The 288,358-nt window shown below is 39.9% G+C and overlaps 3 protein-coding genes, 1 long non-coding RNA gene and 1 other non-coding gene across 31 annotated transcripts in view; 3 read left to right on the forward strand and 2 right to left on the reverse strand.

Moving 5' to 3' along the window:
• Positions 1–6,472, forward strand: part of MANSC1 (MANSC domain containing 1) — a 21,672-nt gene extending 15,200 nt beyond the window's left edge. For all 3 annotated transcript variants that reach the window (XM_081589302.1, XM_081589304.1, XM_081589303.1), the window contains one exon: positions 5,340–6,472. In XM_081589302.1, the coding sequence (XP_081445428.1) occupies positions 5,340–6,214 (875 nt within the window). In that variant the 3' untranslated portion in view covers positions 6,215–6,472. The remainder of the gene's footprint in view (positions 1–5,339) is intronic.
• Positions 6,473–52,269: 45,797 nt separating this feature from the next.
• LRP6 (LDL receptor related protein 6) lies at positions 52,270–237,041 on the forward strand. Of its 18 annotated transcripts, XR_014081982.1 has the most exons (25): positions 52,870–53,215; positions 72,444–72,837; positions 133,277–133,474; positions 151,482–151,678; positions 153,375–153,506; positions 156,096–156,492; positions 157,571–157,742; positions 176,210–176,426; positions 177,550–177,839; positions 179,328–179,554; positions 181,937–182,121; positions 182,759–183,085; positions 189,158–189,360; positions 191,552–191,763; positions 192,595–192,785; positions 200,308–200,517; positions 202,695–202,820; positions 207,696–207,932; positions 208,798–208,908; positions 213,198–213,428; positions 214,927–215,063; positions 215,712–215,809; positions 220,984–221,318; positions 223,289–223,408; positions 234,711–237,041. XR_014081982.1 is itself a non-coding variant. In XM_081589307.1 (24 exons), exons 2-24 carry the CDS (start codon positions 53,161–53,163, stop codon positions 221,276–221,278), a joined length of 4,842 nt encoding a protein of 1,613 aa, XP_081445433.1. In that variant the 5' UTR covers positions 52,270–52,729; positions 53,050–53,160; the 3' UTR covers positions 221,279–221,795. The 18 variants fall into 18 exon arrangements, 17 of the variants coding, with proteins under 17 accessions (XP_081445433.1, XP_081445438.1, XP_081445443.1 ...); XM_081589307.1 differs by lacking the exons at positions 223,289–223,408; positions 234,711–237,041 and adding an exon at positions 52,270–52,729 and having other exon boundaries at positions 53,050–53,215; positions 220,984–221,795; XM_081589312.1 differs by lacking the exons at positions 223,289–223,408; positions 234,711–237,041 and adding an exon at positions 52,270–52,729 and having other exon boundaries at positions 53,050–53,215; positions 207,831–207,932; positions 220,984–221,795.
• On the forward strand, positions 73,891–89,845 carry LOC145545263 (uncharacterized). The gene is made up of 2 exons (XR_014081983.1): positions 73,891–84,246; positions 85,451–89,845. It is a non-coding gene; the product is annotated as an uncharacterized LOC145545263 (long non-coding RNA).
• A 7,684-nt stretch (positions 237,042–244,725) lies between the features above and the next one.
• BCL2L14 (BCL2 like 14) lies at positions 244,726–284,498 on the reverse strand. Of its 8 annotated transcripts, none has more exons than XR_014081986.1 (9): positions 284,391–284,498; positions 282,827–282,883; positions 260,167–260,612; positions 254,751–254,915; positions 254,482–254,650; positions 253,734–254,062; positions 251,927–251,997; positions 249,474–249,740; positions 244,726–245,154 (listed from the first exon to the last, which is right to left on the reverse strand). XR_014081986.1 is itself a non-coding variant. In XM_081589327.1 (8 exons), exons 3-8 carry the CDS (start codon positions 260,603–260,605, stop codon positions 245,116–245,118), a joined length of 1,086 nt encoding a protein of 361 aa, XP_081445453.1. In that variant the 5' UTR covers positions 260,606–260,612; positions 282,827–282,883; positions 284,391–284,498; the 3' UTR covers positions 244,726–245,115. The 8 variants fall into 8 exon arrangements, 5 of the variants coding, with proteins under 5 accessions (XP_081445453.1, XP_081445451.1, XP_081445455.1 ...); XR_014081984.1 differs by having other exon boundaries at positions 253,734–254,088; XR_014081985.1 differs by having other exon boundaries at positions 254,482–254,665.
• On the reverse strand, positions 274,542–274,648 carry LOC145504163 (U6 spliceosomal RNA). The gene has a single exon (XR_014052139.1). It is a non-coding gene; the product is annotated as a U6 spliceosomal RNA (small nuclear RNA).
• Positions 284,499–288,358: the final 3,860 nt, after the last annotated feature.

Genomic DNA, 288,358 nt, shown 5'->3' on the forward strand with positions numbered 1-288,358 from the left:
TTTTGCTCTGGAAGTGGATAAGGGTAATGGTTGTACAACCATGTGAATATACTCAAGGCCATGGAACTGTTGTCCTAAAAAGGGTTTAAGTAGTGTGTTGTATGAAGTGTATTTTACGACAGGTGTGAAAAATGATAACAGAACAAATTAGGTTTCTCAGAACATCCAGGATCTTACCTTGCATGGAAAGAGTCTTGTCACCTCCTGCACTTTCTGGGCTTCACACTGGCCAGGGCGGCTGCCCCTAACTGTTTGGCTTCTTCATGTCTATATATAATCCTGAATGAAAACACCAGGACCAGCAGTAATGTGTGGATATAGCCGGTCCTCATTTTTCATCATCTGGAATACTGCAGAGCCTGTTGAACACCCGGGGATGGTATCTAGCAGGATCTGAACACCTTGGTCTGAGTTTCCAAAGGTGATAGGGCTCAAGACACTAATTGGAATGTTTGTTTTTCTCTTTCAAGAGCTTCCATCAGTTGGAAGCTGGGCCATCACAACCATCTCTCTGATCCCTTCCCTCTGCCTCTTCTTCATTGTGTCCTATCTTCTGCTGTCACTGTGTGTCTCTTCTCTCATCTATTTCATGATTAAAGCAGGATATTAAAGAAATGATGGGATACTATGGAAATTATAATGTAATCCAGTAATTCTATACTTCCATGATATCTATCAGTTTAGTTTGGTTCAGTCGCTCAGTCGTGTCCGACTCTTTACAATGCCATGGACTGCAGCACGCCAGGCCTCCCTGTCCATCACCAACTCCCGGAGCTTGCTCAAATTCATGTCCATCAAGTCAGTGATGCCATCCAACCATCTCATCCTCTGTCATCCCCTTCTCCTCCTGCCCTCAATCTTTCCCAGCATCAGGGTCTTTTTAAATGAGTCAGTTCTTCACATCAAGTGGCCAAAGTATTGGAGTTTCAGCTTCACCATCAGTCCTTCCAATGAATATTCAGGACTGATCTCCTTTAGGATGGACTGGTTAGATCTCCTTGCAGTCCAAAGGACTCTCAAGAGTCTTCTCCAACACCACAGTTCAAAAGCATTAATTCTTTGGCGCTCTGCTTTCTTTATAGTCCAACTCTCACATCCATACATGACCACTGGAAAGCCATAGTTTTGACTAGACAGACCTTGGTTGGCAAAGTAATGTCTTTGCTTTTTAATATGCTATCTAGGTTGATCATAGCTTTTCTTCCAAGGAGTAAGCGTCTTTTAATTTCATGGCTGCAGTCACCATCTGCAGTGATTTTGGAGTCCTCCAAAATAAAGTCTGACACTGTTTCCACTGTTTCCCCATCTATTTCCCATTAAGTGATGGGACCAGATGCCATGATCTTAGTTTTCTGAATGTTGAGCTTCAAGCCAACTTTTTCACTCTCCTCTTTCACTTTCATCAGGAGGCTTTTTAGTTCTTCTTCACTTTCTGCCATAAGGGTGGTGTCATCTGCATATCTGAGGTTATTGATATTTCTCCCAGCAGTCTTGATTCCAGCTTTTGCTTCCTCCAGCCCAGCGTTTCTCATGATGTACTCTGCATATAAGTTAAATAAGCAGAGTGACAATATACAGCCTTGACGTACTCCTTTTCCTATTTGGAACCAATCTGTTGTGAAGGTAATGAAGTGAAATTAAAATCAAACAGTTCCTGTGGCAGCCACCAGGGGGCACCACCAGCCCAGAGCAGGTTGATACCTAGGGGCAAACTATCACCTCCGCCAGACTTGGTGTCCTGTCTTTATTATTAACAGATGTTTACAAATTGTGTTTGTAATACCATTTCTGAATCTGCCCATGTTGCTGGATTGAGATTACCCCATAAAAATGAATTATCTGCCTCCCGGTTAGAGTGAAATCCAGTAGAGATGTTTGATGGTTTGTTTAGAGATGAACTCAATTTCCTGTGATTGACTAATATTTACAGACCGAAAGTTCGAAAGATGATAGTGCACTCTGTTCATTCTGTAAAACCATTGCAGCTGGACATTATTTAATGTCAGTTTGTTTGTTTTTGCAGCTTGGTGGTCTGTCATGCCACCAAGGACTAGAATAGACTAGACTAGGTGAATTCATAAATAGAATAAATTGAGAGTCTGTTGGCTCAGCTGGTCTCCAAGGTAATAGTCAATACTTACATTGTTTTATCTAGTAAAGTCGCTTGCATGTGAAACTCAGAAAGGAGCTGAGTACACAGGACTGTTTCCCAGCACCTTCTGTATCTCATGTCTATGTGACGGAGAGAAAACACCACACCTCAATGGCAAGCATCAGAGGGGGAGGTAAATGGAACAGGTGTGGAGGATCCCAGCGTGGTTCTAGGATCTTAGCCAATAGATGAATCTTATCAAGAAATGGGACTAGCCCTCGCTTTGTTTTATTTATAACCTTGCATTCTTGAGAAAGAAAACAGCTGTTTTGGTCATTCTTTTCAATGGGCTTAACTTCTGAGTTCACATACATCACAGAGCATTTACTTAGTCTTTTATTTTTATTATTATTTTAAAATGAAATATGATGAGTCCTGCTGTTTTTAAAAATATCTGACACAGCCTAAAAATACAGATGCTGTTTATCTCACGGTGACACTATGCCTGCCAGTGTCATATCACCTGCAGCAGAAACTCTTTTCTTCAGCTTTGTTGGAAGTTCAGGCATCAGCATTCTATTTGAGAGGGTCTTGGAGCAGGTGCCCACAAACTTTTCTGTCAGGGGCCAAATAATAAGTGTTTCAGGCTTTTCAGGCAAGTCTTTTAGGCTTAGTGGGCCATATGCAATCTGTCAGACATCCTCACCTCTGTCCTTGCAGTAGAGACAGCCATAGACAATATGTAAACAAATGAGCATGCTTGTGTGCCAAAAAAAACTTTATTTATGGAAGCTGAAATGTAAATTTCATATAATTTTCATGTGTTACAAAATATCCTCTTTTTGTTTTTCAATCATTGAAGAATGTAGAAGCCATTCTTAGCTTGCCAGCCTTATAAAGAGAGGTGGCAGGGACTTCCCTGGTAGCCCAGTGGCTAAGACTCTCCAATCCCAATGCAAGGGGCCTGGGTTTGATCCCTGTCAGGGAACTAGATCCAACATGCTGCAACTAAGAGTTGGAGTGCTGCAACTAAAGACCCCATATTGCTGTAACTAAGACCTGGCACAGGCAAATCAATAAAAAAAATATTAGAGGGAAAGAGAGAGATGGCAGGCTAGATTTGGCTCTCAGGCCATAATTTGCTGATCCCTGTCCTAGATGGATTAGTAAGTGACAGTTCTAAAGGATCTCAAGTGGTGTGAAGTTTAGAGAGTAGTCAAAGATGTCACAAATGTGAATGTGCCTCTGGATCTATTTGTTAGGAGAGAGGAGAGTGAGGGCTAGTTTAGAATTGGTATTGAGAGGAGTTGAAATAGAAGAAGGAAAAGAGAACAGAGGAGAATGAACAGTGAATGCTAGAAAATTCCTTTGCTTCCTTCCTTGTGTTTCTGCAGTTCTTACTGAAGTGTAATGATAGCTCACTAGCAGAGTGAGTGCATGCTAAGTTGCCTCTGTTGTATGCACGTCTTTGCAACCCTATGGACTGTAGCCCGCCAGGCTTCTCTATCCATGGGATTCTCCAGGCAAGAATACTGGAGTGGGTTGCCATGTCTTCCTCCAGGGGATCTCCCCAACCTAGTAACCCAAGTCTCTTATGTCTCCTGCAATGGCAGGCGAGTTCTTTACGACTAGTGCCACCTGGGAAGTCCCAAGTAGCAGAATCAGTTCAGTTCAGTTCAGTCGCTCAGTCGTGTCTGACTGTTTGCGACCCCATGAACCACAGCACGCCAGGCCTCTCTGTCCATCGCCAGCTCCCAGAGTCTACCCAAACCCATGTCCATCGAGTCAGTGATGCCATCCAACCATCTCATCCTCTGTCATCCCCTTCTCCTCCTGCCCCCAATCCTACCCAGCATTAGGGTCTTTTCCAATGAGTCAACTCTTCGCATGAGGTGGCCAAAGTATTGGAGTTTCAGCTTCAACATCAGTCCTTCCAATGAACACCCAGGATTGATCTCCTTTAGGATGGATTGATTGGATCTCCTTGCAGTCCAAGGGACTCTCAAGAGTCTTCTCCAACACCACAGTTCAAAGGCATCAATTCTGCGGCGCTCAGCTTTCTTTGTAGTCCAACTCTCACATCTATACATGACCACTGGAAAAACCATAGCCTTGACTAGACGGACTTTTGTTGGCAAAGTAATGTCTCTGCTTTTAAATATGCTATCTAGGTTGGCCATAACCTTCCTTCCAAGGAGTAAGCGTCTTTTAATTTCATGGCTGCAATCACCATCAGCAGTGATTTTGGAGCCCAAAAAAATAAAGTCTGACACTGTTTCCACTGTTTCTCCATCTATTTCCCATGTAGCAGAATAATATGGTGCAATTCAACTGGCCTTTCCCTGCCCCAGATTGCTTTAACTGGCCTTTTCAGTTTGAGTTGTCATAAACAGCATGTGTGACAAAGAGCAAAATTCTAACCTTTCTCATGCAGGAGCAGCATCTGAGGCTGGTTCCTCCTCCGCAGGAGTTGGTACTGTGATTGTCTCCTTTTTTATGTGAGCCACATGGCCAGCATGACTTCAAATACTGGTCCATGGTCTTCAGAACCTGAGATACTGGCTATAGAATTTTAATCTTCAAGAGTCAAAAGGAGGGGACGTCCCTGGTGGTCCAGTGATCAAGACTCCACACTTAGGGGCATGGGTTCCATCCCTGGTTTGAGAGCTAAGATCCAAGCAAGAATACTGGAGTGGGTTGCCATTTCCTCCTCCAGGGGATCTTCCTAACCCAGAGATTGAATCCACATCTCCTGCATTGCAGGCAGATTCTTTACCACTGTGCCACCTGGGAAGCCCTTGCTGCCCCCACTGAACTCCTCTTAGCATCTTTGCTGGCCCCTCCCACCTCCTCCTTCCTCTTCTCCTCTGTGCCATCACTCTAGAAATAAACAAGAGCTTCTGCAGGAGAGGCCCGGTCCTTGCACCATGAAATATTGGGCTTCCCTGATGGCTCAGCGGTAAAGAATCCACCTGCAATGCAGGAGCCTCAGGTTTGATCCCTGGATCTGAAAGATCCCCTGGAGGAGGGCATAGCAACCCACTCCAGTATTCTTGCCTGGAGAATCCCATGGACAGAGGAGCCTGATGGGCTACAGTCCATAGGGTCACAAAGTGTCAGGTACGACTGAAATATCAGGTAGCAAAAGTCTGAGGTCTTATTGAATAAGCTGATAACATTTGTCTCTTCCGTCCTCCCTTCTTATGGAAATGTTGAAGTCTTCCTATTATTTTCTTTCCATTTTCAGATTTCCCATCTTTGGCCAGAACTGATTTGCCAAGCTCAGGGGTAGCCCAGGAAAACTCCATCTTCCCTGGCAAGTCTTCCCATGCCGTCACTCCTACTCCCCAGCCTCCAACTCGTGACTCAGAGCCCACAGTCTTATGGACAGATTCATTTTCTCAGACGTTTGGATCCTCGGATCACTTGGAGAAACTACTCAAGATTGATCTGGAGAGTCCACCATCGTCTGATGATAAAGAAGGCCACTCTCAGACGTCACCGTCTTCCTTAGGACCAGCAATAGCTAATCTGCTGCCTGAAAATGTGACAGCGTTCCCCTCTACGATGGCGGTGTCTTCTCTGCACACCATCCTGGCCACTCCGAAGTCTCTCTCCGCATCCCTCCCCGCCACCAACACGGCAGTGATGCCATCTCTGACTTGGCAGCCTCAGAGAGCCACCTCTGCCCCACCTGCAGCCATGATCACTAGCATGACCACAGCTGCAGTTTCGACTTCCACCTCTAGGGCATCCACGGACTCACGAGGCCAACCGGCCACGGTGCCCTTTCGAGACATTGCCAATCTGACTTGGAGCGTGGAGGATGCCAGGGCCTCTGTTACATTTCCTTTGTCAAATGTGGATTCTCCCGCTACAAATATGACAGCTTCCCAGGAGAATGGGAAGGCCAGTCCAGGCGACCCCTCCCTGAGCAATGCTCCAGGAGGCCAGCAAGGCCTTGCCTTTGAGCAGTGGCTCCTGATTGGGACTGTACTCTTCGGGGTCCTCTTTCTTGCCATAGGCCTGGCCCTCTTGGGCAGAATGCTCCTAGAATCCCTCCGCAGAAAACGTTACTCGAGGCTTGATTATTTGATCAATGGCATCTACGTTGACATCTAAGGAGAGCGCTAGGTGTCTCTTAATTTGTGTAGTTGCTACTAGCCTCAATGCAGCAAGTTTCTGCTGACTTTCTGATCTTTGCAGGATTTTTCAAGTGTTTTGAAGATGGGCAGATGCCTCTTCCTGCGTTCTTTTTGCTTGTTCTTTGAAGAGAAAGGGGGCAGAGAAACAAATGGGGTGGCCTGAGTGATCTGTCTCTAAACCATTAGATGAAAACAAAGCTCTACCTAAAGCAATAAAGAATAATTGCCACATGAATTGGAAAGTGACTGGCTTTTTTACAGAGAAAAAGGGTTAGGATTCCTAGGCTCTATTTCACTAATGTTTCTGGTTCCAGATAAAGTTGACTGTTTATGATATTAATTCTAATGGATTTACTTTCCTTTTTATAAGAATTCCAATAAAACTTATTCCAGATGTAGTTCCTTCCAATTAAATATTTGAATAAATCTTTTGGTACTCAGTAACGTTCCTGTAAGTGACACATCTAGTTGGATAACTTTAAATTTATTCCCACCAGCAAAATGATTAAATGATGAAAATATGTGTTCTAAGTTAAAATGACAACCCTCCCCCTTTTCCCATCAGTGAGCAAAAGGGAGTCCTTAGGGAGAATTCTAGCAGAATATTAGCCTGCATGGAGACAATGATAAGTGAGTTCTGATACGTGGCCAAATCTGCTTTGGGTCTGTTCTAGCTAACTATTTTTTTTCAAAGAAATAAAATACGACAGGCATTTTCTAAACTTAAGTAAGTTTAAAATGTAACAGTATGATTTATAATTCCTTATCTAAACTTGACCAATAGTCAATTTTGGCTTTGTTTGGAATAACAATGGAAATAACGGATAACACTTGAAATGACAGGCATACCCCATTTTACTGTTCTTCACTTCATCACGCTTTGCAGATACTGCATTTTCCACAAATTGAAGATTTATGACAACCCTGCTTCAAGCAAGTCTGTTGGCACCATCTTTCTACGGCATTTACTCAGTTCCTGTCTGCGTGTCACGTTTTTGTTAATTCTCACGATATCTCAAGCTTTATCGTAATTATTGTATTGGTTCTCGGGATCTGTAATCAAGGATCTTTGGTATTACTGCTATGAATTGCTGAAGGCTCAGATGATGGTTAGCATTCTTCTTAGCAATATGTTAATATTAAGTAAGGTGTATACTTTTTTTTTTAGACAGTGTTATTGCACTTACTACTCAGTATGGTGTAAGCGGAACTCGGTAGGCTTTGGGCAACAAAAAGATTTGTGTGACTCACTTGCTTGCCGTAGTCACTTTACTGCAGTTATCTGTAACCGAACCCGCAGCATCTCTGAGGCCTGCCTGTATTATTGAATGATTTTGTTGTTGTTCAGTTGCTAAGTCATGCCAGACTCTTTTGCGAACCCGTGGACTGTAGCATACCAGGCTTCTCTGTCCTCCACTATCTCCTGGAGTTTGCGCAGATTCACATCCATTGAGTCCGTGATGCTGTCTAACCATCTCATCCTCCCCTTCTCCTTTTGTCTTCGATCTGTCTTTCCCAGCATCAGGGTCTTTGCCAACAAGTCAGCTCTTCACTTCAGGTGGCCAAAGTATTGGCGCCTCAGCTTCAGCAACGGTCCTTTCAATGAATACTCAAGGGTTGATTTCCTTTAGTATTGACTGGTTTGATCTTCTTGCAATCCAAGGGACTCTCAAGAGTCTTCTCCAGCACCACAATCTGAAAGCATGAATTCTTTGGCACTCTTCTTTATGCTCCAGCTCGCACATCCATACATGATTACTGGAAAAATTATAGCTTTGACAATATGGACCTTTGATTAGTATGCTGTAATTTTTATTGATTAGTTATGACAGTGTCTGAAGTGAAACTAGGGTAACTGGGAATCCAGGAGGCTGCCTGGGTCACTTTGACACCTCACCTCTCTGGACTTTAATTTACTCATTTGCAAAGCAAGAGATTTGGTCCCTTCCTGGTGTCTTCAAGGTTTTTAAAGATAAAAGTGGGATTCATGTGAGAATTTATACAGTGACCGCTAGAGGGCAGTAGCTGGTTAATAAGTAGAGGCCAGGGAGGCAAATGTAGACAAAGACAGAAACAGGCTTGGCTTCTCTTGTCCCGCCTTCCCATCCCCTTGCCTGCTACCCCCTCCCCCTCCTCCCTGGTTTACACTAAGCTCATAAAGCTCATTAAGAGGAAAGCTGGCCTATTGAAAATACTACTTTTCATATATTTTCCCACTTAACAGCTTGACACAAATCTCCAAGGGGTTTACATAAGCTTTAAGTAGGTTGAATAAATAAAACCTTGACTCAATTTAATTTAACAAGTATTTATTGAATATCCACATGTAGACCAGAATCAGATTAGTAACTAAGTGCCTTGGAATTTGAACATTGCTCCTCTTTTTGTTAACAGAATTAGATAGTGGAAATAAGGCTTTCAGTGGCTTTTATAAAGGCCTTCTCCTGGTTCTTCTGTAGTTCTCCACCCAGCTTGCAGTCTTTCTTGTGATGGAGAACCTGAATTGGGAACCTGGACAAGAGATGCTATGGGCTGCACCTCTGGCTGTGACTGTGAGGGTTTGGATTGTAGGGGAACCGCTGAGCTGAGATCTCCTTCCCTGGGGGAGAGAGTAGCTCTTCTGACGTCATTCTCTGCTCATTAACCCATCACTGTGGGTGAGATGCTGCACCGGGCAGTCAAAGGGGGAGAAGTCTGCATCTGTTTCCTTTGAAATACCTTTCAGAGTGGCTGATCTATCCAAGCTTCTCGACCAAGTGAACTAAATTTATGTACCTCTTCCTTTGGCTCAAGGGAAGGAAAGTGACAGCCTAGAACAGATGAGAAGACTAGGAAGGTCCCCCAGCTCAAAGATATCCTCTCTCCATATTTCATCAAGTTACTCACCTAGGTTAAAAAGCAACTCTTCCAAAAGCTAATGACCAGGGCTTCTCTGGTGGCTCAGTGGTAAAGAATCTACCTGCCAATGCAGGAGACGTGGGTTCCATCCCTAGTCTGGAAAGATCCCGCATGCCATGGAGCAACTAATCCAGTGCACCACAACTACTCAGCCTGTGCTCTGGAGCCCAACTGCTGAAGCCTGGGCATCCTAGAGCTCATGCTCTGCAACACGAGAAGCCACTGCAGTGAGAAGCCCACACTCCACAACTAGAGAGGAGTCCCCGCTCGCCACAACTAGGGAAAGTCCACGCAGCAACAAAGACCCAGCACAGCCATAAATAAATAAATAAACAACAATTATTTTTAGAAAGAAAGCTTAAGGATAAAGGAATAAAGGATAAACCTGAAGGATAAATCCTATGAAGCTTATTCACTCTGGATGAATATTACTGTGTTCTTCTTGTTTCTCAGCTCTCCCTGACCTGAATGAGGCAGCTTTGAAATCTTTGGCTTCCAGACTGTGGGGGGCACTGTGGATTTTTCTTGCAGCAGGCAGCCCAGCTCCACTTTTGCCTCATTTGTTTATTGGTTGGAAGTGCCAGATTCTTTCCCAGGGCCTCTTGTAGTTAGGGATAGGCCCGTGACCCTTTTAGCTGAAAGGAAACCTACTAGGGGCTTCTAGGAAAGGTTATCCTCCTTGGTAAGTGAGGTCTGCACAAGGTAAAAAGCCCCTATTTCCTGCTTGGAATGATGCTCATGGGAGGACTTACTACTTGGCACTACTGCAGCCTTTCTGCCACCATGAGGGAAGAAATCCCTAACAAACTGATGATGAAGAGTAGACTTGGAGCTACTACAGCCTTTTTGCCACCATGAGGAAGAAATCACTAACAAACTGACAGTGAAGAGTGGGATGTGGAAAGAGTCTGGTCCTTGATAAGTTGGTGAAGCAACAGCACCAACCTGTAACTGCCCACTTCCAATCTTAGTCTGTGAAAATAAATCTCTAATATGATTGAGGGCAGGAGGAGAAGGGGACAACAGAGGGTGAGATGGTTGGATGGTATCACCGACTTAATGGACATGAGTTTGGGTAAACTCCAGGAGTTGGTGATGGACAGGGAGGCCTGGTGTCCTGCGGTTCATGGGGTTGCAAAGAGTTGGACACGACTGAGCGACTGAACTGAACTGAACTGATGTGTACTACTTCCAGTCAAATATTCCATTACTTATTAACAAGGAGAGCAAACACTCACAAGGTACTTACACTATATGCCAGGTGCCCTTTTATGTGTATTAACTCACTTTGCTCCTGTTACAACCTCATGAGGAATTTTTATCCTTATTTTGCAGATGAGGAAACTGAGGCGCAGAAAGGCTTAACTGATTTGCCTGAGCTTACTTGCTGGGTGAGGTCTTCCCTGGTGGCTCAGATGGTAAAGAATCTGCCTGCAATGCAGGAGACCTGGGTTTGATCCCTGGGTTAGGAAGATCCCCTGGAGAAGGGAATGAATACTCATTTCAGTATTCTTGCCTGGAGAATTCCATGGACAGAGGAACCTGGCAGGCTACATTCCATGGGTTCACAAAGAGTCGGGCACAACTGATTGACAACAACAACTTGCTGGGTGATCTGGCTCCAGGGTTCCCACTCTTACAGTCTTATAACTGGAAAGTTAAGCAATGTAACAACAACAAAAGAAGTTTGCAGTAGATCAGATATATTTTAGATGACAGCTTTCAAATAGTATTGAACCAAATGATAGATACCATGAGCCAGAGCATAGAAATTAAGAGATCAGAGGTTTCATTCTGGAGCAGGCTTCTCAGCTGCTATTGTCCTATTTTCCTGATCGGTCACTGGCCACTTGTGCCAAAGTTAGTGGTCACTCTTTAGTAGGGGGCACACTGTTGAGTAGAGAATCCATCGTGTCCATGTTCTCGCATCTGGGTTAATAGTGTCACCAGCCACCCAGTCTCCCCTGTACTGAGCAGCTTCAGAGTCATACTTCGCTTCTCCCTGTCCCTCAGCCTCAAGAGCCAGTGTTTACCGTGTGTTATCTATTCTCTTTCAAAAATGCTTCTCAAAGTCGACCCTTCCCACTGCCGCCTCCTGTTTGTTCTCCCTAACCCGTTTCTCCTTCCTCTGCTCCCAAATTACGTACTCCCTCTGCTCAACCTCTAGTTCCCTTAAAAGCCCGACAAACACAGTACATCATGCATTACACCTCTGTGCCCCATTACCTGCAGGGGCGATCACCCACTGAATGCAGCCTAACAAGGTTCCCATGTTCTAGCCCCAACCTAACTGTCCTCCAGCTGCTTTCCTTCCCATAAAACCTGGGCTGCAGCTACACACACCTTCTCACTATTTCACAAAAGTGCCAGGCACTTCATGAGACATCCTATTCCCTCTGCTTGTAAATAGCCCCCCTTCACCTGGCAAATTTCCACTCTTCTTTCAAGACTCAACTCAAACATCATCTCCACCACAGTCTTCCCAGCGTCCCCCAGGAGAGGTATTCTTCTTCCCGGATTTCTGGCACGGTTCTTGATTTATACCATCAGCAGGACATTTCCATGGTCTCTTTGCGTGTATCAGTTTATATATATTATTATGTGTTTGAGAGCAATACTCCTCTGATTCTTTCATATTCATTGTGTGCCTGGAACTCACTATACCCAATAAACGATCACGAGTGGATTTTAAAACCTGTTCGTTGAAGTTCATGCCTTTCAGCAACCGGCAGTAATGTAATCGACTGGACGTGTAACAGCTTCTATATCATGAAGAGAAAATCCAGCAAGACAGCACTTCTATGCATAGTTTTTAGGAGAATGGAATACAATCCAGGTGCACAGTGATGAAATGTGTACTCTTATTTTAACAAAGACCATGTGCTGAGGAATCAGTAGATAAGCATTTTGATTTTGTTTATTTCTCTACTTAAAGTAGTACAGTTTACTTAGCCTTTAGAGAAGGTGAGCTGCCAGAATAGGGTTTTGTGGGCACTTTAATATTTTTGGTTAATTTTTTAAAGTTTATTTTATTTAAGAATAGTTGATTTACAGTGTTGTGGCAACTGCTACTCTGTTCTCAATGTCTGTGAGTCTGTTTCTGTCTCATAGATAAGTTCATTTGGGTCATATTTTAGATTTCACATATAAGTGATGTCATATGATATTTGTCTTTCTGACTTACTTTACTTAGTATGATCATCTCTAGGTCCATCCATGTTGCTGCAAATAGCATTACTGCCTTCTTTTTTGCTGAGTAATATCCCTTTGTGTGTGTGTGTGTGTGTATATATATATATATATATATATATACATACATATGTATACCATATCTTTATCCATTCATCTGTTGGTGGACATTTAGGTTGCTTCCATGTCTTGGCCATTGTGAATAATGCTGCTATGACCAGAAGCATGTATGTATATTTTTGAATTATAGTTTTGTCCAGATATCTGCCCAGGAGTGGGACTGTTGGATCATTTGGTGGCTTTATTTTTAGCTTTCTGAAGAACCTCCATACTCTTTTCCACAGTGGCTACATCTTTTTGTTTAATTTTAAGGCAACTTTTAAAGCACATTTATTGCCAAAATAAAGCCCAGAATCTAAGTTATCTGTCCCCAGATTATGATGTTGGTTAGCAAAAGAGTCAAAACTAAAACCTTCTGATTCATGTTCTTTCCACCAAGCTGTCCTACTGTGAGCAGGACTGTGTCTCTATTGAAATAGCACATCTTGTAATACACATACCCAGACATTGGAGAAGGAGGTGTTTAATTTTGAGTTTCAATCTCATTATATCCTATGTAATTTATAATATCTTTAGTAAACATTTTTTTTTTGGCTGTGCCTCGTAGGCTTCCCTGGTGGCTCAGACGGTAAAGAATCTGCCTGCAATGAAGGGCAAGATGCCCTGGAGAAGGAAATAGCAACCCACTCCAGTATTCTTGCCTGCAGAATCCCATGGTCAGAGGAGCCTGGTGGGCTACAGTCCATAGAGTCACAAAGAGTTATACACGACTGATCGACCCAGCATGTGCGCATGTATAGCATGTGGGACCTTGGTTCCTCGACCAGGAATTGAACCCAGGCCCCTTGCAGTGGAAGCGCAGAGTCTTAACCACCAGACTAACAGGGAAATCCCAGTAAACCTTTATTTTTTCATCTGTTCTCAATGAGAAATATCCATTTACAATTAAATATTCAAAAATGAGTACGCATAGGACTGGTTAAAGTCTAAATTCTGTGTCAGTGCTTATGTGCAAATGCTGTCTTTGTTAAGAGCCAGCAGCATGATTCTGTAACATTATATTTGTGTTCACCTTTTTATATAGACAGTCTGCTTTCCCAACAATACTGAGAAATACTGGAAAACCAGCACTCCATCTCACTCTTTTTTCATCTGCTAGAGTGACTTATTGTTTGCCACCTGTGGCTGGCGCTCACGCCTATTTTTTTCTCATCAGTCCTAACTACAGTGCAGTGAAGGATAAGAAAGATACAGCTCAGAGAATGGAAGGCCTTGCCCAGTCTCCTCTGCCTCTCCATCCTTGCATTTGCTGCTGTGACAAGTATTGCCAGCTCGTGCGTTGAATAAGTTGCCAGTAAATGTCTGTTAGTTTGAACCTCTTCTAGACTTCTTATTGTTTTTGATCTAGGTGTGTGTGTGTGTGCATGCTTAGTCGTGGTCATATCTAACTCTTTGTGACCCCATAGACTAAAGCCTGCCAGGCTCCTCTGTCCATGGGATTTCCAGGCAAGAATACTGGAGTGGGTAACCCTTCCCTTCTCCAGGGGATCTTCCCGACCCAGGGATCAAATCCAAGTCTCTTGCGTCTCCTGCATTAGCAGGTGGATTCTTTACCACTGTTTCACCTTAGTGTTTGGCCTGTTCTCACAATCGCTGAAAACTCACTCCCACCATCAGAGGTAAAAGGAAGCCATGACCAGCTATAACAATACATACCTGATCACACACATTTGCAGACGTTTTATTTTATTGGCCACACCTCACACGGTATGTGAGATCTTAGTTTCCTGACCAGGGATGGAACCTGCATCCCCTGCAGTAGAAGCGCAGTCTTAACCACCGGGTCACCAGTGAATTCCCTTGATGCATTTTTATACATAACAATAAAAAAACCCAAACCTAAGAAATCTAAAATGATAATATAAAAAAACAGAATTAGGAGCTAGCATATAAGAAGTGAGGAAATGAGAGGGACTTCCCTGGTGGTCCAGTGGTTAAGGCTCTACCTTCCCAATGCAGGGGGCTTGGGTTCAATCCCTGGTCAGGGGACTAGATCCCACGTGCTGCAACTAAGATGTGGCTAGGGAGAAAATGAGGGTGCATAGGTGAACGAGAGGATTCCAAATAAACCATTAGCCCACAGATGATGTCATTGTTTAATATTTAATGAAACTATGAAAGTGAAAATCGAAAATGAAAGTGGCTCAGTCGTGTTCAACTCTTTGCAACCCCATGGACTTATACAGCCCATGGAATTCTCCAGGCCAGAATACTGGGGTGGGTAGCCTTTCCCTTCTCCAGGGGATCTTCCCAAACCAGGAATTGAACCCACGTCTCCCACATTGCAGGTGGATTCTTTACCAGCTGAGCCACAAAAGAAGCTCAAGAACACAGGAGTGGGTAGCCTACTCCTTCTCCAGCGGATCTTCCTGACCCAGGAATCGAACCAGAGTCTCCTGCGTTGCAGGCAGATTCTTTGCCAGCTGAGCTACCAAGGAAGCCCTAATGAAACTATACATGGTGCAAAATCAGCTTCAGCCCACGTCCATAACAAAGCACTTACAGTGTCCCTTGCTGGGCCCACCAGGTGCCGTGGCACACAGACCAAACACTGCTGCCACACAGCCTTCTTTTTGGAAGCCTCAGGGTGAAGAGGAACAGGGGCTGTTGCATTTTGGGGAGCTGGCATGGAACTACAATTATCCAGTCCCTCCTGCCCCTGCCTTCCAGGCAGGCCTTCTCGGAACTCAAGTCAGTTTTCTGAGCATCTTGGCTTTCTTCTCATCTCCTTCAGTCAACATCATCAGCAATCTTTGGCCTTGAAGTGGGGGCAGGGGAAGGGGAAGCCAAAAGCTGCTCTCTTTTTTAAAAAGGAAAGCCTTTGCTTTAGGAGGACTTTGTCCTGCAAGGGCAGGTTACACTCCTCCCCCACCCCATCACCCCACCCAGCCGCAATAACACAATATACCCTTGGCTGGATTTATGGCCTCCCTCACTCCCCCCTTGCCGGGGAGAGAAAAAGGGCACAGCTTTGAGAAAAACAAGTATCAAGAATTGATGTGTGTGCTGAACTTTAAAATGCTAAATGACGGTGAAAAATATTTTGGAAAAGAAACGATCTTCCAAATTGTGCTACATAGTAAAGTTAATGGAGCCCATATGGCGTCTACTAAGACTTAGAAAAACAAACTAAAAACAATACTTTAGCGCCTGCCAGGCTGAAATGTGATCTACTTCTTAATATTCACTCAACCCAGAGTAAAATGCTTTAAAATGGTAATGATCCCAAAGTGCAGGCTGAGCTCGGTGGATAAACAACAGACCTCAAACAACAGTAGGGGTGGGGAGGGAGGGGGTGTTCTGATCCCAGCTCCTGCAAGTCAGGCAAAGGGCTTAATCTTCTGGTTGCTTCTCAATTTTCTCAGCTCTAAAATGGGGCTAGCAGGACTTCACAAACAGTTTTTATAAGTCATACTAAGACGACTTTAAAGCGCTTTACAAATGTTGAAGAACTGATGCTTTTTTCATAACTGGCCTTTGTAACGTCCTTCATTACCCATTCGGTGGTGTGGAAATACGCTGAGGAGCCAAATGAGCACAGAGGCTATTTATTTGGAGCTTGCTGTGGGGAGGGAGGCAGCCACCGCCACTTGGATTAGGCAGAGCCTCAGGGCAGAGAGAGAGAGAGGGGAAGCTTCATGATGAGAAAAAGGGAAGGCTTTGGAGGTGCTCTGGCTGGGGGTCCTTGTCATGGGGAGGGTGGACTTGGGCTACCAAAAAGTGGGGCATCCTGTGTGATTGGTTTGGGGGGCATCTTTGGCTTTCTCAGGTTGGTACTGGGGCTCTTGAGTTGGAAGCTGACTGGTTTGGTTTTCCCAGCTAGTTGTGGAAGCTGTGAGTTAGAGTTCTATTGTCTTATACGGTGTGGCCATTGTCTGTTTGTATGTTCGGTCTCTCAATGGAAAGTAGAAGGGGAGAGGGGTCTGATCACCCCAGATCAAAACTAGACACCTGCCTAATAGCCTAGGGAATAACTTGTACTTTTTATACCTTTTCTTCACTTTTAGAAGCAGCAGATTTAGAAGCCGGACTGATGAGCCAACAATTTCACTCTGCGAAATCGATGGGCACCATGGCTGGCTGAACAATGAGAGGAGTGGGGAGGGCGGATGGGTGGGTGGTGACTCTAGTCCCTCCACCCAAAACACCCCAGGGATCTGAGCCGAGTCAGGTGACCTCTCAGGGATTTCATTTTCTTGCGAATAGGGAGAGAATTCCTATCTGTCTAGCCTATCTCATTGTTGGGTTTTGAGAATAAGTGGCTTCATGTTTGTAAAAGAATCCCATAAAGCAGGTATTAAAAGCTCTGTAAAGGAGGTATTTTATAAGGCATTTTAGAAGTTTGAGAAGGAAGACTGTAGCTTGCTTAAGCCTTTGAAGTTTCACTCCAGGGGCTGGAGTCGTGAAACTTTTTTGTGTGTCCTGTGAACAGAGAGGCTAACTCTCCCTCAGACTCCCCTCCTGTCCCACCTCTGCCTCCATTAGGGCTGCCTCGTCCCCACACCTCTGTGCCTCCATTTTCTTTTTTCTTTTTGCCACGCCATTCGGCTTCCAGGATCTTAGTTCCCTAACCAGGGACTGAACTGGTGCCTTCTTCATAGGCAGCTCGGAGTCCTAACCACTGGGACCACCAGGGAATTCCCTGCACCTCTATTTTCCATCTTTGTGAATAGGATCACTAGAAACTTAAAACTTTCTTTAGTTCCTTGCAGGCAATTTGCAGGCTTGACTTGTACCTCCACTGATTCATCCATTTGTTCAAAAAGAATGGGTGTCTTATAGTAAGGTTTTGGGTGTTTTTTTTTTTTAATCTTTCTTTTGGCTATGCTGGGTCTTCACTGCTACGTTCGGGATTTCTCTAGTTGCAGTGCTTGGGCTTCTCATTGCGGTGGTTTTTCTTATTGCACAACTTGGGCTCTAGGGCATACAGGGTTCCACACTAGTCGTGGTGCATGGGCTTAGTTACCCCTTGGCGTATGGGATCTTCCCGGGCCAGGGATTGAACCTGTGTCTGCTGCATTGGCAGGTGGATTCTTAACCACTGGACCACCCGGGGAAGAACTTGTTGTTAGTTCTAAATGAAGTAATAAATCTTTAATTTCTCATTAAAATGTCAAATATAATATTGGTAGCTATAACCAATGTAAACAAAATTTCTATAGATCAACAATAGTTAAGAGTGCAGAGGTACCCTGAGACCAAAATATCTGTAAACCACTGTTTTAGATAATCTTATCCTTTGTTTCATCTAATGATTCTACACCTAGGATTCCATTCTAAGGACATAGAATTGCACATAAAAATTTATGCACAGTTTGTTTCTTGATGCACATTTATCAGTAGAATCAACCTAAGACTCTGAATATGATTAGTTAATCTGAATATGTTAAATAACTCATAGTACATTTATAAAGTAGAATATTATATAGTTAGTGAACATGCAAAGAATTTTAATGATACAGATAACTAATTTTCAACAAAGGTACCAAGAATATACAATGGGAAAAGGTCTATCTCTTCAATAAGTGGTGTTGGGAAAATTGAATATCCATATGCAAAAGAATGAAATTGGACCCTCATCTTACACTCTACAAGAAAATCAACACAAAATGGATTAAGGACTTAAATTTAAGACGTGAAGCCATAAAACTCCTAGAAGAAAACACAGGCAGTAAACTCTTTGATATCAGTCTCAGCAATATCTTTTTTGATCTGTCTCCTCAGGTAAGGGCAACAAAAGCAAAAATAAATAAATGGGTCTACATCAAACTAAAAAGCTTTTGCATAGAGAAGGAAATCATCAACTAAATGAAAAGGCAGTCTACTGAATGGGAATATAATATTTGCAAATGGTCTATTCCAATAAGGGGTTAATATTCAAAATAGTCAAAGAATTCATATAACTCAAAATTAAAAAAATGAACAATCAAGTTAAAATGGGTAGAGAACCTGAATGGACATTTTTCCAAAGAAGATGTACAGATGGTCAGCAGGCACATGAAAATATGCTCAGTATCACTAATTAGGGAAATGCAAATAAAAACTGCAATGAAGTATCAGTCCACACCGGCTAGGGAGTTTATTATTGGAAAGACAAGTGATAAGTGCTGGTAAGGATGTACACAGAAAAGGGAATCTTTGCACACTGTTGGTGAGAATGTAAACTGGTACAGCCATAATGGAAACTCGTGTGGAAGTTTCTCAAAAAATTAAAAATTAAACTACCATTTGATCTAGCAATTCCACTTATAGGTTTTCATCCAAGGGAAGTGAAATCACGGTCTTAAAGAGGTATCTGTATCCCCATGTTCATTACAGCATTATTTCCAATAGCCAAGATATGGAAACAACTTATATGTCCATCAACAGATGTATGGAAAAAGAAGATGTGGTATCTATTAATACCTGTCTATCCATCTATAATAAAATATTATATAGACATAGAAAAAAAGGAAATCCTGCTATCTGCAACAGCATGGATGAACCTGGAAGATATTATGCTTAGTGAAATAAGTCAGATAGAGAAAGACAAATATTCTATGCTATCACTTATATATAGAACCTTAAAAAAACAGAGTTGAACTCATAGAAACAGAGCAGAAGGGTAGTGCCAGAAGTTGGGGGCATTCGGGGAACAGGGAGATGTTGGTCAAAGGGTACAAATTTCAGGGACTTCCCTGGCAATACAGTGGTGGACTCCATGATTCCACTTCAGAGGGCATGGATTTGATCCCTAGTCCAGAAACTATGATCTGAGCAAGTTGGGTGGTGTGACCAAAAAAGCCGGTGGGGGCATGGGAGTGGAAACAAATTTCAAATGCAAGATGGATACATTTTGAAAATCTAATGTGTAGCATAGTGACTATAATTAATAATATTTGTACTCTTGGGGACTTCCCTGGTGGTCCAGTGGCCAAGACTCTGTGTTCCCAATGCAGGGGGCCGGGGTTGGATCCCTGGTCAAGAAACTAGATATTATATGCCACAGCTAATAAATCCTATGCCCCAAGGAAAGAACCCACCTGCCACAATGAAGATCGAAGATCCTGCATGCTACAACTAAATTCGTACTCTTGAAATTTGCTAGGACAGTGGATCTTAAGCATTCTCACACACATACAAAAAGGTAACTGTGAAGGGGTGAATGTGTAAATTAACTTGATTGTAGTAATAGATTTTTTTTAATATTTATTTGGGTACATTGGGTCTCAATTGCAGCACAGGTGATCTTTCCTTGCAGTACAGGGACTCTCCTGTTGTGGCTCACAGGCTCAGTAATTGCAGCCCACAGGCTTAGTAACTCTGAGGCATGTGGGATCTTTAGTTCCCCGACCAGGGATTGAACCTGAGTCCCCTGCATTGTAAGGCAGAGTCTTAACCACTGGACCATCAGGGAAACTCCAGTTGTAGTGATAATTTTACAGTGTGTATCTATGTGAAAGCATCACATTGTATATTTTAAATATATTATATTTGTTAATTGTCCCTCAAGAAGTCTGAGAAAGATAATGTTAATGACATGGGTAAATGCTAGCAGGATAATATTAATATTAAATGAAATATGAAACTATATTAGGTATAATCCGATTTTGTATATATGTTGTTTTATGTGTGTGTAAAGGTTTAAAGACAATTTACCAGATACACCAAACTAAGCAGTGATTACCCATCTTTGGGTCATTGGACTTCAGGTGATTTTGTTTCATTACATTTACCTGTATTTTAGAAATTTCTATAAAAAACTAAAAATATCATGTTACAATTCAGTTCAGTCACTCAGTTGTGCCCGACTCTTTGTAACCCATGGACTGCAGCATGCCAACCCTCCCTGTCCATCACCAACTCCTGGAGCTTACTCAAACTTATGTCCATCGAGTCAGTGATGCCATCCAACTGTCTCATCCTCTGTCGTCCCCTTCTCCTCCTGCCCTCAATCTTTTCCAGCATCAGGGTCTTTTCAAATGAGTCAGCTCTTCATATCAGGTGGCCAAAGTATTGGAGTTTCAGCTTCAACATCAGTCCTTCCAATGAACACCCAGGGCTGATCTCCTTTAGGATGGACTGGTTGGATCTCCTTGCAGTGCAAGGGACTCTCAAGAGTCTTCTCCAGCACCACAGTTCAAAAGTATCAATTCTTCAGCACTCAGCTTTCTTTGTAGTCCAACTCTCACATCCATACATCACTACTGGAAAAACCATATCTTTGACTAGATGGATCTTTGTCAGCAAAGTAATGTCTCTGCTTTTTAATATGCTGTCTAGGTTGATCATAGCTTTTCTTCCAAGGAGCAAGCGTCTTTTAATTTCATGGCTGCAGTCACCATCTACAGTGATTTTGGAACCCCAAAAAACAAAGTCTGTCACTGTTTCCATTGTTTCCCCATCAATTTGCCATGAAGTAATTGGACCAGATGCCATGATCTTAGTTTTCTGAATGTTAAATTTTAAGCCAACTTTTTCACTCTCCTCTTTCACTTTCATCAAGAGGCTTTTTAGTTCTTCACTTTCTGCCATAAGTGTGGTGTCATCTGCATATCTGAGGTTATAATATTGTTATAACAACATAATTAAAAAATGCAAAAGTTATTTTTAAAAACACTTATAACATCACATTTATATTTTTAATACAGAAGCATCTAACCTTCCCAAAGGACAAGGATCCATAATTTACATTTTTGGGAGAAGTATTTGCTACAATAAGCACGAAAGCGTCTATGTGTATGTGTGTGTGTGTGTTAGTCACTCAGTTGAGAATGACTCATTGCGACTCCATGGACTGTAACCCACCAGGCTTTTCTATCCATGGCATTTTTCCAGGCAAGAATACTGGAGTGGGTTGCCATTCCCTTTTCTAGGGGAATCTTCCTGACCCAGGGATTGAACTTGTGTCTCCTGCATTGCAGGCAGTTTCTTTACCACTGAGCCACCATGGAAGCCAAAGGCACATATAACCACTGCTTAAATATACAATCATGTGCCTGGAGTCTGAAAAGTCATCTCTTTCATAAAACACCTCTTTTGTAAACTACCACGGGATAGTCCAGAAATCAGTCACGCCAGGGGGAACAGGCAGAGGTCATTGACCTCAATACAGATGTATGACTAAGGAAATGGGCTTTGGAGAAAATGCCAAGATGAAAAGATAAGCCTAAGGGGAAAAGATAGATGGACTCTCACTTCTATAAGCCAAGTCCCTGTAGAATCTAAGAGTCAGCCAGAGCTGGGGTGGGGCAGGCAATGGCAGGTGATTGGAAGAAGGCCAAAGAGGCCATTGGCAACAGGGAGATATGGCGGTAGGGCATCAGGCATCGATCCTAGGGGTGAGTTGAGGCATTTAAGGAGCCAGCGTTACAGTCCCCAATTCAAGGGGTCGTGGATAAAAGTGGGAAAGCCTGGTTTCAGAGATACATTTGAAAGACTTTGCTTGGACATACCCAATTCAGCCAAGTGACCTGGATCTGATTTCTGCTTCACAGGGTTATTGTGGGGATTAGATGAAATACGGCAGGTGAAATATTCAGCAAAGAACCCCCATAGTACAACTAAATCCAAGGCACATTGCTGTTTATATTCATTATTGTTGTTACATTTATGATTGTTGTTGTTCTGCCTTTCTTGACTCTCATAAAATGGGTTTGGGCATATGTGAGTAAGAATCATGGTTCCTCAGGTGACACTTTGCCTAATAGACAAAGCCTAGACATTGTTCACTAAAGACCACTTGGGTGCGGACTTTCCTGGTAGTCCAGTGGTTAAAAAGCCACCTGCCACAATTTTATGGACTCTGAGGGAGAAGGTGAGGGTGGGACGTTCTGGGAGAATAGCATTGAAACATGTATATTATCATATGTGAAACAGAACACCATTCCATGTTCGATGCATGAGACAAAGGCTCAGGGCCGGGGCAATGGGATGACCCAGAGGGATGGGATGGGGAGGGAGGTGGGTGGGGGGTCCAGGAAGGGGAACACATGTAAACTCATGGCTGATTCATGTCAATGTATGGCAAAAACTATTACAATATTGTAAAGTAATTAGCCCCCAACTAAAATAAATAAATTTATTAAAAAAAAAAAAAAAAGCCACCTGCCAAGGCAGGGCACCCGGGTTCGATCCTGGTCCAGGAAGATCCCACGTGCTGTGGGATCCTAAACCCATGAGCTGCAACAAGAGAAGCCACCACAATGAGATGCCCTTGCACTGTAAACTAAAGGAAGCCCATGTGCAGCCACAAAGACTCATTGCAGCTAATCATAATAATAAAAATAAAAAATTTAAAAAATATCATCCAGGTGGCATCCAGACAGGAACCTAGGTCAAGGATGATTCATAGCGACATCGCTGGTTATCAGTCTTCTCATGTGGAGCGTCAGCACCTTCTCTGCATCACATCCCTTTAAACAGCCTACAAAATGAAGCTTAACCGCCTTCATTATTGTATCTCTGGAATAGGAGAGAGCCAAAGCAGCGTTCAATTTCTTCTCTTGAGCTTGAAGTTATAACGCTGACAAACATACCTTTTTGGATTAAGAAACAGAATTACACATGTAAGTTATGAATCATACCTTAATCCAGTTGCCTATACCTTGTATAACCTTTTTGAGGTGTTATAAGTGTTTACCTTCAAATTTCCAACATTATAAGATAGAACCATAACAAAGAAAAAAAAGGGGGAATTTCCCTACCAATTTCTATGCCCTTCACTCAAAGTTAAGAAAATAAGCCCACACCTTTTGCTGTTACCTGTATCAGATTCTGCTTCCCAGACTTGTTTTCTTAGAGGTTTAAGCTTAAATCCACAGAAGTTTGGAACCATTTTAAAATAGGACTTGTTGTTGTTTAGTTGCTAAGTTGTGCCTGACTCTTTGCAACCCTTTGGACTGTAGTCCACCAGGCTCCTCTGTCCATGGGATTCTCCAGGCAAGAGTACTGGAATGGGTTGCCATTTCTTCCTCCAGAGGATCTTCCTGACCCAGGGATCCAACCCCCATCTCCTGCATTTCCTGCATTGGCAGGTGGATTCTTTGCCACTGAGCCACCAGGACTCAGAAAGCTAGTAATTTCTGCTTGGGCCCAGTGTTATGAACTTTACACCCTAGCAAAATTATAAAATCTATAGTAATTGGTTTTCTTGTTTTCCCTTGTAGCATCCCTTCTACTTCTTGGGTAACACTATCCTTTTTACTTTTTTGGTGAGCTTGGGGGATCAGAGAGGGTGGGGTCAGAGGGTCAATGCCTCCTTGGTCCCATATAGTCTTGGTGGAACTCTCACAGTACTCTGCTTACGAAACAGAAGACTTTTCAGACTCCGGATGCTATATGATTAGACATTTAAACAGTGGCTGTACTCACCATGCCCTGAGATTCTGATTCAACGGGGGCAGGAGCATCATTATTTTTTAAGTTCCCCAGGTGGTCCTAGTATGCAGAAGACAGGTTGAGATCCACTAGACAGGACAATCAGGCTGTGACAGTGGGACCCTGGGATCACCTATCTCTCACCAACTCAAGGGACTCTCCTACCCCTGCCCATTCTCCATCTTCTTGCTGGTGAATTTCCATCTGGCTTATCTATGTTATTAAGTGGAGAGTTGTGCTGTAAAGTTGTGCTGTAAAAATCTATGGAATTAAGACTTTTAGTTTTTAAAAAAACTCACCAGAGCTGGTGAATCACTTGTGACATTTTTATTATTCTCAGACCCGACTTGGGTTTGTGTTAGCCTAAACAGACTCTGCAGTTTCCAAACATGGCATATTTGTGTTAACGGGAAGGTTATTCTGCCAGCTTGGCGTGAAGACTAGTGATGGGAAACAGCAAAGGCAGTTCGGAGGCTGTTTCTAGGTTGTCGTGGGCACCTTCCACTAGGAAATCTCTCCTATAGTGGAGACAGACCTGAGATGCAATAATATTAAAACCAGCCTTGTGAGTATGTGAAAGGGCATACTCTTGGACTTACAGAGCTACATAGACACTAGAATTATGATTCAGGTACTGATGTATGACTCTTCTCGTCCTATCTCCAAAACATATTTTAAATTCTTTAAATCAAGATTTGGTGGTCCAGTGGCTAAGACTCCATGCTCCCTATGCAGGAGGCCTGGGTTCAATCCCTGGTCAGGGGACTAGATCCCACATGCTGCATGTAACTAAAGATCCCACATGCCACAGCTAAGACCCAGCATAGCCAAACAAATAATTAAAATATCAATAAATCAAGATTTTAAAAGATAATGGACACATGGATTGTTTGAGGCCATGCTCTGGAATGCACACACTATGCCCAGTTTTGTCTCACAGAGATTCCCCCGTAACAAACTCTACCATGGTCTTCGCTGGGGAACGTTATTCACTATCTCCCTGGCAGCAGCAGCTGGAAATGCCTGCTTGCACGTTTCACGTTCACTGATCCATTGGCTACCAAGGCACAGGCCAGAAAGTATTTAATTCCCCATCCTGAGGTTTGCCTCTCACCTGCTTTCCAGTTCAGTAGCAGAGATGCCTGTTGTAAACCTCTCTGAGTACCTAAAAGCCAGAGATCACATCTATGGCCAAGCTGCCGTTTGTATTGGTGAAATCCAAAGGGATCTGAGACAGTTTCCCTTGCTTCATGCATCCATTTACCAAGCAGTGATGGAGCCCCTTCTTTGTGTCAGGCATTGTGTGAGGAACCAGAGATTCAAACGCAATGAATGGGGACTTCCCTGGCGGGCCAGAGGTTAAGACTGCACTTCCACTGCAGGGGACATGGGTTCAAGCCCTGTTGGGGGAACTTAAGATCCAGCATGGCTTGTGGTATGGCCAGAACCCCACCCCCCAAAATAAAAAAAACCACAATGAATGAACAATGACAACAAATTGTGCCATACATGACCCTAGAGGGAGGAACAAAGCTGTGCAGAGAGACAGTTTTCTTAGAAAATTAAAAACTATTTTTTGAACATAGGAAGCATGTTCAAGTTGGGTCTTGAAGAGTATAAGGGAGTTCCCCTAAGAGAAAAGTGGAGAATGGTACTCTAGGCAGAAAGAATACAATATACAAAGGCATGTGAGTTAAAAAAAAAAAGAAAGAAAGAAAGAAAAAGCAGGGCAACTTTGAGAATAGTGAGAAATTCAATATCACTAGAGTAATATGTGTTGTTGTTTAGCTGCTAAGTCGTGTCCAACTCTTTTGCCACCCCAGGGACTGTAGCCTGCCAGGCTCCTCTGTTCATGGAATTTCCCAGGCAAGAATACTGCAGTGGGTTGCCATGCCCTCCTCCAGGGGATCTTACCCACCCAGGGATTGAACCTGAGTCTCCTGCATCTCCTGAATTGGCAGGCAGATTCTTTACCACTGAACCACCTGGAAAGCCCCAGAGCAATGGGTGTGAGGGAATAAAATTGTACATAAGACTAGCAAGGTAGTTTTGGGGGAAGCGTTTTTGTAAGCCTTGCTTGAAAGTTTAGATTTTGTGCTATGAGTGCACAGAAAAAAATCTTTTCCAAGCATGACATGTTTATCTACCAGCCGTGGAGGAAAAAAACTAGAGATGAGAGACAGAAAAGCCAGCTTCAAGACTCTTTCTAGAATTGTGATTCTCAACCAGGGGAGATTTTTGCCCCCCTCCCCCATCCCAGGGGACATTTGGCAGTATCTAGAGACACGTTTTATTTCATAACCGGGGAGTATATCGTGGGTAGAGGCCAATGGTACGGCTCACATTTTACAATGTACAGGGCAATAAAGAGCCCCAATAAAGAACTCTCCATTTTACACATGGTAATGTATATACATCAATCCTAATCTCCCAATTCATCCTACCCCTCCTCCCTGCTCCTCGTGTCCACCTGTCCGTTCTCTTATGTCTGTGTCTCTATTCCTGCCCTGCAAATATGTTCATCTGTACCATTTTTCTAGATTCCACATAGCTAGTGGGAAGCTGCTATATAGCATAGGGAACTCAGCTTGGTGCTCCGTGGTAACCTAGATGGGTGGGATGGGGGAGGTGGGAGGGAGGTCCAAGAGGGAGGGGATATATGTATACTGATAGCTGAGTCACTTCATTGTACAGCAGAAACTGACATAATATTGTAAAGCAACTATAACCTAATTAAAAAAAAAATTCCAGTCAACCAGTGAAGTTGCTCAGTCATGTCCAACTCTTTGCAACCTGTAGCCTACCAGGCTTCTCCATCCATGGAATTTTCCAGGCAAGAGTACTGAATTGGGTTGCCATTTCCTTCTCCAGGGGATCTTCCCGACCCATGGATCGAACCCAGGTCTCCTGCATTGCAGGCAGACGCTTTACTGTCTGAGCCACTAAGGAAGCCCAATTATTTAGCCCCAAATGACAACAGCCCCAAAACTAAGAAACCCTGATCTAGGGTTTAGTAAACAGTTTCTGCTTTTGGTGGCTTAGTGTCCATCCCCTATTCTTCTTTGGAAAAGCAACTTGATTTTCCATTCAAATGTTCCCCTTTCTCCATAAAACTACATATACTGCAGGGGAGGCTGATGTCCGTGTTCCAGTCTGCAGGAAGAGCAGAGAGAGTTCACTGCCAGCAGTTTTTTTGTTCTTAAGGAAATGATCTAGAACTTGTACACATCATTTTCTCTTCTGAACTCAGTCACAGATGAAAGAGAAGCTGGGAAATGGCCATGTTCTCAGCTAAAACTGGAGCAAGGGAAAAGGGAAGTGTGGCAACTGAGTCACACCTAGATTGATCTGATGTTTGGTCCAGGGCCATGACTTAACATAGCCCATGCGATATAAAAATATATGAAAAAGACATTTTCTGGGAGCTTCTGGGAAAGAAGCTAGGAAAATTCAAATCAACCTAAAAATAAGAGTGCACTGATATTTTTCCTTAACCTTATTAGAGCTCTTCTTCCTAAATGCATTTTTTATTTCCCTCTATTTCCACACTGCCCTATTTCTATCACATTCTCCCTGTCATTATGGATTGGTATTAGGCATTTTCTGTCTCCTTTTTCTCTAGCCCTGTAACTAGTCACTCATGAATTCAAAATTCTGTTTTCTAACATCTCTCCCCTCCCTTTTAAAAACAACTCTAACATATATTTCATAGGCTATACAATACACCCATTTCAAGTGGATTATTCTGTGGTTTTTCATGTATTCACAAATATGTGCAACCATCACCATAGTCAGTTTTTAAACATTTGTATCCTCATTGATTAAACCCATGCCCTTCGGCTGTCACCTCCATATATCCCCAGCACCCTCAGCCTTGTGCTGTGTGTTAAGTTGCTTCAGTCCTGTCCGACTCTTTGTGACCCCATGGACTGTAGCTGGCCAGGTTCCTCTGTCCATGGGATTCTCTAGGCAAAAATACTGGAATGGGTTGCCATTTCCTCCTCCAGGGGATCTTCCTGACCCAGGGATTGAACCCGCGTCTCTTACATCTCCTGCATCGGCAGGCAGATTCTTTACCACTAGCGCCACCTGGGTCCCCTCAGCTACTAATTTGCTTCCAATCTCTGTAGATCTCCCTGTCGTGGAAATTTCATATGGATGGAATCATATGTTGCACAGTCTTTTGTGACTGGCTTCTTCCATTTAGTATGTTTTCAAGATTTATCCATGTTGTAGCATGTATCAATACTTTACTCCTTTTTATGATTGAATAATATTCATTTATGGACAGATCATGAATTTGAGTAAACTCTGGAAGATAGTGAATGACAGGGGAGACTGGCGTGCTGCAATCCATGGGGTCACAAAGAATCAGATGCAACTTAGCGACTGAACAATGACAACAATGAACAGACAGACCACATTTTGTTTAACCATTTGCCAGCTGATGAACATTTGGGTTGTTTCCACCTTTTGTCTCTTATGAATAATGTGACTGTAAAAATTTGACCCTGGCCTTGAACTTGAGCAGGCCAAACCCATTGCCCCCTCAGTGTTCGCACTTGCTGTGCTCTCAGCCTGCAGCACGCCTGCCCTGGGTGTTTGCCTGCTTTTTCTTCCCTTCATTTGCGTCTCCCCTCCAATGTCACCTCCCCAGAGGGGCCTTTTGTAATCATTCTATCTACATTTTAAGTATTATCCACCATCATTCTCTGTCTCATTTCTCTGTTTTTTTTCTCTGCCCTTCCTGGAAGTCATCACATTTGCCATATTTGCTTTGGATCTTTCTAGAATAAAGAATACAGATGAAGGTCCTTTAGTCCATCTATCCCAGTGTCATTCCCTTTCCTCCTCTACCAAAGGAAACCAACTCTGGTCTCTGACGTCACATATTCTTCTTCTCATGTTTTTGTACTTCTATTACATGTTGTTGTTGTTGTTCGGTCACTAAGTTGTGTCCGACTCTTTTGTGACACCACTGACTGTAGCCCCGCCAGTCTCCTCTGTCCATGGGATTTCCCGGGCAAGAATTTTGGAGTGGGTTGCCATTTCCTTCTTCAGGGGACCTTCCTGACCCAGGGATCAAAACTGAGTTTCCTGCATTGCAGGTGGATTCTTTACCACTGGGCTACCAAGGAAGCCCTTCTATTGCATATATGTAGGTGTAAACAACTGCCTTCTCTGCTTAAGTATTTGTATACAGTTATCTATCATACTGTATGTATCTCTCTACAATACACATAAATGAGCTTGTACATACATATTTACATATATACATGTATATATAGTCCATTCATTTTAATGGCTTCATGATATTTTAGCCAATGAAAATATCTCAATTTATCTAGCCATTTATTAATGAACATTCAGGTTTCCCCTCTATATATTATGAACAATTCTGCAAGATAATATCTGTGCATGTCCTTTTGTACACGTGTTGGAAGACTTTCTATATGGTGTAAACCTGGGTCATGTGGGCATTGTGGGTCACATGGTATTTCCATTTGCTCCTCAGAGTCACTCTCTCCTCCACTTGAGCTGACCTCTATGGATTGCACCAGTGAATTCCCTTTCCTTTCTGGCTTCCTGTTGGCCATTTGGCCAGTGAGCAGTATCATCAGGAAAGCAGGGTGGGTGAGGAGCAAAGTGAGATCTGGGCATTACTCTCCTGGCTCCCCTCTTGCTGGATATCTGTAAATGGACAGCATTCCCCTCCCTGAGCCTCCCCAAGGCCGCTGCCCCTTGGGGTCTGGATCTGGGGACATGCCTCTCTTTGTCCCTGCAGGCCTAGGGGCAGCAACGTAGTTCCCCAAACTCCCCACTGTTACTACCCTACTATTGCTTTTAAAAGTTTCCATTAACTATATTCATATGTCTGTAAATAATCTTTTTTTTTTTTTTTTTTCTGAGTGCAGCATGCAGGATCTTAGTTCCCTGACTAGGGATTGAACCCATGTCCCCTGCAGTGGAAGCACAAAGTAACCACTGGACCGTCAGAGAAGTCCCTGTAAATAGTCCTTTTATTAAACTCTCCTCAAAGACCCAGGCTGAGGGCACATTTTTTGTGCCAAGACACTGACTGGTGCCTGTGAGATGTGCATTTTCATCTTTACTAGATGCTGATCAATCACACTAACCTTCCAATCTTGATTTCTTCCAGGGAACTGGTTGATGAAATCTCAGATATTTTCTAACTCTATTTCCCCCTCTATTTCCTATGAAGGAATCTCACCTACTTCATGAAGTCATGAAGGAGCTAGTGCCTATGACTTCCAAGCACTGACTTTCCTCATCACTCAGTTGGCACTCTGCTTCTCAAAATGTCTTATATGGTTGTTTTTCATTATGAATTATTAATCGGTTTTTTCCTATGCATATGTCAAATGTCTTCAACTACACTACACTTCTCTTAAATGTAATTGACTTCGAACTCTGGTTTCTTTTGTATTCATCCATATTACCTAAGTTCTGTGTACGAAGAGGTCCTCAGTTAGGATTTTAATGAATCAGTAAATGAATTGACTGCACGAATATCACTAATCAAGAATTGGTGGGCTTCCCTGGTGGCTTAGTGGTAACGAATCTGGCTGCCAATGCAGGAGACACGAGTTCGATCCCTGATCTGGGAAGATACCACATTCCACGGAGCAAGTAAGCCCGTGCACCACAACTATTGAGCCTGTGTTCTAGATCCTGGGACCCACAACTCCTAAAGACCGAGTGCCCTGGAGCCTGTGCTCCACAACAAGAGAAGCCACTGTAATGAGAAGCCCGTGGACTGCAACTAGAGAATAGCCTCCACTCTTCATAACTAGGGAAAGGCCTTTGCAGCAACAAAGACCCAGCACAGCCAAAAATAAATATATAAATAAAAGTATTTTATTTTAATGTTAAAAAAAAACAGTTGGCAATAACATGCAATCTGGTGATTTGAAGTCCTTTCTGCAGTTCTAGATGGATGTAATTTTCATTTTTTCTGCTTGTCTAATTTATTCTTATGTCAAATGTATCCTGTTATATGGCCTGTGTGTCTTGGTTCTGAGAAATATACATTTCTGAGAAGTATACATAATGCCTGTAAGTTTACTGTAGATATAAAACTGCCATTAAAATTTAAATATTCGTATTTTCATTAAAGAAAAATTTCTTAGCAGTGAAAATGATGGTGGCACCCAGCTAGACTAATTAATAGGGATCAAGGGCTTCCATTCTCCACCCACTCCAATGTGAAAATCTGAGGTTCCTTTATCGACTTTGAAGTATCTGCTACCATCTGCACACATCCTAAGGGAAATTGGCATAAAATAAATAGATCCATGCTATTTTTAACTCCAATGGGGGGAAAAAAAAGCACGGAGAAATTAGGTTTCTCTATGTGAAAACAGGAAGAGAAATGTTTCTCAGAAGTCTGCCTAAGCAATGAGAAAAAAAATTAGTCCTTAACCTCACTTATGATCACCCCAAATACAATGATACAATCATCTGTGTCTGACTAACATATACCCAGGGCCCGAAATATCCTGGATCTATGACCTTCAAAATTCTTTTTTCTTTTCCTGTCCTTTGATTTGAGGCTTTAAGCTTTTTTTTTTTTTTTTAATGAATCCGTGAGGAGCACTTCAACTGCATTTGTAAACAAATACTGAGATTTCCTAAGAGGTCAGGATGCATTATGTGGCAAGTAACAGAATGCTTGAGAATAATACCTTAGATCCTTGCCACTCAAAGTGTGGTCCTTGAGGTATCACCTGGCCGTTTAATAGAACTGCAGAAGCTAGGCTCCACCCCAGTCCTAATAAATCAGAAGGTACATTTTACCAAGACCCCAGATGACTCATGTGCACATTAAAGTTTGAGAAGCACTTGCTCAGACCAAAGAGGAGTTTATTCTTTCTCATAGCGGACGTCTGGAGATAGATAATTCTGGGGTTTGTGAATTCACTTGGGAAATGATGTTATTGATAACCCACACGCTTTCCAACTTTCTGCTTTCACATCTTCCATGTGTTCGCTATTGTCCTCGGATATAACCCTTCATTGGAATAGAATGGTTGCTGCAGCTCCATCACATCCTCGTTGAAAAGTAATCTCTCCTTGTGCTTTTTTTTAAAAAGAAAAAAAATATTTCCCAGGAGTTCTGCACCAGGCTTCTCCTTTGTTTCACTGGCCAGAGCAGAATGATCAACTAATCACTGGTAGTCGACAAAGTGATTAATGTGGTGGCTTAGCTCAATCATGGTTTATCCCCCGGAGATAGGGGAACTTTTCCCATCTGGACACCTGAACCGAATTGAGGTTCTGTTATCAAGGAGCATTCATCTGTGTCATGTAAGTATCTTATTCTTGTTGTTGTTTAGTCACAAGTTGTCTCCAACTCTTTTGAGACCCCATGAACTGTAACATCGCCAGCCTCCTCTGTCCATGGGATTCCCCAGGCGAGAATACTAGAGTGGGTTGCCATTCCCTCTTCCAGGTGAACTTCCAGACCCAGGGATCGAACCCACATCTCTTGCATTGGCAGGTGGATACTTTACCACGAGCCACCTGGGAAGCCTCTGGTAAGTACCAACCAATTATATTTCATGGAAGCAAGTAGTATTAGTAGGCAGAAGTAACATGAGTTAATGAATGGATGGAGGCATATGGGAAAAGTTCTAAACATAGAGCTTTTTCTTATAAATACTGAGGAGTGGTCGATAAAATCAAACCTGTATCATGTAACACATTTGAAAAACAACAACTGAATCTGGTGATCATAAAGTTACAAATATTCCTGATGATCAGTAAAGTGGGGAATGTGAGTAGGAGAAAGATTACAGGACATTAAAGAGAGAATGAAGGGTGAGGAAATAAAAATAGCTGCTGTAAACAATTTTAAAAGTTTGCAAAAGAGAGTTCCCCATGACCAAGTGGTTAGGATTCTGGACTTTCACTGCCATGGTCCAGGTTCAACCCTTGGTTGGGGAGCTGAGATCCTGCAAGCCATGTGGCATGGCTCAAAAAAAGTTTGCAAGGAAAAGAGAGAGGAATAGAGTGACAGTCAAGGAGTAACTGTCCCTCCCTTCTATCAAGGGAAGGTGCTCTTGTCTGTCCCCTGTCCCCTCAACCCCCATAGCAGAGATCTGACAACGTGGAGGGGAGAATGAGTGGGTGAAAATGATGGAGATTGTTAGTAAAGACAGAGGTTAAGTCTTGGCTCACAGGAGACCTTGCTGGCCTCTGTGAAAGGACAGGCCTGTTGAGGAAAGAGACGTGGAGTGGATGCTAGGCCGGTGGTCCTCATGGTGTTGTCCCCAGATTTGCAGCACCTCCTGGGAACTTAGAAGGGCAAATTCACTGGCCACACCTCAGATCCACCCACTCAGAATCTTCAGGGATAGGCTCAGCCATCTCTGTGTTAACAAGCTCCACAGGTGAGTCTGATGCATGCTCGGAGTTTGAGAACCACCGTGCCAGGAAATTGTTTATGCAGTATCTGCCTTCTGCATGCCTCTGCAACTGAACTATTTGATATCTTCCTGTCAGGAAATGTTTCCCTCTTTGTTCTTCACTGCTCACTCCAGCCAAGTATACCTGTGGGCCCAGGTAGACACACTCTGAGGTGCTTCTGCCCCTGAGGAGGGTATGCAGAACTCCGGATAGACTAGGAAGTCTTCCATGGAGCATCTTTGTTTCTATTCCAGCTGGGCTGGTTACCCATGTTTCCTTTATTCTTACTCAGGCTCTTCTTGGGTTCAGAGAGAAAAGCCCACTGATTGTGTTATGTGTGTCTCAGTTCCGTGAATGAGTCTCCATTGCTAAACCATGAAAGTCTGTACTCCTGAGAATGGAAGGTCAAGGATCCTGTGACTTTGCCTCTACCCACTTCTTGACTATCTGCCAAGTCCCATCACACCCCACTTATAGCCTTTTAATGATTCCCTTGTGCCTATGGGACAAAGGTCACACTCTTTCTTTCTTTTTGGCCCCACCACGCTGCATGTGGGATCTTAGTTCCCTGACCAGGGATTGAACCTGCATCCCCTGCAGTGGAAGCACAGATCCTGAGGGGAACCTCTTCTGTTTGGCAAGAAGTATGTGGAAGGAACTGAGAAAATTTCTTACAGAGTTCTAGTACCATTTGATCTGCTCATAGACCTTTATAACCTGCCTACCATAAGCCAGGAACTCTACTAGGTATAGGGATAAAAAGATGCTTTACAGAGGAGTAAAATATATTCTGGAAGAGATGAACAACGACACAGGTAATTTAAATACAGTAAAATTTTTTTTTTTTTTTTTGGCAGCACCAGATCTTAGTTGCAGCCTGCAGGATCTTTAGTTGTAGTATACAAACTCTTAGTTGCAGCATGTGGAATCTAGTTTCCTGAACAGGGATGGAACCCAAGCCTCCTGCATTGGGAGCACAGAGTCTTAGCCACTAGACCACCAGGGAAGTCCCTAAATACAGGAAATGTAAATGCTAAGACAAAAGTCTGGGTGGGGTGATGTAGAAGGACAAATGAAAGACGTTAAATTCAAGGAAGCTTTCCTGGAGATACTGGTTCAGTTCAGTTTAGTCTCTCAGTTGTGTCTGACTCTTTGTGACCCCATGGACTACAGCACACCAGGCTTCCCTGTCCATCACCAACTCCCAAAGCTTGCTCAAGCTCATGTCCATCGAGTTGGTGATGCCATCCAACCATCTCATTCTCTGTTATCCCTTCTCCTCCTGCCCTCAATCTTTCCCAGCATCAGGGTCTTTTCCAATGAGTCAGTTCTTCTCATCAGGTGGCCAAAGTATTGGAGCTTCAGCTTCAGCATCAGTCCTTCCAATGAATATTCAGGACTGATTTCCTCTATGGATTTCCTCTATTTCCTCTGGTTTGACCTTTTTGCAGTCCAAGGGACTCTCAAGAGTCTTCTCCAACACCACAGTTCAAAGAATCAGTTTTGAAACTGGTACCTATGCTTTAGAACATAATCTTGAAGGAAAAGTAGGAAGTAGCTAAGAAAAAAAAAAAGGTAGAGGTATGTGTTTCTGACTAAAGGATAGCATTATCAAAGATAGGGAGTAAAAACAAGACAGCGGAGGCTGGACACAGAGATTCTCTGAAGCTGAAGTCAGGAGTGGCAGATCGGGGAGGTGATGAAGAAGCTAGAGGGTGACCAGCCATCTGGCTTTCCCCAGAACTCAGTTTCAGCACAGAAAGTCTTGCCTCACTTCTGGGCAAACCAGGGTGGGTGTTCACAGTAGGATGGGAGCCAGAAAGCCGAAGATCATGAAAATGAGTTCACACTTGATCCATCAGGATGGAACAGTTACTGAAGGCAAGAGGATAAATTTGGGAACATCTTATGGGGGTTCGGACAGTAAAGAATCTGCCTGCAAGGCAGGAGACCTGGGTTTGATCCTGGGTCAGGAAGATCCCTCGGAGAAGTGAATGGCTACCTACTCCAGTATTCTTGCCTGGAGAATCCCATGGACAGAGGATCCTGGCAGGCTACAGTCCATGGGGTCAGAAAGAGTTGGACACAACTGAGCGACTGTCACTTTACAGGGCTGCATGCACAAGAACGGGGCCCAAGTGGGCTAACCCTCCATAGGGGAGGGAAAGTAAAGCCAAGTCTCCTAGCTTTTGCTGTCCCACACAAGTGGGAAAATCAACACACACATAAGGAGACATTGTTAAAGACAAGGAGGAAAGGCAGGAAGCCAGGGAGAGAGCATAAGACTTGAATACTGGAGTTGGGAGTTCATTGTTTCTACTTACTCAGACACGCTCTATGAGCTTCAGTTTCTACATCTATGAAATGGGATAATACCTACCTCCTTGTTTTGTTTTGATGATCAAACAAGAGAGAGTGTATGAAAAGGTTTGGTAAGCTATAAAGCACTATACGAGTATTACTAATAGGACTACTATCATACTCACAATGTGTCCAACCACATCAACCCTGAGAGTGTGATTTTGGTTGTAATTGCATTGCCTTGCTTCCTGCTGTTCCCCAGCACTGAGTCATCATCAGCAACGCTTGTAAGTCAGCTGGCTTCAGAGGGGTTAAGAGTTGATGGGGAGAATTGCTGAAGAAGAGGCAGTTCAGATTCTTTCTGTTCTTCCTCCAACTATAAACATTCAAACCTGGTAAAGTGCAATTAAAAAGAACAATAATGGAATTCAAAAAGATACATAGACCCCAATGTTCATAGCAGCACTATTTATAATAGCCAAGATACGGAAGCAACCCAAGTGTCCATCAAGAGTTGAATGGATAAAGATATGGTATATAGAATGGATGAAGATCTGTAACAATCTAGAAGGGTGGGGTTGGGGGGGAGATGGGAGAGAGGCTTGGGAGGGAGGGAGCATGGGTGTACCTATGGCTGATTCTTGTTGATATATGACAAAAAGCCACAAAATTCTGTAAAACAATTATCCTTCAATTAAAAAAAAAGATGTGATATATATAGACAATGAAATACTACTCAGCCATTAAAAAGAACGAAATTTTTCCATTTGCAGCAACATACATAGACTTGGAGGGTGTTATGCTAAGTGAAAGCTCAGAGAAAGATGAATACTGTATATATCACTTATATGTGGAATCTAAAAAATACAACAGACTGGTGAATGTAACAAAAAGGAAGTAGACTCACAGAGACAGAACAAACTAGTGGTTAGCAGTGTGGAGAGGGAAAAGGGGAGGTGCAGCATAGGGGTAGGGAAATTAGAGGTGCAAACTTAGGTATGAAATAAACTACAATGATATCTTGTACAACTCAGGAAATAGAGCCAATATTTTACAATAACCATAAATGGAATGTAACCTTTAAAAATTGTGAATCACTATATTGTACCCCTGTAGCTTGTATAATTTTGTACAGCAACTGTGCATGCTAAGTCACTTCATTCATGTCTGACTTTTTGTGACTCTATGGACTATAGCCCACTAGGTTCCTCTGTCCATGGGATTCTCCAGGCAAGAATACTGGAGTGGGTTGCCATGCCCTCCTCCAGGGAATCTTCCCGACCCAGGGATTGAACCCACGTCTCTTTATGGCTCCTGGATTGGCCAACAGGTTCTTTACCATCAGTGCCACCTGGAAAGCCCACAGCAACTATACTTCAATTTAAAAAAAGGAGAGAGCAAGAGTGGGGTGTGGGGAGAGAAAGGAATGGAAGAGATTTGTTCTAGATCTCCAAATACCATTCTAAGGGTTAATATCAAGTTGACATCAAGTCAGATCACACCCTGCTTATGGCCTTTTAATGATTCCCTTGTGCCTATGGGACAAAGTTCACTTTTTTTTTTTTTGCCGTACTGTGCAGCATGTGGAATATTAGTTCCCCAAGCACAGATCGAACCCGCGCCCCCTGCAGTGGAAGCACAGGGTCTTAATTGCTGGACCACAAGGGAAGTCCCTCACTTCTTGATCTGGCCCCTATTTACCTCTCCAGGTTCTCTTTAGTCCTTCCTGCATGTACTACATCCCAACTACAACCAACTGCTAAACACAGTGAAGTCTCTCCTGGTTTCTTCTGGCTTGTGCTGTCCTTGTGCTGTCCCTCTCCCTGACTTTCCTCCTCGACTTCCAACATGGGCTCACACGCTACCTCCAGCGTGAAGTCCTCCTTGGTTTCCCCAGGCAAAGTCAAGCATCAGTGAGCCTGTATGACCTTGGATGCTCTGCTAGTACAGGGGAGGGTATGGAACGCTGGGTAGCAGATCAGAGTATTGGGTTTTATGCTGGGTAGCAGATGAGAGCATTGCATTTTCAGTCACTCTGGCTTTTACACCCAGATGAACCATTTGTGGCAAGGCACACGAGACACCCTGGAGTGGGTTGTGAAAAGCATAGATTCTGGAGCCAAATGACCTGGTGGCAGGACCTGGGAACCAAACTCTTGGTCTCTCAGTATGCACATATGTAAAATGGGGATGACAATATCAGTAGTCATATCATAGAGCAGTCATGGGGATAAAGTGAATTCATGCATTAAAAAAACACAGCAAACAGCACGGGACACATACTTGTTAGCTCTTGCTATTAATCTCACACTGTCTTCCTTGTGAAATGAGGAGAAAACTCACTGGAGAGAGAGGATATGAGAATTACTCAGGCTAAGCAGAAGTGCTTGGCTTAGAGAAGATGCTCAATAAATCTGTAACATGCCCTTTTGGATCTTGCTATTTGTATTATGTTTTATTTCAACCACTAAAATCTCTCAGCTTCTCCAGGAAAGAGAGAGGTTCATCCATCATTGTGTTCTTAGCGTCTGACGCACATTAGGTGCTCAAGAAATGTTTGGCCAATGAATTGATAAAAATATAGCCATGGGAAAACTCAAAAGAGCTTTAATGGCCTCTTAGCTATATCCAGAAAGGTCACAAAATAGTAATTTAATCCCTAAAAATCTGTGTCTTTATAAATCTCTGTGCAAATCATAGTTTGAATACGCTTTTTTTTGCTTTTTAAATTTTTACAATATTGGTTTCTGACATACAACAACATGCATCAGCCATCGTTGTACATAGGTCCCCTCTCTCTGGAGCCACCCTCTCCTCCCCCATCCCACTTCTCTAGGTCATCACGGAGCACCAGACTGGGCTCCATGTATTATACAGCAACTTCTCACCAGTTACCCATTTTACACATGATAGTCTATATATGTTGATGTTACTTTCTCCATTTGTCCCATGCTCTCCCTCCCCCACTGTGTCCACAAGTCCCTTCTCTATATCTGGGTCTCCATTCCTTCTCTGCAAATAGGTTCATCAATACCATTTTTCTAGATTCCATATATACATGTTATTATAGGATATTTGTTTTTCTCTTTCTGACTTACTTCACTCTGTATAACAGGCTCTAGGTTCATCCACTTCATTAGAACTGACTCTAATTCGTTCCTTTTTATGGCTGAGTAATATTCCACTGTATATCTGCACTACGTCATCTTTATTTATTCATCTGTCGATGGACATGTAGGTTTCTTCCATGTTCTGGCTATTATAAATACTGCTGCAATGAATGTTGGGGTACATGTGTCTTTTAGAATTGTGGTTTTCTCAGGTATATGCCCAGTAGTGGGATTGCTGGGTCATATGACAGATTTTGCATATGAGTTTAAATTGTGTTTTGTGTTTGTGTTTCTTGGTATCTTGTCCCTCGCTTGTCTTCTCTGTACTCATTTTGGGCAGGGTTTCTCAAGCCCAGCAGTAACAGTTCTTTGTTGTGGAGACTGTCCTGTGACTGTAGATATTTAGTAACATCCCTGGCTTCTACCCACGAAATGCCGGTAGCATCTGCCACCCTTAGTTTTGACAACCTACAGTGTCTCTAGGCAGTGCTGAAAGCTTGGGGGAGGGGGACCTGTGTCCTTTCCCTGCCATTGAGAACGACTGATCTTGGGAAACATTTTCAGATATAGCAAATTTTGGTAGCCTGATTTTTCTCTCTTTATCTCCAAGGCAAAAAGCTGGTTGATATGCCTCCAAAGGGGATAGATTCTAACAATGGTGAATGAGAAGTTGTCCTTCCTTGAAGACAGAATTCTTCCCCCTTCTCACTCTCAGAAATGGCACAAAGCGGAGAGGAGGTTGGGAACCTGTTTTATTTACCCAGACACATGCCCCCGCCCAAATAGCAAGGGCATATTTCTTTCACTTCAGTTTGTGGGAAAACTGCAAGAATGCAGTGTTTCACAATTCAGATTAAAGCGAAGAACACATCAGGCTGTCTGACTTTTCTGGGAGCCAGAAGGAGAGGAGCTTCGTTCTGAGACAGTGGCAGAAAACACTTTTCAGCTTCAGAAAAACTTTTTTATAGCATGAAAGAAAAATGTGTATGTTGAGAGAGAACATGAATGCTAAAAACACATTGTTCCTATAAATCCTTGACTCTGAGACACAGTTCATAATGCTGCATAACTAATAGTGCCATTTTAAAGCTATTTAAGCCGGGAAATTTGTTTTTTTTTTTTGGTATAAGCCGGGAAATTTGTTATCAGGTAACTCACACGTGTGGGGAAATCCAGTTCACCTGTGCCAGAGATGAAAGCAAGCGATTAGGTATTTAAATGTTAAGATTCCATTCAGTCTCATAAATGAATTGCAGTGATCTTGGATAAGGAGAAAAGAAGGGGGGTAGTTACTCATCACGTTAAAAAATGTTCAAGGGCTCTTTGGATTTAAATAATAAAACCTTATATTTATGACATATTATATTTATAACACATTTATCTTTCAAATAGTGTAAGTACTTTTATTTCTTTTTTATTTTGAAACATTTGAAAAGTTTTAAATAAAAGTTAAGTACAATATAAAGAGGGACTTCCCTGGTAGCTCAGCTGGTAAAGAATCCACCTGCAGTGCAGAAGACCCCAGTTCAATTTCTAGGTCAGGAAGATCCCCTGGAGAAGGGATAGGCTACCCAGTCCAGTGTTCCTGCCTGGAGAATCCCACGGACAGAGGAGCCTGGCGGAAGAGTCCCTGGGGTTGAAAAGAGTCAGACATGACTGAGCAGCTAATACAACACAGCACAATACAAAGAATGTTTCCTCCTTCCCCATTTGAGAGGAAGTATGGGTCGATGCCTCAACATCCCTGAATACCATTTAGGGTTATTTCCTACAAATAAGGACTCTCTCCCACATAACTGTAATGCAACCATTAAAACCAGAAAATTAACGCTGATAAATGTGTGCTTGCTCAATTGAGTCCAACCCTTTGTGACCCCATGGACTGTATCCCACCAGGTTCCTCTGTCCATGGGATTTCCCAGGCAAGACTACTGGAGTGGGTTGCCATTTCCTCCTCCAGGGGGTCTTCCCAACCCAGGGACTGAACTGGAGCCTCCAGCATCTCCTGCATTGGTAGGTGGATTCTTTTTTTTTTTTTTTTTTTAAGTCTTTATTGAATTTGTTACAATATTGCTTCTGTTTTATGTTTTGGTTTTTTGGCTGTGAGACATGCCAGATCTTAGCTCCCCAACCAGGGATCGAACCCGCACTCTTTGCATTGGAAGGTGAAGTCTTAGCCACTGGACTGCCAGGGAAGTCCCCGGAGGTGGATCTTTACCCCTTAAAACATGACTACTGCCTAATTCTCCACATCCACACAAGTTTCACCAAATGTCTCAATAAAATCTTTTCTAGCAACAAGATCTGGTTCAGAATCTCATATAGCGTTGAATTGTCATGTCTCTCCTGTCTCCCTCAGCCTGGACTTTGGTTGACTTTCTTGATCTTGGGACTTGTGAAGAAGATGGGCTAGTTCTTTTGTAACTTGTCCCTTAGTTTGAAGCTTTACTAGTGTTTCCCAGGTATATCGTACGAGTGATGCCGCTTTCTTCCCAGTATATCCTGTCGGGTGGCTCATGATTTCAATTTGTCCCACCTCTAATGATGTTTCCTTTGATCCTTTGATTAAGGTGGTCTCTGCCAGGCATATTCTCTGTGAATATATTCTTTTTTCTCTTGAAACTTGTAAACATCCCATTCTTCATAAAATATTGCTGTATTCATTTATTTATGTCTGTTCTTAAATTGTCTTATTTTATTAATGAGTGATAAGTTGGCTTAAAGCTCAACGTTCAGAAAACTAAGATCATGGCATCTGGTCCCATCACTTCATGGGAAGTAGATGGGGAAACAGTGGAAACAGTGTCAGACTTTATTTTGGGGGGCTCCAAAATCACTGCAGATGGTGATTGCAGCCATGAAATTAAAAGACGCTTACTCCTTGGAAGGAACGTTATGACCAACCTAGATAGCATATTTAAAAGCAGAGACATTACTTTGCCAACAAAGGTCCGTCTAGTCAAGGCTATGGTTTTTCCAGTGGTCATGTATGGATGTGAGAGTTGGACAGTGAAGAGAGCTGAGCGCCGAAGAATTGATGCTTTTGAACTGTGGTGTTGGAGAAGACTCTTGAGAGTCCCTTGGACTTCAAGAAGATCCAACCAGTCCATCCTAAAGGAGATCAGTCCTGGGTGTTCACTGGAAGGACTGATGTTGAAGCTGAAACCCCAATACTTTGGCCACCTCATGCAAAGAGCTGATTCATTGGAGAAGACCCTAATGCTGGGAAGGATTGGGGGCAGGAGGAGAAGGGGACGACAGAGGATGAGATGGTTGGATGGCATCACCAACTCGATGAAAATGGGTTTGGGTAAACTCTGGGAGTTGGTGATGGACAGGGAGGCCTGGCGTGCTGCAATTCATGGGGTTGCAAAGAGTCGGACACGACTGAGCGACTGAACTGAACTGAACTGAACTGAATATTTCCTGTCCTTTAAAAAAAACTTCAAAAATTTTTTTTAGCTATATCCGTGTGCCTGGAGAATCCCATGGACAGAGGAGCCTAGTGGGCTACAGTCCATTCGGTCGCAAAGAGTTGGACATGACTGAATGACTGACACACTACGTGGTATGTGGGAACTTAGTTCCCTGGCGAGGGCTCAAACCTGTGTCCTCTGCATTGGAAGCTTAGAGTGTTATTCACTGGACTACCAGGGAAGTTTCTCTGTCATTTTAAATTCTGATGCTCAAATTGTTCTTGATGTGGCCTGTGGAAGTCTCTTCAAGCTGGTAGCCCTGTCCTTTCGACATGTTGACGTCATTCCTTAAGCCCTTCCTTGCCTTCTGTCCCAACAAGATATTCCAGACTCACACTTTCCCTGCCTCAAATGTGAGATCAGCCATTTCTCTAGGAAGCTCTGGTTCCTTTCAAAGGAAAATTGTGATTTAGATGCCATGATCTTGACAATTGCGCTTATTTGTATTAGACTCTCACTGCTACCAGGCCTGCTGTGATGGCTATAAATATGTGTCACTCAATCTCCTGCTCGGAGAAGGAAATGGCAACCCACTCCAGTATTCTTGCCTGGAGAATCCCAGGGATGGCGGAGCCTAGTGGGCTGCCGTCTATGGGGTCGCACAGAGTCGGACACGACTGAAGCGACTTAGCAGCAGCAGTAGCAGCAATCTCCTGCTACAGGAAGCATACTTGACTGACACCCCCAACTACTCCAGAAATCAAATTCTCCTCTTTCCCAGGTTTTGTTGTTGCTTGCTATGGGTTACAGTTGTTTGTTGAGTGACTTTCCTAACTACTTTTGTAAAGGTCATTTTCTTTGTCTTGAGGGGTCTCTGAAGTCTGTTTCTTTATCCTGGTGGTCAACTGATGGGTTAACAGACTTTCTTAAAGTACTGGAGCCAAAATAAATAAATAAATCCTCTCCAGGTCTTTGCAAATTGGCTGTGTATTGCAGCCAATGCCTCATTGCTTAGCCAGGCCATTTGTAACTTGGCTTTAGCCTTCACTCTTGCTTGTGCTAAGCCTGAAGGTCAGCCAGAGGTGAAACAGTGTGGCCTTTTCAGGTCTTTCCTGAGGACATGTCCTGGGCATGTGTATAGTGTTCCCGATTCCCCTGAATATACAGAAGCTTTTCAAACTATTAGTCCCCAAGGGTATCAATCCTCAGCTTTTCGTCCCAGGTTTCTATGTGTCCGTTGTTTGTCCCAACTGTCTTTCCATGTTTTTGAAGAATCTCCTCCAGACGACCACTTCTCTTCATTAAGAGGGTCCTGAGTTAGGTGGTGCAAAGGCAAGCCCTTTGCTTCGGTCCTTCAGGGAGCCTCCAAACAGGTCAAAACATGAAAAACACAGTTCCTTGGGCACAGGGTTCCCTCTGGTCTCTCCAGAGCAAGGAACCCACTCAGGGAGCATTGGATGCTGATTTCTAGAATGCTGCTTCACCAAGGAGGCAAGGCTGGGCAAGGGTAAAGTGAAACATGACAAATGCCATTCCTCTACCATGCTTCAGGGCCCTTTTCCTGATTAAGCATTTGCTCAGTTGCTGTAAACCCTTAACGACCTTCTAAAGTTCTGATGAAGTTGCTTCTGACAGTTTCTGCCAGGTTTTTTCAGTGTGTCTGGAAAGAGACAGGACCGTAAGAGAACTACTCTACCATTTTCATTGACTTTGGCAGCAGTACATCTCCCTTGTGTTTGTAACTCCTTTTCCAGTAGTTAGAAACGTGGCTTCCACTATCCTTAATGTGTTTACTTACTTGATCAATTCCTCTGTGCGTGTGTGCTAAGTGACTTCAGTCATGTCCGACTCTTTGCAACTCCATGGACAATAGCCCTCCAGGCTCCTCTATCCATGGGATTCTCCAGGTAAGAATACTGGAGTGGGTTGCCTTTTCCTCCTCCAGGGGATCTTCCGGACCCAGGGATTGAAACTGTGTCTCTTAGGTCTCCTGCTTTGGCAGGCGGGATCTTTATCAGTAGCACCACCTGGGAAGCCCCAATTCCTCTGTATGTACCCAGTATTCTAACTTCACCATTATCCCCATCCCTGCATGAACATCCTCCTCTTTGCTCTGACTCGGGTTCCCTATGGCAGGGGTACCCTCTACTGCAGATGTCATCTGCTTCTGCTGGGACTAAGTACTTTATTTACTGTTCATGTTTTAATTTTATTAGTTTTATTGGGGGGTTATTTAGCTGATCTTGAAATAAGAAAAACTAGTACTAGAAACAAAGTATAATTCTTTTCAAATTCTCATGAATTCTTCTTAGGTATCCCTCCCAATGCTTTCATGGTGTAGCTAGGAACAAACATGATTTCCATTCAGTGACAGGAAAATAGAGGAAGAAGGCCACTCACCATGGTACCCACAAAACTTATGATAACCAGTTGCAGCAGCACCCTCTGTGATTTGGGGAATTCTTGGCCAGCACCCTCATCCATGCCTTCAGCAGCTTTCCAGATCTTCATTACTTTCCTCAAGCCCCCACTATAGTCTTTCTAACTTCACTCTGAAGAGATTAACTTTGCTTTTTGTTTGTTAAGCAAATGCAGGCAAACAAATGTCAGCTTCTCTCAGTGTTGGTCTCCACTCTCCCCTAAACCTACTAACAGCCACCAGGGGCAGACTGAAGTTTTGTGGTGCCTGAGCAGATACAACTGGAGAAGGGAGAACTTTTTTTAAAAATGGATGCAAAAATATTTACCTTTGCAAAGTTTGTAAAAACACGTGAGCATGTTAAATCTTTGCCAGGGTCCCTCCGAGGGCCTTTGGAAGACGTCTATAGAAAATGGGCATGGGAGGAAGGGAGCTGGGGCTTCAGCAGCCTTAGATAAGCACACACATTCTCCCCTGGATTCTCCTTTTACCCAGACGTGGTCCCCCTCCTCCGCTCCCCCTCCCTCCTCCCCCTCCTCCCCCTTCCCTTTCCCCTTCCCCTCTTTCCCCTCTCATCTTTCCCTTTCTTCCTCTTCTCCTCCCCCTCCCCCTCCCACCCTCCTCCTCCCCTCCCCCTCTCCTCTCCCCTCCTCCCCTCCCCCCTCTTCTCCTCCCCTTCCCCTCTCCTCTCCCCTCCTCCCCTCCCCCTCTCCTCTCCCCTCCTCCCCTCCTCCTTCCCTCCCCTTTCCCATCCCATCTTCCCCCTCTCCTTCCTCTTTCCTCTCCCCCTCCTGCCTCCACCCCTTTTCCTTCACTTCTTCCCCATCCTCCTCCTGGTCCTCCTTCCATCCCAGGGCCACCCACCCTGTCAAGCTCCAGACCTTCTGGGAAGCCTCTGATTCACTCTTTCTTTTCTTCCTTCTTTATTGAATCACCCACTTCAGGTTATAAATGTGACCCTGTTCCTCTCAAACTTAAAAACAAAGTAGCCAATCAATCCTAACAGTGTCAACCACCCCTACCCCCGCCCCCTAGTTACTCCATCTCCAAATTCCTTTCTAGCCACCCAATTTGCTCCCTTGCCTTTAACAGCAAAATTCTGGGAAAACCACTGGCCTCTCTCCCTGTTCTCCATTTGTTTCCCAATTCATGGCACTCTTCCTTTGGCTCTCATAACTTGGCTGAAATAGGTTTGGGTAAAGTCATCAATGACTATTTTGTTCACTTTAAGTTTATTTGTGATTAAAAAAACCCAAAACAACCCAAGTAGTAGAATTAAAAAAGTAATGGTCCTCCTAACATCTCAAACAGTGAAGAGTCTAAAATAGAATTAAGTTTCCCATTACCTCCACTAAGTACATGCCTCGGAATGCCTACGATTTCATGTTTAGAAATATTTACTTCTCCTTACTTTTCACTTTGTTCATTCATATCTAAAACAAACACATATACAATTACGTAAGATTTCTCTCTCTCTCCTTCTGGAAGAAGGAAGAAACCTCCCTTCATTCCTTCTTTTCTTCAGAGCATAAATCCCATTGCATCGAATCTTCTATTCTTTCTCTTCAATTAATAATATATCACAGCTACACTTATAAACCAACAGATAAAAATCTACAGAACTCTTTTTGATGGTTGTATAGTATCCCACACCTAAGATACACTGTTTTGTCTTTTTTAAAAATATTTATTTATTTGGCTGAGTCAGGTCTTAGTTGTGATACATCAGCTTAGTAGTTGTGATGGCATATGGGCTTAGTTGCCCCACAGCATGTGGGATCTTAGTTCCCTGACCAGGGATCAAACCTATGTCTCCTGCATTACAAGGAATTTTAAACCACTGTACCATCAGGGAAGTCCCAGGATATACTGTTGTTGATTCAACTATACTCTGTTGGAATGCATTCAGGTTCTTTTGACTAGGTTAAAGCATATAAAAGTGCCACTTTTGTAGGCTTGCTTTTTTTTTTCTATTACATACAATGTTATAATAAATATCTATTTGTGTGTATCTCTATAAACTTTTCTTTCTGCCGATAAATTCCAAGAAGTGGAATAGTAGTATTAAAGGTATATGTATTTTACCCCTACATTGCTTTCCTAAAATGGTGACATAATGTGTGTTCCCATCAACAATCTTTTGGGAAGTTATACGTCACAATGGCCTCTTTTCAGTCCTTCTCTTAGCAGACTTCACAGTAAACTGTACAGTTGGCCCTTGGTATCTGCAGCGGTTGATTCTAGGATCCCCCCGGATACCAAAATCCTGGTATGCTCAAGTTCATTATATAAAGTGGTGTAGTATTGTCAGCCTTCCACATCCCCGGTTCCTCTCCAGGGTTGGTTGAATCTGGATGCAGAATCCAGAATACAGAACTGGGCTTCCCTGGTGGCTCAGTTGGTAAAGAACCTGCCTGCAATGCAGATCAGGGTTCAATCCCTGGGTCAGGAAGAGCCCCTGGAGAAGGAAATGGCAACCCACTCCAGTATTCTTGCCTGGAAAATCCCAATCCCATGGACAGAAGTACCTGGTGGGCTATAGTCCACGGGGTCACAAGAGTTGGACACAACTTGCTGACTAAACCACCACTGTGTTTGCTAATGTTAATCACTTTCTATCCTGGTATCACTTTCAACCAGCTTTCCACTTGTCTCTTTCTGTCTCTTGCCCTAGCCTTTCCCATCCAAGTACTAACCAGGCCTAACTCTGCTTAGCTTCCAAGATCTGCGATGGTTCTGCCAAGATTTACTTTTCTAGTCACACTAAATGTTCTGTTCTCTCCTTAGGGAAGTTTATGGTTTCAACTATATCATCTCTACACTCAGCCTGCCAATGAGTTGACCCCAAGGTGACTTCATCTGAACTGGAAAAGAATTTCCCTTCCTGAAGATGTCTTACAATCATTATCCAGAAAATTGTAGTAATAACTTCTTGATTACTATTTAATATTCTATAGTATGTCCCCTGGATTGTATGGTGTACACGCTCCATAATCACCATTGATAGCTGTGCTCTCCATTCCTCTCCCAAGTCTAAAATTCTATATCAAAATGGTCTCCTGGAGGCATGGTGAAAAAGGAACCCTCCTATACTGTTGGTAGGAATGTAAATTAGTGCAGCCACTATGGAGAACAGTATGGAGGTCCCTCAAAAAACTAAAAATAGAGCTACAAAATGATCCAGCAATCCCATTCCTGGACATATACCCAGAGAAAAGCATAATTTGAAAAGATACAGGCACCCCAATGTTCACTGCAGCACTATTTACAATAGCCAAGTCATGGAAGCAACCTGAATGTTCAGCAGAGGAGTGGATAAAGAAGATGTGGTACATATATACAATGGAATACTATTTAGCCGACTTTGCAACCCCATGGAGTATAATTCACCAGGCTCCATGGAATTCTCCAGGAATTCTCCAGGCAAGAATACTGGAGTGGGTTGCCATTCCTTTTTCCAGGGGATCTTCCTGACCCAGGGATTGAACTCAGGTCTCCTGCAATGCAGGAAAATTCTTTACTATTTTTACCACTAGGAATCCCTAAAAAAAGAATGAAACAATGCCATTTGCAGCAACATGGATGGACCTAGGGATTGTCATACTGAGTGAATTAAATCAGACAGAGAAAGACAAATATCATATGATATTGCATGACTGAGCGACTGAACTGATGGCTTATTATGTGGAATCTATTTTAAAAAAAAAAGGTATAAATGAACTTATCTACAAAACAGAAACAGAACTATAGATGTAGAAACCAACTTACGGTTACCAGCAGGTATGTGGGGGGATGAACTGGAGATTGGGATGGACATATACACACTGCTATATAAAATGAATAATAAGAACCTACTATATAGCACAGGGAACTCTACTCAATACTATGTAATTGCCTATATGGGAAAAGAATCTAAAAAAAGAGTAGATATATGTATAACTGACTGACTTTGCTGTACACTTGAAACTAACATCACGTTAAATGTAAACCAACCCTACTCCAATAAAAACTTAAGAAAAATAGAACAACACATTCTCCTGGATAGCTGCAGCTCAGTGTTTTACAAACTCCGCCAGTATAAAAGGCCCATTGTTGAACTTACCATCAGCCTCTCTTGAAATGCTCCTTATGCATTTCATTTCTTAGTAAGACTGCCATTCACTGGGAATGCATAATTTAGAAACCTGGAAATTTATCCTAGTCTACTTCTGTCTCTTTCAATTCACATCTGATAGGTCACCAAGTCCTGCAGTTTTGATCTCATATTCCTGAAATCCAGCACCCCTTTTCAAACTCCAGTGCTGCTGTCCTGACCATCTCTTTCAGACTAAAAATAACTTCATCACTGGTCTTCCTACTTTTTTTTTTTCCGCCTTGCTTCCCTTCCGTTACCCACACTGCTGCCAGAGAAATTATTTAACATGCAAATCAATTCTCACCATGAGAAAAATCCTTCAATATCCACACTGTCAAGAGGTGAAAATCTAAACTTCTTAGCATGACTTAAAAAGCTCTTTATTATCCAATACCTACTTAACGGTTTTGCCTCATTTCCTGATATTCTCTGAAAGTGCCCTAGGCTTCAGATATATGGATCTACTTTCAAATTCCCAACATGCCAAGCTCTCTCTCTAATAATTCAGTGCCTTTGCACCTGCTCTCCTTCTGCTTGGAATTCCTTGTCAGTCGTGTTGGCTTGACAGACTCTGACTTAAATTTCAAGACTCAACTGCAGGCTTATTTTCCCGTCTTTAAATTGTTCAGTTAGCCATAAGTGCTCTGTACTTGAGTTCCTTGTTGGTACAGTACAAACATGCACTACAGTAATTTTAACTATTTATTTATTTTTGTTTCATTAATTCGGTTTTTTAAACCAGGTCGTAAGCTTCTAGAGGGTAGGGACTATATGATTAATCTCATCTTTGCATGCCCAGCACTTTACTGAGACTGGCCTTGAATATTTTTGATAGGCACTTGAATGCACGTGAAACAAATTATTAAGAAGAACAGCAACCTGGCTGAACTTAAGCTATAGATTTTCACCTAAGTAGCTTTAAAGAAACTGCAAAAAATAAATAATACATTGAAGCAAATTTAAGAACAGAAAACTAAAGTAAATTTCCTATTATTTCACTATCCTAATCACTGCTTTAGTGCATTTAGTTTTTGTCTTTTCTCAAACACATGATATTAATATATATGTGTTTATGTTTAAACACGTATGTATATATTTATATTTTATATAGCTGTAATTAAAATCTGCATGCACCAGGGATTTCCCGGGTAGTCCAGTGGCTGAGACTCTGTGATCTCAATGCATGGGACCCCATTTCGATCCCTGGTTGGGAACTAGAGCCCGCATGCCGCAACTAAGACTTCGCATGCCACAACTAAAGATCCTACAAGCTGTAGTAAGACCTGGCACAGCCAAATAAATAAATATTAAAAAAAACTATATATGCATTTTTATAAGTTTTCCAGCTTAACAAACTGTAAACACTTTTCTAACAGGTTTATAGTCCTTCAAATTATTATTTTCCAGGACTACAAATATCTCAACTCCCTACTAAGGTTGATAGCCTAAATGGGACTTAGGTTATACCCAGTTTTCTATTATAAATAGGAATAGATCCAGGTTTTGTGAACCTGAAATTTACACAATTTTGAGTGATATTTTCAGAAAAAGAACACAAAATTATCTTACTTTTGCAAATAGGACCCTGTGAACACATTTTGTTTCACAGGGGCCTGTGAAAGTGGGGAGGGAGTCCTGAAGGTTAATTTTCATTGGCTTTGCAGTTATTGACCTCCAGCTAGAAATAATCCTGGACTAAACATTTTGAGCATGAACTTTTTCCCCCTTGCTTGCATTATGTCTAAAGGATTGCCAGTTACTAGGATCCCATTTGCCTTGCAGGAGTTGGGAAAGGAAATGGTCATTTATTGAGCACCTATTACATAGTGACCAGTTTCTATATGTTTTTAAATTTAATTCCTACCACAAGCCTGAAAACTAAAATCTCCAAGTTACAGATGAGAAAACTGAGGTGCAGTGCGCTTAAATCGTATGCCCAGAGTTACATATCTAGTGACTGGAAGGGTTGGATCCTTCTGGTCTTATTCCAAAGCTCATACCTTCCTGACTACATCATGGTGTCTCCACAGACTCATAGCTTCGAGGTAATGTTTTCTAGGTTATTGTTGAAAACTGGTTCTCAGTGATTTGTTTTGAGGATGACAGAATACAAAACTTGCAGAACCCTGACACAGTTCATGGAAGAAGGTTTAGATCAGTGGTGGCTAGACTTTCACAGGTGTATTTAGGAGAGAGATTTGGCTCTTTCTAGCCTTCCTGGAAATCCCAAGGACAGAGGAGCCTGGCAGGCTACAGTCCACGGGGTCGCAAAATAGTCACACACGACTGATTCACTAGTGTTTAGCATGAAATTAAAAGACACTTACTCCTTGGAAGGAAGGTTATGTCCAACCTAGATAGCATATTTAAAAGCAGAGACATTACTTTGCCAACAAAGGTCCGTCTAGTCAAGGCTATGGTTTTTCCAGTGGTCATGTATGGATGTGAGAGTTGGACAGTGAAGAGAGCTGAGCGCTGAAGAATTGATGCTTTTGAACTGTGGTGTTGGAGAAGACTCTTGAGAGTCCCTTGGACTGCAGGGAGATCCAACCAGTCTATCCTAAAGGAGATCAGTCCTGGGTGTTCATTGGAAGGACTGATGTTGAAGCTGAAACTCCAATCCTTTGGCCACCTCATGTGACGAGCTGACTCATTGGAGAAGACCCTAATGCTGGGAAGGATTGGGGGCAGGAGGAGAAGGGGACGACAGAGGATGAGATGGTTGGATGGCATCACCAACTCAATGGACATGGGTTTGGGTAAACTCTGGGAGTTGGTGATGGACAGGGAGGCCTGGCGTGCTGCAATTCATAGGGTCACAAAGAGTTGGACACGACTGAGCAACTGAACTGAACTGAACTGGCTTGGTGTCCATTTCCTGGAGGTAGCAGAGCATCTGCGGCAGGAAGACCTGGGTTAGGTTAGGACTTTCTATGGTCTACGTGAGTGGCCTTGGGAGTCATTGAGTCCCCCAGGTTCCCATTTTCCTCCTCTCATGCAATGAGGATGCCAAGTGACACAACCTGTTTTACCGCAGGGTAGTTATGAGTGTCAGATCTGATCAAGTGTGAGTAGCACTTGGTGAACTTCAATGTTACTATGATATATGAGTACCACTGTTGGGGTAGCTCCAGCTCTGCGCCACCTGCCCACAGGTAAGGGTGAGTGACAGGTAGGTAGAATGCTCCTGATGGCCCCTTTAGGTTAATTCTCAGTGGTGCCATCCCCCTTACTTCACCCCGCCCCCCCCAAGCTGCCACGTGATTCCAAGGTCTTCTGGGCTGTTACTCCTGAAAGCCCAGTGCAAGGCGGTGACCTGCCAGCCAGAGGCTGTGCTAAATCGAGAGTCTGAGATTCCGAGGAATCTTTTTCTCCTCAGTCTGAGAATGGATCGTCAAAACATGCCAGACATTGATCACTAAACGCAGTTTGCAAAATCCTAGCACAGTTCTGCCCACTATCCCTTTGCTCTGTTAGGGGCTGACGCATTTATCTTTGAATTTTATCTGCCGGTTTAGAAATCCTTTAGTCCTTGTCGAACTTAATATTGGGGGGCAGTCTGTAGTTCTGGGAAACCGGGAGAAAATTTTAAAAATTTCAGTTTTCTGTTGGCGTTTGAATACCGTTCACCATATCCATGTTGAAACCCGGTGGAAGCAACATTAGTTTTTATTTTCCTTAAAAAAAAAAAAAGAAAGAAAAGAAAAAGATGCTTAAACAGATGTCCAACCCTGGGACTAAACTCATGCCTCGCATCGGGATCCAGGTGGCTCCCCGAGCGTGGACCTGCGGCTCTGCAGGCCCCGCCAGATGTCTCCTGCCGCCCACCGTGGCCCCGGCCCAGGTGGCGGCCGGCACGGACCCGGAGGCCCACCTGGCTCGGCCGGCAGCGGCCGCACAAAGAGCGGCGCAGGCGGCTGCCGGCCCGAGCCGCAGAAAGTAGTCCCGACCACGCCGGCTCCCGATGTTGTTCGACGTCGCTTCACGCCCTCCGCGGGGAGGGCCGAAGGGGCCGGCCCGGGAAAGAATCCCTTCGGAATGCGCCGCCGGGCGGCTGTTCCCCTCCGGCCCGCCTCTGCTGGCCCCGCACATCTCCCAGGGTCTCCTCGCCAAGGCTGTGCGCACCGTCTCCTCTCCTTTTCTGACCTGCCCGGGAGGCGGCACCGAGGGAGGGGAGGGCTCGCCGGCGCGCAGGGAGACCTCGGCGGCGATCCGTGACGGTGGGAGGCGTATCCCTGCGCTGCTGCGTGAGAGGAAGAGGCTGAATGAGGAGCTGCGCGGGGGAAGCGGGGCGCCGGGGGAGGAGGCGGCGGGATGGAAGCAGACGCTGGCGTCGCGCGAGCTCCGGGCGGAGCGGCGCGGTAGAGAGGGCGGCGGCGGCGGCGGCGCGCGCGGAGCCTTGACGGGCCCCCTTTTCTTTCTTCTCTCTCTGGAAAGCTGGGAAGCATGAGCGTGCAGACCTGCCGCTGCGGCGGCCGCCCCGGCTCCTCGCCTCCCCCTCTTCGGGCCGCCCCTCGCCGGTGAGAGAAGCGAACGCGAGAAGGGAAGATGGGGGCCGTCCTGAGGAGCCTCCTGGCCTGCAGTTTCTGCGTGCTCCTGAGAGGTGAGGGAGAGAGCAGGGGGACGGGAAAATTGGAGGCGTTTGCGGGGGGGAAGGAGGGGGTCTCGTTCTGTTGTGTCTGCGGGGGGGGAGGGGAGGGGAGGGAGGGAGGCGAAGCTGGGGAAGAGGAGTCGGGAGAGGCCTGGTCGTGGGGAAGGAGGGAGTAAGGGGCCCGGGAGAAGGGGCTGCGCGCTCCGCCCGGCCACGCTGCAGCCCCCGCCTCGCTTGGCCCACCGCGTCCGGACAGAGCGTTCGTCCGGGCTGCCTGGCGGAGTGACCTCCCCCTGGAGCCCCATCCTGTCCGAGTGACTGGGGATCGGTGGGTCCCCTTCCTGCAGTCACCGGGGACGAGGGGCTTTGTATGGATCTTGGCTCTCGGAACGTTGGAGCCCAAGATGCTTCAGCGTTTGGAATTCTCCCTCCAAGCCCCCACCTTTTCCCTGTGGGTCCCGTGAACTTTTAGAGCCCTCTTACTATTTTTTCCAGGCCTTGTAACAACTAATAACTGGTTTCCGTAGAGGGTGTAATGATCGTGGGTGAGAGCACAGTTGGAAAGGGACTCCGAGGTTATAGGTCGAGTGTTTTCAGCCTTGCGGAATCGCCTGGGCTCCAGCCTATAATAAAATAGAAACATTGCCCTTGCAGCCTCTGACATTCAGGACTTGCCCCTATTTTCGGAGCATGCAAGTGTACAGTTGGCACCAAGTAGGAAAGTCATCCTTGGTGGAGAGGAGCCTGTCCTGAGACCTAAGTTACCGTCTGCTGCGCTCCCCTGGAGACTGCGTGGCACGTTGGTAAATAACATAGGCTATTCTAGGTAATCTGCCCCGAGAATCGCGTGAATTCGATGGTCCCAGGTTTTGGTTTTTAGATTGGCGCGCGAAGCTGTCACATATGCTGCGACTTTTATTTTGTGACAGTTCACTGAGGTTTTTGACTAGCCCGCAAGATTTCAACAGTCTTCTCAAATCAGTGGTGAAGTGGTGATGACTCTGATGCTATGGGGCATTTACCAGCAGAGGAATTTTAAGTACCAATTGATGTAATGACTAGAAGCTTTGGTTTCAGTTAATAATTCTCACTTGTGTTCACGTCAGTTCTTTTCAGGTATGGGACCTTTGGGTCTGAGATTTTTAGCTGTTAATTTAATAGGCTAAATTTATGTTCAGTGTGCACACTTACTGAAGTTTCCAGAACACGATAGTAATAGTCTTGTGTTATAAATGAGCCAGATATGCCATTTCTGAGTATATATTTATTGGATGAGCGTGATTGACATTTGGAGGAGGAATTTTTTTCTTAAGTTACACTTCAGGATTATTCAGGGAGATCCCCTGGAGGAGGAAATGGCAACCCACTCCAGTGTTCTTGCCTGGGAAATCCCATGAACCGAGGAGCCTGGCAGGCTACAGTCCTTGGGGTAGCAAAGAGCTATTGATTTAACTGAGACACGGCTGAAGTGACTAAACAGCAGCCGCAACAGCAGAATTATTAGGTCTGCTTGTTTTATCTACTTATACTTAATTGCAACTCACTGTAAGCATATTCTAAACTATTTCCACGTGTAAACTTCAGAAAGCTAGTGCTTATTTCATTTCCTTGGCAGAGAGTTGAATGCAGTGCTATGTACTTGAGAGGTCTAGTAAGTATATGTTTATTTTAGTATAATATATTCCCTATTGAAGGGGGATTTTGCTATAGTTATGAGAAACAATTTTATTTGACATAGAATATAGATATATTTTAAGATGGAAGGTTAATAGAATTAACAAATAGAGTCCGCTGTTGGGTTAAAGCCTTGGTGAAATTGCATTCCATTACCCAGATGCTTCTGGTTGCCCAATTGTATTTCTTGGAAGAGAAGATTATGTTGTAAATGCCACTTGTTTAACACCAGGATTGAGCCCAGAATTGGGTTTATTCATTATTGGAGTTAAGAGAAGTTACACTTGAAATAATATTGTGAAGTATGATATTATGTAAGAAGACCTAGAAAGGTTAATAGTTCAGATTGCCTCATTTCCACCAGCAGAATTTCCAAAAGTGAAGCTCTTATTTTAAATGTAGTCTAATCATGGTTTAAGGTGGCCTTTGAATTTAACATACTTAGCCATGGGTATATATTTGAACTAAAACTCTTTTTACTGTGAAAGATTTTTATTCGTAATTTAGTTTCTTCTCATTCCTTGATAATGTCATCCTCTGTTAAAATTGTGTTACTAGTTAATCTTGGACTCCAGGGAGAAATGTGATTAATTTGTTGTATTAAGATCACTTTTCTTAACAGAAGAGTTGGAGGTTTAACATTGGGAAGATGGGATGATGGGAGTGTTTGGGAGACCTTCGGTCCTCTGGCCCAGTTAAATCAATAGCTGAAAGCCGGGAAATGATGCTGTCATTATCTGGACTGTGTCCCCATCCCTGTCATCAGAGGACAAGGTGTAATGGAAAGATTGGGGGATTTCAGCACCCAAACCTGGAGTTTAAAGTCTGTGCTTCACTACCAAATAACCTTGTGATTCTGATCTAGCCAGTTTCTCTGCGCTCCAGTTTCTTTATCTGTAAAATGTGGGTAGTATTACCAAGCTAGTTTGCAAATTTGTTGGGCGTATTAAATGAAATACTGAATATAAAGTGATTTTTCAAATGTTATTTTTTGTTAGAATTTTTGATGGTGGACATATCCTCAAATGCCGGGGATTTGAGATTTAATTTCTATGAGATTCACAAGTTCTCAAAGATTTTGATCCTTCTGGTCTAACTACTTCATTTGCAAGTGGGGAAACTCACATTCAGAGAGATTATAACTTGATCAAAATCTTACAGCTGATTAATATTAGAGCATGGATTTATTGTTCATTCTTTCAGCAATTAGCTATGGAATACCTACTGTATATCAGACTCTGATGGTACATTGGTGAGCAAAATCAACATGGGCCCTGCTGTGATGGACGTCTCCATCTAGGTTGCCATCCTTAACTTCATCCAGTTACTCATTAGAAAAGATTATAGCTCTGATTTTCTAGAGGAAATTTTTTTTATATAAGAATATAAGTTTTGGAATCCCATAGGTGTGTAAATTTTATAAATACTGTGTCCCAGCATATTTTAAGAAGGCTTTGTTGTTTTGTAAGAATTCTTTGCTACTTATCTTTTTTTGTTGTTAATTTGTTTTGGTGGGGTGGTGGTAAATACTGTCAGCACAAGCCACTAGTGTTTTCTATCTCAAATTTTTATAGGAGTGGTCCTTGGAAAATTGCTTAATATCAAGTATAATGAGATCTTAGGAAGATAGAATTAATTTTGGAGTGGGAATCAGAATTTGATTCTCATTCTAAGTTTGCCAGTAGCTAGCTGTGTGACCTAGGATAGGTCATTTAATCTTTGTACACCTTCATTAGCTTCATTAGGATAATGAATCCTTCTTTTGCAGATTTTTACTTCATATTAACACACTAAGGGCTCTGAGAAGTTATGGGGTAGAGGCCAGTTTTAACTTTGTTGAAATCTACTGTTTCCCAAACTCAACAGTGAACTTTTTTTGGTGAATTCTGTAAATTTTGTAACATTCTGCTGAACCTGTGTTCCAAGAACACATGTAGAGAGAACCTGAGCTAGGTAGCCTTTTAAGCATTAGGGTGAGTCATGTGAATTGATATTTGATGACAGTTTCATGTAATTAAATTTGATACTTTAATCTCTGCTTACTTACTTGGCTTTAGATTTGCTCATCTGGCTAGGAAATAATTTGACTGGTTATGAAACTTTTGGGTTTCAGCTCATTGTTTTCATCAGGCCTAACAGTAATTTCCCATGGTTCAGTTTTTCAGAGAATTTTTCTTTTCTTTAATTGAAATTTTTCCATTTGCTGAACTGAAATACTTTTCTGTGTAGTTAGTTGTATATGCTTTGACTATCAGAAAGGTTAATCTTTTTTTGAGTATCAAGGAGGGTTCTTTGAAGGAGTATATAAATTGGAAATATTCTATGTGAATTTATAAATTGAACATAATGGAAAAGTATGTAACATAGGTTATAGTTATGTTTAGGCCATGGGTAAGTACTCTGAGAAAATTGATTTTTATCATGGAAATTTTATTGCAGACATATTCTGAGAAGACTGTAAGGAGGGGCACTGTGGGGGAAAGCTGTGGGCTTTGTTGACAAACCAAGTCTTCTACCACTTTATGGCACCCTTGGACAGGTTACTTAGCTTTAGTTCCTACTATTAGATGGGGATAGTATCTTCCAAGATTTCTGTGAGAACTCATGGTTTGTTTGCAAAGGCATGGTCAAGTAGTAGACTTTGAGTGAAGAGTTACTATTGTTAAGATGGCTAATTTAAAAGAAATATTAATGCTCAGGAAAGACAAATAAAACATGTTCTGGGCACTATTTTAGGCCAGTAGTTTTTGAACTTGATTATTCTGCAACTGAAACTACATGAAATACTTTGATATTTTCTATTTTATTTTATATAAACAACATGGCCTCTATCTACTTAATTTATTTTACCTTTTAAGGGATTACAACTTGAACCTTTTATGTGATTATTATAAATAAGAATAAATAGTTGATTATGATACTTATTTTAAAATTGCCTTTATTTATGGACAAAATAATGTATTTCTAATCGAAAATTTTGTCTCCCTGTAGGGTGAGTAAATACTATACTGAGCTCCTGCCTTGTATGTTTCATGCTTTATATGAGAGTCTTTATGTTTTTTCTGTAAAAGGAGCCTCCCCTTAATGAATAGAATTCTGCTTCATGTGAATGACTTGGAAATCTAGTCAGATACCTGGACTAGGCAACCTAAAGAATAGAATATTTGCCTTTGAGATTACTCATTTAAAACATAATTCATTATAAATACAAGGAAAACTGTTATTTGTTATTACTAGTACCTGCTTTTGTTTCTCCAGCTGTTAGTGTTATTTGTGGCAGTAGTGGCTGTTTTCACAAAAGGTTTAAGTCATTCACAAGAGAGACTGGAAAATTCTGAAATGTGCCTGGGCTCAATTTGGTGAAAATTGCAAGTAATTCAGTGCTAATTTTTGTTTCTGTAACACCTTGCTTGGACGGGCCAGGAACTTGGGGATGTGAAGTGAAATCATACCTTTAGGCAGAAAAAAAAACAGTGAATTTTTAGGCAAAAAAAAAAAAAGTGAACTTTTGAGTTGCTAATTGACACTAGAAAGATGAATGACTGACCTAAGGCCAGATTGCTTGTACTCTGGACAGTAATTTTACATACAGTGCCTTCTTTGTGCACCTAAATTCACCTGTACCTTAATATGGTTTTGAAAGTGATACCAATCACTTTTGATAGGGGAAAATAAATATCATTGTAATTTTGGAGGTCAAGAGGCTCTTCAGTTGTTCTTTGCTTTCTGCCATAAGGGTGGTGTCATCTGCATATCTGAGGTTATTGGTATTTCCCCCGGCAATCTTGATTCCAGCTTGTGCTTCATCCAGCCCTGCGTTTCACATGTGGTACTCTGCATATAAGTTAAACAAGCAGGGTAACAATATAGAGCCTTGATGTACTGTATGTACGTACTGTATGTACTGGATATCAATAACCTTAGATATGCAGATGACACTACCTTTATGGCAGAATGCAAAGAAGAGCTCAAGAGCCTCTTGAAGAAAGTGAAAGAGGAGAGTGAAAAAGTTGGCTTAAAACTCAACATTCAGAAAACTAAGATCATGGCATGTGGTCCCATCACTTCATGGCAAATAGATGGGGAAACGGACAGACTTTATTTCTTTAGGCTCCAAAATCACTGCAAATGATGACTGCAGCCATGAAATTAAAAGACGCTTGCTCCTTGGAAGAAAAGTTATGACTAATCTAGACAGCATACTTTGCCAACAAAGGTCTAGTTAGTTAAAGCTAGTTAAAGCTTTGGTTTTTCCAGTAGTCACGCATGGATGTGAGAGATGAGCGCTGAAGAATTGATGCTTTTGAACTGTGGTGTTGGAGAAGGCTCTTGAGAGTCCTTTGGACTGCAAGGAGATCCAGCCAGTCAGTCCTAAATGAAATCAGTCCTGAATATTCATTGGAAGGACTGATGCTGAAGCTGAAACTCCCGATAGTTTGGCTACCTGATGGGAAGAACTGACTCATTTGAAAAGACCCTGATGCTGGGAAAGATTGAAGGCGGAAGGAGAAGGGGACGACAGAGGATGAGATGGTTGGATGGCATCACCAACTCAATGGGCATGAGTTTGAGTAAACTCTGGGAGTTGGTGTTGGACAGGGAGGCCGAACGGGCTGCAGTCCTTGGGGTTGCAAAGAGTCAGACACAACTGAGTGACTGAACTGAACTAAATTTTGGAGTTTGCATGTAGGTGGTTTGTCATGTTACTGTTAAGTAAAAGCCAATCCAGATTTGGGTAAGGAAAGACTTTATTCAAAAAGATAATTGCAATAGGGAGAATGCTCTGACTGCACTATCTGCAGGCATTTTAAAGTAAAACAGAAAAAGATTTTTATGGACAAGCGTGAGCAGTCTAGCAGGAACTTTGTAGGAGTGTGAGCTGAGTGGGTGGTGGTAAGCAGATTCAAGATCAGGAAAGTGAAACTGGAGTTTCTAATTTCCTGCAGTCATTTGATGGCTTGGAAAGAGCTGTTAGGGGACCTAACATCAGCTTGCTTAAATTTAGGGCTAACCAAACTTTAGGGGCTTGAAGGAAAGAGAAAAGTCTGACTAAAGGTAGACTTTTTGGTCGAGCCAAGTCAGTGGCTAAGCAAGGGAAATTGTGAGCGCTTGGTCAGTCCTACTGTTGTTTAAAACAAAATTTGTCAGTCTTAGGAATATGTTTTAGTCCACTCAGGCTGCTATAACAAAATATAGACTGGATGGCTTATAAGCAACAGAACTTCATTTATAAGTCTGGAGGCTGATAGCAGCAGGGTCTCAGTATGGTCAGATTCTGGTGAGGACTCTCCTCAGGTTGCAGACAGCTAAGACCTCTCTTTGTATCTTCTCAGGGCGGAGAGACGAGAGCTCTCCCTGGACTCTTAAAAGGGTACTGATCCCATTTATGAGGATTTCACCCTTATGACCTTCCCAAGGCCACACCTCCTGATAATATTCACTTGAGGGGGGATTGTAGGGTTTCAGCATGAGAATTTTGAGGGGCACAAACATTCAGTCCACAACAGGGTAGGCTAAAGTCATGGTGAGTTTGGTCTGATTATTTATGTTCAGTTCAGTTCAGTCGCTCAGTCGTGTCCGACTCTTTGCGACCCCATGAACCGCAGCACGCCAGGCCTCCCTGTCCATCACCAACGCCCGGAATTTACCCAAACTCATGTCCATTGAGTTGGTGATGCCATCTAACCATCTCATCCTCTGTCGTCCCCTTCTCCTTCCGCCTTCAATCTTTCCCAACATCAGGGTCTTTTCAAATGAGTCAGCTCTTCGCATCAGGTGGCCAAAATATTGGAGTTTCAGCTTCAACATCAGTCCTTCCAGTGAACACCCAGGACTGATCTCCTTTAGGATGGACTGGTTGGATCTCCTTGCAGTCCAAGGGACTCTCAAGAGTCTTCTCCAACACCACAGTTCAAAAGCATCAATTCTTTAGCGCTCAGCTTTCTTTGTAGTCCAACTCTCACATCCATACATGACTACTGGAAAAACCATAGCCTTGACTAGACGGACCTTTGTTGACAAAGTAATGTCTCTGCTTTTTAATATGCTATCTAGGTTGGTCATAACTTTCCTTCCAAGGAGTAAGCATCTTTTAATTTCATGGCTGCAATCACCATCTGTGGTGATTTTGGAGCCAAAAAAATAAAGTCTGACACTGTTTCCACTGTTTCCCCATCTATTTCCCATGAAGTGATGGGACCAGATGCCATGATCTTAGTTTTCTGAATGTTGAGCTTTAAGCCAACTTTTTCACTCTCCTCTTTCACTTTCATCAAGAGGCTCTTTAGTTCTTCTTCGCTTTCTGCCATAAGGGTGGTGTTATCTGCATATCTGAGGTTATTGATATTTCTCCCGGCAATCTTGATTCCAGCTTGTGTTTCTTCCAGCCCAGCGTTTCTCATGATGTACTCTGCATATAAGTTAAATAAGCAGGGTGACAATATACAGCCTTGACGTACTCCTTTTCCTATTTGGAACCAGTGTGTTGTTCCATGTCCAGTTCTAACTGTTGCTTCCTGACCTGCATACAGGTTTCTCAAGAGACAGGTCAGGGAGTCTAATATTCCCATTTCTTTCAGAATTTTCCATAGTTTATTGTGATCCACACAGTCAAAGGCTTTGGCGTAGTCGATAAAGCAGAAATAGATGTTTTTCTGGAACTCTCTTGCTTTTTCGATGATTATGTAGGTGTAGGCATTTTAAGTTTGCTTCAGTGGGATTTTTTTTATAAGGAATCTTGGAATGAACTTTAAAAGCCTCTTGAGGCCAAAGAAGCCAAGTCAGGTAGTCACCATTGGATTTCACTTGCAGTACTTACAGATTTGGGTGAGTTCTTCAAGTCCCCAAAATATCCTGGGGTTCCTGGGCCTGCCTGAAATTAAATTTGCTTACTTTACCTTTAAGTCTGAGAACTCTGTAAGCCGATTACCAGTCTAGTTTTCCCAAGAGGACTGTAAGCATCGCTCCATAAAATCAACCACAGCTCCTTAAAAGTGTCTGGTGGTATTAGATTAAAGGAACATAACTTTCAAATATGACATCCAGTCAAAGCCTTGGTTGCATAATAATGTTTCCAGCCAGAAGGACAGACTCTTATTGACCTTATGCAAATAAGTATCTTGCCATGAACATAAGAAAACTCAGTTAATACCTGAGATTTGTTTGTGAATGATGGAGTCAGGGTGATAAATGTCTTATTTCCGTTTACAGAAGTAAATTTGTGTTGTAGGTTACTTACATTGTCATTGAATTATAGGTAGCTTAAGAGAAAAGACAAACAAATTCCTTATATCTACAGAATAGGACATTAAAGCATCAGCAGTATTTTAAAACCTACAGTCACTGTTTGTCAGTTTATTCAGTCCTAAGTGATTAATTCTTGTTCTGCTAGATCTTGGGTTAGCAGTCTCATGGATCCATTTGCTTCTCCACTAGGTTTTTGGGAATCCTGACTCAGTATAGTCTCAAAGTTATTTAAGTGATACCATCAGAAGCCTGCGTCCAAGAGTATAGTCCTCTTTCAACAATACTTGTTTTGTTGTTGAAGATAAATGCTTGGCCTATAGCTGATTTGCAGGTGCTTTCAGAGAAGCATCAAAGTAAAACAACACTCTGTAATGACAAGACTTGAAATGGTGGTGATAGTTTATTATGAATAATTTCAAAACTGAAAGATCTGATGAGAGTTTGTTATAGAAAATAATGCAGTTGATAAATAAGTTTGGTTGTTTTTATGGCATGCACACCAAAATAAGTTCAGAGAAGTTTTAGGCAAAATATCTGTAAACATAATGATTAATCTTATTTTTAAAAAGTAGATATTACATAGATTCATGAGTATAAATGAATATAATCTTTGCAGAGAAGAATACTTAAAGATATGTAGTAATCTTGAGACATAATGTATCTTGAAGCATATAGTTAGAGCATATGAAGAGTAATATCAAGATTATCATGTAGAATTTTTTAGTTAAGTCTGGAGTAAGTCCTGAACATCTGTCTAATAAAATTCCATAAGTAAGTTGTGTGACTCCCTGATGGAGAACCCTCACTGGTCTACCAAGAATATACTGTATTCAAATTAAAGAAATGAAATTATGACCAAGATAACACTAAAAAAATCATAAAAAAATAGAGTAATGAAAATTGTAATTGACACTGTACTGTTGTCTAATATTGGAGGAAGCACCACTCAGTCTGTTGATCAGTAGAAACGTTGTGGACACTGAGACTAATGATAAATTTCTAGGAACTTCATTCAACTTTTGAAATAATCATACTGACATTTTACCCATTCAGATTTAATTTAGGGAGGGTAAGCATCTCTTCTGACTTGACTGTGCTTCGTATACAAAGCATAACATTGATCAAATAAACCAATTATTTTTAATGCCTCTCTTTTTACAAGGTGAAAGGATAAGTCCTTTGTGAACTTCCAGGGGCTCTTTAGGAAATTCTAAAGAGGTATAGGTGCAAAATACATCCTTTAGTATTTTATTTTGAAAAGATAGAATGTCAAAACCTCTCAGGGAATTCGAACATTTGATTAAATAGGATCATGGATCAGTGTCAAAAAAATTTTTTTTTTGAAAGTGAACATAGGAAGCAACCTTAGCTCTTTCAGAAGTGAGAAGACACTTTAAAATAGTAAGACGTGATAAAATTAAGACCAGTTACAGGAAATTCTGAAAGACACCGGATTTTTGGCTTCTGGGGAGATTGGTTACTCAGAAAGCAAAGAAAAACCTCTTAAGGAGCAGATCAGTAACCCAAGAAGTTTTTGTCATTTTAGTGGAAAATCAGGTTTTAGTTTTATACAAGTATAATATTTGATAGTGAAGCACTTTCTGAAAATCTTACAAGTAAACCTGTCGCGTCTTAGCTGCTTTTGATGACAAAATTATTTTTTTTCATGAGCTTGTTATAACTTTGTGTTTCTATTCAGGTTTTGTTCTATACATGTTCCTTTTTCTCATTCTGAACCACTTTTAGTCATTTTACTTTAGTACTGTTTTCTTTTTCCTTAAAAGCACATCTTGCATAACTTGTATACAGAGTTGTTCTTTTCTGTCATCATTTCTCCTATTAGAGTCTCCTTTACATACAAGATTGTAACTTATAATTACAGTAACTACTATTTTACAGAGAAAACTATGAAGTAGAGAATTGTGAATTGTCATATACCAGCATTTTGTAGGTAGAGTGGCAGAGCTTATGAATATATATCTTACAACTTCTTATAGTCATATTCTTCCAAGTAGTACAACTTCTCAATGTGGCAGAAGTGAATATATTTATTAATAGATTCAAATATACATAGCTTCTTGGTGCCATGAAAATAAGAAACAGAAACCTATATAAACTTGAAATGCTTATGCCTCAGTGTTCTGTCTTACATAGAAATGACCTAGGTATTTAGTGAATATTCATGAACTAACTTACTAACTTAAAGCCTTAAGTGAAAGTGAAGTCGCTCAGTCGTGTCCGACTCTTTGCGACCCCATGGACTGTAGCCTACCAGGCTCCTCCGTCCATGGGATTCTCCAGGCAAGAGTACTGGAGTGGATTGCCATTTCCTTCTCCAAGGGATCTTCCCGACCCAGGGATCGAACCCGGGTCTCCGGCATTGGATGCAGACGCTTTAACCTCTGAGCCACCAGGGAAGTTCACTTAAAGCCTTAGACTTATGCTAAAAGACTTTGGAAACGATCTTCAAGTTGGCCTATTACAAGACATAATTACTTTCAAAATACAGTTTGTCAGAATAATGACTCAACTTGGCTAAATACAAATATAGATATAATGCTAGTTTATTCTATCAATAAACCTGTAAAAGTTTAGGAAGAGAGTTTTCAAGTAGAATAAAAATGTTTTCTTGTGTTATACTTAATGCCTGTAACTCAGAAGACGTAGCTGTTTTTATTAAACCTATGATATCAAACTAGTCTCACATACCAAAGATTTGCCTAAATGTTTTTTAACTTGGATTCTTAAAACATTTGGGTTAGTTTCTATAATTAGTGTTGTGAAAGTATAAGAATTTTAATTTCCTTAACTTCTGGAAATCTCTTCTATGAGAACTTTTTGTTGTTTTTATTTTAACAGCTTTAGTCACACACCGAACAATTCAAGTGTATAATTCAGTAGTTTTTAGTCGTTTCACAGAATCGTGCTGCCGCCACCACCACCGTCAGTTCTACTCAGAATAGAACTCCTTTAAGGGATTTCATAATGTAAAATTAAACTTGGCGATACCAACTAAAGGTAGGGAAGTAATTTTATATATATATATTGACACATTATATATATAGATACACATATACACGCATATATAGATACATATATACGTATGTATTCATATGTATACGTGTGTATATATGTATCTATATATATATAACGCGCATACACATGTACACATAGGAACACTTAAATAGAGAGCTTACTACAGCTTCAGTTTCAAGTTCCAGCTCACTGATGGTTTGTATAGAAGAGCTAGTTCTCTTCCTTCCTTTATTTTTAATTGTGTTTCTGGCAGATAGGGCAGGTTGAGGTTACCTACTCAGTCTCTGTGAAGGCTACCATCTTCCCACCATGATTTGTGGAGGAGACCTTTCGGATTTTCTTTGGCCTGACATGTAATCTCACAGAGACTGTGGACTACATTTTGAGTGAGGGATAGAAGAGAGACCACAGGTTGTCTGGGTGTCTCAGAAGCTCATTTGAGTGGGTAAAAGATCCAGCCTGTTTCCAATTTGTATTTTTGACTTCAGATCCGTAAGTCCCTGGTGGGTTAAAGGGAGCCTTAAAGTGATAATGACTGCAGGGAGCTGAGGCGTTGGTGTGAGACGAGTGGATAGAGGGGTGGAGGAGATTGGGGTATTAAAGGAGGACAGTTAAGGATTCAGGGGGAGCTGAAAGGAAGCTTGAGGGTGGTAAAAAGGAGGAAGAGAGAGGGTGATGGAAAAGGGGAGGTTTTAGGGAGATCCATCCTGTTTCTTAAGGAGAATATGGAAGTTCTAAATTATCTTAGTAAAAGTTTGCCATTTTTGAAGATACTGGACTCAATTAGTGCTGTAATGGTGAAGCTTGTCAGATAAGATGGAAGGACGCTCAATGGAGTGAGAATTACCTATGGGATTAGATAGTTAAACCAGACATGAGACTTTGAAAGAGCTGGGAAAGAATATTCCTTTGTGAGGAGCCAAGGAAATTCCCTTCTGTCATTTCCACTGTAGGAGTTGGGAAAGAGGCCTCACAGAAGAGCTGGGAATATTCCCACTCAAGAGTTGGAATGTGATGGATGAGGTGTGTTGGTTGAGGTGTGTTGGGGTCAGAGAGTCAAAAAAAATTCTTTGCTGGAAAATATTAAAGTAACTTCTACCATTTTGTAGCAGATAAGATGGCTACAGCACTGGTTCAGAATTTAAACTCAGGGAAAGATCCCTGAATCTCTTAGCAGGAGAGGAGTTGAAATGACTCTCGAAATGTGATTATTGAGGTGGGGATGGCACAGCTCCTTAGCTGAGGTCCAATCCTCATCCAAGTCATGTCACTATACAGATGTCAAATAAAAATAAATTCCTACTTGGCAAGGAGAGATTTTATTTGAAAAGGCTTTTGCAATGAGGAGATTGCTCTGACTACAAGGTATGCAGGTATCTCAGAATCAAACACAAAAAGGGCTTTCAGTGAATAGTACCAGCAGGATCTTTGTGGGAAAGTGGGACAAGTGGGTAGAGGTTAGCGGGTGACATGACCCGGGCAGTTTAACAGGAGGGGTGTGTGTGTGTGGTCTTAAGAGAGGGTGTTCTGGATTGGCTTGCTTAAGCTTAGAGCTAGCCAAAGTTTAGGGGTCTGTGGGGAACAGAGAAGCCTGACTAAACTGGTCAGACCAAGTCGGTGTGTCAGTTGGGCATTTGTGTGCATTTGGCCAGTACTTAATGTAAAATCCTTCTGGGTTTTTAAGAAGTATATTTTTAGATCAGGTTCTGAAAAATTCCTTTTAAATATTAGTAAAGATGTTTTTTTATATGACTGTCATACAGTGAACTGTGTTAGTAGGCATTCCCCAAATTAGTTAAAAGATATGGCTCCTCTTCCCAAGTGGCAGGGATCCTAGTTGAAGAAGGAAATATACTTAAAAAATGCCGTTATCAAATAAGTGGTAAAGACTGTAAGCGTAGAAAGAAGGAAAGCTGAGTCCTTGGAATAGATAAGATTTGAATCAGGACTTGCTTGCTTTGTGAGGTGGGAGAGGTATGAAGTAAGCAGGAAAGTGAGTACACTGTGGTAATGGGGGATGATGTGCTCACAGTTGATGTGTTAAAAACTAGTGTGTACCATCCAGAGACTGTGCAGGGTAAGGTAGAGTCATAGGTAGAAGTCACCTAGTGGGGCCCTGAGGTATTGAGGCTTTTTAATTTTAGGCAAAGGAAATCAGAAACCTTTTTGAATTGGATAAAATACAAGTATTAGAAGTAGGCTTCCTGGTGACTCAGATGGTAAAGAATCTGCCTTCAATGCAGGAGACTCAGGTTCAACCCCTGGGTTGGGAAGATCTCCTGGAGAAGGGGATGGGAACCCACTCTAGTATTCCTGCATGGAGAATCCTATGGACAGAGGATCCTGGCAGGAACCCCCAGGACCCAGTCCATGGGGTCACAAAGAGTCAGACACGACTGAGCATCTAACACAAACACACACACTAGAAGTAGAAAAAGGAAGGGAGAGAGTGTTGAGGTCTTTACTATTGAGGTAGTTTAGCATAGGGTAGGAGAAGGCAATGGCACCCCACTCCAGTACTCTTGCCTGGAAAATCCCATTGACGAAGGAGCCTGGTGGGTTGCCGTCCATGGGGTCGCTAAGAGTTGGACACGACTGAAGTGACTTAGCAGCAGCAGCAGCAGCATGGGGTAATGAAGGGCTAGAGTAGGGTAGTGGGTCTAAAAAGTGCAAAACAAGAGGCAGAGATAAGGATCTGCTAAAGAAGAATCAACAAGTCTGTAATTGGTAGATGAGGGGGAAGGCAGGCAGGGGGAAGGGAAGGTGTCAAGGATGGCTCCATGACACAACAGAGGAATTAGGAAAATTGTGGTACCATTGACTCTTGAGTTTCCTGTGGGAGAAAGGTGATGAATTTAATTTTATGGCAGGGAGAGATGGCCAGCTTGGATAATTTTCTTGTCCATACTCTGTTGATCTCTAAATAAGGAAGTGTAGAAGAGGAGAATATCCGAGTTCACCTGATTCACAAGCACCTCTGCTGCTGCTGCTGCTGCTAATCGCTTCAGTCGTGTCCGACTCTGTGCGATCCCATAGACGGCAGCCCACCAGGCTCTGCCGTCCCTGGGATTCTCCAGGCAAGAATACTGGAGTGGGTTGCCATACAAGCAACTCTATTCCAGTAATTTTCAAGTCATCTCCAGCTGAATTTCAGTTCTACCCATATAACTTCTTGTTGGCCGTCTCATCATCCTATTTCTTACAGCTGCAATGGCTCCTGCCAGGTCCCTGCTATCAAAGAATTTTGTTTTTAATAAAGCTAACCTTGCTATCACCAAGAGAATAATTAACCACAAAATCTTACAACATTGATGTACACTTCATTGATGTAACAGCTAACCATCTGTCAGCTATTGACTGCTTTAGTCCAATTTCCCACCTATCACTCAACTGAAACTGCTTTCTCCAAGTCTTCATAATCAAATCCAACTTGCCTTTTCTGTCCTTAATTCTTGACTTTTTTGCAGCATTCAAAAATGTTGACCAACACACAAACTTTCTATGTGACCCAGCAGTCCCACCTAGCTGTTTATTCAAGAGAAATGAAAGTGTATGACTCCACAAAAATTTGTACATCAATTGTTACAGCAACTTCACTAATAATAGCTAAAAACTGTAAACAGTCTGAATGTCTACACACTGGAAAATGGATAAACAAATTGTAGTATATACATACAATGGAATTCTGCTCAACAATAATGTTGATACATACAACAGAATGGATGAATCTCAAAAATATGCCAGCAAAAGAGTACACACTACAAGATTCCACAAAAATCTAGGTAACAGGCAAAGCTAATCAATAGCAACAGAAAGCAGATAATGGTTGCCAGGGCCAAGAGTAACCGGGATATATGGCAAAGGAACAGAGAACTTGGGGAGTAAGAGAAATATTCTGTGTCTTGATTGGAGTGGTTGTCACAGTTGCATACATTTATTAAAATTTAATGAACTGTACGCTTTATGTATATATGCATTTTATTGAATATAAATGATAATGTAACTTATATACAAAAGAAATAAGATTTCACAGAATGACCAATATATATACACCATTCAAACAAGAGGGTATAATGGAGGATGAGATCATATAGAGCTTCCTAAAAGGTCTATTTCCAGTTGGAAAAAAAGTGTTGACCGTATCTCCACCTATGTAGAATGTTCTCCTTATGATATACTTTTAATTCTTCTGATAATACTTAACCTGCCTTTTAGTTTCAAATATAGGTATACACTGAGAAAAGAGGAAGGGAAGCTTGTCATTTGAGACTGAGGACAACATAGAGGAGGATGGATGGGATATAAAGAGGTTTTTGAGAAGTTTAAGATGTTGGGGATGTATAATATTTATCTCACTTCCTGCTTCACTGAGATTACTTCGTGAGATGATGTGGGATGAAGGATTCAGAGCACGGAATTTGTCTTCAGGAAAGCAGAAAAAGGTTAGAATGGCACTAGAGAAAGATTGGAAGAAAGTTAATAAAGGAAAATAAGGATTTCTAACCTCTTGTGAGGGGTCACTAAAGAGATACGGTGGTGATTATTTGAGTTAGGAAGTCTGGGTATTAGGAAGTCTGAAGGTAAGCTCCTTGGAATGAAAATATTGAATGCATGGCATATATGCTACAACTCAGGGAAAGTGTGTGGGGATCCAGCCTATTTCTTTAGTAGATTAAAACAGTATTGGAAATCAAATTATACCTTTTAGATATCCCATTTAATATATTGCTAAATAGGTATTGGTGACAATATTGTAGAAAGTATTCAATATCAGAAGGATGTTTGGACAGGCTGAACTCTGGGATTTCTTAAGTGTGTATAGGTTTATGCGTAGTCCCTTAGAAGTCCTCAGTTATAATCAGTATTGCTAACTTAAATTGACTTGTCCACTCCTCCCCCTGCTCCTTTTTTTTTTTGTTACTCTTAAGTTTTGTGAGGCCTTAAATGACCAGAAAGGTTCTTTGGATTTTGTAGACCAGATATTTAATAGAAATGATAATGTTTGACTTGAAAGTCATAAAAGACATTTAGCTGCCACTTTAATGCCGTATGCAGATTTTGTATAGTTTTCCAAGGAGAGTACCATAAAGAAAGGTGCCCAATAAATATCGGATTATTACCACCCTTGCATTTTAAATTGTAAATGTTCTGGGGCTATTTCTTAACCATATGCAGCACTTAGCATTATATCCTTAACTTATATGACCTTTTTCCTGATTTTTATAATTGACCCATAGTATGAGGGACTCAGTTTTAGATAGTGCAGTGAACACAATGTGGACTGATAAATCAGTGTGATGTATTAAGGGCTGGAAATGAGCCAAAAGTGAATCTGTGCTGGAAATTTACTAATTTGCCAGTAGCAGCTGTAGGTACACAAACAAGTGGAAAAGGCTGTCACTTTTTGAAAAAGCTATCCGCCCATTTGTTTTTAACTAAGAAAGTTAGATTTAGACTTAGAAGGAAAGTTACTGTTGTGCTTACTGATGAAAATAGTGGACCTCATAAGTCTGTTTGGCCAACACAGCCCATAAACTAGCTTAAACATCACTTTTTTTCTTTACTCTTTTTGAACACTTTAATTTTTCAAAAATTAATTTCTTAAAAGGGGAGTGGTTAGTTTTCAGTGGTACTTGGTCTTAGCTTTGGATGACAGGCCTTTAGTGAGTCTTGTGAGAGAAGACCATGTAGGTTATTACTTCTTACTGGGCTTTTTGTTTGGGTGCCTCATTTATGTTCTTCATCTCAGCCTCTAGATCTGTGCTATCCATTTGACCACTTGTCTACTTAAATTTAAATGAATTAAGATTAAATAAAGTTAAAAAATTAATTTTTTAGTTGTAATAGCCACATGTGGCCAGTGGCTATTGTATTGTACAGTGGAAAGAACACATCTGTCATCGTAGAAATTTCTGTTGGATAGTGGTGCTCTGAATCTTTAATAACTATTGATACCAGGAAAGTAAATGTCAGAAGCTTGGAATAAATGATTTAAAAAAAAAACCCAAACCAATATTTTGGGTAAAAAAAAAACATTTATACTGCTCAGTCCTAGTGGCTTCAGCTTCCTCAGAGTTAAATACTGTCTCTTAGATAGGCTTTATGTATAATTTTAGTATTAAGTCTTATTCAAAGATCATTCTAATAATATAAAGCAATAAAAAAATGGTTGTATTAAGAACTGTATCTGCCAGACTGTTTTAACAATTTTATTAAGGTATAGTTGATAATACACTTAATTACACATAAGTAAAGTTTAACAAGTTTTGACATACGTATACACTTCTGGAGCCATCATCAGTCACTACAATATAGTCATCACCTACAAAGGTTTCCGCGTGCCCCTTTATCATTCCTCCTTCCTTTTCTTTCCCGCCTTCTCTCCCCACCTCCAGATAACCACTGATCTGCTTTTTGTCATAATAATCTAAATTTTCTAAAATTGTGTATAAATGGAGATGCAGTATATACTTTTCTCTGTCTGGCTTCTTTCATTCTACATAACGATTTTGAGATTCACTCAAGTTACATGAACAGATAGTTCATTACTTTTTTTTGGGAGGAGGGGGCTATGCTCTGCGGGATGTGGGGTTTTATCAGTAGTTTTTCCACCAGGGATTGAACCCAGCGTCCCTTCAGTGGAGGCTCAGAGTCTTAACTACTGAGCTGCCAGGGAAGTCCAATAGTTCATTACTTTTTATCGTATGGATATATCACAGTTTATTCATCCATTAGTCTGTTGATGACATTTGGGTTGGTTGCAGTTTGGGTTACTACAAGTAAGCTGCTATGAACATTATACATAGGTCTTTGTATTGACATTATACTTTTATTTCTCTGAAGTAAATATCCAGACATGGAGTGGCTGGATCCTACTATATGATCCATATAGTAAGTTGTTTATTTACTCTTTTAAGAAACTGCCAAACTGCTTTCCAAAAATGCTGCACCATTTTATAAGGCCCCCCTCAATAAAGTATGAGTGGTCCACTGGCTCCATATGCTTGTCAAATTCTTGAAATGATCAAGCTTTTTTATTTTGTCTGACAGACTGTTTTAATAAGAAAAGACTGTCCTGGTAGAATTGATTCCCCTTCTTGCAAGTCTTTTGTATTTAAAATGCTGCAGAAATAATGCTTTGTTTGTGAAAAGATTTCAACAGTTTCCTATACATTTATTTACTCTTTGATAGTATTTGCTCACCATCGCTGATTTGAAACTCAGTTTATGGGAATCAATGCATTTTGTTCATTTTGACTTATGTACTTTTCTCTTTTCGTTCTAGCGGCCCCTTTGTTGCTTTATGCAAACAGACGGGACTTGCGATTGGTTGATGCTGCAAATGGCAAAGAGAATGCTACGATTGTAGTTGGAGGCTTGGAGGATGCAGCTGCGTTGGACTTTGTGTTTAGTCATGGCTTGATATACTGGAGTGATGTCAGCGAAGAAGCCATTAAACGAATAGAGTTCAACAAAACTGAGAGTGTACAGAATGTTGTTGTTTCTGGATTATTGTCCCCTGATGGGCTGGCATGTGATTGGCTTGGAGAAAAATTGTACTGGACAGATTCTGAAACTAATCGTATTGAAGTTTCTAATTTAGATGGATCTTTACGAAAAGTTTTATTTTGGCAAGAGTTGGATCAACCTAGAGCTATTGCCTTAGATCCTTCAAGTGGGTAAGTTTTGCATAATGTACAAAGGTTATTGTATCTCCTCCTGGCTGTTTTCTTTCCATTAGCATAGACACGCCTCACTTCCAAGAGAAAAGAAACACTAGACCCCACTTTAAGGTTCTTTGGACTTTGTCAAGTAGACTTGAATGTGGGAAGTTAAGTTAGGTCATGTTCTTAAAGTAAGGTGCGTTTATAAATAGTTTTGTGTTTCTAGTATCACTTAGGGGATAGCCATGTTAAGTTGTTAACTCATATCTAGTTCACTAAACATGTATTTATCATAAAGTTTATTTTCTAATAAGAGAAACTTGAAACTATGGACAAATTTTACTGTATAGAATGTGAACTGGTCCCCAGCTGCTTCTCTCTTACCGTGTTTCAGTCCTGCCTGTACAGTTCCTTGCTGTGTCTCTGTTGAACACATTGTCATGCCAGAGTCTGTCATGGCCAGGTGTAGATAATAAAACGTGAACATGAAATGAACTACTATTAATTGGTTAAAATCTAAAGATAAATACCTGTGAATAACTCTTTTAGTACTTCTTTTTCTTTGACTCTCAAGTGTATTGGAATGCTTTAAAACTCATTTATAGGAGGGAGTGGACTAATATTATGTAATAAGTTAAAATTTGGGAAAAAATGAAAGAAAAGTTTATATATGCTCTTTTGTCTTGATATCAGATCCTTTTGGTGACAAAGTCTTAAGACAGTGCCGTATTACAGGAAAATGAAAAGCTTTGTCTGACTATAAAAGATAACATGGGCAATAGTGAGTGAAATTTTAGAGTGACAAGTTCTAGAAAGCATACATATATACTTTATATAATATATAAAAATGTATTTTTAGAGAAGCATTAAGAGGTTTCTGCTAAAGTCAGATGTTCTTTTAATAAAGCATCAGAAAATATTATACTGACTCTAGTGGTAGGAAACAGGGTTGTGTGTTCCAAGGAGAAGGTCATAGATGTTGAATGTATAGTAAACTGTCCTGATTGAAGAATCTGGTTCTTGAGAACTTGCAAGGTGTTTTTGAGAAACGGAATCTGTTTTGCCAGCAAAGTTTGTTGTTAAGTCTCAGGGAGTATTGAAATGTCTCTGTGGTTACTGCTTTGTAGAACATACAGAGTTTTGTTGCTTTCCGTGCTTATTAGGAAGTAATACTTTGATGAAAAGATAAATAGTTCTCCCCCTCTCCTTTTTGACAAATTCAATCTTACAACTCTAAGGATGATGGAAATTTTCCCAAATATCTATTAAATGGTCAGTATGTTCAGAGCTCTGCTTTTTTGTGTTCTTCTTGGGGAGAGATGGGGAATATCTTTAAGGATTTACTATTTAAGGAGAGAAAACTTAGGAGAGAACTTTTCCTTCTTCAGAGCATGTTTATTTGCATTATGTAGTGTGGACAGGGAAAAAATGTTAAATTAGAAGAGCCACAAATCTCTTAAGGATAGTACATAGTTAAGGGAGGTGAATTTATAGGCAACTCTTTTTTGACTATTCAGGATCTAATAATTTAATAACTAAATGAGTCATTCTCATTTTGTCCCTTAAAACTTGAGCTTTACTTCTTGCTGGCAGGTCTGATTAGTGTCTTAGGAAGTAAGTTTCCCATGTGATGAAAAAGTACATAGCGTTTCTGTGGCTTAAATATTTACTAATGTTTGAATCTCGAATTTGCCAGACTCAGCAAGTAAAGGATATTATTGGAAGAATCAATAATAATGTACTTTGAAGGTGACAGTACTGTTACTTAAGCTTCTGAGGGACATTCACTGAAGAATATTTTTCCTGAGGCCTAAATGGGGTTTTGGTCAAACACTCAAATACCTTTCATTATTTTTGATGTCTGTAAGTTAGTGTTGCATATGTGTGAGTTTGCATGTGTAAATTCACTTTTTCAACTCTTGAGCAGTTCTGCGAAAGTTTCTTTTCATTTTTGAAAAGTTACTTTGTGTCGTATGGCTGTTTTTTACATTGTGCAACTGGAAGCAGATAGAATGTGGCCAAATGGTATCATTTCATACTGAGCATGAGGAAGCATGTTTAAAATTATATTTTAAACTTGTGCATTGAAAATATATTTTATCGAACATTTTTTTCAATATTGATCTTAGATTTGTGTTAACACTTTTAGTTTTAATGGAATAGTAATTTTGGATTGAATGATATCATCATATCAGTTGTAGCAAACAGGAGAGATAATTTCCAGATTTATTTTTTGGGGAAAAATGAAGTTTGCTTATCAGAGAAAGTACATGAAAACAGAGCTGAGGAAAATGGTGGCTTTATCCGAGTTCCGGGATCCTGGGTTATGAGGTTCAGAAGAGCTGACTGAGCGCTCTCACATCAGCTTATGTAAAAGGAAAGCTCCTGAATGACTGGCATTGTTTGAGCCCTGGGAACTGGTGCAGACATCTGTGTGCTTTCGGATGTATGGAGTTCTTTGTGCAGTCAGTTCATTTAGCCTAGACTGAAGGAAGATTTTTATTTCCCTCTCTAAATTTGGCTTCTATTAGCCTGAGATTTTTTTTTTCTTCTTTCTTTTGAGTGACTGGCAGTGTAGAATTCCTAATAAGGAATGGGAAAAACATGTGTATGGAAATGGTTCCAGAAGTGAACAATCATAGTTACAGAAAGCAGTATCCTTGCTTTATGGTGAGAGGTGATTCCTATGTCGCTACTCCTGATAGTGGAGCTCCTGAATCTGATCCACAGTGACTGTTCTAATCTTAGAGATTTTGAGGAGCTGCAGAACTAGTTCAGTGGAAAGAGAATGATTTATAATTTTCCTGTCAGTTAAGTACGTGTAATTGTCATAATTTGAGTATGTTTAAAAGTATTTTCTATACTGGTATATCCCAGATGACTAAAATACTTGCTGCCACATAGTAAGATGTTCAGTAAATATTTCTTTTATAATCCTATTAATTGTTCTTGTGAGGGACATTTGTTTTCTAAGCAATGTAAACTTTATTGTGGTCTTGTGAATTCTAAATCAGTATGGCTTTGATTGTAATTGTTAATTTCAAACATGGTTAAGATTTTTAGTCTTTTCATTAGAAGTTATCAAGATCATATTTTGTTGTTTTTTTCAAGATCATATTTTAAAGATACACTCATTGGAGCATGTTTCATGTCACATCTAGCTTTGTTTTGTTAATTACCAAGCAAGTTACTTCTTGGATGTCAGTTTCCTCATTTCTAAAATGAGTTCCTTTCAATTTTGAACTTGAAAAGCCAGACATTTAAAAAAAGTACTCTATCTCATTTTAAAAATTATATTTTAGTTACACATTCAGTCTGATTTAGGTATTTTATACTTATAATTGTGTTTCTTGGAACAGATTCTTTAGATTTTGTTTCTACTGCCCTTATTGCACATGCTGTCACATTCAGCCTCCTTTTTTGGGCAGTTTCACCTCTAAAACTAGCTTAAACCTTTTCTCCAGTTCCACTTGATGTAAACTGAAAAGCACTTTAAAATATCAAAGGATATGTTTTGTATGAAGAATGGAAAATGTGGCCCATTACTTTCAGGCAGATTAAATATATTCAGATATGCTTGGTATATATATACAGATACGCTTGGAGATAGGTGTTTTTGAAATTATCTAAAAAGAGTGCATTGGAAAGCCACTAATCCAGGAAACCTGTATTATAGGTTTACTTGACTAGCCTCTGGAATAGAAATCAAGGCCCATGGAAGTTAAAATGTTCTTTTTAAGAATAAATAAATAAATGTGTGTATTTAATTGTATGTATTCTCAAATGTTAATGTCAGTCTTTCCTCTTATGAGTGTCTTAATTCTCATCCAGCTTTTAATCCTTTATATCTAGTGATACATATCACATCTCATTGAATTTTGATTGTATGGTTTACTATTTTTATGTTCTGTATCTCCAGGCCTACTTTTATTGAGGGACTATTAAAAGGGAGTATTTGCAGTATGACTAAATGACTCTAAGTAGCCTAGTCTCTTAATAGCTTTCTTTGCCTTTTATCAATAAATAAAAGCTTTCCTTGCTTGCACGTTGACCTTTTGATTTATCCTAGCAAAGAGAAGAATGATATTTTATGAGAGTAATGAATATAGGATACCTTTAACTGAGTTCTCTGCACTTTGGTACTCTTATATATCCTTACTATATTTCAGTGTGATTGGCTCTTTAGAAATTTTAGCAAATTAGTTTGATCACACCTGATATTTGTGTTATTGAATCTTTAAGATTTTGGAAGGAGTATGTGACAGCTAATTTGTGAAGTAGAAATGAAATGATTGTCTTTAGTATTTTTTTTTGGTAGCATTTGATATTGATACCATATTCCTTTTAGAAATTCTTCTCTTAAGATTTTCTGATTTTTATACTGTTGGCTTTCCTACCACTTGGACCACTCTTTCCCTTTCTTAATAACTCTTAAGTTTAAAAGTGTATCGTTTATTCTTTCCTTAAGATCATATCCATTCCCACAGCTTTTGCATAGAAGCAGGTAGCCGATTATTCATAAAGCTCCATATCCTGAAGCACTGATTCTGTGTATCAAAGCTCTCGCTCTGTCTGAACTCTCAATAACGTACAATTTTGAAAGGTGTCCTCTTGGTCAATTGGGGAAGCCTGTTTTCTGCCAATTAAATGCTGGGAGTGGTAGGGAATTTTAAGAATCTTTTTGATAAATGACCTTCACTTTTTTGGCTGAACAAACCTAGTCCTTTGGCTAAAATAAGAGAAAGTCAGATTCTTGGTTGAGATTTTCCAGTTCCACATTTGGTGCTTTTTTCCCATGAAAAGTGTCTTGCTGAAGCTATGGGTTTTTTTTTTTTTTTTTTCCCCTTTTTTTGCATGTTGAATTACTTAAAAAATGCAACCTGGTTGTTTTATTTAAAAGAGGATTTTATAAATTCTGTGTTTTTAGATTTACTCGCTGTACTGATTTCTTATTTTACTATTTTTCTGCATCCCACTTAATCTGGTTGGTTTTAGCTTCCTTCTGCTTGCAGTATGTTCTTTAATATTTCAACAGAAGTCTGTTAATGGTAAGCTCCTGGAGTTTGTCTGCAAATATATTTTATTTTGTCCTCATTCTTGGAATGATAATTATTTGATTATAGAATTCTCTGTGATTGTTACTTTCACTCAGTCCTTCGAGGGTATTATGACTTTAATTGTTGCTGTGAGAAGTCTGTTTTCTAATTATTGTTGCTTTGTAATTAATTTTTTCCTGGTTGCTTAAAAGCAACCCTTTAGCATTCCTAAATTTTTGGTACTCTGCAGCTTTGTTCACTTTGTGTCCAGATGTGGCTGTGTTTTATTTACCCTGCTTAGAACCCTTGTTTCTAGAATATAATCATCACTGTTCTTTATTCTAGAAAGTTATCCATCATTTTCTTACTTTTTCTTGATTCTCTTTAGTCTTCTTTGGAACTCCTGTTTGATGTATGTGGACCATCTGATTTGCTGCTCCATGCCCCTTAATCTTGCTTTCATATCTTCTCTCACTTTATCTCTCTGGGCTTCTGGTTATTTTTTGCACCTGCCTTCCAGATAATTCTTTGTCCAGCTGTGCCTAATTTTGCAGCTTAGTATCAGTGATTGTATTTTGCTTTTGTAGAATTTCTTTATGCACTTCATTTAAAACTTACAATGAGATCATGTTACCCTACATAAAAGAAGAATAAAAGAAGAATATTGCATCAATAATATTAGACTTACAAAACGTTACAAAAATAGTCCATAGTTCTTGTGTGACTTTTACCTGCCTGTGCAGTCCTTCAGTCTTGTCTAACTCTGTGACCTTCATGGGCTGTAGCCCGCCAGGCTCCTCTGTCATTCGGATTTTCCTGGCAGAGTACTGGAGTGGGTTGTCATTTCTTCTCCAGGGGATCATCCTGACCCAGGGATCGAACTTCAATCTCCTGTGGCTTCTGCATTGACAGGTGGATTCTTTATCCCTGAGCCACTTAGGAAACCCATAATCTTTACCTTGCTTCCCTTAATATTATATTTTATGTAATCATAGAAGAGTTACCTAGATCAGGAAATTAATGTTGATATAATATGGTTAACTAATCTCTAGACCATACTAGAATTTCTCTAATTTTCCCATGAGGGTCCTTTTTGTGGTCGAGGGTCCCATGTTGCATTTAGTTATTTCCTTAGTCTAGGACATTTTACCGGTCTTTGTCTTCATAACCATGACCTTTTGAAGGATACTGGCCAATCAGTTTGCAGAATGTCCCTCATTTAGGATTTGCCTGAGGTTTTCCTACGATCAGTTATATATTTTTGGCATAGCAGAGGTCATGTTCTCTCATCAGGGCATCGTATCAGCAGATATGTGATGTGGATACTGGTGATGTATTATTTGATCACTTGCTTATGGCTTTCTCTGCCAGGTTTTGTGTGTGTGTGTGTTTACATTTCCCCCCTTATAATAACTGTCTGAAACTGTGCAGCTATCTTGCTTCTTATCATATAGCTACAGCCTGCATCCTCAGTCGTGTCTGACTTTTTGTGACCCCATGAACTGTAGCCCGCTAGGCTCCCCTGTCCATGGAATTTTCTAGGGAAGGATACTGGAGTAGGTTGTCATTTCCTCCTCCAAGGGATCTTCCCGACCCAGAGATCGAACCCACATAAGCTCGAACCCACATCTCCAAAGTCTCTCCTGTGTTGGTAGGCGGATTCTTTAGTACTGAGCCACCTGAGAAGTCCACTTTTTAAGCAACCTTTGTTGGTTTTTGCCTGCAACAATTAATACTGCGGTTTTCTGCCAAATGGTGATATTTGTAGTTCCATTGTTCCTCTTAAACATGCATTATTAGAATTCCACCTTAAGGAAGAACTGTCCTGTCTTTCCTACTTAGGCATTTACCCAATAATTTATATGAGTATGGACTCAGGGGCATTTGTTTATTCTATAAGTTATAATCCATTACTGTCATCATTTCTTGCTCAGGATGTCCTAGATTTTGCCATCGGGAGTTCCTTCAGGTTTGCTCCTGTGTTCTTCTGACAGGCCCTCATCATTTTTAAACACTTATTTACTATCTTCAAAGCACAAGATGTTCCACATTCATCTTGTCCTTTTGCTTCACCCTTAGACTCAACCCTTTCTCCAAGGAGCTCTGTCTCCTTTATTGGAAGATGGTATTGAGAAACTAAGATTTGGGAGTTGGGTGTGTTCACACTGGATTTTCATTGCAGTGAATAGTTGAGAGATACATGTAGGAAATATATGTGTGTGTATATATATATATATATATATATATATATATACACCTAGTTCATGTGTGTATATCTGTATCTACATATTAAAAAAATGAGCTTGTGTTTATCTCCAATTCCAACCTGCCGCTTACAAAATTATGTTACAGTCTTCTCCCCTTTCTCCCCAACACCTTTCTTTGTTATTCCAGTTTATGATAGTGAGAAACAGGGTTCTCATTGTCCACAATGTATTTTCTTATTTCCTCAATCCTAGTGTACAAATTTCAGAACTGCTAACCTGTAGTCTTGTGAGAAACAAATTTTTTGTCTAGAATACACTACTGTGAAAATCCTGTCAGTCAGAATGCTGTCTTCCAAATGTATTTAGGTAATTTTTCTTTCCTATCAGTTGCATTGTGGCATTTGTAATATATTACTGTTTGTGTTCCGTTTGGAATATTTGCCTGTATCCTGGTTGATTTTAATTAACAATTTATTTTTGGGTTGTGTGAAGCAATTGCCATGTTTCCTAGAGTTAAAAATAACACAAAAGGCTTTACTCAGTAGTATCCTTCCTCCTGATCCTTCTGCAATGGTCCTATTTCCCCTTTCTTTCCAGCTTGTCCCTCCCCATTTACCCCTTAGGATATCTTATTATTATTTATTTCTAGTTTTATCTAATTGAACTCCTTTTTGCACAGATGAGCTGATACATGTAAATTTTTTAATATTTTTTTTACATGAAAGAGGAGCATACTAAAGATGCTCTCTTGCACTTTCTTTTTTAACTAACAATGTATCCTGAATATCACTCCATATCACTTCGTAGAGATCTTCCTCGTTTTTTTTTTTTGGCGACTGCCTAGTATTCCATTCAGTGATTATAGCATAATGTATTCAGCTACTCTCTCGTTGTGTTAGCTGAGGTGTTTTAAAGCAAATCCACACAGTGACATCTCACTCTGAAAAGTGGATATTTTCCTCCATAACCACAATACCATCTTCTTCCATGCACCCCAAATGAACAAGTCTTTAATATTATAGATGACTCAGTCCATATTCTGATATCTGTCATAGCCTCAGAAATGCTATTTTATAGTTGGTATACTTGAATTAGGATTTAAAACAAGGTTCACAGATTGCACTTGATGATGTCTCTTAAGTTTCTCTGGAATAGTCCCTTCCCATCTGTTTTTTTCCTCATGCTTTTGTTGAGAAGATTCTATGGTTGTCTTGTAGAATGTTATGGATTTGGGATTTTCTAAGAGATACTTGGGCTGTTTGATTTATTTTTACTCCTTTACATTTCTTGTAAAAATTAATATTTATGATAGGAGACTTGGTTAGCCAATTCAGTGTCTTGGCACAAGTGCTTCACAGGTAGTATTGAGTACTTTGTATTTATCACATCAGAAAGTGCATAGTATTTTGTTCTACCTGTAGCGATGTTAAGATGTTAAGATGGCTCAATAGATGACGAAGGTATTTTTATTATAATATAGAGCTTTTCCTTTTATATCCTTCAAGTAATCTGTGGAATGATCCTTTTGTACAGTGCCAATATCCAGTTCCTCATCTACTGATTATTTTAACATCCACTGATTATCACTTCTTGTTTTGTTAAGGATGTCTGTTGCTTTTTTATGATGTCTGTCCCATGTGTTTTAGTCTATCTGTTATGTGTTTTGGTAATTTAAAATAGTTACAGTCTCTGTGCAGATGATTGTTGTCTGAAGTTCTTAGAAATCCACTTACGTTCTTTGTTATATTTCCTGATTCTTAAGGTGAACTGTTTCCTTAGGTGTTTTATAGTTTTAAATTGTGAGTTGATCTTCAGAGGGGTTGTTTGTGTGAATCCTAAGTGGCTTCAGGTAGGGGGTCATGAAAAACAAACCTCTCTTCCTCTGGAGAGAGGTTTGTTTTTGCCACGCACACTATAGGTGTTTCCAGGGACCACTTTATTTTTAAAAACTTACACGTACTAAAATGCACAGATTTTCTGTGGTGTTTTGACGTACGTATATACGTGTATTACCACCCAGTTCAAGCAGAGATGATTTTTTATATTTAATTTTGGAGTTAGGAGTTCCCGTACAGTGTAGATAGAATAAATTCAGATGCTTAAACCTATGTAAGGGCATTGTGATTACAAAGTTTTTGGTGGTTTTTCCCACCTTTTCAGAGCTTAGGCCAAGGCAGAAAATTTCTTTGCCGCCTTCTACCAGTGGCAGGTTTTTCTACTTGATTGTTCCCTGAAGGTCTGTGCTTTGTGCAAAAATCTTACTTATAACACAGTGGTTCTTGTGTGTCAGGGCCTTATTATTGTCCTGCTTTGCCGTTGAAACAGAAGCTTCTGAGTTGAGAATACCCTTCAGGGCGCCTGTAGCATCAGGCGTGTACTGCTTTGTTGTTGTTGTTGTTTAGTTGCTAAGTACTTCTTTTTACTTCCCTGTTAACTTTTGGCTCTTCAGAGATTTGATTCCCCCTGCTTTCATACCTTAGTTGTACATTTAAAGTAGTGTTTATGTATTTTTATTTTGTGTATGTGTATATATATACACACACATATATATGTATGAAATCCATTTGAGCTGCTATTATAACACACCATAAGCTACTCAGTAACTGAGTAGCTTATAACAACAGAAATTTTGCAGCTTATAGTTCTGGAGGCTGGAAAGTCCAAAGTCAAGGTGCCAGCTTGGTCCCCTTCTGGTGAGGGCCCTCCTCCTGGTTCATACACCTTCTTTCTTTGTCCTCATGTGGTGGAAGAGCCTAGGGGATCTCTCTTTTATAAGGCACTAATCCCATTCCTGATAGCTCTGCCCTTAAAACTAAGCACCTCCCAGAGGCCCCACATTGTAATAGGATCATCTTTGAGGATTTCAGCATAGGAATTTTGAAGAAACACAAACATTCAGCCCATAGCAATGTATAAATCAAAAGACTCGCCACTAATTCTAGGAAAAGGAGGATTTTCTGGTTATGTTGTTAACAAACTACCAGAAATAGAAACTCTAACTTTTGTGTTTTTAAATATTACCTTTTCTTCTTGGGAATATATGTGCATGATAGTTAGGCATTATTCATACTTAGTAATATCTGTGCTAATGACTTCTTTTAATTATAGGTAGGATTATATAAGTAACTTCAAGGATCATGGAGTGATTTATGACCTAATATAGATCTGGTTCACTTAGTTTTTATGACTCAATTCTAAATGTTGTCTTAATTAGCCACCTTTGTATGTAATTACATCTTGTAAAGGATGAAAATTTATCCCTTCTATTTAGCTTTGTTGAAAGTGAACATTTCTAAGTATTTTTGTTAGGGGAAGCTGGATTTAGATTAAGTATACATACTAGATTAGGAGTTTGTGAATATTTTGGAAAATGTTGTTTTTTCCTTACATAATCTTAGAAGTTACATGCTTGGGATTGTAATAAATTTGTATAAAATGGCTGCTATCTAGTCTGATTGACATTTGAGATATTTTTATTTTATTGGCATAAGAAATTTTGGTATCTTGAAAGGTCATTATTTACTTACATTAGTTATTTCCTAATTATCTCACAGTTGCACTCATCTCACACACTAGTAAAGTAATGCTTAAGATTCTCCAAGCCAGGCTTCAGCAATACGTGAACCGTGAACTTCCATATGTTCAAGCTGGTTTTAAAAAAGGCAGAGGAACCAGAGATCAAGTTGCCAACATCCGCTGGATCATCAAAAAAGCAAGAGAATTCCAGAAAAACATCTACCTATGCTTTATTGACTATGCCAAAGCCTTTGACTGTGTGGATCACAATAAACTATGGAAAATTCTGAAAGAGATGGGCATACCAGACCACCTGACCTGCCTCTTGAGAAACCTGTATGCAGGTCAGGAAGCAACAGTTAGAACTGGACATGGCACAACAGACTGGTTCCAGATAGGAAGAGGAGTACGTCAAGGCTGTATATTGTCACCCTGCTTATTTAACTTATATGCAGAGTATATCATGAGAAACGCTGGTCTGGAAGAAGCGCAAGCTGGAGTTAGGATTGCCGGGAGAAATATCGATAACCTCATATATGCAGGTGACACCACCCTTATGGCAGAAAGCGAAGAAGAACTAAAGAGCCTCTTGATGTAAGTGAAAGAGGAGAGTGAAAACGTTGGCTTCAAGCTCAACATTCAGAAAACTAAGATCATGGCAACCAGTCCTATCACTTCATGGTAGATAGATGGGCAAACAGTGGAAACGGTGGCTGACTTTATTTTTCTGTGCTCCAAAATCACTGCTGATGGTGATTGCAGCCATGAAATTAAAAGACACTTACTCCTTGGAAGGAAAGTTATGGCCAACCTAGACAGCATATTAAAAAGCAGAGACATTACTTTACCAACAAAGGTCCGTCTAGTCAAGGCTATGGTTTTTCCAGTAGTCGTGTATGGATGTGAGAGTTGGTTTATAAAGAAAGCTGAGTGCCGAAGAATTGATGCTTTTGAACTGTGGTATTGGAGAAGACTCTTGAGAGTCCCTTGGACTGCAAGGAGATCCAACCAGTCCATTCTAAAGGAGATCAGTCCTGGGTGTTTACTGGAAGGACTGATGTTGTAGCTGAAACTCCAATACTTTGGCCACCTCATGTGAAGAGTTGACTCATTTGAAAAGTCCCTAATGCTGGGAAAGATTGAGGGCAGGAGGAAAAGGGGATGATGACAGAGGATGAGATGGTTGGATGGCATCATCGACTCGATGGACATGGGTTTGGGTGGACTGCGGGAGTTGGTGATGGACAGGGAGGCCTGGTGTGCTGTGATTCATGGGGCTGCGATTCATGGGGTCACAAAGAGTTGGACACGACTGAGCAACTGAACTGAACTGAATTAATCCCTATCTTCTACCCTTCACTCCATTTAAAAATTATTTTGCAGAAAGCATTGCAAATGGGTATCATGCCAGATACAGCAATAAAATTACATTTGTGTGGCAACTAGTGAACATAACAACCTAGTACTTGGTTTTCATGATTTTTGATGAATAGCAGATGTCCATACTACTGCAAAGTGCAGTTGTAACCACATATATTTAATTCTTCAGTTCAGTTCAGTCACTCAGTCGTGTCCGAGTCTTTGCGACCCCATGGACTGCAGCACACCAGGCCTCCCTGTCCATCACCAAATCCCGGAGTCCACCCAGACCCATGTCCATCGAGTTGGTGATGCCATCCAACCATCTTATCCTCTGTCGTCCCCTTCTCCTCCTGCCCCCAATCCTACCCAGCATTAGGGTCTTTTCCAATGAGTCAGCTCTTCACATGAGGTGGCCAAAGTATTGGAGTTTCAGCTTCAACATCAGTCCTTCCAGTGAACACCCAGGACTGATCTCCTTTAGGATGGACTGGTTGGATCTTCTTGCAGTCCAAGGGACTCAAGTAAATACGTTCATATTCTCTTAATTCAAAGCCAAGATAGAACCCATAAGCCAAAATAAGAGGCCAAATAAGCTACATAATTGGAAAGTTAGTGATAATTGTTGCCGAAGAAAGATTTCTCTTATATGAATGAGCCTGTAACTTGGCTTTTACGAAGCCATGGGAGATATTTATCAAACACTTAGGAATTTTCTAGAGAATACTTTAGATATCCTTCTGGCTTTTAAATACGATGCTGATAAAAAAGTGTTTGCAGAATATATTACACAGCTAGTTAAATTTAGCAGCTTTACTGTTAAGTGCTTTTAGGTAACTCTAGGTTACTGAGCCAGGTTAACTATCCAAACAAAAACAAAAGAAGCGAAACCAAACTGACTAGTTAATATGTGTGCCCCACTTATTTTTTATTTTTGGAAAGAGTCCAAAATAAAATGAGGTAGTCCGGGAGTTTACCTGGTAGTCTAATTTTTAGGCAGCTGGGTTAAGGGTGGAGGTTTTCAGGACCCAGTGTTAAATATTATTCATTCTAGTAATAGAAATTGTTTATATCATACCCTCCGGATAATCTGGAGAATGTTTTTTTTTCTTCTTCTTCAGGAATTTTCTTTTTTCTCTGCATCATAAAGTCTCTAGTCTGCTAGCAGTCTTGATGTTCTCCATTCTACTAGCTGCTCTTGAGATAAAAAGTTTATGCCTTTCTTTTACTGGCTGGTGCCCAGCCCCTTTAAGGAGTAACTGTCTTAGAAGAAGTAGCCTCTAAATATTGTTCTTTATTAAATCTAATGCCTTTGTCAAATCTAGTATCTACGACCTTCAAACTTTTAAAAGGTGCCTTTTACCATATCACCTAATTTCTTCATATTGTTTTATGCAGCTTAATAGTTAGAGCGAGAGCCTGTATTCATGTTACATAGTTTAGTCCTGGAGATGACATCCCCTCGCCTCTCCAGGGCAGATACACCTCTTGATGAGTTATTTGACAGCTGTTACCCCCGTGATGCTTTCTGTTGCAGCTCTCTTCTAGCTGTGTGAAGTTTCTGGGAATTTTGAAGTCAGAATCATCTTGAAAAACAACAAACTTCTAAAGGGTTCAGTTTTGTTTTAAATTATACACTACATAATAAATTAATGTGAAAAATTGTAAAGTTAAAATTAACTGGTAAATTTTAAAGCTCTTTTGTAGACTTGACTTGGAATTTTTCTAGTTTACATAATCTTTCTGATACATAGAATAAACCTAAGTTTCTTCCAGTACCTAGAATATCCAAAACAGGATAGAGTCTGTTATATTTATAGAGATATTGTATATTTATGCCATGTCTGGATTACATATATTTGATTACATACATACTAGTCTTGTGTTGCACTTGTACTGAGAGATGTAAATTGATATTCATTTGACAGAGTTAAAATGTTGTAACTCAACTTTGTCCCCTCACCTGGACCAAATAATGCTCTTAGATAATCATACTCAAAATACAGAGTAGTAAATCCTCTGTATCTACTTTGGATAGAGAGTATACTTTGATTTTGGAGGAAAATACCAGTGGGTTCCTTCCCCCCACTACCCCAAGGACTTTTCTCCTCCCCTCATGTTGAATGATGAGTTTGGATTTACAGAAATGGAATTCCCGGTGATGAGGTCAGCTGTTGTAGCTGTCCAGCATCACATTCTGTGCAAGGGTCTTGAGCACAGGACTCAGCAGCTTCCATTCATTTGAATCGGCTTCAGTGCTTCATCCCAAGTGCCGTGAGTGCCGGTTTCCTGGCTCGGTAGGGCCCATTGCCATTTTTTCCCTACACTCCTCGGAGAAGGACAAAGTCTCATAAAGCAGATTCTGAGGCTGAAACCCAGGAAAAACTGTATTGATGAGAAGACCCACCAGAGAGCCTCATTCTGCAGAAAGGTCACTGCATTGACTGGAGACATTTTAGGAATAACATTTAATCTCTCCAGTCTCGCTCTCTTATTCTTTCCTTTGGATACATAATTTAGCTGCCTTTGGGGAAATGCACAGAATGAAGATTTGGTAGCATTCTTACCACTAAAAATGAGTACCAGGGTTTATAGAACAGTAAACTGAAGCAGGAACAGCTTTGCCTTTTTAAAAAAAATATTTTATTTTTATAGCTGTTTTAGGTTCAAAGAATTGAGTGGGACAAATATTCTTAATTCCTTCCTTCTGTACCTTACATTACTGCTGTCATTTGTTTCACACACACACACACACATATATAAAATTATCAAATACATTGTTGCTATTGTTATTTTGAACAAATTGCTGTCTGATCAATTAAGAATAAGAAAAATGAAAAGAAAGAAAAGTTTTTTTTGGATATTCATTTATTCCTTCGCTTCCCTTTTTAAAGATGTAGATCTGAGTTTCTTACCTGTATCATTTTCCTTCTCTCTGAAAGAATGTCTTTTCTTACAAAGTAGGTCTCTAGGTAATGAATTCCCTAAAGTTTTGTTTGTCTGAGAAAGTCTTAATTTCTCCTTTACTTTTGAAGGATAATTTTGCAGGGTACAGAGTTCTAGATTGTAGATTTTCCCCTCAATTCATTTTTTCTGCCTGCTCTTCTCTGAGGTTCTTGAGTCTGTGGTTTGGTATCTGATACAAATTTGAAGAAAATTCTAAGTTATTAGAATTTCCTTCAAATTAGAATATGTTTCCAGTAGTTCTTTTTCTTTGAATTCCCATTATTCATATGGTATGAAAGTGAAAGGTGAAAGTTGCCCAGTCGTGTCTGACTCTTTGCGACCCCATGGACTATACAGTCCATGGAATTCTCCAGGCCAGAATACTAGGGTGGGTAGCTGTTCCCTTCTCCAGAGGATCTTCCCAACCCAGGGATCGGACCCAGATCTCCTGCATTGCAGGCGGATTCTTTACCAGCTGAGCCCGCAGGGAAGCCCTGCGTATGGTATACCTTTTGTAGTTGTCCCACAGTTCTTGACTGTTGTGTTCTGTTCCCCCCAGCCCCATCAGTCGTCTTCTTTCTTTGCTTTTTAGTTTGGAGATTTTTGTGGACATTTCACACATGCAGAGATTCTTTCTTCAGCTCTGTCCAGTCTGCTAATGAGCCCAGTGAAGACACTTGTCTCTGTTATAGCGTTTTGATCTCCAGTGATTCTTTATGGGTCTTTCTTAGAATTTCTTAGAATCTTTCTGGTTATATTGTCCGTCTGTTCTTGCATGTTGCCTGTTTTTTCCATTTGAGTCCTTAGCATATTAATCATGGTTGTTTCTAATTCCTGGTCTGATAATTCCAACATTGCTGCCATATCTAAGTCTGGTTCTGATGCTTGCTCTGTCTGTTCAATTTTTTTTTCCCTTTTAGTAAGACTTAACAATTTCTTTGTTGAAAACTGAACATTATATACTGGGCAAAAAGAACTGCAGTAAGTAAGTAGTTAGTAATGTGTTGAAGTGTTAGGAGAGGGAATGTGTTTTATAGTTCTGTGAGTAGGTCTCGGTCTTTTAGTGAGTCTTTTAGTTGCTGGGATGGTAGCACCACAAATACATCTCAGGTGTTTTTCATCCCCTTAGGAACAGCGGGATAGCTGGAGGGGGCTGAGTTTGGTTTCCCCTTCTCTCAGGTCTGGAAGGCTCTGATGAAGCACCCAATAGGTTAGGATGGTCTCTCTTGAGGGCAGGCCTTCTTAAGAAGAATAGAATACTCTGATGTAGTTCAAAAGTTATTATTTTTGTCTTTGCCATTGCTGGAAGGGTGAGAGTTTTTTTTGCCTTTGACCTTCACAGTGAGCACCTGGTAGAGTTACTGGAGGAAGAACGCTCAAAAGTGTGAGGTTCACCTCATGACTGGTTCTCTGGAGTTATTAACTTTTGAGATTTGTTTTGTTTACACCAAGCCTCTAGCAATTCATCAGTTTAAACAGTTTAGATTTCACTACCCTGGTTCTGGTTCCCACGTAGGTTTCTGCTCTGCTAAATTATTAGTCTCTGTATCTGCTTGTCTCTCCAATTTTTGGATCAGCAATTTGTTCTGTAACCCAGTTCTCTGATGGATCTAAGAATTGTTGACATTTTTTCAGTTTGTTCAGGTTTTTGCTTGTCTTTAGGATGGAGTGATGAGTTCTTAAATTGAAGAAAGTAGGGAAAACCACTAGACCATTCAGGTATGACCTAAATCAAATCCCTTATGATTATACAGTGGAAGTGACAAATAGATTTAAGGGACTAGATCTGATAGAGTGCCTGATGAACTATGGACAGAGGTTCGTGACATTGTACAGGAGACAGGGATCAAGACCATCCCCATGGAAAAGAAATGCAAAAAAGCAAAATGGCTGTCTGAGGAGGCCTTACAAATAGCTGGGAAAAGAAGAGAAGCGAAAAGCAAAGGAGAAAAGGAAAAATATTCCCATCTGAATGCAGCATTCCAAAGAATAGCAAGGAGAGATAAGAAAGCCTTCCTCAGCAATCAATGCAAAGAAATAGAGGAAAACAATAGAATGGGAAAGACTAGAGATCTCTTCAAGAAAATTAGAGATACCAAAGGAACATTTCATGCAAAGATAGGTTCGATAAAGGACAGAAATGTTATGGACCTAACAGAAGCAGAAGATATTAAGAAGAGGTGGGCAAGAATACACAGAAGAACTGTATAAAAAAGATCTTCACGACCCAGATAATCACGATGGTGTGATCACTCACCTACAGCCAGACATCCTGGAATGTGAAGTCAAGTGGGCCTTAGAAAGCATCACTATGAACAAAGCTAGTGGAGGTGATGGAATTCCAGTTGAGCTATTTCAAATCCTGAAAGATGATGCTGTGAAAGTGCTGCACTGGATATGCCAGCAAATTTGGAAAACTCAGCAGTGGCCACAGGACTGGAAAAGGTCAGTTTTCATTCCAATCTCAAAGAAAGGCAATGCCAAAGAATGCTCAGACTACCGCACAATTGCACTCATCTCACATGCTAGCAAAGTAATGCTCAAAATTCTCCAAGCCAGGCTGCAACAGATCATTCATTGGAAGGACTTGAAGCTGAAACTCCAATACTTTGGCCACCTCATACAAAGAGTTGACTCATTGGAAAAGACCCTGATGCTGGGAAGGATTGGGGGCAAGAGGAGAAAGGCTTGACAGAGGATGAGATGGTTGGATGGCATCACCGACTCGATGGACATGGGTTTGGGTAAACTCCGGGAGTTGGTGATGGACAGGGAGGCCTGGCATGCTGCGATTCATGGGATCGCAAAGATTTGGACACGACTGAGCGACTGAACTGAACTCATGAGTTCTAAGCTTACATACTGTACCAGAAATTGAATGTTAGGACTTTGCTTTTATGTATTAAAAATCCAAATACATAAATCTTAAGTAATACAGTATTTATTAACTGGAAAAGTGTTACATAATATAATCTAGAGTCTTAATTTTGATAGATGAGTTTCAGACTTGTTCAGAAGTGTTAATTTGAATTGGGGCAGGCATCCAGGGAATAGAACCTATATGCTTTTATATCTTATTTATATTCTTAGTCTTGTTCTAGTTCCCTAAGCCATTGATAATGGGTCTGATAACTTTTCTTTATTACATACTGTTTATCGACAGTAAACATACTCTTTAGACTAGAGTGACTTTAAGAATCCTTACAGTGAGACTGAACTAAGGAAGTGAACCCATATCATCTCAGTTTATATGTAAGAAAACCAAAGTGGAAATGAAAGCAGTGAAATGAATTCATGACTGTCTTTTAAAGTTTTCATTAATTTATTAATGATAGAGGCTTAAGTGAAATTCTCAGAACTTGGTTGTAAAATAAGATATGAAATCTGTTTTCTTACAACTCTGTAACATTTTCCTTTGAAGCTTAATCATGAGCAAACAGCTGTTTGTAATCTGAATGTAAGTTTTCTGAAATATCTCCTCTGAGAGTGAAAACAGTGGTATATAGGTGGAGATAAGCCTGCAACATGGAGACGCTATACTCTGTTTAGTAGAATTAAAGAGGACTCTGGAAATTTGTGTGTTTGCCTGAAGAATAAGTAGTAAAATTGTAATCTGTTGTATGTATATAGAAGATGAGAAGCATCATCAAAGAGCACACTGTTAGTTTGTTAAAACTCATAGAACTCTACAGCAGAAAGTGAACCTTAATGTATGCAAATTAAAAAGAAAAAAAAAAAACCTTGTAGGTGTTTGGAGGATCCCAGGATAAAATGCAGATAGAGCCAAACAAATCTAATACTGTTAGAAATGTATGGAAAAAATGAATAGAATGGGGGAGGAAAGGGGCTCACCTAAGTAACTTTGGAAATGCATGGAACCTGTTAGACTGAAGGCAAAAGGAATTGCACATAAGTTGTGTCCTCAGGTTGAATATGTTTCTTCCCACAGAGGAACAGTTAACGATTCTGATTCTATGCTAGAATTCACCAAGTCAGGAAGATAAGTGGTAGGTGGTGGGAAAAAGGTTTCTCAGTGTTGGAATAGGAGGTTACAGACAAGCAAGGGGAGGAGGCTACATTGATCCATGTGGTCATGGATTAGAATTGGAGACATTAGTATGAGCTCATATTTAACTTAATGTAGATACAAGTATACATCATATATGAGTTTAGTTCATTAGCCTCAGTGCAATCAAAAACAGAAATTTCATTCCTAGAATGAATGGTTTTTTATAATCAAGGTGGGAGTAGTTGAAAAGTACATTGTAGCTAATATTTTAGGTATTTGCCTCAATAAGTATTGTGGGATTTTTCACATCTTACAGAATTAGAGAGTCCTAAATCCCCTACATGTTGCCAGTACTATTGCCATATTCTTGAATGATCTCTTGGAGATTTGTATTGATACAAATACAAATCCCTTGATCACAATTATGATCGTATGTTGCAGTATTTGTAATTTTATATAAATTATTGGTAAATATATGTGATATGCTCCTTCCTTCTCTCTCTCTCATTCCCAGGGGGAAACACAGCAATGGTATTTGAATGGCGCTAATACTTACATGTAATTTTCAGTTAAGCAGTTTGTGGAAAGACTGTAGGATGGCTATTTCCCAGTCATTCTGGGAGGCTGAGATAAATGGCTATAACATGCATATAAAGATTTGGGAAAATTCAGGTTCAGTTTTTGATTTGGATGAAAGGAAGGGTTTGATTGAATGAAATGACTGGGGAAATATTTCTTTAAAACCTTGGAGTGTCTTTATGATTTTTATTCTTAGCTAATGGCATGAATACTTAACCACATTTTTGGGAAGAATCATTTAAAATGTTTTATTGTGGTGTTGGACTGTGTCAGCTATAATTTTGGGTTCAGAAAATAGTCACAATATGATTGAAATTTAATGGATGGTTTTTCAAAATTAACCAAGGAGCAATTTGCCAAATGCTTTATAGATTTATCCTAGGAATATTGCTTAGTGTTTTCTAGAGTTGTGTATACTACTATTACTATGTTTTACTATGTATTTTCTGATGTTGCAAAAATACATATGTAAGGAAAGATATGTGGTTTCATTCTCTTATTATAACGCAGATTCTGATTTAGTAGTTTTGGATGGAGCCTGAGATTTTGCTGAGGTTGTTGGTCTGTGGACCACATTTACAAGGCGTTAGAACAAGCGGTGGGCAAATGTTTTCTATAAAGGCCCAGTTAGTGAACATTTTATTTTATTCTTTGTGGGCCACACACAGTCTCTGTTGCATCTTCCTCTTTTTCTTAACAACTGTTTAAAAATGTAAAAACCATTCTTAGCTCATGGGGCCACACAAAAAGAAGTGGGTTAGATTTGAACCCCTGGCCATAGTTTGCCTATTCTTGTTTTAGAGAAAGGGTATATGCGTTTACCTTGATAGAAATAAAAGTTCTAGCATTGGTGTTTGTCATGACTTTTCAGCATTTCATATGATCATACAATTTTTCTTTGACCTACTAATGAGGTGAATTATTGCTGATGGTTCAGAAGCTTTTTGTTGTTTACCAAAGTTTCTCTTATTTTAATAGGGTATAATGTTACATGCAATAAAATTATCATTTTTATTGTATGGTATTATGAATTTTAACAAATGAATATAGTTGTGTACTGTTCAAGATGAACAAAGCTGGACCCTAGTTAAAATTGTAAGGACAGATTTTAATCAGTAATTTATTATTGCATTATGGAAGAGACTGCAGCGTGAATGGAACAGTGACTTGAGGTTTTAGAGGAAGAATGATGCAATTGAGAATGGATTAGTGGGGGTTCAATGGAGTCAGGGAAGTGATAAATAACAAAAAACTGGAAGAGGAGCTTTTTGTTATTGGTTCATGTGAAACTACCTGGATTGGTTAATGGCTGCTCATCAAAAGCTCTCCCCACCCCACACATCCTGCCAGATAGAAGTTCAGGTGTTTGCCGGAACAAACAGTAAATTCTTGTGGCAGCTTTGAGTGTTTTCAGGCAGGTGCTTTAAGAGGAGCTGGGGCATCCTAGGGATGCAGCCATGAAACTGTGTTAGCATATTAATGTAGGTCTTTATCGGCCATAAAGACATAAGTCTTAACAGGCATAGTTGAGAAAGGACTCAGGAGCCGGCTAGAGTTTAGAGTCTTTGTCATATCAACGCCACAGGCAAGATGTAGAACTGTCCGATCATCACCCCCCCCCCACATTTCCATGTGCTCTTTTGTATTTAACCTTGTCCCGTCCTCAGCTCTTGGAAATTACTGATTTGTTCTTTGTTCCTATTATTCTGTCATTTCCAGACTGTCATGTAAATGAAATGATACAGATTTTTGAGACTGGCGTCTTTGACTCAGCATAGTACATTTGAGATTCATCTATGTTGTTGTGAGTAGCTGTAGTTTTTGTTGTAGCTGAGTGGTATCCTGTGGTATTGATTTATTATAGTTTGTCCATTAATCAGTTCAAGGATTTTTGAGTTGTTTCCAGTTTTGGTAATTATAAATCCATTGTAAACATTCATGTATAGGTTTTTGTGTGAACATTAGTTTTCATGACTCTTCCTTCTCTTGGGTAATGCCTAGAAGTCAAATTGTTGGATTCTGTGGTAACTAAAAATAACTTCATAAGAAATTGAAAATTTCCTGAAGTGGTTATATTGTATTTTATTCTCACTAGCAGTCTTTGAAAGTTTCAGTTGTTCTGCAGCCTCATTGGCATTTGTAATGTCAATTTCCTTTGTGAAGTGAAAGTCACTCAGTCATGTCCGACTCTTTGTGACCCCATGGACTATACAGTCTATGGAATTCTCCAGTCCAAAATACTGGAGTGAATAGCCTTTCCCTTCTCCAGGGGGTCTTCCCAACCCAGGGATCGAACCCAGGTCTCCCACATTGCAGGTGGATTCTTTACCAGCTAAGCCACAAGGGAACCCCAAGAATGCTGGAGTGGGTAGCCTATCCCTTCTCCAGTGGATCTTCCTGACCCAGGAATCGAACCAGGGTCTCCTGCATTGCAGGTGGATTCTTTACCAACTGAGCTATTCTTATATGTATTTTGTGATCTCATTGTGGTTTTAATTTGTATTTCTCTAATAGCTAATGATGGTGAGCTTGTCTTTAGATGTTTAATGCTACTTGTATATCTTTGCTAGCAAGAATAACAAGGAGAGATAAGAAAGCCTTCCTCAGTGATCAATGCAAACAAATAGAGAAAAACAACAGAATGGGAAAGACTAGAGATCTCTTCAGAAAATTAGAGATACCAAGGGAACATTTCATGCCAAGATGGGCACAATAAAGGACAGAAATGGTATGGACTTAACAGAAGCAGAAGATATTAAGAAGAGGTGGCAAGAATACACAGAAGAACTGTACAAAGAAGATCTTCACGATCCAGATAATCACGATGGTGTGATCACTCACCTAGAGCAAAACATTCTGGAGTATGAAGTTGAATAGCCTTAGGAAGCATCACTGCTAACAAAGCTAGTGGAGGTGATGGAATTCCAGTTGAGCTATTTCAAATTCTAAAAGATGATGCTGTGAAATTGCTGCACTCAATATGCCAGCAAATTTGGAAAACTCAGCAGTGGCCACAGGACTAGAAAAGGTCAGTTTTCATTCCAATCCCAAAGAAAGGCAATGCCAAAGAATGCTCAGACTACCGCACAGTTGCACTCACCTCACACACTAGTAAAGTAATGCTCAAAATTCTCCAAGCCGGGCTGCAACAGTACGTGAACCGTGAACTTCCAGATGTTCAAGCTGGTTTTAGAAAAGGCAGAGGAACAAGAGATCAAATTGCCAACATCTGCTGGATCATTGAAAAAGCAAGAGAGTTCCAGAAAAACATCTATTTCTGCTTTGTTGACTGTGCCAAAGCCTTTGACTGTGTGGATCACAACAAACTGTGGAAAACTCTGGAAGAGATGGGAATACCAGAATACCTGACCTGCCTCTTGAGAAATCTGTATGCAGGTCAGGAAGCAATAGTTTGAACTGGACATGGAACAACGGACTGGTTCCAAATAGGAAGAGGAATACGTCAAGGCTGTATATTGTCACCCTGCTTATTTAACTTATATGCAGAGTACATCATGAGAAACGCTGGGCTGGAAGAAACACAAGCTGGAATCAAGATTGCCGGGAGAAATATCAATAACCTCAGATATGCAGATGATAACACCTTTACGAAGAAAGCGAAGAAGAACTAAAGAGTCTCTTGATGAAAGTGAAAGAGGAGAGTGAAAAAGTTCGCTTAAAGCTCAACATTCAGAAAAACTAAGATCATGGCATCCGATCCCATCACTGCATGGCAAATAGATGGGGAAACAGTGCAGACAGTGACAGACTTTATTTTTCTGGGCTCCAAAATCACTGGAGATGGTGACTGCAGCCATGAAATTAAAATACGCTTACTCCTTGGAAGGAAAGTTACGACCAACCTAGATAGCATATTAAAAAGCAGAGACATTACTTTGCCAACAAAGCTCCATCTAGTCAAAGCTATGGTTTTTCCAGTGGTCATGTTTGGATGTGAGAATTGGACCAGAAAGAAAGCTAAGTGCCAAAAAATTGATGCTTTTGAACTGTGGTGTTGGAGAAGACTCTTGAGAGTCCCTTGGACTGCAAGGAGATCCAACCAGTCAGTCCTAAAGGAATCAGTCCTGAATATTCATTGTAAGGACTGATGCTGAAGCTGAAACTCCAATACTTTGGCCACCTGATGCGAAGAGCTGACTCATGTGAAAAGACCCTGATGCTTGGAAAGCTTGAAGGCAGGAGGAGAAGGGGACGACAGAGGATGAGGTGGTTGGATGGCATCACGGACTCAATGGGCATGAGTTTAAGTAAACTCTGGGAGTTGGTGATAGACAGGGAGGCCTGGTGTGCTGCAGTCTGTCGGGTCGTAAAGAGTCTCACATGATTGAGCAACTGCATTGAACTGTATATCTTTGGTGAAATATCTGTCAGATGATTTTCTAAGTTTTATATTGTTTTTGTTAATTATTGTTGAGTTTTGAAAGTTGTTGATCCATAGTCTGGATACTCATCCCTTATCAGATACATTTGATAAATCTTTTCTCCTAGTCTGTGGCTTGTCTTTTTACTGTCTTAATAGCATCTTTGAAAGAGCAGATGTTTTATATTTTGATTTTCAGGGTTTTTGTTTTTTGTTTTTTTTCCTTTTAGGGATTGCTTTTGACTTCCAGTACCAAATCTTAGCGGCTTCCCAGGTGATGCTAGTGGTAAAGAATCTGCCTGCTAATGTAGGAGACGTGGGTTTGATCCTGAGTTGAGAAGATTCCCTGGAGGAGGAAATGGCAACCTACTCCAGTATTCTTGCCTGGGAAATCCCTTGGATAGAGGAGCTTAGTAGGCTATAGTCCATGGGGTTGCAAAGAGTTGGACATGACTGAGCACACACATGCAAAACACACACCAAATCTTGGAAACCTTTGCCTAATATAGGGTCACAACAGGTTTCTCCTGTGTTTTCTTCTAGAAGTTTTAGATTTTACATTTAACTTTATGACCCATTTTGACTTAATTTTTGTATATGATTTGTGGTATGATTGAGGTACATCTTTCGGCGTGTGAATATCCAGTTGTTCTAGCATCATTTGTTGAAAAGACTGTCTTCCATTAAACTGTCTTTGTATCTTTATTGAAAACCAAATATGTGAGTCTGTTTCTGGACTCTATTCATTTGATCTTTGCATCCATTGTTTTGTCAATAGCATGCTCTCTTGATTACTGTAGTCAAGATAGTAAGTCTTAAAAGCAGTTATTATGAGTTCTCCAAGATTGTTTTCATTTTCAGAATTGTTGTGGCAGCTGTAGTCTTTGATATTTTGAATGAGTATTAGTATCAGCTTGTCAAACTCTAATTAAATCTTGCTGGGATTTTGATTGTAAATCCTAATTAGTCTTGGGAGAAGTGGCGTATTAACCACCACCATCCATGAACATGGATATCTTTCTTTAGGTCTTTGATTTTTTTTATCACTATTTTGTAGTTTTCAGCACATAGATCATACACATTATTACATTTTTACTAAAAAAATTTATGTTTTATGATTCTACTGTAAATGTTACTGTTTAGGAATTTTAATTTCCAATTGTTCATTGCTTTTGTATAGAATAAATTGATTTTTATATTAATTTTCTATTATGAGATCTTGCTCAACTAGGGGTTTGAAACTTTTTATAGGGGTTTCCCTGGTGGCTCAGTGATAAAGAATACATCTGCCAGTGAAGGGGATCCCTGGGTTGGGAAGACCTGCTTGAGGAGATGGCAACCTATTCCAGTATTCTTGCCTGGGAAGTACCATGGACAAAGGAGCCTGGCAGGCTGCAGTCCATGGGGTCACCAAAGAGTTGGACACAACTTAGTGACTAAACAACGACAGTTACCATATGTTAGGTTGATTTGCTAAAATTTTGTTGAGCCTTTTTTTGTCTTCATGACAGATTCTGGTTTATAGTTTTTTTTTCTCTTGTAAAGTCATTTTCAGATTTGGGGATCAGGGTAATGCTGACTTCATAAAATGCATTGGATATTTGTTTTTCCCTCCTGTTTTTGGGGCGAATTTGTGTCAAATTGGTATTATTTAGCCTTGAAATCTTTGATGGAATTCACCAATTCAGCCATCTAGACCGTCCTGAGTTTTCTTTACTGTAAGGCTTTAAATTGTGAAGCTCTTTTCTTTCAGTTCAGTTCAATTCAGTCCAGTCGCTCAGTCGTGTCTGACTCTTTGCGACTCCGTGAATCGCAGCACGCCAGGCCTCCCTGTCCATCACCAACTCTCGGAGTTTACCCAAACCCATGTCCATCGAGTCAGTGATGCCATCCAACCATCTCATCCTGTCGTCCCCTTCTCCTCCTGCCCCCAGTCCTTCCTAGCATTAGGGTCTTTTCCAATGAGTCAACACTTCCCATGAGGTGGCCAAAGTATTGGAGTTTCAGCTTCAACGTCAGTCCTTCCAATGAACACCCAGGACTGATCTCCTTTAGGATGGACTGGCTGGATCTCCTTGCAGTCCAAGGAACTCGCAAGAGTCTTCTCCAACACCACAGTTCAAAAGCATCAATTCTGCGGTGCTCAGCTTTCTTCATCGTCCAACTCTCACATCCATACATGACCACTGGAAAAACCATAGCCTTGACTAGACGGACCTTTGTTGGCAAAGTAATGTCTCTGCTTTTAAATAAGCTATCTAGGTTGGTCATAACCTTCCTTCCAAGCAGTAAGCGTCTTTTAATTTCATGGCTGCAATCACCATCAGCAGTGATTTTGGAGCCCAAAAAAATAAAGTCTGACACTGTTTCCACTGTTTCCCATCTATTTCCTATGAAGTGATGGGACCAGATGCCATGATCTTAGTTTTCTGAATGTTGAGCTTTAAGCCAACTTTTTCACTCTCCTCTTTCACTTTCCTCAAGAGACTCTTTAGTTCTTCTTCACTTTCTGCCATCAGTGTGGTGTCATCTGCATATCTGATGTTATTGATATTTCTCCCGGCAATCTTGATCCAGCTTGTGCTTCTTCCAGCCCAGCGTTTCTCATGATGTACTCTGCATATAAGTTAAATAAGCAGGGTGACAGTATACAGCCTTGATGTACTCCTTTTCCTATTTGGAACCAGTCTGTTGCTCCATGTCCAGTTCTAACTGTTGCTTCCTGACCTGCATACAGATTTCTCAGGAGACACATCAGATGGTCTGGTATTCCCATCTCTTTCATAATTTTCCACAGTTTATTGTGATCCACACAGTCAAAGGCTTTGGCGTAGTCAATAAAGCAGAAATAGATGTTTTTCTGGAACTCTCTTGCTTTTTCGATGATCCAGCGGATGTTAGCAATTTGATCTCTGGTTCTTTTGCCTTTTCTAAAACCAGCCTGAATAGACATATTAAATGTTCATAGGAGAGCTTTCATAGTTTGTGTCTTCAGTTTGTTAAACTTGCGGTAATTAAGTTGTAACTAATAGCTGTTTAATGTTTATATGGTGTGTTGTATAGTTCTTCTTTTGTTCCTGACATTAGTAGGAATGTGGCTTTTTTTTTCTTGGTTAGTTCAAGTTTTATCAAGTTTACTGATAGTTTCAAATGCCTTGGTTTTTGTTTTATTGATTTTCTTTTTTTCTGTTTTCAATTGCATTGATTTATGTTATCTTTGTTTCCTTCATTATGCTTCAGTTTTAATTTTTTCTAGTTCCTTAAGGTAGAAGCCTAGGTCATTGATTGAGAAACTTTATTCTTTTATAAGCATTTAATCTTTTCTTTGAATGTGTTTAGTTGCACCATGTTATTTTGATATGATGTGTTTCTGGTTTCATTAAATTATAAATATTTTCTAATTTCCTTTCCTTTATTTTCATTCTTACTGAGAAGTTGGAGGAAGTCCCCCAGACCACGCTCACTTTTGTTACCAGATGCAAATTTGGAGTCCTCAAGACTACTCTTAGGTTCAGTAATTTATTGGAGAATTAGAATAACTCATAGAATCACTTGAAATTGTAATATTCCTGTTCTGGTTTATTTCAATGAAAGGATTCAAATCAGTCACCCAAGGGCACAGAGCCTCCAGTGGTCTTCTCTCAGTGGAGTTATGTGACCTCATGCAGAGTAACGCAAACGAGAGAAGCTCACCTGAGGCTTACAGTGCAGTTTTTCTTGGGGCAGACAGAGTGCCTGCTTGACTGACCTTTCAGTCTCCTCCAGCCCCTCCAAGAGAGTGAACTGATACTGAGTGGCCCAAAGCACCCACCATAAATCACATTGTTAGCATAGACTGTCTGTGCTGGCCCAGGGCTCCAGATAAGCAAAAGCACACTTAGCGGGCAGGACAGTCCCAACAGTTTAGACATTACCTGCCAGTAGCTGAGGGCCAAAGACAAGGTTAATAATTTACTGCCTACATGTGTTCAGAAGAGTATATTAGTTAATTTTGAAATTTTAATGTTTATCTAGATAGCTTTCTGTTACCGAGATCAATTCTACGTATTTGTGGCCAGAGAATATACTTGAATGAATTTAATTCTTTTTAGTTGTATGGGTCATGTCTTTGACTATTCCATATGTGCTTGAGAAGACTGTTTTTTCTGCTGTTTTGGAATGTCTCCCTTTCCTGTACACTGACATATTTTTGTTTAAGTTATTTGGTCCTTCAAATTTTTATAGAATTTACCAGTAAATATTTGGGCTTTATTTTCCCTGTTTCTCCCCCTCTGGAAAAGCTGAACTACCCTTTTAGTAGGCTCTATTCAGGTTTTTAAAACTTGTATCTTGACACAGGTTTTTTTAGCACATTTTTTTTGCCTTCACTTTTCTCTGTGGTGTTTTTCCATTTTTGTTTTTTTTTAAACTTTAAGGATTTCTTCTCCCTTCTTTATTTTTCTTACACTTTCTTTGGCTTAGCCCTTTTTATTGTTTCAGCTTTTCCAGATTAAACATCTTCAGTGCTGTCTTAAGGCTTCCTAGGTGGCTCAGTGGCAAAGAATCTGCCTACCAATGTGGGAGTCGCAGGAGACATGGGTTCGATCCCTGACTCCTCTGGAGGAGGAAATGGTGACCTACTCCAGTATTCTTGCTGGAATAATCCAAGGGACAGAGCACCCTGACGGGCTACCGTCCATGAAGTCACAAAGAGTTGGACACAACTGAGCAACTGAGCACACACGAGTGCTGTTTTACCTGAACCTCATGGGTTTTATTGTCTGCATCCCCTATTTTAGTATCTTGTTATAATTTCCATTTAAGATTTATTTCTTTGAACTCTGTTATTTTAGAAATGTGATTTTTAATTTTCTGACATATGTGGATTTTTTTCCTTCAGTTACTATTTCTTGCTTAGTTACATTGCAGTCATCCTGTGTGACGTGTATCAGTCATCTAATATTTAAGATTTGCATTATGGCCCACTGTGTAGTTAGACTTTTGAAATAGTCCATGTGTGCTTGAAAAGATTGTACTACAGTTTTTGACTGCAGTGTTCTGGGTGTATTCATGAAATCAAGCATGTTTTTTGTGTTGAATTGTGTTGAAATCGTCTGACTGGTTTATGATTGTTTGATTTATTTGTTGCTGAGAGAAATGTGTTAAAAATCTTGATCTGACAATTTCTATCTATAGATCTGCCTATTTTGCTTTTTCAAAGTGTGCTTTGAGGCTGTTTTGAAGTGTAGGTAGATAGATTATCTTCTTATGTACTACATACTGTTATTTAGTGGCTGACTTTATTGCTAATGCATTTTGACTTAAGGTCTATTTTGTTTAGTTCTGCTAACTACGTGCAGTGTCTTTGATCTTTCAGTTCATTTTGCCTGATAAATAGTTACCTGTTTTTAAATTTTCTGTGGTTTTGTTTTCCTGGTATTTCTTTTTTATGTAGCTTGTGGTTTGATTTTTAAATTCATTACAGTTTGTCTTCTACTGAAGCTTTTAGTCCATTTGTGCTTATTATAGTTACTAATGTATTCGGATTAACTTCTGATATCTTACTTTGAGCTTTCTGTTTGTCCTGTCCATTTCTGTTTTTCTGTTGTTCCGTGACTTCTTGCATATTGATTACATTTTGTCATTCTGTTTTCCCCCTCTACTCTCTTGCCAATTGTAGGCATTCTGTTCTTTTTGAAGATACTCTGGGAATTATTCACATGTATATTTATGAATTCTTAGTACACTTGACCTCTGTTTTTTACCTTCCTGTCTTATATAATGTCATTGCTGCTGCTGCTGCTGCTGCTGCTAAGTCGCTTCAGTCGTGTCTGACTCTGTGCGACCCCATAGACGGCAGCCCACCAGGCTCCTCCGTCCCTGGGATTCTCCAGGCAAGAGTACTGGAGTGGGGTGCCATTGCCTTCTCCGTATAATGTCATTACCATGCATTTAAGTTCTGCTTCCATGTTTATAACTCACTAGATATTGTTAAAATTTAGATTTATCATATCATCTTGCACATTAGACCTTCAGTTGAGATAATTTTTCTGAATCTTTATAATTTACATTAGTAAAGGTGTGTTTGTGGCTGGCTTTCTTTAGGTTTAGTCTGTCTGATATGCCCTCATTCCAAGTCAACAGATTATTTTTTTTTTTTACCATGTTGATGGCATCATTCTACTCTCTGTTGGCATTTTTCATTGTTGTTGAAATAATCTGTAGTTTTTCTTTTAAAAAATAATATGTTGTTGTTACAGACTACAGTTTCATATAGTTTGTCTAGATTTTTATTTCTTATTTTGCTGCTTGGAATTTGTTGAGTTTCTTGATTCTGTGGGCTGATGTCTTTCATTAGCTGTAGAAAATTCTCTTCAAATACTGACTTTCTCCCATTATTTTCTTCTAGAACTCTTAAGTAGACATCTGTTTTCCTTACTGTTCCATGTATTTTTTTATGATGACCTCAAATCCATTTTTTTCCATTTGTATTTAGCACTAAAGAGATTATCCAGAATTATCTTCATGTTCTTTAATTATCTCTTCATACAGTAATGTATTCCTACCATTTCCCTCCCCACTAACCCGTGTGAGTGTGTGTGTGTGCGCGCGTGCGCATGTGTGTGCACGCATGCTTGACAACGCCTGAGTGCATGTCACACAACCAGTGCTTCAAAAGTTGAACGAATTGGGATACGAATTTTTGCCTTATCTGCCATGTTCATCTGACCTCTTGCCAACCAACTACCACTTCAAGCATGTCAACAGCTTTTTGCAGGGAAAATGCTTCCACAGTCAGCAGGAGGCAGAACATGCTTTCCAAGAGTTCATTGAATCCCAAAGCACAAATTTTTATGCTGCAGGAATAAACAAACTTATTTATCATTGGCAAAATTGTGTTGATTATAATGGTTCCTATTTTGGTTAATAAAGATGTGTTTGACCTTAGTAATAATTACTTAAAATTCATGATCCGAAACCGCAGTTATGTTTGTACCAACCTCATAAACCATTCACATGGTTACATTTCATGTATACAAGAAGATAAAAAGAGGAACATAATGAACACTGTGCCTACTATATCAGCTAAGCAATAGAACATTACCAGTGCAGTTTGCTCCCTCTACTGGTTGCCTCCTCTATACCATACATACATCAGGTCTTTGTTTTGGGGAATATGAAGTAGAGTGAGACTATAAATAGCTGCTCCAGCCAAGAGCTTTTAAAATACATATTAGATTTTTAATTTGAATAAATTTGAGACTTTGATTAGAAATTAATTCCTAATCTAGTGGCATTTTCCTTTTCTCAGTTATTTCATTTAAGGAAAAAGTTTATTGTGTTAGCTTTCAGATGATTTTACCCTTTTTTCTTTCACCTACTTTCCACCTCTGGTAGATTAATGAATTGCCTACTCAAACATATTGTTCATCTTTTTAAGTAATATTTGTGTAGTTTATTAACAGATTAATTTTTCACCCAATACTTGATAAATTGTTTTGCAGCTGTTTAAAATAATAATCTTTTTACTTAGTTCCTTTTCCAACTGGAGAGTAAATCTAAAATACATGTTTCTGGTGGTTTTTATTTTTATTTTTTAGATAAGTAATTCTGTTGTGTTTTTGGTAGTTATTGTGATGTTTATTCTCTGGACTTGCTTGACCTCAAGGTGAAATTGGAGGTAACTTTTAGCACTAGGTAGTATCCAGGTAGCTCTACAACTGACATGTATCAGACAACCGTAGATCCTCTAAATGCTGTTTCACTCTGATTCTTGGGTTCTTGGACAGAAACTGTTACTGATTTAGTCAAAGAATCTTAATGATGCCGCCACACATCCATAAAAGAAGGGTCTAGCTTTGGGGCATATCAAATTCAGAATTACCAAATGTTTTTTGAACAATGCAGTTTTGTTTAAGGCATGGCAACTTTTTATTTTTTATTTATTTAAAATTATTTTATATTGAGGCATAGTTGATTTAACAATGTTGTGTTAGTTTCAGGTGTACAGCGAAGTGATTCATTTGTATGTATGCATGTATCTATTCTTTTTGAAATTCTTTTCCCATTTAGGCTATTACAAAATATTGAGCAGAGTTTCCTGTGCTATACAGTAGGTCCTTGCTGGTTATCTGATTTAAGAATAGCAGTATGTACATGTCAGTCCCAAAGTCCCAATCTGTTTCTCCCCCCTGGTAACCATAAGTTTGTTCTTAAGTCTCTCTGTTTCTGTTTTGTGAATAAGTTCATTTGTATTATTTTTTAGTTTTAGATTCCACATATAAGCAATAGCATATGCTTTTTGTCTTTCTCTGACTTGCTTCACTTAGTATAATAATCTTCAAGTTCATCTATGTTGCTGCAAATGGCATTATTTTATTCTTTCTTATGGCTGAGTAGTATTCCATTGTATATATGTACCAGATCTTCTGTATATATGTACCAGATCTTCTTTATCTAGTCCTCTGTTGATGGCCCTTTAGGTTGCTTCCATGTTTTAGATGTTGTAATGAGTGCTGAAATGGACACTGGGGGCACATGTTTCTTCTCAAACCGTGTTTTTCTCTGGATGTATGCCCAGGAATGGGATTGCTGGATCATATGGTAGCTCTATTTTCTGTTTTTAAGAAACTTTTTGGGAACCTCCATACTTTTCATATCTTATAAGTAGAAAGAGACCATGTTGTGTGTAATATTGAATGAATTACCAAATTTAAACCTCCAGTGAAGAATTGCCAGTGTATATATAAAGAATTGTATACCAAAAGCTTGAGAAGTTTTAGAAGAAATTTGAAAACTCACTTTTTATCCTCACAGATATTTGTATATTTATTCTTAGTAGAATTTAAACAGTAATTGTGAACTTTCAAAATCCCAGTTCTTAAATTACAAAACTTTTGAAAGAAACATGGAAAGCTATTGTGTGGGAAAAAATTTGTTTGGTACTTTGTTTCCTGTTAATAGTCTTCCACAGCTTGAGTTGAGTACCATCTGGAGCTAGTTATTAGCTAATATTTAGGGTCAGCTGGTTAATGATTTAAACACGTCAACACCACCTGTATGAGAGCAGGGTGCTATGGATAAACAGGCAGATGGGAAAGTCAGATTCCTGTACTGTTTCTAAACCCATCTGAGTGTACTAACATTGCTTTGGAAGCTTTTAGACAATATTGATGCCTGACCCCCAACTCAGACCAATTTAATTAGAATCTCTGATGGAGGAACCCAAGTTAGTCTGTATTTTTAATGAGTTTTTCAGGTCATTCTCAAATGCTACCAGAGTTAAAAAATTTATGCCTTAGGTATATCATGCTGTTGCTGCTATTGTTGGTAGTGGTATTCGTGTTACTGTTATTTTTATTACTGTTGTGTCTGTGTGGGGAAGGGGGTGCATAATCTAAGAAATAGGGTGCTCAGGATAACTTGTATTAGTATGTTTGGGCTTCTGTAACAATATACCATAACTGGTGGTTTATAAACAACAGAAGTTTATTTTTCACAGATCTGGAGGTTGGGAAGTCCAAGATCAAGGTACTGGCAGGTTTGGTGTCAGGTGAGAGCCTGCTTCCTAGTTGGCTTTTATTTTTTTCCACTCTGACTGCACATGGTAGAGGGGCAAGGGAGCTTTATATCTGGGGCCTTTTAAATAAAAGTACTAATTCCATTCATGAGGGCTCCACCCCGGAGACCATACTTCCTAATAACCGTTACCTTGAGAGTTCAGATTTTAACATATGTTGTAGAGGGTGGCGGGGCATTCAGGCCATAGCATAACTGTTATATGTTATATGTACATATAAGAACTGTTAAATGTACAATTTAGTTTCTGAATATTCAAGAACTGATTATCTCATGGTCATTATATATTGGTGATGATTGAATTTTGAAGTTATAAACATGTAGGTAAAGCAAACAGTTCAGTTAAATTTTGTTTTATGCCTTATTGTTTCATTATTTATGGTGACATACGTATCATGTTTTAATGTTGTTGGCTTTTCCAAATTGTTGCTTTTTCATCAGTTTTCATTAAGCTGTTGTTTCAGTGTACAGATGGAAGGTTCCTCTAATTTAAACAGAAAAAGTATTTTTGAAGATGTTGGGTTACTCATAGAATTTCCTAAATGGTAGAAGAACCAGGCTTGGAATCCACATCCAGGAGCTATGTAACAGATCGTAGCACATGCCTGGTGTGGTGAAGGCACCACTGTTGGATGGCATACTTACACTCTTTGTACTCTCTCTCTGACCTGAGGCAACAGGTACGCCTTAAACTGATGTCAGTGCTCCCTTGAAAAATTGGATAAAAGAAGGATGGTGGTGGTGGTTTAGTCGCTCAGTCGTGTCCGACTCTTGACCTCATGGACTGTAGCCCACCAGGCTCCTCTGTCCATGGGATTCTCTAGGCAAGAATACTGAAGGGGGTTGCCATTTCTTCTCCAGGGGATCTTCCCGACCCAGGAATCGAACCTAGGTCTCCTGCATTGCAGGCAGATTCTTTACCAACTGAAATGGGAGGGAAGCCCCTGGATGAGTTAGCTGAATGAGTTAGCTTAAACTGGATTTAACTAGTCTTTGCTCTTACCCACAGCCTCACCAGAATGGGTGGCTGTGGTCCCTGCTGCTCCTGGGTTTCCTCCTTCTCTCCTGGGTTTGTCTGACTGTTCAACCCAGACCTCATGCACCTGTCCCAATTGCAAGGAGGGTTTGGAAGGCAAATAGCTGGTGTTTTCAGTTTCTTTAGTTCCAGTTAGTGGTTCTGCCTCCTAAGGTGAGGATTCTTCAGCCATAGGAGGGTAGTTTAGATGCTGACTATCCACGACAGCACATTTTGTAAGTGAATTTGTAACTGCATTTGTCTGTATGTGTCCCATGCCTTGAATATTGTATTTATTTTGCTTTCTAATGTTGAAAGAATGGATGGAGTGTGATGATAGACATAAAGGAAGAAGAATTTAATAGAAATATAAAATTTGGAAGTGGACTAGGCCTTAGGAATTATCTAAGCCAATCCAAAGAATAGACTACTGATTGTAAGAGTAATACCATTCAGTGAGAAATCATCTTTACTCATATTATTGAAACCAGTTTCTGCCCCCAGTAGTCCTCATAAAGAAGCTGGTGTATAAAGTAGTGAACAACACCCTTGTAGTATCACCAGTGACACGTTTGTTTGGCCTTGACCTGCATCATCAGTGCACAGTGCAGTTGAGTAAAAGTAGGTCAGTTCAGTCGCTCAGTCATGTCCGACTCTGTGTGACCCCGTGGACTGCAGCACGCCAGGCTTCCCTATCCATCTCCAACTCCCGGAGCTTGCTCAAACTCAGGTCCATTGAGCCGGTAATGCCATCCAACCATCTCATCCTCTGTCCTCCGTCCCCTTCTCCTCCTGCCTTCAGTGTTTCCCAGCATCAGGGCACAGTACAGTTCAGTAAAAGCAGGTGAGGAGAGGTAGAAATGTAACTGAGCACTCAAGGGCAAGGGCAAGATTCTCCCAGAAACTTAATTTTGGGATTCCTGTAGTACATCAGACGTGTAGTTGAAGTCCTCACAGGGCATGACTGAAATAATTTTGCCTTTGTTCTCTTCACCAGGCCATTAAAAAAGCAGTCAGTGAAGCTATATGTATAGTTGCTAGGTTTGAGCAGTGAGATATTCCAATACACTCTCTGAGGTGACCTAGTAGCAAAATGTGCACAGAGATGAGACTAATTACATAGATTTATTAGGTATAACTAGTTTTAAATTTAGGGAAATAATGTGTGTAATAAAGCTTTGTAGGTGTTGCTGTGGGAATCTGTAGAGTGGAGAGAGTAATCAGTTTTACTCAGGAGGCTGTTTCAGGTTGTGCTTTCTAGGTGAGCAGTTGTTGGCCAGAGGGACAGGATATGGAAATGGCTAATAGCTTTTAGTCAGTAGGAACGCTATGTACCAGACTTTTGTCATGCCATTCATTATACATTCAAGGAATAACAAACAGCTTGTTGTTACTGGAGCATAATAGAGGAGTAATGGTATTCATTAAAATAAAATTCTACCTGTATTTTTCAAGAATCTCTAATGAGACCCACATACAAGATGGTCCAAGAGCTGATGAGTGCAGACCATTGTTAAACATTTGAGTGCTGATATAAGTATGCTTGCCGTTATATTCGATGGTTTTAGGATAGGGGATACAATTATGAATGAAACAAAGCGCTGGAGTATAGAGGGGTAGGAAATGTGAAAACCATCCTAATATCATATGTGTTTGAAATGTACAGAGCACTGGAGGAGTACAGAGGAGGGTGTGCTTGAGGGAATCATGAAATGCTTTCACTTAGGTGTGGTGACATTTGAACTGTCCTGAAGAATATTTGTGAATGTCTAGAAGGAGGAGTTTGGCCTTGGAGTACAGAATGAAGTAGGGCAAAGGCTAATAGAGTTTTGCCACGAGAACGCACTGGTAATAGCAAACACCCTATTCCAACAACACAAGAGAAGACTCTACACGTGGACATCACCAGATGGTCAACACCGAAACCAGACTCATTATATTCTTTGCAGCCAAAGATGGAGAAGCTCTATACAGTCAGCAAAAACAAGACCGGGAGCAGACTGTGGCTCGGATCATGAACTGCTTATTGCCAAATTCAGACTTAAATTGAAGAAAGTAGGGAAAACCACTAGACCATTCAGGTATGACCTAGATCAAATCCCTTATGAGTATACAGTGGAAGTGATAAATAGATTTAAGGGACTAGACCTGATAGACAGAGTGCCTGATGAACTATGGGCAGAGGTTCGTGACATTGTACAGGAGACAGGGATCAAGAAAATCCCCATGGAAAAGAAATGCAAAAAAGCAAAATGGCTGTCTGAGGAGGCCTTTCAGATAGCTGGGAAGAGAAGAGAAGCGAAAAGCAAAGGAGAAAAGGAAAGATATTCCCATCTGAATGCAGAGTTCCAAAGAATAACAAGGAGAGATAAGAAAGCCTTCCTCAGCGATCAGTGCAAAGAAATAGAGGAAAACAACAGAATGGGAAAGATTAGAGATCTCTTCAAGAAAATTAGAGATACCAAGGGAACATTTCATGCAAAGATAGGCTCGATAAAGGACAGAAATGGTATGGACCTAACAGAAGCAGAAGATATTAAGAAGAGGTGGCAAGAATACACAGAAGAACTGTACAAAAAAGATCTTCACGACCCAGATAATCACGATGGTGTGATCACTCACCTAGAGCCAGACATCCTGGAATGTGAAGTCAAGTGGGCCTTAGAAAGCATCACTACGAACAAAGCTAGTGGAGGTGATGGAATTCCAGTTGAGCTATTTCAAATCCTAAAAGTGATGTTGTGAAAGTGCTGCACTGGATATGCCAGCAAATTTGGAAAACTCAGCAGTGGCCACAGGACTGGAAGAGGTCAGTCTTCGTTCCAATCCCAAAGAAAGGCAATGCCAAAGAATGCTCAAACTACCACACAATTGCACTCATCTCACACGCTAGTAAAGTAATGCTCAAAATTCTCCAAGCCAGGCTTCAGCAATATGTGAACCGTGAACTACCAGATGTTCAAGCTGGTTTTAGAAAAGGCAGAGGAACCAGAGATCAGATTGCCAACATCCGCTGGATCATCGAAAAAGCAAGAGAGTTCCAGAAAAACATCTATTTCTGCTTTATTGACTATGCCAAAGCCTTTGACTGTGTGGATCACAAGAAACTGTGGAAAATTCTGAAAGAGATGGGAATACCAGACCATCTGACCTGTCTCTTGAGAAACCTGTATGCAGGTCAGGAAGCAACAGTTAGAACTGGACATGGAACAACAGACTGGTTCCAAATAGGAAAAGGAGTATGTCAAGGCTGTATGTTGTCACCCTGCTTATTTAACTTATATGCAGAGTACATCATGAGAAACGCTGGGCTGGAAGAAACACAAGCTGGAATCGAGATTGCCGGGAGAAATATCAATAACTTCAGATATGCGGATGACATCACCCTTATGGCAGAAAGTGAAGAACTAAAGAGTCTCTTGATGAAGGTGAAGGAGGAGAGTGAGAAAGTTGGCTTAAAGCTCAACGTTCAGAAAACTAAGATCATGGCATCTTGGTCCCATCACTTCATGGGAAATAGATGGGGAAACAGTGGAAACAGTGTCAGACTTTATTTTTTTGGGCTCCTAAATCACCGCTGATGGTGATTGCAGCCATGAAATTAAAAGACACTTATTCCTTGGAAGGAAGATTATGGCCAACCTAGATAGCATGTTTAAAAGCAGAGACATTACTTTGCCAACAAAGGTCCGTCTAGTCAAGGCTATGGTTTTTCCAGTGGTCATGTATGGATGTGAGAGTTGGACGGTGAAGAAAGCTGAGCGCCGAAGAATTGATGCTTTTGAACTGTGGTGTTGGAGAAGACTTTTGAGAGTCCCTTGGACTGCAAGGAGATCCAATCAATCCATCCTAAAAGAGATCAATCCTGGGTGTTCATTGGAATGTCTGATGTTGAAGCTGAAACTCCAATACTTTGGCCACCTCATGCGAAGGGTTGACTCATTGGAAAAGACCCTAATGCTGGGTAGGATTGGGGGCGGAAGGAGAAGGGGAGGACAGAGGATGAGATGGTTGGATGGCATCACTGACTCGATGGACATGGGTTTGGGTGTACTCCGGGAGGTGGTGATGGACAGGGAGGCTTGGCGTGCTGCAATTCATGGGGTTGCAAAGAGTCGGACACGACTGAGCGACTGAACTGAACTGAGAAGGAGGAGGGTGACATTCCAGAAGTTAATGTATCATTTTTATTATATTTAAAGTAGCTCAGAATGCATCACCTTGTTTTCTTCAGAAAGAGGAATGTGGATAACAGCAGTTTGGTAGAATTGCTGTAGTTAACATTTTCTTTGATAAGAGTAGGGAATTAAATTGATTTGGTCTGTTATTTAATTCAGGTTTATAAGCTTTATTTTCCTGTAGTCTTACATCGATGTTATTTCTGAATTAAGTATATTCTTTGTATTGTGTCCACTCACTCTTAAATTTGTCAGCTAGATTGGGTGCCTGAGGATCATTTTTCTCCAGCGTAATCAGTTTACACATGCAGAATTCCTTTATGATGCATACATATTTTCAGAGCAAAGATTGTGTTTAATAGAACCCATGTTCTTTCCTGTGCCTCAGTAATAGAATCTTTTTTTTTTTTTTTTAAATCTGGTTACTATATATTCTCTGTAAAAATTTCACTGAAAAGAGATAGCTACCTAACCAACGTATAACAGAACTGCTTCAGGCATGAAGAAGAGGAAGGCTGTGTGGAAGGCTGTGTGAATTCTTCATGGCCCTTTTCTTTTCACACTCATTAGGGCAGAATTTTTTTCACTTGCTTTAGTTCCTGTTTGATTAATTATGGATGTGATTTTAGAAGTTTTCTCAAAACAGGTTTTATAGTAGGAGGATGTTCTTGAGGCCCCCATGGCTCTTTATAGTTAGATTTTTACCATATATCTATTACATTGTGTCCTTAAAAGGTGGCCTGACTCTTATTTACACTTTGGGGTTCACTTGGTTTCATATGCAACTCTTAATTGTTTCTTTTGCCTTGTTAATACTATAGTTCAACTTCAATGACTGTTAACTACTTTTTATTTTGTTTGCTTTTTCTGTCCAACCCTTCCTTAATTTTTGCTCTTTTTGTTGTTTGTTACTCTTTTGGCTGATTCTTTGGATATATTAATAGAAGGAAGAACAGTGAGGTCAGTGTGCTTATTTCATCTTTATTTGAATTTGATACGTTGCCTGCTAATCTCTGTCTATACTGCGTATTTGTTGAATGACACCAATATGGACTGCCAGCCTACTCTGTCCTTTATTTTTCTTCTTCCACATGGATCCATCCCTCAGCTTTTATCTTCATCAGTTCTCATTTAAAATATTTGAGAAATTCTGTGCTTTCTCTTTCTGTAATTGCTTCTCCCTCTAGCCAGGACCTCAATGTAATCAGCAGTGGTTTTGTAAAAGAATAATTTTACCAATAGTTTTGCCTTGCTTATTTTTGTATTACTATGTCAGGCATGATGCCAATAAGCTCCTAATAGATGCTGAATACATTTAAAAAAAATAATACCTTAGTAACTTATAAAATCATTTGTCTTTTTCTGCCACCTGTTCCTCTTTCCCTTTCTCTATTATATTTGTAATGAGTTTGTAACTTAAAAGTTAATCAAATTACACATGGAAGTGTTTAGTATTTATAGATGAAATTCATTATTTCAAATTTGAAACATTTGAAGAAATGAAAATACCAGCAAGCTTCATTTAAAAATTCTAAATTTTTATCAGATTTTCACCTGACAAATGCCTCAGTCTCATTTGTTGTAGTTGAAGCCTTTATATGAATGTGATCTGTGAAGTAACATGGCATGATATATTTCTTAGTGTTAAGTAATGGAAGTATTATTTATTAGTGTTGATGAGCAGTGGCATGCAGATAATTTTATTTATTGCTAAAATTCTTCTTGAGCTGACTAGTTCATTTGTGACAACTTTTTATTAAGTCATAAACTAGACATTGAGTTCTTATAAATTTAGTGCTTCTTTAGACCAGCTTAATGGCAGTTGTGTGGTCTCTGTAAATTATACAAAAGGGACAATAGTGCTTACTTGCTATCTGCATTTTGGTAGTGTGTAAATTACTTATGGTCTGCCTATATGAGTTCTTCATAGTTTATCTACAGACCATGATAAGTGTAAATATTCTAACACAGCAGACTAAGCTATAGGAACAAATGAGAGAGTAGCTCTGCTTTGTCTAGACAAGTTGGGAAAAGCTTGTATAGAGAAGAAGTTATTTGTGCATAATTCTAAAAATAGTCTGTTTCCTATTTGTGTTTTAAGCAACTTTTTTGAGATAAAATTTATGTATAAAATATATATGTTTTAATATTTAAAGCTTGATGAGTTTTCATATTTGTGTGTATCTACCATTACCCCGCCTTGAAAAAAAAAAATACAACAAACCCATTTTATCAGGTCAGTCCAGAAATCTGCCATAGTCCATTTCAAGTCAATTCCTACTTCTACCACCACAACTACTGATCTAACTTCTATCACTGTAGGTTAATTTTGCTGAATCTAGAACTTGAAATAATGGGGTCCTTGTGTAGGTACTCTTTTGAGACTGAATTCTTTTGTTTACCATAATTTAAAAAAGACATCCTTATTGTTGAATATATGAGTAGTTAGTTCTTTTACATTGCCAAGTAGTGTTACATTGTATGAATATGCCAGAGTTGGTTTATCATCCTCTTAATGGGCATTTGTGTTATTTCCAGTTTTTGGTTATTATGAATAAAACTTCTCTGAACTTATATGTAGAGATTATTGTGTGGATATGTTTAATTTCTCTTGAGTAAATACCTAAAACTAGAATTACTGGTTCATAGGGTTAAGTGTGCATTTAACTTTGTAAGAAACTGCCCAACTAGTTTTCGAAGTTTATACTAGTCGTGTACGAGTTTCATTTGCTCCATCCTTACCAACACTTGGAATTATTGGTCTTTTTAATGTTAGCCATTTTTTTTTAGTGGGTGTGAAGTGGTATCTTATTCCACTTCTGTGGTGATTGGGATTGAGCATCTTTTTATGTGCCAGCTGGCCATTCATGTATCTTCTTTTGTGAAGTATTTAGTGAAGTCCTGTGGAGAAGGAAATGGCAATCCACTCCAGTATTCTTGCCTAGAGAATCCTAGGGACGGCAGAGCCTGGTGGGCTGCTGTCTGTGGGGTTGCACAGAGTCGGACACGACTGAAGCAACTTAGCAGCAGCAGCAGCAGTGAAGTCTTGTACCCATTAAAAAAAGAGTAAAATTTGTATACATTAAATTTATGCTTTTTGGTGGCCATTCCTGAATTTAGACAAATACATACATTTGGGTGTTGCTCCCCATTGGTGCAGTGGTAAAGAATCCCCCCCGCCAATGCAAGAGATGCTGGTTCCATCCCTGGGTCGGGGAGATCCCCTGGAGTAGGAAATGGCAACCCACTCGAGTATTCTTGCCTGGAAAATTCCATGGACAGACAGGGGCCTGGTGGGCTACCGTCCATGGGTCTCAGTCAGACACAGCTGAGGGACTGAGCACACACACACACTTACATTTGGGTAATCGCTGACATAATTAAAATAGAGAGCAATGCATGAGCTCCCCCAACTTTTTCTTTTTGTCATCAACCTTTTCCTCTACCTGCAGCTCTAGGCAACCGCTGATTTGTTTTCTGACTCTACACAGTTTTGTTTTTTCCAGAAAGTAACATAAATGGAATCATATATCTTACAGTGTTTGCTCCAGCTACTCTCTCTTACTATAAAGCATTTGAAGTTTATATATGTTGTGTGTGTTGGTGGTTCTTTTCCCTAAAACTATAAACATTTATTATAACACAGATACAGAAAATGTACACATCATATTAAGAGAGCAGATTAAGTTTATAAATGTGGTCACACCAGTGTGAGCAGCATATAGATAAACAGTACAATGCCAGCATTCTTGAAGCCCTGCCCGCTCCATTCCTTCCCCAGAAATAACCATTATTCTGACTTGTAACAGCTAAAATGGTTTTCCTTATGTCTTTTTTAATTTTATTTTTATTACAGTGGTTTTTTTTTTTTTGAATTGCTTAGAGTATTCCATTGTTTGAATGTGCCACAGTTTGTTTATCCCCATTTGAAGAACATTCTGTAATTTTTGGTGACTATGAATACAGATTTTTGTGTGAATACATATTTAATTTCCCTTGAAAAGGGGAATGGGGTCACTAGATCTTATGGGAATGTTTACCTAACATAGGAAACTGCTAAACAGTTTTCCAAAGTAGATGTACCATTTTGCATTAACACTAGCAGTGTATAAGAGTTTCAGTTGCTCTACATCTTTGCTAGTATTTTGTATTTTCTATTTTTTTAAAGTTTATCCATCCTGATAGATATGTAGTGATATCTGATTATAGTTTAAATTTTCATTTTTGAGGTGAATAATTATGTTGACTCCCTTTTTGTGTGATTCTTGGTCATTTGTATGTCTTGTTGATCTGTCTAGATCTTTTGCTCAGTTTTTAATTTGGTTGTTTGTCTTCTATTGAATTTTAGGGGTTCTTCATACATTGTAAATATAAGTCCTTTGTCAGATACATGTAATGTACTGCAACAGATTGAATGCAGAAAGCTCAGATTTTCTTACTGGCAGCAAATTGAAGTGACAAGGTCATGTCACGTATTTCCGCAAAAGTATCTGCCTGATACCTAAGTTTTATTAATCATGGTTTGTCATTCATTTTTTTAAAGTGAGAAATTGCATTCCATGAAAACATCTATCTCAGTTGGCCAGGTGCTTTTTCTCAAGACAACCATTCTGCTTTCATGTACAGCAAAAGTCCTTTCTCTGTAGATTCCATTTTGTCACACAGAATATTAAATGCATAGACAAAGGTGAAGACTTAATGAAATTAATAATTTTCTACCTTACCAATGTCAGTATTCATTGAGACTGGCTTTTCTTTTGTGTATGCTGAAGAATAAATGCAGTGACTGTTGTACAGTTGATTGTCACTCCCTGTAGTTTTACCCACCATTGCTTTTTGATCGGTGCAAATATCAACACAGGTAAGCAGTTCAGGGAGCTTCCCAGGTGGCTCAGTGGTAAAGAATCTGCCTGCCAATGCAGGAGAAACGGGTTCAATTCCTAGGTTGGCAAGATCCCCTGGAGAAGGAAATAGAAACCCACTCTAATATTCTTGCTTGGGAAATCTGGAAAACTCAGCAGTGGCATAGGACTGGTAGAGGTCAGTTTTCATTCCAATCCCAAAGAAAGGCAGTGCCAAAGAATGTTCAGACTACCACACAGTTACAGTCATTTCACATGCTAGCAAAGTAATACTCAGAATTCTCCAAGCTAGGCTTCAACAGTACGTGAACCAAGAACTCCCAGATGTTCAAGCTGGATTTAGAAAAGGCAGGGGAACCAGAGATCAAATTGCTAACATCCATTGGATCATAGAAAAAGCAAGAGAATTCCAGAAAAGCTTCTGCTTCTGTGACTATGCTAAAGCCTTTGATTGTGTGGATCACAACAAACTGTGAAAAATTCTTAAAGAGATGGGAATACCAGACCACCTTACCTGCCTCCTGTGAAACCTGTATGTAGATCACGAAGCCACGAAGCAGCAGTTAGAATTGGACGTGGAATAATGGACTGGTTCAAAATTGGGAAAGGAGTACATCAAGGCTGTATATTGTCACCCTGCTTATTTAACTTACATGCAGTGTACATCATGAGAAATGCTGGGCTGAGTGAAGCACAAGCTGGAATCAAGATTGCCAGGAGAAATATCAATAACCTCAGATATGCAGATGACACCACCATTACGGCAGAAAGTGAAGAAGAACTAAAGAGCTGCATGATGAAAGTGAAAGAGGAGAGTGAAAAACTTGGCTTAAAACTCAACATTGAAAAAACTAAGATCATTGCATCTGGTCCCATCACATCATGGCAAATAGATGGGGAAACTGGAAACAGTGACAGACTTGCTTTTCTTGGGCTCCAGAATCACTGCAGATGGTAACTGCAGCCATGAAATTAAAAGATGCTTACTCCTTGGAAGAAAAGCTATGACCAACCAAGACAGCATATTAAAAAGTAGAGACACTACTTTGCCGACAGAGGCCCGTCTAGTCAAAGCTATGGTTTTTCCAGTAGTCATGTATGGATGTGAGAGTTGGACCATAAAGAAGGCTGTGTGCTGAAGAATTGATGCTTTTGAACTGTGGTGTTGGACAAGACTCTTGAGAGTTGCTTGGACTGCAAGGAGATCAAACTAGTCATTTCTAAAGGAAATCAACCCTGAATATTCATTGGAAGGACTGATGCTGAAGTTCCAATACTTTGGCCCTGATGCAAAGAGGCGACTCATGAAAAGATCCTGATGCTGGGAAAGATTGAAGGCAGGAAGAGAAGGGGACAACAGGATGAGATGGTTGGATGGCATCATCAACTCAGTGGATAGGAGTGTGAGCAAGCTCCGGGAGATGGTAAAGCCTGGTGTGCTGCAGTCCATGGGGTCGCAAAGAGTTGGACACAACTGAGTGACTGAACAACAACAATAAAGATAGTTCATTCAGGGCAACCTGTGCAATTCAACAGAGTTATTCAACACTTGAAATATTTCCACATCACTAATGTTTATTGATCTGAGCACTCACATAGAAGATCTTTGATGATTAGTTGGTACTGAAACCTGATGAACAAACAAAACACATTAGTCTGGCCATCTCCTTAGATTTAATCTTATGTAAGGTAGGGCTTTCCTGGTGGCTCAGTTGGTAAAGAATATGCCTACAATGCCGGAGACCATGGTTTGATCCCTGGGTCAGGAAGATCCCTTGGAGAATGAAATGGCAACCCACTCTAGTATTCTTGCCTGGGAAATCCTAAGTATGGAGGACAGAGGAGCCTGGTGGGCTACAGTCCATGGGGTTGCAAGAGTCAGACATGACTGCACCACCACCAACACCAGGGTGAAAACACAGTTTCTTAGATGACCGTCTGTGTTCGTGTTTGCAGCTAAATTTTAAATTTCGTGTCACTGTATCTTTGGATATTGGTGGCGCTGTGATTTCTATTATGGACGTTTACTGTAGGAGGAATTCAGTAACGTTAGCTGGAGAAAGCTTTGTTAGTCTCTCTGTTTTTGAGTGTTTCTTCACCTGGAAAGCTGTAATAAACATTGTTTCGCTTTTAATGAAGTCATGTTTACATTTAACCTAGGCAGTTCATTTTTCTTTAAACTCTGAGTGATTGGTCTCAAAATAATGCCTCAATTTAATTGGAACCATAATACTATTCATAATAAAATAGCATGTATAAGGCAGTGGAAAGAGTGCTTTTGTAATACTTTTTTTTTTTTCATTTACTGCTTTCCTCATGGTCGTGGAGTAGATTTCATCCCTGACCTCAGACTTTTCATTTTATGCTGTAGTAATATTGGATGCATGTAGTTCCTTTCACATGCAATTTGTGCTTCACTGTAATGTTTTCTCCTTCTAATTTCTTATAATCCAACCTGCTTCTTCTTCAAGGCTCGGCTCAGGTGTCATTATCTCTTGATTGGCCTCTTGGCCCCTCTCCTGTTGTTGTCAGAGCAGAGAGGTCACACTTACCTGTCTTATAGCCCTATGATATTTGAGAACTCCTTGAATGCCAGGACCATCCCTCAAGGGATGTTTGTCATTTGGTAGGTGCTCATCTCTTACCATTATACAGTGGAAGTGAGAAATAGATATAAGTGACTAGATCTGATAGAGTGCTTGATGAACTGTGGATGGAGGTTCGAAGCATTGTACAGGAGACAGTGATCAAGACCATCCCCAAGAAAAAGAAATGCAAAAAAGCAAAATGGCTGTCTGAGGAGGCCTTACAAATAGCTGGGAAAAGAAGAGAAGCTAAAAGCAAAGGATAAAAGGAAAGATATACCCATTTGAATGCAGCTTTCCAAAGAATAACAAGGAGAGATAAGAAAGCCTTCCTCAGTGATCAGTGCAAAGAAATAGAGGAAAACAATAGAATGGGAAAGACTAGAGATCTCTTCAAGAAAATAAGAGATACCAAGGGAACATTTTCATGCGAAGATGGGTTCAATAAAGGACAGAGGTGGCAAGAATACACAGAAGAACTGTACAAACAAGATATTCACAACCCAGATAATCATGATGGTGTGATCACTCACCTAGAGCCAGACATCCTGGAATGTGAAGTCAAGTCAGCCTTAGGAAGCGTCACTACGAACAAAGTAGTGGAGGTGATGGAATTCCAGTTGAGCTATTTCAAATCCTAAAAGATGATGCTGTGAAAGTGCTGCACTCAATATGCCAACAAATTTGGAAAACTTAGCAGTGGCCACAGGACTGGAAAAAGGTCATTTTTCATTCCAGTCCCAAAGAAAGGCAGTGCCAAAGAATGCTCAAACTACTGCTCAATTGCACTCATCTGACATACCATTAAAGTAATCCTGAAAATTCTTCAAGCCAGGCTTCAACAGTACGTGAACTGTGAACTTCCAGATATTCAAGCTGGATTTAGAAAAGGCAGAGGAACCAGAGATCAAATTGACAACATCCGCTGGATCATCGAAAAAGCAAGAGAGTTCCAGAAAAACATCTATTTCTGCTTTATTGACTATGCCAAAGCCTTTGACTGTGTGGATCACAAGAAACTGTGGAAAATTCTTCAAGAGATGGGACTACCAGACCACCTGACCTGCCTCTTGAGAAATCTGTATGCAGGTCAGGAAGCAACAGTTAGAACTGGACATGGCACAACAGACTGGTTCCAAATAGGAAAAGGAGTAGTCAAGGCTGTATATTGTCACCCTGCTTATTTAACTTACATGCAGAGTACATCATGAGAAACGCTGGGCTGGAAGAAACACAGGCTGGAATCAAGATTGCCGGGAGAAATATCAATAACCTCAGATATGCAGATGACACCACCCTATGGCAGAAAGCAAAGAAGAACTAAAGAGCCTCTTGATGAAAGTGAAAGAAGAGAGTGAAAAAGTTGGCTTAAAGCTCAACATTCAGGAAACAAAGATCATGGATAGCATCCAGTCCCATCACTTCATGGCAAATAGATGGGGAAACAGTGAGAGACTTTCTTTTTTTGGGCTCCAAAATCACTGCAGATGAGGATTGCAGCCATGAAATTAAAAGACGCTTACTCCTTGGAAGAAAAGTTACGACCAACCTAGACGGCATATTAAAAATCAGAGACATTACTTTACCAACAAAGGTCCGTCTAGTCAAGGCTGTGGTGTTTCCAGTAGTCACGTATGGATGTGAGAGTTGGACTGTGAAGAAAGCTCAGCACCGAAGGATTAATGCTTTTGAACTGTGGTGTTGGAGAAGACTCTTGAGAGTCCCTTGGACTACAAGTAGATCCAATCAGTCCATTCTAAAGGAGATCAGTCCTGAATATTCATTGGAAGGACCAATGTTGAAACTGAAACTCCAGTACTTTGGCCACCTGATGGGAAGAGCTGACTCATTTGAAAAGACCCTGATACTGGGAAAGATTGAGGGCAGGAGGAGAAGGGGACGACAGAGGATGAGGTGGTTGGATGGCATCATGGACTCAATGGACGTGAGTTTCAGTAAGTGCTGGGAGTTGGTGATGGACAGGGATGGCCAGCATGCTGCAGTCCATGGGGCCACAAAGAGTCGGACACGACTGAGCGAATGCACTGAACTGAATTGAGGTGCTCAGTGTTAATCCCACTGCATTGAACTGAATTGATGAAAATGAAACAAAGATTAATTAAAAAAAAAACAGAAGCTTTTCTTATGGACACAAACACTAAAGTGTGCAACACTGGGCTTCCCTGGTGGCTCAATGGTAAAGAATCCACTGGCCAATGCACGGGTCATCGGTTCCATCCCTGGTCCAGGAAGATGCCACATGACTCAGAACAGCTAAACCTGTGCTCTAAGGTCCGGGAACCACAGTTACTGAGCCTTTGTGCTGCAGTTACTGAAGCTCTCGTTTCCTAGAGCCTGTGCTCTGTAACAAGAGAAACCACAACAATGAGAGGCCCGTGCGCCACAACTAGAGAAAAGCCTGCATAGCAGGGAAGACCAACATAGATAATTAAAAAAAACTCCTTTTAAAAGAAAAAGGGGGAACACCATGCAAAGCCAAAACTACATGAAGCAATCTTAGTTTGAGCAGAGAATGCTGCTGTCTTCTCACTGTATAACTTACTATACAGAGCAAGCATCTTTTCTATGCCCTGGTGAACTGTAATATTCCTCTCTGTGTTTGAAGCAAGCTTTCATAATATTTCATCTTTTGTGTTTTCGGTGTTGTGAATTATATGAGAGAGTTCCTTCAGTGTGAAGTTATTTTTGGTGGCATCACTCTGGGATGTGTTTATCCTTTTGGGCACAACCACTTTGCTCATTTAGTTGGTAAGCTGGCTTTGACTAAGTTCTCCTGGCTGCATATCTATCTAGAATCTTGAATGACAATGGTGTCAACATTCCCATGTTCAACTGTTTCTTCTATAACTCCATTTATATTCAGTTCAGAATTCATTTCCTATATTTATCACGTTTCATTTCTTTGCTGCACTTTCATCTTTCTTGGCCACTTTTGTTTTGATGATATATTTTCATAGACTGTTCCATAGGTTTATCAGCACAAAGATACAGCACAGATATACACTTTGCTGTCTGTGTGTGAGCTGAATAACAGTTGAGTGGAGACCAGTCATAGACGGGAGGAGTGTGATTGATGACAGATCATGAAATACATCTGTCATTTGCATGGTGATTTGTGGAGATGGTAGTGAAATTTGTGGTTACCATGATAACTGAAATTTGACCATGTTGTGTGTGTGGGGGGTGATGTTATTTAACTGAAATTCATGTGTTGTGGAGCCATGCAAAGCCATGACTGCCTGTGCAAAGTTAAAGGCAAGATACTGGAATGAACCTACATGAGGGATCCTGAAGTTTGCTTATGTTATGCTTCATTTATGGTAAATCTGCTTCTGAGTTGTTACATGCTATATACAATGATGAACTAAAGAAAGTTTGAGAAATTGTGTAGTTTGGTACAGATAGAATTTAAATTTCAATTTTTTTTGAAGAAAGCTTCTATATGATTTTGCCATTTTTATGTTGTTGTCCATATGCATAAGACTACTTCTTAGGCAAGCACTTAATTTATGGGGATAATAGCTGATTGGGAAAAGATAAACATAGATATTCAGTTTATTTTCCCACCTGCCTCTTTTTCCTACTCCTTATTGAGATCCAGAACAGTGAAAAAACTCACAGGTAAAAGTGAAAAAAACTAGATCAGCACTGGCAGCAAGAGCAAAAATCAGCAAGTGGGACTACATCGTACTAAAGTTTCTGCACGGCAAAGGAAATAGTCCCCCTGCCAAGCCCTACAGAGTGGGAGAAAATATTTGTAAGCCATATATTAGATAAGGGTTAGTATCCAAAATATAGTAAGAACTTATACAACTTAAACCAATCCATTTAAAAAAATGGACAGAGGAACTAAATAGATATTTTTCGAAAGAAAATAAACCCAAATGGCCAGTAGCTACATGAAAAGGTGCTCAGTGTTGCTAATCATTACGGAAATGCAAGGCAAAACCACAATGAGATATCTCCTCTCACCTGTTAGAATGTTTACTATCAAGAAGACAAGAGGTAACTGATGCTGAGGATGTGGAGATAAGGGAATTCTTGTACACTGTTGTTAGGCATGTAAATTGGTTTAGTTCCTGTGGAAACCAGTGTGGAAGTCTTTAAAAAATTGAAAAATGCAACTGCCTTATGATTCAGCAATTCCATTTCTGGATATACAGTTGAGCTTATTATCATTTTTAATGTATCTTGATTGTGTTGGGTCTTTGTTCCTGCATACAGGCTTTCTCTAGTTGTGGCAAGTGGGGGCTGTTCTTCCTCTCGGTGTTCAGGGTTCTCATTGCTGTGGCTTCTTTTATTGCGGACTACAGGCCCTTGGTGCACACGCTCAGTAGCTGCAGCGTACAGACTGTAGGGTGCTTGAGCTTAGTTGCTCCATGGCATGTGGAGTCTTCCTGGACCAGGGTCGAACCCTTGACCCCTGTATTGGCAGGTGGATTCTTATCACTGTACCACCAGGAAGGTCCTGTAGTTGAGTTTGAACAACGTGGGTTAGGGTTGCCAACCCTCTGTGCAGTTGAAAATCCACTTGTAACTTATATTCTTTCCTTTATATATACATGGTTGCTCTGTGTCTGAGGTTCTACATTTGTGGATTTAACCTACCATGGATTGTGTGGTTGTCATTGTTGCTGTTCAGTCACCCAGTTGCGTCTGACTCATTGTGACCTCATGGACTGCAGCCCGCTCAGCCTCCCTGTCCCTCACCAGGTCCCGAAGTTTGCCCAAGTTCATGTCCATTGCATTGGTGGTGCCATCCAGCCATCTCATCCTCTGACACCCTCCTCTCCTTCTGCCTTCAATCTTTCTGAGCATCTGGGACTTTTCCAATGAGTTGTCTGTTCTCATCAGATGACCAGAATACTGGAGCTTCAGCATCAGTCCTTCCAACAAGTGTTCATGGTTGATTTCTCTTCAGATTGACTGGATTATGTGGTACTGTAGTATTTTATTGTTGAAGACAAAATTTGTATGTGGACCTGTGCAGTTCCAATTTCTGTTGTTCACAGCTCAGCTGTATACCCAAAGGAAATGAAAACAGGAATTGAAGAGATGTACGTACTCCTGTTTGATATTTCTCCTGGCAGTCTTGATTCCAGCTTGTGTTTCTTCCAGCCCAGCGTTTTTCATGATGTACTCTGCATATAAGTTAAATAAACAGGGTGACAATATACAGCCTTGACGTACTCCTTTTCCTATTTGGAACCAGTCTGTTGTTCCATGTCCAGTTCTAACTATTGCTTCCTGACCTGCATACAGGTTTCTCAAGAGACAGGTCAGATGGTCTGGTATTCCCATCACTTTCAGAATTTTCCACAGTTTATTGTGATCCACACAGTCAAAGGCTTTGGCGTAGTCAATAAAACAGAAATAGATGTTTTTGTGGAACCATCTTGCTTTTTCGATGATCCAGCGGATGTTGGCAATTTGATCTCTGGTTCCTCTGCCTTTTCTAAAACCAGCTTGAATATCTGGAAGTTCATGGTTCACATACTGTTGCAGCCTGGCTTGGAGAATTTTGAGCATTACTTTACTAGCGTGTGAGATGAGTGCAATTGTGCGCTAGTTTGACCATTCTTTGGCATTGCCTTTCTTTGGGATTGGAATGAAAACTGAACTTTTCCAGTCCTGTGGCCACTGCTGAGTTTTCCAAATTTGCTGGCATATCGAGTGCAGCACTTTCACAGCATCATCTTTCAGGATTTGAAATAGCTCAACTGGAATTCCATCACCTCCACTAGCTTTGTTCGTGGAGATGCTTTCTAAGGCCCACTTGACCACATTCCAGGATGTCTGGCTCTAGGGAGTGATCACACCATCGTTATTATCTGGGTCGTGAAGATCTTTTTTATACGGTTCTTCTGTGTATTCTTGCCACCTCTTCTTAATATCTTCTGCTTCTGTTAGGTCCCTACCATTTCTGTCCTTTATCGAGCCCATCTTTGCATGAAATGTTCCTTTGGTATCTCTAATTTTCTTGAAGAGATCTCTAGTCTTTCCCAATCTGTTGTTTTCCTCTATTTCTTTGCATTGATCGCTGAGGAAGGCTTTCTTAACCTCTCCTTGCTATTTGGAACGCTTCATTCAGATGGGAATATCTTTCCTTTTCTCCTTTGCTTTTCGCTTCTCTTCTCTTCCCAGCTGTTTCTAAGGCTTCCATGTTTCTAAGACAGCCATTTTGCTCTTTTGCATTTCTTTTCCATGAGGATGGTCTTGATCCCTGTCTCCTGTACAATGTCACGAACCTCTGTCCATAGTTCATCAGGCACTCTGTCTATCAGATCTAGTCCCTTAAATCTATTTGTCACTTCTACTGTATAATCATAAGGGATTTGATCTAGGTCATACCTGAATGGACTAGTGGCTTTCCCTACTTTCTTTAATTTAAGTCTGAATTCGGCAATAAGCAGTTCATGATCTGAGCCATATTCTGCTCCTGGTCTTGTTTTTGCTGACTGTATAGAGCTTCTCCATCTTTGGTTGCAAAGAATATAATCAATCTGATTTCGGTGTTGACCGTCTGGTGATGTCCACGTGTAGAGTCTTCCCTTGTGTTGTTGAAAGAGGGTATTTGCTATGACCAGTGTGTTTTCTTGGCAAAACTGTATTAGCCTTTGCCCTGCTTCATTCTGTACTCCAAGGCCAAATTTGCCTGTTACACCAGGTGTTTCCTGACTTCCTACTTTTGCATTCCAGTCCCCTATAATGAAAAGGACATCTTTTTTGGGTGGTAGTTCTAAAAGGTATTGTAGGTCTTCATAGAACCCTTCAACTTCAGCTTCTTCGGCGTTACTGGTCGGGGCATAGACTTGGATTACTGTGCTGTTGAATGGTTTGCCTTGGAAATGAACAGAGATCATTCTGTCGTTTTTGAGATTGTATCCAAGTACTGCATTTTGGACTCTTGTTGACCGTGATGGCTACTCCATTTCTTCTAAGGGATTCCTGCCCACAGTAGTAGATACAATGGTTATCTGAGTTAAATTCACCCATTCCAGTCCATCTTAGTTTGCTGATTCCTAGAATGTCGACGTTCACTCTTGCCATCTCCTGTTTGACCACTTCCAATTTGCCTTGATTCATGGACCTAACATTCCAGGTTCCTATGCAATATTGCTCTTTACAGCATCGGAGTTTGCTTCTATCACCAGTCACATTCACAGCTGGGTATTGTTTTTGCTTTGGCTCCATCCCATCATTTTTTTGGAGTTATTTCTCCACTGATCTCCAGTAGCATATTCGGCACTTACCGACCTGGGGAGTTCATCTTTCAGTGTCCTATCTTTTTGCCTTTTCATACTGTTCATGGGGTTCTCAAGGTATGAATATTGAAGTGGTTTGCCATGCTCTTCTCCAGTGTACCACATGCTGTCAGACCTCTCCACCATGACCCATCCGTCTTGGGTGGTCCCACACGGCATGGCTTAGTTTCATTGAGATAGACAAGGCTGTGGTCCGTGTGATCAGATTAGTTAGTTTTGTGTAATTTAGTTTCAGTGTGTCTGCCCTCTGATGCCCTCTCACAACAGCCACCTTCTTACTTGAGTTTCTCTTACCTTGGACGTGGGGTATTTCTTCACGGCTGCTCCAGCAAAGTGTAGCTGTTGCTCCTTACCTTGGACAAGGGGTATCTACTCACGACGGCCCCTTCTGACCTTGAATGTGGAGTAACTCCTCTCGACCCTCCTGTGCCCATGCAGCCGCTGCTCCTTGGGCCTGGGATAACTCCTCTCGGCCGCCACAAGCTGGAATCAAGATTGCCAGGAGAAATATCAATAACCTCAGATATGCAGATGACACCACCCTTATGGCAGAAAGTGAAGAAGAACTAAAGAGCCTCTTGATGAAAGTGAAAGAGGAGGGTGAAAAAGTTGGCTTAAAGCTCAACGTTGAGAAAACTAAGATCATGGCGTCTGGTGCCATCACTTCATGGCAAATAGATGAGGAAATGGTGGGAACAGTGTCAGACTTTATTTTTGGGGGCTCCAAAATCACTGCTGATGGTGATTGCAGCCATGAAATTAAAAGACACTTACTCCTTGGAAGGAAGGTTATGGCCAACCTTGATAGCATATTTAAAAGCAGAGACATTACTTTGCCAACAAAGGTCCGTCTAGTCAAGGCTATGGTTTTTCCAGTAGTCATGTATGGATGTGAGAGTGGGTTGGTGAAGAAAGCTGAGCACCGAAGAATTGATGCTTTTGAACTGTGGTGTTGGAGAAGACTCTTGAGAGTCCCTTGGACTCCAAGGAGATCCAACCAGTCCATCCTAAAGGAGATCAGTCCTGGGTGTTCCCTGGAAGGACTGATGTTGAAGCTGAAACCCCAATTCTTTGGCCACCTCATGGGAAGTGTTGACTCATTGGAAAAGACCCTAATGCTGGGAAGGATTGAGGGCGGGAGGAGAAGGGGACGACAGAGGATGAGATGGTTGGATGGCATCACTGACTTGATGGACATGGGTTTGGGTAAACTCCGAGAGTTGGTGATGAACAGAGAGGCCTGGCGTGCTGCGATTCATTGGGTCGCAGAGTCAAACACGACTGAGCAACTGAACTGAACTGATGTACGCCTATATTCATTGTTACATTATTCACAATAGGCAAGATACAGAAACAACTTACGTGTTCTTCAGTAGATGAATGGATAAAGAAGTTGCAGTATATATGCACAATGGAATATTAACCATTGAGAAAAAATAATCTGCCATATGTGGAAACGTAGGTGGGCCTTGAGGGTATTATGCTAAGTGAGATAAGTTGGTCAGAGAAAGAGAAATATTATATAGCATCACTTACATGTGGAATCCAAAAGAGCCAAACTTAACAAAAACAGCATAGACTGGTGGTTATCAGAAGCTGGGAGCTGGAGGAATTGGGAATATGTTGTTTAAGGGTACAAACCTAGAACTAGTAGATAAATAAGTCCTTGAGATCTAATGCACAATGTAGTGATTATAGTCAACAGTATTATAAACAAGGAGATCTTAATTGTTCCCACTGAAGAAAAGAAAGTAATTATGTGAAGTGGTGTGTTAGCTAATGATATGGTAGTCATATTTCAGTATATAAGTATCAAACCAACATGTTGTACATCTTAAACTCACGTCATGTTATATGTCAGTTATATTTCAGTTTAAAGAAGGAAAAAACATTTAGGATAGGAAGACTTTGGACCTGGATTGTATAGTAATAAAAGAACAAATGATACATGGGTTGATTTAGTATTTTGTCATTGACTGGTTGCTTTCTTTTTAAAACTTTTATAGTTAGAGATCTAAATTCTTAGCATAATTGCATTCTAGCTTTCTTATGTTTGACTTATGAGATATGAACCAAATGTGAGCAGTTAGCTAGAATATTACTAAGATATTTACTGATAGAATGACCTTTGAACAGGTGTTACTGAGACATGAAATCAGCATGTCAAAGTACATGAAGAAATATTGCCACCAGATTCAGTCTGTGATCATGGGAAATCTCTAGTCAGTTTCTCTGCCAGCTTATTCTTCGAATGTGTTGTTTTCTTTTCTGCCGGCTGTTGTAGACAAGAGTTCTTTCATGTAATAGCATTATTAAGAAAGAGGTACTTGTATGCCTCTGCAAAAGGAATACTTTACAAATCAGCAAATGGAAAATTTTTTCATTTGCTTAAAAAAAATCTTTTCTTAATCCAGAAATTGCCGAAAACATAAATGTATAAGTTAGAGATAATAAACAGTAAGCAAATGATCAAATACAGGTGTAATGCTATGAATATAAGGTACTCTGAGAGCTTATACGGGACTGTATGAACTAATTTGTGATTTAAAGAAGGCCAGTTAGAGAAAACATGATTTAAGCTGAACTCTGAAAGAGAAAGATAATAGGTAAAGGGAAAGCCCTATACTGCCAGGGAGTATGGTACCTGGCATATAATAAATAAGGGTGTGTGTGTGTTCAGTTGTGTCTGACTCTTTGCAACCTCATGGACTGCATAGCCCACCATGCTCATCTGTGAATAGAATTTTCCAGGCAAGAACACTGGAGTTGCCATTTCCTACTCCAGGGAATCTTTCCAACCCAGGGACCAAACCCACATCTCCTTCATCTCATGCATTGACAGGTGTATTCTTTACCACTGCGTCACCTGGGAAGCCTATATGAAGTGAAGAGTGGTGTTAATTGAAGCTGAAGAGATGGTTAAGGAGCCAGATAGTATAAAGATTGTGTTAATAACTTTGCCATTCGTCCTAAAAGTGAAACCATGAACAAGAGATTGATGATGTAAAAAACAATAGCTAGAGCATAGATAGAGCTTCTAAGTGCTTTGCATATATTAACTGCTTTAATTCTGGCAGAAACCATTTGACATGCATCTGTTTTTAATCTTTGTGTTATAAGGAATATGAAGGACAGAAAGGTGAAGTAACTTGCTCAAAATGATGTGTCTGGGAGTGGCAGGACTGAGCACCCTAGCTCTGGAATCTCTGCTTTACATCACCGCTACACTATCTTTTATAATCCAACTTTCCCACACTTAAAAGGACTTGCAGTTATAAATCATATGATTTATAATTGAAGAGTTAAAACAAAAGAACAGTTCTCAATTATGGTGATATCGCAAATATGACATCATACTGCTTGGTGGTATATGGCTGAACATCTTTTCCTTTAATAGCTGTGTATTTATTTTAATGTATATTAACAGTTACCTCTTTTAAGGCATCCCTTTTTTGACAATAGACCTAGAAATCATCTTTAGTTCCTGCTCTTTGTCACTCCTCAAGCCAAGTCCTGTCAGTTTTTTCCTCCTAAATACCTGTTGGCTTTACAACTCTACGATTTCTTTTTTGAAAGGAATCTTTAATCCATTTATATTTTATTGTTATTATTTACTTGAATGTAGTTATGTCTGTCATTTTGTTTTCCTTCAGTTCAGTTGCTCAGTTGTGTCTGATGCTTTGTGACCCCATGGACTGCAGCACACCAGGCCTCCCTGTCCATCACCAACTCCCAGAGTTTACTCATACTCATGTCCATTGAGTTGGTGATGCCATCCAGCCTTCTCATACTCTCTCGTTGCCTTCTCCTTCTGCCTTCCATCTTTCCCAGCATTAGGGTCTTTTCAGATGAGTCAGTTCTTCCCATCAGCTGGGCAAAGTATTGGAGTTTCAGCTTCAACATCAGTCCTTCCATGGAGTATTCAGGACTGATCTCCTTTAGGAGGGACTAGTTGGATCTCCTTGCAGTCCAAGGGACTCTCAAGAGTCTTCTCCAACACCACAGTTCAAAAGCCTCATTTCTTCGGTGCTCAGCTTTCTTCACCGTCCAACTCTCACATCCATACATGACTACTGGAAAAACCATAGCCTTGACTAGACGAACCTTTGTTGGCGAAGTAATTTCTCTGCTTTTTAATATGCTGTCTAGGTTGGTCATAACTTTCCTTCCAAGGAGTAAGCATCTTTTAAGTTCATGGCTGCAGTCACCATCTCCAGTGATTTTGGATCCCCCCAAAATAAAGTCTGTCACTGTTTCCACTGTTTCCCCATCTATTTGCCATAAAGTGATGGGACCAGATGCCATGATTTTAGTTTCCTGAATGTTGAGCTTTAAGCCAACTTTTTCACTCTCCTCTTTTACTTTCATCAAGAGGGTCTTTAGTTGTTCTTTGATGTCTGCCATAAGGGTGGTGTCATCTGCATATCTGAGGTTATTGATATTTCTCCCGGCAATCTTGATTCCAGCTTGTGTTTCTTCCAGCCCAGCATTTCTCATGATGTACTCTGCATATAAGTTAAATAAGCAGGGTGACAATATACAGCCTTGACTACTCCTTTTCCTATTTGGAACCAGTCTGTTGTGCCATGTCCAGTTCTAACTGTTGCTTCCTGACCTGCATACAGATTTCTCAAGAGGCAGGTCAGGTGGTCTGGTAGTCCCATCTCTTGAAGAATTTTCCACAGTTTGTTGTGATCCGCACAGTCAAAGGCCTTGGCATAGTCAATAAAGCAGAAATAGATGTTTTTCTCGCACTCTCTTGCTTTTTCGATAATTCAACAGATGTTAGCAATTTGATCTCTGGTTCCTCTGCCTTTTCTAAATCCAGCTTGAACATCTGGAAGTTCACAGTTCACGTACTGTTGAAGCCTGGCTTGGAGAATTTTCAGGATTACTTTACTAGCGTGTGAGATGAATGCAATTGAGCAGTAGTTTGAGCATTCTTTGGCATTGCCTTTCTTTGGGACTGGAATGAAAACTGACCTTTTCCAGTCCTGTGGCCACTGCTGAGTTTTCCAAATTTGCTGGCATATTGAGTGCAGCACTTTCACAGCATCATCATTTAGGATTTGAAATAGCTCAACTGGAGCTCCATCACCTCCACTAGCTTTGTTTGTAAGTGATGCTTTCTTCGGCTCACTTGACTTCACATTCCAGGATGTCTGGCTCTAGGTGAGTGATCACACCATTGTGATTATCTGGGTCTCGAAGGTCTTTTTTGCATAGTTTTTCTGCATGAATACATTCTGTAAGAATACATCTTGCCACCTCTTCTTAATATCTTCTGCTTCTGTTAGGTCCCTACCATTTGTCCTTTATTGAGCCCATCTTTGCATGAAATGTTCCCTTGGTATCTCTGATTTTCTTGAAGAGATCTCTAGTCTTTCCCATTCTATTGTTTTCCTCTATTTCTTTGCACTGATCACTGAGGAAGGCTTTCTTATCTCTCCTTGCTATTCTTTGGAATGCTGCATTCAAATGGGTATATCTTTCCTTTTTCTCCTTTGCTTTTCGCTTCCCTTCTTTTCACAGCTATTTGTAGAGCCACCTCAGACAGCCATTTTGCTTTTTTGCAATTCTTTTTCTTGGGAAGGTCTTGATCACTATCTCCTGTACAGTGTCTTGAACCTCCGTCCATAGTTCATCAGATACCCTGTCTACCAAAACTAATCCCTTGAATCTGTTTCTCACTTCCACTGTATAATCGTAAGAGATTTGATTTAGGTCATACCTGAATGGTCTAGTGGGTTTCCCTAGTTTTTTCAATTTAAGTTTTCCTTATGTCTTGCTTTTTTGTTATTTTGCTTCAACTTAACTGCCTCCATTAAGCAGATATTTTCTAGGGTATACTTTTAATTTCTTGGTTAAATTTTTTGCTATAATATTTTAGATATTTTCTGAGTATTTGTTAAGAGATTATGATATCCTTTTTAATGATAATGGACTTCAGATTAATGCTAATTCAATTCCAGTAAAATACAGAAACATTTCTCCAGTACTAATCTTTGTTTTTCCTTCTCCGTTCTGCTACTGTTGTCATATATTGTGGTTCTGTATATAAAGCTCTAATATTGTGTAATACTGTGTCATAATAATCACCTGAAGCAGTCTTTTTTAAAAAAGTATTTAGTAAGGTTATCTTGCATGTAAGTTTGGAAACTGGGAAGTCTTGCATTCTCACAACGAAATTTTGTTTACCCAAACCACTTTAAAATGATCATATTTAGTAAATTAATATTAATACCTTTCTGTTATAGAATTTCACATACCATCAGATGTTGCCAAGTTTCCCAATAATATCTTTATAGCCGTTTCCCCAACCTATCAGACCAGTTTGATACACTGTATGCAGTAGTTACTATGTCTCTTTGTTCTCCTTCTACCTTTATTAATTCATCTGCCTTTGTTTGACTTTTATGACATTGATAGTTTCAAAGGCAGTTGTTTTCTAGAATGTTCTTTAATTTGGTACTCTGTTTCCTTCATACTTTTGTTCAATTTATGCTTTTTTGGGTAGAAATACTATATAAGAGAACTTAATATAAAAAATGGTACATTTTTTTCTAACGTATCACATACATAATGCCAGTGTGTTCCTTAATTGATGATGGATGATGTGAGTAAAGGTGTGGTCCACCAAGTGAATATTTTCTTACATTATTGATAGTTTATGGGGAGATACATTGAGACAGTGTAAGGGTCCTTTCCCCTAAAAGCTTTGATCAGTGGTTTTCGTGTCCTGGATGATGCTGGACTTGAATCAGTTATTACCATCATGGTAGGAAAAAGATAGATGATTAAAATTTCAATAACAATTTCTAGGAATTTCAGTTTTAGTGCTTCTGATAGAGCTTTCTTTATCCAGTAGTGATGATTGTAAGATACTTGGTAGTTAACCTGCTTATGTCGTGGGTTTATTTTTCATATGATTTTTTAGGTTCATGTACTGGACAGATTGGGGAGAAGTACCAAAGATAGAACGTGCTGGAATGGATGGTTCAGATCGCTTCGTCATAATAAACACTGAAATTTACTGGCCAAATGGACTGACTTTGGATTATGAGGAACGGAAGCTTTATTGGGCAGATGCAAAACTTAATTTCATTCACAGATCAAATCTGGATGGAACAAATCGGTAAGATTTCCTTATAAATTTATTTTTAAACTTTGTCAGCCCCATGATAGAGTAATCAAATTATAAAGCCTAATTTTATCAAGAAGAAGTTAAGATATTTTTTGCTAAAGTGTCAAAGGGGAAGAAGAATAGATTTTTAATTTGCTTTCTAAAAAGGTAATGACATTTTTCATCTATCTTGGTGGCATTTAGAATTTATGGACTGTATTTTTTCCTCCTTTACTCTGAGCTAATTTAGTTCTTCAGTGGTTCTCAATCAGGGATCATATTTCCACTCTGTTCCAGAGTGTTTAGAAATGTGCAGGGAATTTTGGTTGACACAGAGACTGGTAGTACTGCTAGCATTTTAGTTCCCTGGCGGGCCAGGGATACTAAACATTCTGTAATGTGCTGGACTCCTAATACGACAAAGAGTTCATCCTTCAGAATTGCCCACAAAGCCTACCAGGTGCTGTTTGTGGAAGCTCATTTAATAAACCTGTAAACCAGGACAGGGTTGGCCAATTTTTCCTGTGAAGAGCCAAGTCATTATAGGCTTTGTGGGCTGTATCTTTGTTGCAACTATTTACCTCTGCTGTTGCGGTGTGAAAGAAGCTATATATGCCCATTAAGGGAATGGGCATGGTTTTGTTCCAGTAAAAAATTTTTGAGCCAGTGGACTCTGGTTTGCTGACGTCTAGATCAGGAGAAAACCTACTGCATGTTTGCGGTATCCTGGTATCCACAGAGGATAAAGATATAATACGTAAACATAGAATTCCTACTCAGAACATGATCATGTTTAGATTTTTTAATTTAGTTAATTTATTTTTTTAATTGAAGAGTAGTTGATTTACAAGGTTGTTATGTTCATATTTTTAAAGACACTTTTTTCCTTGTGTTTAGAAGATTATTTGGGTTTCTAGTGGTCTCATTCTAAGACCCCAGCAGAAACAGAAAGCCTTAGATAGTTGAAGGAATTTGTCAGAGTGAAAACATCTGTTGCCATATATAGTTGCACTATTTTTATTTTTTTCTTGTGATGAGAACCTTTAAGATTTACTGTTCAGTAACTTTGAAATATGTAAGACACTATAATTAAGTATAGTTGCAATGCTGTGGATTACATTTTCAGGACTTAACATTTTTTTTTTTATACTTGGAAGTTTGTATCTTTTTGACTCCCGTTAGCCATTTCACTAGCCTCCATACCTGTGGCAACCACCAGATTGGCAACCACCAATCTGTTCTCTGTATCTTTGAGCTTGGTTTTTAGTTCATTTGTTTGTTGTTTAGATTCAGCATATAAGTGAGATCACACAGTATTCCTCTTTCTCTGTCTTATTTCACTTAGCATGATGCCCTCAAAGTTTATTCATGTCGTTACAGCTAGCAATATTTCATTCTTTTGTATGGCTGAGTAATATTCCGTTGTACATATATATACATATCTTCTTTATCCATCCCACTATCAGTGACACATGGGTTGTTTCCTTTTCTATTCCTGTTACGAATTATGTTGCAGTGAGCATAGGGATGCATGTATCTTTTCAAGTTAGCAGGGTATGAAATGGTTGTTAACTGGATTTGTTGCAATCATTATGCATTATATACAAGTATCAAATCATTATGTTGTAAACCTGAAACTAATGTTGTATGTCAATTATACCTTAATTAAAAAAACAAGAAAATTGGAAAATTCAAAATTACATGGGGGATTAAACAAGATTCTCCTGAACAAGCTGTGGTTGAAGGAAGCTGTCAAAGGAAAATAAAAAATATCTGGAGACAGATGAAAATAGAAATACAACATATCAAAACTTATGGGGTTTCTGAGAGAGAAGTTCATAGTGATAAATGCTTACATTTGAAACAAGAAAAGTCTCAAATAAGCAACCTAACTTTAAACCTCAAAGAGCTAGATAAAGAAGGACAAACTAAGCCCACAGTTGCCAGAAAGAAGGGAATAACAAATCAGAGTGGAAATAAATGAAATAGAGATTAAAAATACAGTAGGAAAGATCAGTGAAAAAGCAAGAGTTGGTTTTTTGAAGAGAAACAAAATACACAAACCTTTAGCTCAACTTTATAAGAAAGAGAGGAGACTGAAATAAAATCAGAAGGAGGAGACATTACAACTATAAATACAAAGGATCTTAAGAGACTACTGTCAACAATATATGCCATCAAATTGAACAGCTTAGAAGAAAGGGATCATGACTGAATCATAAATAGAAAATTTGAACAAACCAATTATTTAAAAGGGGATTAAATCAATAATCAAAAACCTTCCCAAAACAAAAGGAGAGGACCAGAAGGCTTCACTGGCAACTTCAACCAAACATTTGAAAAAGAATTAGTACCAATCTTTCTCAAAGTCTTCTGAAAAATAGAGGAGGGAATTCTTAAAAACTCATTTTATGTGGCTAGCATTACCTTGATACCAAAACCAAACAAGAAACCTCCAAGAAAAAAAACTACGGGCCAATATTCTTAATGAATATAGCTGCAGAAGTTCTCAACTCAGTACTTGCAAACTGAATCAGCAGCACATTAAAAGGATCATACTCCACGATCAGGTGGATACAAGGATTGTTCAGTATATGCAAATTAATGTGATTTAGCACATTAACAAAATGAAGGATGAAAATCATGTTATCATCTCAATAGGTACAGAAAAAGCATTTGATAAAATTAAACATCCATTCATGATTAATTCTCAACAAAGTGGGTATGGAGGGAACATACCTCAACAGTGAAAGCTATGTATGACAAACCCACAACTAATAATATATTCAGAAGTGGAAAACCGAAAGTTTTTCATGTAAGGTCAAAGCAAGATAAGGATGTTTACTCTTGCCATTTTTAATCAGCATGGTGCCAAGAGGTTCTAAACCAGAGCAGTTAGGCAAGGAAAAGAAAGAAAATGCATCTCAATAAAAAGAAGAAGTAAAACTATTTGCATATGGTCTCATGTTATACATAGGAAATCCTGGAAACTCCATCACAAAACTGTTTGAACTAATAAACAGATTCAGTTATGTTGCTGGATACAAAATCAATGTACAAAAATCACCTATATTTCTGTTTGTTAATAACAAACTGTCAGAGAAATTAAGAAAACAATCTTATTTACTGTATCATACAAAAAAAACCCTAATAAGTTTAACCAAGGAAGTAAAAGACCTGTACACTGAGAACTATGATGCTGATGAAAGATATTGAAGAAGACTCGAGTAAATTGAAAGATATTTCATGCTCACAGATTAGAAAAATTAATTTGTTAAAACGTCCATACTGTGGAAATCCATCTACAAATGTAGTGCAGTCCATATCACAGTTCCAGTGTACATTTCACAGAAGTAGAAAAAACAATTCTAAAATTTGTGTGGAATTGCAAAAAACCACAAATAGTCAAAGGAATCTTGAGAAAGAATCAAGCTGGAGGCATCACACTTTCTAACTTCAAACTATATTTTCAAACTGTATTACTCAAAGTGGTATGGTATTGGCATAAAGACAGACACATAGATCAGTGAAATGGAATAGAGAGCCTAGAAACAAACCCATGCATATTTGGTCGATCAGTTTATGACAGAGGAGCCAAGGATATTCATTGGGGAAACTAATGTCTTCATTACAGTTACTGTAGTGTCTTCAGCAAATAGTGTGAGAAAACTGGATAGCCACAGCTGAAAGGATGAAACTAGATCCCTGTCTTACACCACACACAAAATCAACTAAAAATGAATTAAAGACTTCAGTATAAGACCTGAACCATACATGTTTTTAGAGAAGAAACAAGGGATAAGCTCCTTGACATTGGTGTTGGTTATGATTTTGTGAACATATGTTTGAAACCTCAAGCAAACTGTATGGTGCCGCCTCAAAAAATTAAAAATATTACTTCCATATGATCCAGTAATCCCACTTCTGGAATTCTTATCCAGAGGAAATGAAAACAATCTTGAGGCTATATCTGCACTTCCATGTTCATAGTGGCATTATTCACAGTATCCAATACATGAAGCAATCAAAATGTCTGTCAGTGGATGAATGGAGAAAGAAGATGTGGTATATACGCTTTTAGTAGAATATTGTTCAGCCGTGAGAAGGAAGGACATCCTGCTGTTTGTGATACATGCATGGACTCTGAGGCCATAATGCTTAGTGAAATGAGCCAGATAAAGGGAGACAAATATTGCGTGGTGTCACATATATGTGGAATCTTAAAAAGAAAAAAGGTCACAAACTCATAGAAACAAAAGAAAACTGGCTGTCAAGGAGTCGGAGGAAATAGATGTTCCCATTAAAAAAACCCTGAAAAAGAAACCCCCATCAGTGTGTCAGATACGATCAATAGCTGGATGAGTATTCTTGCATATGTGTATCATACCATCACTGTGTACAGTTTATCATTCAGATTTGTTTGTTGATTATACCAGGTAAAGCTGGGGAAAAAAATGAAAAACAGAATAATGTCCTTACATAGAAAACTTCCCAGAAAAATATGATTATAGAACAGATCAAGTGAAAGGTGCTCAGTTCAGTCAGTTCAGTTCAGTCGCTCAGTTGTGTCCGACTCTTTGCGACCCCGTGGACTGCAGCACACCAGGCTTCCCTGTCCATCACGCACTTTCGGAGCCTACTCAAATTCGTGTCCATTGAGTTGATGATGCAATCCAACCATTTCGTCCTGTGTTGTTCCCTTTTCCTCCTGCCTTCAATCTTGCCCAGCATCAGGGTCTTTTCCAATGAGTCGTTTCTTTGCATAGCATGGCCAAAGTATTGGAGCTTCAGCTTCAGCATCAGCCCTTCTAATGAACATTCAGGATTGATTTTCTTTAGGATTGACTAGTTGGATATCCTTGTAGTCCAAGGGACTCTCAAGAGTCTTCTCCAACACCACAGTTCAAAAGCATCAATTCTTTGGTGCTCAGGTTTCTTTATAGTCCAACTCTCACATCCATACATGACTACTGGACAAACCATAGCCTTGATTAGATGAACCTTTGTTGGCAAAGGAAGTCTCTGCTTTTTAATATACTGTCTAGGTTGGTCATAACTTTTCTTTCAAGAAGCAAGCATCTTTTGATTTCATGGCTGCAGTCACCATCTGCAGTGATTTTGGAGCCCAAAAAGAGAAAGTCTCACTGTTTCCATTGTTTCCCCATCTATTTGCCATGCAGTGATGGAACCGGATGCCATGATCTTAGTTTTTATTTATTTATTTATTTTTCCCTATAGATTTTTTTTTTTTTTGCTGTGTCTTAATTGGTTTATTTTCTATTTTTTAACTTTACAATATTGTATTTGTTTTGCCATACATTGACATGAATCCACCATGGGTGTACATGTTTTCCCCTTCCAGAACCCCCCTTCCACCTTCCTCCCCATCCCATCCCTCCGGGTCATCCTGGTGCACCAGCCCTGAGCGCCCTGTATCATGCATTGAACCTGAACTGGCGATTCGTTTCACATATGATAATTTACATGCTTCCATGCCATTCTCCCATATCATCCCGCCCTCGCCCTCTCCCATAGAGTCCATAATACTGTTCTATTTATCTGTGTCTCTTTTGATATGTCACATACAGGGTTATCTTTACCGATTGACTAAATACCATATATATGTGTTAGTATACTGTATTGGTGTTTTTCTTTCTGGCTTACTTCACTCTGTATAATAGGTTCCAGATTCATCCACCTCATTAGAACTGATTTGAATGTAGTCTTTTTAATGGCTGAGTAATATTCCATTGTGTATATGTACCATGGCTTCCTTATCCATTCATCTGCTGATGGGCATCTAGGCTGCTTCCATGTTCTGGCTATTATAAACAGTGCTGCGATGAACATTGGAGTACACGTGTCTCTTTCAAGTCTGGTTTCCTCAGGGTGTATGCCCAGCAGTGGGATTGCTGGGTCATATGGCAGTTCTATTTCCAGTTTTTTGAGGAATCTTCAAACTGTTCTCCATAGTGGCTGTACCAGTTTGCATTCTCACCAACAGTATAAGAGGGTTCCCTTTTCTCCACACCCTCTTCAGCATTTATTGCTTGTAGTCTTTTGGATAGCAGCCATTCTGACGGGCGTGAAATGGTACCTCATTGTGGTTTTGATTTGCATTTCTCTAATAATGAGTGATGTTGAGCATCTTTTCATATGTTTGTTAGCCATCTCTATGTCTTCTTTGGAGAAGTGTCTGTTTAGTTCTTTGGCCCACTTTTTGATTGGGTCGTTTATTTTTCTGGAATTGAGCTGCAGGAGTTGCTTGTATATTTTTGAGATTAATTGTCTGTTGCTTCATTTGCTATTATTTTCTCCCATTCCGAGGGCTGTCTTTTCACCTTGCTTATAATTTCCTTTGTTGTGCAAAAGCTTTTAATTTTAATTAGGTCCCATTTGTTTATTTTTGCTTTTATTTCCAATATTCTGGGAGGTGGGTCATAGAGGATCCTGCTGTGATTTATGTCGGAGAGTGTTTTGCCTATGTTTTCCTCTAGGAGTTTTATAGTTTCTGGTCTTATGTTTAGATCTTTAATCCATTTTGAGTTTATTTTTGTGTATGGTGTTAGAAAGTGTTCTAGTTTCATTCTTTTACAAGTGGTTGACCAGTTTTCCCAGCACCACTTGTTAAAGAGATTGTCTTTTCTCCGTTGTGTATTCTTGCCTCCTTTGTCAAAGATAAGGTGTCCATAGGTGCGTGGGTTTATCTCTGGGCTTTCTATTTTGTTCCATTGGTCTGTACTTCTGTCCTTGTACCAGTACCATACTGTCTTGATGACTGTGGCTTTGTAGTAGAGCCTGAGGTCAGGCAGGTTGATTCCTCCAGTTCCATTCTTCTTTCTCAAGATCGCTTTGGCTATTCGAGGTTTTTTGTATTTCCATACAAATTGTGAAATTATTTGTTCTAGTTCTCTGAAGAATACCATTGGTAGCTTGATAGGGATTGCATTGAATCTGTAGATTGCTTTGGGTAGTATACTCATTTTCACTATATTGATTCTTCTGATCCATGAACACGGTATATTTCTCCATCTATTTGTGTCCTTTTTGATTTCTTTCACCAGTGTTTTATAGTTTTCTATATATAGGTCTTTTGTTTCTTTAGGTAGATATATTCATAAGTATTTTATTCTTTTCATTGCGATAGTGAATGAAATTGTTTCCTTAATTTCTCTTTCTGTTTTCTCATTGTTGGTGTATAGGAATGCAAGGGATTTCTGTGTGTTAATTTTATATCCTGCAACTTTACTATATTCGTTGATTAGCTCTAGTAATTTTCTGGTGGAGTCTTTAGGGTTTTCTATGTAGAGGATCATGTCATCTGCAAACAGTGAGAGTTTTACTTCTTCTTTTCCAATCTGGATTCCTTTTATTTCTTTTTCTGCTCTTATTGCTGTGGCCAAAACATCCAAAACTATGTTGAATAGTAGTGGCGAGAGTGGGCACCCTTGTCTTGTTCCTTATTTTAGGTGAAATGCTTTCAGTTTTTCCCCATTTAGGATAATGTTTGCCATGGGTTTGTCATATATAGCTTTTATTATGTTGAGGTATGTTCCTTCTGTTCCTACTTTTTGGATGGTTTTTATCATAAATGGATGTTGAATTTTGTCAAAGGCTTTCTCTGCATCTATTGAAATAATCATACGGTTTTTATTTTTCAGTTTGTTTATGTGATGTATTACATTGGTTGATTTGCGGATATTGAAGAATCCTTGCATCCCTGGGATAAAGCCCACTTGGTCATGATGTATGATCTTTTTAATATGTTGTTGGATTCTGTTTGCTAGGATTTTGTTAAGGATTTTTGCATCTATGTTCATCAGTGATATTGGCCTGTAGTTTTCTTTTTTTGTAGCATCTTTGTCAGGTTTAGGTATTAGGGTGATGGTGGCCTCATAGAATGAGCTTGGAAGTTTACCTTCCTCTGCAATTTTCTGGAAGAGTTTGAGTAGGATAAGTGTTAGCTCTTCTCTAAATATTTGGTAGAATTCAGCTGTGAAGCCGTCTGGTCCTGGGCTTTTGTTTGCTGAAAGATTTCTGATTATAGTTTCAATTTCTGCGCTTGTGATGGGTCTGTTGAGATTTTCTATTTCTTCCTGGTTCAGTTTTGGGAAGTCGTACTTTTCTAAGAATTTATCCATTTCTTCCACGTTGTCCATTTTATTTGCATATAGTTTCTGATAATAGTCTCTTATGATCCTTTGTATTTTGGTGTTGTCTGTTGTGATCTCTCCGTTTTCATTTCTAATTTTGTTGATTTGATTCTTCTCCCTTTGTTTCTTGATGAGTCTGGCTAATGGCTTGTCAATTTTATTTATCTTCTCAAAGAGCCAGCTTTTTGGCTTTGTTGATTTTTGCTATGGTCTCTTTTATTTCTTTTGCATTTATTTCTGCCCATATTTTTAAGATTTCTTTCCTTCTACTAACCCTGGGGTTCTTCATTTCTTCCTTTTCTAGGTGCTTTAGGTGTGGAGTTAGGTTATTTATTTGTCTTTTTTCTTGTTTCTTGAGGTGAGCCTGTATTGCTATGAATCTTCCGCTTAGCACTGCTTTTATCGTGCCCCATAGGTTTTGAGTTGTTGTGTTTTCATTTTTGTTCGTTTCTGTGCGTATTTTGATTTCTTTTTTGATTTATTCTGTGATTTGTTGGTCATTCAGCAGTGTGTTGTTCAGCCTCCATATGTTGGAGATTTTAATTGTTTTTCTCCTGTAATTGACATCTAATCTTACTGCATTGTGGTCAGAAAAGATGCTTGGAATGATTTCCATTTTTTTGAATTTACCAAGACTAGATTTATGGCCCAGGATGTGATCTATTCTGGAGAAGGTTCTGTATCCCACTGCTGGGCATACACCCTGAGGAAACCAGACTTGAAAGAGACATGTGTACCCCAGTGTTGATCGCAGCACTGTTTATAATAGCCAGGACATGAAAGCAGTCTAGATGCCCATCAGCAGATGAATGGATAAGGAAGCCATGGTACATATACACAATGGAATATTACTCAACCGTTAAAAAGAATACATTCGAATCAGTTCTAATGAGGTGGATGAATCTGGAACCTATTATACAGAGTGAAGTAAGCCAGAAAGAAAAACACCAATACAGTATACTAACACATATATATGGTATTTAGTCAATCGGTAAAGATAACCCTGTATGCGAGACATCAAAAGAGACACAGATAAATAGAACAGTATTATGGACTCTATGGGAGAGGGCGAGGGCGAGATGATATGGGAGAATGGCATGGAAGCATGTAAATTATCATATGTGAAACCAATCGCCAGTTCAATTTCAATGCATGATACAGGGCGCTCGGGGCTGGTGCACCGGGATGACTCAGAGGGATGGGATGGGGAGGGAGGTGGAAGGGGGGTTCTGGAAGGGGAAAACATGTACACCCATGGTGGATTCATGTCAATGTATGGCAAAACAAATACAATATTGTAAAGTTAAAAAATAGAAAATAAACTAATTAAAAAAATAAAATGAAATGAGGCAGTTGAATTTTAGCCTGTAGGTGTTGAGAGTCGTTGGAGATTTTCAAGTTGCAGATTGACATGGATGAATTTGTCTTTTAGAAATACCTTTGGGAGTTGTGTAGAGAATTAAGACTAATGATTTCATTTCCTTAAGTCTTCCAGTTAGTCATCATCATTCTCCAGAAAAGTACAATCTCTTCACTATAATTTACATGATCTCATTTGTTTACCTTGTTTTAGACAATATTCTTACCACTTCCACCCTTGTCTACTATGCCCCAGTCCTGTCAAACCGCTTGTGGCTCCCTGATGGTGTTTATGATGGCTCCTAGGTTTCTGCTTTGAAATGGCTTATTCAATGGAAATGCCATTCAGTGAGATAGAATATTCAGGAAAGGAAGATAGATTCTTTTTCCTTCCCTTTTTTTTTTTGATGTAGAAAGAGAATGAGATTGAATTCAAATTTGGGCATGTTTGCATTTGCATTCAAGTTGCTTATGGAAGACTGTGGTGATGAAGTCTGGGGAGCTTTGGATATATGAGCCTGCAGCTCAGCAGAGTAGTCTCAGAGAGAGACTTAGATTTATAGCCATTATCGAGTTCAGTTCAGTTCAGTCGCTCAGTCGTGTCCGACTCTTTGCGACCCCATGAATTGCAGCACGTCAGGTCCATCACCAACTCCTGGAGTCTACCCAAACCCATGTCCATCGAGTCAGTGATGCCATCCAACCATCTCATCCTCTGTCGTCCCCTTCTCCTCCTGCCCCCAATCCTACCCAGCATTAGGGTCTTTTCCAGTGAGTCAACTCTTTGCATGAGGTGGCCAATAATGGTTGTTAAAGCCTTGGACTGTAAACAGAGTGATATTTTACATCAGTGCTAGAGACTTAGGCAGAGATAACAACCACATACCAGGTATGTTGAAGAATTTCTTCAAGACTGAAGGATGTCCCAGTCTGAGCTGTTCCTGATCAGCCATCCCCATTTGCCTGGTTTCCAGGAACACCCTCAGACCCAGGTAGATCAGCATGGTTGGTCATCTACTGAGCTTGTGAAGAACCTGCTTCCCACAGAAGCAAGTTGAAGAGATTTACCCACATAAACAGTAATAACCATAGCTCTAGAGATGGAGGGCTGAAGGAGAGGCTGGTGAGAGGGAGGTGGGATAGGGTGGAAGATGGGCCTCATTTGGATTGTTAGCACCTCTGGGAAATACTGAAAATACCAGACACTAAAGGACACACACCTTATGGCAACCAAACTTGACATGATTGAACATGTTAGGCAAAGATCAGAGGTGTAGTTAAAGCTGGCTGTGAATGAGTTCAGTGGTGCCAGAGAATAAGCAGGATCATGATATCAGCAGAGTTCTTGGTGTTAGCAGAACACTGAAATATAGTGAGTAATGAACCATGCTCTCAGGAGAAATACAGAATTAGGTTCCTGCTAGACCGTGGTCAAAAAATTTTTGCCAACTGATGATTATATAATTTTTAAAATATATGTTTATGCTTAAAGATGCTTTATTTAATATATAATGTTTGCAATATGGGTTTTTTAATTATTGCACATTCAGTGCAGTGTTATATAGCCTTTAAAATTAATATGAAACCAATATTTAATAATATGAAAATCTTTACATTATGAAATGAAGACAGGTCATTATGATGCACTAAATGCTGGGCATTTACAGAAATTCACTGTTTGTAAAAAAAAAAAAAAAGTTACAATCAGATGTTTAAATAAGATGACAGGATGCCTTGGAGTCTTTCAGAATACATAAATTAACCATTTTTTCCTCAGGGTATATTAATCATTATTAAGATGCAACAAGGTCCTTGGGGCCCCTGCATATAATCCTGTGAAGAAGCTCAGTAATGGTGGGTGGTAAATGCTCTTTATTCATGGTTTGGTGCAGGTGCCTCAGTTGTTTCTTGGTTTGGCTCAGCTGTTTTGTTTCGTCCTGTTAGGGGTTGTGATTTAGAGCTAATGAATTTTTACCAAATTATTAATTCTAAATTCCACTGTTTAGTTGGTTTCCTGCTCCGTGTTAGTTGGTTTCATGTTGTGCCTTAGCTCTTTATAACAGAAACCAGTTTTCCATGCCTTGACCATTGGAAATCGCTTGTATTTGTGTATATACACATACGCATTGTACACGTGCACCTAATAAAGTAATGGAAAGATACATTTTGTATTTCTATTTCCAGTTTTTTTCTAGTGAACGTATATGTATTCTTTATTTAATCAGGAGAAAATGATTACTTTGGAAAAAGTAATACCAGATTTTGCCAGTGTGGTTTAGCTTCCTTTATGCTTCTCTTTTGCCTCTACTCCAGAAGATACATTATTAACTTTACTTCAATCTGTTTTGCCTATAATCTTCTTGAATACAATTTAGTTCTGTCTTCCTTCACATGAGGCTCAGTTAAATATTTAAGACACTATTCAAGTCAATTGTCCACTGTTAAATTGGGTTATTACTCAGCTGTAAGAATTTTACGTGTTCTAGATATGAGTTCTTCGTTGGATATATTATTTAGAAATAAAAGTTCAATCTATTAGCTTTTTTTGGTTGTTGTTAAAAGTGTTTTTGAAGTACTAAGAAATCTTTGCTTAAACCAAAGTCACAAGGATTGATGCTTTTCTAAGAGTTTTATTGTTTTAATTATTCCTAACATTTAGATCTGTGATCCACTTTATGTATAATGTCTTACACTTTTATTAATTCATTTCCAAATATTTGGTTATTTTTATGGTGTTATGAACAAATTATTTAATAGATTTCAGTTTTCCCATTTTTCTCAGCACCATTCATTAAAGAAACTGCTTTTTTCCATTGGCTGTTCTTGGTTCCCTTGCTAAATATTAGTTGGCTATATCACTTTTTGTATTTTTCACTGCTAGTCTGTAGAAATTTATTTCTGTATATTGATCTTGTATGCTGCAACCTTGTTGAATTAAGTGCATCTGAGGCTTTTTTTCTTTTAAATTCTTTAGTGTTCTCTGCATACAGAATCATGTCATCTGTGAATAATGACAGTTTTATTTCTTCCTTTCCCATCTGGTTGCCTTTTAGGCTTATTTCATAATACTCACTAGACCCTCTGCTGAATAGAAGACATTCTTGCTTTGTTCCTGATCTTTGGGGGAAAGCAGTGAATTTTTTTTTTTTTTTTTTTTTTTTGCCATTGAACAGGATCTTAGAGAATACACTTTGTATGATTTCAGTCTTTTAAAATTAATTGATACTTGACCTAATGTTCAAAGTTCTGTATCCTTGATGATTTTCTGTTGAGTTGTCCTACCTTTTAATGAAAATAGGATTTTGAGATCTCAGACTGTTACTGTGGTCTTATTTTTTCCTTCAGTTCTGTCAGGTTTTGCTTCATTTGTTTGGGGCTGTTTTTACTTGTATATGTTTATAATCGCTGTGTCTTCTTGATGATTTGACTGTCATTATAAAATGTGCTGCTTTAGCTCTAATAATATTTTTTTGTGTGAAAGTATGTTTTCTCTGATAGACCACTTCATCTCACTTATGGTTACTGTTGGCTTTTAGTAAATTTGGGTCTTTGGGTATGTGTGTCTCTTGTAGATAGCATGCAGTTGAATCTTGTTTAGTTTTACCCAGTTTAACAACCTTTGCCTTTTATATGCATATATGCACACACACATAGTATGTGTAATAATATGTAAGATGTTTTCTGTAACATCTTGCAGAAAAATCCAAATGAACTTTTTGGTCAACCCAGTATGTTAATTATTTCTTAATAAAACAGAAAAAAATCGTGAAAAAAGAAAAAATTCTTTCTTTTCACCACCTGTTTCTGTTTCCTTATCTGTTCCGTTTATTCACTCTTGTGTTATTTCTAGTTGATAATTCATTTAAGTGACTTCTGATTCTTTCATTAGTTCTTTCATCTCAGTTTGAGCTTTTAAATTTTAATTTTTGTTGCTCTTTTATCACTAGTATACTACTTTAAAGCATTTAAAGTATTTTGCAATAGGTTGTAAACTATTTGTTCTAGAGCCAGTTTCTGGCATATTTGTATCGTCTTTAGGGATGTTATTTTCTTTATTCTTTCTTGTTTTTAATATTAACTTTTTATTTTATTTCTTTGGCCACGTCTGTGGCCTGCGGGATATCAGTCCTCTGACAAGGGATTGAACCCATGCCCCCTCCATTGGATGTACAGAGTCTTAACCACTGGACCTGCAGGGAAGTCCCTTTAATATGAACTTTTAAAATGAGACTTGATCTTAATATATTTTTATATTTTCATATGAGATTGTTTTTCGGGAACTTGTTGAAGAAGGCAGAATTTATCATAACTTCATTCACTTCACAGAAGTCTTGAGTGTGTGTCTTTGAAAACTTGACAGCTTGCTTTGTGAGAACTCCTGGCTGTGTTTCCTTCTGCCACTTTTTTCTGCACCTTATTTTCCATTATTTCTCTTGCACTGTCATCCTCACTTTCATTATATTCCCAGTAGTGTATGGTCAGATCGGGCCTTTATCTGGAAGGGAGCTCTGTTGGGTCAGTGAGAGAGTTCCTTGTTAGTATGCCAGTCCCTTCCGTACCATCCACCCAGTCTTTGTATTCACTCACTCTCCAAGTGGCCAGAACCATTCCTTGTCAGCTGCTATTCTCAGATTGGTTTGTGAAGCTTTCCATTGCTATCTGTTTGTGTGTTCTCCTGGGCCTGGATCTGCCAAATGCCCTATTTTTTTCCTTCTGATTCCTCCTGCAGAAGTGCTGATGCTAATCAAATCTTACAGCTGTTGGTAGTTTTCCTTTCTGTGTGTAGGGTTTTGTGGTAATACCTTCTTACATGTCTTCGTTGTAAGTGTTGTCCATGAGGTTTTGGTTTTCCTTCCTAGTTGTTCTGTTTTCCTGTGAAAGACTTGTAGAGGTTTTTTTCAAACAACTATACTGCTACCACTGCTATCATCTTTTTAGTTGTTATGAAAACCTCACTGTGATGTGGAGAAACTCTCTTCTAAAGTTAGGTTCAGATGTCAGAATTTATCATAGTAGTGCTTTGGTGTGATTAAGTAGATTTGTTTCCTACACAGATGGGGAGTTCTGAGTCAGGGGCAGGGGACAACTTTCTGGGAGGAGGTGCAGAAACAGAAAATGAATACAAGTGCACATGTGGTTGGTGCAGAATTGAAACAGGCACCTGTCAGGCGTGGAGTCTGAAATAGATAGCAAGTGCACACCTGTGCTTGGGATACTGGCAGGAATGAATTCTTAAGAAAATGATGGACAGGTAGAGGAGATGATGCTTAGAGGTTGCCAGCACTAAAGCATGACATCACCTAGGGTCTTGGTTTCTTTCTTTTGGTACCCATTGTAGTGATCCACTTTTTAATTCCTGTTACGGTTGAGGCATACTACTGAAGAACTGGGCTTCAATCTTGCCTGCCACGTTTGTTCTCAGTATCCATGATCAACTCCTTCTTTTCACTTGAGTTTCCAGGGGAGTAATCCCAACCAGAGGGAAGACAGGTGAAGACAGTGTACACTAATCTGTACTTTCAGGAACAGGTCACCATTGGCTAGACATATTAGCAAAGAATATGACAATGCGTGATAGCCATCTTAGCTGTGCTTTTTGTTAATTTCATTTAAAATGTTTCATTTTACCAGGCATTCACACTTCATGGCAAATAGTTGGGGAAACAGTGGAAACAGTAGCTGACTTTTATTTTTCTGGGCTCCAGAATCACTGCAGATGGTGATTGCAGCCATGAAATTAAAAGATGCTTACTCTTTGGAAGGAAAGTTATGACCAACCTAGACAGCATATTAAAAAGCAGAGACATTAGTTTGCCAACAAAGGTCTGTCTAGTCAAGGCTATGGTTTTTCCAGCAGTCATGTATGGATGTGAGAGTTGGACCATAAAGAAAGCTGAGCGCAGAAGAATTGATGCTTTTGAACTGCGGTGTTTGAGAAGACTCTTGCGAGTCCCTTGGACTGCAAGGAGATCCAACCAGTCCATCCTAAAGGAAATCAGTCCAGGGTATTCATTGGAAGGACTGATGCTGAAGCTAAAACTCCAATACTTTGGTCACCTGATACAAAGAGCTGACTCATTGGAAAAGACCCTGATGCTGGGAAAGATTGAGGGCAGGAGAAGAAGGGGACGACAGAAGATGAGATGGTTAGATGGCATCACTGACTCAATGGACATGGATTTGGGTGGACTCCGGGAGGTGGTGATGGACAGGGAGGCCTGGCGTGCTGTGGTTCATGGGGTCGCAAAGAGTCGGACATGACTGAGCAACTGAACTGAACACTGAGTATGCAATAAATCTAACTAATTCATACATAATGTAATGTGTGAGATCCTGGGAATATAAATAATCCAAAGTCTAGTATTTACTTGATTCTAGTAAGCTTTTTATTGACTTAAAAACTAGCACATGAAATGTTTACTAAAATTGTAAAATATTATCCCTGTATCAGAAATACTGAAAACAGACATGCCAAAGTTGATGAGCCATTAATGAAATGTTTATTAAGTACCAAGCATAATGCCTAAATGCTTTTATATATATTATGATTTAATCTTCACAGTAACTCAGGTTAGATTATCATCTTTTAATAACAGGTGAGGAAAACAGAATTTGTGGAAATAAGTTACTGTAAGTCCAGGGGGACTTTTGAACTCAGTTTTGTCTCATTTCTTGTTCAGTTGCCAGCTCAAGTCCAACTCTTTACAACCCAGCAGACTGCAGCACACCAGGCTCATTTCTTATCAGTACATAAATGCTTTCAGTCAGGTTTTAAAATGCGTGTATCTTTTAGAGAGGGATTTTGGCTATTGCTATCTGTTTATTCTTCTGTGTTAAGTTCATTAGAGTGAATTTTAACTTTTTATTTAATAATAAACAAAGGACTTAGACTTTTTTTTCTCCCCAAAGTCTTTCAAAGAACTAATTATGTAATTTCTGATACTTTAAGATGTCTAATGAAAACCTAAGTAATTTCATCTTTAGTATTACTTATGTTTCTCAATCATGTTGCTTTACTTTCTTGGCAGCTTCTCAGAACTCTCTCTGTTTATGTTTTACCATAGTGAATTTTGGGATACTTCAGTGTAAAATATGCAGGCCTATTTAAATTTGAACTTGAACTATGATATCACTCATATAGTAACAATCATTTTAGTAAATGTTATAAAACTGTTCATTTAAAAAGTAAAAGAAACCACTTCAGAAGTAGCCATTGTGACAGTTGTTATTGGGAAATGAGAGAGAAAGTAATATGCTAGGGAAGTGAGAATTAAGAAAAATGAGAGGAGAAAATTGTGGTGATGGGTGGCATAGTTGTGAGGTTTTAATATAGAAAGTTTGTGAAACTAGTCATTCTAATCTTGAATTCAGTTATTTAAAAATCTGGCTCAAATTTTAAACACCTTAGGCTAGAACCATTCCATGTACAATAGCACATGCTAATTCTGCTTAGATGAAAATGATCTTACTGCTCTTTAATTTAGTGTAGGTGGTCTGTTAGGTATTAGAAATCATCAGACAATCTTACAGACCTGAAAGTTGGATTGTCTTTGAGTGGGTTATCCTTTATTTCTCTTTAATTGCTTACATTTTCCTCTTTTTCTCCTCGCTAAGTGGTTTATGAAAATACTAAGATTTGGTATTACGAAAATATCAAAGCATTTATTTTCTTGATTTACTACTGTGGCTTAAATGTAATTTATTCATTATTCAAGAATTTTCTTATTTACTAATCACATAACTCTCCATGAGACTGCAAAATGCTGTGTCTTGAGTACTAATCAGGCTCTCTACCTCTCCTTCCATATAGTTAGGATTGCTTGTGAATTTGGGGATCTGCTTTGTCTCTTGAACACATTCTGCCAGTGGTTGGGCTTCCTCTTTGCCCCCTGGTTTGTGGAGATGAAGTAGCCATACAGCAGAAAGCCAGCTAAAATGATCATTTGCTGAAGCTAATCTGGGGTTTGCAGAGAGAGCTCTCCCAGAATGACTTTCTAGCCTCATGTACATGTTTTTGCTTTTCACTTATGAAAGCCGTAAAAAGTGACCAAAGAAACAGGCTCAGATTCTTTGTTCTTCCATGTAAAGAAGGGAGAAGCTTACTGCTAATTAAAACTACTTCCCAGTGACAACTCTAAACCCTGGAATTTTTCATTTTGCCGGCCTTCTCCTTCTGACGACATGAATTATGTGGAAGGATGGGAGATGGGAGTTGATAGCAGTGCCAGTACATTAGCGTTCACTTTGTCTGCTAGCTTGGGGTGTACCTGGTGCCTGATGCCAAGTGAGAAACCATTCTTGGTTGGGGGATTTGGGCACCATGAATTCAGATAAATTTGAATTTACTCTGTGACTGTTTTTCGTAGGTATATTTGACCTTAAGGTACGTGTTATCCAGGATTTGTATGTGTTAATGTGGACTACAAGACCATTTCAGTGGGAGCGATAAAGTTTTGATTAAAAAAGAAAATTTGGAAATGTTTGCGCTTTTCTCTTTGGGTTACTAGGCAGGCGGTGGTTAAAGGTTCCCTTCCACATCCTTTTGCCTTGACATTATTTGAGGACACATTGTACTGGACTGACTGGAATACACATTCCATTTTGGCTTGCAACAAGTACACTGGCGAGGGTCTGCGTGAAATCCATTCTAACATCTTCTCTCCCATGGATATACATGTCTTCAGCCAACAGAGGCAGCCAAATGGTAAGTGATCTTGATTTTTAAATTGCAAGTTGGAATAGCTTTGTAGCACTCTGATGTCTGGCTTTAGTGAGGTGCTAAGAGGAGAGAGGATGTATTCAGAGTGGGAAGGAATAAAATCGGGAAAATGTCAAAATTCAAGGTAGACAATAGTCTAAACCATTTGTAGCTTACTATCTATCGCTGCAGACCACCTCAGCCCTTTGTTTTAGTCTGGGGTTATGAAGGCAAAGAAGAGAGAAAAAAAAAATTGAGATAGCTCATATATTAAGATTCTGTGCAAATACATTTCATATTCATATTATTTCTCACTAATGAGTGATTTCGTTCATTGTATGTTTAGAAACAGACTTTCCTTGAATGGAAACCTCTTAATTATTAATTAATGTAATTATTAATGTAACTGGTTCATTTAAGTACCTCAGGTTGCTTCAATAAAGTACTTGCTTATCCCTTTTCTGTGTATATCTCCCCCTCCTTGTTCTTCTGTTTCTGGTCACCCTTTATAATAATTTGGACTGTGACTGCTGACAACAATTTCTTGCAAGAGAATGTTAAGTGCTTGGCACTTGTGTGTAAATAAATGCCTGACATGTGTCTGAGTGTATTTCAGATTGTATTCCACAGCCAAAAATGCAGGGCTTTTGGATTATGCATTACTTTGTATTAGCTCCTTCCATTTAAGGGGAGATAGTCAAATATTGAATGTGTCATATTGGAATCCAGTGATCATGAGTTCATAAAAATGTTGTAAAATGTTTGTGTTACTCTTTTGTAAAAAAAGAGAATGTTTAGTCACTTCTATAAATGTTTTATTCTCATTGTTGGCTTTTTAATGGCACTGTTGATCCTTTATGTTTTACTTGTTTGAGAATTTGCATTTATCTGTGATACTGCCTTTTATCTTTCATATTTTTTGGTTCCATGTTGATTTTTCTCTGAGTATTGTTTAAATCCGTCCTTTACTATTGTTTCTTCAGATTTTCTAATTAATCTCTGGTGCTCAGTTTCCCCTTTTAAAATCTGTTATGCTTACCTTTTCCATGTAGATCCTTCCACAGTGTGGCTTTTCTTGACTCTCCGTTGCCTCCACCACAGACATTCCCTTCTCTGTGCTCATTCAGCTTTTATTGTTGTTAGTCCAATCTTAATCTTCAGTTACTGTGATCACCTTACTATCTGACACAGTGTACAGCCTCCAAGTGTTCATTCATGTGGTTTTACCACACTTGAATGTCCTCCTATCTGTCCTTCCTGTCTTTCAAGCTTCTCCCATGTCCTGTATCTACCATGAAGCTTTTCTTCAGTTCTTCAATCCTTTAGTGATTTACTTTGCGTTTGACTCTATACTTATTTACAGTCTGAATGTGCAAGATCTCAATTTCGTTGTTCTGTACTATTTTCCATTATTACTGTTCATGAATTTTGGCTTACTGGGTAGATTGCAAGCTCTTTTGGGGCAGGGACAGCCTGCTTTACTTCTTGTGTATTCCTCTTTGGATACAGAATGCTAAGTAGATTTTTCACTGTTTAATTCCCTTCCTTGCAGATGGTCTGGTCGTCAAGCACCCAGATGACATTTGGTAATAATTTGGTTTATCAGAGGTGCTCATGTTATGGTCATTAACTTTTGTGTACCTAGAGTGGGAGAGGTCATCCATAATCATTGATATTAATCAGTATGATTTATGTTTGACAGCTACAAATCCATGTGGAATTGATAATGGTGGTTGTTCCCACTTGTGTTTGATGTCTCCAGTCAAGCCTTTTTATCAGTGCGCTTGCCCAACTGGAGTCACACTCCTGGAGAATGGAAAAACCTGCAAAGATGGTAAGGAGTTGGTTACCAAGAAGGAAGAATTTTAGATAGCAACTGGGATTCTATATGATTTATTTTATTTCTCTATAATAAGCTCTGTAAGTTAACAGTGCTTTGGGAGACTAGTCACTTAATCCCTCAGTCTTCACAGTTGCTTATATAATAGGAGTGTTTTGTGTTTTATGGCATCTCTTGAATATTGTTTTATAAATTATTTTAGTATTTTAGCTGAATTTTTAACATGCAATTTTTTGGGAAAAAAATAGGTGCCATTTCTCTTCTCTGTCAGATCTCGAAGTCATGAATATCACAGTTGATATTTCCACAGTTCTTGTGGAAATGAATATTCTCATAAAGAATATATTTTTAACAGGTAGCATTTGTAAATAAAGAACCTCTGCAAGGAAAAGATGTTTATTAAACTTTTAATTGTAAAGACTATCATGGGATAGATACGTTTTCTGAAAAATGACTGAATGATATTTTTAATTGCCTTTTAACAACAGAGAAGTGCCTTCAGAAGAAGAAAAGAATTCCTTATTGTTCTGCTCAAAGCATTCTGTTGGCTATACTTAATCACCACACTTCACTACCTCTTCTCCTTATTCTCAGTTCCCTGTAGAGAGAGGGCATGTTGGAGAAATGTTCTGATTTAGGACATTTCAAGGTACTTCTGGTTTGGGAGATTGCCAGTTCTCTTTTTCTTCTTAGTGAGAATGTTGTTCTTCATTCTTAACCCTATGGATCACCATCTGGTTCTCTAGCCACCAGCAAGACCTGGTAAGAAAATTGTTATATTTAGCAGTGGCTTCTTTATCTAACTCTGAAAAGTAGAAGCCTTTATTTAGGAGTGGGTTAGAGTTCCTGGCAAGGGGATCGGGGAGTCAGAGAGATGGGATTGAGTTGGTGTACAAGATATTTGTCATGACTTGGCATTGATAAATTATCCTCCTAGTCAGAGGTGAAACTGGCTGATTCTTGTGAGACGTTTCCATGGCAAACAATAATTTGGTTTCAATTTAAAACAAAAGGTTTTTGTAATGTTGCTTTTTTGTTAAAAAATGTAGCCTGACTTTAAAACAGAGGCTTTATTTTAGCCATAGTGGTCTGTTTACAGCCTTAGAGCAGTGCAAATGTACCTGTTTAACAAGCATTGTAATTTCAGATATACATTTGGCATGTAGTAGCCTTAAGTTAACTATTTTGTTTCGATCACCTTGCCAAATTGACAGCTTCACTTTCTAAGACTTCTTTGTTTGAAGAGTTTATGGCTGGCTCCTTTTGGTAGTTAGTGGAGGCAGTGAATTGTATAAAGTTATTCCTACTTGGTGCCCACTGTGGCATTTAGGGCTGTATTCTCTCCAAGGTAGGGTTTATTTATAATTAATCCATGAGTCAAAAAGCTGATGCTGAGAGCTTCTTCTCGCCTCAGTTTTTTCTACTATAATTCCAGATTAATGCTTGAAATTGAATATCAGTATTTTCTTTCAGACTCATTTCTTTGGTTGGGAATCTTTTTTCACTCTTTCAGATGTCAACTTGCCTGCTATCTTTTTATTAGCTTTTATATAATGTTAGATGATTTTTTGCTAGTGGTTGACTTGAGCATTTAAAATCAAAACAAACAAGATTGAGTTAATGTTCTTATTCTCAGCTGTATTTTTATTGATTGCTGTTTTGGGTTTAAAACACTTCATAAATTGATTTAAAATACAGTGAAATAAAAATTTAGGAGTTTATTAGAAAATAATGTATTAGCTAGTATTTATTGAGTACTTATATATTTGGTACATTTGTGAGTTTTATATTTATTTCCTCTAAGTCTCAGCAACCCTATGAGATATCGATGAAGATATCAGGCTTAGAGAGATGAGGTGTTTTGCCTGACTTTGTGTAACTGCTTGAATCTGGTTCTGTTACACATACAGCTCTCACCTTTACCCCCTGGGTCCCATTTATTTGGTTACCTCCCCTCACATTCTCTGTCTCTTCTGCTGCTGTTCCCTCCTCCATAGCTTCTTTTGTCTTTCGTTCTGTCAGACATTGCCCTATAGTTCTTTTTGTTAAAACAACTTTACTGAGGTAATTTACATATCATAAAATTCAGCCTTTTCAAGTGTACAGTTCAGTGATTTTTAGTCCATTTACAGAGTTGTGCAACCCATCACAATCCATCCAGTTTTAGAACATTCTCATTAGTCACCAAAGATCCTTGTCCTGGATTCCTTACCTTTTTAAACAGAGGACCTATATACTATACTTCCTGTAACATTTAGCTACTTACCTCCTTAGTCATTACTTAGTTATATTCAATTCACCTTTAAGTGGCTGTTCTTAATTCCAGGGGCTATGTAATGAATGAAGCCAGAGAGAGAATCAGAAGTTGATTTGGAGAGTTCAGCCATTACAGAGCATGACCTCTTAGTCCAGCTATTCTTGTTTTACTGCCTTACTTTCTATTCTACCCTAAATAGACCCTAGTATCCTTTTATACTCATTGCTCTTCAGTTCCTGAAAAAGTTCTGCATTCTTTATTTACAGACTAAATTTGGCCTGTGGGTTTCCACTTTTTCTTCATTGTTTTTCACTTTGTTGTTCTAGGTGCCACTGAATTACTCCTTTTAGCCCGAAGGACAGACTTGAGACGCATTTCTTTGGATACACCAGATTTCACTGACATTGTTCTACAGTTAGAAGACATCCGCCATGCCATTGCCATAGATTATGACCCGGTGGAAGGCTATATCTACTGGACTGATGATGAAGTGAGGGCCATACGCCGCTCCTTCATAGATGGATCTGGCAGTCAGTTTGTTGTCACTGCTCAAATTGCCCATCCTGATGGTATTGCTGTTGATTGGGTTGCCCGAAATCTTTATTGGACAGACACTGGCACTGATCGGATAGAAGTGACAAGGCTCAATGGGACCATGAGGAAGATCTTGATTTCAGAGGACTTAGAGGAACCCCGGGCTATTGTGCTAGATCCCATGGTTGGGTAAGAGGCTTTGCTGACAGAAAATTTTGCCAGGGGTTTCTATTTCCGCAGGTACCCAAAACATTGACAAAAATAATGTGAAGTATATGTTGCTTTCCAATAAATAGGTCTCTAATGACTGTGCATTTTTAGAATATAGTGACTGGAATAAAACTTAAAGTTAATGAATTGCTAGTTTTTTTCCTTGAATGTTTTGAATACGTTTTCTTTCTAAATTAAGTCCGTACTTGCTGAATTCGGAATGTTGGCTGCAGATTTTGCCGAGATTGCATCATGACCATGAAAAATATGGAGAGAAATTGTTTTCAGAACTCTTTCTCTTCCCCTAGAAAATTTAATTTCATCTCATTTTCAGTACTTCTAGGATGATTTGGTAAAGAATATGTTTCTTTTTAAATGTCCCTAAATATATGAATGGCCTGATTTCTAAAACTTGGTCAGGACATGCAGCTATATGCCTGGTCTGTCTGCCCTTTTTTTTTTGGCTGTTACATGACCATGATCCAGGGAAACACAGCTTTCTACATACTCATCAATGTTATTTGTTACTATGAAAGTCATCCTGAGGGTGAACATAATGACAAATTATTACACTTCAGTGCATACCAATGCCTTTGAGCCCCTTAAACTCTCAGGAGCCACGAGAATCAGCGCTACGAGAAGAGTTAGTTATTTGGGGAAATCATTGGTTTTCCATCTGAATATTACTACTGGGATAACTTTTTTTGTCCGAGATGATAAGCTAGCAAGAGAGAGAAGATTGTTCCTGGTAAGGAACACAATATCTTGGGGGAAAAAAAAAAAACAAAGCCTAAACATAGACTCTCATTATTGGAAGGCATTTTTCATTATCACTTCTAGAAAACACTGTTTAATCTGAAGAAATTTTTTACAAGCTTATACACTGCAATTATAAATGTCTTAAATGGACTCTGTGTGTTTTAAGTCTTAACTTGTTTTTCCTTCTGTAGGTGTTAACTGGTAACCAATGTAAGAGAGGGTTGAATCTCACCTTTAGGATATCTGAAATTTACAGTTTATTATCCGTTTTTAGCTCATACTCTGTATACTTCTGTAGGTACATGTATTGGACTGACTGGGGAGAAATCCCGAAAATTGAGCGAGCAGCTTTGGATGGTTCTGATCGAGTAGTGTTGGTTAACACTTCTCTTGGTTGGCCAAATGGTTTAGCCTTGGATTATGATGAAGGCAAAATATACTGGGGAGATGCCAAAACAGACAAAATTGAGGTTTGTTTCTTGCTTTTTCACTTTAATACCACTTTTATGAGTTGATGGTGATCTGATGCAGATATTCTTGTCTCTTCAATGGGATGCCAAAGGTGTCTTGTATTTTAATCAACCTTTAGGATTCTAGAAATTAACATCTTCCAACTCAACAGAAGATTTCTGAGTTAAACTTGCATGAGAAAATAGGTGTTCATCTATTTCTAGTCTTAAAAGCTTATGTGAATGATTTTTCTCATTATGGGTAAAACCACTGCCTGAATTTCCTAGGGGCAGTTTGCACAAATCAGATGTTAAATAAACTTGATACTGGAAGAGCTGGTAGTCATTGTCAGGAGAACAAAGCATAAATACATACTTTTTGTTGGTGTTGGGGAAGATGGTGGTATATATTAACTATTAAGATGGTTACATGCAAACAGTTTTTAAATTGATTTATGAGCTGTGTGGGAGAAAAATTAATTAGCCAGGGCTTTAGGGAAAATATTTAACAAATCATAGAACTAAGTTGGGGCAGTCAGAATAGAATTATGGTGGAAACAGCCACCATATGTGAATATTTTGTTACTTTCTTTTGTAAAGGGTGAAAATTCCTTATAATGAATGTGAAGTCTTAATTCTACAACTTTAAATTGGGCTCTGCTAAAGGTCTTGTGGGTCACATACTTAAAACAGTTTTGATCACAGTATTTCTTCGGAGAACACATGACTTCTCATGTAAGGAGTAGGTTTGAATGGCTCTTCAAAGCCATGGCACGCATCTCATAACAGATAATTTGGGCTATAGAGCAGTTACTTTAGAAAGGTAATTCTTGGGAGTGACAGGGACTGTCAGGGAATAATGAGATAAAGGGCCTTCGTTTCAGATTGGAATCTTGGAATAGAAAAAAAAAACCATTAGTATTCCACTGGGCTTAAATCCTGAAACCATCTTCTGCTCTTGCAGCTGGTTTCCATTAATAGAAAACTTTGCATAGACTTGACTATACAAATGTCTTCCCTGTTGTTAGTGTTTCACTGCCCCCACCCCCTCCCAATCCATATTAGTGTTGGAATTTTTAGCAGCTGGAGTGCAGTGCTGCTGAGACAGAGGTTGTGAGTTTACTTTTCAGACAGGCCATGAGCATCACTGTGACCATGATCACACACCATTCCCCTCCAGTTCACAAATTGCGAATTGTTGATCTGCCCTGGACTCTCCATGAGTGTATATGTGTTACTATTCTTAGAAAAACAGTTTTGGCCCATGTGTCCCAGAGGACTGTCTGCACATAAGGCAGGAGCACATAGTTTACATCAGAGAAGAGAACGTGATTTTTTATTTAATAGGAATTAAAAAATTCTGTATTTGATCTTATCTTTCTTAGCTTATTATGACTCTTTAGATTGTAAATGAAACATTGGTTTCTTTCTAGGAATTTTTCAAATCTTATCTACGTTGGGTCACTTTATTTAGAGAAATTTATTTGAAATCACAAGAAGTCGAGGAGAGATTCAGGTAGAGAAATGGGAATTTATGGAGGTTCTGAATGACAGTGTTTAAGAGTAAAAATGCATACATACAACAATATAGAATATTTTACAGAATTTATTTTCTTATTTTGTAGCAAGTGCAGTAGGTCTAAAAATTAGGGTTAATTCTGGCCTCTTGAGCTGTGTATATGTATTAATGTATGTGATGTCATTTGCTTTCTCACTTCCTTTTTCTTCCTTGACTTGTACCATCATCCTTAAACTTTCCTTTCAGATCTACTTCTCTTCTTCCAGGTTTCAGTCAGTTCAGTTCAGTTCAGTTGCTCAGTCACGTCAGACTCTTTGTGAAACACCATGGACTACAGCACGCCAGGCCTCCCTGTTCATCACCATCTCCCAGAGTTTACTCAAACTCATGTCCATTGAGTTGGTGATGTCATCCAACCATCTCATCCTCTGTCTTCCCCTTCTCCTGCCCTCGATCTTTCCCAGCATCAGGGTCGTTTCCAATGAGTCAGTTCTTCGCATCAGGTGGCCAAAGTATTGGAGTTTCAACTTCAGCATCAGTCCTTCCAGTGACTATTCAGGACTGGTTTCTTTAGGATGGACTGGTTGGATCTCCTTGCAGTCCAAGGGACTCTCAAGAGTCTTCTCCAACACCACAGTTCAAAAGCATCAATTCTTTGGCACTCAGCTTTCTTCCGGGTTTATTGGAACACAACTGCTATTTGTTCTTTGTTGTCTTTTTGACAGATTGTTTAGGGTTGGTGATACATCTGCTTCCACCAAATCATACACACAAAGCCCTCCCCTTGTTTTTTCCCCTGGAAATTCTGATGAAGTTTCCCTAATTGAGCATTCAATGCATTTGTAATTTTAATAACAATATAAGTTATTTTTTTTTTAGATGCATCTGGGAAATAGGGCTGATACTGTTATCTAAAACTGCTGGTATATGACAAACTAAGAGCACAGCTCTCCATCTAAATCAGTCTTGCATAAGTGAGGAAGAAAAAATGTTAGGTTCCTACTCTGAGACAAGTAGTGATTATAGGAGCAGCTGTGACCCCAGCTTTTCATCTTGCCTTACTTGATAGTAGGTCGACTAAAACTTTTGGGAAGATACATAATTTTAAAAATGCTCTCTTTTCTTAGATTACTTGCTGCCTAGCAAGTAATCAGCTTATCCTTAGTGCTCATCTGACCTAGTCTAGGTCACATGCTCTTTGCTAGTCCTCTTCTCTTTAGAAAGCTTCCCCGCTTCTTCTGTCATGCCCAAGAAGGAAAGGTGCTTTTTCCTGGAACTATAAGAAAATATTAAATTACAGTTGTAGTGGCCCTGTTCTCTTCTGGAAGACTTCAAGTTTACCTGGGTTGTATGTTTTCGGTACATTTGGAAATTAAAAATAGGGGTTTGGTAAATGATCACGTAGCACTGTAAGGCATAGGCTTAGCTTACAGTGTAAGGCTCTTGTGTTTTGAGTGGATCTTATGGGAAGAGCTCAAAGTGTTCATTCAGTTATGCTCTCTGCTCCCTCAGAGGAGATTACTTGGATCAGGTTCTCACTCGCTTCTTTTGCTAAGTATTGATGTAACCATGGGCTGGATATGTTGGGGAGCTAGGTCTGAGGATTGGGGGAAACCAGAGAAAATTAATAGGAAGCTTTGGGTTTCAGACTTCATTTTTGTTGTCCAGAGTTGCAAGAAAAAATAAATAGGTTTACCTGAGATTTATAACCAACTTCCACAGAGAGCAATGATGTATAGTGAAGTGCTAATGATGTCATTTTTTTTTCTTTTTTAAAAAAGAGTCATTGTATTGACTGGTGCTTTTAATATAAGAATGTTTCTGTGAGTGTGTGTCTGATTTTCGTATTTGTGAACTGATAGGGACCACTTAACTGTGGGTACTTGTTTATGTTTCTTCATTATGCTGATCATCACCTTTTACACACAAGCTTCTAGTTTACTTGTCTGCATTGGAGTCCCTGCTACCCTCCAGTCAGGTGTTAAAATAATAAATACTAAAATACTTTCTGATAATAGATACTAAAGCATTAGTCGAAAAGGTTTTCTTTTTCCTGGTAGGTGACATTAAACAAGCCTTTATTTCTGTTTTATAAGGCCTTGCAGTAGGCAGAAGCACACTGTGTCTTAACAATATTCTCATGTTTCTTGATCCACTTTCACTGCCAAAAGCATTAAGCATTTGTTGCACTACTGGCCTGCAGTATTGCTTACCAATATATCAGATAATTTATAAGTTTAAAATATTTATATAAAATTAAGAATATACTGTTAGCTTGTATTTTCTTGAGGATGATTTTTACATACCAGTTTAACTTGACATTATCAATGTGATTTCAGTCACTGGTTTTATTGAAAATAATAATACTATCAGAGATTTTAGTATTAAAATCTCTGAAATTTTCTCATGATTTATTTTCTCAGTATATACTTGTTATTTGTTTTTTTTCTCCTTTTTATTTCAGAGCTTATGCTGACAAATGCAGCAAGAGCTAGTGGAGATAAAGAAAGATTTTCTGATCTATGTCAAAAACATGTAGAATTTTTTTCAAATCTCTTTTATTGTAAATTTCCCTATTTTAGAGAATACAGCGTCCATAGATAGTCTCTTCAAAATCTAGTTATGCCTGGCACAATTCTGTTGGGAAAGAGAAACAGAGATTATTAGAACCTTGAGTACCAAGGAATTTTTGAATAAAGAGGGTATTATTGTGTAGGATGTGTACTAAAAACTTGGCCTTTGGTGAATGTTCTGTTTCATAGTCTAAGCCTGAAATTGCAGGGCTACATTTTCCTCTCATGACAACTTCCTCTGTTTAATCAGTACTCTCATAAAGAAATTTGTTTCCCAAGTATTCAGATTTCTTTTTAAAGTAATTTCTTTGTCTGGCATCTTTAGCCTGAGTATTGTGAAAGTCTGTTGAAACACACAAGGACCCATTTATGATGGTTTTCCTTATTGTTTGTTTCTAAGATTAATTCCTCCTTAAGAAATTATAATAGTGTAATCATTATTGAGGTAAAGCTCTCCTGAGTATATGACAAGTACCAACAAGTTCTTCCTTTTAAATCATTGCCAGTTGATAACACTGTTCTGTAAAATTGATTTTACTTTTAGTTTTAGAGAAAGGTTCAAGATAATGAACTTAAGTAATCTGAATCTTTGCCCATTCCTACTGCTTTACCACAGTATATATGTATGTGAATATATATATATTTTCCCCATGTATTCTTGACATATTATAACAGAAAAATACTGATAAATTCCACTGTTAGATACCTCAGCTCAGCAGAACACCTGGATTTGGGGCCTGTATTCATTGAGTTGTAAACATGATGCTCTCCCATTATATTTCTTATTTCTGTTTGGGATGTATTTTAGCATTCTGTACATCTTTGAGCTCCTATATAAATGTTACCTGTTTCATACCTATATGAAAGTTGATCTACAGTTCTAACAACATTTTTAAACTTGTTACTACAGTCTGCAGTAGGCAGAGTAGTACATCATCCAATTATAAGCTCTGTCATCTCATTATCCACTCTACTTTGGCTCTACAAGAATTATTGCACATATTTATGATGAGAGAAACTTGCTTGATGATAGGTGTAGTCATACTCTTCCTGAACTGCCACAACAAACCCATGAGTTCTCACCAGGCAAGATGCATTTGCCTCACTTTAGAGTTAGTATAATTTTATCTATGTAAATTATCTGATACACGTTGGTACTTAGAAAGCATTTTAGTGACCAAGTTTGCACTTGTATCATTTTTTAAATATTATCCTATTATACGTTTTCATCTCATGTTTTAGTATTAAGCCATTTAATATGTGGGGAGCTGTTTTTAGTTACAGTCTGATTATTTTAGAAGTACCTGTTTTGTTCCTTTGGTGTTTCTACCCCCGAAGTAGGAGTGCTGACTTTCAGTGTCCTACTTTCTTGAGAAGAGAGGTCAACTTCTTTACAATTTATAACAGTTTTTAGTTCTTATGGAGGTAATCTCTAGATCTTTATTGAATCATTTTGTGATATTGGACCCTGACCTAGTTCTCATATGATTTTGCCATTCAACTGGGTGACTATAGATAATTCACATAATTGCTGGTCTTTGTATTTTGACCATTGAGATCATTTGAACCTGATGATCCTGATGTTCCTTCCAGCTTTACCATTTTCTGATGCTTTTTTTACTAATTGGATATCATAGGGTAAGAACAAATAAAACATTTTGCCTGGGAGAATTGCTAAGATGGGATATATATCACAGATGACATGACTGTTTTCTTTTTTCCTTTAAATTTTTCCTTATATACTGTGCCTGTAATTCCTCTCACCTAAAGAAAACTTGGCGTGTTGGAGGTTCAGTATCTTTGTAACTCAGTTTTACTGATATTAACTTCTGGTAAGCTATTCATTTAGATTTTGCATTGACCTCTGTGCAGACTACTTCATTATTAACATGTGTGACGGGTTTAAATAAATGTTGAAAGCTGTTGTTTGAAGCTTGCCAAACATGTAGATGTTAATGGAGTCCAGGTAAAACATTTTTCAGGCAGTTATTTCCCTGTAGCTTGGAAACTATTATATATACTTGTAAAGGGGTCACAGATTTTATTTTTATTGTTATTAGATTTGGAAAGGTAAACAGTCATATAAATGGCGAGGACCACAATTTTGGGACTTCTTGGGAGGAAATTTGCAAAACATTGAACAGTGTTAACAATGACAAGTATTTTCACCTTAAGTTATCACCAGCTATTTAAGGATTCTGTGTAACAGTCATCCCTAAAGTTATCCATCATGAGCAAAGGATTCTCCTTCAATCTTTTTTTCCCCCACTTTAAATGTAGTTTTCGGGTTTAAAATGTTAAGAATGTTATAATGCAGGCCCTGTTAATTTTTTGGTTGAACTCTGAGTTCCCAAACTCTTCATTCATTGTACTGTGATTGTTTTTTTGGTAGATATAGTCTGAAATAATAATCTCAGGGAAGGAGTTAGAATCCATTTTATTGTGCTCAGATTTTCAGTAGACTAGTGTTTTGTTATTTCATTTATTATTTTGAGCTTCTGAAATCTGCCAGGCTTGTAGTTTGTAAGTAGGACTGAAATTAGAGGCTTTGCTATTAATATAGCCCTTTCTCAGAGTTTTTTAGTTTTGTTGTTCATTCATTTTTGATTTTGGATTGATTTATGACTTGGTTTTTATGTCTGGTTGAGATTTATAATACCATTTTTGTGTTAGTTACAGTGTTATTCTTAAAATATGGGGAAGAAAACCCCAAACTCTTCTGGGTCACAGTGGATTTCATTAGTCTGCAGACAGTAAGGAAACGGTATTTCATGAGTTTTCAAAGTATCATTGTCTTTGGGGAAAAAAGCCATGTTCAGACAGTTTAGGTATTATCAGATGGTTTCTGAATAGTTCCCTATACTCAAGCAAACATTTGTTTTTTCTAACCCAGGTTTCTTTTCTTAAAATGGAGCAGTGCTTGGTGCTTTATGATTAGCTTCTTTTATTTGCCAAAGGTCATAGCACTTTCTACTTAGAAAGAAAATAATGGAATTCAAGTTTCCTGTACAGTACTTTTTGTGTTGAGTTCTGCTGCCTCTTTTTTTTGGAAGTAATTTCAGACTTCAACAAAAAATTGGTAAGGGTAGTAAAACTTTCACTCAGATTTGTTTTATGTACTCAGAGAATAGTGATCAACACCAGGAAATGAACACTTACACCATTTCCATTATTCCTACTATATTAATCGGAATTCTCTCATAAAGAAGAGGTGTCCCCTTTCCTATTTATTCAGTTATTCATGTATATTTGTACTTACATATTTTTATATATATGAACCCATGGATGTTCACTTTATTCCACAGGTTACATTCCATTGTCATCATTATATTGTCACAAAGATTATCCCAGAATTGGCAATAGGAGTACCATCAAGGTGATTCCATGTTCTTTTCACGTGTGTCCTTTTTTTTTTTTAAATTGCGGTGAAAAACACATAACATAAAAGCTACCACCTTAACCATTTTAAAACATACAGTGGTGCTGATTATATGTGCATTATTGTTCAAGATCTCTTGAACTTTTTTGCCTTGCAAAACTGAATCTCCATTCCTATTGAACAGCTCCTGGCAAACACCATTTTACTTTCTGGTTCCCAGGATTTGATTACTTTAGATAACTCATCTAGGTGGAATTATGCGGTATTACCTTTTTGTGACTGGCTGTATCTCACTTAGCATAATGTCCTCAAGTTTCATCCATGTTTGTGTCATGTGATAGGATTCCCATCTTTTTTAGGCTGAATAATATTCCATTTTATGCATATACCACATTTTCTCTAACCATTCATCTTTTGATGGGGATTTAAATTGGTTCCACCTCTGGGCTATGAATATGAGCTGCAAATACCTCTTTGGCATCCTGTTTTTCAATCTGTACCAGAAGTAGGATTGCTGGATCATTTGGGAATTTAATTTTTATTTTGTAAGGAGTCCCCATCATTTTAAAAACACTTTTTGGAACAACAGTATAGTCCAGCTTTCTCTTGTTTCCCATGCCAAGGACCCATGGTTCTTTTTAATGGAGAATAGTATTTAAAAACCAGAATCTGGACATAAGGCGTGCTCATTGGTACTGGAGTAATTTGCCTTAATTACTAAGATGTTAGAGTCAATTTTTTTCCCCACTAAGACTCCAAATAGAGTGTACATAAGTTGATCTTGAGTGAGAGGAAAGGGATCGGTTTTCCCTTGTTAATAGGCTGATGTTTCTCCCAGTAGGATTATTAAAGGCTCCAGGACAGTGGGGTTCTTAGAGGTGTCTCATGAAGCAGTTGAGTAAATTGACTAAGGTGGTGTTGGTTTTCATCTTAACGATACCTTCAGCTGAAAATCTGTTCTCAATTTTATAGTTTTGCTGAGTAATTCTTGTTTTAGAATGCTTTGGTCACAATAGCGATTTGTAGCTCTTGTCTGTAAAAGAGCATAGTAACTGCAGATGTTTGGTATTCTAAGCATGACTCCTTGTAAAAATACTCTAAAACTACCTAGTACAAGTCTGACACTTTCTTTTTCCGTATTGAAAATCACTTGTATTTACTCAGACATAAATTGTCTTGAAGTAGGTTAAAGTCTTTAAATGCAACACCGAATTTGCTCTTACTGCTCTCTTAAACAGATGCAGAGTATCCCTCTGTTACCCCTGCTGGGTGCAAAGCATTTCTCTTTACTTCTCACTCCAGTGAGATTCTGCATGACTGAAATGTTATTGCTATCAATATATATTGTTTTCTGTTTTCAAAAATGCCATTTCTGTGAAATTATACTTTATACCCTATGGAGTATATGAATCAGCCCCAATGATACCTATTTGTCATGTATGTATAATTATATATTAATTATATGTTAATATATGTAATATGTAATTGTTTATATATGTAATATATTAACTAATACTTCACTGCTTGTTTTGAATATTGGCTGGGCTATTATAAGAGGAATGGTTCGTTTGAATTTTCTTTTGGAACTTGATAGTGTTCCCAGTTCATTTCATGATGGGTGCCTGATTGTCCCGTTGTCATCTATTTCTTGAACATGTCTAGTCAGGAGAAGTTGCATAGCAGCAACTTTGGTAGCAGACTGGCTGCATTCCAAGATGGGTAATCCTGTGTTGACATTTAATGAGCTGACGAAACTGCTCGAAAACGGATGTCATGTCTACAGAAGGTTTGCCATTACCTCCTATCTGTGAAGATAATGTTCTGGTTAACCCACATCTGTTTCTTGTTGTAGCCCATATTCTAAGTGTGGTTTGTAATATTTGGGAATGTCTCAGAATGTTAAATCTGTACCACAATGCGGTTGAAGCAGCTGAAACCACTGGAGACTCTGTTTCAGATTTGGAGGTAGATTTAAGGAGTGACAGAAGCCTAATTTCAGTTTAATTAAACCACTCTGAGGTAATACGATGAAGCACAACCTCAAGAGTTGCCAGAAGATTTAATTAGTGTTGGCTCAACTTTTAAAGCGTAAGGGTAATCTTTTGGAATCGGCTAAAATGGTGCATTTGTTCTGCGTTCACAGTGTACAAGCAGTCTTTTACCAGGATTTGGGTTGTTATTTTAAACGTAAAGAGGCTTAAAACGGTATTTACAAACCTAGTAACCTGTCCAAAACTGTTACTCCTTGGGTATGAGAATGTAATAGTAATTTTCTTTGAGACAAAGCAACATGTTCTTGTTTTACTGTGTTGCTTTTGCCTAGAAGAGAGATTGTGTGGTTGATAAAAGAAATGTTTAGGGTAGAAGCCAATTTGCTAAGAAGTGTCAACTCTGCAAAAGTAATGGAAGGAAACATTTCACAAAGTAATCCTTAGACTCAGTATAAAGGGAAATACATAGTTCTTTAGGTGTGAGGTCTCACAGTCACGTTTTGTTTAAACTTTTGATCCCTTAATCTCATCAGACTATTCTTATAAATTGCTTCCTACATCGTATGAATAACAAAAATGATAGCAGCATTTATTAATAACTATTATTATCATTATTCACATACCCTTGGACTATTATCTTTCCTCTATTTTTTTTTCAATTTTTTTTTTTTTGCTTATGGAAAATTTCAGGCACGTAGTAAAGTGGAGTAAAGATACACAGAAACCACCCAGTTTCTCCCTGGTGAGAGCCAGGGAGATGGGGAGAGCCAAGGAGATGGCAGATATAAATGTAATGGGAGATTCAGTTCAGTTCAGTTCAATCGCTCGGTCGTGTCCGACTCTTTGCGACCCCATGAACCGCAGCATGCCAGGCCTCCCTGTCCATCACCAACTCCCGGAGTCCACCCAAACCCATGTCCATTGAGTCGGTGATGCCATCCAACCGTCTTATCCTCTGTCGTCCCCTTCTCCTCCTGCCCTCAATCTTTCCCAGCATCAGGGTCTTTTCCAATGAGTCAGCTCTTCGCTTGAGGTGGCCAAACTGTTGGAGTTTCAGCTTCAACATCAGTCCTTTCAATGAACACCCAGGACTGATCTCCTTTAGGATGGACTGGTTGGATCTCCTTTCAGTCCAAGGGACTTCCAAAAGTCTTCTCTAACACCACAGTTCAAAAGCATCAATTCTTCTGCGCTCAGCTTTCTTTATAGTCAACTCTCAACATCCATACATGACCACTGGAAAAACCATAACCTTGACTAGATGGACCTTTGTTAACAAAGTTAATGTCTCTGCTTTTTAATATACTAAGTTGGTCATACCTTTCCAGAATTCCAAGGAGTAAGCGTCTTTTAATTTCATGGCTGCAATCAATATCTGCAGTAATCTTATTAATAGAAATGTGGTTTTAATACTTCTATTTTGAGATAACCAAAAAGAAATGAAATCAGGCCTTTGTCTTTATTCTTAACAAATCTCGGCTGGTACTTTGAAATGTAAACTTGCAAATGTGACAAAAGATGAAACAAGTCGAGTTTTGTTCATTCTTCTCATGAGAAACCATTTTTTGAAGTAATTTTAACCCGTATTAGAATTTAGTTTAGCTGGGGAGGAAAGAAAGCTCAAATGGAAAACATTTCTTTGTGGTTCTACCAAGCCTGTGAGTCTAGGGCAGCCTCGAAGGTGGCAGGCAGGTTTGAGAGGGGATGGAGGTCCAATCTAAAACAGAAATAAGTTAACTTTGTTGTGGGCTGTATAGTCACCACCATTAAATTCTAATCCTGCACAGTCCACTGTGGTAGTCAGAGGCCACATATGTCCACAGAGCACCTACAGTGCGGTTACTCTGAATTGAGATGCTTAAAGTATTAAATGCATACTGAGAAGACTGTAAATCTTAGTATTAAAATCTCAGCAATACATAGCTAAAGATTACATTTTGAAGTAAGAATATTTTGGATATATTTGAATAAATTAAGTATATATTTTTTTCAACTTAAAAAAATCTGGCTTCTAGAAAATTTTAAATTACACTGGACTCACATTTGTGATTGTATTATACTTTGTTCGGACAGCACTATTCTAGATTCAACTCTGTTGTAAAAAGCTACAGCAGTCAAAAATGGGAAGATAGTTAAGGGGACAGGTGTGCTTACAAAGTTACATGGAAAGTGTCTTGAGCATATCTTAGTTACATTGTTGAATTTGAAATAGAGATGCTACATCTAGCTTTAAGCATGTATTGTATTTACTCTACTATCCCCCCCACCCCCCTAAAAAAAAAACCAAAACAAAAGACTTAGTTTTGCCTTTCAAGTGAGAGAAGAAGGAATAGCTAGCTAGAAGGGACTAATGTTCCAATGTGCAAAGCTATATACAATCCTTAGCTGTGGCATTTAGGGAACTGTATTTGAGTCCTTGGACTCTGCTATTCTAAAGATTATCATTTGTTGTTGTTTTGCCAGATGTTGCTAAAAGTTGCTTTACCTTTTAAGCATGTCCTTTGCATGTTTTCTTCTTCTTTCTTGCACTTAGAGCAGCATTAACACTGATCTAAACCTCAGTTTTGTCAGGGGATCAGAGTAAAGGTCAGCAAAGCCCTCCTAACCTGCAGTCCTTATGTGCAATTCCGAAATCTAAAAAGCTCTCGAAACTGAAAATTGTTTTTGTTAATTCAGTTGGTAAAGACCCTGACTTGAAGCAGTGTAAGACTAATTGTAGTCTCCGTTTATGCTCCTTTGTGGGAATATGTGTATGTCTTTCAGCAAAAATATTATCATGCTTGGCAGTGAAGTGTTGCCCTGGGCCCAGGTAGAGGTAATATGCTGTGTGCATTGTGTTAACCTTTCTATATTTCAAGAAAAAAGTCTGAATTCTGAAACAGGGCTAATTAGCCCCAAGGCTTTCAGAAAAGGGATTTTTTGGACCTCTATTATACTGTGGCTTCCTAGGTGGCATGGTGGTAAAGAATCTGCCTGCCAATACAGGAGACTTGAGTTTGATCCCTGAGTGGGAAAGATCCCCTGGAGAAGGAAATGACAACCCACTCCAGTTTTGTTGCCTGGAAAATCCCATGGACAGGGGAGCCTGGTGGGCTACAGTCCATGGAATCGCAAAGAGTCAGACCTGCACACACAGACACATTATCATCCCACGAAAATTGAAAATATTTTATTAAGTATAATACTTAATTTTGGGGGAGGGGGCTGTGCTGGGTCTTTGTTGCTGCACAGGACTTTCTCTAGTTGTGATGAGCATGAACTACTCTCCAGTTGCAGTGAGCAGGCCTCCCATTGTGGTGCCTTCTCTTATTGTGGAACATGGGCTCTAGGGTGCACCAGTTTCAGTAGTTGGGCCGCATGGGCTCAGTAGTGGCTCCCGGGCTCTAGAGCACAGGCTCTATAGCTGTGGTGCATGGGCTTAGCTGCTCTGTGGCATGTGGGATTCTGGACAGGGATTGAGCCCTTGTCTCCTGCATTGGCAGGCAAATTCTTTACTATTGAGCCACTGCTGCTGCTGCTGCTGCTAAGTCGCTTCAGTCATGTCCAACTCTGTGCGACCCCATAGTCAGCAGCCCACAAGTCTCTGCCGTCCCTGGAATTCTCCAGGCAAGGACACTGCAGTGGGTTGCCATTTACCTCTCCAATGCATGAAAGTGAAAAGGGAAAGTGAAGTCGCTCAGTCGTGTCTGACTCTTCGGGACTCCATGGATGGCAGCCCACCGGGCTCCTCCGTCCATGGGATTTTCCAGGCAAGAGTACTGGAGTGGGGTGCCATTGCCTTCTCCGATTGAGGCACTAGGAATGCCCTATTAACCATAATTCTGCATTTGAGATAGTTATCTTTAGCACAGTTAGGACACAGTGATAGAGGTGCATGAGGTCTTCCTGAAACACAGCTGTGTTATGTCACTCTCCTTAAAGTGGCTTTCATAAGTTTCGTGTTTTCTATAGTTTTCTTATTTGGAATTTCATACCTGGCTATCAGGTGATAGCTGCCTGAAGCTGTCTCTTTGAGTCCCTTTTGTATTCTTTTTACCGCAAAGCGTTTCTTTTAGTCAAACAAGACATTCTGGACTGTGTCTTAATGTGTGTTAACTTTTTTTATTTTGAAAAATCTTTTTTTTTTCCTTTGTCAAAATTCTTCTAATTCTTGGAGATGGATTTGAACTGCTACGTCTTGCTCAAGTTTTTTCTGATCAGCTGTAGACCAGAGAAGGGTGTATGTGTGTGGTTTTAATATAAATGTAGATTACCTCCTCAATTGAATTGTAACCCTTAGCTAGAAGGGGCCCTGTTGTAAACTTCTCAGCATTCATCGTGTTTTTCCATGTGATTTGCATGTAGTCAGTATGGTCATAAGTGTCATTTGATTCTGGGGGTTGAAGTGAGATAGAAGAGCGAAAGTATATTCCAATTAAATTGTCCAACTGTTTGCTCCTTTGTGCTTACTTAGTGTGCATCTAAGTTGTATAAGCAAACAGTAAAAATGGGGGTTAGAAATGAGAATAAGGCTGCAGCCCTGCAGTTTCCCACTGGTTGCCAGGATACAGAAAGGTCTGTGTTGCTTTTATTCTGTTTAAAAGTGTGTGATGGTTTGGTCTTTTATTTCCACTTATCCTTTTATATTTATTTATTAATTTTTATTTTGAAGTGCTATATTTTGCTAAATTAAATATACTCATTTAAGTGGATCTATTTACTTTAGGGACTAAAGCATTTTACTAAAAACAACGAAGGGGAAAAACAGCATTTAGTAAACATCTACTCTACATCTGATACTGTGCTAATAAGCAAACATTCTTTATTTATTAAATAATTTAGCATGATGTGCTCTCCTGTTTTTTGTGTGAGAAATTGCCTTATCTAATGAGTGATAGTTTATATTAAAATCCAAATCTGTTGAATTCTGCCAAAATATTGTTAGATAATCATAAGAGATGTTCTGTTTTGTTGCGTTGATGTTCTGTTTTGTTGTATTTGGCTGTGTCATGAGGCATGTGGGATCTTAGTTCCCCAACCAAGTATCCAACCCATGCCCCTGAAGTGGAAGCAGAGTCCTAACCACTGGATCACCAGTGAATTTCCTCATAAGAGATTTTTAGAGAGCGAAAGAATGAAGAGTAAATGCTAAAGAGAAAATGCTGGGTTTTGTGAACCAGAAGAATCTTTTGGCATTGTTTCTTTGTTATATTTCTCACTGTGATTTTCAGTTTTATTCTTTGCCTGTTATCTGAATTCATATTTAATCAACTGTCTTGTGTTTAAGTTGTTAATTTATCAAAATGAACCATCAGGAATGTTGCAGGATACATAACTGAAAAAGGAGAGAGTTGGTAATCCTGTAGTATTTTTGAAGTAGAAATTTAGGTTTTATCTTTAAAAACAAGCTCAGTGTTGTGCAACCGGTGTATGCATTTAGATCAGCAAGTAAATTTTAACAGAAATAGGCCAGTATTTGAGTGTAGTAATAGCAAAATTAGTGTTAATTTATTAAAAGTAAAATAGCTGATGCAAGACAATACTGAATCTAGGAAAAAAAGAAAATCAAACATGTCTTAGTGTACTGTACGCTTACAAGAAACTATTATTTTAGGGTTCTATAATACAGACTGTTCAGTAGTCTGTGTTAGATGCTGTCTAGTAGGATGATGAACTCCTGCCCCTAATGGAGGAGATAGGTTTCCTGTTCCGTATATGACATTTTGGATGAGGTAACAGTACATTTTCTGGGCTATGCCTTTGGAAATACTGCAGCAGAGACTAATGAGACCTTAGACCAGAGCTTGCCATATTTGTAATTTTTCTTCAGAAGGTAACAGTAAAGCCGTAAGACTTGATGGGCTTGTTAAACGATGTTTTACAGAGAACAACTCAGGAAATCTTGGAAAATACGCAGCCAGGTTTGAAAAAGGAAAGAGGAGCCAGTGAAATGTAGAGACAGAAAGCAGTCCTTGTATAGAAAAAGAAGTAACATCAGATCCGTGCCATGAAAACCTAGTGTAGAGTTTAAGTGAGTCAAAAGAGGCAAACATTAACAAAAGCTGAGAAAAACAAGGAAGCAGTCCTTGATCCTTTTCAGTAGTTACTTTGTCTGAGTCCCAGGTTGTCAGCCGGTTGTAGGAAGTGAAGGGACTGAGTGGTGTTAGGCGGAGGCAGCAGTTACAGATCACTGTCAAAGAATAAAAATGGAATCTTTCAGCTTTTAAACAACGTCTTTCTAAGATGGTGGAAGCTGTTGTGTTAAAGGCAAAAAAAAAAGGACTTTATGGAGAGGGAGAAATTGGAGCTACTGGTAAGGAAGGAAATAGTATTGGGAGGAAATTTTTGCAAGGAGGGTGGAGGAAGATAGCAGAGTCAAGAGATAATCTCCGTATTAGAATGAAAGCAAAAAGACCAAGTTTTAAAATAAGTTTCTCCTACCTAAAATAATGACTATTCTAAATTATGTTTTTTAATATTCTAATAGAGCTTCCCTGGTGGCTCAGAGGTGAGGAATCCGCCTGCCATTGCAGGAGACGTGGTTCAACCCCTGGGTTGGGAAGATCCCCTGGAGAAGGAAATGGCAGTCCACTCCAGTATTCTTGCCTGGATAATCCCATGGACAGAGGAGCCTGTTGGGGTTGCAAAGAGTCGGACACAACCTAGTGACTAAACAACAAAAATTATGCTAATATACTTTATTAAAATCTATAAAATTTCACATATACTTCTTTTAAATACACATGCATAAGCCTTCCTTCAAAATGCCAGTCTTTTTTTTTTTTAATTAGATCTTATATAGGAAAGATTTTCACCCTGATCAGAGTTTCCAGGCAGTAAGTAGTAAAATGGGGCCAGAAATTCTTGGAGCTCTGGTTATAGGAGGGAATCAGGAATGTATTCATTCTCCAAAAGTAGACAGTAGTGTGCATTTTTATATGAATTTAAAATTTGAGCAAGGATAATTTTTATTCATGCACTTGGCCAAACTAGGATCTGAGGATAAGAACATTTTCATTTCCATTTTTAAGAAAGTTTCTTGAGTGTCTTAGGAAACCACTCTCCTTTTTATTCATGCACTTGGCCAAACTAGGATCTGAGGATAAGATACATTTTCATTTCCATTTTTAAGAAAGTTTCTTGAGTGTCTTAGGAAACCACTCTCCTTTTAAAAATTATTTTGAAAGTATTTATTGAGTTCTTCATCAGATTCTAGTCGTAGCTATGAACGATGTAATAAGGAAGTAGATGAATTCGGTTCCTGGTATTCTTGAGGTGACTTTCTAGTTAGATAAGTAAACAAATTATCAACCTGTGTTCTCTCTTCAGTAAAGTGACCACTTAGTCATTTTACTTTTATTAAACACCAAAATAACTTCAAGATAAACCACAGACATTATGAAATATATCCAGGAACGGTCTGTTGCAAGAAAATGTGAATATAAAAAAATCTAAACTCATGTCTCAAATTAAGGAGAAATTGTTAACCTTAAAAAGTGTTTAATATTAAGGGTTGGAGTAGTAGTTACTTATTTTGAACTATGTTTTTTACTTTCAGAAACATTCTGTTTAAAGACAGATTTATTCAGTTGGATTAATAGAAGTCCTGTTGTATCAGATACGAATGTTTAACTAATATAATCTCTCCCATCAGATATAAATCAATATTTACTGATATTTGCAATTGAAGATATAAGAATATAGCACAATTTTGCTCAGTTTTAAAATATTTTGTTTCAAAGAATTGGCTGTTTTGGAAAGGTCAGCAAGTATTTTAAAATTTTTAGAGAGGAGAAAGATAGTATTTGCTTGTCATTCCATCTAGGCATCATAGTATTGATTTACATGGAATATAATTTATGGATAAAAAATTAGTACTTGCCTAAGATTATACCTGATGGCTTCTTTTTAGGTGAGTAGGTGGCAGATGTTTTGTATGTATAGGTTTTTAACCACAGAATGATATTTCTGAAGGCTGATTTGCCTAGCACCTAGACTACTTTTTTTTTTCTTTCAAGTATTTATTTATTTATGTGGCTGCACTGAGTCTTAGTTGTTTCTAACGGGATTTTTAGTCGCAGCGTGTGGAACTTAGTTCCCTGATCAGGGATTGAACCCAGGACGCCTTTATTTGGGAGATCGTAATCTTAGCCAGAGGATCACCAGGGAGGTCCCCCAGGCCACTTTAAATGGTAGAAATGTTTTCATTTGGGAACTTGAAAGTTGGTGCTTTGGAAGACTTCCTGTCTTTTAGAACAGAAGACTAGTGTGTGTTTCTGCAGTGTCAGAGACAGGTGAGACGCCTTTGCCACTTCTAGAGAAATTGCTTCTGTTTGTAATGAAGATGTCAGGGTGAATTTAATCATGTTACTGTAGATATGGCCTAGTTATTTGAAACTTAGTTGTGGAGAGAGTGTCTAGAGTGTCAAACACCTGACAGTTTTGTGATGAGAACCTTAGAAGACTGAGAGATTATTGAGAAATCTTGTTACATGTGGTTTTAAAAAAACTTGGAACAGTGAAATAAAAAATATACTTAAGTAGAAGGAGTCCTAAAAAAGACACCAATTCTATTTACAAGCTGTGTGACCTTATTTGAATCTATTTCCTTAGATATTAAAAAGGCAAAACTCTCAGGATAAAATAAAATGTGTCATAAAACAAAATATATACTGGTATAATGTGTGCAAAGGTACACTAATTTGAAGACAGATGGACGAGCAAACTTAAGGTGATAATATTATACTTTTAATTTTTATTTGGTCATTTAATATAGGAGATGCATACTAAATCTCATGTCAGAATTTTTAGAAGGAAGGGTAATAAGAGAATGGAGAAATAGAAGTTAAATATGAGCATATATTGAGTCTTTGAAATCATTCTTATTAAATCAGCATGTTGTCATTTTGTGAAAGCATGGTAATAGAAATAACTAAGGTCTCTTGGATTTTGATGACAGCATGGTTGATTTTTGTCGTTTTTTACATATATATGAAGAATAAGTACACATCTTTTCCTCTTCCTTCTCTTTTAACTTAAACTTGAAGGTTATGAATACCGATGGGACTGGGAGACGAGTGCTTGTGGAAGACAAAATCCCCCACATATTTGGGTTTACCTTGTTGGGTGACTATGTCTACTGGACCGACTGGCAGAGGCGGAGCATCGAAAGAGTACACAAACGAAGTGCAGAGCGGGAAGTCATCATAGATCAGCTCCCTGACCTCATGGGCCTGAAGGCCACAAATGTTCATCGAGTCGTTGGTAGGTAATTCCACAGTCATCTTGGAGGATGAACCAGGAATGAGAAAAGATATAGTTAGCAGCTTATAAAGTCAGCAATGTAAATTGTTGATGTTTTGAGGGGATGTAAAAATCATCTGTTAAGCCTTCTGTAATGAGAAATGGACCTTTTTTCCTCTTTCAAGGAGATTATTTGTTGAAGCTCACAAAGTTAATAAATTCTTTGTGGTACAAGTACATTTTACATTTTTCTTAAAATGTGTTGCCTTTTACTTAATATGCCATGGTGTTTCATAGTGGCTGAGTCAAGGGTTTTTAGACAATTACCTTCTTTCCAAGGGTATATCAGTCCACTTCCTTCCACTTCCCACGGTCAGACCCAAATAAACGTCCCATGAAGAAATACTCCAAATCACTTTATTCTGGTTCCTGAAACCTCCAGACCAGTTTTCAGCATATTGCCAAGTTCAGTGATACTTGTGGATGACCCAGTGCTGGGCACCATCTAGGTATCCATGAATAATGTTTAAGTCAAGAAGTTTCTTTAAAAGTGTTTACCCAGGGACAAATGAGAACTCAAGTTATTGGATCGGTTGGCAGGGATGGACCTTTAAATGTTGGTTTAGTACTGGCTGCATAGTTTGAATCGAAGGGCTAAACTTAACACCCACACCCTCTCAGAAAAAGAACTTCTATCGTATAAATAATGCAGTTTGCTTAAAGCTTCCTGTGGGTACACAGGAAAGTAATTTTGTCATACGTTTATTCCCAGTTGATCAGCACAAGAGTTTTGACCTGCTCAGTTTTCAGCTTGGGCCAGTTCACCGCTCCTGGGCGGTCACCATACTGCCACCAACTTAGTCAGACACCCAGTCAGCCTAGTGCAGCTTCAGTCAGAACTCCTGGGCTGGAACCATCCTGCTCAGCCTCTGGTGTAGCTGGGACTGCAGGCCTGCACCACTGTGCCTAGCCTTTTATTCCCTGTTAATCCTCATAATGCTTGCTTGTGAGATTAGAACTGAAACTCTAGATTTGGGAGCAAATATAATCCTAGGTCTTTGTCAAACAAATGCTTGGTCATTTAAGTTGAAAATGTGTTGATGATGTCGATTGTGTGTCCGTTTATAATGACTTTGTATTTTAGGTTCCAATCCCTGCGCTGAGGATAATGGGGGATGTAGCCATCTCTGCCTCTATAGACCCCAGGGCCTTCGCTGTGCCTGCCCCATTGGCTTTGAACTCATCAGTGACATGAAGACCTGCATTGTCCCAGAGGCTTTCCTTCTGTTTTCACGAAGAGCTGACATCAGGAGAATTTCTTTGGAAACTAATAATAATAATGTGGCCATTCCACTCACTGGTGTCAAAGAAGCTTCTGCTTTGGATTTTGACGTGACAGACAACCGGATTTACTGGACTGACATATCACTCAAGGTTAGCCAAAGAATTGGCATATTAAAACTGGGGGCTAATGGGGAGAGCTTCAAGAATTTCTGAGTCTTCATCCTGTTACCAGCTTCCTTCATTACTTAATAGGCAAGAGTTCAACAAAAAACATTTTAAAGGAAGCCAAGGAGAAGGCCCATTCAGTGTTTTAAGTATCTCTAGTGTTTTTAGTGCAAGATAGTTTGAGTATTCTAAATCTGCAAGACATAATCTTCCTCTGCTTCATTCTATTTGAATACATAAGTGACATTTTCCTTAGCTACAGAGTAAGCGCTTGTATGCTTCACATAAATGGCTTATAGAGACTTGACTCTTAGTTTATTAAAAAAAATTTTTTTCTGGCACCGGACTGAGAGTAGAAAATGCCAATTATGAATTATAGCATACCTTCTCTCCCCCGCCCCTCCCATCCCTAGAATAAATATTGACAAGCTTACTGAGTCAGTAAAGAGGAGCTCTTGACCAGAAAATCTGGAGCATAATTCTTCCTTCTTCCAGATTCTTTTGGACCTGTTTTAGATATCTTATGTAAAACTTTGACTAATATGCAAAAATCGTATTAGAGCCAGTTAGACTAATGATGATCAGTAAAATCTGTTAAATGAGTGAATAAATAAATGCGTTATTGTGTGGACTTGTGAATTTCCTCATCTTGAAAGCAGAGATAATGCCTGTCTTGCAGGGCTTTTGTGAGCATTCAACGAGAAAATATATGTACACCAAGCACTTAGGATGGTACTTTCCATGAAGTGTAGGAGCTATTATTAATAGCTTGAATTATGACTGTTTTAATTTTTAGGGGCTTCATAGCTACAATGGTAATGATATGAGTAGTGTCATATGCATTTTATAAGGTATAAGGTTGTTGAGCTGTTCCTTAGTTGATGCAATGACTTCGCATACTCTCAAGCACCTCTAGGAAGCTGTGTGTCTGTTAGTCGCTCAGTCATGTCTGACTCTTTGCAACCCCATAGACTGTAGCCCGTGAGGCTCCTCTGTCCATGGGATTCTCCAGGCAAGAATACTGGAGTGAGTTGCTGTTGCCTTCTTCAGGAGGTCTTCCCGACCCAGAGACCGAACCTGGGCCCCTTGCAATGCAGGCAGATTCTTTACCGTCTGAGCCACCAGGTTGGAAGTCAGGAAACTGACTACCAGTTAAAAGTCTACAATACTCTGGTCACATCTTTTTCACTTGATCACTAATAAGTTTTACAAGAATAGTCACTCCTCTGTTTTACTAGAATAAATTTCTGGTTCTTAAGACTCTGAAAAATTTCTCCCTGAATTGACAGTAAAACTTGAGGTTGCAGTTGTGTTCATTGGAGGTTGATGTCATTTTTTTTTTTTTTTACTGTGCTCATAAAATATGTGAATTGTATTGAGAAACTGTGCGTTTGGCTCTTGTGTATCTTCCCTTAAAACCTTAGGGTTTTGTACCTAAGCCCTGTGACATTGTTGTTAATCTTATTTCTGCAGACTATCAGCAGAGCCTTTATGAATGGCAGTGCCCTGGAACACGTGGTAGAATTTGGCTTAGATTATCCGGAAGGCATGGCCGTAGACTGGCTTGGGAAGAACTTGTACTGGGCAGACACGGGAACCAATCGAATTGAGGTATCAAAGTTGGACGGGCAGCACCGGCAAGTTTTGGTGTGGAAGGACCTAGATAGTCCCAGAGCTCTTGCATTGGACCCCGCTGAAGGGTAAACAGCTTTTCATATGTGTTCTTTGCAACTGTATTGCACATGGCCTAGTTATGGATTGTATTCTTGATGTCTTTAAATCATGCTTATTAGAAAGCTGACAGGTAAATCATAGATAGGTTTTATCTTAAAATTGTTAGTTGAGATATCACTGATTTAAAATTAATAATTAGCTAAATTTTACTTTTTGTCATTATCAGCATTAGGTGAATAAAAATTAGTGAATGGGTTAATAATTAAATATTAATGATTGTATTTATATGCTAAGTAGACAACCTTTTGAAAGGTGTCATGAAATCTATTGCTTGCACTCTCTCCCAAGTTATACCAGATTCTAAACCTGTGAAAGTAAACCCACTGAGATAATGTGTGCTAAGAAATAACTACATTAAAAACTCTACTTTAGAATGTTCATTAATTCAAAAATGGATAATTAGTTATTATTATAAACTTGGAGAAACTTTGTTACTAAACAGCGAACTTTCTGATAAATTTATTTACAACTTGACATGTTTTTCAAGGATAGATGATCCTTCTTACATGATTTAGCAAGTTTTAAAAAGAGATCTGTATAGTCAAGGCTACGGTCTTCCCAGTGGTCACTTATGGTTGTGAGAGCTGGACTGTAAAGAAGGCAGAATGCCAAAGAATTGATGCCTTCAAACTGTGGTGCTGGAGAAGACTCCTGAAAGTCCCTTAGACAGCAAGGAGATCAAACCAGTCAATCTTAAGGGAAATCAATCCTGAATACTCATTGAAAGGACTGATGCTAAAGCTGAAGCTCCAGTATTTTGGTCACTTGATGTGAACAGCTGGCTCATTGGAAAAGTCCCTGATGCTGGGAAAGATTGTGGGCAGGAGAGGAGGGTGTCAGAGAATGAGATGGCTGGATGGCATCACTGATGCAATGAGCATGAACTTGGGCAAACTCTGGGAGATGGTGAAGGGACTGGGAGGCTTGGCTTGGTGTGCTGCAGTCCATGGGGTCGCAAAGAATCGGACACAACTGGACAACTGAACAACAGCAACAAAAAAATCCATCATGTAAGAAAGCTGAATTTTGAAGAATAACTCTATTTTAAAAAGCAGAAGTTAACCTTGTGAACATACCAGCACACTGACCATGGCCATATTGAAAAATTGTTTCCCTGAATCAGTCAATTCCATGGTTAGCTTGCTGGCCATGTAGTTAGAAAGTCATACCAAAGGCACCATCTCTGTGCTGACATGTTGTGATTGGTTTATGGTGATTTTTACTCTAGGTATTAGTTACCAGACAGATAAATTTAGTAGTTGGGACAAAGGACTCTAGTTCACGTGGCTGCTGGCAACTGTGACATTTCTCCCACAGTTGTTTTCTCTTTGGCTCTTGGGATGTACTCATTCCTGTTAGCTGACAAGTACAAATGCAAACAAAGCTGAAGACAACTTGAGTTTTCAGAAAAGTGTGTTTATACATTGCTTCCAAGTCAACCATCAGCTGATGGGCTGATGAGTGAATGTCTCCTTTGGGTAGTTGATGAGACCTGGCATGCGGAGAACTTTCCTAGACCCAATATTCAGAGCGTCTTGAAACTAGCACTACTGGTTCAGCCCAAAAGGCATTTGGCTGAGAATTACCTTCTAGTTCTAGCTCTGCCATATGACTGGCTTGAAGACATAAGACAGATCAGTTGCACTTTTTGTAGGGCCTTGTCCTCCTCATCTGCAAAAGTCTGTACACTTAAGGTGAAAAACCCAGAAGAGTACATTCACAGGGACTGTAGTAGTAGTGTTCATTGCTCAGCTGACACACTAAGGGGTGTGTATAATTCAGTAGTATGTTACCTTGGATAATGTGACCAAATGCATTTGAAACTTTCCTTTTAAACTTCAGTTCACAGTTGTTAAGTTGTACCTTTGATGTACTGCTGCAACTTGGTTTTTGGGGGAGTGACTTACACACATCAGAAAGTAAGTTTAAAAAATTTAAAAACTCGAATTACTTGTCTTCAGAAATACATGTATTTTGTTCTGAAGTGAATCAAATTCTGAGACCAGCGCTTTAATCCTTTGCTATCTTCTTGAATATTAGTTTTATAAATGCAAGTGCTGCAATAAGGAAACCATGGGTTTGTTTCCAATTCCTAGGTTTTGGATGGAACAGATTCATTGGAAACACTAAGGAAAGCTGACTCATTTCCTTTTTAGGATATGAGAAAAAATATTTAGTTGAGACTGCCAATGTAATTGAAAAAAATTAATAGCTATGATTTTACTTTGCCAGTTTCCTTGATTTAATGTATATTTTCTTTAAATTTACTTAGTTACTATACATGAATATGATCCTTTCTCCCAAATAATCCAAAGTGAAATGTGAAATATCCACTGGTTTGAATTTAGATTTATGTATTGGACTGAATGGGGTGGAAAACCTAAGATAGACAGAGCTGCCATGGATGGAAGTGAACGTACTACGCTAGTTCCGAATGTGGGACGAGCAAACGGCCTAACTATTGATTATGCTAAAAGGAGGCTTTATTGGACAGACCTGGACACCAACTTAATAGAGTCTTCAAATATGCTTGGTAAGCTGTATTCTTTTTTTAGTTCAGAGAGATAGTATATAATCCTTTCTGTGCAAAAATCAGTGGCTGCTGTTTACCATAGGTTAGATACGATACTGTTAATAAAACTTCATATGAATGTCTAGGTTCATCCTCTGTCTCACATTGTATCCTATTTATTAATAGTGGGCCAAGTACTTAGATTCATATCTCTTTCATATGTGGAAATTTCATTACTGTTGGGCTTATAATGGAATTTAAAACTCCCTGGATATTTCTGAAGTGACTTTTTGTAGCAGTAAGATACAGTATATACATTTCCATCTTTTTATGGAAGGAAGAAGTGAACTGTAGACCTTTATGGAGGGAAAGTAAGACCACAGTCAAAATAGACCATCTACAGGAGTTTAAACAAACTCAGTGAGTTTTAGAACAAAAAAGTATTAGTTTGAGGTATGGGGTCAGACTGCAGATGGATTGATTTCAGAAGACTTGTTTGGTTTAAGAATTGCTTTTGAAGGAATTTTTCTACTTCAAATTGCTTACAAAAGTAATGTTTTAAATGTTACCTTTTCTTTTTCTTTACCAACAAGACTCTCGCTTTCTCACATATTACATCTTTCTGCGTCTCCCCTGTCTGCTGCCTTTCTGAAAATAGGACTCAACCGTGAAGTTATAGCAGATGACTTGCCTCATCCTTTTGGCTTAACTCAGTACCAAGATTACATCTACTGGACGGACTGGAGCCGACGCAGCATTGAGCGTGCCAACAAAACCAGTGGCCAAAACCGCACCATCATTCAAGGCCACTTGGATTATGTGATGGACATCCTCGTGTTTCACTCCTCACGGCAGGCAGGATGGAACGAGTGTGCTTCCAGCAATGGGCACTGCTCCCACCTCTGCTTGGCTGTGCCAGTCGGAGGTTTTGTTTGTGGATGCCCTGCCCATTACTCTCTGAATGCTGACAACAGGACTTGCAGTGGTAAGCTGCATTACCCCCCTCAACGCAAGCTAGAGTTAGAGAAGGAAGCAGACTTTTGAAAATACTGTAGTTCATATTCTCTCTAGAGTGAGAAGTTGTCAAAGTCCAGAGTTGATCATTTGTTTGTATAAATGGGAAGGACTAAAAGTGAAAAAGTGCAAATTTTTGTTACTTTTGTTTGGTGATAACGGTTTGATGTTATGGAAAAATTGATATTATAGGAAAAGTAAGTATTTTATCCTTGGGGATTAAATATGAATAGCAAAATTTGCATAGCTTCTTTGAGAGAACATGCATGTGTGCTAGACATAATTCATATTTATTCATGGTGAAGGAAGGAAAGAATAGTACAAATAGTACAACAAAGAGACTCTACAAAATATAATCTGCTTGTCCTTTGAAGTTCGTAGAATAGGCTAAAGATGAAAAATGTAAGTGTGCAAGAGGCCAGGCTTATGAGTAAATGTAGCCAGTACGAAACAATAGTAAGTAGATGGGGAGGGAAGCTATAGAGCACAGGCTCTGAACCACAGTGAGTGGTTGCCACCTAATTCTAGCTAATGGTACCAGGTCGTCTCATCTAGCCACGAATCTGGGTTCACATGCACAAAGACACACACACACACACACACACAAACACACAGTGCTTGGAACATCAGGACACAGTGTGTAACTACCTTGTAGGATTGCTATGAAAACTGAGTAAAGTATAGCATGATTTGATTGCTGTGGAGAATGGATTTGAGGAGGAAAATAAATGGAAGCAGGTCAGCCAGTCAGACTGCTGTGATAATGCAGGTCAGCTTGAACTGGGGTAGTGGAAGTTGTGGAGATATTGATGGATTCAAGATGTATTTTGAATGAACCAAACTTGTTAATGGATTGTATATGAAGAAGGAGAAGAGAGAGGAAGCAGGATGATGCCTAGATTTTTGATTTGAGCAGTTGATAATAAATGGGAAAGATTAATTTTCAAGAAAAATTAAAAAATAATTTTAGTCAGGTTTATATTGATTTTCCTATGGGAAATAGAAACATTAAATGAGTAATTGGGTACAGGAATCTCTAGCTCAGAGAAGAAGAAATGAAATTAGAGGCATAAGTTTTAGAAATGTCAGCATGTATTTAAAATGGACACTTAGGGAGAAGGTGTATACCTGGGGGTCAGCAAACGTTTTCTTTAATGAGCCAGAGAGTGAATACTTAGGCTTCGTGAAGACTGTAATCTCTCACACACCTCTTCAGCCCTGTCCACTGTGATATGAAAGCAGCCACAGATGATGTTTTTAAAATCGGATCAATTCTGATAAACTTTGTTATAAAAACAGGCAGCAGGCCAGATTTACCTTGTGGGCCATAGTTTGCCAGTTCCTGGTCTGGAGAAAAGAAGGGGTCTGGTAACCTCAGGAGCTCTGGTTTAGGAGGGAAAGTTCACAGTAGACATTTTAGAGAAGCAGTCAGAGAGGCCAAAGGATGGGACCCAGAAGGCAGGAGAGAAGATTGTTTCAGAGTAGGTCTGTGTTGTTTCAGAGTAGGACTGTGTTGTGAGTGCTGCTGAGAGGTTGAGTAAGGTGAGGCCTAAACTATCCACTGGATATTTGGGTGAGGTGGTTATTAGTAATCCTGAAAGAAAGTAATTTCAGGAAAGTAACAGTGAAAGATGGAAATAGATCAACAAGTGAATGGAGCATAGAAAGGGGAGAACAGTGTGTGTGTCATGTAGACATCTTTTTTTTAATAGAAGGAGTTTGACTTTGTAAGGAGAAAATAGGGGTGAGAATTGATGGAGGATAGAGATAGAAGAATATGGAAAGGCCTTTCGAGGTCATGTTTGGGATGTTTATACCAGTGTGTTCTAGTTGGTAAATGAAGGTCATGAGAAATCACTGCTGAGTGTCCCTGATGTCTGTTTTGGGCTGTTTCTGGGATGATCCGTGTTTCCAGAGGCTTCCTGTCCATGTATTCTTTTTTTGTAACATGTATCATTTAATATTTGCGCAGAGATGTGTTAAATCCCAAAGGAGATTACAAGAGAAGTTTAACACAAAGTACTTGCCCTCAGAAAGTTTTCTAACGTTGTGTTTTTTACTCCTGGACCTGTGTTTCAAAAGCTAAATCAGATCATGGCCTTTTTCTGCTCAAAATCTCCTATTTCACAGGGAGTGAAAACCTCGTTCTTCTAATGACCTACAAGTTCCTGCATGATCTGTTCCTTCACAGCCTCCCCACCCGCTTGCTTCTCTGACTTCAGCTTTTACTGTTCTCTCTCTCTCTCTCCATGGCAGCCACACTAGGCTCCGTGCTCTTTTCACAGGTGCCAGTCACTCCTACTTCAGGACTGTGGTACTGCGTACTTCCTCTACTTGGAATGTTTTCCTGCAAATATTTGCATGCGTATACTTCACCTCTATGTCTTGACTTAATCGTGACCTCCCCAGAGAGACCTAATCTGCCCGATTTAAAGTTGCAAGTCCTCCTTCCACCCTGTCTTGCGTTGCCAGTGCCCCTAACCTACAATTCTTCTTTTTCCATGACCCTTAATCACTCTCCGGTATACTGTGAAATTCATTACTTATATACTATAGCGTCTTTATTATGTTTATTACTTACTGTCTGTTTATTGGAATATAAACTCCACGAAGCAATTTTTTTTCCTGTTTTTTAACTGATGTATATCTAAGGTGCCAAAAATAGTTTTCGGTAAATAGTAGTCATTCAAGAAATCATTGTTCAGTAAAAGAATGAAGAAGCAAAACAGGATTTGGAAAAACAGGTGCTTTTTCCATTCAGCAGCTTTGTGACTGGGGAACAATTACTTAACCTTTCTTTAAAAATTAACTATTCTCTTTGCTCATCTATAAAGTGGAATAATTTGGGGAACTAGAAGACATCTAGTATGATGTGTGGCATGCTGGAGGTTCTACGTAAATGCTTGTTTCTTTTTTTCCTCCAGTTCTTGGAAATAATTTTGTTTTCTTTCAAAATCATGGCTACAGGGCTCTCCTTAATGATGTCATCTCATGCTTGTTTCTTCATTTGTTTATGCATGTATTCTTTCAGTGAATATTTACTGAACAGCTAATCCACACTGGGCATTATTTGAGCCAATGAAGAATGTATTGCTGAATGAAACAGACATTAATCCCTGCCCTTGTGGAGGTTCCATTCCATCGAGATAGATAATGAACTAAATAAGTAAATATATCGTGAGGTAGAGGGATATGAGTGTTAACGGAGAAAATTATGAGCAGGAAAGGGTGAGTAGGAGTATCTTGATGTTAAATAGGATCATGAGAGAAGTCCTGGCGTGAAAGTGACACTATGTCAGGAACTGAGGGAGGTGAGGAAATGAGCTGTGCTGGCTCTCTGGGAGAAGACCTGTCAAGCAGAGGGGAACAGCAGATACAGAGGCCCTGCGGGGAACATGTCTGGCGTGTTGGAGAAACACCTGGGGGCCAGTGTCTCTGGAACAGAGTGTGAAGAGATTAAGTCAGAGAGGAAGCAGGAGGCCACATTGTGTAATCCTGTGTTCAGTACTGAAGCGGTTGGCCTCTGTGGCAGCTTTGTGTAGATTGAGAAAAGGTGTTTCCTCTGGGCACATGCAGCTGCACAGATTCTTGACTTGGCTACCCAGGTGTGGCCTGGGCTTCAGTCCCTACTCGAGGCCTTTGGCACAGCTCAGAGGTGGCACAGTCCAACGTGGTGGGCTTGGGCTTGTCACTTACAATGTTCTTATACCAGAGTGGTACCTTTCTTTGAGCTTTGGGCGAACACTTGTGTCTTCAGAGGAGAGCTGAAAAGCTCCTGCCTGCTTACACCTTCTCCAGCTTCTGCATCTGGGAGTGCAACACTGAGACAGCCGACAGAACCGTTTTGAAAGCCTTCTGCAGGAGACGAGGGAGTGGTGGTTGGAGGTGACGTAAATTAGCATGGGTTTAGGCTTATGGAACTGCGTATTCTTTGTCCCTTTTGTAAATAAGTCAGAACATCAGCTTCCTCCTGGAACTCTTGAGCCAACTGTAATTAATGTCATCCATAGACTTTTTGAACTGAGTATTTATTTGGAGCCATATTTGGCTTTGTCATCATCTGTGTTTCTAGAACACCTAATCATGAAAGCTTATTAAAGGTTAAAATTTCACTCAAAGAAAAAAACAGTACAAAGTGAAACATAACTAGGAGCCAAATATATATTTGATAAATTATTTCCCAGGAAAATTTGGCAGCTAAAACTGTGGGGTCTTTCATCTGAGTTTCATTGTATGTCTTAATATGCTATTTTGTTGGAAGCTTACCATTCAGGACCTTTTTCTTTCTTTCTTTCTTTTTTTTTTTTTTTCTATTTTCTTGATTTGCAAGGAAGTAGTACTGCCAAAAAATAATTCTTTTTTTAAAAAATGGGAGACTTGTTGTTAACTACTCTGTTGTGACATGTATTCTTACTACTTAAGGTGTTGGTTCTACTAAAATTGCTGAAAGTTGTTAAATCAATGTGCTGTGGACTCTACACAATGGAGAGTTCAGTGGAGTCATTGTAATATTTTCTAAATCTTCCAAGCTGGGTGTGGACTTTGAGCCAGTGGGGAACTTAAAGCAGAATTTCAGGGTTGTGAATACCAAGTTTCTTTGTGAGAAGCAATGATTTCTTCAAGATTTAAGCTGATGTACATTTGGGTATAGGTGTAACATCAACCAGGGAACCACAAGTAAGGGCACTGTGAAGAATGATGCTTAGGGGACAATAAAGCAAGGAGTCCTGTTTTGACTATTTATGTTTAGATCCCTGATAAGGACAAAATTTCTGCTGGATTTAGGTGATGACTGAGCAACAAGAGAAGAGAGTATAATTTGGGGATTTTTACATTTATTTTAATGAAGATTTTAAAAAAGACTGTTAGACTTTGAAGTTTTTGGTAGCATTGTCAGATGGTGTTCTTTTTTAGATACTCTCCTCCATTAAAGATGACTGCATAGTAATCAGAGGCCTAGTCCCTGGGACAGGGAAATGTTGTCTCAGCTGCTTTTCCCTGTTTCATAGACTTCAGTCATCAACTTCGTGTGTGACTTTTTTTTTTAATGGTTCCCTCTCCTTGCAACCATTACATCCCCACAGTGTAAAACAAAGCCTGTATCTACCACCCATGAGGGTTTGTTCTGTTCCTACTAACATCACATTTATTATTGCCACTACTGATAATAAGAAACAATAGCTATTTTTACTTGACATTTATATAATGCCTTATAGTTTTTTTGTTCAAGTATTGTACAGTTGGGGCTTCCCTGGTGGCTCAGTAGTAAAGAATCTTACTGCCAAGGCAGGAGATGTGGGTCCAATCCCTGGATCAGGAAGATCCTCTGGAGAAGGAAATTGCAACCCACTCCAGTATTTTTGCCTGGAGAATCCCATGGAGAGGAGCCTGGTGGGCTACAGTCCTTGAGGTTGTAAAAGAGGCATGACTTTGTGACTAAACAACAACAATAACATTGTATAATTGACATAGTACTTTACCGTTTTATTTTTACTTATGTTATAAAATTCTTACAGCAACTCAGTGAGCAGGACAGCATAACTATAACCTTCTAGTTGAGTATATTTTGACCCAAAGAGGTTGAAGGCTGTAGTTAAGATCAAGTGACTAAATCATGTGAGAACTGAGACTAAAACCAATCTTGAAGTCTCTTTTCTGACCTATGGAGACCCAGATTTCTTTTCACCTACAAGAATATAGATGATGGAGGAGTTAGGATTATTCACTTGGTAGACAGGGGAATTTTGTTTTGTCAGATGCTTCAATGAAATCAGGTGTCCTGTGATGATGCCACTGTGGACAAGACAGAGAAAAACTGGCTAGTTGGCTGTGTCATGGCGTAAATTCATAACTGGTTTAGTAACCAGAGTGTGGTCAGTGTTTCCTCGAAGATTTCTGGAAGCATTCCAAAGGGCTTTGTCTCATACAAGTCTTCAACATACATGTCTGTTTTTTGTGAGATACAGGCAACAGGCTGATCAAATCTTTGAGTGATCTGAGACTTAGGATAACTGTTTCATATTTGCTTTTTTCTCTCTTTAAGCTCCAACTACTTTCCTGCTCTTCAGTCAGAAGAGCGCCATCAACCGCATGGTGATTGATGAACAGCAGAGCCCTGACATCATCCTTCCTATCCACAGCCTTCGGAATGTCCGGGCCATTGACTATGACCCCCTGGACAAACAACTCTATTGGATTGACTCACGACAAAACATGATCCGAAAAGCACAAGAAGATGGCAGCCAGGTAATCCAGGGCTCAGTTCAAAACCCAGTCCTTCTGTGTAGTTATTGGACCAACCAACCATCCTATTTTACTTATGTCATGACTCTGCGTGTGTGTGTGTGTGCGTGCGTGCGTGTGTGTGTGTGTGCGTGCGTGCGTGTGTGTGTGTGTGCGTGCGTGTGTGTGTGTGTGCGTGCGTGTGTGTGTGTGTGTGTGTGTGTGTGTGTGTGTGAGAGAGAGAAACTGAAATTCTGAACCTGGCAGCTTTTTTTCTCTCCTAAATGATCTTTGAGTAAACAGTTGTTAGCTAATGCTATTGAAATGAAGATTGTATTGTATTAAAATAACGTCTGCTCATATATTAGAATGACTTTGTCAGTGCCACCCATATCCATTTATATTCCATTTTATTTTTTGTTTCGTTTACATGGAGTGTTGGAAACTTTGAAAGCAAATAGACCCTTGGTTCTAATCTCAGCTGTCACTCACTAGGATTCTTATGAATTTTTAGGTGAAAGGAATGTAAAGCACATAGCCCATTACCTATTACATGATAGGTACTTGATTAATAATTGTTCTTTTACTAGTAACTATTATTTAAAAGTTTCAGAGAATGGGAAACATAAAACACAATCTCAGTAAAATTAAAAGCATCTAAGATACGTTGTTATTAATCTAATGGTTTTTGGTTTTGTTTTGTTTTGGTAAATATTACTTCGTGACTGTGGCATAGGAATGAAAATATTATCAACACATCTTATCTGTGCTTACATTCTAATCATGAGTCACACACCACTGTCCATAATTCTTTGCTTTCTTTCTGTGTCCAAGCAGAATTACACCAGGATCACTGTAAATAATTATTTGTCATCTTCCTTGTAGCACTAATGTTAGATTTTTAATGTATGAAAATTAGATTGCTAGGTTTTTTTTTTTTTCATATCTTATCTGACAAAGAGCAAGGAGATAATGTATTTAGGTCTGCTGAGATATAATTTAAGGTATAGTTATAGCTGTATATTACAGATGTACTTTACACTGTGTAGGTCAGGACTGATTGACCGATAAACTAGTTGATTGAAATTGTAACTGTTGTTATATAGCCAAGGATGTAGCAAATAAATGAGACAGCATCGTTAAGGAGTGTTACCTTGGAGATACCAAGTAAATAAAATACCATTTATTCAGATAAAACAGAGGAACAGTGGCTGTTTTTTGCCTTGTTTTTTTTTTTTTATTGTTTTGAGGGGGTAGATTTTAGGATTAGAGGACATGATTGATAGGTGTGGTTTGTAGCCCTGACTAACTGCTGTTGTCTCTAGAGCAGAGATTCTCAACTTCCGCACTATTGACATTTTTGGCTGGATAATTCTGTGTGGGGGCGGTCTGACCTATACATCATATTTTAGCAAGGCTAAAGAATGTTTAGCAAGGCTTCCCCCAACGGCTCAGCAGGTAAAGAATCCACCTGCAATGCAGGAGACACAGATTCCATCCCTGGGTTGGGTAGATGCCCTGGTGAAGGAAATGGCAACCTGTTCTAGTATTCTTGCCTGAAAAATCCCATGGGCTGAGGAGCCTGGCGGGCTACAGTCCAAAGGATTGTGAAGAGTTGGACATGACTAGGCACGCATGCACTGGCCCCTGCCCCTTTAAAAGCCAGTTATACCCCCATAGGTGTAACAGTCAAAAATGTCTCCAGACATTGACCAGTGTCCCTGATAGGTGGTGGTTTAGTCGCAAAGTCGTGTCCGACTCTTGCGACCCTGTAGACTAGACTGTAGCCTGCCAGGCTCCTCTGTCCATGGGATTCTCCAACAAGAATACTGGAGAGGGTTGCCATTACCTTCTCCAGGGGCACTTGCAAATGCAGAATTGCTCCTGGTTGAGCACCACTGCTTTAGAGCTATTTCTAGTGTGTTCTTCTAGCCACAGCTGTCTCTAGTTTATAGGAAGCAGCTGCCACCTTCTCACTCCCATCTCTCATCAGTGCACTGTCATGTTCTTAGAGCAACTAAAACAGCCTCTGTCTCTCTTCTCCTTTATGTCATAATAACCAAGGGAACGTTTGAAATGTTCACTAAGAAATGTCCCTTGAGACTTCAGCATTCCACTCAGGTGTGTGACCACATACACGTAAGTTTGTGAGTCATCTCAGGGCTGTCTGGCTTGGGGTCTCACGTTCTGTGTATGTTTCTTTTTCTCTCCTTAGGGCTTTACTGTGGTTGTGAGCTCAGTTCCGAATCAGAACCTAGAAATCCAGCCCTATGACCTCAGCATTGATATTTATAGCCGCTACATCTATTGGACTTGCGAGGCCACCAATGTCATTAATGTAACGAGATTAGATGGGAGATCAATTGGAGTGGTATTAAAGGGCGAGCAAGACAGACCTCGAGCCATTGTGGTAAACCCAGAAAAAGGGTATGTTACCAAGGGGGAATCTGAAACCCTCATCAGCCTTCGTATTTATCCCATTTATATTCTTGCTTTCTCTGTTTTTCTGCCTGGAATGTCCTTCCTTAGTCACTACTGCTTTACCGGTCATTTCTACCCATACCTCCAGAACTGCTGGAACCATGTCGTCCTCCACCAAATCCCCTTGATCCCCCAAATGTGACGTCCTCCTCTCTTAAATGCCCACTAGTCTGTATTCGTGCCTCTTTAGTACTTTCCAGTTTACCTTATACTCGATTATTTTCAGGCTTATATTTTCTACTCGGCTTTAGGTTCCTTTATGATAAGAACTAGTATGTCTTTAATACAGAGCTTTGCATTCAATTAATAGTACTTAATTGAATATGAATGAATGATAAGGAATTCAGCAAGGAAAGTGGCTTACTTCAAAAGAGTTACAGGAAAGAGATGAACTGAAGAAGTTAAATATAAGAAATAATTCACATATAACTTATTTTCAGTTATGAAATGGACTAGAAAAGAAATTTGAAAGTTTGTGTCCAAATCTGATTACTGCTGTTATCTTTTATTTATCGTATTATTCCAAAAGCGTAAGTGTGCCTGTGTCTAACATTTTGTTTTATTAATTCCTGAAAGTTAACTCCCTAAGAACTTATGTGCAACATTTGTTACTATTTTTGAATTAAGAAATATATTCCATGATCTTTAAAAAATACTCTAAAACCTTAAAAAATTACACTTAAGAATATTATTCTTCTTCCTTTTGTCTTAACAAATATTTTCATTTTGTGTGGTTTCTTACTTGAGTAAACTTAGAGTTTCCTCCTTTCTCTTCAGGTATATGTATTTTACCAATCTTCAGGAAAGGTCTCCCAAAATTGAACGAGCTGCTTTAGATGGAACAGAACGGGAGGTCCTCTTTTTCAGTGGTTTAAGTAAACCAGTTGCTTTAGCTCTTGATAGCAGATTGGGCAAACTCTTCTGGGCTGATTCAGACCTCCGGCGAATTGAAAGCAGTGATCTCTCAGGTACCTGAGAAATATTATTTCTGTTTCAGTAATTGAGATAATTCACTGATAGCATTTGTATTTTCCTTCTGTTGTATTGTACACATTTCTTCACAGTTTTATTCACTAAGAGTAGTCAGCAGCAAGTTGGTTGGGAAGCACTTTTTCTTTAACCATCGACATGATTACTCCATCTGTTATCTAATAACTTGCCAATTTTCTTGATTTGGGCTCTCTAAATAGTATGTTTCTAATGCATCTCTTCTCTTTTTCTAATTCTTCCACTCTAGTTTTCTTCTCATCATCTCTGGCCTGAATTCTAGCCTATGATTAGTCTCCTCCCTGTTGATTTTTCCTCCCTGGAAGTTTACACACTGTTCCTAAATTAATTTTCCAAAGCATGGTTTCTAATCATGTCACTGCCATACTGAAAAAACCCTCCAGGGTAGTCTCATAACCCAAAGGAAGAAGTCTGGTTGAATGCTTAAGTTGGTATTTGTCTTTCACAAACTCATCATAAATGCAAATGATCTTAACATTCCTGATGTGTTTTAGTGAAATTAAATAATATGTTGATCTTCAAATGTACTTTTTCATTTCTCTGCAATCCTCTGTTTACAATCACAGTTGTTCCCATATCCCCAGTTTCTGAAGTCCAAATACTCTATGTGGCCTTACTGGTGATCAAGGAAATGAAATTAAAATAATACACTATATGAGAGCCATAAAATATAAAGTTGATTACTCCCAGCATTGGCCAGAAAGGTAACAAGTGGCATGCTCTCATATACTTTTGTGAAGTGGAAATTGGTAGAACCTTTTCAGAGGGAAATGTGCCGGTGAATTTCTGTTTCAGAGAGCTTTCTCACAGACATACTGAACTAGTTGTACAGGGGTATTTGCTGAGTATTCTTTGTAATATGTACACAGAAATACATCTGAGTATATTAAGTGTGTGAAATATTAGTCATTCAATAGATGAGGTGTGTAGTGACATAGAAGGATGATTTTTTAAAATTAAGTTGTGTAATAATGTTTCTAAGATTTAGTTTTATTTAAAATTTAAAACTATATTATATATATATATACGCACACACACACACACATATATATATATGCACACACACTATATACTATATACACTGGCAGATTGCCTCCAAAAATGCAATATATCCTATACACAGACATACGTGTGTGTGTGTGTATATATATATATATATATATATATATACACACACACATTACACATATAATATATGTATATACTGTTAATAAGCATGTATGTTTGTGTATTCCTTGAAAAATATGCAAACAAATATATCTTGAGAAAGATTTAAAAGTTTAGCATGCTAATATGTTAAGAGTATTTCTGTATCATTTAAATTTTTATATATTTCACTGTATTTGTAATTTTTCAAAAACTTAACAAGTTCTCTTTTCAGGTTCAAAAGACTCCCTTCCATTATGTCTTCTTTGATTCCAAACTGTCATGCACACACCTTGCATAGTATATTCTTTCCTTTAACTGATCACATGTATCTCTTATATCCCATCTCATTTGTTTAATAGTTACTTATATCCTTGTTTTAGCCCTCACTAATATGTCAGTGGATTTTTTTCCCCTACTTTTCCTTTTCTCTTTTTTCTTCATTTAGGATTTTTTTTTGTTTAATAGAGGTGATGCATGTTCTTTAGACAGTTTAGAAAATAAAAAAGAAGAAAATCTAAAACACTATCATTACTGATACTATTGACATTTTAATGAATTAGCTTTCTTTTTTTCTATACATTTTTTTTGTTCGTTTCTCCACTTTTAATTATGACATGGTTCTAACATACAGAAAGTACAGAATTTCTGCCATCCAACTTGGTTAAATCTTAGTGTTTGGCCATATTTGCTTTTGAACCTCCCTTCCTCCTCTCTTGAAGAAAGACATAGGGAGAATTTGAAGCTCTTGTGTCTCCTTCTCCAATTCTGTTTTCCTTCCTTTTTCTTAAAGAGGCAACTTTTGGCGTGTTTCTTTGCCATGCACAGTTTGCTCTGTGTGTGTGTATTTTTTACTGTGTATATTGATACAAATTTAAGCTTTTTTACTTTTTAAACTTAATAATATAGTCTCATGTATTCTTTTGTCACTTGCCTTTTTCAGATGTATCAGTTTTGAGACAATCCCTACTGATCCACAAATCTATGTTAGTTATTTTGCTAAATAGTGGTTTCGTTGTATGATCGTTCTACAATTTCTCTACTTCTATTTTTCTATCTAAACTGCTGTTTCCAATTTTTTTCCATTAAAAGCAGCAGTCTAAACCTAGTAATGGGATTGCCATGTAATGTGGTATGTATATATTCAACTGGAATATATCTGTTCAGACTGCTCTCCAAAGTGATTGTATCAGTTTAACATCCCCTCCAGAAGTATATGAGTTTCTCCTTTAATGCTTGGTACTGTTAGACTTCTGAATTTTTACCAATCCAATAGTTTTAAAGGTATATCTGATTATTAATAAAATATGAACTTTTCTATTTGATATTGAAATTAATTTATTGGTCACTTGTGTTTCTTCTGTGAATTGCAATCCTTAGTTTTTGCCCATTTTTCTATTACTGATTTCTACAAATTCTTTATTCAGTGTATTAACGCATTACTAAGATACATATTCAGGGAGAATTGTTATGGTTAAAGAATTCAGTCTTTTCATTTATGACTGTGCTGTATCTTTCCATTTAAAAGTCATCTGTAATAATTTCTGGTACAGCTTTATACTTGCCTCTATAGAGAAAGATATGTTTTATATAGATCTTTGCTTGTGATTTACCTTTTCACTCTCCCAGTGGTGTCTTTAGATGAAAAGAAGTTATACTTTTAGTGTTGCACAGCCTATTTTTCCCTGTATGATTAGTGCCTTTTATGTTATGCTTAAGAAATCTTTGCCTACTGCTTAGTTACAAAGATATTTTCTTGTGTTTTTTTCCCAACGTTTTTTTTGTTTAACTTGTCTTACTTTGGATCTCTAATCCATTTGGAATTTATTCTTGTGTACGATGTGAGACAGGGGTTTAATTTTGTTTTCCATGTGACTGATTCAGTACCATTTCTTTTGAGAAGACCATTCTTCCCCTACTCTTCTTTCCTGTTACCTTTGTTGTAAATAAAATGATTATATTTGTGTGAGTTAATTTCTGGGCCCTAATGTTCCCTTGATCACCTTGTCTTTGTATTATCTTAATTATTAAAACTTTATAGCAGATTTATCTAGCAGTGTATGTCCTTAGTATTTCTTACCTTGATTAGTATTACCTTAATATTTCTTACCAAAGATTACCTTGGCAGTTGTTGACACTTTGTATTTCCATATACATTTTAAAATCAGCCTCTTGAGTTTCCACCAAAAACAAAAAACCTGGTAGAATTCTGAGTGGCCTTAAATTTTATAGCAATTTAGGAAAAATTGTTCTCTTTATAATATTAGTCTTCTAATGAAGACTAATGAACATGGTATATTCCTCCATATATTTAAAACTTTAATTTCCCTTAGTGTTTTGTAATTTTCTCTGTCGAGGTTGCCTATCTTTCATTGGAGTTATTCTTTGGTATTTAATGCTTTTGAATGCTAGTGGTAAAAAGTATTCTAAATATTTAATATTTCATTTTCTGGCTGTGGCTGGAGTATAGAAATACAGTTTTTCTTTTCCTCTCCTACGCTGGTACATTGAGTTTGTTCTCAACCACCTTGCTAAATTATTAATAGAATTTTCTGTGTTATGGAATCATGTGTCTACAAATGAGGAAAGTTTTTTTTTTTTCTTTTTCAGCCTTTTTTCCCTGTTGCCTTACTACATTGACGGGACCACTCCCTGCCCCCCGCCCCCAGTACAATATTGAACAAAATAATAGAATCCCTAGGTATTTTTGTTTCATTTTGTATTTGCTTCCATGATTTGAGGAGAAAACATCCAATACTTCATTATTAAGTTTTTGTTAAGGTTTTTCTGTAGGTAACTTTTAAAAATAAGATTAAGGAAGTTCTGTTCTTGGCAGAGGAACCAGAGATCAAATTGCCAACATCTGTTGGATCATAGAAAAAACAAGAGAGTTCCAGAAAAACATCTGCTTTATTGACTACACCAAAGCCTTTAACTGTGTGGATCACAACAAACTGGAAAATTCTTCAAGAGATGGGAATATCAGACCACTTACCTGCCTCCTGAGAAACCTGTATGCAGGTCAAGAAGCAACAGTTAGAACTGGACATGGAACAACAGACTGGTTCCAAATTGGGACAGGAGCATGTCAAGAATGTATATTGTCACCCTGTTTATTTAATTTATATGCAGAGTACATCATGTGAAATGCCGGGCTGGGTGAAGCATAAGCTGGAATCAAGATTGCCAGGAAAAATACCAATAGCCTCAGATATGCAGATGACACCCCTTATGCTAGAAAGTGAAGAGAAATGGAAGAGCCTCTTGATGAAAGTGAAAGAGGAGAGTGAAAACGCTGGCTTAAAGCTCAACATTCAGAAAACTAAGATCATGGCATCCAGTCCCATCACTTCATGGCAAATAGATGGGGAAACAGTGACAAACTTTATTTTCTTGGGCTCCAAAATCACTGCATCACTGCAGATGGTGACTGCAGCCATGAAAGACGCTTACTCCTTGGAAGAGAACCTATGACCAACCTAGACAGCTTACTATAAAGCAGAGATGTTACTTTGCCAACAAAGGTCCGTCTGGTCAAAGCTATAGTTTTTCCAGTAGTCATGTATGGATGTGAGAGTTGGACTATAAAGAAAGCTGAGCACCGAAGAATTGATGCTTTTAAACTGTGGTATTGGAGAAGACTCTTGAGATTCCCTTGGACTGCAAGGAGATCCAACCAGTCCATCCTAAAGAAAATCAGTCCTAAATGTTCATTGGGAAGACTGATGCTGAAGCTGAAACTCCAATACTTTGGCCACCTGATGAGAAGAGCTGACTCTTTGGAAAAGACCCTGATGTTGGGAAAGATTGAAGGCAGGAGGAGAAGCGGACGACAGAGGATGAGATGGTTGGATGGCATCACTGACTGTGGACATGAGTTTGAGTAAGCTCTGGGAGTTGGTGATGAGAGGGGAGCCTGGCATGCTACAGTCCATGGGGTTGCAAAGAGTTGGACACGACTGAGCGACTGAACTGAACTCTTGTTAGTTTAGTAGAATAAATCAAACTTGGCATGATACATTATCCTTTTTTTATATTGCTGGATTTATTTGATAATGTTTTAAGATGTTTACATCTGTGTTCATGAGAAAGATTACCCCATGATTTTCCTTTCTTACCAGTATAATGTACTTGCTGGAGTTTTGCCATCAAGGTTACATTGGCCTCATAAAAAGAAACATTTCCTTTTTTCCTGTTTTCTGAAAAAAGTTGATTTAGTGTTGGTAGGGTTTTCTTCTTTTTTTCCCCCCTTCCTTTTATATATTCACAGATAATCCTATACTTACGTCATGGGTTATCTTTCTACTTAGAGTCTTTTATACTGGAGTAGATTTAGTATATGCTTTAGTTTGTTGAGTAAGTAGGTCTTTCCATTGCTGGTTCCGGTGCTTTTAACTGCTCTCAGAGTAGATCTTGGGTCCTCCAGCAACACTGTTGACCTCTCCTCATTTTCCCCAGTTGTTCAGTTGAGGCCATCCTTACACTACCACCAACTCATCTTTTTTTTTTTTAATCATGCTTTCTGCTGCTGTTTAAATTTTAATTTTTATGGAAATAGTACATGTAAATGTGGAAATCAAGTGGTTCCACTTGACCTGTAACAAAATCCAAGTTTACTGCTCTGCTCCTTCCTCCTGTTAGTTCCTACTCTTAGAGGCATCTCTGATGGTTTAATCAAGAGTCATTTTAAAATAACTGATTTAAAACAGCTGCTTCTTGATGTTTAAATTTTAGACATAACAATTTGACTTTTTTTTGATGGAAGATGAGGATTTGCTGTCTTAAACCATATATCACTAAAATACCCATATGAACTTTTCTATCATCCACCCAGCTAAAAAATTATCCCATCCAACTTAAAAACTATGATTTTTTAAAAATTAAATCATAATTTTTAAGTTCATAATTATTTGTTATTTATGGATATGGAAATACAGCCATCACCTTCATTTCTTTCTGCAGCTTTTTTCCTCTCTGAAATTGTTCTTGTCTAATTTAAATATTGTTTCAGTATATGCAGATGCAGCAACCAGTCCATCCTTTTTTTTCCTGTTTCACTGAAGACATGCCTCCTTATCATTCTGTTTCAGTCAGTCAGGATTGGCTTGCTCTAGGCTAGCCTCCTTTCACTGTTATCCTGGGGATGTACTTGCTGGTCTTCTTGGTGCTGAACCTGCTGTTTCCTAGTTTCCGTTTCTTTGGTTCATTCCTTTTCCCTGAGAGATCACATCCTCTACTAGCTTCTTGAAAGGAGGTTCATACGAGGTTAATATTCTAGATATGTTGCTTGTCTCTTATCCAGCCTGTAAATTTTATATTGCTTTTCTACTCGTATGTCCTGTTTTTCCTTATGCCTACTTATGCCTTCATTGTTTACCATCATTTTAGTACATTTTTAGGAGGGAGCGTAAGTGGACTTGTGTTTAACTCACCATGGATCTGAATGTTGACTTAGTGCCTTCTCATATGTATCTCCCCACCTTTCTCCGTTTATTAAGCTTAGCTTTATGCTTGGCTCTTTCCTGGAACTTCCCCTGATATTTCCAGAGTATTAAGCTAGTATCTTTCTTGGATTGAACTCATCAATTAAGAACCAGGGAAAAGTTCTATAGATATTTGAAGGATGATTAGGAGGAAGAGGGAACAAATGGATGTATGTTTTCTATATGAATGAGGGTGAAGCAGTTGGGGTGGTGAGGAGTGGGACACAGATTTCAGCATATGGTGTGAAAAAACTCTCATAGTTCCGCAACAGAATCGGTTGCCTTTCCAGAATCTGGATGGCTTTGTGTCTGGGGTATTGTAGAAATACTTATTTTGAGGTGAAGCTTGAACCAGGTAATGCATGAGTCTTTTCCAGCGTTCTGAGTGGCTGAGTGAGTGAGGCTATTGTTCTCCACAGATGCCGTGAGTGTGCTCAGCAGGTGTGGGTGGCCAACAACACAGTGCTCTGCCCACCACCACTACTTCATATAGAGAAGCACTGGTTTCTGTTTTATGTACTAGAGATCCTCATAAGATTTAATTGGAAAAAAATGGACTGGTTTAAAAAAAATTTTTGAAACTGGCTCTAAAGTTCTTTTCTATGTTTCTGTGAACTCAGTATTTACTGTGTATTGGACACTTATTTGCTCTTGATTTCACTTAAATGTCTAGTCTGTTATCTGGTATGTATATATCTTTTCTTCTCAGAAAGATTTTTAAGTTTTCTGCTAGAGAGCTTATCATATTTTCCTTCTCAGTACTTTTAGCATCTTAAAGGATTTTCAGTCAATAGCTGTTGAATGTATGACTTGACCACATGAATCATTTCTGTTGAACATTCTCCTTTCCAAGGGGCCAACCGAATAGTATTAGAAGACACCAACATTCTACAGCCTGTGGGACTGACTGTGTTTGAAAACTGGCTGTACTGGATTGATAAGCAGCAGCAAATGATTGAAAAAATTGACATGACAGGTCGAGAGGGTAGAACCAAAGTCCAGGCTCGAATTGCCCAGCTTAGTGACATTCACGCAGTAAAGGAGCTGAATCTTCAGGAATATAGTAAGTGCTGATGGTGTATTGCTAGTCACAAGATTCACGTTTGTTATTAGAAGTGACAAAAATTAAGATGTTGTGTGTCTTCTATTTTAAGATTTTCATACACTGCTAGTTTTGCCATTTTTAAAAAGTCTTCATGTTTTTAAAACCTTAGACTTGCCTGGAAATTTTTTCATGTTAAACATGTTTTCCCTATAAAACAAGAGTTGAAGAAAGGAATGGTGTGTCTCATTTTCAAAAATCTCCCCACCCAGGAACAGCAAGGACTTGCTTTTCATGTTTTCTCTTTCTCTCCTACTGGTGTAAAGCCTATATTAATATTTCTTTTGTTTCACATAGATCCCCATGGTTTCAGCAGAAGCAGAAGTTAACATTTATATAATGATGAATATAGTTATCATGAAAATAAACCTATTCTTTGGCAAAAACAAAACAAACTGAAAATTAGTGTATAAACTTAGAGAAGACTATGCTTAATAAGTGCTTTTGTTTTCCCCTTTTGGTTAAGTTTTTCAACTCACAGCTTAGGAAAGTGGCCATAAATTATTGAAAACTTGAAAATGACTAGTCATCTTGCCTTAGTTAATATGTGTTAATATAATAGTATTAATATTAGAGTTAGTATTAATAGTATTAACATTATTAATAAATTAATATTAAACAGTAATTAATACTATTAACTCTATTAACGTAATACTGTTTTATCTGTCATCAGATGTACCCTCCCAGCAGTCACTACTGTAGGTCTTACACAGTTATATCAGGAATGCAGATGTTAAAATGGAGGACTAATGAGAGCAGTATTTACTCCTGAACTTCTCAGCACAATGTTTTCAAATCAAATTGGAGTATTTAAGAAGGAAACAAGAATGAGAACACCATAGCTTGTTCAAGTCTCTATTGTGTTGTCACTGTTCATGAACTTAGAAGTTAATTAGAGGTATTTGAGATTTAATAGTTAGAATTGTCATTCTATGTTATGACATGTAATTCATGCTGAGTATTTAATAGAAATAAGAGAGATGATGTAATGGCTAAGTATTCAGTTGATACATGAGCTTTATTTATGGCAGAAAATCTATGGATGTTTTCAGAATTTCAGGGGGAGTATCTTTTTTATAGTTCAACACTTGAATATGATTTATATTTAGAAAACCTTTAATTTTCAAAATTTCTAAAAACATTAAAGAAAAGGAGATTGTTTATCAAGAGTGTCTTGGAATTAAAAGGTTGAGAAACACTGATGTATAGGTTGTACATTCTGATACAAGGACCGATGTCTGCTTTGGGACATCTGTGTAGTATTACACATCTGCTCGTTTGTGCAGAGCTGACTCCCTCCATCTCATCCATACACGCTGAAGTAGGACTGATGTGTTACTGACAAGAGTCAGATAATAAATGGGTGGCCACATTTGATGTTGGTATTCTGGGATGATAGCTGTCAAGTTGCTTTTGACGTGAGCTAAGTAGAAAAGTCAAAGCAATGATTTCATTAAATATAACTTATGAGACGGACTTTGAAATGTGCCTGACAGTGTATTTATTTAATTTAACTCAAATAGGAAGAAATAAAACGTTTGTAACATTACAAGTTCTTTTGCGGTTGACCAAGCAAATAATTTTGATGGTCTCTGAGTGGTTGAATTCATGTGAACTTATTTTTTCTTCTAACAGCTCTTAATTTTTAGCAGATTCCTCCTTAGAATACACTTTTTGAGCAAAATCATTATGTCTCTCAGAAAGGTAGAATTTCTGAGTTAAAAATCTTTAAGAGAATTTTTATATTTTAAAGAGAATAAGATCCAGGTTTCAGCATTCTCCCCAGCAATTTTTTTACTTTGAGTAATCAGCTTTTCTTATTCACAAAAATTAACATGAGCTGTACCATTACCTTTAAATACTTTAAAATATTTTATGTATAAATATGTAAAGACAGTGGCTACATATAAATATTTTGTGTCTTAAATTGTCCTTGTTTTCTTGTAGATTGTGTAGAGATGGTGTGAGTAATTATATTCAGTGGAAATAAAGTCCAAAGGAATTTTGCATTTGATTTTCTTGGTAACTCATAAATAATTGATTTTGGCTGGGCTTTTCTTCCTCCCTCCCTACCTTGCTATTCTTTTCCCTTTCTTTTTTCTCTCTCTCATTCTCTTCTCTTTCCTCTTTTCTTACAGGACAGCACCCTTGTGCTCAGGATAATGGTGGCTGTTCACATATCTGTCTTGTAAAGGGAGATGGTACTACAAGGTGTTCTTGCCCCATGCACTTGGTTCTTCTTCAAGATGAGCTATTATGTGGAGGTAAATATGTTATTCTTTTCTTCTAAAAGTGTAATGCCAATCACATGTTCCAAAACTTAGTCTAGCATTCTTTGACAGTGAAATTGCTTTCTCCTAACTTGATTGGTCTCTTGTATTTCATACATCTGTACTATCATAGGCTTTGGGAGTATTCTAAGATTGAATTCATCATGACAAGAGATAGGTGTAACCTGACCCTGGGACTAAGGTAGAAGAGCCCTTTTGGGGGGAAACTCGTAACTGTAAATGAGTGTATTTCTTAATAACAAAGTAGTTTTTCCTCCCTCAAAGGGTAACAAGAATTAATTCCACCTACTGTAATCTTTATCCACTGAATTCTGTCAGTGTATGTGTCATTGTTGTGAATGTATCCAGTGAAAAGAATACTCTTCTGTTCAGATCTATCAGCAGTTCCCTGTTGTTTCTCTTAACTTATCCAGCCAAAAAAAAAAAAAGAAAAAAATTTTTTTTTAAGATATCACTGAGTAGTAGTAATGTTGTAGTGGAATTGGTTCAGTTACTCATAGGACCACAACAAAGGTGTATCCCTTTGTTAAAGCATAGTATGGTAGCATCAAATGCATTATAATTATTCCCTTAATTTGGAAATTCTCCTGCTGGGGATAATTCTATGTGAATTCAACCGAAGGAAAAAGACTGTTTTCTACAGTGGCAGGAATTTAAAAACAATTTCTAATGATAGGAAAATGATTTAGTAAAATAACTGAGCTTATGTAGCTATTAAAATTATAATCATAAACTGATGTAAAAATGTAGCCCAAAGTTGGCTCAAGTGGGAAAAAAATATTAAAATCATGTTTTATTGTGTGATGAGAACTACTTAAAAAATAAATCTCTGTGAAAAAAAGATTGAAAGGGTTTACACTCAAAATATAAAAATTATTGATAAGGTGGTATGATAAGAATACTTTATTCTTCTAACTTTCAAGTTTTTTAAAAAAAAATAAATAACATATTGAGTAGTAGCTATGAGGATCTCTGTCTGGACTGCAGGGGATGTGAAGATCTTTGACACAGAGAATGCAGTTTAGTTGGGGAGATCAGCTTTGTGCACAGGGAAAGTGAAGCTCTGGTTCTTGAAGGATCTGTCCCCAGAATAGCAGGCATTACACAATGATGTAAATATATTTAATGCACTGATCTGTGCATTTAAAAATGGTTAAAATGGTAAACTTGTTACATGTATTTAGTGTGTGCTTAGTTGCTCAGTTGTGTTCAATTCTTTATGACCCTTTGGATTATAGCCTGCCAGGCTCCCCTGTCCATGAGATTTTTTTTCAAACAAGAATACTGGGGTGGGTAGCCATTTCATCTTCCAGAGGATCTTCCTGATCCACGCATCAAACCCTGGTCTCCTGCATTGCAGGCAGATTCTTTACCCGCTGAGCCATAAGGGAAGCCCCCAAAACGGAATCTAGTTGCTTAAAGTGTGTGTTAGTTGCTAAGTTGTGTCCAACTGTTTCTGACCCCAAGGACTGTAGCCCACCAGGCTCCTCTGTCCATGGGTTTTCCCAGACAAGAATACTGGAGTGGGTAGCCATTCTCTTCTCCAGGGGATATTCCTGACCCAGGGATTGAACCTGGGTCTCCCGCGCTGCCGGCAGGTTCTTTACCATCTGAGCCACCAAGGCCACAATTAAAAAAAAAAACAAACGAGTGTTTCCATGTCAGAATGCTAGATTATTGCTCCAATAAGGCAAATCTTAGAAAAATATGCCTTTATGTAGACACAGATAAAACTGAATCAATGATACCACCTTTCATTTAGAAAGTGTCTTTTAAAAGACCAGTATTTTTTTTCTTCATATTAGTGATTGTTTTTAATGTATGTATTAACTGAATAGTCAGTGTGCTTTAACAGATGTGTACGATGGTGTTACCAGCACCCATTTCAAGTGAAAGAAAGTGAAAGTCGCTCAGTCGTGTCTGACTCTTTACAACTCCATGGACTATACAGTCCATTGAATTCTCCAGGCCAGGGTACTGGAGTGGGTAGCCTATCCCTTCTCCAGTGGATCTTCCCGAGCCAGGAATCAAACTAAGGTCTCCTGCATTGCAGGCGGATTCTCTACCAACTGAGCTCTCAGGGAAGCCCACCCAGATCAAAACATACAGTATTGTCATTAAGAATAGTTCCCTGTGTCTTGGCAGCCAGTTCTCTTCCTGGAGTAATTTTCATCTCCGTGGTTTAGCGTTACTTATTTTTGAACTTTACATAAGGAATCATGATGTATGTACTCTATGTCTGGATTCTCTTGCCTACTATAATATTTAGAGATTCATCCTTATAGTGAGTGGAGTGCCCCAGTCTGTGGTTTTCTTTTTATTGCTGTGTAATGTGTTTCATTGTATCAATACAAATAAGCCATAGTTTTATTATTCTTGTGTTCAGGGACATTTTAATTGTTTACAGTTTTTGTTATTAAGAGTGAAACTGCAGTGAATTGTGAATTCAATAACTCTTGAATTTGTATAAAAGATTTTTCTTGTGATTTAATGTAGATTTTACATGCATGCATGCCAGTCCCCTCAGTCATGTCTGACTCTTGTGACCCCATGAACTATGTAGCCTGCTAGGTTCCTCTGTCTGGGATTCTCCAGGCAAGAATACTGGAGTGGGTTGCCATGCCCTCCTCCAGGGGAACTTACTGACCCAGGGATCAGACCTACATCTCTTATGCCTCCTGCATTGGCAGACAGGTTCTTAACCACTAATGCCACCTGGGAAGCTCAGATTTTACAGTGGAGGCAAATGAAATACACAATCTGAATTTCTCTGCTTGACCTTCTCAAGATGTGTTTTCATTTGAGCCTGTGTTACCTCCCCATCATCTCATTTTGTACTTCGGCCAGTCTGAATGTGTTTTCAAACTGGTCTCACCTTATTTTTACATTTTAAAAAATTTTTGAGGAGAGCTTTTGTTTGTGTAGATGATATTTATCTATGTTTACTGTGGTAGGATTTGAAACCAAGAACTTTAAAAAATATTTGTTAAAAAATAATAATAAAGCTTTACATGTTCTCAAGTTAAAACTGTTAAGAAAATTGATGGTATTTTCTAAAGCAAAATAATTTTAGTGAGAAATATAGCATTGTTTTTACATTTTTAAAAAAATCTTCTTAGTGTTGAGCTGGATTCTCTTGTCTACTGCATTCAGTCTGTTGTATGTAGTTTCATTGAACTGTATGGAGAATTTTGGCCATGTAGTTGGAAAATGGAGGGCTGTAATTAAATAGCCTTTCAAATAGTTATGTATGTGCATATTGAATTCTACACCAAATCTTGACATATGATAGTTTTCTATAGGGTTAGTTGCATTGTGGAACTTGAACCATGTCAGTTCACTTTTCATAGTCCCTTATGTTGAAATCCATTCATTATTTTGTACCATGAATGTGTATATTTGCTGCTGAGTCGCTTCAGTCGTGTCCGACTCTGTGCGACCCCATAGACAGCAGCCCACCAGGCTCTGCCGTCCCTGGGATTCTCGAGGCAAGAACACTGGAGTGGGTTGCCATTTCCTTCTCCAATGCATGAAAGTGAAAAGTGAAAGTGAAGTCGCTCAGTGGTGTCCAACTCTTAGCGACCCCATGACTGCAGCCCACCAGGCTCCTCTGTCCATGGGATTTTCCAGGCAAGAGTACTGGAGTGGGGTGCCATTGCCTTCTCCATGTGTATATTTATCCATGCACTATTTTGTAACTTTATGCATCTTGGTCATTTGGAAATACTAGAATTCCATTCAGAAATACCCAGATCATCAGGTTTTGATGCATTTCATTATACAGTATCAAAACAATCACATTAATATTACCACCAATCTCATCATAAGAATATTTAAGTACTAGGAATCCTTCAAGCTAACAGTGTTGGATACAGGTCTTCCAAAATTACAATTTCCAGTGTTGTATAATCTGCCACAAAAGTACGTTATGATTTGCTGTTGTTTGAATTCACTGGTTCATTTTTTAAAAACTTTCCACAAAATACCCAAGTGCAAATATCAATAGTTTATCTGCCACTCGTTCTTTCACATTAAAAGGGTGTCACGTTTTGGGTTGCATTTACAGCGCAGAATGTTTTTCCCTCTGGAAACCTTCATGCTGAGGTATGCAGCCCGAGCTTTGTACATGTTTTCCATTTTGTCAAACAGGATTGAGCAGATGTGTACTCAGAGAATTGATTTTAATGTAATTAGTATTTTTTACTGATTCATCAAGAACATTCTTGGATGAAACTGCCCCCCGCCCCCCGCCGTGTGTATTTATGGTGTATGACTATGTAGAATGTGGTGACTCCTGGCACAGTTCGGGGCACTTGCCCCGAGTCTGCTAAGGTGCCAAGAGTTTTACCTTCCGTGGCATCAGTGCAAGTGTAGTGAGAAAGGCAAGTGATATGTTAGTATTGTTGTAAAATAGTGTCTGTCAGTTCCCTGGAAAGAGATTGCAGGTCAGGAACCCCCAGGGGTTCGTAGATCATTCTTTGAGAACCTCAGGGCTGGAAAAGTTACAAATTCTAAGATAACTTTAAAATATTTGAAGGTGGATGATTATAATGGTAATTCCTGGGTTATGTGTGAGATAACAGATTGCAAATTCAGTACTCCTACTTAAATTATACTATATAAGAAAACTTCCTTCTGCCTTATAGTTTTGTAAGTTAGTGAATCTCAGTGAAGTAGTATAAAAATTACATCTCTTTTCCGATTCAGTAACATAAAATATGGATTTTATCTATTATGAAGTGTTTTGTATATGTTAATCATTAAATGGGCTTCACTCAGGTGTCAATGTCAGTACCTCTGTGTGACTATGATTGTGTTTTTCATTCCCCTCCCCCTATTCATTTGAAGAACCCCCAACATGTTCTCCTCAGCAGTTTACTTGTTTCACGGGAGAAATTGACTGTATCCCTGTGGCTTGGCGGTGTGATGGGTTTACTGAATGTGAAGACCACAGTGATGAACTCAATTGTCCTGTGTGCTCAGAGTCCCAGTTCCAGTGCGCCAGCGGACAGTGTATCGATGGTGCCCTGCGGTGCAATGGAGATGCAAACTGCCAGGATAAGTCAGATGAGAAGAACTGTGAAGGTATCTGCAATTCCTAGGCCTGGTTACAGATTTCCTTTTACAATTACGTTGTTTGAAATTCAGAGTTTGCTTTGGCTCATTCAGTGGTAGATTTGGGGTTTTTCAAGTGTGTTTGACTTTATTATTTCTCAACATAGTAGCATGTTCTAAATTGTCTTAATTCACTTAATGTGTGTAAGATTTATACACATTAATAAGCTTTGCAATTGAGAAATGACACCAAAAGATTAGCCCTTCAATATGTAAAAATGGTCCTTGTTTGCAGTGAGCTCTGAAGGGGGCTTCCCTGGTAGCTCAGCTGGTAAAGAACCCGCCAATGCAGGAGACTTGGGTTTGATCCCTGGGTCGGGAAGATCCCCTGGAGAAGGGAATAGCTACCCACTCCAGTATTCTTGCCTGGAGAATTCCATGGACAGAGGAGCCTGGTGGGCTACAGTCCATGGGGTCACAAAATGTTGGACATGACTGAATGACTAAGCACACACACATGACACACTTATTAACAACGTAGAGTAATTTCATGTTTTCTTCTCATCCACTAACTTCTAACAGAGTATAAAACACCACAACAAAAATATTCTCTGGAAATTTTTAGTGTCTAGAAATGCATGTAGAATTCTTTAATTCTTAACAGAATTGTTATTGAAAGATGGAATGTAATATAAAGGACAAAATAGGAAGTTCCTGCTAGATTGCTTTTTCTTTTCTTTTCTCTCAGTTGAAATCCCCAGAGAATTATTTGTAAGTTTTCTCTAAAAGTCTGATTTGTTTTTCACGTGTGCCCAGAAAGCTCTCTTTGACTTCAGCCAGACTTTACATGATAGCAAAACTAAGAAAACTATTTACATTTTTTTTCCCCCCGCAGTACTCTGTTTAATTGATCAGTTCCGCTGTGCCAATGGTCAATGCATTGGAAAACACAAGAAATGTGATCATAATTTGGATTGCAGTGACAAATCAGATGAACTGGATTGTTGTAAGTATGATGAAAACCTTGTATTACTCTTAAGGGAGAATTTTATTTTTTAAAATAACTTTACTAGTCTTGGAAGTGTGAGTGAAGCTTGCTCAGTCGTGCCCAACTGTTGGCGACCCCATGTACTATACAGTCCATGGAATTCTCCAGGCCAGAATACTGGAGCGGGTAGCCTTTCCCTTCTCCAGGGGATCTTCCCGACCCAGGGATCAAACCAAGGTCTCCCACATTGCAGGTGGATAAGGGAGAATTTTTAATGTTCTTGTCCTTTTCTTTATGTGTGAGGTTCACTTACGACCAGTGCTTTCTTACTAAGAAGCAAGTTATTGATATTAAGTTAGTTATTTGTACCTGAGATTTCTTACATTTCACATTTAATAATTTCTTAATGATAGTAGTTTTATGTTCAAAATTTTTCACAGAAACATTTAGCAAAGCCTTAGTTTTGTGAAAACTAAGGTTAGAAAATTCTCAGTTTCAATATGTAGCAATTAGTGGTCTAAACTTAAGAGTTTCTGAACATTTGTTGTTTAGTCACTAAGTCGTATCTGACTTTTTTGCAACCCCATGGACTGTAGCCCACCAGGCTCCTCTTTGCATGAGATTTCCCAAGCAGGAATACTGGACTGGGTTGCCATTTCCTTTTCCAGGGGATCTTCCCAACCCAAGAACTGAACCTGCGTCTCCTGCATTGGCAGGTGGTTTCTTTACCACTGAGCTACCTGGGAAGCCCCTTCTGCACATTAACACATGTTTAAAATTTCCCATTTTTTCCCTGCATAATTTTCTACCAGTCTCTCAGTGACTTCAAGAGCTTCCTTAAAACACAGCCTGAGAATACTTCAGCCACCACATATATATTCCTGAGCCTAGAGACCTTAGGCTAAATAGCCTGTTGTTTCTTCAAGGTACACAACTACTGACTAATGTTCTAACATGAAATGTATCCCCAGTTGACAAATAGTCCTGAATGGCATTCAGCACAAGCCAGGTCTCCCCTGTCGAAACTGATTTTGTAGAATTTAGACAGCTCATTTTAAAACTCGTTTAATTGTAACAAAGACTTCAACCTGATGTTTTTACACCATTCAAATGGGATCCTCACTGAGACTGTTGGAATCTGTTTCCATTTATTCAGCAAACCTGTGCTGAATACTTGCTCTGTGCTGAGGGTACATTGCACCTGTGCCAGGTGTCTCAAGAGTCCTCTGTGGTCAGAGGAGGGTAGGAAGAGGGATTTTCAGGCCAGGCAGAGATGGATTTGAATTCTAACTCCACCAGTAAATTATTTGCTCTTGTTAGACCTCAGTTTCTGCATCTTTAAAATGAAGATAATATTTAGTGTGGTGATTGTGAGAGGATTAAATAATGTAATGTATATGCAACAGCTTAAATCAGAGTAGGTGTTATTGATAAAGGAGTGTGATGAGTAGTGATAAATGTGCTGTAATAGAGATCTGTACAAGGAGTAGCACAAAGACGAGAATGATCAGATCTTTAGAAATGAAGATGGGATTCATCAAGGAAAACGTCTTAGAAAATGCGGTAAAGGTTGGGTGGGTGTTGATCAGTGAATAGCATTACCTACGCAGTTAAGTGGAGAGAGTGCGTCTAGGTAGAGGGACTCTCTTGTCCTGCCCAAAACCAGAGTGAAATGGGCACCTTTGAGAAATTACCTGTAAATTGGACTGCCATAATATAGGCTGCTGTCTTGAGGGGTGTTGGCAGAAGCTGGTATATGTAAAGGTGAGATCACAAAGGACTTTGCTTTTCCTCTAAAGAGTCTGTAGACAGTATTCCAGAATAATGTTGTTGTTATTGTGTTAGTCACTCAGTTGTGTCCGACTCTTTGCTACCCCATGGATGGTAGCCCGCCAGGCTCCTCTGTCCATGGGATTCTCCAGGCAAGAATACTGGAGTGGGTTGCTGTTCCCTTCTCCAGGGGATCTTACCGACCCAAGGATTGAACCTGGGTCTCCCTCATTGCACCCAGATTCTTTACCCTCTGAGCCACCGAGGAAGCCCCCAGAATAATGGAGAGCCATTAAAAACCTGAAGTGGAGGACTGGCATGGCTATGGAATTGTGAAAGTAGTAAAGTAGATGGATTGGAGGTGATAAGATGATAGGCAAAGAAATCTGTTAGCTTGATTGCTTTCAAATGTTTTGACCACATGGAGAGGAATACAAAGATGTGGATGTACATGTAAAGAAATGAGAGTAATGCAGCAGTATTTCCCTGTATTGTGTGGAGTGCATTCTGAAGTTTTCTGTTTCAAAATGCTGGTTTCAACACATTAAATTGTTTTTACCAACTAAAGACTTGCAGCCTGTACTTTTAAAATGCTTCAGAGACTTGTAGTTCAGCAGAAGATGGTGGGTGTCTAAATCAAGGGAAGCAGCACTGATGGAGAGGAGGGAGTGGATAGATTTCAAAGTTACTTCAGAAATAGAATGAAAAGGGTTTAGTAACCTAGCTTAGAGGTGATAAGTTTAGGTTGAATTAGCAGGTTACCTCATTGAATGCACTCATAAACGAGACTATGGCAGAGACTAAAAACCAAAATATCATTGTGTATCATGACTGTGGATGTCATGTTCAGCTGATGTAGGTTTTTAATTATTTTTAATATAAATTTAAATGTTTATAATTTGCCACAGGTGGCATTATTTATTCATGATCTGCTTTCTCCCTGAAATCGAGGAAATGCTGACAAATGGTGGTGACTGTGAGTTCAGTTTGGATTATGTGGCATTGAAGCTGCCCTCTTGAGTGTCCCATTGAAGCTATTCAGAAAGCTGTTAATAACTCGGTGGGTCTGTAGCTCAAGAGAGAGAGATGGGCTTTTCGGTTTATTCTTGATAATTACAGCTGAGGCAGTAGATGCAATCTCTGAGGGAGAGGAAGCAGAGGAGGAAAATAGCAGGAGGTAAACAGAACTCTAGGAAGCACCTGTACTTGAGGCAGACGGAAGAGAATGAAGCCACCAAGAGGAAACAGAACAAATAATTAGAGATGGTAAAACTAAGAGAGTGGTATCCTGGAAGGAAAGGATCAGACATTCTTGAGGAGAAAACAGGAGCCAGCAGTACTGAATGTGTAGAGTTGTCATATTGACTATGGCATACAGGAGAACTTCAACCTTTACCAGACTAGTTTCATTGTGGTAGTAAGGACAGAAGTCTACTTTCAACGAGTTAAAATGTGACCCAGAGACAAAAAATTGAAGACAGTGAGCGTAAACTGTTCTTTCTTGAAAGTTGGTGTTAGAAGGAATGCCAGAGCCCTGAAAAAAAAATGAGAAAGATGGGCTGGTTGCTTCTCTGCCTCAGAGCCCATAGGTGATAATATGTGACCCACAGCCCCTCCAGGGTATGTAACTTGGTGATGTCGTTTTCTTTCAATTCTTAGATTTAATCATAAGATGAGTTCAGCTATGTGGATGGGAGGTTTTGAGGCGAGATGGAACAAAAGGAAGGTTTTAAGAGATATGCAGTTGTGAAATACAGTCTTGACTATTCACAACGGAAGGATTTTCCTTCTCAATAGAAGAGTAATGCTCTGCATTTGATGAGCCCTTTTGCTGTATTTTCCCCTGTCTCTCATGTTGATGCCCTGCTTTTAAAGCCTCATATGGCTCAGGGATCCCATCAAGTTCGCTGCCGTGGTCCGACTTTTCTCTTTTGAGTCCTCAGCTACTCCGGTACCAGAGACCTTATGTTCCTTGCCCTCAGGCAACTAGACTCACCTTTAAGGCAGCAGCATATTGGGCCTGAGAGCTGATGCTCATCAGTAGCTTCTAATTTCTCTTCACCAGGCATAAATGTCACTTTTCAGACCTAAAATCAAGCTCAGAGCTGATTTTGGTTTCTTGACCATTCTAGGTAAAACGTTTGACCCTAAAATTTTCTTAGAAATCTCCAAATAATATTGATTTTTATGATATACAGAATTAAGTAGGATAGATTTTGTCTATATGTTTTTAAGCTTCTTAATGGTGTTTTAATCTATAATTCACTTAACATTTTTTTTATCAATTTACAGTTATACTTTCCAATGTATTTTCCTATATCTGTTTTCACCTAGGAGTCATTCGTTTTGATTCCTAACAGTGACATTTATCTGTCTACGTATCCATGGGGCATGGTGTGTATATATTCCTAAAAAGGAAAAATGTGTATGAGTTGTCTTCATTAGGCTCACATTCTGCTTGCACACCCTCTTTCCATTACTGTTTTGAACCTGCAGTTGTTTTTCCATTATGTAACTGTACTGCATTCCCATTTTAGATCCAACTGAGGAGCCAGCACCACAGGCCACCAATACAGTGGGTTCTGTTATTGGAGTAATTGTTACCATCTTTGTGTCTGGAACCATATACTTTATCTGCCAGAGGATGTTGTGTCCGCGGATGAAGGGCGATGGGGAAACCATGACTAACGACTATGTAGTTCATGGACCAGCTTCCGTGCCCCTTGGTTACGTGCCACACCCCAGTTCTTTGTCAGGATCTCTTCCAGGTGAGCCAGGACTGACCCATTGAGAATCAAGTCTTGGCAAGATTGCCAAGCTTCCGTTATGGAAACAGAATACTGCCTACAGTCTACTTCAACGTAGACTATTTTGGGTTTAAACAGTTACAAGGGCAAATGTTCACTTACCTTTAGCACCTTCTTTTTACACAGAAGATCTTAGGTATGGTTTGGTAGAAATTGGCAAAGGATACAAAGCGAATACATACACGTACAAGCATTTATATTAATATATCATACAGTTATTGCATGTACACTTTATTTCTGGGCTTCCCAGGTGGGGCTGGTGGTAAAGAACCTGCCTGCCAATGCAGGAGACACGGGTTCTGTCCCTAGGTCAGGATGATCTAGAGGAGAGCATGGCAATGCACTCCGGTGTTCTTGCTTGGAAAATTCCATGGACAGAGGAACCTGGCGGGCTACAGTCCATGGGGTCACAAAGAGACTGAAGCGACTTAGCACGCATGCACACTGCATTTCTAGATGTGCTCTACTAAAGTTAATCAACTGGCCATTTGTTGGAAAGAATCATAAACCACAGTTCTTTTGGTTCACTACCAAGAGACCTGTCCTACGGAGCCCAGGAATTACAGGAGGCCGAAAAAACAGGTGAGGTTTCCTTTTCAGCAGATCTAGAAATGCCTGATTGATAGCAGGGAGGAATACATCATCTTATGTTTTCTCCTAACTTAGATGAAGACAGTGGGAGGTGGGTTTATTCAGGCATGGCCAGGGTGCCAGATGTTCTATCCTTGGCTAAGACTGCATTCCTCTAGGGAAGTACAGCTTTCTTTTCAATGTGTTTTGGTACCCTTAATGAAAAGAAGCCTTTCTTGTAATGAATATGGAGAAAGAGATACCAGGCCAAAAACCCTATGAAAATAACTTACTCTCAATGTTAGCTGTAAGGGAATAGATGATTTTAAATTGTTAATGATTCCCTGTTGCCATACCTAGTTTGTTAAAGGTGGAATTTGGGAAGTCACTTGTGAAAAATAGAATTTCTTCTTTAGCATCGTGGTTGTGATTACAACAACATTTGCATCCAGTAGATAAAGAAATAATTTCCCATACATTGAATTTATGATGTTAACAATGGGTTTACCTTTCTTTTGAGCAAATCTATTGCTTTGTCTAGCCTGCTTTGCACTTCTACTCTTCACAGTTCTTTTTTTCTCAGGTCCTCTGAGAGACTGAAAACCTCTTGTCTTAAAGAGCTCTGCTTCCACTCTGGCGAGTAGGAAGGGCCAGGAGCTATTCTTGGCCTTGTGTTATAGGCCAGCTCTCAATGGAAGTGCCCACTTCTAGAGAACATTTGTTTGCCTTTTCCATTAAGTATTTTCAATTATTATTTGGAAAAGAGGGCATAAGTTGTTTGAAAATGGAGCTATTTGACTATTGATATTTGTAATTCTAGGACTGAATAAAATGATTTCATGCCTTCTTATAGATCTTACTCAACTTCAGTATTTATCCTTCATTTTAGGAATGTCTCGTGGTAAATCAATGATCAGTTCCCTCAGTATCATGGGGGGGAGCAGTGGACCCCCTTACGACCGAGCCCACGTCACAGGAGCATCGTCAAGTAGTTCATCAAGCACCAAAGGCACTTACTTCCCTGCAGTAAGCAGCCTGTTTTCCTCTGTTCATTTTGAATGCTGAGATAAATAAGATGTTAGATGTTTAACTTATTTATTAAATATGGGTACTTAGTGATGGTGGTATAAAAAGGTTTTAATATAGAATTTAGACATACAAGGCCCAAAGGATTTACCACCACCCTGTGAGCACTTAGAATGTGCTCAACTTAATGACTGTGTAGCACCAGCATATTTGAAAGTATTGGACATTAATTTCATATACCAGGTGAAAGCAGAACTATTGAATAGTACCTCCTGAGAGGCTAAGGACCGTCATTCTATGACCTCCCCAAAGAAGGAAGTACATGTGGTGCTATTTCTGCTAAGTAAGTAATCTTTCTCTAAACATTTATAGTTTTAAAAATCAGAACCCAGTTGTGCTACACTTAAACTAGTAACTGCAGGTTGCAGATTCCTTCTCATTACCTTGCATTATTTACCCCTAATGAAACTGTGTCTTGAGGGGTGGAGAGCCACAGTCCTAAAGTACTGTTTTAGGTTAATTCTTTGAAAAAGAGGAAATGAAGAGGAATATGAACAGAGATGAAGGAAGAGAAGTTGAGAAAAGGCTAATAGTCTCTGTCTGGATAGACTATTCTTATTTCAATCATTTGGTTTTCTTTCCTTTTAGATTTTGAACCCGCCGCCATCCCCAGCCACAGAGCGATCACATTATACCATGGAATTCGGTTATTCTTCAAACAGCCCTTCCACTCACAGGTCCTACAGGTAATACACATCCTCCTCCAGTGTAAGTCCACATATTTATTAAAAGGAAGTGTTTGTGTTGTGAGTTTGCTGTGGCCCTGGCTGAGTAGATGATGGTCACCAAGAGAGAACAGGTATCTTGTAGAGAGAACAGGCATCTTGTCTGGGTAATGCTGGTATTGCCTCTACCACAAACCCTTTTCTTTCAGAGCGTTAGACTTTCTTTAATTAACGTATCCTTGATGCACAATATTATGTAAATTGCAGTTGTGTAATGTAGTGATTGACAATTTTTAGATGTTTTGTTCCATCTGTAGTTATTACAGAATATTGGCTATAATTTTATGTTGTACAGTATATCCTTGTAGCTTATTTTATACCTAATAGTTCATACCTCATTCCCCTGCCCTTTGATTTCTCCTTCCCACTTCCCTCTTCCCAGTGGTGATCACTAGTTTGTTCTGTATGTCTGTGTTCCTGGTTCTTTTTTGTTATTTTCACTGGTTTGTTGTATTTTTTGGATTCCACGTATAATTGATATCACACAGTATATGTCTTTCTCTGTCTGAGTTATATCACTTAGTGTATATCCTCCAAGTCCATCTATGTTGTTGAAAATGGCAAAATTGCACTCTTTTTCATGGTTGAGTGTAGTCCATTGTGTGTGTGTGTATACACACTACATCTTCTTTATTCATGTGTTGATACTTAGGCTGTGTCCATATCTTGGCAATTGTAAATATACTGCTGGAAATATTGGGGGGGGGTGTATCTTTTCAAATTAGTGTTTTCAGTTTTCTGGATATATACCTCAGAGTGGAATTGTCGGGTCATATGATAGTTCTGTTTCAGTTTTTTGAGAAACAGTGGCTGCATCAGTTTGCATTCCCACTAACAGTGTATAAGCACTCCCTTTTCTCCACATCCTGCCAGCACTTGTTATTTGTGTTCTTTTTGGTGATAGTCGTTCTGACTGGTGTGAAGTGATAACTCACTGTGGTTTTGATTTGCACTTTGCTGATAAATAGCCCCATGAAGCATCTTTTCATGTGCCTGTTGGCCATCTGCATTTCCTCTTTGGAAAAATGTCTGTTCCAGCCTTTAGGGAACTCTATACATTTTTTAAGGAGAGCTGCAAATTTTTTTGTGGCTGGCTTTTGTAGTATTAAGGTAGAGCCTCCAGGCTTTGGCAGTATTCTAAGGAAAAGTTACCCCCAAAGTGACTTGATTTCAGAATATGTTACTGCTGAGGGTAGGTTTGATTGATCATCTCCAGTAGAATGTTGGCATAAGATGGAGGTCCAGAGAGTTAGGAGAGCTCTAAAATAGCAGGAGTGTTAAGGGCACAGAATTTGAGAGAAGCTGAAAGCAGCTTAAGTTCAGCTCTTGCTTACATATGTTGTTATTACAATCTGGAGTGAAAGGTTTCTCATATAGTTACATGGAATAAATCATGACTCATTAAAATAAACTGCAATGTGTTTGTAAGCCAGAAAGGGGGAGTTTATGCCTTTGTGCTGATTTGTGACTCTGTGGAGCAGAGTGAACAGGTTCAGTCCTAGTGCGTCATCCTTACTCTTTTGTCCTACTGGACAGGCCAACAGAAAGTCAAAAACTTACATTCTCTTCAGACACTTGGTGCCAGTGTTAATCGGCATCACTCAAGTGCCCCATTATCTTCTCGATAAGGTGTTTCCTGGCATTCGAGTCAATAGCCCTGATGTATATATAACCTTATAGATGTGTAGAAATAAAGTGGAAACTGTTTATACAGTATCTCAATCAGAATCCTCATGTCACTTTATGGCTAAGATAGATTTGACTCCGAACTGATTGATTTTATGTTTTCCTTTAAGTGTTGCTTTCCCTGCCCCAGGTTTGTTCTAAAAAGTCAAAATAGAAAAGTAGAAACCTAAAATTGAAAAGACAAAAGGAAAGAGCTAAAATTTTACTTTTAAACAATTTCTTTAAATTAAACACTCTTTGATTCAGGTAAACATAATTGCATCAAAAACAGTGCTTTTTTATGAAAACTTTTTTATTTTCTATTGGACTATAGCTGATTAACAGTGACACGTTGTGATAGTGTCAGGTGCACGGCAGAGTGACTTGGCCGTACATACACCTGTTTCCATTCTCCCGCAAACTTCCCTCCCATCCAGGCTGCCACGTAACACTGAGCAGAGTTTCCTGGGCTATACAGGAGGTTCTTGGTTAACCATTTTAAATACAGCAGTGTGTACACGTCCATCCCAAACTCCCCATCTGTACCTTCCTCCCATGGTCCGTATTGTGTTTCTCCAACCCCCTGCCTCCTCCAGCAACGCTAAGTTCGTTCTCTATGTCTGTCTGTCTCTGAAAAACAGTTCTTATTTAACTGTTTCCCACATCTCAAATTAAGCCCAGTTTATTTCTTCAGAATGAAACTTTTTATCATTTAAACTTTCTTGGGGGTGGGGGCAAAGTTTGCAAAACTTTATACATTTTGTTAATCTATTTCCTTTCTCTCCTCTGGTATGTTTTTTTTTTTTTTTCCTCCTCACCTGTGGAAATGGAAGTATTGGGCCTTTTAAATGTTGAGCCAAGAAATTGCACCAAGGCTCACCACCTGATTGGACAGAAAGATAAGACCTAAAAAATACTGTGACATCATGTCAATACTGGTAGTAAAAGTGCTTGAGAACCTGCTTAGCAGGTCATGTAACTTCTGGTCTTTTATAGCCATTTCTTTTGATACGGAGGGCTTGCCTCAAATGGCATGTATCCTGAGGTGTGTTACCTGGCACATTGTTAGATGTTTTATAAATTGTTACTTCAGTTTTACACTCAGTCTTGCCCCACTCTTGCAATCATTTTATTTGATGAGAAAGCATATAAATAAATCTTGATTGGGATAAAATGAAATAAGATCAGCTTTACTATACTTAGACTATAAAATGTTATAAGAAGTTACAGTAGAAATGATGGAAAAATCAACACTTTTTAAGTCAGCTCTTAATTTTACTAGTACATTTCTCTTTCCAGTGCACCTTTTTCTTTAGTTAGCCATGCTACAAACTTAACAGTTATAGATTGCTTGAAAAGATAGCGTAAAGGGTGTACAAAAATAAATTAGGTCTCTGAAGTACGTTTTAGAAAACTCACTGGTTCTGTATGGATGCGTGGAAATTGTCATTTTGGTGTTCAGTTAGAGCCGCTCTTATGACAACATGCTTGTCTACATACAATGTAGGAAATTGACACTCCTCCCAAATCATGGTACTTTCCCTGTACTGATAGTATTAGTAATGGGATAGATATGTTCCTTAGGCTGTCTACCAAAATTCAGCCCGGCTTGTACAGTATTTGTACAAGAAAGAATGAAGTAGAGTAATGAAGTCTTTGGTCATCATTGAATTATTCATCAGGTAAACATAGAGCATTTTAGGAATGTTCAGGGAATGCTAACATGTTTGAGTAATGTAAAAATCATAAAGACACGTTCTCACAGATAATGGAGAGGCAGAAATTGATGTCCACTATACAGACTAAAAAGCAAGAGAGTTCCAGAAAAACATCTATTTCTGCTTTATTGACTATGCCAAAGCCTTTGACTGTGTGGATCACAATAAACTGTGGAAAATTCTGAAAGAGGGGGAATACCAGACCACCTGACCTGCCTCTTGAGAAACTTGTATGCAGGTCAGGAAGCAACAGTTAGAACTGGACATGGAACAACAGACTGGTTCCAGATAGGAAAAGGAGTACGTCAAGGCTGTATATTGTCACCCTGCTTATTTAACATATATGCACAGTGCATCATGAGAAATGCTGGGCTGGAAGAAGCACAAGCTGGAGTCAAGATTGCCAGGAGAAATATCAATAACCTCAGATATCCAGATGACACCACTTTTAATGCAGAAAGTGAAGAAGAACTAAAGAGCCTCTTGATGAAAGTGAAAGAGGAGAGTGAAAAAGTTGGCTTAAAGCTCAACATTCAGAAAACTAAGATCATGGTATCTGGTCCCATCACTTCATGGCAAATAGATGGGGAAACAGTGGAAACAGTGTCAGACTTCATTTTGGGAGGGCTCCAAAATCACTGCAGATGGTGATTACAGCCATGAAATTAAAAGACGCTTACTCCTTGGAAGGAAAGTTATGACCAACCTAGATAGTATATTAAAGAGCAGAGACATTACTTTGCCAACAAAGCTCCATCCAGTCAAGGCTATGGTTTTTCCAGTGGTCATGTATGACTGTGAGAGTTGGACGGTGAAGAAAGCTGAGTGCCGAAGAATTGTTGCTTTTGAACTGTGGTGTTGGAGAAGACTCTTGAGAGTCCCTTGGACTGCAAGGAGATCCAACCAGTCCATCCTAAAGGAGATCAGCCTTGGATGTTCATTGGAAGGACTGATGTTGAAGCTGAAATTCCAATACTTTGACTACCTCATGTGAAGAGTTGACTCATTGGAAAAGACTCTGATGCTGGGAAGGATTTGGGGCAGGAGGAAAAGGGGACGACAGAGGATGAGATGGCTGGATGGCATCACCGACTTGATGGACATGAGTTTGGGTAGACTCCAGGAGTTGCTGATGGACAGGGAGGCCTGGCGTGCTGCGACTCATGGGGTCGCAAAGAGTCAGACACGACTGAGTGACTGAACTGAACTGATACAGACTAAATGCAAAATGAGAGATTTTTCCAAAGATGACAATTAAATACAACTTTGAATAGTTCCTTCTTATTGATAAAATGTGACTTAAAGATGTTGTTTTTTAGTCACGAAATCTAGTCTGGCTCTTTATGATCACATGGACTGCAGTCCGCCAGGCTCCTCTGTCCATGAGATTTCCCACACAGGAATACTAGAGTGGGTTGTTACTTCCTCCTGCAGGGGATCTTCCCAACCCAGGGATCGAACTCGCATCTGCTGCATTGCAGGTGGATTCTCTACTGTGAAGCCACCAGGGAAGCCCAACTTAAATACATAAGCATACATCCAGAGGTTAGAATGGGTTCATCATTCACAAGATACTACTGTGTTCCTCCTTCAGCCTGCCTTTGAAAATTGCCTCTTGGTTGGTGCCAGTTTAAATTGTCATAGTTGATTGTCTTCCAAGTCAGGTTTACATTTAATGCCTCTGTATTTGGGTAGAGAAACCACTCTTCTGTAAAACTAATTCCTCTTCTCTTGCTTTCTTCCCTGTATCAGCTACAGGCCGTACAGCTACCGACACTTTGCACCCCCCACCACGCCCTGCAGCACAGACGTGTGTGACAGTGACTATGCTCCTAGCCGAAGGATGACCTCGGTGGTGACGGCGAAGGGCTACACCAGTGACTTGAACTACGACTCAGAGCCTGTGCCCCCACCTCCCACGCCCCGAAGCCAGTACTTGTCAGCAGAAGAGAACTATGAAAGCTGCCCACCTTCTCCATACACGGAGAGGAGCTACTCTCATCACCTCTACCCACCGCCCCCCTCTCCCTGTACAGACTCCTCCTGAGGAGGGGCCCTCCTCCTCTGACTGCCTCCAACACATAAGTGTAAATATGAATTTGGTTGAGATCTGGAGGGGGGGGAGGGAGCTATTAGTGAAGGATGAGGCAGACCGTGTACAGTTAAAATTATAAATGGGGTAGGGAAAACTGGAGATATTTGTACAGAAGGAAAAGATATTTATATATTTTCTTAAAATAGCAGATTTGCTGCTTGTGCCATAAAAATTTGTATAAATAATAAATTTGTACTAAAAGTTTTATTTTTGCAAACTAAATACACAAAGCATGCCTTAAACCCAGTGAAGTGACTGAGTACAAAGGAAACAGGAATAAAAAAAAACAGCATCACTGACCAGGAATGTCTGGAGCTTTATTGATACCAAAAATTTTTTTTTAAAAAAAGCAAAGAAATTGAAGTCCATCTCAGCAGCAAACCATAGATACTCGGAAGGAGCCCAATGGCCTTCACGTTAACTACCATTTGAATGCTAACAAGTTTAAGAAATGAAAGACAAAAGAAAAGAATACTAATTTGGACAAAAGGCTTTGTTTTCTCTAGGGGTCCAATAATTTTAGCAAGTAAGATAGATATTTCTAAAAATTCATTCGGGGTGCTGCTGTTGTGGGAGAAATGAGCTGTCTGGTAAGATGCTATGGGGCCGTTTTGTTTGCAAATCTTCTGTCCCTATCTTAAAAAGTCACACCTCTGTCATACATCAGTTTGTTCCCTAGATGATTTCACCTTGCTTCCTCCCTTAGCAGCATTATATTTTGCCAAGATACCATAATTTATTCACCATAAAATCTGAGGATTGATTAAATAGAATTTGCTGAATAAAAGTTTCGTTTTAATATTTCTACTAACTTCATTCCCCAGTCAGCTTAGCTCTTCAGTTGGACTGCTGTGTCCGCATAAGGATCAAAGGTTAGACAAGTTACTGTTCCTCTTTATTCCAAGACTTTTAATGCTCAATACAGTGTCTTTTTACAGCACATATAGAAAGTGTTTTAAGAGTTACAAATTTAACCATTACGTTTTTGTTGTAAATTAATCATATATCCTTGCAGTACTTGCAGCATATAATATCACAGTATGAAATCATTTTTATATATATTTTTTCCTAGTAAAACATTTAAATATGTTCTGGTTAGAGACAATCTATTTTAAAAGGATTTTTTTTGTTATCGTTAGGTTTTCCCTTTGTTAGTTGTTGGTGACATTTTCATGTTCTTTAGGCTGATTTTTCTCAGAATGATCTCTACACACATAACCTCTTTATAATGTGTGGCATGAGTTGAATACAGTATCTTTCTGTTAACCTAATGTGAATATTAGATTGTTTTCAAATTATCCATGAATTACTCCTATAATCACCTCTTATATATTTTTACATGTCTTCTCTCTTACTCCATTATGGATTAAGGTGATTTAACAAATTTAATGGTATGGCTTACATGAGAAGGAAAACTATGACCTTTTCAGCTGTCGGAACTTGAGTCGAGGGGGATAATGGAAGGCTCTTGCGTGCTCTGCCTGTCCTGTGTGGTGCTGGGGCTGCTGCTGCTTCAGCTGTCAGGGCTGACCTGTGAAACCCTGCTGGCACTGCTCTTCCACCTTGCCAGAAGTCAGTTTCCTGCTTTTTTACATGTTTCCAGCATTTCTCTGCTAAAGTTGAATGTGTTTTTAAATTCATGTATTTTTACCTTAACAGATGTTGGTCAGTTACTTAATGAATGATGTGTTTGTTTTTTTTTTTCTTTTTTAATTCTGTTTTGCTGAGGCCACCCTGTCTAGATTTCATGGCCCAAGAGAAAACAATGGAAGAAAGGATTTATAATTTTGGTGAAGGTGAACTAACTTTTTAAGCAATTAAAAATACCTAAGTAATCTTTTTCAAAAATTAAAAACTGCGGTTTCAGAATATCACATTGGTTATTGGGGTACCTGATATGAATCTGGTGGGCTTGATTTTGCATATAAATAAATGGTAATCCATCAGTGTCTTGCATTTCAGTCAGACGAGCGTTAACTCTTCCTGTTGACGGAACAAAGTGCTCAAGTTCTAACAGAATGGAAATTGAAGTTGCATTCTGTAACACACAGAGGCACTTGATGCTCACATGAAGATGGAAAGGTTAGCAATAACTGGGTATCAATTAGAATATGAGAATTCTCTATGTTTACATGTTTTGATGTGCATCTTTGTCTGTGGGCTTCCCATGTGGAAACTCACACTGTAATGAACTAAGAAGAATGTCGCCTTGTGATGTCTCAGTTCAAGTGCTTGTGCTGCGATGGCAATGGCCTCTTCTTGCAAAATACTAATTTGTGTGCCAATTTGTTTGAAATTATTTGAAGGCAGTTCAGCTTAGTCTCAGAATCCTCTTTCTCAATATTTGAGATGGAGTCGTAACATTTTGGGGAATATTTGAAAGGTACAGTTTGAGAGAATTGTCAAAATTCAGGATGGATTTATTGGTCCTCAGGTTATATGGACAGTTAAGCTTTAAAGTAGACTATCTTGTTTATTAAACACAAGATCTTTAATTGGAAGATAAAAAATTAACATGTGAGCACAAATCAGGAAAAAGGAAACAATTTTGAATTTGGATTATTTTGAATTTTTGAATTTGGATTATTGCTAGATGCATTAGCCATGCTGAGGGGCAATGAATAACATTTCATTATATTCCTTAAATATAGTAGTATTTGTTGTGATTGTATATCTTGAAGTGTGCCCACTGAATGATGTGATTAAAATGACCTGAGAATTGAACTTTAGCATAGGATACTTTCTGTGCACTACAATAAGCTTTTCTTCACTGAAGTGGTCTTTTATACTTCTAAACTTTTATAACCTTGAACTTGGCTCCTGCAGAGCTCTGGTTTTTTGAACACTGGCCCAAAGAATTTTGCTGCTTATATCAGATAATGGCATATTCACAATTAACAAAAAAACAGTTAAGGCATAGAATTTTCTCAATACTGATTTTTCTTTCAGGAAATTTTATTATGCATCTGACACTTGCTGTAAATCTAGCATATCGTGAGATATTACATGTTTAGCAGAAAATTATCATTATTTTAATTTTAATACAAAAATACTCTGATGTACCACCAAAAGATATGTGACCCTTTAGTCAGTTGGAGAACAGCTGTTCTGAAGGACTGATACGTATTTAGCAGTGAAGACTTTACAGTACATTTTCATCTAATATAGACCATTAATTGGGATAGGGCTTTGAGCAGAAGATTGACTTTGTTCATCATTTTAAAATATTCCAAAGTCAATAATTTGTATAAGACCAACTCATTTGATACTAAGATATAGAAATAGCCACTGTCTGCATTAGGTTGCAGTCAGTTTGACAGGAAAAGTTTTTTGTTTTGCCATAAAGGCTCATTAATGAGGAATACTGCCAGTAGGTTTAGTAGCTGTGTCTTATCTAACCTATTAATGAACTGTGACCTGATACCAGTAATCATAGTATAGAGACTATTTTTGGTACAGGAAAGGCCTGCCTTCAGCAGGCAAGCCTGGCTCTCTGCAGTAGGTCTGCTGCTGTTGTTTTGTGCCTAGACTAGATTCTTAAAAAGTATAGTTTTAAAAATTGCTTTATATCTTGCAGGGGAAAACTTGTTAGTTCATTGATTTTGCATGTCATAAAAGCAGCATGATGGTTATTACTATTACACATCTAATAAGATTTAGAAAAAAAAAAAACTTGGCCTTTTCACACCTCCCAAGTATGTCATCCTTTCAATATGTGCAGTACTTCATTCTGAATAATGACATGAGTAGCATGCCTGGAGTGTGGATATGAATATGGGATTATCAGATGGCTGACAAATGTTTGAGCATCAATAAATGAGACTACAGACTAAGTGTAGACATGGACCAAGTCTTAAAGAAGTTCACAATCAAGCACTGTTTAATACATATTCTCAGAATTCTTGAACTCAAGAAATTTAATTTTGTTTGGTACTTCTTTCCTTATTTCACACCTAAAGTGAACCCAGAAAAATAACAGATGATTTTACAAAGTACTGTAGCATATGTATACTTTCCGACTTCTGGAATTGCATCATTTTACAATGGGCTCAACCTTTAGCTTTGAAATTCTCTAAGTTTTAAAGGATTTTGGACCCTAACGCATAACATGATTTTAAAATTGTGAATCCGTATACTTGGGATATTTGACTGGATTCTGCCTCTTTTTCAACTAATTCTATATCTGAATGGAGAGGGAGAAAGATTCTTCAGTTTATATAGATGATTTAGAATGAAATTACTGACTTCATCCTTCTTCAGTTCAGGTAAACTTTACTGTTTTTTTTTTTTTTTTTTTATAAGCCATTCTTAAACCATTAAGTTACTGCTGAAAAAAAATCACCATGACTTTGCAGATACAATTGTAAAGAAAGTGATGTCTTATCCTCAGAAATGGAATATAGACCTAATTAAAAAATAGCTTTTAATTTTCCCATTACTTTGGGTTTGTCCAAAAGTTAACACCAAAGAATTATACAGTCTGCTTTGCTTAACTGTCCATTCTTTAAGAAATAATTGTTTTAAAATCACATATAAGCAGGGAAGGGGTATATATATATATATATATATATAGAAAGATATATATAGGTACATATATATATAGGGAGAGAGAGATCTCTATATGTATCTCACGAAATACTAATGCCTAAGTAAGAATATTAAAAGGAAAATAAAACAAGTCTGATTAAACTAAAGTTACAGGAAATTAAGTATCTAGGATTAGTTGAGAACATTTTAATGAGAGTAAAGAGGATACTGAGACGCTTAAGCTGGACTAGCCTTATTTGCAAGTGAAGGATCTGGTGCTGCTTTCAGATGTTTTATCCTCTGTTTTTAAATTTTTTAAGCTTTAATCTTCGTCATTGTCTTAAAGTCAGCTGGTGTTTCTTGTTCATGGACTTTGGTACGATGGTGCTTTGCAAGGATGTAATTATATTTTAATGACCAACATTTGGTCAGCCCTTGTCCACTATTCACTTCCCCCTTTTTGTAAAATAAGTGCTTTAATTTTAAATGTATAAAAAATACCTTGTATAAATCCCCTTTTTGATTATTACATAAGTTGAGTTGTAACAAATGAAATGTTGATTTTTATAATAAAACAGTGGAAAGTAAAAGTGTCATTTCTTTTCAGCAAGAAATTAAAACAGTTGTGCTTTGCTATGATAAATGAATGCTGTGTTTCAGACACAACAAAACTCAGCTTTATTGTTTGCATTTCAAATAAAATACAACTTCGGAGGAGAGGTTTGAGAAAGGCTTTGCTTTGTGCAATATTGACAATACCTGTGACTGGGAACAAAATAAGGAAGATTGGATTCGACTTATCCTCTGCACAGCAAAGCCAATCTACTGACACCAGGTTGTGGTCAAGGAAAGCATAGCATTCATCTGCAGGGCACCAAGCAAGAAGAATGGGCAGTTTGTGCTCAGAAGACCCAAACTCCCCAGTGGCTTTCAGGAAAGGTTTTTTTAAAGGCAACATTTGGGATAAGAACTGCAAAGGACTTGACTTTGTTCTGATTCAGTTCAGTTCAGTTGCTCAGTCATGTCTGACTCTTTCGACCCCATGGACTGCAGCATGCCGGGCCTCCCTGTCCATCACCCACTCCTGGAGTTTACTCAAACTCATGTCCATTGAGTCGGTGATGCCATCCAACCATCTCATCCTCTGTCGTCCCCTGCTCGTCCCCCCTTCAATCTTTCCCAGCATCAGGGTCTTTTCAAATGAGTCACTTCTTTGCATCAGGTGGCCAAAGTATTGGAGTTTCAGCTTTGGCATAAGTCCTTGCAAAAATACTCAGAACTGATTTCCTTTAGGATGGACTGGTTGGATCTCCTTACAGTCCAAGGGACTCTGAAGAGTCTTTTCCAACACCACAGTTCAAAAGCATCAATTCTTCGGCACTCAGCTTTCTTTATAGTCCCAACTCTCACATCCATACATGACTACTGGAAAAACCATGGCTTTGACTAGATGGACCTTTGTTCACAAAGTAATGTCTCTGCTTTTTAATATGCTGTCTAGGTTGGTCATAACTTTTCGCCCAAGGAGCAACATCTTTTAATTTCATGACTGGAGTCACCATCTGCAGTGATTTTGGAGCTGAAGAAAATAAAGTCAGCACTGTTTCCCCATCTATTTGCCATGAAGTGATGGGACTGGATGCCATGATCTTAATTTTCTGAATGTTGAGCTTTAAGCCAACTTTTTCACTCTCCTCTCTCACTTTCATCAAGAGGCTCTTCAGTTCTTCTTCACTTTCTGCCGTAAGGGTGGTGTCATCTGCATATCTGAGGTTATTGATATTTCTCCTGGCAGTCTTGATTCCAGCTTGTACTTCATCCAGCCTGTGATTTTGCATGATGTACTCTGCATATAAGTTAAATAAGCAGGGTGACAGTATACATTCTTGACATACTCCTTTTCCTATTTGGAACCAGTCTGTTATCCCGTGTCCAGTTTTAGTTGCTTCCTGACCTGCATACAGGTTTCTCAAGAGGCAGGTCAGGTGAATTCCCATCTCTTTAAGAATTTTCCACAGTTTGTTGTTATCCACACAGACAAGGGCTTTGGCATAGTCAATAAAGCAGAAGCAGATGTTTTTCTGGAACTCTTGCTTTTTTGATGATTCAGCAGATGTTTGCAGTTTGATCTCTGCTTCCTCTGCCTTTTCTAAAACCAGCTTGAACACCTGTAAGTTCACAGTTCATCTACTGTTGAAGCCTGCCCTGGAGAATTTTCAGCATTACTTTACTAGCGTGTGAGATGAGTGCAATTGTGTGGTAGTTGGGGCATTCTTTGGCATTGCCTTTCTTTGGGATTGGAATGAAAACTGGCCTTTTCCAGTCCTGTGGCCCCACCCATCAACAGAAAATTGGATTAAAGATTTAACTGAGCACGGCCCCACCCATCAAAACAAGACCCAGTTTCCCCCTCAGTCTCTCCCATCAGGAAGCTTCCCTAAACCTCTTATCCTTCTCCATCAGGGGGTGGCCAGACTGAAAACCACAATCACAGAAAACTAACCAGTCTGATCACATGGACCACAGCCTAACTATGAGCCATGCCGTGTAGGGCCACCCAAGACGGACGGGTCACCGTGGAGAGTTCTGACAAAATGTGGTCCAGTGGAGAAGGGAGTGGCAAACCACTTAAGCATTCTTCCCTCGAGAACCCCATGAACAGTATGAAACGGCAAAAAGATGTGACACTGAAAGAGGAGCTCCCCAAGTCTTAGGTGCTCAGTATGCTACTGGAGATCAGTGAAAAATAACTCCAGAAAGAATGAAGAGTCAGAGCCAAAGCAAAAACAACACCCGGTTGTGGATGTGACTGGTGATGGAAGTAAAGTCGGATGCTGTAAAGAGCAATATTGCATAAGACCCTGTAATGTTAGGTCTATGAATCAAGGCAAATTGGAAGTGGTCAAACAGGAGATGGCAAGAGTCAACATTTTAGGAATCAACGAACTGAAGTGGACTGGAATGGGTGAATTTAACTCAGATGACCATTAAATCTACTAATGTGGGCAAGAATCCCTTAGAAGAAATGGAGTAGCCATCATGGTCAACAAAAAGAGTCCTAAATACAGTACTTGGATGCAATCTCAAAAACGACAGTATGATCTCTGTTCGTTTCCAAGGCAAACCATTCTGTATCACAGTGATCCAAGTCTATGCCCTGACCAGTAATGCTGACGAAGCTGAAGTTGAACGGTTCTATGAAGACCTACAAGACCTTCTAGAACTAACAACCAAAAGAGATGTCTTTCTTTATAGGGGACTGAAATGCAAAAGTAGGAAGTCAAGAAACACCTGGAGTAACAGGCAAATTTGGCCTTGGAGTACAGAATGAAGCAGGGCAAAGGCTAATAGAGTTTTGCCAAGAGAATGCACTGGATATAGCAAACACCCTCTTCCAACAACACAAGAGAAGATTTTACACATGGACATCACCAGGTGGCCAACACCGAAATCAGATTGATTATATTCTTTGCAGCCAAAGATGGAGAAGCTCTATACAGGCAGCAAAAACACGACCAGGAGCTGACTGTAGCTCAGATGATGAACTCCTTATTTCCAAAATCAGACTTAAATTGAAGAATGTAGGGAAACTAGACCATTTAGGTATGACCTAAATCAAATCCCTTAGGATTATACAGTGAAAGTAAGAAATAAATTCAAGGGATTAGATTTGATAGACAAAGTGCCTGAGGAACTATGGATGGAGCTTCGTGATATTGTACAGGAGGTAGGGATCAAGACCATCCCCAAGAAAAAGAAATGCAGAAAGGCAAAATGGTTGTCTGAGGAGGCCTTACAAATTGTTCTGATTGGTTGGTGATAATGTAGCAGGTGTTTCAGGAATCTCTGTCATCAACTTTGTGATTCCACCAGTCTGGATTCTGCATGCTTGTGGTCAGCATGTAGTCACCATCATCTACCTGGATGGGAGGGTCTTAGTTTCTGTGGAATAACTCAGAGATGGCATCAGATTGTTATATATACCCTTGAGAAGGAGCTGTTTTATCACTGAGCTATTGTCATTACTTTTCTTGGTTTACTGCTTTTCCTTTATTTCTACATTCCCCGCTTCCCTAGTTAGCAGGAACTTCAGGAATCTCGGACACTGAAGCCTTATTCTGCAGGCAGGAGAGAGGCGGGCCCCACAGGGTCCAGCTCAGTTTCACAATTTGTGCTTCAGAATGCTCTTATTTTTAGTAAATTCCTGGAAGACATCCTGATGTATGCTCTTCTCTTCCTCCAAATTCTCTTTAAAAATGAACATTGCTTTTCCTGGTGCAGAGCCCAATAGGATATGATGATACCGAAGGGTAGCAGAATATACCACTGCAAAATATGCCACTTTCGCATCTTGATTATTTTGATCAGTTCAGTTCAGTTCAGTCGCTCAGTCGTGTCCGACTCTCTGCGACCCCATGAATTGCAGCACGCCAGGCCTCTCTGTCCATCACCAACTCCCGGAGTCCACCCAAACCCATGTCCATTGAGTCGGTGATACCATCCAACCATCTCATCCTCTGTCGTCCCCTTCTCCTCCTGCCCCCAATCCCTCCCAGCATCAGGGTCTTTTCCAATGAGTCAACTCTTTGCATGAGGTGGCCAAAGTATTGGAGTTTCAGCTTCAACATCAGTCCTTCCAATGAACACCAAGGACTGATCTCCTTTAGGATGGACTGGTTGGATCTCCTTGCAGTCCAAGGGACTCTCAAGAGTCTTCTCCAACACCACAGTTCAAAACCATCAATTCTGCGGTGCTCAGCTTTCTTCATCGTCCAACTCTCACATCCATACATGACCACTGGAAAAACCATAGCCTTGACTAGACGGACCTTTGTTGGCAAAGTAATGTCTCTCCTTTTAAATATGCTATCTAGGTTGATCATAACCTTCCTTCCAAAGAGTAAGTGTGTTTTAATTTCATGGCTGCAATCACCATCAGCAGTGATTCTGGAGCCCAACAACATAAAGTCAGCCACTGTTTCCACTGTTTCCCCATCTATTTGCCATGAAGTGATGGGACCAGATGCCATGATCTTAGTTTTCTGAACGTTGAGCTTTAAGCCAACTTTTTCACTCTCCTCTTTCACCTTTATCAAGAGGCTCTTTAGTTCTTCACTTTCTGCCATAAGGGTGGTGTCATCCGCATATCTGAGGTTATTGATATTTCTCCTGGCAATCTTGATTCCAGCGTGTGTTTCTTCCAGCCCAGCGTTTCTCATGATGTACTCTGCATATAAGTTAAATAAGCAGGGTGACAATATACAGCCTTGACGTACTCCTTTTCCTATTTGGAACCAGTGTGTTGTTCCATGTCCAGTTCTAACTGTTGCTTCCTGACCTGCATACAGGTTTCTCAAGAGACAGGTCAGATGGTCTGGTATTCCCATGTCTTTCAGAATTTTGATCAGTAGGCCCTAAAAAAATAGCAAATGCAGAGAAAAGCTGTCTCTGAATTCCCATTATCTGCCTAAAGACAGATTATCTAAAAGGAACACAATTGTCATAAATGATAAATTCTCTCCCCCGAGAGTTTCATCAACCAGGGAAGATTGACATAACAGGAGTTAAGTTCAGTCACTCGGTCATGTCTGACTCTTTGCAACCCCATGAACCGCGGCACGCCAGGCCTCCCTGTCCATCACCAACTGCCGGAGTCCACCCAAACCCATGTCCATTGAGTCGTTGATGCCCTCCAACCATCTCATCCTCTGTCGTCCCCTTCTCCTACTGCCCTCAATCTTTCCCAGCATCAGGATCTTTTCCAGTGAGTCAGCTCTTCGCATCAGGTGGCCAGAGTATTGGAGTTTCAGCTTCAACATCAGTCCTTCCGATGAACACCCAGGACTGATCTCCTTTAGGATGGGCTGGTTGGATCTTCTTGCAGTCCAAGGGACTCTCTAGGCTTTTGCTGAGTTATAAAAAGCAGGCACAGCAGTTAACTAGGGAAGTGACGCATGCAGAAACAAAGGTAAAGCAAACAAGAAGAGTAATGATAGACTAAACAATAGTTCTGTGAGAAAAGAGAGTCCTAGTTCCTCCTCCAAGAATATGCATAACAATCTGAAGTATATCTTTGAGTTGGTCTGCAAAACAAAGACACGCCCACCACACCCAAGGTAGAGAATGGTGACAACATACAGACCACAATAATGTAGACCTCAGACAATCTGAATCAGAGGTTGATGACTAAGATTCCTAAAACACCACTCTGTTCCCTCACCATCAACCAACCAGAAGAAAGTCTTGCACCTTGCATGTCTCACCCCAAATGTCTTTAATAACCCTTCCCCAAAAGCCATCAGGGAGTTCGGGTCTTTTGAACATGAGCTCCCCATTCTCCTTGCTTGTTCAGTTCAGTCACTCAGTTGTGTCAGACTCTTTGTGACCCCATGGACTGCAGCATGCCAGGCTTCCCTGTCCATCACCACCTCTCAAATCTTGCTCAAACTCATGTCCATTGAGTCAGTGATGCCATCCAACCATCTCATCTTCTGTCATCCCCTTCTCCTCCTGCCTTCAATCTTTTCCAGCATCAGGGTCTTTTCAAATGAGTCCATTCTTCACATCAGGTGGCCAAAGTATTGGAGTTTCAGCTTCAGCATCAAGTCCTTCCAATGAATATTCAGGACTGCTCTCCTGTAGGATGGACTGGTTGGATCTCCTTGCAGTCCAAGGGACTCTCAAGAGTCTTTTCCAACACCACAGTTCAAAAGCATCAATTCTTTGGCGTTCAGCTTTCTTTATAGTCCATCTCTCACATCCATACATGACTACTGGAAAAACCATAGCTTTGACTAGATGGATCTTTGTTGACAAAGTAATGTCTCTGCTTTTTAATATGCTGTCTAGGTTGGTCATAACTTTTCATCCAAGAAGGAAGCACCTTTTAATTTCATGGCTGGAGTCACCATCTGCAGTGATTTTGGAGCCTAAGAAAATAGTCTCTCACTATTTCCATTGTTTCCCCATCTGTTTGCCATGAAGTGATAAGACTGGATGCCATGGTCTTAGTTTTTTTAATGTTGAGCTTTAAGCCAACTTTTTCACTCTCCTCTTTCACTTTCATCAAGAGGCTCTTTAGTTCTTCACTTTCTAAGGGTGGTGTTATCTGCATATCTGAGGTTATTGATATTTCTCCCAGCAATCTTGATTCCAGCTTGTGCTTCATCCAGCCCAGCATTTCGCATGATATCCCCTGCATATAAGTTAAATAAGCAGGATGACAATATACAGCCCTGACGTACTCCTTTCCCAATTTGGAACCAGTCTGTTGTTCCATGTCCAGTTCTAACTGTCGCTTCCTGACCTGCATACAGATTTCTCAAGAGGCAGGACAGGTGGTTAAGAATTTTGTACAGTTTGTTACAATCTACACAGTCAAAGGCTTTGGCATAGTCAATAAAGCAGAAGTAGCTTGCCTGGAAAATCCCATGGACAGAGGAGCCGGGTAGGCTACAGCCCATAGGGTCGCTAAGAGTCGGACACGACTGAGCGACTTCACTTTCACTTTTCCCTTTCATGCACTGGAGAAGGAAATGGCAACCCACTCCAGTATTCTTGCCTGGAGAATCCCAGGGATGGCAGAGCCTGGTGGGCTGCCGTCTATGGGGTCGCACAGAGTCGGACAAGACTGAAGCGACTTAGCAGTAGCAGCAGCAGCAGTAGATGTTTTTCTGGAACCCTCTTGCTTTTTTGATCCAACTGATGTTGGCAATTTGATCTCTGGGTCTTTTGCCTTTACTAAATCCAGCTTGAACATCTGGAAGTTCTCGGTTCATGTACTGTTGAAGCCTGGCTTGAGTATTACTTTGCTAGCATGTGAGATGAGGGCAATTGTGTGGCAGTTTGAGCATTCTTTGGCATTGTCTTTCTTTGGGATTGGAATGAAAACTGACCTTTTCCAGTCCTGTGGCCACTGCTGAGTTTTCCAAATTTGCTGCCATATTGAGTGCAGCACTTGCACAGTATCATCTTTTAGGATTTGAAATAGCTCAACTTGAATTCCATCACCTCCACTAGCTTTGTTTGTAAGCGATCCTTCCTAAAGCCCACTTGACTTCACATTCCAGGATGTCTGGCTCTAGGTGAGTGATCACACCATTGTGGTTATCTGGGTTATGATGATCTTTTTTGTATAGTTTTTCTGTGTATTCTTGCCACCTCTTCTTAATATCTTGTGCTTCTGTCCATACCATTTCTGTCCTTTATTTCTTTGCATGAAATGTTCCCTTGGTACCTCTAATTTTCTTGAGGAGATCTCTAGCCTTTCCCATTTCATTGTTTTCCTTTATCTATTTTCATTGATCACTGAGAAAGGCTTTCTTAGCTCTGCATGCTATTCTTTGGAACTTTGCATTCAAATGGGCATATCTTTCCTTTCTTCCTTTGCCTGCAAATAAATGCTGTACTTTCCTATAACAAAGCCTCGTGTCAGTAGGTTGGCTTTACGAGCAGACCCAGGTTGGATTTGGTAACAATTTCTGCAACCACATAGGGACTCATCATCTCACATGGGTGTCTCTCATATGGCACCTTAGACCCTAGTTTGTGGTGGTTTTGATTCTGCCTAGCAGCTGCCTGAGCACATTTGTTGCTTGCCACTGACGGGGAGTCTTGGCCCACAAGCTTTTGATATTTGTGGTAAAGGAAACATGGCATTTGAAGGAGGTGGCTGAAGTGTCTGGTGAGTAGCAGAAGTCTTTTGTGTGATGATACCAGGGTCTTCTCCCCTATTGTGTTGCCTTGACCGGAAGTTTTCTTTAGGGTTTGGGACTTGGTCATTTGGCTTTGGTCTGAGTGGAGCACTGCTTTAATTCGCTTTTCCCTTTTGGACTGAGGAGTCTCTCTGACCCTTTAGCATCACCTGCAGTGGTACCTAGAGATCTCTGGTTTGGATGAGGACCCACACATCACCATCTGGAACAGCGAAATGAGATTCCTCACTCTTGAACTAAGGAGCTGTGATCCTGAGAGACCTCATTGCGTTGGTGTTTCTTTTGGCACTTACTGGCGGATATCTGACAGTACCATCCGTGGATCATTAATGATGGGTAACAAAAGCTCTATCTTGTAGACCCCTTCAGTATATTTTGTAGATCTGGGAGATCTTCAGTTATACTCCCATGAAATAAGTTTTTTAAAACTGCTTGGCCTTCTTACTCCTTGAGATATGGAGAACAATGGGACCCTAATGGCTCTCTAAATTATAACATCATCTTTCAACTAGAACTGTTTTATAAAAGGGAAGGAAAATGTGGTAAAATTCCTTATGCATAGGATTTTTATGCTGTTGTGTCTAATTAAATCTTTTGAAAATGGTTTGGCTTTGAGCCTTTTGGAATTGGTTTGGCTTACATATTGGGGGTGGGGGAGGGGCGTTGTTGAGTGTATATTTGTATTAAAGAATGTGCAGTGTTTTGATTGGTGGACTTGAGAAACAAAAGTTGATTTCCTGAAAATAGCCCTTTATGATGCAGCCTGCAAAATTAGACCACCCTCAGTTGGGGTCCATAGATATTTTTTTCTATAATACCATGTGGCCACAATGTCCTTTAGACTCCAGAGAAAAATGATGAAGATGGAGCTCTTTTGACATTCTAAAATGTTTTTTTTTTTGTTTGTTCTTCTTTAATGCAAATAGAGGAAGCAGGTTTTATAGGAGGAACTTGCATTTCTCTCCCTCTGGATTTGAGATATAAACATTTTGATTGGACTCTCAAAAACGTTGACATCTACAATTTTCCTAAAGGGAAAAAACAGAAAGAGATTTTTAACTCTCTCAGGAAAACTATGAGATCTATGTCTATATGGATGGATGGATGTCTGTGTACATTATAAGGATAATATGTTTTCACCTCTGGTTGATATCAAAATTAATTTGTAAATGATCTCTTGTTTAATTGGCTTAAAAGAAAGTAAGCACATACATAAATTCTCAGAATTATAAAAGAAACTCACCTGAGTGAATTTAAGGTTCACATGGTCTGGGAAATATTTATTATTAAATATTTCTGGTATTAAAATTTATTGATTTAATGTAGACATGTTTTTGACTCGTTGACATTAAGTAGAATATTTTTATTGTACCTAGTTTTACTGAGCATCAGTAAGATTTTAATATTCCTGTTACAAAATCTGTCAGCAAGGAAAATAAGTTGTTATGATGAAACTTTAAAGTATATGAAGTGGGAGTCTTTGTGAATAGTTATATTTTGGGAATGTCTACTTGAAAATCATCTCTCCAGGTTTTGGTAACTTGAAAGTTAAATGATGGAAATTTATTGAATATCCAGGTCATTTCACATAAGGTAAAATACTGAAACATTAATTGTTAGATAAATCTAAGTTTACCTACTTTTGTCTTCTTGTGAGAGAAAAACTAAAGATGTTTGTGTTTGTTAGACACATATCTGGTACCACAATGAGGAAGGAAATTGTGCCAGGAAAAGATGTAAGTTTCTAGAGGTTGCAGAATATAATTATGAGTTGGCCAATCAGGAAATACTGGTATGTTCACAGTTGCTTACTTCCTGGTTTTCACTAGAGATTAAGGTCTTTGATGGTTAAAATTTGTAATATATATGTATGTAAAGCTACTAAACTAATAAGGAAAGTATTTCAGTATGCAAGGAAAGTTGAAGGTGTGTTTTTATTAAAAGAATTTAAAAGAAATTGAAATGTATTTTTTTAAGGGAAAAGAAAGTAATTTTGTCCTAAAGCTGATTACTTCTAAATGGGAAAGGAAATAAGGAAATAAGTTTCTTAACTTTTTAAGTAATTTGTTGTAACTTTATGAATTTGCTCTTAAAATCTTTTATCATCACTTTGGTTAAGTAAATAAGTATTGTTTCACAGTGACCTATGAGCTGATTCGACCAGGTGTTCTGAAACTTTTTTATGTTTCTGACAAACTTTCCAAATATCAAATTCTAATTGAAGTGCGTTTGATCCCCAGCTATCTTTAGAATGCTTCAGGGGAAACCAAAAACATCTCAGAGAGAGAGATTGAAATTGTTAGGGTTATTTGGTATGTCAAAATTGTCAAGTGATTGGTAATAAATTTTCTTAGCTTATATGGGTAAATGTCATTAATATAAAGATTTTAGAAATTGGATGAAATTTAAAAAATCTGGTATGTTTTGGTATAACGTTATCAGTCACAATTATAGTCATTAAAATATCTGTCACATCAATAACTGAGTTTCTTTGTCCATTACAAGTAATTGTATGTTAAATGGTGTTTTTTAAAGTCTTGTCATTTATATAGCTGTTTTGCTATTATTGGTACTTTTACAAAAAGAAAATGCTTCATCTTCAAAAAGGTTCATAGAAAGGACTCTTGGACAAGTATAGATTTTCAGTAACATTTAGAACATACCAATGAACTGGGTAAGAAAGAATTCTGACAGAAAATACAGTGGCTTCTTAATACTGGTAACATGAAGAATTAATTACATAAGACTAAATGCTGAAGTGAATATGGTTATAATTTTTATAGGTTTTGTCTGAAATATTACTGGCTTTTAATCTGTGTTTTCCAAATATAAGGAACATGTCCCCTCAAAGAACTTATGGCTTGTAACTACTTGGTAAATTATACTTTCGTAAATAGGATGAAAACATTTTATCTTTTCTCTCTCCCTGATTCCTTTAGCAATTAGAAACCAAACTTGGGCTTCCCAGGTGTTATAAAGAATCTACCTGCCAATGCAGAAGCCACAGAAGATGTGGGTTCAGTCCCTGGGTCAGGAAGTTCCCCTGAAGGAGGAAATGGCAACTCACTCCATTATTCTTGCCTGGGAAATTCGATAGACAAGAGGATCCTGGTGGGCTACTGTCCATGGGGTCCAAAGGGTTGGACCTGACTGAGTGACTGCACATGCATATATGTATGCATGTTCCCAACAGCCTTATCAGGTGAATAAAGAAGGCCCCTTCCTGATGGTGCAGGGATCTCAAGATATTTTCAGGATCTCAGGAAGAGAGGAGTTCACCCAGATCTATAGCTATCATAGGCAGAATCTGACATGACCTTGGTGTCATTTTTCTGACCTTGAGAGATCTTTTAAAAATTCAATCTGAGATTCCTTATGAAAAGTTTCAGCACAGCTAATTTTAAAAAAACAACAACAACACAACAACAACAAAAAACAACGAAACCCAATGTCATCAATTACAGCTACATCAATAAACAGGCCAAGTTTATTGAAACCAGACTTATTTTGCAGACAGGTTTCTTTTTAGTGAGAGAAAGATTATGTTTCTGTAGATATTAAGTCCTAAAATTTGTTAGTTGAGGTCTGTATTTACTGTCTAAGACTCACCTCCCAAACAGTTCCTTGTTGTTATGTTACATAATTTTAAAGTTTAACTGAATAATTTAAAGGATGCTTTGTTTGTTTCTGAAGCTTATCACAGCCTTCTATCTTTGGATGAAGTTCAGATGCCCCATGACCTGCAGCCAGCAGATTATACACACTGGAAAAGGCATCATTTAAAGAACTTTGTCTATCCCAGATAAAAGGATGTTTACCAGGTGCTCTTAACGAGCTCATGCACAGCAAAACTACAGGAAGTTGTCTCTTGAATTTGTGTTTCTCACTTAAGAAGGGCTTCTGCATTGAACTGGTCTATGGTAAGGACTGCTGATCCCCCAAACCCAGACCCACACTAGGATGAGAAGACAACAGCAACGGTAGGCAACTAACCTCACAATCTGGACCATGCTGGTAAGACCAATCCCACTAATCTAATTGAACTATTTACCAAATGTGTGTCTTTCCATCAACACTGCAAGTTATTATTTTACTTCTAAACGTACTGTTGCCCTCAGTGTTTAAGATGGTAAGAAAATTCTCTAGTGAAGTTGTCACAGAGAATTATGAATTATTGTCGTAACTACTCATGACATGTTTCACTGCAAGTCTACTGCTAAAAGCACATATACAATATTTGTGTTGTAATTCAGCATAATTGGTAAAATGTATAGCCTGTAAAGTATTTTTCCATTATCATACCTCTGTGCTGTTTCACTGTTTCTGATTAATTTTCCCCCAACATGGACAACTAGGCAGATATGTATATTTATTTGGGCATATATATAAAACAATATATAATATATATTTATAAATATTTATATTTATATACAATTATATAAAAATATATGATTAAAGAGGAGGCCTAGCCCTGAGGGACATTATGGACCCAGGGCAAGCAGCAACCACTCTAGCACTGAGGGACAAATATTCTGATATATCAAAAGATTTGCAAACATATGGGGAAACGATTGAAGAAATCTTCACATATTGAGGTATGGAAAAGTCATTCTGGCTTATACATGATTTAACTTGAACTTTATTCTGATCAGGGTGGCCTGTTTTGTGGCCTGTCAATCATGCATTTTATATTTACTTTGGCCATCAAGGAAGGGGATTAATTTAAAGTCAAAATGGCGTGGCTGTAGTTCAGGCATCCAGGGTGGAGCTGGGTGGCCATTTTGAATGTGAATGTAGAAGTGTGATGAGAACTTGAATTTTGTGATCTGTGTCAGGCTCAGGGATGCTACTAGCCATTCTCAAAGCAGTGTCTGCTGGGAGCTGCCACCTGCAACCTTATGATCTCAAGTTCTTCTCTTCCAACTATTAATTTTTTTTTTTTTTACTTTGGAAATAATAACAAATGGCTCAAGCCATAGCCTCCCAGCAGAAAGCACTAGATTCTTTAGCCAGAATGTGTGTGTTAGTCACTCAGTCTTGTCCGACTCTTTGAGACCCCATGGATCATAACCTGCCAGGTTTATCTGTCCATAGAATTTTCCAGGTAAGAAAACTAGAGTGGGTAGCCATTTCCTTCTCCATAGCCAGAATACTACTGGACAATAAACTTGCTGTAGATTAGATTTGTCGTCTGTCGGCTTATTAACTGTTAAGTCTTGTGTAAGTGTATATGTATGTGCATATTTTTTTTTTTTTATAAATTTATTTATTTTAGTTGGGGGCTAATTACTTTACAATATTGTAATAGTTCTTGCCATACATTGACATGAATCAGCCACGGGTCTACATGTGTTCCCCCTCCTGGACCCCCCACCCACCTCCCTCCCCATCCCATCCCTCTGGGTCATCCCATTGCCCCGGCCCTGAGCCCTTGTCTCATGCATCGAACATGGAATGGTGTTCTGTTTCACATATGATAATATACATATTTCAATGCTATTCTCCCAGAACGTCCCACCCTCACCTTCTCCCTCAGAGTCCATAGAATTGTTCCATCCATCTGTGTCTCTTATTCTGTCTCGCATATAGGGTTATCGTTACCATCTTTCAAATTCCATATATATGCATTAGTATACTGTATTGTTGTTTTTCTTTCTGGCTTACTTCACTCTGTATAATGGGCTCCAGTTTCATCCATCTCAGTAGAACCGATTCAAATGTATTTTTTTTAATGGCTGAGTAATATTCCATTGTGTATATGTGCCACAGCTTCCTTATCCATTCGTCTGCTGATGGACATCTAGGTTGTTGCTTGTGTATGTGCATATTTTAATATTTTAGTGATGTTTTTAGATGTACAGTATACATTTTAAACTTACCACAGGCTACTTTCAAATGAAATTATACTCTTCATGTAGAGCATAGAATCTTGCAATTATATTTCCATCTCTCTCTCCACATCCTTGTACTATTATTATCACATATTTTATTCTACATGTTATAAATCCTACAATACATTGTTTTTATTTTTTCTTTAAATGGTCTATTATCTTTTAAAGAGATTCAAATAAGAGTATTTTATCATATTTATCATTTCCAGTGCTCACTGTTCTTTGAGATACAGATTTCTATTTGATATAATTTTCCTTCTGCCTAAATGACTACCTTTAACATTTTCTTTTTTGGTGGTTCAGTTCTGCTGGTGAGTTCTTTTATTTTTAGTATACCTCAGAAAAAAAATCTTTATTTCACCTTCCTTTTTAAAAAGTTTTTTTATTTATTTGGCTGTGTCAGGTCTTAGTTGTGGCATGCGGGATCTTTAGTTGTGGCATGTTAACTCTTAGTTGCAGCATGTATGATCTAGTTTCCTGACTTGGGATTGAACTTGGGACCCCTGTATTGATAGCACAGAGTCTTAGCCACTGGACCAACGAAGAAGTCCCTTACCTTCCTTTTTACAATCATCTTTTTGCTGACCTAAGGGGAAGCAACCTGTGTTTTACCATCAGTACCCTAATAATTGGGCTTCCCAGGTGGCACTAATGATAAAGAACCCACCTGCCAATGCAGGAGACCTAAGAGATGTGAATTCAGTCCCTGGATTGGGAAGAGCCCTTGGAGAAGGAAATGGCAATCCACTCCAGTATTTTTGCCTGGAAAATCCCAAGGACAGAGGAGCCTGGTAGGCTACAGTCCATGGGGTTGCAAAGAGTCAGACACGACAGAAGCAACTTAGCACCCTAATAATTATAGGATTTTTGTAGATGCTGTTAATGAAATTAATGAATGAAGTTGCCCTGTTAAAAATTTTTTAATTAAAAAAGAATCTTCTTTTTGTTGTATAAAGTTCTATGCTGACAAATTTGCTTTTTTCTTTTCATGCTTTAAAGTTATTAATCTTCTTCAGTCTTGTATTGTTTATCAAGAAAATTTGCTGTCATTTTTATTCCTGTTTCTCTGTATGTAGTGTACCTTTTTCTCTGTCTACTTTTAAGATTTTTTTTTCATCATCACTGGCTTTGAGCAGTTTATGATGTACCTTAGTGTAGTTTTCTACATTTTGGGGGTTGTTGTTGTTGTTGCTTGGCATTCATTGAGTTTCTTGGCTCTGTAGGTTTACAGTTTTCCTCAAATTTGGAAAATCTTCAAATTGTTAGGCTGGTAGAAATTGCTTCCCAAGTCACTGTTGCTCTGTTGTCCTACCCCCTCTGCCTGCCCTCAGTCTTATTTCTTTGTGTTTTATTTTGAATCTATTGCTGTGTCTTCAAGTTTACTTATCTATTCTTTTACAGTGTCTAGTCTGCTATTAATCTAATGCAATGTATTTTTCATCTTGGAGTTATAGATTTCTTCCCTAGGAGTTTGATTTGAGTCATGTTTATCTTTCCTCTGGCTTGTTGAACATACAGAACACAATCAGGATGGTTTTGATGTCTTTTAATAATTCTATCAGCTGTAGCATTTGTGTTGTTTTTTTTTTAACTTTCCCCTCATTATATGGGTCTAATTTTCCTGCTTCTTTACATGCCTTGTCATTTTTTATTGGATGCTAAACATTGTGATTGTTACCTTGTTGGGTGTTGCATATTTTTGTGATCCTTTGAAGATTCTTGAGCTTTGTTCTGGAACACAGCTAAATTACACAATAACAGCTTAATCCTTTTGGTACTTGCTCTTCGCTTTTGTTGGAGAGAACTATAAGTATGTTTAGTCTACGGCTAATTTTTTTCCCCACTACTGAGGCAAAATTCTTCTGTGCACTCTGCCTATTGCCATGTGAATTTTGAGGTTTTTCCTTTCTGGTTAGTGGATATAGGCCCTGCTCCCAGCCCTTTGTGAGCCTGGAAGAGAGTATTCGGCTTTATATTTTCAGGTATTTCTTTCCCAAGCCTTGGGTAACTTCTTCACACACATGTGTTGATTAGTATTCATCTGAAAACTTAAGGGGAACTGTCTGCAGATCTCTAGAACTTTGTGTGCCATTTTCTTCTCTCCATTTGCCCTGCAAATTTGAGCTGCCTTGGCTTTTTGCACTCCCAGGCTCTGCCTTCTCTCTCCTGGGAGAATGCTCAGCCCTGTGCGGGCTCCTTTTTCTGTAACGTGGCCTGGGAACTCTTTACCGGCAGTAATCTAGGGCGGTTATTGGGCTCACCTTTTTTCTTATCTCTCAGGGACCAATCCTTCATTACCTGATGCACAGTGTGTTGATAGCTGTTCTTTCATATATTTCATGTGTTCTTCCAGTTGTTTTTAGCAGGAGATTAAATTCAGTTACTAGTACTTCATCTTATCTTGAAGCTGCAGATGATACTAGAACACTTGGAATGGTTGTTAAAAGTACACATACATTTGGCCATGCTTTATAGGTTATAGCAGTGAGCCTAGGGTGTGATGCTGCAATTGTGCACTGAAAATGTGCCAGGCTTTTACAAAGTTAAATTAGACCTAATATTTGTTGTTTAGTCCCTGAGTTGTGTCCGAATCTTTTGCAACCCCATGGACTGTAGCCCTCCAGGCTCCTGTGTCCATGGTATTTCACAGGCAAGAATATTGGAGTGGGTTGCCATTTCCTTCTCCAGAGGATCTTCCTGACCCAGGGATTGAACCCAGGTGTCTTGCATTGCAGTCAGATTCTTTATTACTGAACCACCAGGGAAGCCCAGACATAATACTTGTTTACAAAATAGTTTATATAGTCCAGTGCAAAAGACTTATTTTTATGAGTATAAAATATATTAGGTATAATGTCTCTCTACAGGGTGTTATGGAACATCTTTATGAGGAAAGGCATCCAAATGGCCTTTCCAAATGGTGGCCCAGGGAAGGTTAGTAAATGCTTCCTGGAGAAAATGAAGACGTGAATTTGGAAGAATGGGCTGGAATGAGTTGCAATAGGGGAAATGGGGGGAAGAGGACTGACCAACAAGAACAGTCCAAGTGGAGAAAATGCTGTTATGAGGCTCAGAGGTACGAGGTTATGTCATACATTTGGGGAACTGCAGATAGTTTGGAATAAAGAGGAAGTGATCTCTAGTGTCTCCCTCTGTAAAGGGAAACTCCTTTCTCCCTAAAATGTCTGAGTTTCAGTGTGGGGGAAGAAAATTAAAGAGAATAACTCATTTTTATCCAGAAGGGTAGAGTAGCGAAGCATGCCATAGTAGATAGCTGTGGCTTTCCCTTGAAGCTGAAAATGTCTGATTAACTCATTCATTTATTTGTTCATCAAAGGTCTGTTAAACTCTTGTTTTTACATCAAGCTACATGCTGGATACTAGAGAGCCAGAAATTTGTTGTCAGACTAATTTGATAGCACTGACTCTTTGGGATCCCATGGAATGTAGCCTGCCAGGCTCCTCTGTCCATGGAATTCTCCAGGCAAGAATACTGGAGCAGGTTGCCATTACCTTCTCCAGGGGATCTTCCCAACACAGGGATGGAACCTGCGTCTCCTGCATTGGCAGGTGGATTCTTTACTATTTGAGCCACCAGGGAAGACCATAATTTGATAGTATTTTTAAAAATTGTTTTGTGCCTTAAACACCTACTATGGAACATACTTCACATACTAAAAAACCTCACTTGGAACAGTATCAATTTCAGAAAAACAATTAGTGACGGCTTTGAGAGGAGAAGAAATTTTCAGCTTAGCAGAGGGCAGCACACAATAGTGGACATAAGTAAACACAGCATTAAATAACAAGCAGTGTTCCAAGCACTTTATATAAATTAACTTCTATGATCCTCACAGAAATTGTATGTTCTTACTGACAGTTTATTTTAACCATAAACATACTCTTTTGACAGTTGTCCTTCCACACATGTACTTTACCAAGCACTAATCATTACACTAGCCCCCAAAATAACAAAGTTCTAGAAACCTCTAGAAGTAGAGATGAGGTCACTGAGATAGTTGAGGGTGACAGGAATAATCGTTTTCTGCCAAATAGAAGTTTTTCAAACTGCCAAAGAATTGTCCAGAGAAGGGAGCCAAAAACGGCAGATCAGGTAGTCTCTCCCCAGGCTGGCCATAAACTCGAGAGTCTCTTTGACCTCTGTCTACCAGCATGAACAGCTACATCAGCCTAAAGGCAGGCTTGAAACCAGGTCAGACCATCTCAAGTGAACTTTGAAAAAGAAACAGTACTAGAAACCAGAGAGTAAGCACATGCACCATTTATCATTTCACCTTCATGAGGTCAACAAGTATGTGTCACGCACTTTCCCTAAAGCGGCCAGCAGAGGTGGGGTGATGGTTTCTGTTATAAGCGTTTGAACAGAAGGTTACCACTTGTCTTCCTGGACTTTCTTGCATACTCAGTGGACAACCTGAAAATATGGATGCCAGAGGCCATGCTCTACATCCTAGGAGCCAGAAACAGTCAAGGTCTCTCCTGATGCCTCTTGACTTGCAGGAGTAATGGTTTCTCAGCCTTTGGTGCTCCATCCACCTTGTCCATTTGTGTTTTCTCCCGTAGTCTGTGCTGAGACCGATGTACACAAGACCAGAACCGGACCATGAGTATTTCAGGTTACAAATCCTCTGATGTTTCAGTCTACTTCTTCGTGTGGTATCCTAAGTATTTTCTCCTAGAAGGGGAAAAAGAGAAATAGATTTTTAGAATTCCAAATTTGATTCAGTGTTGAAGTGAAAACATATGCCTGTTAACTCTGCTTTCTTATCCCAAGCCTGACCCGAGGCTTGGAGACGTGTTAGAGTTGGGGGAGGGTTTGGAAAGGTGACTAGCATCGTTGGTATGCCTGAAAGGAAAACACCAGCTAAAGACTTACGTTACACACTCAGGGTTGAGTATGGGAAGAGTCTAGATGGGGAGAGTCTTTGATGCTGTATTTAAATTCAAAAAGGTTGATGACTGTGGAGGTTGCTAACCTCTCCTTTCAAGGTACAGTAGAAGGGGTGAGGTTGCAGGACCACAGGATAGCTATGTGAATAGTGCTTCAAGTGAGGCAAAAAGGGCCAAGGAATAAGTGAAAATCAAATCGTGGCTTGTTTGGCATGCTTTGTGGATAGAGTTACTATTTATTAATTTGACTAATTAATTTTTGCTCTCCAGGGCTTCCCTGGTGGCTCAAACGGTAAAGAATCTGCCTCCAATGTGAGAGACCCATGTTTATCCCTGGGTCAGGAAGATCCCCTGGAGAAGAGAATGGCAACCCACTCCAGTATTCTTGCCTGGAGAATCCCATGGACAGAGGAGCCTGGCTGGCACACACATTGCTCTCCAAGTATTGGCTGAGCATCTATGACGTATGTAAAGGTAACAGAAACCACGAGAGAGAAAGAAGGGGATGAAATACATAGCCCTGCCTTCATAGGCTTGTGGTCCCATTGGGAAGATTTGGTGCACTCCTGTGCGATGTGGAGTGCTGAGATATAATACTTAGGAACCCCGAGCTCCTGGAAATTGTATGCCTAGGAATAGTTTTTCTCCTTTTACACCACTACGGGGACACTCCAGAGAGCCACTGAAATCCCTGGGGCGATGGAAGGCTGGCCACCAGTGCCCCCTCATTCCTGTTCAGGGAAACTGAGCTCACATGTCAATCCACATCTTCTCCACGTTCCCATAGTCATATCGACTCATAAATATTCTTTCAGCAGCATCCTTTATTTTTTGCAACTCTGTCTCTGACTTTGGAAAAAATTAGTCCTTTATTTTTTTTCCTTCCCTCTCCTAATTTCTAGCTTCGTGCTCCAAATTAAACCTAAGTTTGGCCAAGACTTAAGATTAGGATTTATGATGACCTGGAAAAGTAAACTAATAAATTTTGAATTGAAAATACATGTGATAAAGAACTAGTGCCACAAAATTCTAAAGCCTTTGAAAATTCACTTTATTATTTCTACCCCCAAAAATCCATCTGTTTTCTCCGATTGGAATAGTTTTTCTCTCTAGCACAAGCAGCCAAATTAAAAAATAATAGAACTTTCTTCTTTCTTCTTTTTATTTGCTTATATTAGAATTAGAACCACTATTTTTAATGACAGATTTCTTGCAATGTAGTGTAAAATTCACCCTTTTAAGAATATATAATTCAGTGGCTCTTAGTGTGTTCAGAGTTGTGGTTGTGCGACCATCAGCTCTATCTGATTTTAGAACATTTTCATCACTACAGAAAGAAACTGTGTCCATCAGCAGTCACACGCCATTCTTTCTCCCCAAAGCCCTAGGAAATCACTGTCTCTACGAATTTGTCTATTCTGGACATTTCATATAAATGGAATCATACAATATATGGCCTTTTTGTCTGACTTCTTTCACTGTGCATAATGTTTTCAAGGTTCATCCATCTGTCCATACTTAATTCCTTTTTATGGCTGAATATTACTCCACTGTATGGATAGTTCACATTTGGTTTTTCCATTCATTATTCATCATGGAAAAACTTCTGTGTTGTTTCTGCTTTGGGGCCTTTATGAATAATGAATACTGCTCTGGACATTCATGTACAAGCTTTTATGTGAACACTTGTTTTCCATTTTCTTGGGTATACACAGAGAGTGGAATTGGTAACCCTACATTTAACATTTGGAGGAACTGCCAAATTGTCTCCCAAAGGGATCGGACCATTTTAGAATCCAACCAGCAATGTATGAGGGTTCAAATTTTCCACATCCTCACTAACACTTGTCTTTTTTGTTTTAGCCATGCTAGTGGCTGTAAAATGGTATCTCATTGTGGTTTTGATTTGCATTTTCCTAATGTTGAAATGAAGATGTCAAGCAAACATCTTTTCACGTGCTCATTGGCCATTTGTATATCTTCTTTGGAGAAATGTCTGTTTTTAAAAAATACTGACTCATTTGGCTGTGTCAGGTCTTAGTTGTGACATGTGGGATCTTCACTGTGTCATGCATAATCTTTTGTTGCGGTGCGCTGACTCTCTAGCTGTGGCTCATGTGCTCCAGAGCATACAGGCACAGTAATTGTGGTGCGTGGGCTTAGTTGCTCCACAGCATGTGGGGTCTTAGCTCCCTGACCAGCGATCGAGCCCACATCCTCTGCATTGCAAGGTGGATTATTAACCACTGGACCACCAGGGAAGTCCCGGAAATGTCTGTTCAAATTGATTGCCCATTTTAAACATCAGTGGGGGGTGTTGTCCTTTTATTGTTGATTTGTAAGAATTTATTACATATTCTGAATACAAGTCCCTTATCAGATACATAATTTGCAACTACATTTTCCCATTCTGTGAGTTGTCTCTTTACCTTCTTGATGGTATCCTTTGAAGCAGAAATGTTTTTAATCTTGATGTAGTCCCTTTTATTTTTAGTTTTGTTGTTTGTACTTTTGGTATAGAAACAATATTTTTCATAGAACACTTTTAGCATTTCAGTTACATTAGTTAACTAGATTTTGAGAACTGGCTTGTAAATCCAGTTGATACTTACAGTCCCTCTGGAAGAATATATTAAGAAGACCAACAATGATGGTAATTTCCTGTATATAATTGTAGTGCAAATATGAAGTGTTGTAAAGACTCAGAGGCTGGTAAGGATCTTGAGCTGGAGTAGTCAGGAGGGGCTCTGGGGCGGAGGAGGGACTTGAGGGGGCCCTGGTCTTGAAGGGCCTTAGAGCTGTTAAATCTGAAGTGATGTTCAGGAATCTATCCTCCTCCATGAGTTAAGGCAGCTTGAATTTGGAGTACTTAAGAGCCTTGTTCAGATTAGGCACTTCCTGTTGCTGCAGTCGCATCACTCATGTCTGACTTTTTGCAACCCAATGGACTGTAGCCCACCTGGCTCTTCTGTCCTTGGAATTTTCCATGCAAGAATACTGGAGTGGGTTGCCATTTCCTTCCCCAGAGGATCTTCCTGACCCAGGGATAGAACCTGCATCTCCTGCATTGGCAGGCGGGTTCTTTTACCACTAGCATTACCTGAGAAGCTCAGATTAGCCACTTAAAGGCTATCATATCTGGTGCGACAGTGGAAAATAGGAAAGAACAGAAGTTGGGGTAGTTTAATGGGTAGCCACTGGTGATTGTGGTGGGCATGTCAGCCCCATAGGCATGATCAGCTATGCTTCCATCGGGTAGCCAAGAGACTAAGCCTGTTTGGAGGCCCTGAGGTCATGCTGGCCATGCCCAGAGCAGACTCAGGTCTTTTTCTGGCCTCTGGACCACCCTAGTAGAAAGAAGCCTCATGATAGTAGTGCATGTCCTCCTAGGAAGGGCTGGAACAGACAAAAATGTCCTATGCCCACTGAGGTAAAGCAGTTTGAAAAGGTTCCCCTTATGAGGCCATTTGAACGGGACAGTTTTAAGGAAATCTTAAGGGAAAAGGGTAGGGGAAGGGCTGAGGCTGAGGAATCAGGGTAAAGATGTCTGTTTTGCCTGATAGCAGATAATTTAAAAATAGATGAAAATTAAACTGCTTTTCAGTTTGTATCAAAATGTCCCTGTTGGAATGTCTGGGTCCCAACAGCAATGACAAAATGTCATAAGCCCTGAACCTCTGTGTAAAGATTATTCCCACACCCCTGAGAGAATAAGGAATGGTCTGTCCGCTTCTCCTAGTCTCACTGCCAGACTTCCGTTGCCTGCAAAATTTGTGAAAACAGAAATTGTATCTATCCAAACATTTTATATCTCAGCATCTCTTCATTTCCTGTTCTGTCTGACCAGTCCCTCTCCTCTCACTCACATACCCCACATACCCTTTGGGAGCTCAGTAAATATTTATTGATAATGAAGATAATAACTAAAAATATGTTCCCATCAATGGGGTAAATCTCTTGCCACTCAAGTGTCCTAAACCCATGAGAACCGCTTCAAAGATGTGTTCCCTTCACTTAAAAAAACAAACCCCAGAAAAAAACCCCTTTCCATGCCGTACCCCCTGAGTTCTGGGAAGATTTCATTTTTAAATAGAATGCACTTACCCATCCACCGTGCTGCTGGATCCAGGGCGAGAAATTCTCTTTCAGGTACTTGGTTCCAAAACCTAGCACCCTGTTCATGGGGTGGTTGTCAACGGTCGTGAGCTTGGCTATGACATCTATTGCAAGAGCAGCTTTAAAGCCCTGAGCTTTGACTTCTGATTCTCCCCTGGTGTCCACGCCCCTTAGGAACTGGTCTGTGATGGTCTTGAAAACAGGATAGGATAACCCATCCTGGAAGCAGGTCATCAACGCCTTGTCTTTCTTCAACTGTGTACAAGAGGAGAAACAGTATATATCAGCCTTGGCCAGGGAGGCAGACTCTCCCGCTGAACACGGGGCGACTAAAACACCCAGTGGAAAACCCTGGATTCTAATCTCAAATGTGGAACCCTATCCTGCAGGACTAGACAGGGCATGGACTCTCTCTGTGAATTCCTTCCATGGGAACCAATACAGACTGAACAGTCCGTTCACAGGACATTCAACAAATGTTTCCTAGCACTTACGACAGGTGGTACCGTGGACGATTAAGACGTGTCCTTACTCAAGGGGCTCAGAGTCCACTGACACTTGTAACCCAGTGAAAGGTGCTTTGTTGGAGGTTGTGTAACGGGCAGAATCAAAAACCTGGAAATCGCTGTTTTGGCTCAAACCCCTGCTCCACTTATTATTAGCTGTGCAATCTTGGAGAGATTACTTAACTTCTCAGTTTCAGTTATGTCATCTCTAAACTGGGGCAACAGCCCCTATGAAAAAAGTGAAAGTGAAGTCTCTCTGTCGTGGCCGACTCTTTGCAACCCCATGGACTGTAACCTGCCAGATTCCTCCGTCCATGGTATTTTCCAGGTAAGAATACTAGAGTGGGTTGCCATTTCCTTCTCCAAGGGATCTTCCCAACCCAGGGATTGAACCTGGGTCTCCCACACTGCAGGCAGACTCTTTACCATCTGAGCTACCAGGGAAACCAAGGGTAATTTTGAAACACTTGGCCTTGTGCCCAACATAGAGGAAATGCTCTTGAAATGTTAGCATGTGTCCAGGATGCTTCAAGAGCTCAGAGTTATTAGGGAAACCTTCATAAGTTACCTGAGTTCATGTGAAAAAAAAAACAAAACCTAATCCATTGATTCACTTCCATTGTTCTACTCAGCTGATTTTACCTTATACTCCTCTCTTGAATGTTGTATTGCTTAGCTTTCCTTCCTTTAGAGTATCATGGTCTTAGAAAAAGAACAATACTCCCTTGGCTTTTTTTTTCATTTTTTTGGCCATGCTGCACAGCATATGGGATCTTAGTTCCCTGACCAGGGATTGAACCCATGTCCCCTGCATTGGGAGCATGGAGTCTTAACTGCTGGACCACCAGAGAAGTCCCAGTGGACAGCCTTCAGAGCTACAAAGTTCATCCTTCAAATGGGGAGAAATGACTTGCCCCGTAACTCCTGTCCATTGATGCTAGTTCTGGAGAAACACAGGGTCATCATATGCCCTGTTCTGTTTTCGGCTTCCTCTGCAGCCCTGTCCATCCTCTACTATGGCCCCAAAGCTCTCCTTTTTCCTCCTCTTTTCTTTGGTCTGATGCTTTGGTTTCCTCAGTGTTTCTCATTCTGCACCATCGCATATTCCTCCACTATCCTGGTCACCATCCTCTGGGACACCTCTGACAAGGGCATCGAGGAGTCACCGAGCACGCTGGGGTGGACTGGGGTGGGTGGCTGGCCAGTTAGCGCTGTTAACCCCTCCTGCAAGGCCGCACAGACCTGACTTCCTGCCCGTGGATCCTTGCAAAACAAGAGAGTGTGTCCCCAGGCTAGCTCCTGATGGCCAGACACAGCAGACCACACAGCCATCCATGGGTAACACACAGAGACAAGATGCCTTCAGAAGCTGTGACCACAGTGAGGCCTGCCCACCACCTCCTTACCTGAAGGCAACCCTTGCACTTTCCTGATGGGAATAACCAGTCTCAACTTCTAACTGGCACAAAACCCAGCATTCTCCAGGTAACACTAACCCATCCCCTGGCCAAACTGTTGAGAGAGAACAGTCCGGCCGTTCTAGGGGGAGATTTCAGACAACACTCCAGACTTGGAGCAGCTGTGGGACACAGATATTCAGGCTGCAGGGCAAACACAAGAGTCTAAACTTCCCTGAGGATCAGTTACATGGGGAACTAGATTCATGATTCTATTCAGCGAATTTTAATTTATTGGTGACTTTTTTCCTTTCCAAAAATTCCGAGGAGGCTCCAGAAGGTTTACTTATGTTTTCCAAAGTGATTCATTTTTGAGACCCTGCCAGCATGAAGAGTTTTGACTCCAAGGGAAATAAAATTTAGGACTTAAGTGGAAACCAGAACTTTGAAAAAGGAGTACAATCATCAGTCCAGTTCCATTCCCCGGTACAGGGTGGGGACACAGAAAGAAAACCCATGAGTTCAAGACGCTCCCTACCTCTCTTTCCAACTGCTCCCCCGAATATTTCAGCAGCTCAACAATTCTGGCTATTATTTGGTCTTCTCCTTCTGTCAGGGGAAAATTACAGTTATTTCTTTCAAGAGAAAAAAAAAATCTCGTATGTTTCCAGGGACAAGCTTGTAGCCTGGTTAGGGAGTGAGGAAGACCATGCACTTCGTAACTTCCAGCAAAGTACATCTTACTTCACCTCTTTTGATGATGCCCAAAGGGTTCTGAACACTCTCTCCTCCATCTCCTTCTTTTCTCCCTTCTTTCCTCCCCTGATTCTCACCGTGAAACTCATCACTTTATTTGCTCTAAGAATGTTGTTGAAGATGCATGAGCTTATCTCTAAAGCTACTTAGAAGAAAATTTTTTAACTTTTTATTTTGTATTGGTGTATAGCTGATTAACAATGTTGTGATAGTTTCAGGTGAAGAGTGAAGGAACTCGCTTAAACATATACATGTGTCCATTCTCCTCCAAACTCTCCTATGTTCCAGGCGGCCACATAACATTGAGCAGAGTTCCCTGTGCTACACAGTAGGTCCTTGTCGGTTATCCGTTTTAAATACAGCAGTGTGTACATGTCCCTCCTAAACTCCCTAACTATCCCTTCCCCCCTGATACTTAGAAGAAATGTCTCCCAGGTCTTTGGGCTTTTCCTGAGCAGGTGGTCTTTTCCCATGTAGACACCATAAACCCCTATTTGATCATATTCATCCTTTGTGTTAACTGCTGGAAAACTCCAAGCCAAACTGTGGCCTCCTAAGAGGAAGGTACAGTCTTCCTGAATTTGGGGAATTAAAGTCATTCCTAAACCCACCTATTTTCCTACTTTTTTTTTTTAATCATTATCTTTCAAATTGGATTTATCTAACTAAAACATGTACTTTGTATGCTGTGTCTTTACAACAGGGTAGAGACTAAGTAAATACAATGAATAAGTTCTCCCACCCCAAAGGCTAACATGGCAGATGGAGACAGAGATGGCTCCAGTTGGTGTGTGCTGTGTGTGTTGGCAATGGAAGGTGGAGTCTGCTTTCCCTTGTCTCCAAACATGCTACCAGTGAAATAATATTAGGAAAACAGTCATTGCTATAGAGTGGAATCCAAACAGAGACAAGCCTGTTACTGAGGGAACAGCATGTTTTCCTTGTGGCATAGTCTCTGAAGTCATGAAGTCCTCATGTGTGTCCCAGAGGAGAAGGGGAGGAGAGGCCAGGAATTCATGCCATGAGGTCGAGTGAAGGGCAAGGAAGTAGGAAGCCTGAGACCCAAGTCACCTGGGAGAAGAAGGACTGGATGCTTCCACTGCCCATGTGTAGTTTTTTTTTTTTAAATGTTTATTTATTTACTTGGCTGTGTTGGGATCTTTGACATGGGATCAGTAGCAGTGGTGCTCAGGCTTAGTTACCCCACAGCATGTGGGATCTCAGCTCCCCGACCAGGGATCGAACTTGAGTCCCCTGCATTGCAAGGCAGATTCTCAACCACTGGACCACCAGGGAAGTTCCCCCATGTGTAGTTTTTATCTGATTCTGTTGCCTCTTTCTGGGAAAGTTGCTGTAGCAGCAGTCCCAGTTTCTCATGTGCCTGGAGGATGAGGGCCTGAGCTTTTGCTTGGTTTGGCATCGTCACTTTATGTGGCCTAGACACACATGAGATAGCAGTAAAGTAGGAACACTTTGGGGTTTTTTTTTTTTTTTGGCTCTCCGAGGGGTCCTCCTCTCCCAGCTCCTCACTCTAAGCCCCTCTGGTAGTTTGTGGTCCTTGCAGCACAGCACAGGGTGGACACACTCACCAGTTTGGTTGTGGGGTTGGGGGGCACCACCACGATTGAAGAATCCTCTGCCTTGTGGCCTGATGTGCTGCAAACTCAAGAGCCAGCTGGGCCCCTCCTCATCCACTGGAGTTTGAGAAAGAGAACAACAGGCTGGACAGTCATTAGTGAAGGAATGTTGGACTGAACTCCTCTTCCCAGGCACTTGGTCCTGTTTCCCTCAACTCTGGGCTTTCCTGGTGGCTCAGACCGTAAAGAATCCACCTGCCAATGCAGGAGACACAGGTTCCATCCCTGGGTCGGGACGATCCCCTGGAGGAGGGCATGGCAACCCACTCCAGTCTTCTTGCCTGGGAAATCCAATGGACAGAGGAGCCTGGTGGGGTACAGTCCATGGAGTCACAAAGAGTTGGACACAACTGAGCGACTAACACCTTCACTTTCCCTTTCCCTCAAATCTAGAATTTCTACAGGTCGGTTGGGGTCCACAGTCCTGGCTGTTGCTCCAGTTTGGGTGATAACCGACCCAGCCTGATCACTACTTCTCAGGTCTGCTTCATGTTTGGCTCTAGGCTTGGTGCCTGACAAGCCCCCTGCTTCTTCACGGGAGCCCAAGGCAATAGTGTAAACTCCTGGGTGGACACTCCACCTACAGGCTGTCCACTCGCTTGAGCACACCGGGCCTTGGCCGTGGCTAATATGGTGAAATCTAATGCTGCATTCCCCCCCGCCTCCCAACTGTGGACAAGATTGAGGGCTCGCTTTGTACCTCCTGCTGCCCCTCAATAGGAGACTTTTCTTTGGACTTAGCAGTGGAGCTTGGCATGCTGCTTCCCTCTGCTGGCGCACTCCCCTTGGCTTGGGCTGGGTTCTCCAGCTAAAGGTCAGTGTGTCCAGCGTGTGGCTGTGGTGCCCTGAGTCCAGGTCAGCAGAGATTCCTAAGTGGAGGGGCCCTGAGCTGAATAAATACATACGTGCTCATGGACCTCTGCTTGGCCAACACACACCCTGGGGCAAATGCTCAGAAGGGAAGTTTACCTTTCTCGCTACTTTCAGCTCCAGACTGCCATTTGAGACCCTGGGGTACCAGAACCCCTTTGGACTTGAAGCCTCCTCCCTGGCTGTGGAGCTCTTCTGGCGGCGGCCAGGAATAAACGATTTCAGCGACTCGGTTGGCAATGGAAACGACTCTCGGGTCCGCGGCTGAAACAAGACAAAACGGTGCTGACAGGCCCTTCCCAGAACTTTGTCTGGCTCATTGGTATGCAGGGTTGCCCGAAATGAAAACACCGGGCCTAGAGGAAAAGGAAACGGCCCGGGGCCGGGCAGGAGTGTGCGTTTGGGAGGGTGGTGGCATTCTTCAGAAAGCCTGGGCAGTTGCCTGGCAGAGGCTTGGATGGGGGAGGGACACACAGGAATGATTGCCACCTTGAAACAATTACCCCTCTGCACCCTCTTTTGGAAGTCTTGCAAAATTAGGGTCCCCTTGCCCCTTTACAACACAAAAGGCAGTGCTCAGTTCTTTGCTTGAGGGAACGCTCATTACGCTTTTATTTTTATTCTTTTTTGGGGCATCCTTTATATCTCGGAGAGCTGGCCCCTATGCACTTCAGAAGGCATTCAGCAGTGTGACAAGCTTTTGGGGGCTGGTCACTGAGGAGAGAGAAATATCCCTTCTCTCGGCCCGTATTCCTGACTCAAGCCCATTATCAAGGAAACACAGACTCCCCTTGCTGGTATGGTCACATGTCATCTTCCCCGCCTCCACGCCTGCTGGGAAACATGCAAAAAATGTGGATACGTAAACAAGGACGCATAGAATCTAACCCATGACCCTCAAGAATTTACAATCCGAGAAAAGAGTTATGTCAAACGTTTGCACACGTAACTGGAGAATAAAGCATCTGGGGACATGAAGGTTTAAATGGCTCTGGCCCCCGAATGTCATGGCCTGTGAAGGACAAGTCAACTTGGCCTCTGGTGATGGGGTTGGGGTAGGAGGGCAGGCAGTATTGCTAAGTTATTTGGGAGTAAAATTTCATTGTTAATCTGTCACTACGTTCTTAACACATAGAAGCTTGTACAAGCTCTGCCTTTAATATGGAGCAGTCGTATCATGTAATGTTTAAGAACAACAGTATTTAATTCATAAGACTTGTTGACAGTAACGGGTTTGGGCCAGAAGGTCAGCGTGCCCAGAGGAACTCCCAGACTTTGTCAATCAGGATAGATGAGCAAGGCAAGGCGTGGGTGTCATGTGAAGAGCTGGGTGTGACTTCCTGAGGAGCTGCCAGGTGATGTCTGATCCTCTTTCCCCAGATTCTCCCATCACCCTCCTGGGCGTTCACTGACAGACCACTGATGCTCTGTCCACAATGCCTTCCTTTTAAAAAGAAGGCATAATGGCTTCCTTAAAAAGCCACATTTTTCATGGTGCTCCATTGGGTTCAAAAACAGATCAGCAGTGGATTAGAGAAGAACTGGAGAGGTCAAGGAGTGGAGGATCAATGCTTTTCCTTTCCATTTAACAACAATCCAGCCAAAAATACTTTTCCACTTTTAAATCACCTTACTGAAGCACAACCAGCCTCCTTGTGAACACCAGCCACCCACATAAGGAGGTGGCAACAGGCTGGATCCCCAAACCAGTGGGAGGTCTTCCCTTGTGTCTGCGGGAGATGGGAGAGGAAAGCTTGCATGCCTTGCCTCTCTAACCTTGTGTGGTTGGTGGGGTTATCAGCACATTCTTTTCCATGGAAGAGTCACACTCTGCCCACCTTGCCCTCAAAGGAGGCAGATGAAGGCCCCCATGGCTGTCCCTCTCCATCTCCCAGCCTCCACCACGTGGTCACGAGACCACCAGAGGACCCAGAGGTGGTCCCCAAGCTGACTAACCTGTGTATCTGTTTCTATGGATTGGAGGAATGCAGACAAAATATGTGCTGGAAAATCTATAATCAAACACACTTTGAAACTCAGATGAATTAATCTGGTTAAGATTCCCATTCTAGGGACTTCCCTGGCAGTCCAGTGGTTAAGATTCTGTGCTTCCACCACAGGAGGTACTGGTTTGATCCCTGGTCAGGGAACTATAAGATCCCATATGCCTTGCAGTATGGCAAAAAGAAAAATAAAAGAAAATTTCCATTCTAATATATATATATATATATATTTTAAAGATTTCCTTCTGGTCAGAGTTGGTCTGATCTGATAGGCAAGGGAACATTGGATGGGGGTGGAGAGAAAATGGAAAGGCTGCCCTTCCTTTGGAGTTTATTCTGGGGGCTCATTGTGCAGTTGAGGAGAGCAGGAGAGTGGGGAAGGCATTTGGCTTGAGGTTTTTCTTTTAAAGAAAAAAGGAAAAAAAAAAAAAGAAAAAAGGACAGGGCATTTGGGAGAGAATTCCATATAGGGGAGTCTGCTATTTCCTACCTAGTATCCCTTTTCTTTATCTTCCTTAGTAACAGACCTCTGAAATGTCAGGGGAAGCTGACAGAACTGCATTTCTCAGCCTCTTTTGCAATAAGGTGTAGGCACTGAGATGTAAGAAGTTGGCTACAGTTTTAAGAAAGCTCTCCAAAAGGGAGCTGAATTATCTAGAAAGAAGATAACCTTTTGTCCTTCTCCTTGCTTCCTCTTTCTCCCTGCTTAGAATGTAGACATGATGGCTGGAATCTGAGCAGCCATCTTGGGGTTTAAGGTGACTTTAAGGTTGGAAGCCACTAGCTGAGGGACAATAGAATGGAATCCTTAACGACTGGGGAACTGGCAGATCAAGCCTGAACTGCCAAACTGTGGTTTTCTTTTATAGGAGAGAAAAAGAATCTTTATGTCAGTGAAGTTACAGCAGATCACAGCTGTGGAGGAAAAAGAGACTCACAGAAAAACTGGGTTGGTGTTTCTCAAATTGGTTTTGCCATTTGTTTTTCTACATCCCAAGGCCTGTCACTACTAGTCTTTGGTCTTGGGATATAATCTCATAGTTCTTATTCCAGCCCGGTGTCTGAAATGGCAGCACAGGCTAAATTGTGACCTTTAGTTAAAAGAACCCAGGGGATGCCAACTACTGAGTTCTGATTTACATATGGCAAAAGAGAAATAGAGGGCAAGTCCCTCTTGGGTCATACCCAGCATAGCACCAGCTAACCACCCACATAATTACCTAAACAAGAAAGCAAAGAGAGATAAAGGGGAGAGGGAGGACCAACTTATGTGAATCATTCAACCTAAGCCTTCTTAGGAGGTAACCATTTCTACTTTTGTAGGAATATCTATAGGTCTACATAGAGATCTGGAAATTTTAGAAAACAAGCAAAGGTCCAATGACCCTTCAGTAATCTTGAAATACAGAACATTGTTTTCCTCAGGAAAGCCAGAAAGTTAAAGTCTGCAAAATCTTCTGTTTCCTGGCAAACTTCAAAGAACAGGACAAGCAGAAAAACCTATTTATGTGCCTCTAAACTGTTCTATGGGGCTTCGCAGGTGGCTCAGTGGTAAAGAATATGCCTGCCAATGCAGGAGACACAAGAGACCCGGGTATGATCCCTGGGTCAGGAAGATCCCCTGGAGTGTAGGAAATGGTAACCCACTCCAGTATTCCTGCCGGGAAAAATCCCTTGGACAGAGGAGCCTGGCAGGCTACCATCCGTGGAGTCACAAAGTGTCAGACACGACTGAACACGCACACAGGCAAGCAAGCCAAACTGTTCTGTATGCTCTGGACCTCAGATCCCACCCTCAGCAGAAGAACCCCTGGAGGGAGGAGGATTTCCTCAGATAATCCCAACCTTAACTTCTCCTCCCTAAAGTTTACAAGTCTAATGGGAAATGGAAGTTTCCTTGATCGCAGCGAGTGCTCTAAAGCTGTCATTGTGTGCACTGATTCTCCAATAAGCCTGACAGTCACAACATTTAAAACTTGAGACATTACTGCCACCTGTTGACTAATTATTGACACAGGCCAATCAGCCCAGCAGGAGAGCAAGTTTCTTTTAAAATCTGGGCAGAAGATATGGTTAGAGGGGAAGATGTTTATGCCTAGGTCTGTGGATGAAGGGTAACACTGTTAAAGCCTTTCATGAAAAAGTTCTGTTCAATACAATGTATTTTGTCCCACTGAAAGAAGATTTTGTCAAAATGCTTCTTGGTTGTTTCTTGAGTGGCTTGAACTTTGAAATCACTTTTGTATACAGCTATCTGATCTTTCCATCCACCTTCAAGAAGCCAGTGTACATATGGAAATGCAGAGGCTCAGAGACGGGAGTTGACTTCGCTCGGGAAGAACAGCAGCCTGAGCCCATCTGAGGATCTCCCCTTTGTATTGGGCTCTGGCACCAAGGATTAGGAATTTGGGCAGCAAGCTTAATTATAGATGGTGGAGCCAAAAAACCAGTCCCGTCACCCTTCACTACCAAACTTTTCCTTTCTGCTCAGTCTTAAGGAAAGGAGGACAATTAGGATTGAGTATTAGGCTTCCCTGGTGGCTCAGTGGAATTGGAGAAGACTCTTGAGAGTCCCTTGGACTGCAAGGAGATCAAACCAGTCAATCCTAAAGGAAATCAACCCTGAAAATTCATTGGAAACAATGATGTTGAAGCTGAAACTTTAATAATTTGGCCACCTGATGCAAAGAGTCAGTTCACTGGAAAAGACCTTGATGCTGGGAAAGATTGAAGACAAAAGCAAAAGAGAGCAGCAGAGGATGAGATGGTTAGATAGCATCACTGACTCAGTTCAGTTCAGTCACTCGTCATGTCTGACTCTTTGTGACCCCATGGACTGTAGCACGCCCGGCTTCCCTGTCCATAACCAACTCCCGGAGCGTGCTCAAACTCATGTCCATTGAGTCGATGATGGACATTGAGTCACCGGCTTGATGGACATGAATTTGAGCAAACTCCAGGAGACAGTGAAGGACAGGGAAGCCTTGTGCGCTGTAGTCTATGGGGTTGCAAAGAGTCAGACATGACTTAGCGACTGAACAACCAGAGTGATAAAGAATATGCCTGCTAATGCAGGAGACACAGATTTGATCCCTGATCTGGGAAGATCCCACGTGCCGCGGAGCAACTGAGCCCATGCTCTATGAGTATTGAGCCTGTGCTCTAGAGCCCATGTGCTACAACTACTGAAGCCTGTGAGCCCCAGAGCTTGTGCTCTGCGACTGGAGAAGCCACGGCAATCAGAAGCCTACAGACCCCAACTAGGGAGTAGCCTCCAGTCTCCAAAACTAGAGAAAAGCCTGCACAGAAACGAAGACCCAGCCCAGCCAAAAATAAAAAATTAAAAAAAAAAAAAAAAAAAACCAACAAAAGAATTGAGTATTAATAGGTTGGGAAGCTGAGGTTCAAAGAGTTCCCTACCTAAGGATGGGAGGAGGCGAACCCTCAGGCACACAAAGAAGGGAAAGAAGTGGCTGTGGGAGAGAAAGAGCAGTTGGTCCCCCAAAGCTTACCTTTGTGCTCTAAGTGCTGGTCCATGTTGGAGCGGGACCTTGGCCATTTCGGACTCCGAGGATGGACCTGAGGTCCCCCCACCCTTTGTCCCTGGGCTTGGATTTCCGGAGGTGAGCTCTGTGAGTCCTCCTCCTTCTCTACTACCCCAAAGAGGGTCCTCCAAGATGACTTTTTCTTGGTGAGGTTTATGGCCTTCTCGCTAGATTGGGAATTTCTGCAGGGCCATGGCCCCTGCAGCCGTGTCTCATTCACCGGCCAGCTCTCTGGCCCTTTCTGGGACAGACTCCTTGTTCTTAGGAGCTTCGGTGAGAGGACAGCAGAGGTGTTCTGGAAGACGTGGTGTTTGACATAGAACTCCAGGATTTTGAACTCCAAGCTGTCAGGGTCCTCATCATCCAGGGGGATCTCTTCCAGGTCACAGGGGCTGGCAGTGCACATGGTGGGGCTGCAAAGACAAAATCCACATGTGTCCTTCTACCTGGGAGCTACCTACTCTTGGTAGGAAAGGGGAGATGGGGTGAAAGTCAGTAAGCATTCACTGAGCACCTATTCTCTTTGTGGTGTTGGAGAAGACTCTTGAGAGTCCTTTGGACTGCAAGGAGATCAAACCAGTCAATCCTAAAGGAAATCAACCCTGAATATTCACTGGAAGGACTGATGCTGAAACTGAAGCTCCAATACTTTGGCCACCTGATTCGAAGAGCTTGACTCATTGGAAAACACCCTGATGCTGGGAAAGATTGAGGGCAGGAGGAGAATGGGGGTGACAGACAATGAGATGGTTGGATAGCATCACTGACTTGATGGACATGAGCTTGAGCAAGCTCAGGCAGATGGTGAGGGATGGGGAAGCCTGGCTTGCTGCAGTCCATGGAGTCACAAAGAGTCGGACATGACTGAGCGACTGAACAAATTCTCTTTGTACTGAGAGGCAGGGATGGAAAAGCCAGGGTTCTTTCTGCAAGTTCAGATTTGCAGAGATGAGGAGATGTGTACATAGATAACTCCAGACCGAGAGAGTGAGCTAGGAGCTTGAACAAAGATACAGGAGCAAACACAGGAGGTGGAGGAGGAACGGAGAGCTGCAAATAGAGGCAAGTGCAGGCTCCTTGTGGCTGGATCCTGGGGCTTAGAACAATCTGGGCACAGAGAAGACCATAGGTGAATTTAGATTGTGTCCCTGGGCCCTGCAACTGGACCCTCAGACCTGGCCCCACCCACCAGTAAGCGGGCACTAGCCCCAGGATGTGGTTTCACCCACCAATGGGAAGGCAAGAGTCCCAGGGACTCCTGAACCCTAACTCGATCCTCTAGTTAACTCAGCAACAACTCTGGGTCTCCCTGGGGCTCTGCAGTCAGTCACCTTGTGACCTGACCCTGCCAACCAGCAGCTGGCAGCCTTTGCACAAGGCAGGGCCTAATATCCAACTGGGTCGAGGGCCAACCAAGCCTACCAGACTGCCCATGGTAGCCAGCCCACCACAGCAGAAGGACCTGTGCAACCACACAGGGAGCACCCTTGGAGCATATAGTGATGAGAAGGGAGTAAATTCTGGGATGCAGAGAACGTTTCCTTCAAAAAGCCACTTCTCTAAGATCAAGAAATCTAACCAACCTACTGGCTACATAGAAATAAGAACAAGTTAGGCAAAATGATGCAACAGAGGAACATGTTTCAAACAAAAGATAAAGCCTCAGGAGAAGAACTGAGTGATGTGGAGATAGGCAATCTACTTAAGAAAGAGTTCAGGGTAGTGATCATAAAGATGATGCAAGAACTGGGGAAGAGAATGAATGGAGAGTGAGAAGTTAGAGGCTTTTAACAAAGAGTGAGAAAATAAAAGAACAACCAGAGATGAAGAATACAAAACTGAAATGAAAAATACACTAGAAGGAACTGACAGTAGACTAGATGATACAGAGGAATGGATTAGTAAACTGGAAGACAGAGTAGTGGCAATCATTAATGCTAAACAGAAAAAAAAAAAGAATGAAAAGAAATGAGAGTTTAAGAGACCTCTGGGACAGCATAAAGCACACAAATATTTGCATTTTAGGGATCCAGAAGAAGAGAGTGAGAAAGGGGCTGAGAACATATTTGAAGGCATAATAACTGAAAACTTCCCTACCCAAAACACACAACCCAATTAAAAAATGGACAGAAGACCTGAAGAGACAATTTTTCAAAGAAAAAATACAGATGGCCAATGGGTACAGAAAAAGAGACATCGTTAATCATCATAGTTGCCTACATTCATACCTCATTAATTATTGAAAATAACAGCTAATTCTATGATTACTTCTGCATCTAATAGCTGAATTGTTCTATAAAGAAGAATTTTACCTAATCAGTTGTTTGGTTACTTCTCTATTAAAGTATTTTCTATCAGAGTTATACTTTCTGTTATTAATTTCTAACTTGGGCTTCCCTGGTGGCTCAGATGGTTAAGAATCTGCCTGCAATGCTGGAGACCCAGGTTTGATCCCTGGGGTGGGAAGATCCCCTGGAGAAGGAAATGGCAACCCACTCTAATGGTGAGAAAATATGACCTGTATGTGATGCAGTTTTTGAAATCTGTTGAATCTTGCTTGATGGTCTGTTGTATGGTCAGTTCTCAAAAACACTTCATGTGTGCGTGATCAGAATATGTGTGCTCCAGTTGTTAGGTACATTGCTAAATGTGATTATAAAATAAAACTTATTAATTATATCAAAAGTGTCATTAATCATCAGAGAAACGCAAATCAAAACCACAATGAGATACGACCTCTCACCTGTCAGAGTGGCTCTCTGCAAAAAGTCTACAAATAGCAAACATTGACAAGGATGTCAAGAAAAGGGAATTCCCATACACTGCTGGTGAGAATGTAAGTTGGTGTGTCCACTGCAGAGAAGAGTATGGCTGTTTCTCAAAAAAATAAAAGTACCATATGACTCAGCAATCTCATTTCTGTGTATATATCAGAAAAAAACAAAAACACTAATTCAAAAAGACACACGCACCACAATGTTCATATAGCAACAATGTTTACAATTGTCAAGATATGTCAACAACGTAAGTGTCCATCAACAGATGAATGGATAAAAAGATGTGGTATGTTTGTGTACACACCCACTCCACACAGTGAGATACTATTATATAAGCTATAAAAGAGAATGAAATTTGCAACAGCATGAGGAGTAAGTGAAATAAGCCAGACAGAGAAAGACAAATATTGTATGATATCATTTATATGTAGAGTCTTAAAAAATGCAACAAACTAATGCATATAACAATAAAGGAACAGATTCACAAATACAGAGACGAAACTAGTGGTTACCAGTTGGGAAGGGAAAAGGTGAAGGGATAAGAGAATAATAGAGGACTAAGAGGTACAAACTATTGGGTATAAAAAAATAAGCTACAAGGATATATTGTACAGGACAGGGAAAATAGCCAATATTTTATAATAACTACAAATGGAGTATAACCTTTAAAAATTGTGAATAATTATTACACATCTGAAGCTTATATAATATTGTACATCAACTATACCTTAATAAAAAATTTTTAAACCTATAAAACATGGGTATGTGGACAGAAGAAAAATTGGCACATGTAAATCACTTAAAATAGTGCATAAAAGTGAAAGTGTTAGTCGCTCAGTGGTGTCCAGCTCTTTGTGACCCCATGGACTATAGCCCGCCAGGGTTCTCTGCCCATTGAATTCTCCAGCCAAGAATACTGGAGTGGATAGCCATTCCCTTCTCCAGGGGATCTTCCCAACCCAGGGATTGAACCCAGATCTCCTGCATTGCAAGGCAGATTCTTTACTGTCTGAGACACCAGGGAAGCCTATCTATGACTACAGGAAACTATATATATATAGTGTGTGTGTGTGTATGAGTATAAAGTATACATACCATAAGCTATGAAGCCTGGAACTTGGCTGGCTTTCCCAGCACCTAACATAATGCCTGACACGTGGTAACTTCTTGATAAATATTTGAGGAATGAAAGAAAAATGATACAGTGCTGCTAGATAAAATATGAGACATCCAGTCAAATCTGAATGTCAGGTAAACAACAAATAATTTTTTAGTAGCCCCAAATATTGTGTGGGACATGCTTACACTAAGCATGTCTGCTGTTTGTCTGAAATTCATACCTAACAGGGACTCTTGTATGTTTATGCAAATCTGGCAATTCTGTGATTAACAGGTGTTGCTTATATAAATTGAGATCTGAGATAGTTGGAAGCAAGTAAAGTGGACCCAGGTGGAGACTGAGTGACCTGAGTCTCACCAGAGAAAGAGTGGTTAAAAAGTGAGAGGAGAGCGGGACAAGTGGTTCCAGACCCGGGGGAGTGACTCGAGGGGCCGGAGGGCAGCGCTGGAAGGCCCCAGGAGAGCATGTATGCGGGTTTTCATTTGGACCTTCCTTTTGAGTTGGGCAGCTCAGGATGCCTTAGGCAGGACATACACCTGGGTCCTCTAGGAAGCAAGGCCTTGAACTTGCAGCCAGCATACTATGCTCGGGAGAAACCAGGTAAGTTAAACCAAACCAAACCCAAACCTTTCTAAGGTACTGTGAAGACTTTAACATTGTGTGTGTGTGTGTGGAGTAGCATTGTTGTTGGAGAGAGAAAGGGCCCAACTTCTTTAAGAAACCAGAGTTTACTATTGATTCAGGAACAACATGTGAAAAGAGGGGAAAACCTGAGGTCAAGGTGGAGAACACAGCCCTTCCACTTGGTGAAAGAAGAAGTTTTTGTGGTTTTCCAGGTTAGAAAGCATTTGAGTGCTTGGCCCAACCAAGAGGCCAGGTCAAGGGCAAGAGAAACAGAGGGCCTGGCAGCCCCCAGGAGCGGAGGGTAGTCAGGCCTGGCAAGTGCCTGCAGCTGAGTTGAAGTATCAGTTAAGACACGCTGGATGTGCTTAACAAGCGTAGGGTATTTTTCCTATTAATCACATTGGGAATGAAGGGAGAGCTGTTAAATGGATAGTGCAGTCTTATTTTAAAGCAAAGCAGTGAGTTTCTTTATCGCAAATTGCAGCCCTTTTGCTCTTTGCTGTTCCTATTTAAAGTCAAGCTTCTCCTAATGGAAACGTATAGGTGAGTTTTATATGTAACGCTGATGGAAATGAAGCCCTGGGTGGGGCCCCAGAATGTAAGTTCAGAGCCTGGAGTGGAAATTATGAATAGCTCCAGAATAACAAGCTCTCCGTGAGGCTTGTTATAATTCAGTGACTCAGTGACCCTACCCTTTTGACCCAGTCTTCCTTTATATACCCTCTTCCTTATCTACAACAAACTCTCGCAGACCTACTCCCCAAAGCTAGATTACACAGCATCTTTTCCTGGCCTCTTTTCTTTCTTGGAGACTTGCTTCTCCCCGCCACCTGCCACCCCCCACACCCCCCAAAGTGGTCAAAGTCCTCCGGGTCCCCAGTGGCGGCTCGTCCCCTGGGAGCACCGCAGAGCTGCAGCTGACCGCCAGGATCACAGGATACGCTGTAGGGGTTTTTCTAGCTCTGGATTCATTGGTCAAGCTTAGATTTTGCTTCTCTTCCTGTCGCAGGTCGTGGAGCAAACAGCCCTCGTGTGTGCCCCGTGATTGCAGTGCACAGAGGCTGTGACCCAGGAAGCTGGACAGAACTCTGCCCTGGCCTGTCCCAGGTGTGAGGGGCATGAAAGACCCCTTGGCCCAACAGGCTCAGCCACAGAGCTGACTTCATCGCTCTGGACACACAGGCAAGGCCCGAGTGTAAGACGGGGGGAGGACGCTCATCCCAGAGGGACGTATGCAGACCACCTGATGAGCTGGGTTTTGTCTAGTTGTCTCGCACCTCTCCTTTCGAACTCTCTGCCCTCTCACAGGCCACCCCTCCCCTTTCTTCCCTGACTTCAGACCTTCTGGGATCCTTACCTCTCCCCTACTTGTTATTTCTGAGTAGGACATGGTTTTTAATCCTAAGGGTGAAATGAGGTAAAATGTCTTACCGTCCTACAATAGAAGCTAAGTTGAGAGAACCTCAGGTCTCATGAATTAAACACAGACTCAGGCTCTGATTATAGAACAGAGCGGGCAGGGAACTCAGGAGGGAGCCTTGAGCCAGGTACTGAAGGAAGTCTCTAGGAGGACTAGACCTTGTACCCAGAGATGCTCTGGGCTCAAAGCCAGGGGCTCCTGTCTTCAGCCCATTTGTGCTCTGGAGAAGGGATCTGGTGTTTCCACGGGCTTCTGTCATGCTGTCACATACACAGTGAGACAGGCCTGCATAATATTAAAAATGATTCAGCCAGTTATATTTTCTTAACTCCCCCAGCCATTCTGGAGCAAAGGAGAAATGAAAGGGAAACCTATATGTCTCTCTTTCCCTTTCCTGAAAACCCCTAATAAACTGTATACTTAGCTTTTAGTTTTAGATTCTTATTTTTGCTTCCTGAGACTTACATGATCAGAACTCCTAAACAAACGCAGTAAACATTAAGTTTACCAGCCCCCAGTTAGAGCGCCTAATGAGCACACCCAGGACTGTAGTTTCCCCCTCCCCCATGTCCTGCTGGGAAGGCTGAATCTCTCCAGGTGTTACCTGGTCTTCAAGCTGTCAGTGGTTGCTCCTGCTTCGGGTCAGGTGGCTGTAAGGATATGTCTATACCTGAGTCTCTCTCCACAAAACTTAAGAGGAAACTGTGGCCTAGTCTTCTTGGCTCCTAATTTCAAAAGGCCCTTGTGATCTAAGACGCCGCCGGAGTGTAGCCCGTTCAGGTTGGGACTGAGGTTGGAGGAAGGCTTAGGAAGGGAGTCACTTCCTTGTTAAGCCCTGCCCTCTGCTATTTAACTGAAGGAGGGGCTGACCTTTGCCCAAGTAATTTGACTCTAGGAGTTCTGCATCTTTATTAAGGACTCTCACTGCCCTTTAGGACGGGGACAATTACGTGGGTTCCCTCCCTCCCCATAGGACTTTACTTTTCCTTTTATCAGTTTCAATCAAGTTGAATCAATTGTGTGTGTGCTCAATTGTGTCCAACTCTTTGCAACCCCATGGACTGTAGCCCACCAGGCTCCTTGTCCATGGAATTCTCCAGGCAAGAATACTGGAATGGGTTGCCATTTCCTTTTCCAGGGGATCTTCCCGACCCAGGAGTTGAACCCGCATTTCTTGAGTCTCCTGCATTGGCAGACCGTTCTTTACCAACTGCGCCACTTGGGAAGCCTTCACCAGTTTAGCAAATGTTTACTGTGGCAGGTATGGTTACACGTGTTTAATCTTCACAACAAGAGGCAGGTGTTAGGGTTACCATTTTATATACTACGAAACTGAGGCTCAGAGAGCTAAGGTATCTTGCTAGTGGTCCCCCATCAGCTGAGTTGAAATCCAAAGCTAGGTCTTTCTGGCTTTACACTATAGCATAGATTGTATTCGAATAGAACCACTGGAAACACTTCCAAAACAGAATCCAACCCCAGCCATAGTGAAAGCCACAAAAACTGATAAGGCCACGTGTCACAGTTTAGGGATAGAATTTCCTATGTAAAAGAAAGAAGAAACATATGATTTTGTGCTCTATCCAGATTCTTGACTGAAATCCGTGATTGCTGTCTAGTCAAAATGTGAAGATGAAGGAAGTGTGCAGGGTGAAAAAAGAATTAAGGCTAATTTCCTAAAAGTGGGGGAAGAACTGGCTATGTAAATATTAGGTAAACACACTCAAGAGAGACAAATGACAGCAGTTATGGGAAAGTTCTTAGGTGATTTGAAGTGAATTTTAACCAGCAAACTCATATTATTGTCCATAATGTATACCAGTCTAGTCAACTTGAGAGATATTAAAGAAATATTAACTGTTTTGTCTTTAAAAAAAAAAAAACAACTTGGTCTTTTTTTGGGAAGAAAAGATATATTCATTCGAGATAATTTAAGAATCAACAAATGCTTGTAATCAATAAGTAAATCACACAGTAGGGATGACAATTGTTATTGGAGTTCAGAGCTACATAACTTAATGACACTGGTGACAGAAACCATTTAGAGGTCTTGGCAGGTGAGTATGAACACCGGGAGTCAGGCTCGTTGAAGACAGAGAATGTTTATTAATCATTCAGCTTTGTAGTTCCCACCCCTAACACACTAGCACAAAGTAGACGGGGCTCAATACATGTTATATATTAATAAATGAAGCAAAACCTACTTCTCTTGTGATTCTAATAACACACATTGGAGAGTGAGGCTTAAGAGGGAGAGGATATATGTATAATTATGGCTGATCTGACGTTGTACGACTGAAACCAATACCACACTAGAAGAATAAAAAACAAAAAAATGCACATTGTTGTAGAAAACTTGTAAAACAAAAAGCATACGTAAAATAAAGACCACCATGATCCAGTCATCCAGTGATAAATAGTTAAAAACTTGGTGTAATTCCTTCCTTCCGTGACAGTATCACTTTGCTACCCTTGAGGTGTCTGCATGGCCCACTGCCTGCTCTGCATAGTGCCCTCAGTCATGCATCGACCAGGATGCTTCCCTGCAGTCACATGGACCAAGTGACCCCTGCCCCTTGCTAAGAAGGAAACAACAGACCCCAAATGGAGTCACTTGTGTTGGGCCCATGGCAGCAGACCAGGACCTGATGCCTAAGCTGATTATAATTTCAGCCTTCCCAGGAATGTGATTCCACTCAAGCTGGAATTTCCTGGTCAGTCTTGAGAAATCTGCAGATAGACCATTCTCTTCCCTTCAGGAGTGAGGCCTTGCCTAAAACAATGCATCTTTGCTAATAATTTCCTTGTTTCTGCTCCCTTGCTGCTTTTTAAAAACTTTTCCTTTTCTGCAGCTCAATAGAGTTCTTTACTTGCTAGATGGGATCCTGCCTGGTTCACGAATCATTCAATAAAGACAATTAGAGCCTTAACAGTTGACTTTTTGTTATTTAACAGATGTGATGGCAGCAGAGGGATGAAGAAGACTCCTGATGACTTCACGGACAATGAAAAACACTGGTGAGGTACCTGTGAGACCCTTTTTGAGCTCACTGTCTTTCTGAGGGCTGTGGGTAATTTCCCTCTTGGTTCTTTTTTTTTTTTTTTAAGTCTTTATTGAATCTGTTACAGTATTGCTGCTTCTGCTGTCTATGTTCTGATTTTGGGGGCTATGAGGCATGTGGGATTTTACTTCCCAGACCAGAGATCAAACCGGCACCCCCTGCATTGTAAGGTGAAGTCTTGACCACTGGACCAGTAGAGAAGTCCCATCCCTCTCTCTTTGCATCCAGCTCCCAATCTGTTTGGCACATGAAGCAGGTCAGCTTCTGCTGGTGAATGGTTCTACCCCCAGCCAACTGAGTTAAGCCCCTAGCCTTTCAGACAATTTGCAGGTTTTAAGTGGAAAAACCCCAAACCTTGATTCTGTCCATGTAGAGCCCCCAGACTGCAGTTTCACTTGTTAAATCCCCGTTGTAGGTTCAGTCCTTTTCCCCGGTCAAGGTTCTGTGGAAGTTGTTGAGGTTCACAGGCATTCTCTGGGCCAGGTCACAGTGGCATCTCTTGGTCACTGCTGGTATGTCAAAGTGCACGTTTGTCTTGTTTTATGTAAATGCTATTGCTAGCGGGGGTCTCAGAGGCCAAAAAGCTGCAAAAATTGGTGGGCACAGGTTAAGGATATGAACCATTGCTGCCTAAATCAAAAACTCCAGTGTTGAGACAAGTTGGTCTTGGAATAGGTTAGACCTACAGAAGGTTACCTGCCAACCTCAGGAAAACTTCTGTGCAATGAGGTGCACTGTAAAACAGATACAATACCCAACCCAGCTTCACACCCTTTTAGGTTTTCCTTTGGCTCCAAGTAATCCAAACACTTAGCTCACAGAATCCTTACATTCTTTTTTTTTTTTAATTTTTATCTTGTATTGGAGTATAGCAGATTAACAATGTTGTGATAGTTTCAGGTGCACAGTGAAGGGACTCAGCCATACATATACATGTATCCATTCTCCCCTAAAGTCCCCTCCCATCCAGGCTACCATGTAACACTGAGTGGAATTCCCTGTGCTATACAGTAGGTCCTTGTTGGTTATCCATTTTAAATATAGCAGTGTGTACATGTCCCTCCCAAACTCCCTAACTATTTCTTTCCACCCCACCCCCAAACTCATTCTCTAAATGAGTTTATTTCGTTGGATTCTTAAATTCTAGAGCCAAGCATACCATCTTCTCAGTTCAGTTCAGTTGCTCAGTTGTGTCTGACTCTTTGCGACCCCATGGACTGCAGCACGCCAGGCTTTCCTGTCCATCACCAACTCCCAGAGCTTGCTCAAACTCATGTCCATCAAGTCGGTGATGCCATCCAACCATCTCATCCTCTGTCGTCCCCTTCTCCTCCTGCCCTCAATCTTTCCCAGCATCAGGGCCTTTTCCAATGAGTCCGTTCTTCGCATGAAGTGGCCAAAGTATTGGAGTTTCAGCTTCAGCATCAGTCCTTACAATGAATATTCAGGACTGATTTCCTTTAGGACTGACTGGTTTGATCTCCTTTCAGTCCGAGGGACCCTAAGAGTCTTCTCCAACACCACAGTTCAAAATTCTTCACCACAGTTCATCAATTCTTCGGCGCTCAGCTTTCTTTATAGTCCAACTCTCACATCCATACATGACTACTGGAAAAACCATAGCCTTGACTATATGGACCTTTGTTGGCAAATTAATGTCTGCTTTTTAATATGCTGTCTAGGTTGGTCATAACTTTCCTTCCAAGGAGTAAGTGTCTTTTAATTTCATGGCTGCAGTCACCATCTGCAGTGATTTTGGAGCCCCCCAAAATAAAGTCTGCCAAATTGGTCTACAGAGCTTCTTAAAAGCTTCAAAATAACTTCATTAAAAAACTTGTTATAGAAGGCTAGGGGAAAATGAGCTACACAGGAGTTAAGAGGTACCACCTGTTTCTCCCCACTGTCCATCCTTATGTGAAAACTCACATTTTCCTGATCGTCTGAACTGCCTTTCCGTTGGAGAGACGGTTAAACAGTTACCTGTTAAGACCTCCCGAGGTGCTAGTGAACAATACTCAATATTGTTCATTCCTTGGTCAAAGACAAAATGAAGGGCCATAATTAAAGAATTTCCTCAATTCAGGGAGGGTCCTCATATTATTTTTTCCAAAGAGTTCAGAATCCTAATTGGGGCTTGTGACTGCAGGCTACCAGTTCCTTTTTAGCTTGTACAGTATGTCAGTAGGATTTGGGAAGCCTGAAGATGGATGCGGGAAGCAGAAGGCATAATTCCAAGGATAATGGAGATCCTCTCCAGCATAGTCCTTTTTTTTTTTTTTTTTTACTATGAGCAGCTTATTTATTTGTAACGTTTATTTATTTGACTGTGTCAGGTCTTAGCTGCAGCATGTGGAATCTTCCAGCACTTTATTTGTCGCATGTGGGATCTAGTTCCCTGACTAGAGATCGGACTCGGGTCCCCTGCATTGGGAGCACAGAGTCTTAGCCACTGGACCACCAGGGATGTCCCCAGCGTGGCCCTTTTATGACCAGATAAAGCTCACAACATCGCATCTGACCTTTTAAAAGCCATTCTTAGGGTCTTCCCACCCACAAGGATTGGTCTTTTATTCAAACATGCAGACAAAAGAATGGTGAATGTGTGGCAGACTTGAAAGCCCTGTTTGGAAGGGCTCTTCCTAGGACATTCTGGATTCCACACAGTAAAGGACACCCAACCCACCCTAGCTGCCCCTCTTGTAAATGGATTATCCCCTGAGATCAGTGGGTTGATAAGAAAGGAGAAAATAGGGTAGAAGGCCACTGACCTGATTGAACTCATAACCACTTTGAAAGGACTTTGGACCAAGATCATAAAGATCCTTCAACAGCTCCAAGGCCAGAGACCGAAAATAACACCTGATTTCCCCACCTGGCTCCCTCCTAGGGCTCCACCATCCAAACATGGCCTGGGGATTGATGTTTCCTTTGTAATTAATTTGGGCAATGGAAAAAAAGATTATCTTCAAAGATCTATGCAAATTCCTCAAAATCCACTCAAATGCCCCCAAGAAAGGACCCCCATATGGCTCCTCCCAGGACTCATTCGACTCTGAGGCAAACTGCTACCATTAAACAGCCAAGAGGAAATCAAAATTAATTGAAAATCTTACCAAATTTTGGTAGATACCAGGGCTAGACTTGCTACTTTAAATCCCACTCTCAGAAATCTCTTAGAGGGGAAAAAAAAAAGATTTCCTTAGTGGGAGTATCCAGTGAAGTTCAGAAAGAAACACCATCTTAACCAGTAACAAATGGTTCTGGGGCTTTTTACTGAAGAGCATTCTGCTTTGCTCTGTGACCCACCCCTGGTCCATTTTAATAGATGGCAGAGATCTCCTTTAGCATATTTAAAAGCAAAGACATTACTTTGCCAGCAAAGGTCCGTCTAGTCAAGGCTATGGTTTTTCCAGTGGTCATGTATGGATGTGAGAGTTGGATGCTGAAGAAAGCTGAGCACCGAAGAATTGATGCTTTTGAACTGTGGTGTTGGAGAAGACTCTTGAGAGTCCCTTGGACTGCAAGGAGATCCAGTCAGTCCATCCTAAAGGAGATCAGTTCTGGGTGTTCATTGGAAGGACTGATGTTGAAGCTGAAACTCCAATACTTTGGCCACCTCATGCGAAGAGTTGACTCATTGGAAAAGACCCTAATGCTGGGAAGGATTGGGGGCAGGAGGAGAAGGGGACGACAGAGGATGAGATGGTTGGATGGCATCACCGACTCGATGGACATGCGTTTGGGTAAACTCTGGGAGTTGGTGATGGACAGGGAGGCCTGGCGTGCTGTGATTCCTGGGGTCGCAAAGAGTTGGACATGACTGAGCGACTGAACTGAACTAAATAATATGTTTTGCTCATCTTAGAATTTCGTGATCAACCTGAACATGATCTCCGATTTTTTTTTTTTTACAAATCTGTCTTTGATACAGAAGAAGAGGAATTCCAATAAAGACCCCCTCATGTAGCTGAGGTGCCTGAAAATTGGTAGGCTGCTTTTAGTTCTGACAGTGGGAAATTTAAAAGCGCAGAGCCTATAAAAATTGAGAGAGATGTGACTAAACCTTTTCCTAAGTGGCCTCAATATCCATTAAAACCTGAACCACAGAGGACCTCATATTAATAATGAAAGACCTAATTGCCCAGGATCGTTCCCTGTATCCCGTAACTCACTGATCTTGCCAATCCAGAAACCTTATGGAAGGGCCTGGTGATTTAGCCAAGACTTAAGAATTAGAAATAAGACAGTCATTATTTCAGGGTGGCTCAGTGCTGTAGACTTTTGTTCAACCTTTTTCAGCATCCCTGGAGACCCAAGTCAATATTTATTCACCTTTACTTGGAACAATCAACAATATACCTGGACAATCATGCCCCAAGGGTTCACTGAGGCCCCTTCTTATTTCATCAAGGTCTAAGCACACTCCAATCCCCCTGGGAAATCGATGCTTTTACAGTATGGGGATGACCTCTTGCCATGCTCAGTTACCAAAGAAGCACCCATAAAATATTCCATTTACTTGCACAACGCTTAGCTGAGAAAGGACATGAAGTCTCTGAATAGAATTCCAATTATTTTTGGACACTGTTTATTAGCTAGGTAAAGAATCCGCCTGCAGTGCAGCAGACACAGGAGATGTGGGTTCAGTCCCTGGGTCAGGAAGATCCCCTGGAGGAGGAAATGGCAACCCATTCCAGTGTCCTTGCCTGAAAAATCCCATGGACAGAGGAGTCTGGCGGGCTACCGTCCATGGGGTCACAGAGAGTTGGGCAAAACTGAACACACACACACATTGCCTAGGTCAGAACCTAAGCACTGAAGGCATCTAGTTATTTACAAAAAGAATTAAGTTACTCCAAGAATTTCCTAGGCCTACAACTAGGTTTACAGCTTTGTGAATTTTTAGGCCTAGCTGGTTATGCAGACTGTGGGGTCCAAATTTTTTCTGATTGCTTCTCTACTTTATGCTGTACTTAGTTGCTCAGTCCTGTCTGACTCTTTGTGACCCCATGGACTGTAGCCCACCAGGCTCCTCTGTCCATGGGATTCTCCAGGCAAAAATACTAGAGTGGATTGGCATTTCCTTTTCCAAGGGATCTTCCCAACCCAGGGATCAAACCCAGGTCTCCCACATTGCAGTCGGATTCTTTTTTTTTTTTTTAATTATTTTCTATTTTTTAACTTTACAATATTGTATTTGTTTTGCCATACATTGACATGAATCCATCATGGGTGTACATGTTTTCCCCTTCCAGAACCCCCCTTCCACCTCCCTCCCCATCCCATCCCTCCAGGTCATCCTGGTGCACCAGCCCCGAGCACCCTGTATCATGCGTTGAAAAAATATGGAACGCTTCACGAATTTGCGTGTCATCCTTGCGCAGGGGCCATGCTAATCTTCTCTGTATCGTTCCAATTTTAGTATATGTGCTGCCGAAGCGAGCACTGCAGTCGGATTCTTTACCGTCTGAGCCACCAGGGAAGCTCTCTCTACTTTATGAACTTACTAAAACTTCAGCTCCCAAGCCCCTTTTCTGGAAAGATAAACTGGAACAGGCCTTTTTAAGACTAAAAATAGCACCCCAAGAGCGACCTGCCCTCAGGCTACCTAACGATTCAAAACCTTTCACCTTATTTGTTCATGAGAAAGATAACCAAAATCTGGGAATGTTCACATAGGAACATGGCCATAAGCACAGACCTATTGCCTATTACAGCATGCAGATGGCTCCAATTGCTGGTGCCTGTCCCAATTGCCTTAAAGCTAGAGCACCAGCTGCAAAGTTAGTAGAACCTCTGCAGATCTAACGCTAGGGAAAGACATCAACAAACTCCACACAGTGTCTGGTTCTCTGCAAGGAGAGATCTCTCTGCTTTCACCACCTAACCTACATCTTAAACACTGCAATTTTTTTGGTGTGTGATGTATGTTTTATTTATTTAAAATTTATTTTATTGAAGTGTAGTTGATTTACAGTGTTGTGTTAGTTTCTGCTGTATAGCAAAGTGATTCAGTTACACACACATGTGCATCTTTTTCATATGCTTTTTCACTGTGGTTTATCACAGGATGTTTAATATCGTTCCCTGGGCTACACAGTGGGACCTCATTGCTTATCCATCCTAAATATATAATAGTTTGCATCTGCTAACCTGAAACTCCCAATCTATCCTTCCCTGACTCTCCTCCCCCTTGACAACCACAAGTCTGTTCTTTTATGTCTATGAGCCTGTTTCTGTTTCATAGATAAGTTCACTTGTATCATATTTTGGATTCCACATGTAAGTGATATCATATGGCATTTGTCTTTCTGATATACTGAATTTAGTACGATAATCTCTAGGTCCACCCACGTTGCTAACATTGCAGCTTTCTCAGTCCTGCCATATTACGACCCCTGCCCCACAAAGGTGAGCCCCAAGACTGTGAGGCATTAATGTCCTGTTTTGTGACACCGTGTCCCCATTTATTGGGGACCCTAGGGAAAGGCTACCCACTCCAGTATTCTGGCCTAGAGAATTCCACAGGCTATACAGTTGCAAAGCGTCAGACACGACTTCCACATTCACTTCACTTTGACTAATCCTGATCTAATTTTGTTTGTTGATGGGTCATCTTGTAAAAGTGGATAAAGGAATTTCCAAGCTGGTCATACTGTTACCATTCAATATGAACTACCTGAAAGGGGAAACCTCCCACAGCAAAGAATGAGGCTGGTTTAAATGAAACATTTGACAAAAGGAGCACCAGTTATTAAGAAGAATACCTGTGAAGGGGTTCATAGTATGCTACCCAAAAACATGCAACTTTGGCTCAGGGATATTTTGAGTTGAAGGCCATTAAGCAGAAGCGTGCATAAGAAAAACTCTCTGCTTTCTACTTCTACCGAAAAGGAAGGAGGGTTGTTACTGGAGACAACTCTAGAGTCTTACTAGCTTAGAGCTGCCATGTGAGGAATCTATACAATAAACCTTGCTAAAAACATCCAGATCTTCCCTTAGTTCCCTGTGTACATTTACCTTCCCACGGTTTGTCACCCTCAAAGCCTAAAACCCTTTTCCTGTATCTTGTCTTCTCTCTACAAATTTACTGTCCCCCCCGCCAACAGTCTTATTGAGGTAATTTGACAAATAAAATTGAACTATACTTAAAATATACTTGATGATTTGATACAGGTATTTCATTATGAAAGGGTTTTAACCATTGAGTTAATGAACACATCCATCCCCTCACTTATTTAATAATTACTTATTAACTTTCCTATTGGTGAGAACACTCAGGTTTTACTTCCTTAGCAAATTTTGATAATACAATACAGTATTATCATCTGTAGTCACCGTGCTACACATTAGAACCTCAGAACTTACTCATCTTTTAATCGAAAGTTTGTACTCTCTTACTAGCCTCTCTCTGCTTCCCTCCCACCCCCTGACAACTACCATTATAATCTCTGGTTTCTATGAGTTTGACTTAAAATTTTTTTTAGATTCTACATATAAGTAATACTATGCAGTATTTGTCTTTGTCTGGCTTATTTCAGTTAATATAATGTCCTTTAGTTTCATCCATGTTGTTGCACATGGCAAGATTTTTTTCTGTTTCGCATCTGAAAATATTCTCTTTCTCTCTGTTAATATCTATCTATTCTAATAAAGGCTTTCTTCTTTGGATGATGCTGTTTCTTGCCTTATCCCTCTGACTAGGACTTTGAATATTATGTTGGATAAAAGTGGCAAGAGTGGACATCCTTGTCTTGTTCCTGATCTTTCAGCTTTTTACTATTGAGTATGTTAGCTGTGGGCTTGTCATATATGGCTTTAGATAATACATGTTTCTTTTATACTTGATTTGTTGAGAGTTTTTAATCATAGAAGGATTGAATTTGTCAGCTGCTTCAGATGTGTTTATTGAGATGATCATATAGTTTTTATCCTTTATTTTGTTAATGTGGTATATCTCATTGATTGACGTGTATGTTGAAACACCCTTGTATTCCAGGGCTAAATCTCACATGATCATGGTATATGATCCTTTTAATGTACTGTTTTCTAGTACTTTTTGAGAAGTTACATCTATGTTTATTGGAATATTAGCCTACAATTTTCCTTTCTTGTAGGTCCTTTATTTGGTTTTGATATCGTGAAAGTGCTGGCCTCATAAAATGACTTTGGAAGTATTCCTTCCTCTTGGTTTTTTTTTGGAAGAATTTTGAGAGATGTTGGTATAAATTTTGCTATAAATGTTTGGTAGCATTTACCAGTTAAAGCCATCTCTAGTCCTGGATATTTGTTTGTTGGGAGGTTTTTTTTATTATTATTTAATTACTGATTCAATTTCTTTACTAGTAATTATTCAGATTTTCTATTCATGATTCAATATTGGTAGGTTGTATGTTTCTAGGAAATGTATCTATTTCTTCTAGGTTATCTAATCTGTTGGTATATAATTGTTTATAGTAGTTTCTTATGATTCTTAGTATTTCTGCAGTTTCAGTTGTAACATCTCCCCTTTCATTTCTGATTTTATTTATTTGATAGTAAGGCAAATAGTTCCTTTCATAAAATGCAAATTGTCTCTTGTGGAATGCAACTGTTTATCATTGTGGGGAAAAACCAGTCCATGGGTACGGACTGGTTTTTCCAGTTTTGCCTCTATTTGTAAAATCATTTCAATATTTCTTATCTGACTGTAAGCGTGCAGTAGCGTGAGTTCTCCTTTGAATTGGATGTAACACCTTAATTGGTTCTATTATTAATTAATGAGTTAAGTAAAATGTTTGATACATGTTCTGAGAGTTGACAAAGATTCTAGCCTCCATCAAATTCTGAGCCTTTCTTGACTAGTCCTTTAAAGATGCGAACACAACACTAACAGCTCATAGCTACATCCCTAGGATGACCCAACACAACCCCGCACCCCCCTCCCCCCACACACCTTCAAGTGTCTAGCTGAGAACATAATTTGCTATTTGTTCCAACCAACACCTAAATGTAGTGTCCCTGTTCCCCAGGGTCTGTAGGAGGAGAGACCCCTAAGAAAGCCAGATGGTTTCATGCAGACAAACCTCTCGTTCCTATTTTCTGCAATGTCTCACTCCCCTGACTCTACTGAGTCCCCATTCTGTTCCTATTTCCTCATTCTCCCTTCGAAATGCACAAATCCAAATTCAGTTCACGTTGAACTGACTACTGCAGTAGTCTATTACTGATTAAAGTCTGTCCTTACCACATTTACTGGGTTTGTCTTTGCCAGAGTCATGATTTTACTGTTAAAAAAAATTATCTACTAACACTGATTAAATTACTCAAAACATCTCTCTGGACCTTCATGTTCCCTTCAGGCTACTCTCTGATTGTCTGCTTAACTGACTGAGAGGCAGGTGGGTAGAAATCTCAAGATTCTGTTAGCGGCTGTGTTTTAATCAATGCCTTAGTTATTAATACATTTGCAGATAATATAGGTATAGTATAGCATAGTAGTAAAAGGCTGAGGCTCCAAAGGTGGTTTGGAGTTGAATACTGATCCCATCTCTTACTAAATGAGGGGTAGGGGAGCGTGTTCTGAAGAAGGAAGTAAAAGAACGACACTTTGAAGTTGAGGCTGAAAGGAAGTTCTTGGGCTTAAAAATTACATGTATGAAAGATGTCCGAAGGAGACGTTGAAGAAAACTTATTCTGTCTCTTGTGTTGTGTCACTGTTGTGATAAGGACTGTGGTGATAGGTACAGGGGCTACCTCAGTGGGGCTTTGTATAGGGAAGAGAGACTTGGCTTAGCTGCGAATACAAGAAGGAATTCATAGCCAAGGAGCAGAGTGAGGGGTAAGGGGAGGGGGCACCAGTGGATGAAAAATTACTAAGGAAGAATTAGGAGCAAGGGGAGATTCTGGCTAAAATGACCTGATAGGATTCTTGGTGAAGGCAAGCCAGGGTGACCAGACATTACCTGAGGAATGGTTGAGGATGAAGAATTTAATCAGATATCAAGGGTGGGGGATTCTGGCTAAACTGACTTAGCAGGATTCTTGCCAAAACTGGGCTCTCAGATAAAGTGCCCAGTGATGGGACCTAGCCGGGCTCAGAGGAGCCTGACTAAAGTTTGTTCAGGGACAGTCTTTGACAAGGACTGTGACAAAAAGCAAAGATAGGTCTGGAGTTAAGTGTCAGACTGAGCTGAGGTTTCTTGAAAATGTAAATGACAAAAGAAGGGGTTTTTCAGATTCAGTTACAACAACAGAAGGCAGAAAGAAAACAGAACCACTCTGATTCAATTTGACTCCTCTCTTCTGTACCAAGGAAAGCAGTCTCACTTGGGAATGATAGAGAGAAGTTGGAGCTTTAGATGACAGAGATGTGTTGAGCATCTTTAAGTAGACCTCAGGTCCACAGTAGGAAGACCTAGCACCACTGTTTGTAACAGAGAAGAACAGATCTGACTCCATATTGCATCTGTTCCTTTAGCTCTAATCCCTGTGTGGTGTTCCTGTGCTTGGTCATGCTGGCTCTGAATATTTCCTAAAAGAATGTTCTCTGTAGCCTGAAATATATAGGATAGCATATTCTCAGGTCTCTGACCTTTAATGAGGTAGCATTTTCCCATTCATATAGAGATAAAAAGTTGCAAAACAGAGAATAACATTTGTCCTGTTGGAGGTTTATAGGAACATGCTGATCAAACCTATTCAGACAGCTGCAAGAACAAAGGATTCCTGCACCAAGAAGCTTGTAACAAGCAGCCACTTTTCTCTCCTCTTTTAGTGTAAAAGAAGTTAGTAAAATGGTTCTTTGGAACACTAGTCCATCATTTTCTCTGTCTGCTGGCTTTCCAAAGAAAATCACTATTCCTTGCTACAAACCTCATCTCTCAATTTATTGACTTGTCATTTTGATAGGGACAGAGTAAAGGGACAAAATAGGTGATTAAGTAGTTAACCCCACTTAGGGGATTGTATTAATAAGTAGGAAAAATATGGGAGACTCCCTATAAGTTAATGATTGCTCAAGAAAGCAGATTTGCTTAACCACAAAACCAAGCAGGCTTGCTTAGCAAAAAAAAAAAACATGCAACAGAAGCACAAGACATGCCCCCCCCTCAATAAAACAATGGTGACATGAGACCCATATCCTGCCCATTGAGCTCAGTAAATTAATGATCCCTAGGACATGCTTTCTGCACACATAAAAGACAATAATTGGTGGACCTAGCTTGACCATGCAGGGACAAGAAAATTCCCCTGCCAGACCTGGAGGAGGAAGTGATGATGGAAGTATGACACCCACTCAAGAAAGACAAAGAAGTTCTTCTCCCCTTCCCCACTTTTCCTTTGATTATAAAGCCCAGTAAGTTCCCAGGGTGGGGCGCCCCCTTGCCTGCCTGCTTTTAAGCCTCACAAGTGTCCTGTTCTAATAAATCACTTCTTATCTATCTCTTTGCTCTCGATGGATTCTTCTCTGTGCTGAGACATGAAGGACTATGGTACTGGAGCTCTTTGGAGCCCCTGAAACAACACCCAAATGGTTTCAGTTTGGCGAGCAGTACGAGCTTGGACTCAGTAACACCATTGGATGATGCTTGGTGACTGGGGATAACTTGCATGGTTGTCAGGACTTGGCAGCCTTGCAAAACCTCACACAGATGTTAATTCTCCACAAAATCCTCTACTGAATTATCAGGCAGACGATTTATGAACCTTTAGAGTAGGGAGTTCCCCATGTTCACTGTGAGTTGGTTGGGACAGTTTAATCTCATCTCCCCAGATCAGGGGGTGCTTTTGATGAAGTGAACATTGACTCCAGCAAGGTTTTTGATAAAAATCTCATGAGATGAATGTGAACAAATTGGAAAATTGCAATTTAGACGATGCTGTAATTGCAAAACTTTCCGGCTGGTTTTTCCTTTATACTCAAAGTGTGTGTTGATGGAATGAAGCACTTGATTCTCTGGACTGTTTATTTCTCCATCTCCTTTATTGCCTTGGGTGTGTGAGCTTGGGTAAACCGCTCAGCTTCCCTGGTTCTCAGTATTATATAAAAAATGCTTCAATCTCTAAGTTGTTTATGACTCCATGAGAAATTGGTTCACGTATGCCTGGAGGGATGTAATTTATTTCTGAGTTCTGTCCTTGATTCTGTTTGACATTTTTCGTGATTGACTCATCTAATGGCAAGTACATGGTTGATACAAAGAGGTGGGAGAACTCATGGATGGATAAGAGTTTAAGCCCCAGGGTCAGACAGTCCTGGACTATGAACCTTGGCTCTGTCACTTCCTAAATGGATCTTGAGCAGATTTCTTAACTTCACTAGTCTTGATTTTCTATTTGCTTGAATAATAACAAAAGCAGTAACAATAATAATAGATTCCATGTAAAGACTAAATAACTACATAAGATACTACATGGAAAAAACACTTATCAAGGTGCCTGGCCCAAAGACAGTTCTCCAGTAACTGTTAGCTCTTATTGTTACATTATCACTAAGTTGGGAGAATTTATATTGGATAACATAGTATGTTTTAAAAATTACTGTAGGGCCAAACTATGAGCCTAAAGTTAGAATGTAGTCTGACTTACTAAAGCCTAAAGCCCAACGTTTAGGATTAACTGCTCAACTGCATGTGAACAGAATGAGACTGACCTGGCTTAAGAGCAGTTCATATCAAAATCATTTTAGGGACTTTGGGCAACTGCCCGATAAATGTGAATCATCAGTGTGGTGTGGCTTCCAAAAAAGTCAGTGTTGTCTTAGGCTGAATTAATGGGGGTGCAGAAGAGGCTTATGGTACCATTTATACTCTTCTCTTGGGGAGGCAGAACACACCTACAGAGCTGGCGTCATTTCTGCCCTTGTGTTTTTTATTGAGGAAGTAAAGCAGGAAGCTAGACAGCAGGAGTTCAAATCCCAGCTCTACCATGAGACTAGCTCTATGACCTTGAGAGAGTTACCCAAACTCTCTGTGCCTCTGCTTTCTCATCTGTAAAATAGGAATAATACAATTGGTACCTATCTCTTAGGGCTGTCGTGAGGATTCAATGGGATGTCACTGTAAACATATAAAGTGCTTCTAAAATCTGGGCTCATAATAATTGCCGAAGAAGTGCTGTTGCCGCTGGTGGTAGTGGTACCATCACCATACTAAGTAGGGCATTGGCAGTTTCCCCCAATGACATGAGCAGAATGGTGCTGGGTGCTGCACTCATGTGACAGGCAGAATATTGAATAAATTCTCCTCCTCCTCTCCCCATACCCCTGGCCCAAACACACCCACCACTTCCGTGGTACAGGAGGGGCTTCAGAACACTTTTGGACTCTTGCCTAAACTGGAATGCTCAAACGCATACCCTTTTGTGCCTCCATCACTAGACTTAAGTGATCAGTGCGTTCAGGGCCCTCATTTTCAATATTCTCAAGGTCACATAGGAAGTTAAGAACCAAGGTCAAGTCCATATCGTGTGCTCTCTCCACTCACCACCTGCCTCCTTCCCCACCCCTGCTCATCAAAGTCTTTCAAACTCCAACTCAAATCCCACCTCTTCCTAGAAACCTTTCTAGATGCTCCCAAATGGAATTGGTCTCCTCTTTCCCCTTAGCTACACCATAGCAAGTTTTGAACATTGATTATAGTACTTATCAGTCTTCTTTATTAGGTTCCCTTGTCCACGCCTCTGTCTTCACCCTGTTTGCCTGAAGAACAAGGAGATCATTTATTCACTTTAGGATCCCACTTAACATGTGCACGGTGCTTTGCATAGATAGGGCATCCCGACATGATTGTTGGACTTAGTTATTAAGGTTGTGCAATGTGGACTATTTCTCAGAAGAGAGAAGATCTGGAGGGAATGGAACTGATTCTCAGGAGGAGGATGGATTGGATTTAGCTACTGAGCTTCAGAGAACAGGAGGAGGAGCAGGGCGGGGGCAGATTTGGTCTGGCTGTTTGGAGAGAACCCTTCGCAATGACAGACATTTAATAAGGAAAGGGGGACCTATGAGAGGTGAGTCTCCATCAGTGAAGATATTCAGATGGAAGCTTGGTGACCACTGTCAGGGACGAAGTAAGCAGACATACAGGATACATCCCCCAAGTTCCCTGTTTGTTAGCTACGCTCAGCATCACTCAAGATCTTGGTGATATTTTAGGGTCCACATGTAGCTGCAGACACAGTAGAGGTGGAGGATGTCTGGCAGGGTTGAGAGGGACCCCAGCACTACCCAGGGAGACTTGGGTCTCTCTCAGGTTCATTCTTAGCTTTGCTAGTCCAGGGTGCGAAGGGCCTGTACCTCCACAGACAACCAGCTCCTCTCCCTACTTCCTCTAGTTCTGCAGAATCTCTTTCCCTCTGCTCATTGCTATCCTGTGTACCCAGGAGGTCACCTTCATGTGAACTTTCTAGAGTGGAGTGTCCTGAGTGTCTCAGTTATATCCCAAAGCTCTCAGCTTAGCTTATAACATCTGGTTATAGTGTGATTCAGACCTTACAAGCATTCCACATAAAGGCCCCAAATCTCTCTCTTCTTGGCTTGGAGCTATAGTTTTTACATTTCTTCTGATTGTTCCATTCCATTTTCATTTTTCTTCTTCTTCTTCTTCTTTTTTTTTTTTTTGGCTGCACACAGCTTCAGAGTTTGCGGGGTCTTAGTTCCCTAACCAGGGATGGAATCCAGGGCCTCTGGCAGTGGGAGCACAGAATCCTAAGCGCTGGACCGTCAGGGAAGTCCCTCCATTTCATTTTCAAATGATGGATCTAGCTATGTTTGGATTCCAGATATATTTCTATCAGGTTCTGGTTGAAAATGTTTTTTTTCCACAGCCTCCCACCAACAAGTATGTACCTACTCCTTTGGCATTGCCCTCAAGACCCTGTTTTTGAGCCTCCTTTCCAAGACCTCTCCCCAGCCTCTGTATACCCAGGTATCAATTGTGACCTCCTGTTATCCCACTATCTTGCCCTCACCCCCAAGGTCTACCTAGTTTTCTTCACAACACAATTTTGCTTCTTCCATTGGCCCTGAGTGTCTCGGCCATCTGGCCTCATCCCTAAGGTTCTTGCTCAGGGAGGTCAGGCCTTCATCAACCTGATAAACCTACAGTCTCCAAAGCATCTGGCTTCAAAACATTCTAGCTAGCACTAAACTTAAGAGTGGGTTCTACTTCAAAAGTTCATTTGTAAGGGACTTATTTAGAACTCACGTTTTTCTCTTGAAGTAGTGTTCTTCATGGTGGTGAGTTCTGCCAGACCAGTCCAGGAGAGCCCATTTAACTTGTAGGGTTAAGCTGAAGTACCAGCTCTGTGGAATCCTTAGGAGTGGTAATGGTGGTGTAAAATACCATCACAGTGTAGAACAGTGTTTCTATGGGAAAATATGTTCAGAATTCCAACTTGGAATGCTGACTCTCCTGTAACTGTAGTTAGACGGAGAATGCCTCTCACCTCTATATTGAAAGAAAAGAAAAAAAACAACACAATACAATTTATTGAGAGATTACTGTGTATCAGGAAGTGTAAGCTCATTATGTGAGTTGTATTGTTTCATCCCCACATGGCCCCTCTGATGGAGCAGTGTAGGTACTGCTATTATTCCCTCTTTACAGTGAGAAAATGGAGACCAAAAAAGACTGATCTTAATGACTTTAGACAGAGTCTAAAAAAAAACGAGTGTGGTGAATGCCAGGAAAGGAACTTCAATCTACAAGATTAAGGGGTGAGAAGAGAATCAGCGATGGGGCACAGATGGAATAAGGATTAGGTCGGGGTTGGGCAAGGTGGAGACAAGGGCAGTGGGACAGTCTAGAGGGAGCTTGGTTCAGTGTAGGAAGTTGTTAGATATCATATATTCTCTTCCCTTGTGACCCGTCTTTGGCAAAGGGACACGCAGATCCTCTTATATGACACTTGAAACAATGGAGAATAACCACAGCCTGCCTCTGAGAAGGAAGAGCAGCAGTTGGTATTTTTCATCCTCGAGGTGATCAGGGATGGTGAGGCAGAGTCCATCACTGCTCCAGCTTTTCACTGCTCCCTGTGTCCATGCCTGTACCTTAACGGTACCCTCCCATGAGTAGAATAAACTACGCTGTCCCTTGAGACTGGACTCAGTCATGTTACTTGCTTCAACCATCATAATGTAAAAGCCATGATTAAGTCCAGACTTGAGAGACCTTTATCCGTTAGAACGTACTTTCTCGTGCACCTCTGCAGTAGCCGGAAGAATATGTCCAGGCCTGGCTGCTGAGGATGAGAGATACACGGATCAGAACCAAGCTCTCAGATTGACTTAGAGGGACCCAGCCTAGATTAGTTGAAACCCACGCACATCAGTGAGACCAACCAAGATCAGCAGGGCCAGCTATATCAGCTGAACCTTGCAGATTTATGGAAAATAAAGTGGTGTGGCTTTTTTGGTATGTCATGCATGAGTTTTTAAAAATTAAACGTTTTATTTTGAGGTAATTGTAAATTCACAGACACTTGTAAGCAATAATAAAAAGAGATCCTGTGCACCCTTTATCTGGTTTTCCTCTATGGTTATATCACTTAAAAGCTGTAGTACAGTATCATAGTCAGGATATTGATATTGATACAATCAGTTGATATGATCATGTGATTTTTTTTCTTCTATAGTCTGTTAATGTGATTGACTCATTGATTGATTTTTAAATATTAAAACAGTCTTATATCCCTGGAATAAACCCTGCTTGCTCATGGTGTATAATTCTTTTTGTATATTGCTGAATTCTATTTGCTGATTTTTTTTTAAGGACTTTTGTACTCAAGAGGGATGTTGCTCTATAGTTTTCTGCTTTTCTGCCTTTGGTTGTGGTATAAATCAGATGAATTGGGAAGTGTTTCCTTCTCTTTGTTCTGGAAGAGATTATGTAGAATTGGTGTTAACTCTTTAAATATTTGGTAGATTGTTGTCTAGTAAAACCATTTGGGCCTGGAGATTTCTTCTTTGCAAGTTTTAAAATTATGAATTAAATTTTCTTATTAGTCACAAGGCTATTCAAATTACCGATTTCATAGTACGTGAATTGCAGTTTTTTGTTTATTTAGTTATTTATAGGAACTGTTCCATTTCATCAATATATTCAACTTTATGTGTGTAGAGTTGCTTGTAGAATTCCTTCAATATTCATTTGATGTCTTCAGGATCTGTAGTGACATCCACTATTTCATTCATTGGTAATTTATGTTTTCTCCATCTTTTTCTATATTAGTTTTGCTAGAGGTTTGTCAATTTTGATTTGACATTTTGGTTTTTGTTTTCTGTTTGTTTCCTGAGTTTCGTTTCTGTTTACATTTTCCTGCCTTCCTTTGGGTTAAACATTTTTGCATTTTGATTTACCAATAGTGTTTTTAAATGTGTCTCTTTGTATAGCCTTTTCAGTGGCTGCTCTATGCATTAAATTATATATATGTAATTTATATAATTATCATAGTCAACTGCTATCATTATCTTAATCGGTTATTGTGAAGCATATAAATCTTCCCCCTTTACATCCCTTTGGCTTATCTATTTACATAGTATATTTATTGTAAATATTTCCTCGTGCCCATTGAGAACTCTATCAGTGTTAAGTGTTGTAAGTCAATTTTGCTTCAATTATCAAATGTAATTTTGAAAACTCAGAGAAAGAAATTCTATTGTATTTGCCCATATTTTTGCTTACTGTATATGTTCTGCCTTGCTTCATGATGTTCTAAGATTCTTTCTTATCATTTTCTTTCCATTTGGATAACTTCCTTTAGTCATTCTTTTAGGCTAACAAATTCTCTTAGCTTCCTGGTAACAAATTCTTTTAGTATTCTTTCATCTGAGAATATTTTGATTTCTCTTTATTTTTGGAAGGATTTTTTTTACCCAAGTATAAGATTCTGGGTTGCTGGTACTTTTTTCCTAGCACTTGAAAAACATTTTGCCACTTCCTTTTAGCATCCATGGTTTCTGATATGAAGTCTACTGTCATTAACTGTTTTGTCCCTGTTTTCTCTGGATTATTTCAAGATTTTCTTTGTTTTCAGTTTTGGGAAATTTAACCGTGCCATGCCTTGGTGTGGATATCTTTGGGTTTATTCTATCTGAGTTTCACTCAGCTTTTTGAAACTAGCTTTATGTCTTGGCAAATTTGGTAAGTTTTCGACCATTTTTTTCTGTGATAATACTATTTTAGCTCTGTCTCCTTTCTTTTTTCCTTCTGGGACCCCAATGGTGTGAATATTAGATCTTTTATTATCATCCCACGGGTCCTTGGGGGCTTCCCTGGTGGCTCAGATGGTAAAGAATCTGCCCACAATGTGGACGACCCAGGTTTAATCTCTGAGTCGGGAAGATCCCCTGGAGAAGGGAATAGCAGCACAGTCCAGTATTCTTGTCTGGAGAATTCCATGGACAGAAGAGACTGGTGGGCTGCAGTCCCTGGGGTCGCAGACAGTTGAATTGGACACGACTGAGCAACTAACACTTTCATGGGTTCTTGAGATTCTGTGTGGCTCCCACAGACACCATGGGGAAGTGGTCTCATAACCTTTGGGCAGCAGTGAGAATCCTGCCTCCTTTGATATCACCCCATCAGGGAAGGGAGAGCCTCCTCTTTACCACCAGGTGGAGGAGGAAGTCCTGGCTCCTCTCATGGTCTACTCCAGGGATTTATTCAATTTTAAGAAGTTAGTGTGGGTTCCAAATGCCAGGCAGAGAGATGGAGAGACTGAGCACCAGCAGCCCTAAACCTCTGCTGTTGAATGAGTCTTGCTCAACCCACTGAGACCTCACCCACTGCTGCACCACAAACCTGGCTGGTGCTGAACTTTGGCCCAAGTTTACAGTCCTTTGGTTTATACTCAGGGCTCAGGTATATCATTCCCCAGGTATCAGTGTCATGGACCTCTGGGTCTCATGGGCCTTACTGAAGGATCTATAGGATGTTTCCATTTTGTGCTATTATTTTAATTACTTCAAAATAAACATACTTGAATGAGCATAATTGAACACTTGGGCAACTGTTTCCGTACAACAGATCCCTAGAATTAGTCTTGTTAGATCCAAAGGTGAGCTTCACAAGCCACTCTTAGTAGCTGAGTCCTCGGTGCATTAATATTCTCCATATAGTTCAGCTAGCTCTTTTTTCCTCTGTGTCTCTTAGTTTCTGAAAATGCATTT

Source organism: Giraffa tippelskirchi, chromosome 4 (assembly GCF_054371585.1).
Source record: "Giraffa tippelskirchi isolate mGirTip1 chromosome 4, T2T-mGirTip1v1.2.pri, whole genome shotgun sequence".
NCBI lineage: Eukaryota > Metazoa > Chordata > Mammalia > Artiodactyla > Giraffidae > Giraffa > Giraffa tippelskirchi.

Excerpts from the sequence above, each read along its gene's own strand:
- LRP6 (XM_081589307.1), top strand. The coding sequence starts at position 53,161 with ATGGGGGCCGTCCTGAGGAGCCTCCTGGCCTGCAGTTTCTGCGTGCTC. Across the intron at positions 200,518-202,694 it reads GCTGAATCTTCAGGAATATA|GACAGCACCCTTGTGCTCAG; the intron begins GTAAGTGCTGAT and ends CTTTTCTTACAG. Across the intron at positions 215,064-215,711 it reads AAGGCACTTACTTCCCTGCA|ATTTTGAACCCGCCGCCATC; the intron begins GTAAGCAGCCTG and ends CTTTCCTTTTAG.
- BCL2L14 (XM_081589324.1), bottom strand. The coding sequence starts at position 262,986 with ATGTTTGCTATTTGTAGACTTTTTGCAGAGAGCCACTCTGACAG. Across the intron at positions 254,916-260,166 it reads CCAGCACTTAGAGCACAAAG|CCGCGGACCCGAGAGTCGTT; the intron begins GTAAGCTTTGGG and ends GTCTTGTTTCAG. Across the intron at positions 253,839-254,750 it reads AGCTGAAAGTAGCGAGAAAG|TGGATGAGGAGGGGCCCAGC; the intron begins GTAAACTTCCCT and ends CTCAAACTCCAG.